The sequence below is a fragment of the Caretta caretta genome, chromosome 1, assembly GCF_965140235.1.
Source record: "Caretta caretta isolate rCarCar2 chromosome 1, rCarCar1.hap1, whole genome shotgun sequence".
NCBI lineage: Eukaryota > Metazoa > Chordata > Testudines > Cheloniidae > Caretta > Caretta caretta.
This window is the reverse complement of record NC_134206.1, coordinates 164,699,683-164,971,578: the sequence shown is the minus strand read 5'-3', so window position 1 is coordinate 164,971,578 and position 271,896 is coordinate 164,699,683. Positions and strand designations below refer to the sequence as shown.

The 271,896-nt window shown below is 42.9% G+C and overlaps 3 protein-coding genes and 2 long non-coding RNA genes across 9 annotated transcripts; 2 read left to right on the top strand and 3 right to left on the bottom strand.

Annotated features, from left to right (window-relative positions):
* Positions 1-56,503: 56,503 nt before the first annotated feature.
* On the bottom strand, positions 56,504-66,736 carry KCNE1 (potassium voltage-gated channel subfamily E regulatory subunit 1). Of its 3 annotated transcripts, XM_075132937.1 has the most exons (4): positions 66,643-66,736; positions 61,773-61,844; positions 58,971-59,374; positions 56,504-57,161 (listed from the first exon to the last, which is right to left on the bottom strand). In XM_075132937.1, the coding sequence occupies exons 3-4, from the start codon at positions 59,334-59,336 to the stop codon at positions 57,033-57,035; spliced, it is 495 nt and encodes a 164-aa protein (XP_074989038.1). In that variant the 5' UTR covers positions 59,337-59,374; positions 61,773-61,844; positions 66,643-66,736; the 3' UTR covers positions 56,504-57,032. The 3 variants fall into 3 exon arrangements, with proteins under 3 accessions (XP_074989038.1, XP_074989040.1, XP_048691448.1); XM_075132939.1 differs by lacking the exon at positions 61,773-61,844; XM_048835491.2 differs by having other exon boundaries at positions 57,068-59,374.
* Positions 66,737-117,394: 50,658 nt separating this feature from the next.
* RCAN1 (regulator of calcineurin 1) lies at positions 117,395-194,082 on the bottom strand. Of its 3 annotated transcripts, none has more exons than XM_048867461.2 (4): positions 193,780-194,082; positions 129,569-129,742; positions 122,857-123,016; positions 117,395-120,362 (listed from the first exon to the last, which is right to left on the bottom strand). In XM_048867461.2, the coding sequence occupies exons 1-4, from the start codon at positions 194,008-194,010 to the stop codon at positions 120,190-120,192; spliced, it is 738 nt and encodes a 245-aa protein (XP_048723418.2). In that variant the 5' UTR covers positions 194,011-194,082; the 3' UTR covers positions 117,395-120,189. The 3 variants fall into 3 exon arrangements, with proteins under 3 accessions (XP_048723418.2, XP_048723431.1, XP_048723424.1); XM_048867474.2 differs by lacking the exon at positions 193,780-194,082 and adding an exon at positions 132,203-132,508; XM_048867467.2 differs by lacking the exon at positions 193,780-194,082 and adding an exon at positions 132,219-132,506.
* On the top strand, positions 162,687-163,979 carry LOC125644081 (uncharacterized). The gene is made up of 2 exons (XR_012666421.1): positions 162,687-162,849; positions 163,438-163,979. It is a non-coding gene; the product is annotated as an uncharacterized LOC125644081 (long non-coding RNA).
* LOC125644084 (uncharacterized) lies at positions 189,930-193,454 on the bottom strand. The gene is made up of 2 exons (XR_007358901.2): positions 192,983-193,454; positions 189,930-190,703 (listed from the first exon to the last, which is right to left on the bottom strand). It is a non-coding gene; the product is annotated as an uncharacterized LOC125644084 (long non-coding RNA).
* Positions 194,083-220,290: 26,208 nt separating the features above from the next.
* Positions 220,291-268,772, top strand: CLIC6 (chloride intracellular channel 6). Its single transcript, XM_048867451.2, has 6 exons — positions 220,291-221,538; positions 255,501-255,610; positions 256,156-256,281; positions 258,138-258,244; positions 264,013-264,194; positions 266,885-268,772. The coding sequence occupies exons 1-6, from the start codon at positions 220,426-220,428 to the stop codon at positions 267,044-267,046; spliced, it is 1,800 nt and encodes a 599-aa protein (XP_048723408.2). The 5' UTR covers positions 220,291-220,425; the 3' UTR covers positions 267,047-268,772.
* The last annotated feature ends 3,124 nt before the right edge of the window (positions 268,773-271,896 follow it).

The following is a 271,896-nucleotide window of genomic DNA, read 5'->3' as shown; positions in this document are numbered from 1 at the left end:
GGTATTTTGCCTTTTTCCCTTTAATAAGATCCTGCTGGTTTTTAATTTATTGGTATGACATCCAGTTTTCGACCAGAACACCCGGTCAAAAAGGGATCCTGGTGGCTCCGACCAGCACCGCTGACTGGGCCATTGCATGTCCAGTTGGTGGCACCGTTGCACCACACAGTGAGGCTGGCAGGCTCCCTGCTAGCTGCCCTGACACGTGGCTCCCAGGTCAGGAAGTAGCTGGCATGTCTGGCTCCTAGCCTTAGGGGCTGCCAAGGGGGTTTGCATGTTGCCCCGCCCCGCACTTGCAGGTGCAGATCCTGTTGGCTGGGTCAGGGCAGGGGAGGAACTAGCGTGAGCGTGACTCGCGAGTGCTCAGCAGGCGGCTGTTGAGAGGTCATGTGGGGCCCCCTGCTGCCCGGCCCTCTTCTCCTCGCCCTCCTCGTGTGGCTGGGCTCAAGCTGCGGCACATGCCCTGTGGCAAAACCACGGTCTGCCTGTCACCCCATCACCGGCACCCAGGAGTTCGAGGTACAGGAACTCCTCACTTAAAGTCATCCCAGTTAACGTTGTTTCGTTGTTATGTTGCTGATCAATTAGGGAACATACTCATTTAAAGTTGCCCAATGCTCCCTTCTAACGTTGTTTGGCAGCTGCCTGCTTTGTCCACTGCTTGCAGGAAGAGCAGCCTGTTGGAGCTAGCTGGTGGGGGCTTGGAACCAGGGTGGACCCGGCAGCCCCCCTAAGCTCCCTGTGCGGCAGCCATCCAGCAGGCTACCAATTGCTGGCAGTTCAGCTGTCCCTCCCCCCACTGCCATGTGCTGCTCCTGCCCTCTGCCTTGGAGCTGCTCCAGGGAGCCTCCTGCTTGCTGTGCGGGGGGGAGGAGGGAAGAAGGGGGCTAGTTCCTCCCCTGCTCCTGCCTTCCACTCCTGTACCCCATCTCTATGGAGTAGGGGGGTGGGGGGGTACAACACGACAGGGCTCAGGACGGAGGGGGCTTGCTGGCAGCAGCTGTGGTCTCAGCTTGCTGATCTGCTTAAAAAGGCAATGTACTTAGAGTGGCATCAGCTTACTTAAAGGGGCAATGCACATCTCTCTTTCTCGCTCACACACACAGTGTGTGTCTCTCTGTCTGCCATGCTGTCTCCCCTCCCTCCATTCGTGCTGCCTTGTAGAGTGTGAGGCTACATTAACAACAATGTGTTAACCCTTGAGGGCTCAGCCAAGTGCTAGTTCATCTTTTAGCAGTAAGGCATTCCCTGGGAAATATCCCACCTTCTGACTCCTCCACCTCAACCAAGCTTCACAATCATCATTGCTGTGTACAGTATTCAATTGTTTGTTTAAAACTTATACTCTATGTGTGTGTGTGTATATATATATATATAGTCTTTTGTCTGGTGAAAAAAATTTCCCTGGAACCTAACCCCCACACCCCTTTACATTAATTCGTATGGAGAAATTGGATTCGCTTAACATCGTTTCGCTTAAAGTCACATTTTTCAGGAACATAACTACAACGTTAAGTGAGGAGTTACTGTATATGTATCCCTGTCTCTGAATGCTGGGAATAGGGCTACACCCCCATCGCCCTGCATCCCTCCCCATCCCAGCCCCCTGTGCACCCATCCCCCTCACTGCATCCCTCCCTCGTCCCATCCTGTCCTGCCCCCCCCCACCTACCCATCCCAGCCATGTACCCCTTACAGCACTCTCCCACCCATCCTCTCCACCTCCCAGAGCTGCCACCCCCATGTCCCTCAGCCCTGCACCCCATTCACCTCCATTCACTGCTGCGCTCCCGTTATGTCCCTATACACCCCTGTGCCCCTCATATCCTCATGCATCTGTAGCCTTCTGCCTCTCCCTGCATCCCCACCCACCCCACATACCCCCCCCACTGCCCCCTCTCATCCCCACCCTGCTCTCATCCTTGGCCTCTTTCTCTCCCCATCCTCTCTCTTCCACCCCTCTCCCCCCATCTTTTCCCCTCCAGCCCACCCTCCTCCCTTCTTGGCTGGGTGGTTTAGGCAGCCCCTGGCAAAGTGTATGAAAAAGTAGCTCTGTGTAGGCAAGTGTGTGTATGCACTCATTGTATGTGTATAAGAGACTGAGTGTCTTTGAGTAGGGAGGTGTGTGTATTGCCACATGTGTGTATACCTCTGTGAATAAAATTTGCAGCCTAACTCTTTGACTTTTATTCCTTTTGCTGGCTTGCACACACAAAAATTGATGACATAAAATATGTGTGTATTCATTTCATAACAAGTTTTTAAAAGAGACAGGAACTCTAAAGGAAATTCATTATTTCTTAAAAAGTGAATGTTGTTGACTAGTAACTGCAGAAAAGCCAATGTATCATACATTTCTCCCCACCTTTGTCTAGCTACATTATAAACTCTTTGTTGCAGAATCTCTCTTTTTATGTGTATGTTCAGCAGCTACCATCCTGGAGCCCTGATCTTAGCTGGGGTCTCTAGACACTAAACAACAGTTGTAATATTAAATAATGTGGAAGTATATGCGTTAGTGCATGCTAGATGTGTACACACGAATACACATGTCTATCTGAATGTAGGTGTTGGGAGTCAGTTTCTACAGATTTATTTATATAAGTATCTGGACCGGTGTGCATTTCTGTGGTTGTGCTCTATAGATTTGTATTTGGGCTTCAGGAGTGGGCCTTTAATGGACCCACTGCAGCTGTGATAATGTGTGGTCCTAATTCCACACATAAAATTACAGTAACTTTAGTGAACAAAAAACATGGATCTGGTTACAAAAAATGGGAAGGGGGATGGAAAGAATCATGAAAACCTTTGTGAAATTTCATTTTTTTAAAAATTATGCTTTTTGACTATTTTGCTGCCAGCTCTAGCATCCTGTAGCAAATAAAACCTGAACTTAGCATAATACAGACAAACCTCTCAATAATGCACCCCGCGATAATGCAAATTCGGATATAATGCAATCATAAGTTGGCTCCCCCTTAAGGCCGTAATATTGTTCGCGTTTTGTCAGAATACTTTCTTTATGACATTTATAAATAAACCGCATTCTTATGGTCTTAAAGGATAAAGTGACACGTGGCCATTGCAGGCCCATTGCACTTACTTCTCAGGTTGTACATGTGTATGGTGTTTGCCTATTAACTTGTTATTAATTTCCTATATTTTAAAAAATATTTTACCGTTATGGATAGGCCAGTTCGCAAATGCAAGTTGTTTTCTGCCCAAGAGAAACTGTGCACCCTGGATCAATTAAAGAAGGGCAAACAAAAAACTCAGCTTGCTAGAGATCTAGGAATTAGCAAGTCCACTCTGTGACGGTGGAAAAAAGAAGAAAAGTTCTGTAGCCTACCCTGCATTCTTGAAGAGGAAACTGGTTTACAGCGTAAAAAGGTCAAGTTTGTTAATGACAAAAGCCTAGATTCAAACCTTGTACCAATGGTTTGTCCAGGCTCGCTCAGAAGGAGTTCCCATTTCTGGCCTTATTCTGAAAGCTCAAGCAGAGAAATTTGATCACCTTATCAATGGAAATGAATTCAAATTTAAGGTGAGTAGTGGCTGGCTGGACAGATTCAAGAAAAGGCACACTATAAGCAAAGTTCATGTGTCTGGGGAAATCCGCTCAGCTGATAAAGAGGCTGCCAATTCCTACCCAATTGAGCTTAAAAAGTTGCTGGAGGAAAGTTGCTACACAGCCGATCAAGTTTACAACTGCAACGAGACTGGTTTATGCTTTAAAATGTTACCCGATCACACCCTCGCAACCAGGACTGATAGTCACAGACGAGAAGGTTTTAAGCAGAGGAAGGACGGAGTCACTCTCTTGTTTTGCATCAACAAGTCTGGCGGCCACAAAGTCAGACCTCGGATGATCGGAAAAGTGAGGTCTCCCAGATGTTTTCATCATGTTAATATGAAGGCCCTTCCCTTTGAATACTCCAACAGCAAGAATGCATGGGTGAACAGCTCCTTATTTGAAGACTGGTTCCATAAAATGTTTGTGCCAGCCATTAGGGCTCATTTGTGAAAACTCAAGCAGGAGCAAAAAGCTCTCCTCCTGCTGGATAATTGCCCTGTCAACCCCCCAGCGGAAAATCTTGTCAGCCATGATGGCAAGATTAAAGTCTCTTATCTCCCAAAGAACACTACGTCAGAAATCCAGCCACTGGACGAAGGCATCATATTGGTATTTAAGCAAAACTATTGTTGCAAAATGATCAAGTGGATGGTAGTGGATAACAACTCCTCCGTCAACACATCACTGGCATCACTCATCTTGAAAGAAGTCTGTCACCTCGGTGGGAAAGCCTGGGATGCTATTTCTGCATGTTGCATTGAACGATGCTGGATAAAGGGTCTTGGTCCAGCTTTTCTGTCATCTACACATGATGATGGTAATGATGACGAGCCTGAATTTACAAGATTCATTGAAGATGACGTACATTTAGCTGAAGAAACACTCAGAGAATATGAGCACAGTCATCATGATATCCTCAACTGGTTTTCAGCAGATGACATCTGCCCCATATATGAACACATCTCAGATGACAAAATTGTTGCAAATGTCAGCAGGAAGAATGAAGCTGCACCACCAGAGCCCGAAACCAGTGGCGCTAATGACAACAATGACGATGATGGCAACTCAACTCCCCCACCAAAAGTGTCCGAGGCAGTAAAGCACCTAGAAGCCAGTTTGAAGTGGCTGGAAACTCAAGACGTAGACAGCGTCAAAATCCTCCGACTCAGAAGCATTCTTGACTTTGCTAGAAGCCAACAGTCCATGGCAAATAAGCAGACCACACTAGATAGCTTTTTTAAGAAGTGATGAAATTTAAAATTATGGAGTTATGCAACCAGATTGACTTTGCACTCTGCGCAATGATTAGTATAGTCGATTTCACATGTTTCTTTCATTTACATGTAATTAAATTACGACTTTTGTGTTTAAAACAAGCTGGGATAACCATTGTTTTTTTTACAAAACTTAAATTGACCAGCTTGAAATAGTAAATTTTTGTAACCCCGCTATAAAGCGACCCTGCATTTATTGCAATCGAATTTTTTGGACTCCAATTATCGCGTTATAGCAGGGTTTCACTGTACATCTGTCAAAACAATAAATATGCCTGTTTGGGCCTTGCTGTGAAAATGAGCACGTGAGAGAGGGTGGGGGAGAGCAAGTGATGAAGGGAGGCGGGATGGAGTGAGCAGGGAACAGGGCTTTGGGAAGGGGTGGGGAAGGAGCGGGGCATTGGGCAGGGCAGTGGGCGGGACAAGGGTGTTAGGTTTTCTGGAATTAGAAAGTTGGCAACCCTACACACTATGAGTAGTCCCACTGACACCAATGGGAGCTGCTGGATGCTCAGCACTTTTCAAAAGAAGCTCACTTATTGAGAAGCCATATGGATTGAGGAACCTAACTCTGAGCTCCCAATCTGACAATCTTGTCATTAGGCCTAGATCCTCAATGTCTGTAGATTGATTACAATGGGAGTTAGGTGCCTAAATACCTTTCAGGATCTGGGCCTTACTATCTGTATAACTAGGAGAAAATCTCATATTTTAATTTCTGTATACATCTAATGTGATCAATGCCCCTCTAGTGATCTGTGTTCAAATTATTGCTAATGGCTCAGAAATTTCATTACAAAAGCTAGCATTGCTTTTTCCTCTGAATACATTTTCCATGTGGAAAGCGCTAAAAATATGCCTTTCCTTGCAGAGTCCTGCAGGGATGGCTTACCAAATCTTGCGGAGGGGGGATCCAGCTACTTTACATGCTTGTGTTTACACACACAGGTTCATCTATGTTACTGTTTCTTTTAAGTTACTTCTGAATTTTAAATAATCATCAATAGAGAATTTTGGCATAGGAGGAATAATATTGTCCAGATAGGCCCCCAAGCACAAAAGTAAAGTAGGGAGCCACCTTCCACAATGTTGCAGTTTTTTGCCCTCCTTTCCCCATGCCATACTCTCCCCTCTAACCTCCACCTCTGACGGCTCTGCCCCGTTCTTACCAACCTTCCCAGTCTAATCTCTGGTGGCTGTCTCACATGCCTTACCTGCCCTGCTCAGCATCTATGTACACTTCTGCTATAGGTTGGCAAGAGGTTGCTACTTGCTACTGACCTGGGTGGGAGCTTGCGTTCCCCCAGGCCAGAGCCACCCTGGCAGTTTCAGAGGAACAGAAGTTGTGAAGGCAGACCAATGAGCTGGTGATGGCTCTGAAGGTGTTACCAATCACTTTCCCCACTTCCTGGCAGCAGTGGGAATTTCTTACAATGAGGTCAGGGATTTGGCAATTCTCTCCACTCCTGTGGCTCTTTTGTTCTCCCTTCTATCCCTATCCATGAAGCTTCTTACTTGCCTCCATTTGCTGGCATAAAGGAGATGGGGGGCTGGGGGTAAACATTTTCCCCCTGTGGAACCAGTGACCCCAGGTATCCTGAAATGACAAGTCCCCAAGCTCTTGTGGAGCACAAGTTACACCTGTGGTTGGTGTCAGTGTTCAACTAGTGCCAAGTGCGATTTCTACATCTTACAGAAGAGTTCCAGAAACATAATTACAACCTTGTAATATACATTGACAACAACACCAGCAGTGTTTGATGTAAATATCTCTTTGCTCTCTGCCCCTAAGAAGCCTTGGCAGTGTGAAATGAACTGAAATGATGAACCAGATTCTCACTTAGATTTAAAAGACACTGAACTGCACTGATATGTCAGTGAAGTTACATCTGTATAAAACTGGTGTGAGATGAGAAATAGGCCTGCCATGGCCTGCATTACATTGAAAGGCACGTTTCCCTCTTTAGTAGGGCCTTCAGAACATTTTAGAATGTATATGTCTCTTCACCCCCCATGATAACTGGAAAAGGTGAATATCTGTTTTATTTAAGAATTTGGCTGCTGGAGAAAGCCTTTTGCGATACACTTTTCATTTTGAGGGGGACAGCAATCATACAATGCTACCAAGTATACTTTTGTCCTAGACTGAAGCATGCTACCTCTATAACTACTACAACACAATAGGACTGTGGATCCTTTGTGCCTCTTAAAATCAGGTGCCATATGTCTCATGTTGGGCACAAAAGCTGAGGCATCCAAAGTGAACACTCCTGAAAATGTTGGCCTGATTGTATGGCCCGTAATTTAGCATCAATCTTGTTTTCACAGTTATGCTCCAACGAAGACCATGAGTGGATGAAGGAGCCTCATATGAAATAAGAAATGAAAAATTCAATCATTTAATAAATCAGTAACTAATTACTTTCCTCTTCAATATTTATCTATGCAGTGGCCAGATTCCACTGACATTCTCACTGATGTCCTGTGAAAATGTCATGACATTTTTGGAACATCAGGAGACACAGGAGACATGTACCCTCCTGACGTACCTGTCTGCAAGAGTGAGCGAAGCAATTAAATTGTAACAATTACAAAAAATACTAAAACTAATACTAGCGACTGATTTCTACTGAAACAACAGGGTTTATACTATTTACTAACCTTAGTCATAGTACCCATTTAAGGGCCAGATTCTTATTACACTCACTTAGCTGTCTGTTCCAGACACATTTTCTGGCATTTAAAAAGAACCTATTCACAAACCAAGCATCTCAATATCATTTTCCAAACATCTTAGAGGCAACATGGATAAATCACTGGGTGGGATTCATGAGACCTGGGGTCTATTCCCCCAGCTCTGCCACTGAGCTGCTCCCAATGCCCCCCTTTCCCCTTTAGTCTGATTTAGGGTGTACTAATAATATTAATTTAATGTATCAATTTAATTTTATTTTAACTTAATTTAATTAATCAATAATAATAATAATTAATTATTAATATTAATTAGTATGGGTTTTAAGCTCACCAGTCTGTTTGATCAGAAGATAAAAGTTCTTGTCCCAAATCAGGCTCCACAGAATTTACAAAGGACCCTCGGGGGTATGACAGGAAGCTCACACTGAGACAGATATAGCCTTAAAGACTTTTTATTAAAATCAATAAAAGTAAGTAAATGGTAAAATACCCAGAGTTACAAAGTTACAATTGCATTACTGCTATTCAAAAGACACATATGATAATATAGTATTATATGTAACAAAGCTTTGGTTAATATACTCACATCCTTCCTTGATAACCTGGTGGTAAGAGACACAGGACCAGCCTTGCAGTTCAGGTTTCTCAATTCTTGAGTGAAGGATGCAGTGCTTAGAAAAACTAATGCTAAGAGCTATTAAAGTGAACTTAGGGTTTACTTGACTAACTTAAACTTAAAATCAAAACCTAATAAACAAACTAAGAATAAAACTTAGGGAAACCAAACTTAGCCTAGTTCCTTTGAAACTTAAAGTTTAAGAAGAACAAGTATAGCCTACTAATAGTAGTAGTCATAGTAGATCGATAGAATAGAATAAAATAAAATAAAATAGAAAGAGTGAGTGAAAGTAAGTAAGACAGAGTAAGTGAGAAAATGGAGTACTCTAGCGAGGTGGAGTACTCTACCTCTTTTATAGGGCAAGTGCCGGAAATCCTTCCTCCTATGCCCAAATTTCATTCCTCATCCACAAAATGTTAGGGTACGCGTACCCCATAGGCTATTATGTATGTGCGTGTAACCCTTCTGCCCATCAGAGTTGGCAGCAACAAGGGCCAATATCTAAGGGATCCATTCCAATAACACAATGCAAACCGGCTCGAGCCCCCACCCAGTGACCTGGGACAAATATATACCACCCCCGCTGGGCGCCTCCAAGAGGCAATACTTCCCCTCTCGCAAGCACATAGTCTGAGTGTAGCAAAAAGCCTTTTAATAACAGAGAGAAACAATGTGGCATTATGTTGGGGAAACACCACCAACAGGATTCATAACACAACCCACGAGCAAAAAAACCCACCCCAAGCAAATTGGGGCATGCCCCTTTCCCTTTGGTTCTTGAGTCCAGCAACCGCAAATCACCCAAAGTCCCAAAAGTCCAATGACTCAAAAGTCTCTGTCCCTGGTCAGGGCAGCCCCAGAGTTCAAAAGTTTATCTGCAGAGCTTTACCTCCCAACCTGGGTGGAGATGGGACGGGGGTAAGAGGCACCTTACATGATCTGAAGCTGACCACCCCACAGCTCCATAGGCCTTTGCTTCGCTCCGCCAGCCACCCCACAAACTCCTTCGCTCAGCTCTGCTCCGCGGCCCACAAGCAGCTCCCACCATCCCACGAACTGCTCCACCAGCCGGTCCACAAACTGCTCCACGTCCCACCAGCAGCTCCCGCCGTCCTACAAACTGCTCCACCAGCCTGTCCACAAGGCACTCCAGCCCTCCCGCAAACTGCTCCACAATATATCTTCAGGCTCCCCCACTACTTAACACAATGCTCAGTGATTTCAGCTCTTAGTCAGTTCAGCTCTTTAGTGAATTCAGCTTGTAGTAGGGGAGCCTCAGTGCTGGTGCACCATTAGCCCAAAGTGAGCTCAGCAGCCTGTAACTAGACTCCTAATGGAATCAAAATTAGCTCTGATATTCCATAGTGGAGAGAGGAGGAAGTGCAATTAGCATGTAAGGCCCTCACCAAGTGGCCCATGCCACCAAGTATTAATACTTGTCCCTAGCCTCTCTCAATTCACAGAGTTTTAAAACCCATGACCCTTGCCTAGCGAGTGCTACTTAGTTGATGGTGAGTCCCTCCATCATAACAAAAGGCCAAGTATAGTTCCAAGCACAGTTCCCATAATCAGGGTAATAACAATTTATTCTTCCTGCCCCAATAACAGAGACACTGGGGATCCCACAGCAGCCAAAGTGACCATTTGGGCAGCTATGGCCTCATTCTAGGCGGGGTGGGTGTGCCTATGCAAATGAGATCAGCCCCTGAAGTTCTTTTCCACAACTTGCCACACCTCACCACCAGATGTCAGGGTGGAGCTCATCCTGACACTGCTTACATGCGTATTGATGACATGTACCTATGCACATATGTTTCCTTGTGGTGTACCTGTTAAGTCTGTGGGTACAAATTGGAGAAAAAAACCCCATGACTTTCTCCGTTGTCTATTGGTCTAGATAAAAGGCTAGATAAGTGGGTACTTATCTATTTAGGTAACAAGATATAGATCAACTTTGCTTTCTGAGTAAAAGGTCTTAATATAGCTATGCTAACTTTGCCTTAGGTTAACATACAGGATATGGCCTGTAGGTCTCTTGCATTACAGCCAAACTTACTTTAATATAAATCTATAAACCTATTACAATAAACCAAATACTTAAACTATAAGAAAAGATATATATATATATACAAGCAAGCAGGTTAGTCCTATAGGCTACACCCCTTCCACCTTTTGTCTACTTAGATTGTAAGCTCCTGGAGGCAGGGGCTGTCCATCACTTTGTGTTTGGACGCTGCCTTCCACAAAAAGAAAATGAGTACTTGTGGCACCTTAGAGACTAACCAATTTATTTGAGCATAAGCTTCCGTGAGCTACAGATGCATCCGATGAAGTGAGCTGTAGCTCACGAAAGCTTATGCTCAAATAAATTGGTTAGTCTCTAAGGTGCCACAAGTACTCCTTTTCTTTTTGCGAATACAGACTAACACGGCTGTTACTCTGAAACCTGCCTTCCACAAAGAGGCCCTGATCTCAGCTAGGGTCTCTAGGTGACACTGTAAAAAATAACAGTCTTAATATTTGTCTAAGATCCACTGAAAATGTTCAAATGAAGGTGTCCAAAGGTAAACACCTAAATAAGTGGCCTGATTTCCATAGGTGCTAAGCAACTGCAGTTCCCACCTAATGAGCTGAGACCAATGGAAACAGCAAGTACTCAGAACATAAGAACAGCCATACTGGGTCAGACGAATATATCCATCTAGCCCAGTATCCTGTCTTCCGACAGCAGCCAATGCCAGGTATCCCAGAGGGAATGAACAGAACAGACAATCATCAGTGATCCATACCCTGTTGCCCATTCCCAGCTTCTGGCAAACAGAGGCTAGGGACACTCAGAGCATGATGTTCTATTCAAGACCGTCCTGGCTAATAGCCATTGATGGGCCTTTCCTCCATGAACTTACATATTTTTTTTTTCAATCCTGTTACAGTTTTGGCCTTCACAACGTCCTCTGGCAACAATTTCCACAGGTTGACTGTGCACTGTGTGAAGAAGTATTTCCTTTTGTTTGTTTTAAACCTGCTGTCTATTAATTCCATTGGGTGACCCCTAATTCTTGTGTTATGAGAAGGAATAAATAACACTTCCTTATTCACTTTCTCCACACCATTCACGATTTTATAGCCCTTTATCATATCCCCTCTTAGTCAACTCTTTTCCAAGCAGAACAGTCCCAATGTTTTTAATTTCTCCTCATATGGAAGCCGTTCCATACCTTTCATTATTTTTGTTGCCCTTCCCTGTACTTTTCCCAATTCTAATATATCTTTTTTGAGATGGGGTGTCTACAGCTGCATGCAGTATTTAAGATGTGGGCGTACCATTGATTTATATAGTGTCATTATGGTATTTTCTGTCTTATTATCTATTCCTTTCCTAATGAGTCCCAACATTCTGTTCACTTTTTTGGCTGCAGCTGCACATTGAGTGGATGTTTTCAGAGACCTATCCACAATGACTCCAAGATCTCTTTCTTTAGCAATTTTTGACCCCATCATTTTGTATGCATAGTTGGGATTCTGTTTTCCAATGTGCATTACTTTGCATTTATCAACACGGAATTTCAATCTGCCATTTTGTTGCCCAGTCACCCTGTTTAGTGCAATCCCTTTGTAACTCTTTGCAGTCTACTGAGTACCTATAAAGGGCAGGCTGCTTCTTTAAATGCCTAAGGGAGTTAAGCTCTCAAGTTTGAAAAATATGGCCCAGGTGAAGAGAAGATAAAGCTCCTGCACTTATCTCAAATGGTCCAGTGTTCATCTTCAACATAGAAAGTACAAAGATGGTGGGAAGAGGTGGGATGGGGCTGGGCCTCAGGGGAAGGGGAGGTGCAAAGGCAGGGTCTTGAGGGATGGAGTGGTGTGGGGGCAGGGACTGAAGGGGAAGGGACGACACAGGGGGCAGGGCCATGGTTCAGGCACCGGTGGCCCCCCCACTTTTAGGAAGCTTCTGCCGCTCTTGCAGGTAGTTCCATTTACTGTGTGTGGAGTCAGGAACTGCTCAGCCTAGGAAAAGATATCAGAACCTTCTCCACAGTTTGTCTATGAAAATGAATAAGCAGATGTGAATTAACATACCAAAAAAAAGAAAAATAAAATAAAAATCAAAGAAGCTACATAGAACAAACAAAGAGATGGAAATGAAGATTTCTCATAACACATAGATGTAAATATCCACAAATATACCATAATAGCTATCAAACCTATCTTTCTGCCTATATGTTCATATGGCATGAAGTTCCTACAAGGCCTATGCCCCACTTAAGTTTGTCCTCTACACAGGGATGAATTTCACCTCCTGAGGGCAAGTTTAACGGAGTCCTTAGTGGAAATGGGCCCAGGCCAAAGCCCAAGATGTGAATGTTTTTGAATATTGGAGAAGTTCAGATCTGGATTTAAAGTCTGTGACTCAAAGCCCCTCTCATTTACTTACTTTGGGGAAATTTCAGAATTTCCTGTGGAATGGGAATTCTTGGTTCCAACCAGCTCTATTCCTTACTTGTATCATCCATGTCTCCTCCTATTAGAAACAATCCTGCAAGGCCATGAATATTGGCTAACCACTCAGGCCAAATGGGCAACACTGGTTTCAAAAGCAGGATAATGTTTCCAAGGAGAGTAATTGGGAGGTGGTATTCCTGTTGAACCAAAATGGAACAAATAACGGAGGTGCTCACAGAAATCAAAGGTAACCAAAAGGACTTAAAGCAAGAGTTGAAGACTTTACAAAATAAATTAAAACAAGACCTAAAACAAGAGCTGGCAATGTCTCAAAAAAGAATTAAACTATATCTGCTGGTTTCCCAGAAAGGACTGAGAGAAGATGACCTGCAGTTGGAGATAAAATCTTTGCTGGAGCAGAAGCTAAGTAGTGTCTGGCCATTTTTGGAAACCCAACTACAAAATTCCCAGGCTGGATTGGCAAGATTGGCAATGAGTAACCTGACCCATTATGAACCAAAAGGTTTTCCAGAAAAGAGAAGAGCCCAGAAAATCTTTGGTCATCTTTGAACTTGTTAACAGAGATAAGCTGCAGACTCTGATAGATGGGATGAAAACCAAGGCAGCCAGTTCTCTGAGACTCCAACAAATGGTCCCAGGCAATTGGGAAGGATGTCATGGTAGACAGCATGAAAAGCAGCACAGAGACGAGAAACAGGAAGGATGAAGAAAGAAAGAAAGAAAAAAGAAAGAAAGAAAGAAAGAAAGCCTGATGAGAGGAGATCACTTAACCCCCCCCCCCCCAAGGTGTGGCAGGTTCTGCCCCAGGTTGGGCTGTAGAGCAATGGCTGCTGTGCAATTTTAACTGAAAACCATTTTGTTTTGTCATATTTTCTTCTGAGTTTGAGAAAAGGAAGGAATCAGAAAGTGTCATATGAGTATCAGCTGCATTTATGCCTCAAATTCTTAGAGTTTCAGCTGTATCAGGTTCTCTTTTTTTGCAGCATGCTGCAGAGAGTTAGGCTGGTTGGGGGAGGGATAGCTCAGTGGTTTGAGCATTGGCCTACTAACCCCAGGGTTGTCAGTTCAATCCTTGAGGGGGCCATTTAGGGATCTGGGGCAAAAATTGGGGATTGGTCCTGCCTTGAGCAGAGGGTTGGACTAGATGACCTCCTGAGGGCCCTTCCAACCCTGATATTCTACGATTCAGTGGATAGGGAGCTAGCCCTTAGAGAGTTGGGTTCTATTGCCCCACATGGACTTCTTGTATGACCTCATGGCAGTGCCTTAGGGACAGAGTTTCAAAAGTTTTTAGGCATCTAGTGGGGTTTACAAAGCACCTAACCTCCTTGGTGCTTTTGAAAATCCCACTAGGTGCCTAAATACCTTTGAAAAACTGGCCTTTAGTTTCTCTGTGCCTCAGTGTCCCATCTGTACAATGGGGATAACAGCCCTGCTCTACCTCACAGAGAGGCTGTGAGGAGAAATAGGTTAGACATTCTGAGGCGCTCAGATACTATGGTGATGGGGCCACATAAATACTACAGGTACAGTGGGAACCTCTCTATACCACTGCTAGCCCTTCTCTTGGTTTTGGCCCCTTCTTTTCACCTATGCCCCTCAAATCTACATCTTTTGGGAATGTAACCTTGGCTCAGAGGGCTTGACTGTATTTCTTCTGAGTCCCCTGCATTCTCTCTTCAAACACCTCCCACACCCTGCAGAGGGATTCCTGTTTTACAGGCTCATGTAACAACTTACAGATTCTAAATTTAATTACAAGCCCTTTCTTATCTTAATCACCCTGCCTCTGTTTGTAAATAAAATACTGACTCCCTGCCCCGGGGGCACCTCTCCTCTGCAGAACTCACATTCCACACAAATGCTGTGGTGCAGTTAAGAGCTCCACCTGGGTACACACCTCCTGTACAAAACTTGGGGGTGGGGGGAGGAGCCCCCCCCCGCCTCCCTTAAATGGCTTTCCTGATCAGGCCTTGCTACGTGGCTCACTGCCTTGGGTGGTGGCTTCCATTGTTTTCAGCTATCTCACTGCATAAAGGGGCTTAATTTCTCCTTCTAGTTAGCCTGAAAGAAAGATGCTTAGCACACTTATCAGCTTTCACCAGGCCTCTGATTCTCTATAGACAATCAAAGACTTAGTGGCAACCATCTATACCTTTCAGCATAACAGCACCACCCATTTCAGCTCTGACTATGGTCCTGATGGAGTTTAAAATGATGACACCCTGAATGACCTATCCCAGATAGAAAGAAAATAAATAATGTAACAGCTCATTAATTATTTACATATTGTCTTTCTGTCAGGACATTTGACATCGCCAACACAAATCAGTGTTACCCTCCCCCCCCCCAACCAAATTTCAGACTGGAAATAAGGTATACGTTTTCTAAAAGCTCTGCCCTAGAATTATTTGGGGGAAGTTCTATGGCCTGTGTTATACGGCAGGTCAGATGAGAAGCTCTCAATGGTCCCTTCTAGCCTTGAAATCCATGCACCTCCTTGGAGCTTTCCTTTTCCTGCCTGATCTCCTTTCATCCAAATGAGAGGGGCCATTTTTAATGGACTTCTGAAGAGTATCCATTGTTTCTTTTGAGCTGGAATAGACTTTGCCCAGTCTGTTTTCATGGGGAATTCATCATTGTCACAACTCCTTGAGCCTCAGCTTCCACAGCTACATTGTCCGTTTCTGGGGACAGCCACACTGAGATTCAGGCTCACTGATACCTTCTCAGACGGCCCATGCCATAAAAGCAGCCCAGGAAGCAGGTCAGAGTTGGGAGCAGAGTCACAGAAGCAGCCCAGGGCGAGCAGATCCTGTGCTGGGAGCAGAGCTGTAGCCACAGAGCCAGGTGTGGTGAGCAACTGGGGCCAGCCAAGGGGGGATCCTGGGCAAAGGCCCAGCACAAAAAGACACCCCCAGCCAAGGGTCCTTGCAGGCCAGACTGGGAGGGGGATCTTAACCTGACGGGGGGCTGATGTTGGGAAGAAGGGTCCCACCACCCAAAGCCCGGAGGTGTGTGGCCACCACCACAGCAAGTGTCCAACCCACAGCATCCCTGCAGCACAGCCAAGGCCTGAGAAGGAGGCCTGGGGAAGAAAACTGTTGAAAATGTCCTGTTTTACCAATTCCTTTGGCTGGCCCAATTCCATATCTAGGTAGCTGACTTCCATCATGGTCTGCAACCCTTTGAATTTCCTCACCGGGGATTTTTTTAGCTCCTTAAATCCTCGTATAGGATTTATTTGGGTCCTAAGACTACATCCAAAGTTAGCCCCTCTGGATCTGGCACGGCTCCACTCCCCAGTTCAGCTTGGGCCCCTGCTGTCTCCTTAGCTCGGCTCCACTCTGTCTGCCCCAGGCAATTCCAGCTCACATGGAGGACGGGACCCATCCTGGCCTCCTGACTCCCTGATTAGCCTGCCCTCCCCGTCATTCAGGCTGAGCTGGAGCATTGGCCTCTCTCCATTGCTCCTGGAGACTGTCAGTCTCAGGGTCCTGATTCCCCATCGACCCTTCCCCTTTTAGTACTGGGAGCTAGCAACTAAAACACCCCCACTGAATGTTAGTAAGGGGGCAACAGTCCCCTTACAATTAGATGGCTGAGATATTTAAGTATGAAGTGTATAGTTACTGAGCACATGTTATGACATGTTCACTGTGATGTTAATATCTGTGAGTGGAGGCGCTGATGGCAATAGAAGTTTTACTTGATTAAGGACTAGAAGATGTGATGCTCCAAATTTCTGTCAAGAGGAAGAGCTGCCAAGAGCTCCTGCCTGCAGTGGCCCTGATATACCTCAGAAGTCTCAATTTTTTTTCTCAACTTTAAAATGTGGAATGTTCTTGGAGTTCAGTTTTAAATAGTCTCCTGTGAAAACTGCAACTCAATCACTGTAGTGTTGTGTTTAAGAGACTTCTGGAAAGTAACTAGCCTTTAAACAGAAGTGAAAGTGACCTGAAACTGTTAGTTTCACTCTGGTTTAAAGTCAGTTTCTAGTCTATTATTTGTAAGGCTGAGAGTCTGTCAGGGAGGTCACAAATTCCGTGACTTTCCATGACCTCCGTGACTTCTGCAGTGGCCGGTGCTGGCTCAGGGGCTGCCTGAGCCGGGCAGCCCCTGGGCCAGCAGCAGCAGTTTGGGTGTGTGGGAGGGGGCTAAGGGCAGGGGGTTGGGGAGTGCGGCGGAGGGGCACTTACCTTGGGGTGGGAGGCTCCCTGGCTCCCACTGGCATGGACCCCCTGCAGCTCCTAGTGGCGGGGGCGTGCTGCCCGCGCCCGCAGGCCCCGCCCCCACAGCTCCCGGTTCCTGGCCAATGGGAGCTGCAGCAGCCGGTGCTTGTGGCAGGAGTTGCAAAGCCCCTGCCTTGGCCCCTGCCTCTGCTGCCTAAGAGCTGCAGGGATGTGGAGCCAGGTAGGAAGCCCCTGCCAGCCTCGCCAACCCCCCCACTCTCTTCCCCAGTACCAGCCAGGATCCCGGGCTGCACACCACAACCAGGCTCCCCCTCTCCCAGCACCCGCAGTGCCCCCAGACTGCCCCCCCCACAGAGCAATCGCGGCCCCCCCCTCCAAGTTTTAGTCAGGGTGGATATTTTTAATAAAAGTCCTGGACAGATCACGGGCCTGTGAATTTTTGTTTATGGCTCATGACCTGTGCATGACGTTTACTAAAAATAGCTGTGACTGAAATGTAGCCTTAATTATCTGTAATAGGGCAACACTGCTAGATCCCCCCCCCCCCCCGGGTAGGTGCAGTATAAACTCATAGGCCTTGCCCTAGTAGGATATTTTCAAAGTTAAATGATCTATTCCAAGCTTGGTGAACTGCAAAAAGGTGATAGAAAGTAATCTAGATTTTTCTACAATTGTTTCAATTGTTATACTCAAGAATTAGCAACAAAGTAGGAATATACATTAAAATTTTAACCCTAACAAGTGTCCATTAAGTGATTTGACACAAGATGTCAGAACATGTTAATATTAGACCTGAGTGCATCTAATATTTAATTTTCTTTCTTTATATAGGAATTATATAAAGTGTGTTCCAGTCAGCCAATTTCTAAATTATTATCTGAAAAAAATGCTAGCGTTTTCAGGTACCTAAGTAGCCCCTGGAATCATGGTTAAAGTTGTCCCCTCCCCCCCAAATCTGAAATGGCACCCCCGGCCTGATCAGAAGCTAAGTTATATGGACGGTGGGATCCCCTATTGCAAACACAAGGGGTAGGCTACGGGATTGGCTATCAAACTGTATGTGCACTAGAGGCAAAAATTCCTTGACAAGGCTATTGGACAGTGAGAGAAGCAGTTTGAGTGTGGCCATGGGTGCAGAGAGATAGAGGGACTGCACTGATGGAAGGGGGCAAACCTGGAAATTGTGAGCAAGGAAACTGCCTGCTTTTGTTAGTTTCTGCATGTTCATGGAAACAGGCCTTGGCGTACACTCTTTTTTAAAAAACAGGCTTGCACCAAAGAAATATCATCCATTTCTTCTCCTAACTGAAACAGCCCTGCAAGGCCATAAATACTGGCTAGCTTCTCAGGCCAAAGGGGCAACAATATGTATAGTAGGTATTTCGGAGGCATTTAAGGCTGTGATCCTCCCCCTCTCTCACTGAAAAATGTCCAGGAGGGATAGGCTGACTTGGCAAACCCCACTGCAGTTGAAGTGTGTGGCATTTCAGAGGGACTATCCCTTAGTGGAGCAGGCCAGGGCTTTGTGGCCCAGCAGAGGTGGCCATGGGCATTTGCCCTCCAACATCATGAAGGCTGTGGTTCTTGGGGCATCTATCCAACCTAGTTACTGCTTGCTAAGCTACCCTCCTTTCCAGGGCAAATGTCAGAACGTGTTAATATTAGACGTGAGTGCATCTAAAGCCGTCATGCATTCTGCTGCCACTGGAACCCCATCTGTGTTTGTACCCTACTTCCTGCTCGCCACAAGGAAGCAGGAGTGGAGGATTCCTGTCAGCTTCCGCTGGCTGGGCTAGTATTAAATGCATAGGGAATTCTCAAATGAAATTCCACTGGAATTGTTGTGGGAAGTGCCACAGTGCCTGATAACAGCCCTTCTGCTTCGCCACACCACCCCCTAGCCATAACTATTAACCTCATACACAGGCCACTGAAGTCAACAAAGTGAATCCCATTGATTTGAATGGGCTTTCGACAGGAGCGCCAGAACCAGGGGGGCCATGTCCCCCCCCACACTTTTAAATATGGGCAGGCCATGCCTGTCCACTTTTTAATATGGACGTAGTAGCCTAGGGCAGGTGCACAGTGGCAGCAGCAGTGCTGATAAGGTGATCAGCTCCCACACTGCAAAATGTTGTCCCTGCTAGTGGCACCGGCCTCTTCCCGGTGTGTGTGGGGGAGGGGGGCTGAGGTGGACCTTAGCTCCCTCTCGCCGTGGAGCTCCCCCACTCATCCTCTTCCCCCAAGGCCTCCTGACCCCTGGCCAGGCCAGAAGTTGAAGCTGGAACCAGGCCATGGTAAGAGCCACCCAGGGAGCCTGGGCTGCTGTGGAAAGCCCCGGACCCTCCACCTGCCCTGGGCAGCACAGTCCAGGGGGTGGAGACATGGGCCAGGGGCTGCTCCCTGGGCAGCTCTGACCATGGCCTAGCTCTGGTTTCCAGCCTGGCCAGGACGTGGGGCCTCAGGGGAAAGAGGAAGAGTAGAAGGTGGGGCCACAGTTCCAGCACCAGTAGCCCCTCCTATTTCTACATACAAAGGAGCTTCCTGGGGGATGGGAGGAATTATGCCAAATTCCGTCCCCAGACCAGTTTGGAGAACACTCCTGCCAACAAAGCGCTGTTCATATTGGCACTTTTTGTTGGTAAAACTTTTGTCATTTGGGGGTGTTTTTTTTTAACACCCCTGAATGACAAAAGTTTTGCTGACGAAGTGCCAGTGTAGACAAAGCCTAAGGAAAAAGAGGTAGGGTGAGGCAGTTGGAGATGGATTCTATTACAGCTTGTCTGGCTCATGGCACTGGCTTGGCCAGAATGGAGTATGGCTTAATCTCTGCGTCTCTTTGCTCACCTAAGGACTTTCAGATGCTGTATGCCAGGTGACTAATAACCTGCTACCTTATTTTGAGAAGGCTCCCTGGTGTCACTGCAAATACTCCCTGAGAGCATTGCACCCTGAAGGGGTACAGTACAAGCCTCCCACAGTAGTCTGGTTTGTCTGGATTTGTTGCAGGGAGTCACCGAGGGAGAGTCAGGGATCGCTGTTGCTTAAGGACTATCTCAGAGCCTTGGAGATGATAGGCCTGCCCTAGTGGAACTGTGTAGGTCCCTGGGCCTGGCACATTAAAGAGCTCATTCCCAAGACACTGGTTACAGGTGGAGGCACAGACAAGACCCTGTGGATCCATAGCAGTCCTGCCTTAGACCACAGCACCATTTGCCAGAGACTATTGGCGGTCTTTATTTTTGTATAGTATACAGCCATGAAGAGGTGGCTGGTGCTAACCAAATAAATAAATAACGAACAATAATAATAATGCCAACACGGCTAGAAAAACCACTAGCGCATGCAGTGACAAGACAGGAGCATAAGGAGGGAGGCGTTTCATTCTTTTGAGAGACGCATTATAAAAACACATTAGAAAAGAGAATATAAAAGAGTCACACAAGTTTGGACTTGATTTCCAGTCACTTCTGCACAGGCCCAGCACTGGCATCACAAGGGCATTATGTTGCACTTCAGGATTGAGGAGGTGCTTTCACAGCTGCATGTGGGAAGCTTGCACCATACAGAGCTGTGCTATGTCCTGACACTAGACAGTGATACCAGTATCTCACTTTTGTGAACAATAAAATCATCTTTCGATTCCTGTTCCTTCTTTAAAGAAGGCCCATCAATGCTCTTTCATACGTTTCTCAGAGCTGCTTCTTGGCTTGGTGTCTCAGGCTCATTGTTATTACTGTCAGTTTTTTGCCGTTCCCTAGTATTGCTGGGGTCCACCATCACTTCGTCGCTAATTGTTACCGACGTGTCTTTGCTTTCTTTTCTCTGAAGTCCTCTTTCAATTCCCTGGCTGTTAAACTTCCCAGAATAGAGATAGTCAATGTAGTTTTCAGGCTTGTTGGAAACAATATTGCTGATCATCAGGGAGAAAAGGAGGAAGCCAAAAAATCCAACGATGATAAGGATGTAAAAAGAGGCCGTTATCTCCTCTTGCTCCTTCAAGGCCGGGCTGGTGAAATTATTGAGCCTAACGTTTTTCCTCTCTTCCACGTACATCTCGAGAAAATTCTGCAGAACAGAGTTTGTTTCTGAATGATTGAAATCCATTTTATGATTCCACTCTGGAAATGAAGAAAGCAACTGTAAGAGCCTATTTCATGCTTTCGGCTTCCTCAAGGACAGCTCTGAACTGACACTGATATGAACACATTTTAGAATACTTTCCCCGCCCCAAGTCAAAACAAGTAATAACCACAGTTGGTATGTACTGACCACAATCTACCGTTCTTCCATGCACAGAACTTCCCATAAAGTCAGCAAGGGGTTCATGCAAAAATCAAGGGGTGAATGTATTGGCTATTACACTGGTAAAGCAAACAGAAAACTCCATGGAGGGGATTCTCTTTTCACAGTGCTTGAATCAGAATCAACTCTATTGCAATCAGTGGCATTACACCAGTGTGCAACATGCATGTACAATATCTAGCACAATGGGGCCCTGATCTGTGATGGGGGTTGGTAGGTATTACTGTACTAAAAATAATAAATGATTATTAATAATAACACTAAGTGAGAGGCAAACAAAAGCTGTATTCTACCTTTGTTCAATGAGTGGATGTACCATTGACAGCTGTGATGGTACCAAGTTAGCTACAAGTTTTTTTGTCCAGTTAGTGCCCACACTGTACGCACAGAAGCCTCTCTGACATCCTTCATAAATAGAAGCCACCATTTCTCTCTCCTATATGACCAGTAACTCACTTCTTTCCTTTGTCCTTGATTCTCTGAGGATATTACAGTCCAGATCCTCAGCTGGTACTGCACAAATCTGTGTAGCAACACTGACTTAGATGGAGACATGCTGATTTATGCCAGCTGAGGATCCGGCCCCCTCTATTGATTCCCCCACTAGAAAACAGTCAGAGCCAATTCATATCATATGAAACCAAAGTAACACTTATTTTAAAGAAGTACAGGAGATCAAGAACCAAAATAAAAATAAGTTAAATATCAAACATCTGAGGTGGGCAATAGAGAAAGCTCCTTCAAACCAGCACTGCCCTTTAATCACAGCAAAGTCATGCAAGCCATTCAGCAGTATTAAATATGGGTTACCCGGGGAAGAGATCATGCTCAGGACCCCACCTCAGGGCAGGCTGCATCTCCAGTTAGAACCTTCCTCTTCCCTTCCAGCCAGCTTGCCTGGACCCTCTCTCCCTGGAGAGCTGTTTTATAGCATCTCCTCACCCTGTGAAGACGATTACTCCTGACTGAAGACAGTATGCCATTTCCTCTCCAGCCCCTTTCCTGGTGAGTATTAGGAAGCCTGATCAACTGAAATGCTAACTGCGACTGGGCACATGAAGTTGCAGGAACATCCTGAATGACTCAGGTTAACGATCACTGGTTAACCTTCTCCCTCCCTCCTTGGGACTATTATCTTTTAATGGCTGTGTTTACCTTGCCTTCATGGTTGTGACTGGGCCATTTGGAATGCTATTAACATTCAAATAGCCCCTATGACCCGAGTCCAGTGTGTGACTTTTCCACTTCACACCAGACACATTCATAATAGCAAGCACAGATTTACTAGCACAAGGACAGGTACCGAAAATGTAGCAGGTGGATTATAATAAATCACAACCTCAGTGGGCATTTGGGACAAATATCAATGGTAGATCAATTTAGATTGGTACAAATACATCCTTACAAAATACAAAATCTATATATATATAGATACATACATACATACACATATATATATATATATATATATATATATATATATATATATATATATATATATAGTGACAGGGTCGAGCCAGATGGCTATAGGAGAGTAATAGAAAGCAGATACATTAGCCCCAGGTTCAGTAGGTCCCTTTTCCCTGGGTAAGGTATCAGGGAAGGTTCCAGAACAATCAGGAACCTTCTGGAGACAATTAAGACAGGCTGATTAGAACACCTGCAGCCAATCAAGAAGCTGCTAGAATCAATTAAGGCAGGCTAATCAGGGCACCCGGGTTTTAAAAAGGAGCTCATTTCAGTTTGTGGTGTGCGTGTGAGGAGCTGGGAGCAAGAGGCACTAGGAGCTGAGAGTGAGAACACGGACTGTTGGAGGATTGAGGTGTACAAGCATTATCAGACACCAGGAGGAAGGTCCTATGGCGTAGATAAAGAGTGTTGGGAGGAGGCCATGGGGAAGTAGCCCAGGGAGTTGTAGCTGTCGCCCAGCTGTTCCAGGAGGCACTCTAGACAGCTGCATTCCACAGGGCCCTGGGCTGGAACCTGGAGTAGAGGGTGTGCCCAGGTTCCTCCCAAATCCTCCCAACTCCTGGTCAGACACAGGAGGAATCGACCTGGACTGTGAATTCAGAAAAACAGCCAAGCTTCGGGCTGCCGTGAAGCTTCAAGGTGAGCAAACCTGCGAATAAGCGCAAGACCCACCAAGGTAGCACAGGAACTTTGTCACAACTAGTGTCGGAAGTGGGATCTGGTGTCCACAGCGCGGCAGAAGAAGGAGGGTGTTTGGAAGGGAAAAAAAAAAAAAAGAGGGTCTATTTTTATTTTTTTCACCACAATGGAGGAGGTAGTGCGGGCACTGATACAAGCCACGGCTGCCCATCAGGAGGCTACTCGTGTCTAGGTAGCTGCCCAACAGGAGGCAGTGCAGCTGCAGCAAGAGACTAATCACCTGCTGGTGGACCAGGCTGCTCAAGACTGGGCTATGTTGCGGGAACTGGTAAACCAGGTAAAGGCCCTTACAGAGCTGAACCGCGGCCACGATGGGACGCAGATCATTTGGGACAGCAATTGGCTGCAGAAAATGACGCGGAAGGATGATGTAGAGGCATACCTCCTGGCCTTTGAGAGGACAGCCCTGCAGGAGGCTTGGCCCCGAGAACAGTGGTCTGGCATCCTCGCTCCATTCCTGTGTGGGGAGGCCCAGAAGGCCTACTATGATTTGCCTGAAGAGGCTACGGCAGATTATCCCCAGCTGAAAGCAGAGATCCTGGCCAGATCTGGGGTAACAACCGCAGTGTGGGCCCAGTGATATCATGAGTGGAGGTACCAGGAAAACAAAACCTCGCGGTCCCAATTATATGACCTCATCCATCTCTCATGAAAGTGGTTACGAACTGAGTCCCGGAGTCCGGAGGAGATATTAGAGGTTCTGGTCATCAACCGGTACATGAGAGGACTACCGCCAGACCTTCACGCCTAGGCAAGCCAGAACGAACCCTCCACCTATGACGAGGTTGACGCGCTGGTAGAAAGGCGAAGGACGGCGAGGGAGCTGACCCGACCAGTTAAGGAAGAAGCATCCTGGGTTAAACTAGCAGCACCAAGCCCTAGAGCTTGGGTGACTGGGCCACCAGGAGAACCCAGGTGGAAAAAGAGAGGGGCTGAAGGCCCACCAGAAGCCACAAAGAGTTGGAGCACTGAGGGAGAAGAGGACCGTGATGTTAGACTACCCAAACCCAGAGACCAGGGAACACCTAGGGCTCCATACAGATGTTACACCTGCAGGGAGTGGGGACACATAGCTGCACAGTGTCCCAATGCCGAGGAGCCTATGCAGTGTAACCTGGGGAACTGGGCAGACCCATGGGGGGGGGTCTCACTAACCCCACATATGTACACTAGACCAGTGAAGCTAAATGGGATAGAGACCACAGCACTGGTTGATTCGGGGAGTGCTATCACACTGGTCTCGGGGAAGCTCGTGAAGCGTAGTCAGCTGCTGTGGGCTAAGCGTACGGGGATAACATGCGTCCATGGGACAGTTGGTTATTACCCCACCATCCCAGTAAAAATCAAGATTCAGGGGAACACTACTGAGGTAGCAGCAGGTGTAGTCCCTAAACTCCCATACCCAGTGCTCATAGGGAGGGACTTCCCAGGGTTTGGAGACTTACTCCCGGTAGGGGAATTGGAGAAAGGGGGAAACCCTGAAAGTAGTGAGGCATCCACAGTAGACTGTCAACCCCCAACCTTCTCTGAAATATCCCCAGATTTGTTTTCCACTCCCAGACAGCGTAGAAAGATGAAAAGGGAAAGAAGGGCAGCTAAGGCCTTGGGAACCCGAATACTGGCCCAAAGCCAGAGGGTCGTTCTCATAGGTAGGCGGACCCAAGCAGCTGAAAAGGAGGCCACCCAGGAGGGAGAAGCACCTGAATCTGACCCACACCCTAACGCTTCTGACCCAGTAGAGGCAACAGAGACTGGCTCCCTAGATCTCGGGCAGATTAGCCCCGGGAGAGGAAATTTTGGACAGGACCAGGCTGAAGATCCAAGGTATGACAACATTAGGAAGGAGGTGACCAAAATAGATGGGGTCCCTGTGGAAGGGAAAACCCAGGGACCAGGACCCTACTTCATAATGAAGAAGAATCTCTTATACCAGGTTGCTTCAGTACAGGGGCAGAAGGTGCATGAGATCCTAGTACCTCAAAAACACCAGAATGCTGTATTAAGTCTGGCCCATAGTCATCTTTTTGGGGGGAATTTGGGGGTAGAGAAGACCCTGGCACGGGTTCTGAGATGATTCTTCTGGCCCGGAGTACATGAAGAAGTGTGGAGGTACTGTGCGTCCTGCCCAGAGTGTCAGCTGCGCAGTCCCCATCCCCACTTGAGGGCACCTTTAGTACCCCTTCCCATCATAGAGGTCCCCTTTGAGCAAATAGCCATGGATCTAGTGGGACCCCGGAGAAGACAGCCCGGGGCCACCAATATATACTTGTCGTTCTGGATTATGCTACTAGCTACCCAGAAGCCGTCCCCTTGCGGAACACAGCCTCTAAAACGATAGCTAAAGAGTTGGTGGGGATCTTTGCCCGAGTGGGGCTACCAAAGGAGATATTAACAGACCAAGGTACCCCATTTATGTTGAAGCTAATGAAGGACCTGTGTTCGCTGCTCCATATACATACCCTGAGAACTTCAGTCTATCATCCGCAGACCGATGGGCTGGTAGAAAGTTTTAACCGAACCCTCAAGGCAATGATAAGGAAAGTGGTAAGTTGAGATGGGAAGGATTGGGACACCCTACTATACTACCTTATGTTTGCAATCCGGGAGGTACCTCAGGCCTCAACTGGGTTTTCCCCCTTTGAATTACTAAACGGACGCCACCCCTGTGGCATACTAGATATTGCAAAAGAAATCTGGGAAGAGGAACCCAATGAGGGGAGAAATATAATTGACCATGTGTTGCAGATGCGAGAACAGATAGCCCGGGTCACCCCTATTGTACGGGAACATTTGGAAAAGGCGCAGGAGGCTCAGCGAACCCATTACAATCGCCAGGCAAAAGTCCGACAGTTTCAACCAGGGGATCGGGTGATGGTGTTGGTACCCACGGCAGAAAGCAAGCTTTTGGCCCAATGGCAGGGGCCCTATGAGGTGGTTGAACCCGTGGGGGAAGTAACCTACAAGGTGCAGCAGCCAGGACGCCGGAAACAAGAACAAATTTATCACATTAACCTCTTAAAGCCTTGGCACCAATGAGAGGCGTGTGTAGTGGCCCAAGAGACCCCGATCCAGGGAAATAATATGTAGGAGCAGATCAGGATATCCACTGATCTGACACCAAACCAGAAGACGAAGGTAACTGAGAGGATCAACCGATACCAGGACACGTTTTCAACCAAACCAGGCCAGACCACCAAAGCATAAAATCATAGAATCATAGAATATCAGGGTTGGAAGGGACCTCGGGAGGTCATCTAGTCCAACCCCCGCTCAAAGCAGGACCAATCCCCAATTAAATCATCCCAGCCAGGGCTTTGTCAAGCCTCACCTTAAAAACTTCTAAGGAAGGAGATTCCACCACCTCCCTAGGTAACGCATTCCAGTGTTTCACCACCCTCCTAATGAAAAAGTTTTTCCTAATATCCAACCTAAATCTCCCCCACTGCAACTTGAGACCATTACTCCTTGTTCTGTCATCTGCTACCATTGAGAACAGTCTAGAGCCATCCTCTTTGGAACCCCCTTTCAGGTAGTTGAAAGCAGCTATCAAATCCCCCCTCATTCTTCTCTTCTGTAGACTAAACATCCCCAGTTCCCTCAGCCTCTCCTCATAACTCATGTGTTCCAGTCCCCTAATCATTTTTGTTGCCCTTTGCTGGACTCTTTCCAATTTATCCACATCCTTCTTGAAGTGTGGGGCCCAAAACTGGACACAGTACTCCAGATGAGGCCTCACCAGTGTCGAATAGAGGGGAACTATCACATCCCTCGATCTGCTGGCAATACCCCTACTTATACATCCCAAAATGCCATTGGCCTTTTTGGCAACAAGGGCACACTGTTGACTCATATCCAGCTTCTCGTGCACTGTAACACCTAGGTCCTTTTCTGCAGAACTGCTGCCCAGCCATTCGGTCCCTAGTCTGTAGCGGTGCATTGGATTCTTCCGTCCTAAGTGCAGGACTCTACATTTGTCCTTGTTGAACCTCATCAGATTTCTTTTGGCCCAATCCTCCAATTTGTCTAGGTCCCTCTGTGATATCACCACATTATCACAGACCCTGGGGCAAAGGTAACTTTAAGGCCCTAACGGGTGCCAGCAGCAAAAAGGGAGGAGATCAAGGTAGAGGTAAAAAGGATGTTGGAGCTGGGAGTCATCGAAGAGTCCCACAGTCAGTGGTCAAGCCCGATTGTGTTGGTGCCCAAACCCGATGGCACCACTAGGTTTTGTAATGACTTTCGCCGGCTGAATGAGATATCCAAATTCGATGCATACCCCATACCCCGTATCGATGAGTTAGTTGACCGCCTGGGCAATGCCCGATTTTTGACCACCCTTGATTTAACAAAGGGATACTGGCAGATTCCCCTTGCCAAAAATGCGAAAGAAAAGACGGCATTCTCTACACCAGAGGGTCTGTTTCAATATACTGTTCTTCCTTTTGGACTGCATGGGGCACCTGCCACCTTCCAGCGTCTTATGGACAAGCTCCTACGGCCCCATACCATTTATGCAGTGGCATACCTGGATGATGTGATTATTCACACCCCGACTGGGAAACCCACTTAGGAAAGGTGGAAGTGGTTCTGGACACGCTAAGACAGGCTGGCCTCACAGCCAACCCAGCCAAGTGTGCTATAGGGCTAGCCGAGGCTAAATACCTTGGCCACATTGTAGGAAGGGGCGTGATCAAGCCCCAACTAAACAAACTAGAGGCTATCTAAAACTGGCCCCGGCCGAATTGGAAAAAGCAAGTCCGGGCATTCCTGGGTGTGGTGGGGTACTACCGACGATTTAGTCTCCATTTTGCTACAAGAGCGAGTCCCCTGACAGACCTGATAAAAGCCCGGGGTCCAGGCATGGTGAAGTGGACAGATGCCACAGAGAAAGCATTCATGGATCTACAGACAGCCCTCTGCAGTAACCCGATGCATATAGCCCCAGACTTCAACAAAGAATTCATTTTACAAACAGATGTATCTGAAGTAGGACTGGGATCCTATCGCAGATGGTCGGAGATGAAGAACACCCAATCCTCTACCTCTGCAGAAAACTCCTCCTGAGAGAGCAGAAGTATGCTGTGGTTGAAAGAGAGTGCCTAGCTGTGAAATGAGCCATGGAAACACTATGTTATTACCTTCTGGGATGACAGTTTACCCTTGTGACTGACCATACACTTCTCCAGTGGATGCAGCAAAATAAAGAGAAGAACGTAAGGGTGACCAGATGGTTCCTGTCCCTACAACCTTTCCAATTCACCATACAACACTGGGCTGGAAGCCACCATGGCAATGCAGATGGCTTGTCACGAGTGCACTGCCTGACGTCCCAAGTTGCCCAACCCCATAGTGTTGAGCGGGTGGGGTGGGATATGTGACAGGGTCAGGCCAGATGGCTATAGGAGAGTAATAGAAGGCAGATATCTTAGCCCCAGGCTCAGTAGGTCCCTCTTCCCTGGGTAAGGTAACAGGGAAGGTTCCAGAACAATCAGGAACCTTCTGGAGACAAGTAAGACAGGCTGATTAGAACACCTGCAGCCAATCAAGAAGCTGCTAGAATCAATTAAGGCAGGCTAATCAGGGCACCTGGGTTTTAAAAAGGAGCTCACTTCAGTTTGTGGTGTGCGTGCGAGGAGTTGGGAGCAAGAGGCACTAGGAGCTGAGAGTGAGAACGTGGACTGTTGGAGGACTGAGGTGTACAAGCATTATCAGACACCAGGAGGAAGGTCCTATGGTGAGGATAAAGAAGGCGTTGGGAGGAGGCCATGGGGAAGTAGCCCAGGGAGTTGTAGCTGTCACCCAGCTGTTCCAGGAGGCGTCTAGACAGCTGCATTCCACAAGGCCCTGGGCTGGAACCCGGAGTAGAGGGTGGGCCCGGGTTCCCCCCAAATCCTCCCAACTCCTGGTCAGACACAGGAGGAGTCAACCTGGACTGTGAATTCAGAAAAATGGCCAAGCTGAGTGCTGCCGTGAAGCTCCAAGGCGAGCAAATCCGCCAATAAGCACAAGACCCACCAAGGTAGTGCAGGAACTTTGTCACTATATATATAGTGCCAGAAATTACAACAACAAATTCAATTAAACTGGCCACAGAACACGACCCCCATCCTCAAAATCTGATAACGTTACCTGAGCTCAGTTGTGGCAGAGATCTGTGTTCATGACACTATCCACACATGAAAGGTGTCCTTATGGTCCCTGGTTTTCAGAGATGAGTAATTTAGTAGGGAATCAACTCATGTGGCCTGGAAAGTAGCAAAAAGTTATCAGACTAAGGAAGATTTTCCAAAAGTAAACAAGATGATTTAGGCTTTTTCATCTTATATTAGGAAACTAATACCCTCCTGTCTCTCTGTACCAGGCCTGCACAACGTGTGGCCCATGTGGGCTCACTGTGCGGCCTGCGGGGAGTGAGTAGGTGGGCTCACTGTGCAGCCCACGGGGGGTGAGTAGGCAAGCGGTGGGGTGGGGCAAGGTGGGGCAAGGGGAACTGCTCCCCACCCCAGCTCACCTCTGCTCTGCCTCCTCCCCTGAGCACGCTGTCCCACTCTGTTTCTCTCCCTCCCAGATTTGCGGCACCAAACAGCTGATTGGTGCCGCAAGCCTGGGAGGCAGGAGAAGTGGAGCGGCTGCGGCGTGCTTGGGGAGGAGGCGAAACAGAGGTGAGCTGTGGTGGGGAGCTGCTGCACAGCTCCCCGGGCCAATGGGGATGGGGGGCAGGGAGCTGCACGGGGGGGTGCTTTGGGGGGGGGGAACTGCTGCTGCTACACTCCGGGCAGGGGGTGGGCAAGGTGGAAGTTGCACCGGCCCTGGGTGGTGGGGAAGGAGGGTGTATTTCTGCGAGGCTGGGCAGTGCTGCGGGGAGGGGGGGGTGTTTCCGTGGGGCCGGGGGGCTTTGGCCCTCCGCTGTTTTCTTTGGAGTAATATGGCCCTCACTGCTTTACGAGATGTGCAGGCCTGCTCTATACTATGCCTGAGGAGTTCCAATCCTTTGCTGCAGCCGCCAGGCACTCAGAAAGACCTTGCATCCTATACTATCCTTTGAAATAGTGCAGCCTGCTTCCCTTAGCTCACCCAGCCAGCTCCATGGGCAGTGCATATGCCAGCATTACACCATGCACAGATTCTCCCAAACATTGGGGACCATTTAAGCCAGTATCACAGCCTCTCGCCATCATCTGAGCAGGGCTGGGGATCTATTGTTTCAATAACATTCTTTTTATATGTGCAATGTCACCGGGACCACTCACTAAAAAATCAGTTGTGTTCCACTTTCCAGAAATTAAAACACTGGTATAGTAGAGACACAGTGGAGATGTCTGAACAATGTAGGACTCGCTGGCCCATAGAACAGTGAAAAACTCTGGGCATATTTTGAATGCTGTATTTTACCTGAAACTGCCTTGACAATCTTAATAGTAGTGATACGTAACAAAATATAACAGAAAAAAACGACAGTGTGCGATCGTGCCTGCAGAAAACAACAACGAGCATTTGAGTCTGCTGACATCACAAGAGCAGATGGAGCACCAGCCGTTACTGTAATGAACACATAATTAATAACAGGTTAAACATACAACACACTCTGACTTGTATTCAGCAGCTTCTTCAGGACTTTCTTGCAGAAGATGTAAAGCAACTGACAAGAACAGCACCTGCGACACATACAATAAAGGAAGAGGGAACAGGCGTTTTGGGCTTGATCTTGTGCTTATTGACACCAATGGCAAAATGCCCATGAACTTCATTGGTGCAGGACCAACCCTTTATTGACCTCGGGTTCAAATTGGCTCGTCTCAAGGAGAAATTAAAAATTTAGTTTTTGGACAGTACTTGTAGCAACTGAAATTGTGTGTACAAAATCCCCCTGCATGAATTGGAAATTTATATTATCTGACAAGGTGTGTGTGCATTACACATACACACACACAGAATTATAGAGTTTAAGGCCAGAAGGGCACAGTAGATCACCTAGTCTGTCCTCCTGAATATCACGGGCCACTAAACCTCATGCAGCTACCCTTGTATTGAGCCCAGTAAACTGGATTAGACCAAAGTATTGCTGCCCTCAGGATGCTAAACAATTGCGTGCCACAGGCAGGGAACAGGAAGGACCTAGGCCTGAGGCCCTTGCAATGGCAGGAAATGTATTTGATGAGATATACCTAGATGATCCTAGCAAGTGCAAGCAACGTATGACTATACACATAAACATACATAGAAATGTATGCACACACACACAGAGCTATAGAGAGAAATACACACACAAGTATATGAACACACTAAAAACATACAAATTATATATATATAGCCTATTTTGTCAAAAATGACTAGTGATTTTGGGTGCCTCAATTTTTGGATGCTCAACTTGAGACATTTTGAAGGTGGATGATTTTTATCAAGCAGGTAGGTGCTCAGCATATTGTGAAAATCATACCCTTTTAGATGTTTTGAAGTTGGGTACCCAAAGAGTGAGGCATTCAAAGTCAGTTACTGCTGAAAATTGTGGCCATATATCACTGTGTAATGTAAAAATCCAGATACAAAAGCCTCGTAACAATGGTAATAAAATGTATACACATTTTAGTTGGCTACTTACATTGCAGACTTGGGTATGTCCTTTGAGCAGCTTCTCTTTTGGATATTAAATTAAGCTAGCTCCAAACTGACACCTGCATTTAAATATTTTAAGAACATAAGTAGAGAGAGGAGTGGCTTCTGCTTCTTTCCTCTAGCAAATAACCACAGGCATGCTACATGTGACACAGTCATCCAAGGAAATGTGGTAACATAATATTATCAGAATTTTAGGTTTGTACAACATGGAAGGTACACACTTGTTGCCATATATATCTTCAGTTAAGGTGGCTAAGTAAATATATCGATCATAAGGTCTGTGGCTTGATTGTAGGAAAACAAACTAATTCCTAATTCTCTGTGGATATTTGTTGCTGGACAGAGCATATATGAAAACAGATTATGCCTGGGGTTTTGTTTTCTGCGGCTGCTCTGTAGATTCCAGATGAGTTGCTTTTAAAAATAGTCAACAGACATTCACAAAGCAGGATAGAAAATACCCATGTTCAGAAATGTATTTGTCCGATTTTGCACTCTTTATTCAACAAGAAATTTACCATTTCTTGTTCAAAGTAAGCCTTGTCTTTACCCTGAGGCAAAAGAATGGGGAAAGAGTACAACTGGAACAGGAAAGAGTATGTAAGATGAAGCAACCCTACCCTACCAAACTTTATTTTGCACCCTCCTGTTACTGCTTGCTACACCCCATTCTGCTGTCTGGCTGTGGGTGTTTCATTCAATTTGCATGCCTTCTCAATACCAAATCAGTGCAAGTTAAACTACTTTATTATCTACACCCATTCTATGACCAACTTGTAACTCACAAACAGTTTACAACATTATTTAATTTAGATCGGGCGCTGCCATGGGAGTTATACTGGCTGGGACAGATTATTCTGATCTTGGTTAGCCCAGTGAAAATTTAGTAAAAAGAAAAGGAGTACTTGTGGCACCTTAGAGACTAACAAATTTATTTGAGCATAAGCTTTCGTGAGCTACAGCTCACTTCTCTAAGGTGCCACAAGTACTCCTTTTCTTTTTGAGAATACAGACTAACACGGCTGCTACTCTGAAACCTGAAAATTTAGTGTAGCTCTGTTGAAGGCAACTGAGTCCATCTCGACAACAATTTTTGTAAATCACAATTTATATGAAATTTTTCATTGAAACTTCAAATAAAAAAATGTCAGGGACAATTTTAAAAAAACATTTCATCTTGTTTTTGATTAGCTAGGGAGCTGGCAAAAAATGTCAAAATTCAAAATTTCAGACTTCAATTTAAGAGAAAGGAGAAAATAATCAGGAACAATTTCCCCCAAATGATGTCCTGTTTTTCAACCAACTGTACAATTAAGTTAAATCTGCCCCATGTATCATTTGGATTAGAATCTGGTCTGCTTACTCCAGCAGCCTGCAGTGTAGATCGTGTCATTTGGCCTTCAGGAATGAGAAGTAAGAATGAGGCATCCTAAACATTTTGCAGTGGTATGCTGGAGGTGCAGCTTGTATGGATAGGTGATGGTCTCCTGGAATTGTTAGCCTGTTAGAGATTGGGTGTGGGGGTGAGCTAGACAGCTGTAAGGATGGTGGATTGGGAAGAAATTGACAGTATGTTGAGGAGCAATCTGGGAAGGAGGAGCACGGCCAAGTTGAGGTGTATGGGAAAGTTCTCCTTATTTGATCTTTTTCCAAACTCATCAGGGCAGGCTAGAGAAGGGACAAAGGTTCCAGATAGCACCAGTTGGCTTATTCTTACTTCTAATGCTCGTTATTGTTGGGGCCTCAACCCCAGATTCCTCACTGAGTATGATGCTGTCTAGCTAGCAACAGCAATGCTCTTTATTCTCACTACCCTAACGCTCAGTCAGCCCGCACTTTGATCGTGATAGATTCTGTACATTTAAAGCTGGGATAGCATGCTGGGCAGCTTATGTGTTCATCTTCTAAAACCAATAAAACTAAATGAAACACAACAGGACAACACAAGGACTGAGACATGGCACTTTCTATTGGATCTAAACTGCATTCTTCTCAAGTCTATTAAGGCTTGTGATTTAGTCTAGACAAAGCCCAAATTAATATAACACAAGCAAATCAACAAAGTGAAGAGCTTCAAAAGTCAAAGGTTATGCAAGTATTATGTACTGTCTTTTGCCAGGAATGAGGGAAAGATTTTGGGGGCAATATGTGTGTGTGTGAGGGGTCGTTGTTTTTGAGATTGAGGATTACCCCAAAATAAGAAAGGGCATCAATAACTTTCTACCTATTCAAAAAGAGAGCAGGAAGTAAGTCAGACAGAGGCTATTAGAAGCCAGTGCTATCATAATCATTGCATCATGGTGTTTGTGCCTTTAAGAAGCAGCAGCCATTGCTAGGAGATGATGGTCAGACATATTATTAAATCTTGCTGTGAGGCTCAGTCCCATACTATTTGTTGCTGATAATGGTGATCTAAAGTCACTGCCACCATAAAACACAAAATCCAACCAGAGTAAGTAAAGTAACAGCATTCCTCTCTAAGGTCCCCATCTGGATTTCTTTCCTTTCCTAGTTTCAGAAGGCTAGCTGTGTTAGTCTGTATCCACAAAAACAACGAGGTGTCTGGTGGCACTTTAAAGACTAACAAAATTGTTCAGGCATAAGCTTTCGTGGATAAAAAATCCACTTCTTAAGAAGTGGATTTTTTACCCCAAAAGCTTATGCCTGAATAAATCTCCTCGTTGTTGCCTGAATAAATCTCCTCGTTGTTTTCTTTTCCTGAATTGTATGTGGAGGGACAACCCATTCTGAAGTCATCTGCAGATTGCACTGGATTTTGCAATCTGGATCTGGCACTAGAGATTGTGCTCCAGTGCTGGTATTTCTTGTGAACAAAACTAGGTGTGAGTTTGAAAGCATGAAAAAATCTTAAATGTAATGCCAGTAACTTCCTTCACTTCATGCCCTTCATCACTATGCGTCTGCTGAAGTATGAAAATGGCCTGGGACAGAATAGCAGCATCCATAATAACAACTCATGAGGAAGCTGAGTCAGGGGACAGTGTTGGGGTGCAGGGCAGAAGAGGGAGAAAATGCAGGATTTCTCCAGGAGGAGAGTCGTGGAAGTATATCCAAAAATATCATCTATATACATAAAAAGAGAGCATGGTTTTGCAGCCCAGACCAAGCCATAATTATCAGCAGGGCTAGCAGTGAAATATTTACTGCTTTTCAATAAAAAATATATGGGCCACATGCTCAGCGGGTGTAAATTGTCATAGTTTCATTGACCTCAATGGACATACAGCTATTTACACCAGCCGAGGCTTTGGCCCACATGTAGAGTGAAAAGTCTGATCTTCTAAACAGTGTCCTAAATCTTCTAGAACTTTTAGTCAGATTTCTACACTAATTAAGAGCTTTGGGAGTGTTATCAGCCTTACAACAATAAACAAGATCCCTGTGAACTGAGCTGTTCTTTACAGCTGGGATCGATGCAGTCTTTCAAAGTGAACGGAATGCGTCCTTACAGCATTGCTATGTAGCAGGGCCAGGGGAAGCCTGCAAAGTGTGTGTGGGGACATTAGGAAGAACGCAGGCTAATTGTTTTAAAATTCCTTTTACTGAAATTAAAAAATTATGGACCTTTCAATGTGCTGTTGATGGGCCTGGAAAGGCACCCAGAATTTCGTGTGCCAAAGGATCTTCAGAGTCATCGACTCTCACATTAATGCTTTTATCTGTAACATAGTAGCTTTGTTTCTGTGCATTAATTTCTGTGCTATAGTGGATGGAAGGTATTAATAATTCCATGCTGTACCCACTCTCTGCTACGGAGGATCAGATAGCAGGTGTTGTGCCACTGGGGCAGTCCAATACACAGGTCAAATGTGTCATCAGCACAACACCTCTGGTTTTCAGTGGCTTGGGGAAACAGAGTTCTGAGCCAAAGTGTTCTACAGCCCATCTCATTATACTATTACAGTACCATGCCACTCGGCTGGTCCTAGTCCTCTGTCTTAGTTCAAGTGGAGATGTGAGGTGAAGGGCTGGTTTGAATCCAGGACTGTTTGTGTGAGATTCCAAGAAGCCTCTCTCTTTTATGACAACTTTCATTTTTAACTTTACTGATTTCACATTACTGGTTATTCTAACAGGACTATCCGGTTTCTTCATGTAACTGTCCATACCCATAAGTAAAATACAAATACTTACACCGCAAACATGTGGAGTGAATTACAAGAGTCCTTCGTGACACTGGCAGACCAGTTGCTAGCTCATGCAAATGCCCATAGGACTCACGTGAAGACTGACAAATACATAGCTGGAGACCAGTCTGGCTCACCTGTGTGTTAGTATTGTTAAAATAGGCATTAAAGAGTTATAAAAATGTGGTTAGAGTTTAGAATTTATGAAATGCTTGTAGGATGTTGCAAGTATTAATCTCACTGATAACATCTTTACCTCAGGTTATAAAGTGATATTAAATGTTTGCATTGTAATCCTCTGTAATTGTGTAAGCCATCAAACTGGAAAGAAACATTAATGTAAAATGCTGGCTTGTGACAGAAGGGGTTAGGCCCTGCCTACCAAGAAGGCCCACTGAAACCAAATGAGCCATTGTGATACATCAAAGAACAAAGTCTTTGTTAAATGCATTCCTTCCCACTTCCATGAAGAGGAGACTCATGAACTTTCCTGAACTCATCCCATCAGCTTGAACACTGGGGGGAAGGGGATAAAAACTCCTTACAAGAAGAAAGTATCTTTAATGATGCTTGGACTCTGAGGGCCAAAGATTACTAAACATAAGGCAGAAGATCCCCAGTGCTTGGCCTGGATTAGCCCTAAAGGACACATAGAATTTGTTTATTATAGAAGCTTCTATTCCCTTTTAAAATTTATGACTGGAACTCATTTGTGAATGTATGTTTACCTGCTTTAACCTTGTAAATAACTCACATTTCTTTTTCTTAGTTAATAAAGCGTTAGTTAGTTTATTATAGGATTGGCTACAAATGTTGTCTTTGGTGTAAGATCTAAAGTGCAACTGGCCTGAGGTAAGTGACTGTTTCTTTAGGATTGGCAGTAACCTGAATATTGTTGTGATTTTTGGCGTAAGGGACCATCTATCACAAAGGCAAGTTTACATGGGAGGAAGTTAGGTCAGAGTACCAAAGGATACTGTCTGTGACTCCATAGTAAGGCTGTTATAGTGTGTGAGGAGTCCATACTTGATAATTGGTTGGTGAAATCTAAGTATAGAACTCACAACCAATTTGGGGTTTGTGCCCTGTTTCCTGCCCTAAGGTTGGTACTCATGCTTGTGAGCCACCGCAGGGCAGCTCCACACCCTTTACTTACCATGGAATTTGCCACCTGCTCACATTATACAAAGAGTGTAATTAGATAAAGCTCAATTCCATTATGACTGATTGATTTAGTCTAGTGATAGAAGTCTCGGGCAGCTAAACATAGACACCTGCTCTTCTTTTCTTTAATACAGGTTATTCTTAAGTCCACATTTTCCCATCCCATCTCCAATGGGTTGGCTTCCATTAAGGCAAAGGCAGGATATGGAGTCACTGTTAATGATACTCCATGCTGTTTGGCCAAAAGAGATGCTGATCCAGCTATGGATATAAACAGTGGAAGTGGTTCAGCTAAAACGCATCTCCAGAAGTGACTAAAGAGGGCATGTATATTTACCACCATTCAAATGTATACCATGTATAGGCTGGTATAAGGCTCATCTCTTCAGTCACACCTCTGCCTGAAGGTGTGATTGCAGGGAAAATATAAAGCTATTGTTTTGGGTGGGAATCTTTTGGGCTGTGTTTGTCACCACATTGTTTGATATTTTGACCTATGTTTGCAGAAGTCTGGGCTCCCTTTTTGCAGATATCATTTGTGCTTGCAAAATTTGTACCCACACTTTTTTCCTGCCCACCAGCTTTGTGATTATAATCTGAAAACTGACGCCGTAGAAATGCCACCATGGAGCTACATGCGCATTATTTCTCAGTGACATCATACCCAGCTAAATCAACTTACTAATGAAAAGACATTTTTCTCCAGGCCAGCTCTTTAGAGATAAATTGAGATGTAAAAGTCAAAACGGGGTCCATTTTGTTTCAAGCATCAGCACTACTAAAAAGAAGCTTCCATTGGAACATAGTTAAGAAGTCTGTTGATAATGCATGAACCAGAATAGAATCCAGCTCACTCTGTCATAGCTGCGTTGGCTCTGAAGATCTAACAAGTGTAAGAAGCAGTAAAAACATTTTTTGTCAGCAGATGGAACCCTGAATTCTCACAGGGAACAGATTTGCTGAGTAATAAGGTGCCACCTTTGCAGAGTCAAATTTCTGCCCATAATTATACTTCAAGCAATTCAGAATAATTGTTATTTATGAGCTCATCAGTCTTTGGATGATTCTTAGTTTCCTCAGCATGTGATGATCATGATGACTGACAGATGATGATAATTGATTGAGGAAGAGGATGGTTAGAATGCTCATCCAAAAGCCCCATCCCCCTATCCATCCAGAGTCTGACGCTGGACCATGAATCAGATTAACAACATAGAGAGTTGGATTTATATATGGCTGAAGTGGAAGGAAGGGGCAGTTTTCTTACCTTGACTTTTTCTCGTTGTTGGTATGTTCAGGGGGGATCCCGGCCTGCTGTGGAGTTGAACAGTGGAGGTAGGGTTCAGGGGTGGTTTGACATATTAGGTATGTCTCTATTCCTCTGCTCAGGCTCCTTTCCCACATAGGCACTGACTTTAACTTTTCCCCAAGGGTGCGCCACCTGCGCTCTGCCCCGAGGCTCCATCCCCATTCTTCCCTCCCCTAAGGCCCTGCCCTCATCCCCCCCTTCCCAAGGCTCCGCTCTCACGACCCCTCTCCCTGCCCCCACTCTGCCCCCTCCCCAAGGCCCCACCAGCCCACTACTCATTGCTCTCTGCCCTCCCCCAAGCCCTCCCTGAGCTGCCAAACAGCTGTGGCTGGTGTGTGCTAGGCACCCACTATTTTTCCCCTGGAGCCCTCACAGCGTCGGCCTGTGCCTTCTCACATACTGTGCCTCTGACCCAGGAAAGCAGCACAAGGAGCAGAAATACATAGGCTGGAATGAGAAAGAAACAAAGGCAGAGAAGCAATTTAAAGGGAAAGAGCCAGTCAGCCAAATGGACGGGAAAGAGAGAGAGGAGGTGGCCTGAGACAGAAGAGGGACACAAAGGAAAACCCGTGGAGAAGATAAAAAATGGAGTTCTCTCCCTTCGGAGCTGGCAGAGCCTACAACACACCAAACAACTTTTGGTCACTACTGACTGTGGGTGGATTTGAACTAGTGACCTAAGTGGATTGTCCTTGAAACAAATGGAACAGAAGGGGCTACAAGTTCAATAAATATTTTTAAATGGATTATTTTTAATGTGTGTATTCCTCTATTTTTTCATCCAGGCTAGAAACTACAAATATTCAAATACAATTAAAAGACTTCCTGTAGAATATTTCTGATTTCATCAAAACAGGAAGCAGTGGGTATCTTTATTACTATTATGAAAGATTTGGGGCCAAAACCTTCCAGTTTTACTCATGGTGAGTAGCACCTCGCTCTGTGAGTAGTCCCACTGGAACCTGCTTGAAAAGCAAGGTACTGCTCGTTGTACAGAGGTCAGAATCTGACCCTTATATAGCAGCACCATTTTGCATGGGACTTCACAGAGATTTAATAAAGAACCATGGTCCCTGCCCTGAAAAACTTACAGGTAAATTAATGGCTGTTTACATAAGTTTGCACCAGTTTAATTAAACTAGTTTAGTTGAACTGGTGCAAACCCCTGTGTGGACACTCTTCTTTCAGTTTTAAAATGGCTTATTTTAGTTTGCTTTAAACCCGTTCCTTATTAGTTCAAGCTAAACTGAAATAAGCCTGGTGAAAACCCAAATAAGAGGGTCTACACAGCTTTTTGCACCAGTTTAACTAAGCTGATTTAAAATCAGAGCTCTAGTTTATGGTCCTGGCATATGAACAGACAAATTAGATAACATAAAACACTCTTGTAGGACACTCATGTTATGACACCACTTTATGTCTTAGAATCCAGCACGATACCCCACAAGAACACAAAAAACAGAGCAAGAAAAAAAGCAGACTGCTCCCTAAAACAGAGGCACAACTCACCCCACTTTACACTGGCTGGCTGTAGACTGACGTCTGCAAGGCCCAGATCACTCGCTTCCCTAGAGAGCCCCTAGCCTGCAAGCAGGACGAGGAAACACATTTGAAGTGCCACCTTACAAATTTAACAGTTTTCAATAAAGTACAGTTAAACTGGTGCAACTCTGCATTTAGGCAAGCCCTTAGACAAACATAGAACATGGTGAAAATAGACAAGGGAGTAGGCGGAGAAGGGAGGGGGAAAGATTAAAACCGTGTGAGGAGGCCTGCTTTGGGAGAGCTCTGTTCCAACAGGACAGACTGAATAGAGGCAGCTAATCACCCAAACATCTGAATGGTCAGCTGCATCAAACGTCCAAGCATTTTGCAGTTTTCCCATCATTCTTATACTATTCCTTTACAACATGATCCCATGTTCTAATGCTGTATGGATACTGAGAGGCGCTGACCACAGCAAGAGTTGGTCAAAGCTGTCATTTTGAAATAATTATTTGAAAAGAAATAAGTCAGTGGAAAATATTGCCCGCAGTCTTCAAAATGTCATGACCTGGCTATTTCCAGATTCATTTTACATGAAGATCTCTTCACATAGCAGTTATCACAGCCATCTAAAAAATTGTTATCTGTGGGCCATATCCCGCCTTTGTTTCTCATCTGACTCTTCCATTGACATTAGAGGACTGGATATGGCTCTTTAATTGTAACTTGGGGAAACAAAGAGTCTTGCATCATTTGTCGTGGGCAAATGTGCACATTTTTGGCTCCTATCCTACAATTGTTACTCATATAATTTAAGTAGCAAAGCTTTATAATGGTGTCTGCATGACAGCAATACCATTCTGTGCTTCATATCCTGTTTCCACAATAGGCTACCTACTAAACAACTCTTGATCATGACATCCACAGCACTATCCTTTAATGCAACATGTGACCACTAGATGATACTCATACTAGAGAATGGCAAAGAGTCCTGTGGCACCTTATAGACTAACAGACGTATTGGAGCATGCTCGGGGGGTCATGTGTCCTCCCCTTTAGCTTCTGCCCCCCAGTGTGGGGAGGCCCCAGTGGTCTATGTTTCAGAGACTTGTGAATACATTCATTAGGAACGAACAGAGATCTTTGATTAAATGCCTATGGCCTGTTAAGTTACCAGCATTCTTTGTTTGGTAGCCTTGTAACAGCATTGGTTATGATGGACTCTTCTGCTACTGTTCTGGATTCATATAAATCCAGATGTAATACAGGACACCTCTAACATGAAAACAATGTCCAGACAGCTCTGGTGAAAATGAGGAGCTGTAGATGAGTCAGTCTGATGTTCTAAAATGGGAGAAGAAGGTATCAAACAAGAAATTCTGCCTGAACGGTGGGCTAGGCTGTGATTCAGCAAGGTACTTAAGCACGTGCTTAATTGTATGCATGTAAGGAGTTCCGTTGACCTTATTAATAAATAATAAATATCTCTCTCCCACATAACACTTTCATCAGTACATCTCAACATGCTTCACAAAGGAGGTCAGGAACATTATTCTCATTTTACAGCTGGGACTACTCATGTGCTTTAAGCTAGGCCTGTGCTTAAATCCCTTGCTAAACCAAAACCGATTAACATGCAATTGCCCAACCCCACAAATGTACATAATGTTGCCCCTTTTCATCGTGAGCAGCTGATCAAAGTTTGGGGCCCCGTGGATATTCCAGCTGGGAGTAGAAACTGGTGATCGTCAGGTATGTCTTTGAGGCAGGTTTGCTTATTTACAAAGAATGTATAAATAACAGGAAACAGCTTCTGTTGCTTTCAGCACTAAGAGCCTACTTGTAGCCTACACCCACAACGCAAAAACCTCTCCAGAATCGACCACTGGGCTTTCAGATGCTCATTCAAGATAGCTCTTCCCCTCAGTCTTTTTCAGTTTTCTGTGTGTTCTCTGCCCCCTTCCTACACCCGTACACAATACCCACTGGAAACTTCCACCCACCTGGTGCTAGTTTCTGAGCAGATTCTGTTAGGCTTTGTTTTAGCTGTGGCCTCCTAACCATCTCTTACAGCTATCTCAAATGTGGGACTCATTCACACCTCCATTTGCACAAGATTTTTAACTCAACCCACAAGGTGTCTCCCAGCTCATGCCAATAATAAATCGTGGTGTGCTTTCGCTATCTTATTTCTCTCCCGTTTTTATTTATGCCAGCTGTTTAATTACACGAGTGAGCCAAGAAGAGACAGCTCTGGAAAAGGAAAGAACAAATCAGTGCCAATGTCCTCATCCTATTTACTTGAGAAAGAGGGAACGGGCAGGTGGGAAGATTTGAAGGAAGAAAGGGCAGGTGCTACAGGATGGGGTGGTGACAACATAACTTCCCTCCTGGATTCCTCATTGTGGAGGGTGAGCATTGGGAAGGAACTGGGAGAGTGGTGCTGCAATGGCGGCCTGTGAGGCAATTTACCAGGCAATTGTCACTATAATTTCCCCTAGGATTGTATTAACTTTTAGTGCATCACTCGCTTTGGCAGCCATGTGCTGGGGTCCCAAACATTTAAAACAGATAAATAACGCCATGCTAACAAGAGTGAGCAACAGAGCTACCAGAGTTACCTGGCAGTGTAACAGAGCTGTGGGCTGTTACACTGCCAGGAGCCAAATCTTAATCAGATGCATATGCTTTAAATTATGCTTTGAAGGCCACCAAAGCAGGGCTGTGGTGGACTAGAAATGATACTGAAATCTGTAGAGTTAGGCCCACAACTGAGAAAACTCCACCACTGATCCTGAATAGTACAGTTCCTAGGGTAAAATCCGCCTAAACCCTGGCTGTCACAGAGAGCATTGCCACTGACTGCAACAGGGCCTGGATTTCACCCCTGGAGTATAAAAGGGAGAAGGGCTCTTTCAGTTAGCTGGGTATGGACTTCAAGTTTGTACCAGCTCCTTGAATTGCACACACAAGTACACAGGAAAGAAGGACAAAATATTTGAGTACAGGTATTCTGCCTTTGGAATTAAAGGCATTATATAAATATAAGAATGCAATAAAAATTAGCATCTGTTCCAAGTGCTCAGAGAAATGGTCTTTCACAGCACTGCATCTTGGCATTTGATTTCTATGAGGGGAGAGATCAAGATATTTGTTTAGATAGGTTGATCACGCAGTACATTAGAGTACAGTTTCTGAGCATTGCCACTGACTGCCACAGGGCCCGGATTTCACCCCTGGAGTATAAAAGGGGGAAGGGCTTTTTCAGGTAGCTGGGTGTGGACTTCAAGTTTGTACCAGCTCCTTGAATTGCACACACAAATACACGTGTAAAGAAGACAAAACGTTTGAGTACAGGTATTGTGCCTTTGGAATGAAAGGCGTTATATAAATATAAGAATGCAATAAAAATTAACATCTGTTCTTTCACAGCACTGCATCTCGGCATTTGATTTCTATAAAGGTAGAGATCAAGATATTTGTTTAGCTAGGTTGATCAGGCAGTACATTAGAGTACAGTGTCTATCTGCTTTCCCTGTTGTAAAGTGTACAAAAGCCTTCCCATTCCGATACTGCCAAGGAGGTTACAAGTGGTGAGATCCTCTCTCTGCTCATTGCCAGACACAAACCAGGTTTCTGATGCCATACGCTGGGCTCCATTTGTAATTTTGACAGGCATATAAATTCTTGTATTTTGGTGAGTTCTAGGAACTGATGCTGAATTCTAAAGAGGGAATAAAGAGACATCTGCAGGTAAAGAATTCTGGAGAAGAGACTCAGGGGCTGTTTGATGTTCATTTTGGAATAAGCAATTCCTTAAGAGAAGGATCCTTTTTCTGTTGCCTACATGGTGCAGTAGCAGCACAAGAAATGTTGAGAAGTACAGAATGGAGTGCATCTCTACTGCCAGTTTTCACTCAAATTATACCAGCTGCTCTAGAGACATCATCAGCTATGATCATTTGAGGTTAGGATTTGGATTTAGGAAAGGATTGCTGTATTTTTGACATTAGAAAGATCTCTCTTTGTACCTCTTTCGGGAGAAATATAGATAATCCAGGCAATTAATGTTGCATTTAAGGCCTCAGTCGTGGAGTGAGCTCTATGAGTATGTGGGCAGACTTCTGTGGCTGTGTGCTGGGCAGTCTCAGGGCTAATGGCCAACTGGTGCTGAAGCATCTTATTAAGATGTATAAATTATATTGCATCAGTGGTCATAAATGACAGATGTATTTAGAGTCTTCTCATCTTCCTGAACCAAAGGAAGGCCCAATTCACCTGTCACCCCTATGCAACTCCACTGACTTCAGTGGAATTGCACAGGAAACAGAGAGGAGAATTTAGCTCAAAATATTTATTGGAGATGAATATTGTTTTTTGCCATGTTATTTGTGTGAATTTTATTTGCATTCCAGATCCATTTTGTAATATGAAAAACTTATATATAAATGATACATAGAAATATAAGGGGGCAAAACATAGACCCAGATGTAAAGCCCTTACTCCCATTGATTTCAAAGTGTCTGAGTACAGACAACAGGACTGCGTCTCATCTGAGGTATACAAGAAATGAAGCTAAATGATCTCTCAGTCACATTACACGCCTTATGTGGAATGTTTTGACATTATACTGCCACTTTAAAATGGACATAAAGGAAAAACAGAAAGAGAATTTCTGTATCCAGAAAAAATGGGCCAGGTTCTCAGCCAATGTAAATCAGAGTAACCACTTCAATGGAGTCATGCTGATTGATGCCAGCTGAAAATCCGATCCAGAACCCTGTGCTGTGGGGATGGCTGAGTCTGATAATGTTGCAGTTAGGCACTTGCTGATGTCACGGCCTTTGTGCTACACAATGTAAAAGTAACTCTGCATATTGACACAGGATTTCTCAGGAAGTGCACACCAACATTTCCCCTCACTCCACCACATGGGAGACTTTGACAAATTCACAATCAGAGGAGCCAGTTTTTCCAGTGAGATGTGGCTATAGTCTAATGTGTTGGCTTTGTGGAGAGAGTGGTGGGTTCTTCATCTCTTACATCCAGTGGTGGACGGAGAGAAAGATGGGTGCCACAACAGGTTTTTACTGTGGGCCGCCACCCAGAGCAGCACCAAGTACAGCAGCACCCTCTCGTCTGGGCACCACAACCCTAGCCCAGTGTGGAGGAGAGGCAGGTTGGGGGAAAGGAGGGCTCCGACAACTCCTGCATCCTGTGAGGCTAGGCCCAGTCACCAACTCTGTGCATTGCAACCTGGCAGGTGTGGTTATAGCACTGCTCACATTTGGCCCACCTGACCCTCCATTCATCATGACAGAGGGCCAAACCTGAGCAGCACTGCAACCCGGTGCTCTAGGTCAGTGGTTCTCAAAGCCGGTGTGCCGCTTGTGCAGGGAAAGCCCCTGGCGGGCCAGGCCAGTTTGTTTACCTGCCGCCTCCGCAGGTTTGGCCGATCGCGGCTCCCACTGGCCGAGGTTCGCTGCTGCAGGCCAATGGGGGCTGCGGGAAGGGCGGCCAGCACGTCCCTTGGCCCGTGCCGCTTCCCGCAGCCCCCAGTGGCCTGGAGCAGCGAACCGCGGACAGTGGGAGCCGCGATCGGCCGAACCTGCGGAGGCGGCAGGTAAACAAACCGGTCCAGCGCGCAAGGGGCTTTCCCTGAACAAGCGGTGGACTGGCTTTGAGAACCACTGCTCTAGGTCACAATGCTACTCACTGAAGTCTGGCCCAGCTGCTCCCTCGCTGTCCCCATCCTGATGGAGGGCTGAGTGGGCCAAACCTGAGCAATGCTGTGACCCCGCATGCCAAGTTGCAAGTGCTGGGCCTAGCCCCATAGGACACAAGTGCCACTGGAGCTGCTGCTGTGGGGTGAGTCATGGACCCAGAAAAAGTTATGGACAAATGGACAAATATTATTTGTGACTTTTTTCAAGCCATGACAAACCTGCAGCCTTAACAATGATACCTACATTTGAGCCTCCTGGGACCTCTATGGGTATGTCTACACTGCAATTAAAAACCTTCAGGTGGCCCGTGCCAGCTGACTTGGGCTCGTGGGGCTCAGGTAAGGGGCTGTTTAATTGTGGAATAGATGTTTGGGCTCAGGCTACAGCCTGAACTCTGGAACGCTCCCACCTCCCAGGGTCCTAGAGCCTGAGAGCCAGCCCAAGCCCAAACATCTATACTGCAACATAAATAGCCCCTTAGCCCGAGCCCCATGAGTCAGCTGGCACAGGCCACCTGCAGGTTTTTAAGTGCAGTGTAGACATACCCTTTGCATCTGTCCCTGTGCATCCCGCTGCAGCTGCTCTGGTTATTCCTCTGCCAGGGTTTTAGTCAAGACTGGATGTCTCTCTAAAACATACTGTCTAGCTCAACTCAGGGCTATGGGCTTCATGCAGAAATTATTAAGTGGTGTTCTCTGGCTTGTGTTCTGTTGGAGGTCAGATTAGATGGTCACAAGAGTCCCTTCTGGTCTTGGAAGGTATGAATTTTTGAGTCTATATTTCCTTGTTTCTTCCCTTCTCGTTCAACCTGAAGGATAGCCATAAACACACCTAAACATATTTTTAGAAACAAATGTCCTTGCAAAATGTGGCATGGAACCAGCAGAGAAAATTATTTCCCTTGAGTAACTTTAGGATGATGCCGGCAAGATATTGTACTTCTTGTTATGTACAGTTGGTTGGCTTTGAGTTACAGTTAACCTAGTACTCAGAACCACCTTCTGCAAACAACTGCTGTCTAAAGAAACCACTTTAAAGTTTCTCCAGGATTCCCAGGAAAATTCAGCTTGACCTTTAATGACCACCACCTCTACTTAAGCCATCAAATTTGTGCTGGTCTCTTGGGTAATGGTGTCAGACAGGCTTGCTATTAGCTGTTTGTATTAAAGCCCCAGCTCCTTGAGCCAGGTGATTACATGAGATTGGCATCTTCATTTAAAAAAAAAGTTTTGAGCCCTCATGGTTGTAGGAAAAAGCCTGAAATTTGTGAACTTTAAAGATTCCAAAACAAGAGGGCAAATAAACATAATCCTGTATTACTTTTTTTAAATCTCATGGTATTTTGCGGCCTGACTCCTGATTTTTGAACCTTTGGGGTCAGCAATACAATTACCCAGTGTCTTGCTCGGCTGATCCAATTTTCACTAGAGTAATATAAACGGAGCTGATGGCTTCTGCTAGGTAAGGAGATCAGGGAGTGATTTTAGTATAGTGATAATAACACATAGAAACCAAACAGGATGCGTTAGAAATATTGTACAAGATAATTGCTATGCTGGTTATCAACAGTAAAGAATGTTCTGCTTACCTTTGATTGCTCAAAATTCATATTTATATCAGTTTGTTTTTTGCTATCCTTTGTGCGTGTTTTCCCTGAATAGCTAGTTTGATCCAAGCAACTCCAAATAGAGATCATTTTGATAACTGCAGCGAGTTCTAACGTGCTGGAAAGGAGGGAGCCACCCTGGTCTTTCACACTCCAGTTGTCCTGGTGTGTGAAATATTTCATGGAGAGAGTAGTTAATATTAAAGAGTTTAATCTTGCTTGCCTTTAGCACCAAGAAGTTCATTGTGTACAATCCCAGGCCCATTGACTTCAGTGGGAGCTTTGTGTGTGCTAGGAATGGAGAATCCGGGCTGGAGAAAATCCACATCTCCAAGACGGGAAGGAGGGTCTTATGCCTAAGACACTGGGCTGGGGGTGAGAAGGTCTGGCTTTCTTTGTGACTTTGGGTACGTCACTTAGGGTGAGACCTTCACCCCACTCTGGCTTTTTTGTCAGATTAAAGGGGTGGCTCAGTTGAAAGGGGTCATAGAAGCCCTAGCCCCCAATATCCGGCTGGGTGAGGATTCCCCTGTTGCAGGCAGGGCTGTATTAATCCATTTCTGAGCTGTAGGCTAATATATACACTCTTGGCCTCCACCTTCTAATATGATTATACATGACAATAAAGAGCCATATAGCACATTCACTGTGGCTGGGCTGGCCAGGCTGTGGATTTGCTGGGACTGGCTGCTCCTTGGAGTGCTGCTTCCCATGATGGAGGGCTGGCTGTGCTAAATCTGAGTAGTATTGCGACTCCATGTGCTATGTCACAATGCCACTCACTCAAATTTGGACCTGCTGATGACAGAGGGCTGCCTCTGGGCCAAACCTGAGTCGCAGTGCACCAGGTTGCAAGACCACTCACTCAAGTGAGTGAAGTTCTTTCAGTTCACGTGCAAATCTGCATTGGTTAAAAAAAAATTGGCCCCACCCCACGAACTTGTGCCCTGGACACACGCCTAGTTTGCCTATGTGTTAATGTGACCCTGGGTGCAATCACAGTGGAAGATAGCCATAAAGGCTGTCTCTGTGACCCCTTTGCCCCAGTGTAGGAGGTGTGCTGGGTAGGGTGGCCACTGATGCATCCCCAGAGTACAGGTTATCCCCTCAGATGCATGAAACCAAAGCCCTCCCCCACTGGCATGATCTGGCACACATGGTGCATGCAAGGTCACACCGGCAGGGGCGGAGCAGTGCACGGTGCAAAATAGAGTTCTCCGTGCATCCACGATGATACCGGACAAAATCGTGCTGATTTCTATCAGTACCAGATACAAGAACCAACCTTACAAAAACAGGACTGTCTGGCTGAAAGCTGGCCGAATGGCTACCCGGTGCTGGGGGTGGGAGGGATGTGTTGGAGGCAAAAGGATGCAGGTGCAACAGCGATTGTGGTCAGCAGCGAGGTCTATAGAGCATCCTGGGGAGGCTCCTGTGATTTCGAGAGCTTGTCAGGGCAGTCCAAGGTATGCTGGAGGCCTCAACAGCCCAGGGCTGGGTTGGCATTAAGATGATTTAAAACCACTTTAGCTTCCCTTCCCTGTGGGCTGTGATTTCTGTACTGTACCTCGTAGAGGCACAACACAGAATCTCACCCATGAGTGCCCTGTTCTTCAGTTTCCCATACAAGAGGGATAATACTACTTCTTTTTTCCTACCCTCTGCCTGTCAGCTTAGAATGTAAAGTCCTTAGAACAGGGACTCTTGCTATATGGATGCAGAGGACCTAGCGCAATAGGACTCTGATCGTGTCTGGCGCTTTTAGGTGCTACCATAATATACATGTAAATGGTACTAGTGATTTAAAAAACCAACATACCTATTATGTAGCTTATAAATCATCAGACGATAGCCACAGACGGTTGCCGAGCTAACACACAGTAAGTCACAGAGAAGTAATCAGCCTCACAGGGGTTACCACCATCCAACATTAATATTCTGTATTTGACACATGCAAGGCACAAAACACCTCAGTTTTTGAGAAGCAGAGAAAAGAAAGGTTTCAGAGTGGTAGCGGTGTTAGTCTGTATCAGCAGAAAGAACGAGGAGTCCTTGTGGCACTAAGGAGGAGTCCTTAGAGACTAACAAATTTATTTGGGCATAAGCTTTCGTGGGCGAAAGCCCACTTCATCAGATGCATGCAGTGGAAAATACAGTAGATAGATAGATAGATAGATAGATAGATAGATAGATAGATAGATAGATAGATAGATAGAGAACATGAAAAAATGGGGGTTGCTATACCAACTCTAACGAGACCAATCGATTAAGGTGGGCTATTATCAGCAGGAGAAAAAAAACTTTTGTAGTGATAATCAGGATGGCCCATTTCAAACAGTTGACAAGAAGGTGTGAGCCACAGTAGGGGGGAGAAAGAAAAGAAAGCAACCACCTCACATCAGTGCATGAACCCAGGCCACATGCATAACTTCTGCCTCCAGAGCTACATATTTTTTTCATCAGTTCATATATTCCAAGGGCAGAAGGGACCATTGTGATCATCTAGTTTAGCATCCTGTGTAAAACAAACTGCAGGACTTCACCAAATAATTCCTAGAATGTTTAGTTTAGAAAAATATCCAATCTTTATTTTGAAATGGTCAGTGGTGAGGAATCCACCACAACCCTTGACAATTTGTTCCAATGGTTAATTACTTCCACTGTTAAAACTTTACACCTTACTCTGAATTGGTCTAGCTTCAACTTCCAGTCATTGGATCGAGTTATACCTTTCTCTGCTAGATTGAAGAGCCCATTATTAAATATTTGTTCCCCCCCGTACGTACTTATAGACTATAATCATCACCCCTTATCTTGCTCTTTCTTAAACTAAATAGACTGCGCTCCTTGAGTCTATCACTATATGACATGTTTTCTAATCCTTTAATCGTTCTCGTGGCTCTTCTCTGAATCCTCTACAATTTTTCTACATCCTTCTTGAATTGTGGAAATGAGAGCAGGACACAGGATTTCAGCAGTGATCACACCAGTGCCAAATACCAAGGTAAAATAATCTCTCTACTCCTACTTGAGATTCCCCTGTTTATTGCATTAGCCTGTTAGGGCACTGTGTCACACTGGGAGCTCATGTTCAGTTGATTATCCACCAGGACCCCAAAATCTTTTTCAAAGTCACTGAACATTTACACTTAGCCATATTAAAATGTGTATTGTTTGCTTGTGCCCAGTTTACCAAGTGATCCAGATTTACCACTGCTCCAATTTTTGTGTCATCTGCAGACTATATCAGTGATGATTTTATGTTTTCTACCAGGTCATTAAAAAAATGTTAAATAATGTAGGGCCAACAACAGATACCTGTGGGAGCCCATTAGAAACACATCTACTCTATGATGATTTCCCATTTACAATTACATTTTGAGACCTATCAGTTAGCCAGTTTGTGTGTTCAGTTAATTTTATATTGTTCTACTTTTATTAATCAAAAATATTGTATGGTATCAAGGCACACACCTTACAAAAATCTAATTAAATTGCATCAACACTATTATCTTTATCAACCAAACTTGTAACCTCATTTTAAAACAGGGGTGAGCAAACTACAGCCCGCGGGCTGCATCCAGTCTGTCAGACCTTTTAATTTGGCCTTCGAGCTCCTGCCAGGAGTCGGGGTCGGGGGCTTGCCCTGCTCTGCGCATGTCATGGGTCCGCATGGCTCCCAGAAGCAGCTACGTGTCCCCACTCTGCCTCCTATGTGTAGGGGCAGCCAGGGAGCTCGCATGCTGCCCTGGGCCCAAGCACCAGCTCTGCAACTCCCATTGGCCAGGAACTGCGGCCAATGGGAGCTGTGGGGGCAGTGCCTGTGGATGGGGCAGCACGCAGAGCTGCCTGCCCATGCCTCTGCATAGGAGCCAGAGGGGGGGACATGCCGCTGCTTCAGGGAGCTGCTTGACCTTCTCCCATGCCCCAACCCCCTGCCCCAGCCCTGATCCCCCTCCTGCCCTCTGAACCCCTCGGTCCCAGCCTGGAGCATCCTCCTGCACCCCAAACCCCTCATCCCCAGCCCCACCCCAGAGCCTGCACCCCCAACCAGAGCCCTCACCCCCCACAACTCCCTACCCCAGCCTGGAGCCTTTTCCCGCAACCTGACCCCCTCATTTCTGGCCCCAGCCTGGAACCCGCAACCACAGCCCAGAGCCTCTACCCCCTTCCACACCCCAACCCCCTGCCTCAGCCCAGAGCTCCCTCCCATACTCTGAAACCCTCTGCTCCACCCCTAGCCCGCAGCCCTCCTGCACCCCAAACCCATCATCCTTGGCCCCAGCCCAGAGCCTGCACCTCCATCCGGACCCCTCACCCCCTCCTGCATCCCAACCCCCTGCCCCAGCCCAGAGCCCCCTCCCGCACCCTCAACACCTCATTTCTGCCCCCATCCTAGAGCCTGCACCCCCAGCTGGAGCCCTCACCCCCTCCTGCACCCCAGCCCCCAATTTCGTGAGCATTCATGGCCCGCCATACAATTTCCATACCCAGATGTGGCCCTCAGGCCAAAAAGTTTGCCCACCTCTGTTTTAAAAAAAGATATAGTTAGTGTGACACACAAATAAATCAGCAAAAAGCCATCAATTTACTACAATTCCTAGCTTGTGATTTATAGTCACTATTATCAGCTTCCCCCTTCTTGCATTTGTTACAGATATAGTTTCATTTTTCATTGCTGCTTTCACTCCCATCTAAACTAGGTCAGTTTTTTTAGCTAATAAGGCCTTCTTCCTTGATTGTGACATTTTGGGCACTTCGTAAAGTGTTCTTAAACAGTTCCCAGTTATCATTCACATTTTTCTGATTAAATATTTCCTCTCAGCTAATTTGGCTCATAATTGTTTTCATTTTTATGAAACTGGACCTTTTAAAGCACCAAGTATATATAACTGCTTTGAACTTTATTCTGTTTGCACATTAAAAATGTGATCAAGTCATGATCACGTATAAGTAGGCTATCATTAATTTTTAGTTCTGTGAACAGTTCCTCTCCACCTATTAAGATCAGATCTAATATAGAAGTCCCCTGTGTTGGTTGCAACAGTTTTTGAGTTAGTAAATTGTCATCTATATTAAGAATTTCTTATTACTAGCAGCAAGGGGTCTCCAACATATGCCACTCAAATTGATGTTCCCCCATGATCATGGAGCTTTCTTTCCTTACAGATAGGTATGTAAGAAGACCCTGTTCCCTAGCATGGTTTGATGGTCTGTAGCAGACACCAAATAATACCCCATCTTATGCTTTATCTGTTAGGATGCTGATCCATAAACATTCAAGATTATTTTCTTCTGAGTTATCAGTGACTCGCAAACAGGTAATGCTATTTTTTTACATAGAGTGCCTTTCAGCCTCCCCTTTTGCCCACTGTCCTTCTTAAATAGGTTATAACCATTGGTTTTAACATTCCAGCTGTGAGAGTCATTCCACCAGGTTTCAGTAATACCAGCTAGACTGAATTTATGCTCATAAATTACCAATTCCAGCTCCTCTTGTTTGTTAGCCAGGCTCCTAGCATTGGTGTATAGATAATTCAAGAATTTCTTCTTTTCATGTTCTTTGGTTCCTTGATTAATTTTGTTCTCAACATCTTGATTCTGTGCTAAATGAGTACGCAGATCGTCCCTCTGTTTTACCCTCTTATTCTGTTATTAGTTTATCCCCCTCCTGACTAGTCTATCCAGCCTGTCCCTGAGGACATCAATTCCCATTCTAATGAGTTAAAAAGTGTTGATTAAATAATATACAACAAATAATGTATCTAATGACTGTAGCCTCTTTTTCAGCTTACCAGTAGTCACCTACATGGCAGGATGCCAGGCAATGTGAGTGCTAGTTAATGATATTTATGACAATTTTTTTGTTGTTGGTGCCGGTCTTTTGTCTGTAAATATGACCAACAGCTAATTGCACATCCATAAGTGTTACTCGCTCAATTAACACTCTTGCTTCTGTTAAATATTTATGAGCAATTAAGACTCTAGCATCATGCACCCTGAATTAGTCAGTGATTAACGATAGAGGAAGTTGGAGTTAAGTTTACAAGATCTACACGATGCTTTGAAATGCACTCACAGGTGTTAGCTCTTAATATGTGTTATGTTTCATGTACTCACAAAGAGTTCACCCCAGTTTTTAAGCTAAATTATGATCTGGTGGTATCTAGCCTGATCTCCCTTGCTGCTTCTCCATGCCATCACATTTGGAAACCCTTCCAGAGATTACAGGGAATGCAGAGGCAAGCCTGCTCCATCCACCTCCATGCCCGCCCCCATGCTCACTCTGCCTGCATCTCCCCGCATAGGCTTGGGCTACGCTGGGAATGTGTGTCGCTGTGACCTTGTCGCTCAAGGTCTGGAAAATCCTGAGCGACATAGTTATACCAACATAGCCCCTGTGTAGACAGCGCTGTGTAGACGGGAGGGTTTCTCCCATCGACATAGCTACCGCCTCTCGGGGAGGTGAGGCACCTATGTCAATGGGAAAAGCTCTCCTGTCTGCGTAGGTAGCGACATCACAGATCACTACGGAGGTGTAGTTGCACCGCTGCAGTGCTGTAAGTGTAGACAAACCCATCGTACTAGACTCATAGAATCTCAGGGTTGGAAGAGACCTCAAGAGGTCATCTAGTTCAACCCCCTGCTCAAAGCAGGACCAATCCCCAACTAAATCATCCCAGCCAGGGCTTTGTCAAGCCTGACCTTAAAAACCTCGAAGGAAGGAGATTCCACCACATCCCTAGGTAACCCATTCCAGTGCTTCACCACCCGCCTAGTGAAAAAATGTTTCCTAATATCCAACCTAGACCTCCCCCACTGCAACTTGAGACCATTACTCCTTGTCCTGTCATCTGCTACCACAGAGAATAGTCTAGATCCATCCTCTTTGGAACCCCTTTCAGGTAGTTGAAAGCAGCTATCAAATCCCCCCTCATTCTTCTCTTCTGCAGACTAAACAATCCCAGTTCCCTCAGCCTCTCCTCATAAGTCATGGTCTCCAGTCCCCTAATCATTTTTGTTGCCCTTTGCTGGACTCTTTCCAATTTTTCCACATCCTTCTTGAAGTGTGGGGCCCAAAACTGGACACAGTACTCCAGATGAGGCCTCACCCGTGTCGAATAGAGGGGAACGATCACGTCCCTCGATCTGCTCGCTATGCCCCTACTTATACATCCCAAAATGCCATTGGCCTTCTTGGCAACAAGGGCACACTGTTGACTCATATCCAGCTTCTCGTCCACTGTCACTCCTAGGTCCTTTTCTGCAGAACTGCTGCCTAGCCATTCGGTCCCTAGTCTGTAGCTGTGCATTGGGTTCTTCCGTCCTAAGTGCAGGACCCTGCACTTATCCTTATTGAACCTCATCAGATTTCTTTTGGTCCAATCCTCCAATTTGTCTAGGTCTTTCTGTATCCTATCTCTACCCTCCAGCGTATCTACCACTCCTCCCAGTTTAGTGTCATCTGCAAACTTGCTGAGGGTGCAATCCTCCAGATTGTTAATGAAGATATTGAACAAAACCGGTCCCAGGACCGACACTTGGGGCACTCTGCTTGATACTGGGTGCCAACTAGATATGGAGCCATTGATCACTACCCATTGAGCCCGATGATCTAGCCAGCTTTCTATCCACCTTATAGTCCATTCATCCAGCCCATGCTTCTTTAACTTGCGGGCAAGAATACTGTGGGAGACCATATCAAAAGCTTTGCTAAAGTCAAGGAATAACACATCCACTGCTTTCCCCTCATCCACAGAGCCAGTTATCTCGTCAAAGAAGGCAATTAGATTAGTCCCCATGGACTTGTGCTCGTCCAGATTTTCTAAATAGTCCCGAACCACTTCTTTCTCCACAGAGGGCTGGTTACCTGCTCCCCATGCTGTGCTGCCCAGTGCAGTAGTCTGGGAGCTGACCTTGTGCATGGAGACAGAGGCAAAAAAAGCATTGAGTACATTAGCTTTTTCCACATCCTCTGTCACTAGGTTGCCTCCCTCATTCAGTAAGGGGCCCGTACTTTCCTTGACCTTCTTCTTGTTGCTAACATACGTGAAGAAGCCCTTCTTGTTACTTTTAACATCCCTTGCTAGCTGCAACTCCAAGTGTGATTTGGCCCTTCTGATTTCACTCCTGCATGCCTGAGCACTATTTTGGTAACAGAGTTCCTATGGTATGGAGGGCTCTGCCTTGGGGTGAATCCTTAATTAATTGGATGTTTTTTACAAACATGGTTAAAACTGTGTTTGATGTGCATCTAAAAGATGAACCAATTGGGTATTTTCCTCCATATAATGTTGGGCCAGATCCTCACCCTGGGGTAATTCAATGGGTGCCAATTTACACCAGCCAGCGATCTGGCCTATAACGTCATTATTTCTCCCCTACATTATACAGCCTATAATTATACTTATAATGAAGACATAAAGGTGCTTAGCTGTGACACTGCTGAGTATGCTTGAAAACTGAAAGCAAAAGGTCGGTAAATAGTTATTCAAACAGAAACATAGACTTTTATGTAACTCTTAAGCAAACATCTGGGCTGTATTAGCAGGAGTGTTGTAAGCAGGACACGAGAAGTAATTCTTCTGCTCTAATGCACACTGATTAGGCCTGAACTGGAGTATTGTGTCCAGTTCTGGGTGCCACGTGTCAGGAAAGATGTGGAAAAATTGGAGAGAGTCCAGAGGAGAGCAACAAAAATGATTAAAGGTCTAGAAAACATGACCTATGAGGGAAGATTGAAAAAAATTGGGTTTGTTTAGTCTGGAGAAGAGCAGACAGAGCGGGGGGACATGATAACCGTTTTCAAGTACATAAAAGGTTGTTACAAGGAGGAGGGAGAACAATTATTCTCCTTAACCTCTGAGGATAGGACAAGAAGCAATGGGCTTAAATTGCAGCAAGGGCGGTTTAGGTTGGACATTAGGAAAAACTTCCTATCTATCAGGATGGTTAAGCCCTGGAATAAATTGCCCAGGGAGCTGGTGGAATCTCCATCACTGGGGATTTTTAAGAGCAGGTTGGACAAACACCTGTCAGGGATGGTCTAGATAATACTTAGTGCTGCCATGAGTGCAGGGGAGTGGACTAGATGACCTCTCGAGGTCCCTTCCAGTCCTATGACCTTATGAGGAATGACATCTGAGGCTACACCACATTTTTGTAATTATATGTTTTATTGATTTTGTAAAAAGGAAAATGATTTTCACAAAACAAACTGGAAAAAAATTATAAGACTAAAAGTTAACATTCAAAGTCTATGGTACACTTTTACACCACCATTGAAAAGCCAATTAATAGCTCCTCTATAGAGGAAATAATGACTATAAAATTGTATTCCCCCCTTTTATAAATAAAAAAAATTATAGGTTTAAAACAACATAGAAGTTATATAATAACTAAAAAAGTCAGTCACCTTCACCATTAATAATTATACTGCAAGTAACGTACATTCTTTTTAACAAGGACACTGTCATGTAGTTTAGGGCCAAAACTTAGGTGGGGGGAGTTGTTTGTTTACCAGACTTTCAAAAAAAGCGAACACTGATAGTGTTTGTTAAACTGTTTTAGTTGAATCAAACTCGTTTTTGTTCAGGTTTAACCATTTCCCGGCAACGCTTCACTCTAAACTGTACAGCACAGGCCTACTGCAGGAGAACGAGAAAGCAAAACTGCTTAGCGTGTTTTCATTTGTTCAAGTTGAGGGAAATGTAAAAAAACAAACAAACAGCATAAATAGTACTGAGAAGAAAAGTTCCAGGCCAGGAAGGCTCTTCTCCCCAGAGTCGGAGGGTGTTTGGATACGTTGCTTTGTTCTAGAAAAAGTGAATCAGATAATAACAATGACTGAGATTCTCAAAGCAGCCTAGGGCACATAAAACATAGACCTTCCACTCAGATTAATGGAAGGTACTTGTCTAAATCCCCTAAACTGCTTTGACAGTCTCCACCAATTATTTTCAGCTATTGTTGGTAGCACAATAAGCACAAACATTAATAGCACAAGCCATACTTTTAATAGCATGATGATTTCTCATGACAGTGTCGTGCTTTCAGGAGCACCTAAGCTTAGAAAGAGAACAATCAGTGAATTACAGCACTATGTCTTGCAAGTATGTGGCCTGGCACATCCTGTGGTGCTGCACTTATCTTTCCAGCCCTCTGCCTACTTGTCTCTGCAGCTGAAGTGGCTCTTCACATGAGTTACCCCGACCCAGAGAGGAGCGTCTTCCCACCTCACGTTAATTATAAGAAATTTTGAACCAGAAACTGTACGTGTGATGTGCAGCTGAAAGGGCATTTTTGCTCAGGCCATGCTCCTTTGAGACCAGGCACAGAGGTGAGGTGCCGAGATCCCTGTTTTTGAGCATGTGTTGCCTGAGGAAGGCATGTGCCCCTGTTTTTGCAGAGACAAGTAATGCTGCTGTTTATTTTAGGTTTTCCCCTTCCCCAAGTTGCTGAGTTCAGCTGATGCTTTCCGCTTGACTCAGAACCAAACAAATGGCACCAGATAGGTAGAAAAATCGTCTTGCCATCACCTGGGCTGCGCTTTGGCCACTGTGTAATAAAGGACATTTACTGAATGTGAAACTGTCATTTTGGAGCATTCTAACTCACAAGCTTGAAGTTAAGCACGTTTGTAAGTGCATTGCTGAATTGGGGCTAAATATCAGAGGTTTGCTAAACAAACTCATCACATAGCATGAAATTCACCTTGTGCACTGGCAGCACAAGATCTAAGCACCACTTAAATCCCATCCAAATAGCATGTAAGCAGAACATAAGTGATGCACAGACATTGTGTTCACCTTGTGCAGTTGGGTGAATTTCATCCCTAGTGCATAATCTTTCTTCATGAGGAGGGAGAAAATACAGAGCGGGGCTGATCTGTAGAGTCAGTCGGAAAATTGTATTTACATTTTTCACAGAACAGATTTCTGGGTTTTTTACATGCAAAACTGGAAACCAATTTTTTTCTCAGATTTTCATCAAAAACATGGAAAGAAACAAAAATCTTCCACAAAATTTCTCATTTAGTAACAAGATTGTTTTTCCTTCAAACATTTTTTGAATGACAAATTACAACCAGCTCTATTGATCAGCTTTTTCCATATTTTGAAAGGGTGAATTGCCTAGATGCTACTTGATTGTTAACATTTCTAGTGTGTGCTAGATGAATTCCTGTTTTAGTCACGCAGATTACTACAAATGCTACCAGCAGGTTCTAAATTTTGATCATTGTAAGAATATGGGATGCAGTCTCTAAGTATAAAACACTTTTTAAGCTAGCCTCATTGGTGAGGACAATGCAGTTATGCTGATTTATACGAGCTGAGGATCTGGCTCCTACTGTTCTTGATCTTAGAGATTACTGCAACCTGATATTCAAGGTTGAAAGCTTTGCAGCACAATTGTCCAATTTCATGGATCAAGGAGTGTATGAAATGCAGTGCTACCACATCATGGTAGATGCTATGCAAAAAGAGATTTTGTGTTCTACTTGCAAAATTATTTTGCACCGGATGGGCCACCAGCAACTTCCATTTGTACCAGGTGAAGACCTGGCTCTATACCTGTAAAGTTAACAGACCACCTTTTCTCCCATTTCTCTATGAAGACTTCACCTGAGGAATCTCATTAATAGGTTGCTCCACAGCAAGCTGGTTCTCAAACACACAGTACGATTTATAACTTCCCACAATTCTTGCGTGAAAATTTGCCTCATCCAACTTAGGCCAAATATCTGTTTCAATGTACACATTGAATGGGTCGTTTGAGTGCTCAAGCTTTTTGGAGCGGATGTTGCTAAGCATTGTTCCAAATGTGAAAAAGCCAAAGAAACCAAGCAACAAAAGCACATAGATGATTTCCAGATTGTCACTGGGTTTTCCAGCCTGAGAAGATGCAGAGTTATTTGTCTGGTCTACATATTCTTGTAATAATTTGGAGAGGAGTGAATTCAGTGCCGTATCATTAGACACCGTTGCCATCTTCTTCTGTCACTCTTTCCTTTCTGAAGTGGTGATTTCTAGAAAAGCATAAAAACCAGGTACACTTTTAAAACCCAATGTGGCAATAATTCTGTACAACTGATAAATATCCTGTCTGCCTTTCTTTCTTAGAGAAGAAAACTATTTCATGGGAGAATGCTGAACTTAGAAACAAAATATTTCGGACCATATCATCGGCTGGTGTAAATTGGCATAAATCTATTAAATTCAGTGAAGATGCATTTAATTTCAATTTCCATCAGCTGAGGACCTGTCCCTTCATGTGTAAATTTATAGTAATGTTTATTATGTAAGTACAAACATCCCAAATAAATTACTACTGCGCTCTCTGTCTGTTCCCCCACTGTGGAAACAGCAGGTGACGTAAGAAAAAGGCAGCAGCCTCCAGAGCAGGAGCTCCTAGGGTTTGGTGATGAAAAGTGCTTCCCTTCACCCACCCTACCTCCAATAAAACAAAAACCAACCACCCTCCTGTAACTGATTCACAGAGCCCTTCTCAAAGAAAGTCACCATGCAGCTGTGAATTTTGCTGGATGGTTAAGCTGACCTCTGGTGACATCCCTGCAAATCAGGTATACTGCCATATAAAGTGCAATCAAATCACTTTGGCACCCGGAATCAAAGATTTTTGGTAATCAATTCTATTTTGATTGAGAATTTGACAAGAAGCTTAATGATCATTTCCCCCTTTAGAGTTTCAACACCAGACATCCTGTGCAGTAAATCCTTTCAGTGGATAAGAACAATGTACCAGGATTGCAATACCCAAGTCTCCCTAACCAGACAATGTAACTGACATGTCACTTTAATCTTAGTACAATGCATAGTTTAGCTTTTGTAATAAATTAAAACTAACATTCCCGATCGTATTATGCCCTTAGACTTTTTGAATAGCAGGTATTGTAGTTCAAGGTGACTTCACTGACAGTAATCTTGTAACAAGATAGGAGCTGTCAGTTCTTTATACAGTTTTAATTATGTGAAAACAGAGTGGTTCATTTACACAGGCTCTTCTGATTTAAATGAGATTTTTTTTAGCCATGTACTGTATTTTATTCACTTACATCAAGGGTAAATTTGCTCCTGGGCAGAAGGCCAGCACAAGGTTTATGCAGGTCTTACATGCTACTTGAGCTTTATTTTGAGGGCTTAAGTAGAACTTGAGTGATGCATAGATCTTGTGCTGGCCCTTTGCACAGCAGTGATTTTCACTCCAAACACTCAGTTTAGGAGTAATGGCACTCAAATATGTGCTATCTTGTGAGACTGGTTTAAATTTTCTGTTTCTAGATAGTGTATGACTAATGCTGGGCATAGTTGTTGCGTGAAAGGTTGGGGGGGTTTTTTGGTGAAAACTGCAGATTCAGTGACATCAAAACCTTTGCAAATTCATGTCAATTTTGTCAAATTCTTTTGCCTGAAAAGAAAACCCAATTTTTTATTTTTTTGATCCAAAAAAACCCCAACAAAAGTTATGATGTTTTTATTTGAAATGACTTCTACCCTCCGCCCCCGCATTTTCCTTTAACTTAAAAAGGAAACAATCCAAAACAAAAAATGGTCAACACTGAAATGAAACATTTGAAACCAAATGAAAACAGGTTGTTTGATTCAAAATGATTATTTCAACTTCGTGATTCATGAAAAATTTCAAAACATTTCTTTTCAAATTGACCAAAACCATTTTTTTAATTGCCAGCAAACAGAAAAAGCTATAATTTACCCAGCTCTCTATATGATATCTGTAAACAGAGATGCTATGATGCCCTGGAAATGAAAAAAAGAAATGGATCCTATGATTCTTTGACCTTTAAAAAAACAGCATTTATTTACCTGAAATATAATGCTTTGAAAGTGAATGAAACGAAACACTAATACAAGAACAGTATGTTGGTTTCAGCACTAGAATTGTGTGAACCTTTTGCTCTGAAACCCCAAACTATGCAACATTTCCCCTGGGTTTGGATTCATTGGGAACTTGACACTCGGCTCAAATTTGTAAACATTTTGGAGAAAGCAGCCCCAGGGACTCCTGCACCTCACATTTTCTAGGAAAGATTAATGGTTTCGAACAAACCACAAGAAATTTGATGATTTCAAACTAAAATCAGACAAAAATTGGCCGTTTGGGTTGCTGGGTGGTTCAGGTCGCTCCTGAAATTTGAAAGTATGGCTCAGTCGAGATGTGAACTGAAACAAAACACTTACCATCAAATTTCATGTAGCAACAGTATCTTTCTACAGCATAGGGGCCCTTGGATTACCTTTTACAACACATAGAAGCTGAGTTTAACATTTGTTTGACGAGGGTCCAAATTATCTGCCCACAAGATGGAAAAATCTCCCTTACAAAATAATACCCAGATCCAAATTATTGCTTTAGACAAAGGATTCTGACAGGTCAAATTTACTTACAGAAAATTATGTCTTGGTAACTTGAGCTCAGCAGACTAAAATACATTCACATTTCATAGCTGTGGACAGATTCTTTAAAAGCAAAAAAGAAAAGAAAAAAGGAAATTGAAGCCTTTCTTGGAGATAATTATTTCTACAAACTGGGTGGGAAGTGCATCAGCATTATGAATACTGTAAAATGGAAAGTGCCACACAATCAACGTAATTAAAAAACAAAACAAGAAATAATTTCTTTGAATCTCCCAGCTGACCATTCACTCTGGAGAGCTATTTATCTATTTGCTAATGTAAAATATTAACATACATGAGCAACCTTTAAGGACTGATCCGTTAACTTAAATGGGTTGGGAGCCCTCAGGTAACTATCCTCCTACACATGAAAATGCTTCCAAGATAACTGAACTTTCAAAGTAAACACAGTGATGGATTTGTAGAACATGTGTGTGAATTTTTAAAAATTGCAAATGGAGGTGTGTGTGAACTACTGCACATTACATTTGGACATTGTGTACACCTACTCCTTCTCCACTGATCTACAATGGATGGGCATAATGGGTGGTTCAAAGATAGCTGTGCAAGTATAATTGTCAAAGATAAATTCGATGGACTACTTCCATTCTGGGTGGGTAAGAGATAAATGAGGACTTTAGGAAACCTTAAGTCATTTATTATTGGTGTTTAAGTAATTTATTATTGGTTCTAAAGTGCCAGCGGGATTTTGGATTCAGATAGAAAGACCCTTCAGAAGGGTCAGAGGGTGATATTACATTGAGACATAAGAATACAAGGCCTAATTCACGACTGCATTACTCCTGTTTAGCACTTGTGTAACTCCACTGAAACCAGTCAAGTTGCACCAGTGTAAAACTGGAGTCATGCAGTGGTGAATTAGACCTACAGTTTCAATTCCTTGGTGGTCCTCACACAAGAATCAAGCCTTGTATGTGGCAATAACTCTAGTGACTACAATGGAGTTGCACCAAGGCTGAAATTGAACTTCTATTCTTTCATGCTCTGTTTATTCCCAATATGGGCGTCTTGTCCACTTTTTCTCCAAATCCTGCCCTTACTGTGTAAGGAAATGAGGGATTCTCTCTGAACTCTACCTTTGAACCAAGAGCTAAGTTTCATTCCCTCAGTTGCTGCTTGATGTAGGTACAAAAATATCCCTAGCTGCCACTTTGTTGACTTGATTTCCTCATGTGTGCAATCAACTACATCTCCAGTGCCTTTCAGACATTTCAGCCTCACTTCAATTTGCTTTAAACACAACTAAATTAGCACCCAAGCACCTGCTACCTGTCATTCTGACAGGAAGGGTCATAGAGAAGGCCTGCAGGAAGCTCATACAGCACTTCTGTCGGTGAGAAAAGCAGGAGAGTTTGAGGGCAGAGTTCCATCAGTTTCAGTGTGTTTTAAAATATTTATTTGTAAATGTAGCACTATTTAAAACAGAAGGAACCAGAGCCTCAGCTTCTATAAATCAGTGTAGCTCCATCTGACTTACATCAGCTGAGGGTTTGGCCCAATGTTTCCTTTCTCTATTTGTCTGCGGATATTGTTGGGGATGATTTAAACGGAAGGCTTTTCTACACTAGGAGTTTTACACCAATGTAGCTGCACCAGTGCAAACCCCTAGCGTAAGTGTGCTGCACTGGTGCACACTGTGACTTACACTGCTACAAAACACCCTTGTGGACAAGGCTTTAGACAGTCAGTATCCCCTTTCCCTTATTCAAATGTACACTGAACTATATTCACACTGCTCAGTCCTCCCTACTGCCCTCCAACAATCTCTTTATGTGCATGTGCTACCCAATTATCACCCAATTAATTCTCTCTGGCCTAGACAAGAGCCCTGTCACCTGTGAAGCAAGAATGGGAGGAGATGGGAGAGGTACATTAATGGTGGAGAAAAATTCTCCAGAAAACTAAAATTGCTAAATAAGCATCCAATGGCCACTTTGTTCTTGATTTGTATCTTCATCCTATGGGGGCCTATTGCCAAAGAGAAATTAGCCGGAAGTGGCAAATTACAGATATATGGGAAGGAAAATATCAGAGGGGGTTCTCTGCCTTTCAAACTAGTGCTTAAACAGTTCATGTAGCAGTCCAGAAAGTTGGTAAATAAAGCTTTCAAACCACCAGGATCCCTTTGTTTAAAAGCATATTGCTTTTCAGTGGAGTGATCACGAACAATCTCCTGTAGCCGTGCAATCGCAGAACGTGGGCATTAGACGAGCCGGATGAAAAGCCATTACCCACAAACACACGAAGCTCAGCACACTCTGCAACTTGATGGAGAGCCAGATGAATTGTCTGTGTGTGTCTCAGGTTTCCCACCTCCATGACACGAGGCTGCTGAATGCTGGCTTGAAGACTGCCCATGAACACACCTGGTTCCAGGCCTTTCAAAAGAAAGTTCAAGTACAACAGTACCATAATAAATCGTCTCTGATTTCTATCCCTCGGTTCATTACCAAATATAAGCATGTGTGACTATGAAGTGGCTGTGCTGAGAAATGAAAGACAGTCGAACCCTAATTCATCCCTAAAAGCATAGTTACAGCGATGTGAGATACACACAAGTACAACGTATACCACACAACTTGAACGGTTAATTTCAACATCTCAGTATTCCTTTGCAGTGTATAGTCTAAATGTCTCATCTGAGTTGGTGATTCTGGCAGGCTCATGCCGGATCAGAAAGCATGCATTCCAAGGAACAAATGCTGAAAAATTCTGTGTGGCCCCATCTCCCTTTTACGGTTGTCACTCAGGGAGAGTGAGCCTATTACAATGGTCATAAAAGGACATGATCTTGCACCTGTGATGTCCCGGGGGCTATTGAAATTGGCCATAAAGTGGGCAGGATTGGGCCCAACACTTTTTTTAGGCTCCTTCTGCTTTCCCGTGCGTGCTGAGGTTAGAAAGGGACAGATTTTCATAGTGTGTGTAATGTAGACACAGATGACTGTTAAATGCCCAATCCTCCACTGGGTGGAAATTGGTGTGACTCCCTTCAAGTCAATGGAGCGAGAATGATTTACACCAGTTGAGGATCTGCCCCTAATATCTTTCCTGCCGTAGGCCTGTCAGCCATAGAAGCCTACCCTTGAACTCTCTACAGAAGTATTTGTCTTCTGAAAATACAGCACTGTTGTAATCTTTTCACGGGGGGCTGAAAACCTGTGTGCCAATCCAACACATAGATGTTAGCACAGCCCTTTGCCCATAATCACTCCCATAAAATGTCTTGCCACAGTACTGTCCTCATCCGTTATACATAATTGTAACCCATTACATCAAAGTGAAAGTGGTTCTCTTCCCCGGCCGTTCACTCAGAGAGATTGCTAGGGTGAGCAGGTTTCTGGAGAGTGGAGTGTTCCACAACTGAGCCCCCATTTTTTTCGTATGGCTTTTAGAAATGTATGCAAGAATCTGAGTGCCAGGATACCACCAGGGACAGAACAGAAACAGGTAAAGTTTACTCTGAACAAATGCTGGGCGTAGTTAGATATGTGTTTACAAATCATGGTGATGGGCACAAGAAAAACACCCAAGATAGACAGGGCGCATCTACACGACAGGGTTCTTTCAGCAGTGTGCAGTGTACACACACATTCAGCCCTCAGCAGAGGTATAAACAGCAGTGTAGACGGTAAAACACGGATTAAGCCAGTGGAGTAAAGACATCAGGAAGGGTGTGAGCATGTAGCTGGGGTACATACCCTACATGTTCTCTACTCACCTCCCGTCTACACTGCTATTTTTAACAATGTAGAGCTGCTCTGCCGCCCATTGATGGACCCTCTTCCCTTTACAGGGAAAGGCTTTAGCTGTGAGAGGACCACAGGGAAAGACTGCCATCTCCCCACTGCTGAATCCTCTTCCTGCTGCAGGGAACGACTCCAGCAGGGGGAAAGGCTCTGACAGGGGGATAGGCAGCGGGGAAAAGGCTGAGCCTTTCCTTGCTGCCTTCCTCCCCCTGCCAGAGCCTTTCCTAGCTGCAGTGAAAGGCTCTGAGAATGGGGAGCAGTTGACGTCTTGCCCCACTGCCTCCCTCTGCCAGAGCCTGCCACTGACTCGTGTCGCTGCACACCATAGTGTGCCTTTCACGTAAACTACATAGCTACCTGTAAACTACACACCACCAGAAGTGGTGTGTAGTGTAGATGTAGCTTTAGGTAGCTTTATACTTCCACTCCTGTGGAATCGGATTGTTTTCTTCAACTACACAGATACAGCAGGGCTGGGCTCGTTGGCTTGTTCCTTTACAAAATGTTATGTTCATATGATTACAAGATAGAAATTCAACTCCCACTTCACACATATGATATGACAGCCTAAAATCATGTGCACAGTGTTTGTCCCTTCAGATCTAGCTACGCTGGGCTGATGCTCAACACATGGACTGCAAAGTGCCAGGCTGACCCTTGGCTCCATACAAATAAACAATAACAACATCAAGTTAAAGACCTTCTCCCTTTTTATTTATCTCCACAAATTCCTTTGCGGGAGGCTTATGTGAATTGTGGCTCCTGTGAGCATTATTTCCCCCATTCTCACTCCAGCCCCTTTGCACTGAACTTTATTTTGCAGTGCCAGCCTGTCTTAGCAAAATACAGTCAAGACTCAGGATTCCAGCTACTGCTGAGAAAAAGAGAAGCAGAAACGAGTGAGCTCTGGAGAAATCTAGGGCCAGATTCGCCCCCAGCTTCACTGGGGTCAGAGCAGGGGAAAATTTGCTCCTAGTTCCTATGGGGGCCCTGCAAAAAAAAGTCCTGAGCAAGCACATCTGCCCAGCTGCTTGCTCTTCCCTTGATCTGTACAAAGGCTGAGAGGCAAACAGGAAAACATGCAAACTCACCTGGCTGTGCAGCTGGAAGAGGCAGGGAGCCAGTGATCTGGGTGCTGTAAGATAGATCCTCGCACTATGAGCATGAGTGGGAGGCAACCTGAAGTCTGGGTGTTGGGAACCAGCCTCAGATTATGTATGTATGTGGGCGGGAACCTGCGATATGGGCACCAGGAACCAACCTCAGACTGTGAGCACGGGGGACAGGGGGGCTGGGGGCAGCTCTGTGCAAGAGCTGGGGGCTGGCTGGGCACGGAGGGCAGGTGGCCCAGAGACACAGCATCCCAGGGGACAGCAGATCTTCAGCAAGTGAGTTGCCTTCTCTCACAAAATAAGAAAGGGGAGTGTGACTTGCACCTGGTACAACGCCCAGCACCTGGCCCTAAGGACACTCAGCCCTTGGCTCCCTTGCCTGCACCCAGTGTTCCCCTGCTCCTGGGTAATCACCCCTAGGGCAGCCACACAATGGCCCAGCCTCCTTCCTTTCATCCTATCTTCAGCACATCCCCCCCCCAGTCACCCACACGCCTGCTCTCCTGGCATCGCCCCCACCCCCGAAGACACACCACACAACTGACTCCACAGGTCCTGCACACACTAGTGCATCTATCAAAATTCCTTTCAACATACTTCATCCTGCAGTCCTCACAGCCCGCTCCATTCCCCCTGCCCCACACCTCTTTGGAGTTTGAAGTAGGGAGAGAGGACAGAAGCTCAGAACAATCATTCTGATGCTCTCTGAAAATGGCTCATTCTTCAGTTGCATTATAAAGTCTGTCACAGGTCATTGCTTAGCTCTGCATTGATACACTGAATGAAACATTTTGGGAAATAAAAATCATCTGCAAAATGGCTTACATAAATGCTATGACTTTTACAGACATCTCAGTCCTGTGAGACCCCTAGACTAGACGTTGGCATTATCCTTCTCAGTGTTAAAGGGAGAGGGAGCCACTTCCAGCAATTGCTCCTTAAATCAAACAGACACATGCAGACTGTGGTGTGGAACACACTATTTACTTCTGTTCATTATGTGAAAAAGGTTTGCTATCCAGGACTAAGGCGTGTCCATTTCCACTGGATAAGCAGAGGGATCATTTGGCTGGCAGTCATTAATGCCTGAAAGGCTTCAGTGCCTATGTGAAATGAAGGGACGAGCTCAACTGGATAGCTTCCATGAGCCTAAATTCACTTTTAAAATATGATTAAATGTGGCATAATGTGCCCTTCATACTCCCTAAATGCCCGTAACAGATACATCTGGTAAGTCTCCCAGCATGTGCCAGCTGATAATAACTTCCTGTCCCCAAGAATTCTGACTAAAGGTAGCATAGGTTCCAAAACAGAAAATATTGCATTAAGAACAAAATTACCAGCTCCTACTTCCTTTACGTAGTTGTGTTTGTATTCATTGTACATATTCCTTCAAAACTGAGTGGTCCTTGTAGCAGGATTGGACTACCGAAGAGTCTGGACCGTGACCAGTACTTAAAACGAAGGAATGAAGACTAACACATAAGCATCTTGAAATACTTCTCATACATCCTTGCCAGAAGAGTGGAGCACATTTTTCCCCCATGGGGTGGGAGTAGACACTAAAATATACCTCCTGTTGGACTGATGTATCCTGAAGATGAAGCAGGTTGTTAAAATGAAAAGAACAATAATTGCTCTAATGCACCACTTAGCATTCATATAATGCTCCCCATTCAGGGTCTGTAAAGCACTTTACCAACACTAGTTAGTTAAACCTTGCAGCATCCATGTGAAAGATAGGGATGGGATGTATTATTACCTCCATTATACAAATATGTGAATGGAGACTGAAGTGGGTAAGTGACTTGGCCAAGTGCAAAGAGTGAGTCAATGGTAGAGCTCGAAATATAAGAGAATCGGTCACACACCTCCCTACTGTAACTACAAGAAAACACTGCCTCTAGTCAAAGCAAGACTACTAAAAATGCTACAGAAGTATGTGGTAATGAATCACGTCCCTCATGTGTTGAGTTCTCTTCTGGGTGAAGGTGAGTTCCTTACAGCTAGAGCTGAGTGAAATGTTTTGACCAAACCTTTTTGGGGTGAAAAATGACGATTCAAGGCAACCCAAACATTCTGCATATTTATGTCAACTTCACTTAATTGTTTCAGTCAAAAAACCCAACCCCCCAAAAAAAATCTGAAAAAAAAAGTTTTGTTTCAACATTTTCAAAATGTTTTGGTTTTTCGATTAGAAACTACTCTTGTTTTGAAATTTCCTTACATTTTATTTTAATAAATAAATAAATAATAAACCTTTTAAAAGTTTGAAATGGAAACAAACATTTCATTTGACTCAAAACAATTTTTTAAAATTGTTTTGGAACTGCCAGCAAACCAAAAAGTCAGTTATTCACCCAGCTCTAGTTCCATCCCCTCAAAGTCAGAATCCTATCCACTAAGTTTAAGTGAATCCAGAAGAACTCATTGAAGAATGTTAAGGTGAACACTGTGGCTCCTTAAGGAAGAAGTATGGTATTTGGTAACCAAGTCAGTAAATCTTCACTGACAACAGTACACAGATATAAAAAAAAATAAAAAAAATCAAAGGGCTATGTAAACATGTACAGAAGGTGACAGCCTGGATTAGTAATCAGCTGCATCTGACTCTATATTATTAGCTAGAGCAATGGTTCTCAGCTGGGGTACATGTACCCCTGGGGGTACGCAGAAGTCTTCCGGGGGTGGGGGGGTACATCAACTCATATAGATCAGTGTTTCTCAACCTGAGTGTTGTGACCTCCAGGGGGTTGCGGGACAGGTTTTGTGGGGGGGTCGCAAGTGCAGACCGGCATTACGGCATGGCAAGCAGAGCAATTGCCTGGGGCCCCGTGCCAACGGGGGCTCCAAGAAGCTAAGTTACATGATTCAGCTCCAGGAGGCGGGGATCGGGCTTCCAACTCCTGAAAGGGGTACAGTAGTCTGGAAAGGTTAAGAACCACTGTATGCCAAAGGGAGAGTTGCAAGAAAAGAGATCAAAAGAGAACACAAAAGATTCAAGAACAAAGATGACAAGGATTAAAGAAGAGTGTACCCAGGCAGATAGTGACAGGAGAGAGCAAAGGGCCAGGTATTGTGCTAAGGCATGGCATGTGGGGGTTGAGATGGTGGGAGGCAGTCATCTGTCATAAGGTAGATGCCACCAGAAGAAAGGTTGGGAACCAATGTAGTGGAGTTACCCAGAAGTAGAACAGCTTGAATATCTGAGTGCAGTATAGGATTCTATTTATGTATCTTTCTTGTTGGATAAAATATTTGTGATACAAAGAGAAAAGAACGAAAACAGTTTGTGATCACTGTTTGCATCTCATGGCTAGAGATCTGTCTTCAGCTGCCTAAGCTGACTAGACCCATTCTTTAAAAATGACTAGTCAGTTCTGAGGTGTCAGTTGATGTGGAGGAACTCATTTTCCTAAGTGACGTATTGGAGACAGGACTCACAAACCACATGCCAATCTTTGGTGATAGAAAGATGCATTTTTCCGGTTAATCCACTTCATCCAGTTAAATCCTGTCACTTGTACTATCTGGCAGACTTTCTGGCCTTGGTTTTTATCAAGTGCCTGTCACTTTACTAGGTAAATGCCACACAACAATTAAAGACAGCACAAAGTATGCCCTAAATGTACTAAAAGGGCGCTAAAAGGAAGGTATTTCTCAGTATCTCTGTTGGAATCACTAAATCGTCAAGGCTTGTTTTTCTCATGCCCTCTCCAGTAGAAAGACCAATGTGTTCTGATATTTGCAATAATATTATTGAGATGAGTGAGACACCTTGAGCCTTGTCTACAGGTGGGCCCATGAACACTACAACAGGGATGTGATTTCTAAAGCATGGTGCACATGAATTTGTCCGTGTAGACCCTGTTGGTGTGTATTAAACGTTCCCTAGTGCCGTTTAAAGAAAATGCTGTTTCAAACATGCTGAGTGAAGAGTTGGCTAAGCTAGCCAACAGGAAATACTGAAGAGAAGGACGAGGCATAAGCCTTTCAAAGAGAGATAGGGGCCTAAGTCTGAGCCGGAGGGAGGTAACTGTCTCCACTCAGGATTCACAGCTGTGAACCCTCTCCTGGAATTTTGCACCTAAGCCCTTTGTCGCTAAACTCTGAAGAGGAGGAGCCCTCCCCCCGCACCTCTTATAATCTTTAACTCAGTGGTTAAGGTACTCACCTAGGATGTGGGAGACCCTGGTTCAATTTCCTGCTCTGTCTGATGTGGGGAAGGGGTTTGAACTTGGTTCTGAGGCCCATGCCCTAGCTTATGTACTGTTCCGGGGTATGCCTCTCGCAGTCTCACCGACTGAAGTGGTTTCTCTGTGTATAAATAATTAAAAATGGTTGCAGCAGGGGTACTGTGCAGCAGCAGCACCCGCACCTCCTCCTCCCCCCTTTGTCCTTTGCGGGGTCTGCTCTGATAGGGAGCTTCTGAGTGTGCCTACCAACCCAGGCTCCCCCAGGCGAGTTGTGGTTCAGGCGTCAGCTCGCTGCCTGGGCACCTAGGCTAAGGTGGCTGTGTACATACTCACTGGCAGGTTCTCAGGGGACTTTATCAGTGGAAATTTAAGCACCTAGGGACTTAAGGCACCTACAACGTTAGGCAACAACTGAGTGGGAGGTTCTACATTTTGGATTTAGGCACCTGACCTGGCAGTTAGGCACTTAACTCCCTTTGTGGATCTAGCTCAAAATCTCTATACCCTACTGGGTCTGTAAACAAGCAGTGTTTTCATTTTCCTCAGTACACCCTATGCAGTAGTGACACGCTGAGCAACGGGATCCAACAGGTCAGTCAGATGCTGCCTGTTTTAGGAGATTGGTCAGTAACATTGCACAAAAATCAAGGCTTTGCACCTCTTTCAAAATTGCTCGCTGGTTTCTTGCAAACAAGGTCAAACTGGCCCTCGCTGTCACCCTCCTACAAGCAGCACTGAGCTGGTGTATGGAATAACAACTTATTGTTTGGGGCGTTTTCAGTGTTTATCAGAAAGGTTAGTGAAGGACTTGCTCCAGTGGCTTTTGTTAGCAATGAAATAATGAATCATGTAGTTCATGAGATTGCTATCTTTGGCATAACTCCCATGCATCATACTATATTAAACCATTATCATCACTATAAAATCCTAGGAAAATCAGCTGGAAGTGATACACCTCTTGCCTCTATTTATAATGCATATGTAATGCAGGGCCCAGTAGCCAAGAACCTGAGTTGTAGCCCAGGATTTCTCAGTTTGGCTCTGGAAGCCAGGGCGGCGGGGGGGGGGGGGGGGAGGGAAGGGGAAGAGGGTGAGACAAAAGTAGTTCTAAGGCACCTTTGTACTCCCTTGCTCCTGGACCGATCTCTACCAAGCTAGTCCCCCAGCTCACACTCAGAGAAAATGGACTGCTTGATCCTGAACTTTCTTGTCTGGACACAGTCCAGATATACTTCTCTTCTTCTCAGTCCTGCATTCGTACATCAAGAGTACTTTTGTAAAGTGTGGTCAATTGCTGGTTCATATTAAATGCCAACCTCAGTGACCATAGCTTGAATCCCCCTCCTACTTGCCAAATTGACCTAGATTATCACCTTCTCCACAAATATAAATCCAGTAACTCCAACAGCTGTCAAATCCTACGATACCCCAAGCTATTAGATCTTACCTTGATCCCATGCCAGTGACAATCTACAAATCACTATTCCAATCTACCTGGGGCAGGCCTGGTAGATTGGAGGTCTCGGAGGGAATCCAAACACCAGACATGTTGGAGGATACATGCAGGCATTCCCATCTTGGTGGTTTAATGAAGTCTTAGAATTTGAAAGGATTACATTGCACACTAAGGAACATAGTGTAGTTCACACCAATGAAGGGCTTGTAATAACCACATCACTGGTGTGAATTAAATTTCTTAGGATGTGGGATTTGATCACTCACACACACTGCAACAGGCGCATTGGTATTTTGCTTGAGGCACTTGCACAAGAAAACTGAACTAAGTTATTTCATTCCCTTTTCATGTATTTAAAAGTAAAAGTAAATCATATGCAAAAACTTAGTGTTAATGAAACATTAATGCTAATAACTTAAACATATATCTCAAGCCATTTAAAAGCTAAGATCCCCACAGAAACATCAACTCAGTAACACCGAAGATACACTCGTATCAGAGATGGGCCAGAACAAAAGTCCCAGGTAAGGATAGTGTTTGCACGAGGACACTCTCTCTCTCTCTCTCTCTCTCTCTCTAATGAATATGCATATCAAATCTGATCACACTGAAATTTAGAACAATTTGGATTAGAATTTTAATCCTCCCCCTACCACTAAATTTCACATTCCCAGTCTTTGATTCTGCCCGCTAGAGAGAGATCAAATATTGGTTTGGGCCCATCCCTATCTAGTCATTTGAATTGCTTGTTCCTTTCTCTTCTTCCCTTCAACCCTAACACTTATTGTAACACCTGTTTTACCAACATTGCCTCAAGCTTCTCTCCAACTTCATCCTGGCTCCTCTCCAATCTGGCTTCTGCCCATTTCACTCTGTTGAAACTGCTCTCACTAAGGTTTCCAACAACCTCTTCTTGGCAAAATCTCAGGGTCATAAGATTCAACTTCACTGCAAACATACAGAAGTGTCTGGTGATTCCGAGTGATCAGCCTATAGCAGTTTAAAAAGGCCTGATTTTTTGAAGGACCCTAACACCAGCCCTCTGAAAATCAAGATCCTTTAATTTGTCTCAAATTATAGAACCAAAAATAGAATCACTCAGAATCCTGAAAATAACTGCTGAGATATTAATACACTTATTGACCTGCCAATATTCCAACATTAATGTATGGCTCATCAGATTCATAACATCAAGGACACCCATCAATCAAATTCCTTCCCCATAATCCTAGGTCCTTGAGCCACATCCTCCTCTACCACACTACGGGCAGGGGCAGGAAGGGAGGGGATGGGGACAGGGGGAGGCCAGGGGGGAGGGACAGCTTGCTTGACTACAGAAACAAGTTAACTATCACGGGCCAGATCCTCAGCTGGTGTAAATTGGTGTAACTATATTGAAAACCATGCTGATTTACACCAGCTGAGAATCTGCCTCAACCTTTGTAATGATTCACAGATTGAATCTCCATCTTAGAATGGACTGTTTAATTTAAAATGTGCTTAAACCTGAACAAATTGTACAATCTGTTTGTAGTAGCTTCCACTGTCCATTATGTGGGTTACTGTAATTCCCTCTCCCCTAGATAAGTGTGCGTTTTAGATGCCAATAGAGACATGCATGATAGAGCGTTCAATTTTTATGAAGAGCCAGATGTGTCATCCAAATCAGTGACCATTCATTTAATGATGGTACAGAGAGAATTTGGTTTAGAGGTGACTGATGTTACAGTTTATACTGCTGACAACTCATCCTTTAACTGGTGGGAAGACTGTGCTACTAACTAGAAATTAGTTAGTTACTAACTAGAAACTAGACTCTGTCTGGCAGTGGTGAAGCCGCACGGCAGCAGGGAGCTGGAGCGAGAAGCCCCGGGAACAGTGAACAGAGCTGCATGTGGAACAAGCAGTGACTGCCAGACATCCCAGATGGGTGCAGCTTTGTGGGCTCATGGGGGATCAGCAGTGGCTGGGCAGGGAACCGGTGGTAAGGGTCCCCAGTGGGAGACACTGACTGAGCCTGGTTTGGAAATCTACAAATGCTTATTTGCTTGAATAGAGACTGGACTGGAGAGGGTGCCCAGACACTAGGCCTGAAGAGCCCCAATACTCAGCTGGACTGTTAGGGACCCAAACAAGAACTGCTGCTGCTCACTTTGAACTGTAACTGTTTAAGTCTAAAACAAAAAAACTTCAAATCCAGACTCCAGCGAGAAACTGCTGAATTGGAATTCATTTGCAAATTGGATACTATTAATTTAGGCTTAAATAGAGACTGGGAGTGGCTAAGTCATTATGCAAGGTAGCCTGTTTCCTCTTGTTTTTTCCTACCCCCCCCCCCCCCCCAGATGTTCTGGTTTAACTTGGATTTAAACTTGGAGAGTGGTCAGTTTAGATGAGCTATTACCAGCAGGAGAGTGAGTTTGTGTGTGTATGGGGGTGGGGGGGATGTGAGAAAACCTGAATCTATGCAGGAAATAGCCCGACTTGATTATGTAAAGAGTTGTCACTTTGGATGGGCTAGCACCAGCAGGAGAGTGAATTTGTGTGGGGGGGTGGAGGGTGAGAAAACCTGGATTTGTGCTGGAAATGGCCCACCTGTTGATCACTTTAGATAAGCTATTACCAGCAGGACAGTGGGGTGGGAGGAGGTATTGTTTCATATTCTCTGTGTGTATATAAAGTCTGCTGCAGTTTCCACGGTACACATCTGATGAAGTGAGCTGTAGCTCACGAAAGCTCATGCTCAAATAAATTGGTTAGTCTCTAAGGTGCCACAAGTACTCCTTTTCTTTTTGCGAATACAGACTAACACGGCTGTTCCTCTGTAACTAGAAATTAAAATTCATTCAGCAGATCTCTTGAAAGCAAACTCCAGTTATCGGGTATTGCAGAGCATGTGCTGGAGAACCCCGTACTGAACCTTTGAAATACAGTTTCAAGCAGCTCTACAATACGAGCTCTTTGGGGTCTGGGCTGTCTTTTTACTCTGCTTGTAGAGTGAAGGCCTGGAACCCGAGGATCCTTGATTAATTTCCTTCGGTGCTACTGAAAATCCAGTTAATAAAGGAATAAGAATAAATATAACTGAACTAAAAATCACACTGCGGTGGAATTCTGAGACCACCATAAAGTTCTCAGACACATTCCTACACAGGAGCTGAATCTTTTTGCAGCAGTAGATTGCCTGATTCTGACCTCGGAATTCGTCTTTTTGCAACTGGGACAAGAACATAGCAATCAAGTTGAATGGTCTTTGTTCCATTCTGAGTAGACAGGTGTCCATATCACAATAACTACTGTTGTGACTGGCAGCCACAACTGCAACTGGTCAGCTCAGCAGAGGTGAAAGGACTGAATGGGGCTAATTACTCGTACAAAATTAAAATTTTAAATGATGCTTTCCCCCCCCTCAAAGGAGTACAGACTAGCTCCTTAAAGAGAGCCCTTTTTAAAACACAACACATACCAACACATGTAGAGGACGTTTGGTTAAATTGGTAATGGTAACAGAGCCAGTCCTGTCTCCTGACCAAGGTAAAATCCCAATAAAGCTGCTTGGATTTTTGCCTGAGGCGGCGTGCAGGAGGGAGTCCTCACCTCCAAGTATGCTGTTTTGGATGTAGAATTTCATCCTAGAGCAAATATTGTTTCTTCCCTCTCATCCCAGGAGGAACTCACTTTTCTCTGCAGCAGTGCCCCTGTCTCCTGGGAATGGGAGAATTCAAAGAGTAGACTAAGGAATTAGAGGACTACGGAAACAGACTAAGGACATACGTTTGTTTCACTGCCTGAAGGGTGGGTGGTGAAACACTGTAGAATTTCACTTTCCAAAATTAGACCAGTTTCTCTACTCGTCCCAAACTCCACTCAGTGCAAAAACGGAATGGGGAAGGCAAATGCAGTTTTATACCACCTCACCTCCCATATTCTAAGCCCAGACCTCAGCTTAAGTAATAGCAGCCTCAGTGCTGCAAATGCCCCTAAAGGGACATTCCACTGCTAAATATAGCCCCCTTCTTTTCCTGACGCACCTCCAGCACCTATGCTGGTGACCTTGGGAGCCTATAGGCCACTCCATGTCACTCAGGGTATTCCTCAGATGCCGATTCCCACAACTAGACAGGTGCTTTATGCCACTGAAGCTGCTTAAATGGTACGGAGTGGAATGTGAAACCTGTCCCATTCTGTTTTGGCATGACGGTGTTCATTTCCAGTGAAACATGAATATATATTTGCTTATGTTAACAAATCTAATACACAGTAGAGTCCTCAAGGCAGAAATTTCTCAGTGCTGCAGGTCAGGGTGTCAGTACAATGGCATATAAGGTCAGGCCAGGCTGCACTGTGCTTTGCATTTGTTTGTTCAATCAACTCCTTGCCTTTCTGAGCATTAGAAAAACAAATTAAAAAATATCTAGGGAAAAAACGATTGCTTCTCAGATCACCTCACATACATTCTCATTGTTATTCTAAGGAGATGACCAGAGCTGTACTCTTAATAATACACCACAGAGATCCCATCCAACTTCCTACACTCACACAGAAGATGCCTCAAGCCTACAATTATCTCAGACCTTGTGCTAGCTGACACATAATGGCACATGCATCCAACCACCTCAACAACATTCATTCTGTTGAAATGTGCACAATACTCACATGTGTGTAGACTAATTTGTTCCCCCTTACACCTATCCAGAAGATTTTAGGTGTGTAATTCCTCCCAAGAAACCATTCAACACAATCTCCTTCTTGGTGGTCTTGAGGTTAGGTTCCAAACAGGAACTGAGAAGAAGCGGGTTTAATTCTTAGCTCTTACACAGACTTCCTGAGTGATCTTATTCATGTCACTGAATCACTCTGCCTCAGTTCCCATCTGTAAAATGGAGATTACATTTCCACAGATCACAGAGGTTCTTGAAAGTTAAACACTTTCATATATATCAGTCGCTCAGGTACTACAGCAATGGGAGCCATATAAGAAACTAGACTGACAAATAGATTTTAACACGGCTCCTCCCCTACTAATACCGAAAAACAAAATAGTTTGCTCACACCGTTACAATCTTAATATATTGAGAGTACAGCCACATTTTTCAGTTTGGTGCTTGAAGTAAGGTATCTAAATACCTACATAGATACTTTAACTTGTGATTTGAGTTTCAGAAGTGCTGATCTCCCACTTCAGGAGGCACTGTGGGTGCTCTTCAATTCTGAAACTTGGGCAACTTATTAAGGATAACATTTTCAAAAGTGTTTATGTGGCTCAGGAGCTGAAGTAACATTGAAAGGCAATGGGACAAGCTTCTAAATCCCTCAGGCATCTGGAGGAAAAAAATTAAAAAGCACTTAAGTAGAGATTTAAGTGCCTAACTTTGAAAACTTGGAGAAAAATATATATAGGTATCTTAAATTCAGCATGGCTAAAACAATACCTCATATATTTACTTGGGAGGATTTAAAGTCACTCCCTGTGGATCTATCATAAACCAGTTGATCTTAAAAGACAAGACCTTTTAAATCAAAGTTGACACACTGACAGCTACTTTAGGTTTGTGGGGTAGAGCTCCATATTTTAAAACTGCGCTTCCAGTAACATTAGCTAACACAAATGGAAAAAACAGCTTTGCAAAAAACAAAAAACTTGAGCTCATTATGGAAATATTTTTTAAAAAACCCTCAGTTCATTGATTTAAATAAAGTCAGTAGAGCCATCAGATGCAAGCTGCAAAACATAACAGATATAGAATTAGAGTATTTGGTCTATCGTCATACAACGTCTTGGCTCATTAAACCCCAGAGAAGTTATGATAGTGAAACAAAGACCTCGCCTTGGTTATATCTAACATCCCATTTGTAACTCAAGTTTGCTACCCCAGAGTGGGAAGGGCAATGAACTCCAGTTTCCATAGTGAACAAGCGATGATCAGATATCACCCACTACACAACAAAAGGGCAAAAATAATTTATTACATTCATAATGGAATCAGCAGGTTCTCAATGTCACTGACTTGAGGAAATTAAATTGTTTGTTATTCTTCCAACCACACAGTTTCAGTACATTAACGCAAAAAATGGATCTCAGGGATTACGAATAAAACCGTGGCAGAAAGTTCCCAAAACAGAAAGGCCATCAGGGAGGAGGCTGTGGTGTGTGGTCATAACCTCCCAGGGGGCAGGGCCATAAGGGATTGCATAGCTTGGAGAGTGGTGGTTCTGACTGGATAAGAAGTGTGACCAGGGCAGGGGGATGAGGTGGCCTTAGTGAAATTCATTAGCCAGTTCAGCCCATTAATTCTGTAGGTGGAGTAAGCCCTGAAGAAACTGAAGAGAAATAAGGGCATGAACACAGAAGAAACATCCAAAACATTCTTGAATTTATCGCTATGATGTTAAAAAATGTATGCAATTATAACACTGGGAAAGGAAAGATGGGAACAGAATCAACGAGGCTTAGACACCCAAAGACTTCTTGGCATAGGAATTCTTTTTAGTGTTGATGATGGGCCCTGTTCCATCAACTCCCATTGATTTCGATGGGAGCTGATGAGGCTCACCACCTGAGGAGATGCTCAGTGAATCATAGGAAAAGGCCCTATATTGTGGAAACTTGATAGTCTTAACAATAACTGGAAATACTTCTAAAGGAGAAGTTAGGTGAGGTTTTATTGGACCAACTTCTCTTGGTGAGAGAGATAAGCTTTTGAGCTTACACAGAACTCTTCCCCAGGTCAGGAAAAAGGACTCAGTGTCACAGCTAAACACTTCTGGCATTCAACAACAAGGAGGCAGCTTCCACTGGTAAGAGTGTGCACAAAGATTTTTTGACTTGGAAAATGTCTCACCACAAATTACTAACTCTGTTTGGGGGAGGGGTGGGGGAGAGGCAGTGGTGGTAGTGGTAGGGGAGGAATGTTGTGTGTTCTGTTCATACCATGCAAAATTGTGAAAGAGACATGAGGAAACTTGAATACAGTTGGAGAGGGATTCCCCTTTTCATAAAGCTGCTAAACACAGAGTCTCTGCATGATTTAACATATCTGATGTCATGTATATTTAATTCAGCTTAGTGGCCACGTGCACCTTGAACACCAAGCTTCTGATGTACTTTCAAAGCTTTATATTTGTGACCTTTTATCTCTCTCCCCTTTTCGCAGGTTCCATTTCTCTTTTCTAATGGGAACACTGCCAGACTCTCCTGAATGTTGGAATGCATGAAATGCAGATCCGAACGTTAGGTCTTGGGCCAATCACTTCTTCCGATAACATTTGATATCCCCACCCCTTCTCCCACACTTCACGTAATGAGCAGCTGTGTGGTAAAAAATCCAGGTGACCAAAGTATTAGAAAAATGTTACTTCCGCAAAGTAAGTCCAATCAGAATAGATCTCACTGTATCCAGAAGTCTATAGCTGGGAAAAGGTGCCTACACCTGAAAATGTGTACAGATCAATATTTTTTCAATGAACCATGGAGAGCTGTCATATCACCCTATAGGCGGGGAATTCAGAAACAATGACACTGCTGTATTATGACTAAGATGTTGGAGCTTTATTTTGTCACGCAGCTAATGTCAATAGTGCCAAGATCCTGGTAGGTTTTAACTGCTCACCTTTGTCAATATGTGTTTGACGAAGAAAAATATCTAGCATGTTATTTTCTCTTTATTTCACTAATACTGGATTTTTTGCCTTAACAGTATTATTGAGAAAATTATTATAACGCTGATGGGCGAAACATTGTGGAAATCTTTGCACTTATATTTAATGCATTGCATTGTTTGTGACCTGTATTGTTGCTCAGTACATTCAAGTCTGCATGTAAATTGTGTTTTACTTGGCTCAGTGTAAGTAATATAATTGAAAATTGCCAAGTTAGAGACAGGGATGCAGTGAGACAAAAATACACTGATGGCCCTCCAGGAGAAAAATTCTTTGCCACATTTTTCAGTCCCTTCTAGAGGTGACTATTTATTTATGATCTGAAGAGCTTGTTGAATTATTCATTATGAATAATAACCTTAGCCCCTTTTTATGTAGCAAATGGTTTGTGAAGTGATCTTCATTTGTATTTATTATGAATAATTACCCACCAGATAGATTGAATGAACAATTGTCACCCAGTAGGTTTTGCAAAATGGTCACTTTGACTATTTGCCATTAACTATTCGTGCTGTATGGCCAATTAAGTCACATACTATTCCCTCTGTTTCCTGACTGGATATAACTGAAACAGTTTAAATAGTACAATAATGAATAAATCACCTCCTATATACATTCATAATTACATCTGTGAAAACTGCTAAGATTTATGATTTTTTTCACAAATACTTGGCAGTTGTCTGACCACTCATAATAGCTAATAAAAGCTCTCAGATGATAGTGAGCCAAATAGTGCTTTCATTCACAATTTTTAAAATCATCCACCCAGTCCATAAAAGGAGCATTATGTGAGCATGTATCTCATAACTGACTTCATCAGTAGTACTACATGTTGCTGTAAGAGGGCAGGACAAAGTCCTAAGGACATTATTCTGCCAAAAATATTCCTTGGGTAGTACAAATCTGAGCACGTAATTCAGAAGAAAGTAACACATATATAACTTTTTATCTAGTCTGTGTCAAAGGTATTCAGTCACCAGGTTTTCTGTTTGTTTCTTTGCAGCACAGAAATATATATATTCTAGTATCTATTGGGAAATCCACGAGCACAAAAAGGGACACTATCAGAGTGAAGGAGAAGGGTTCTGTCCAGTTGTGCAAAACTTTCCGCAACAAGTCAAATCAAAAGATGAAAGCTACCCTATACATGGCACTTTAACTTATGCAGCTGGGAGGATGTGGTGCAGTAGGTAACCTGAGTTCTCATTGACCTTGACTGCATTATCACGGACGACTTTAGAAAGGATGTTCTGTTCTTTTTAAAAAAACAAAACAAAACAAAAACTTTCCAATGAGGCACAAGTATGCTTTTCTTCAGCAGCAGCCATGCATACCTTCCTGTTTCAACTACTTTTCTCTTGAACAAACATTTAATGTGAACAGTCCCAGAAAATTACTGCCCTTCTGAAATGTCTGAGATTCTTTCTATTTCTTATTCACTGACCCAGAGCGGTGATACAGAGCGGGATTTCCCACTCTGCTTTGAGTTTTCTGATCCAACTTTGTACACCAGTAGCTTCTTATCTGAGGCGTTGGAATTGATGTTCCCTACTTTAGCATACTCCAGAGGCCCTGATGTCCCTTTACACCAATTTTACACTGGTCTAACCCCATTATCTTTAGTGGAGTTACCCCTGATTTACAATGCCGTAAGAAAGGAAAGACCTGGGTATAGGAGTGTTGCCTTGATGTGTGGCCAGACATTATACAGACATAGCACCAACAGCCGAAACTGAGGAGGCAGATGATACCAGAAGTAACAGCAGCAGAGATGCTAGATACATAAGCAGGAACAGACTGTCAAAGCAATTCGTCTAGTGTATTCTATAGGCTCAGTTCTTAGCTGGTATACTTTGGGATTCTTAGAGACACAGTGAACTTCATTGTGTATGGACTGTCTTATTCTTTGAATCCAGCGAAGATATTGCCACATATCAAAAGGGCAACACTAGTGAAAAACCATGCCTCAAGAGCTTGCAGTGGGTGTCCTTAGTCATCAAAATGATACAGGGCAATTCAGGAATAGCTCGCATTTTGCTCGAGTCCCAGGTAACTGAGTGGCTTGCAGTGCCTTTTCCCATGTATGGCTGGACAAGAGGTAGCGACCCTTCTTGCTGTGATCATCCATGTCTTTGTAACCTCTAGGACAATCTGCTGCAATGTGCTTTGCTGAGGTCTTCTCTTTAGGTCTACCCAGCAGCTTCAGCCAGTGAAGAGTGCAGTTGCTGGCTCATGCTGTGCTGAGCACACAACTCTGTGCTGACGCATTCACACTAGCTTTCTGTTTGCTTCTGGATACCATCTGAGGGGTTGGAGATAATCATTAAATCTTTGTTTGGGCTGGGATCAAGTGGCCTGACAGGGTGTCTCATGCTAGATCTGATCATGACAATTATTGTTGGGTGGGGGATGTTCTTGCCTGCACTTCCTGTGATTGAACATTCCACTGCTGCTACCAAACGCTCCCAGTGAAGGGTTAGTGCATTGGGAGCTCACTCCCCCTGGGGGTTTGCCAGAGCCATTTTTAGTGGACCTCAGGACATTCTGTAAAGTGCATTTACTTGGTCTGGCTTTTGGTTACACTTTTCAATGACAGGTTTCAGAGTAGCAGCCGTGTTAGTCTGTATTCACAAAAAGCTTATGCTCAAATAAATTGGTTAGTCTCTAAGGTGCCACAAGTCCTCCTTTTCTTTTCAATGAGTGTATGTAGTGGGTGCATCTTGATTCCTGACTCTTGGCTGCAGTAGTAATCCTCTGGCTACCCCCAATTGGATACCATTTGTGAAGTTGACTTTTACTTTAATGTTGGCTTTAGTAACAAGTTGCTATAATAATAGTGTGTGTATGTTGGGTAGGTAGGTGGGGGGAATGAAATAAACAAAAATATCCATCACCCAATAAATAGTTAATAACAACTTCTCAATTAGGCACAAGTGAGTGATTTGTCCAGGCTCAGAGAATGGATATAATGTTGATTCCCTGGGGCTGAATCATGAGATCATCCCAGGAACTACAACATCTAAAATCTGACATTTGGCATTCAACCCTACTTCCTCTTTCTCAATAGGCCCTCATTCAGTTCATGCAAATGGAGGAAGAAGTTTGTGCAATCTGTAAAACAGGACAAATTGAAATCTAAAAACAGGATGTTGTAAAATTCATGCACTGTTTGCTGCTAAATCTTTCTATGGGAAATCTCATTGATTTGCTATAGTTCTTCTGAATAGCATCATGAAAACCATTTATGACAGGGCTGATAGCTACTGTCTCCAGTGATGGTCTAAAGGGACCTGGTAGCCCAGTAAGGCTGCTGCTGATTTAATCTTGATCACAGCAGGCAGGACATTGCACCTTCTCTAATTTTCTAAATCCCCTTTTTATGCCCAGCAGAGATCATGAATGGCCTGCTTATGGGATCTCCTGTACTGCAACTGCTCTTTGGAGAGATTTTTCTGTAAAGTGGAGAAATAATTGTTTGGGGCAATGCATTTTTTGGGGGGTGGGATGGGATGAGATGGGGGAGGACAAACACCTTCTCTTCCAGAAGATACAGCACAAGGTTTTATGACACTTCTCCAGGGGATCAGCACATGTATGAACCTCCATGGGGAAAGCTTTAGATTTCTTTGGTAAAGACAAGTATTCCCTTGTAAAAAGGCCCCAAACACTGTAGCACAGATTCTTCATTGCTCCATGTGGGCACCAGTATTTTTGAGATGTTTAGGGCTTTGCCTTCCCCTTGCGTAGGAGTCAGCCTAAGGATTGCTGTAATTTACACTCAAGCTGCAATGGCACCCTCTATGGGTCATCCCTCGGCTGAGAACATTACTCACACTGGTGTAATATGTGCCTGATCTTGCCATTCATTGCTGAGGTTAACAGAACTAGGATCCATGTGAACCAAATATTTCCCAGGTCAGGTTTCATTCATTTTGGTCCACCTTTCTGCCGCAGAACCAACGGACATTTGTGTTTAATACTTCTTTGAGATGAAGTGCTTTGAATGAGCTCATGTACTTGGCTCCTCTTTATCTGAGAATTAAATCTTGCTTTTGCAATTGTGAAAATCACACACGCTCTTGTGCTGCAGGCAGAGCAAGTTTTTGCCCAGGCAAACTCTTATCTTAGGACAAGTAATGGATACTCAACCCTTCCAGGCTGATTTTTAAAGAGACTTTTTGTTTGTCAGAAGGTGTTTAAGGCTCTCACCAAAGAGAAATATTTTAGTTACTATAAGTGTCCATCTTTGTTAACCCTGCAGCCAATCTACTGCAGGCTTGTCAGTTTTCATAAGATTTGCTCAGTGCTTGGGCGAGAGGCCCCATCTAAAATGGAGAAGCTCCAGGATCTAGTGTTGGTGAATCAGCAGCTGGCACTTCTCTCCAAATCAGAAAGAATATAATGCCTCAAGCAAGATGTTAAGGGGCTCTGTGCCACTGGGAGTGCCATTTACTGGAAGGGTCTGTGAAACCAAGCTCTTCCCATAGGTGGCCATTCGAGACGCCTGACACTTCTCGCATGAGTGCTAATCCCATGGCCAAATTTAAACAAGGGTAATTGCATTCTGCTTCTCTAAAATCCTTGCTGTAGTTTCACCAGAAATTATTCTTTGCTTCCGCTACTAAACACTGTGGTGTAGTGTTTGTGAGGCAGAAAGGCTATAGGATACAAGTGGTAGGTAAGTGATCTCTCTCATGCACTGGACTGAAGTCTATAAAAACATTTTGTGCTTTGTCATGCTGAAAGGTGATACAGAATTTCTAAACCACTGTAATTACCATTTTGCTTGCTTTGGTGAGTAGAATGATCATAATAATCTTAAAGCTATAGAACTATCAAAGTGTGTATCTATCTATATATTAAAGATCAAAGCCAACTACAGAGAAGTGAAACTTGAAGGCTTAGAGATGGACAGGTCAGAAAAAAATTTAGACCATATACATTCCTTACATTTTTCAATTTAAATAAAAGATGGTTGTTGAAGTAATCTCATGTGCACTGCCTATCTCTGCATGACATGGTGGCCCAGGGCAAAAAGAGAAAAGAAACGGGGAAAAATCCTTAATTATACGAGTCTACATTGCCAGACTAGGCTGACTTGCAACTGCACTTGAGTAGTTTCCACATAGCCACCAAGGTCAAAGAGCATAACTCAGAGCTACAGGTTAACTCATTGGTAAAGAACATAAGAATGGCCGTACTGGGTCAGACCAATGATCCATCCAGCTCAGTATCCTGTCTTCCAACAGTGGCCGGTGTCAGATGCTTCAGAGAAAGCAAACAGAATGGGGCAATTTATCAATTGATCCATCCCGTCGTCCAATCCCAGCTTCTGGTAGTCAGAGGTTTAAGGACATCCAGAGTATGGAGTTGCATCCCTGGCCATCTTGGCTAATAGCCAATGCTGGACCTATCCTCCATAAACTTCTTCTTTATTCATAAACTTATTATTTTTTTAACCCAGGTATACTTTTGGCCTTCACAACATCCACTAGCAATGAGTTCCACAGGTTTACTGCATTGTGTGAAGAAGTACTTCCTTATGTTTGTTTTAAACCTGGTGCCTATTAATTTCATTGGGTGACCCCTGGGCAAATAAATGATTATTTGTTTCTGTGGCAGTTCTGGGGAAAAAATGGTTTCACGTCAAACTGAATTTGAAATTTTTCAGAGTTTTTGTTGATTTGCAAAAGTCTCTTTTGGGTCTGCTCCAGAGCAGGGATTTGAGCCTGGCTCTTCCACATCCCATGTGAGTGCCCTAATCTCCAGGCTAATGGATATAAAGGGGAGGAGGGCAGCAGCATCACCACCTTCACCATCTCTTCCTCCTCCTCTGACCATTTTGTGAATGGCAAAACAATGAATGTCATATCTGCAAACAGTTTCATGTCAGCCAAAACTGCATTTTTCATCCAATAAACGATTCAGCCAAACACCCTTTTTTACCCAGCTGTACTCACTAGTTCATGGGATGGGCAGCCATGCTGCAGCACGCTAGAGCACCCACTTCCTCCAGAAAGCAACTAAAGTAGATGAGACCATCTAAGCCTGGATACGCTCTCCTAGTTACTAGGTAAACAACACCTGTGACCTCACTCGTGCTCTCTGGGCACACTCCATCGAGGTCCAGACTCAAGCCATCTCCTGTCTCTCAGATGGGCCCTAGGTTGCAGTCCCCTGTGATCAACCATGTTTGCCTCAGCAGGTCTGACGTAGGCATAGACCCTAAAGTTCTGTTCCCTCTGGGGCAAGGACTATGGGAACCATTGGCCAAGCATCTTCCTTCAAGCAAAATATTTAGAACAAAAGCATTTCAAAAAAATAGATCTTAAAATCACTTAAACGGACTGTATGCATGTTTACCTTTTCCCTAAGGTTTACTATACCCTGGACCTGAAAAGGTCCAATTCTTTTAGCCTCCTCCAGCTTGCTTGCTGAGACAGCTTCCGGCAAATGATCTCCCTACTTCCCCTCAGAAGGGCTTCTTAACTGTTCTGTGTTCTTTTTGTGTCCAGGCTCCCATTCTGCCAAAATAACTATGCCACTTCAGCCAGAAGCCTTGAAGTGCAAGTCCCCCCCTTCCCTTCCCTCCCAACAATGTGCTGGGATGTTCTGATTTACACACCATTGTGCTGCCTTCCTGCACAGTCCCGATGGAATTCAAACATGATAGGCAAATAATAAACATTCCCTGACTGCCCCAGTTTAAGTTAGATCCATACAGTCATACAGGAAATTCTAATGCCCACTGCAGTAACACAGTAACTTTACCTCACTGGCCAGGCCTCTGATCATACTCGTACCATTCTGACATGTTATATATCAAGGCATATCAACTCCACGTCTGTCACAAAGACTTCCATGCAAACATGTAGAAAAAACGGATTTTGTGGATTGCCACGTGCATTAGAGACTGACTTATGTTCAGACCCCTAGATAATAAGGCCCCTCTGACTAATGCAGTGAAAGATATCACTGTGCAAAGCAGTGCATATGGTAAAATAGTTAGAAATGGCAAAAAGAGGTCAGCCAACAAGAGACTGGAAGCGCTTACAAAGAGAGACTTCCAAGTAAAGAGGGACAATGTGTGGGTGAGGCAGACAGACAGAGCGAGGTGTGAATGGGGGTGGACAGTATGAAGAGGAACCATAACTGAGGAATGGCAAAGCAGTGCACAAGTGCAATGAAACCCAGCTGGCCAGAAGAGGCATGAGCAGGAATTGCAGGAAGGTAGGTCAGTGGGAACATCCCTGGTACACCAAAACCACAGCTAAACTGGTGGTTGCCCATTGGGTCTTTCTGAGGGACTCACGTGCATGGTGAAGCTGAAAAAGTTTAACTGTTTTATTAAACTTTATAATAAAAATAGGAGCAACTGGCATCACAGAGGAAACATTCACAAAATGAGTAGAGTCCTCCACTGAGACAGAGAAAACTCTAGTTATAATCAACCGCATAGATGGCAGAAAAAATTACAGAGACTCATCTGTGGCTCGCTCCACCTTTAAGGGCATACCCTACACAGGCATATGTAGCTTTTATAATCAGTAGGTCTTCTATGTATAACTTGTTAGGTCAGACAGCAGCCAGAACAATAGATCTTGTAAGAGGAATCTAGGGAGCTTGTGGCATATTTGGCAAGAACCTGTTAAAAGAACTTTTAAAACAAGCAGGTAAGATCTTACACTCCCCGAATGACCTACTGAAGAAAGATATAGCAGGGTTAATGAGGACAAAAACAAATGAGAGAGTAGTGAAAAACGGAATGGTACATACCTACGGTGCCACTTCTGAAGCTTGGAACAGGAGAGGTGGCACAGCTTAGAGGAAGGACTATGGAACTGGGAATCAGGAAAGTAAATGAGGCAATCTTCTTCATGACATTGCCTCAAAGCTGACAGGACACAACAGTGTTTTCATTCCTGGTCACAGCCAGGGATTCTGGAAGGTTCCTCTACACTCCTACACAGCTCTTGAAATATAAAGCAAAAGGGTATGGTCTGACCCAGAAAAAGTGAAGGTAAATTCAGGAACTCTCACCACCAAGCAATACCTCCAAGATGAAACGGATGCTAGGGATGATAGATTATTTCAAGTGATATTTGTCAGAACTACCTATTATTAGACAACTCCCCTATACCGGATCAAATAATTAAAAGAATTGAATTGAATTGAATTAAAATTCAAGATCAAATGGGGTCATTTCTAAATGGAAAATGGAAGCATTTTTTTACAGATAAATATTGCTTTAAGAAGATGGTTGAGAAATAATAAATATTACTGAAGAGAATGATTGTTGGAAGTTTCATCTTTCCTATACCATGGATGACTCTGGCCTACATGGAAACTGCTACTTCCAGAAAGTGAGATCAATAAGGATGTGGAGAAACTTATTCTGCATAAAATTCAGTGAGAGAAGATGACCACTTTGAACAATGTTTATAAGACCCGTTTCAATCTATAATTTCTTTTAAACACAGGTTTATTTTAAATTAACTTGGTTTTGTTCACTTTATAGGCAGATGGCTCTGGTGATGATTGGCGAGGTTAGATAATCAGCACCTTCCCATACTCCTGGGAATACTTCTCTCTTCCTTCTCTGACTCTTTGGCAATTCATCTGTCTTCCCATCATGCCCCAACCCAACTTTGACCTCTATGAGACTCATTCAGTAAAGTCTTACTGTAAATACCATAGATGAGATTAGTCTATGGACTTGATTCTCCACTCCATAACGCCAGTATATACTCCAGTAAAGACAGTCTAGTTACACTGGTGGAATGGAATGGAGAGGCAGGCCATATTATGTGATGATGGATGAGTTTAAGAGCAAACAGGAAGAGGAAGGAAATCAGAGAAACACCAATTCTCAGGAGGAAAGGAGGGGGCAGTAAGTAGACTAGGTTAATCCTTAGCACCCAGACCCCATATCTGCGTGCAAAGCAATGAAACATTTTTTAAAATGTTAAGAAACAAAAAAGACATTTGCCAACGTATTTTTTGTAACTATCTGTTGAAACTTGCCTTTAAAACAGCATGCCAGATGTCTTGCCTTTTCCCCACTAAATTCTGAGCAGAGTGATTTTCACATCACCACCCCTCCTCAATTGTCATCATTGTCTGGAAAGACAGTCTCCATAGACATATTTATTGATTATTACATTTTTAAATGTCTATGCTGTTGTTTTGGATAGAATTCTACTCTATTGCCCATAGGTCCAAGCATACATTAAGCAACATGAATAACATCTGTCATGTATCTGTTGTCTCATCATCTCCTTAGGGGAAAAGGTGTGCACAGTAGAGTGTTGTTTTGGAATTTTTTTAATAAATGCACACACACACACAGCTGTGTGTTTATGTTAGAGAAGGATAAGGTCCCAGAATGCTACTTTTACTTAGAGTGAAAGGTAGTGACATTTGTGATGGTTTCCTTTAAGTATATGAAGACCACTTTCCTGCTACTCTTATTCACACAAGCATCCCTATTGAAGTCAATGGAACTACTTGTGTAAGTACTATGAACAATGGGTATGTGGGGCAGAATCAAACCACAAAAGAGCTGGGGTGAAGTGCTGGACATTGACTTCAGTGGTGCCAGGCTTTTATCCCGACAACTACCTGGTACCAGCATAGCATGATATCCACAAAACAAAATTCATGCCAAAGCTCACAGTTCAGCCTCCTTGTTTTTCAATGCATCCCACTCCTCTTCTGTCATCTGTGTGTGTTGTCTATTTAGATTGTAAGTTCCTCAGGGCAGGGACTTGTCTTACTTGTCTATAAAACCTCTCACACGCTTTGGGCTTTGTATAAATAGAGGTATGTGAATAATTAATTGATTTATGGCACAATAAATCTTTAATACTTTTAATAAACAGGACACGGAATTTCTATGCTGCAGCTCTGCCTAATGACATTGTAAAATGTCCAGACATGCTGTGAGAAAGATTGTGGCAGATACTCTACCAGAAGTCCAATGGGATGTTTTACTGCCAACCATCTAGAGACAGAAGTCCAGGCCAATGTTGGTGTTCTTGAAAGAGACAGACCAGCTCCCCTGCAAAGCTAGAACAAATATGAGCAGTATAAATGGCAAAGAAGAATGGGTAGCCCATAAGTAACATCCACGTATAGCCCAAGAATTTTATGCCGGCTCACTGAACTAAATGGCCTGATAGTTTACAGTATGTGAATTGCCATCCTCAAAACCCACCTCTCAGCATATTGGCTTGGCACTGGTGCAGACATAAAAGAAGAGGAGGAAACCTATTAGGAATGCAGGTTCAGCAGAGGGTCTGAGAAAAAGGAACCATTCCTTTCAGCTCAGTTGCTGGAAGGCCTATGGCAGAGAAGTGCCATTACACACCTACAGAACCTCCTGATTATTTTCTGAGATTTATTGAAATACAATTACTGTGAACCATCAATGAGAAGGTAAAAGGCACCTGTGGTTATTCTATCATGCCTAAAAAAGCTATCACTGGAGATGGTCAAAAATGGGAATGGCCATCCCAGGGGAAATTCCAATAATTCAAAATTTGCGTGTTAAATCAGGATGAAAAGTTGAAATAGCCAACATTTCTGTGAAATGGAAAGTTCTGAAAACTTTCACTTCAGAAAATGTCCAAATGTTTTGTTTCAATATTTTTGGTTAAAACAAAAATGTTCTGACAACTTTGAATCAAAATGTTTTTGGTCTTGAGTCAGTTCAACAGTAACTGGTGTCCTCCTCAGATCTGCTCTATTGTCTCTGGGTAGTTCTAGCCTGAGTGCCTCATGCCCCTGTTCTCTGTAAGCCAGACTCCCTGGCTGGATTTTCGCTTTGCGTGCACGCGCGCGCACACACACACACACACACAATTTCCTTTACCATAAGCAAATTCACGTCTAAGCAAAATGTGAACCTAAGAACATTTAAGTCAAATTTGTGAATCCCCAGTCAAAATGGGCTTGAAATTAAGCAAAACAGATCTGTCCACCCCTAAATCAGACTATACACCCTCTTCTCTCTGTGCACTTGAATAAAAGGCTGTTGCTGAACCAGTTTAATATGTCCTGCCCCTCTACATTACAAAAATAAGGGTGGAGCATATTCTGTTTCCTAAATAGTGATTACAGCAGGTGGCTGGCAGTCACATCCTCTAGACCAGAGGTGGGCAAACTACGGCCTGCGGGACCGTCCTGCCCGGCCCCTGAGCTCCCAGCCGGGGAGACTAGCCCCTGGCCCCTCCCCCACAGCCATGCGGCTGCACGGGCAGCGCTCTGGCCTGCCGCTCCTGCCAGGCAGCGCGGCTTGTGCCCGCCCACCTCCCAGGCTTTCCAATAAGCCTGTCCTGCTACTCTAAGTGGCATGATAAGGGGGCAGGAGATCCTGGGGGGCAGTCAGGGGACAGGGAGCAGGGAGCGGTTGGATGGGATGGAGGTTCTGGCAGGGAGGACAGTCAGGGGACGGGGAACAGGGGGGTTGGATAGGCGTGGGAGTCTTGGGAGGCCTGTCAGGAGGCGGGGATGTGGATAGGGGTCGGGGCACTCAGGGGACAGGGAGTGGGGCGGAGGCTGGATAGGGGGCGGAGTCCTGGGTGGGCAGTTAGGGATGGGAGGTCCCAGGAGGGGGCGGTCAGGGGACAAGTAGCAGTTGGGGTTGGATGGGTCGGAGCTTCTGAGGGGGGCAGTCAGGGGCGGGAAGTGGGAGGGGGCGGGGGCCAGGCTGTTTGGGGAGGCACAGCCTTCCCTACCCTGCCCTTTATACCATTTCGTAACCCTGAGGTGGCCCTCAGGCCAGAAAGTTTGCCCACCCCTGCTCTAGACTCCAGCATTGACTTACTGTGTAACATTGGGCAAGTCATGGTTTTTGGCTTAGTTTCCCGCCCCTCACACACACACACCACCACCATCACCACCCTCATGTGCAAAATGGGGATAATAATACCTCAGTCTGAAAGGTGATAGGAAGCTTAAACTGTTGTGACTGATATCGATGCATGAAAGGTGCTGTGACCAAACAGTTTATAACTTGTTTCTTTTGGGTTTAGCATTTCCAGGTAGCACACACATATACTACGTTAATAAAAGTAACCATCCTCAGGGAATATTGCGCCTTTAAATGGAAGAGTTGAAATTAAAAATGATCATTTAAAGTTATAGATTTCCAGTGCAAGATATTTTACTCTGAAATGCACACACATACATTATAAGTAAAGTTGATCAACATTTTTAAAATGAAAGATTTTCCTGGTGGAAAATGAGGTTTCATCAAAATCCAATTTTCTGCAGGCACAGATTTTGACAAAGAAAATTGATGGAAAAATATCAACACTGTCGAAACATTTCAGTTGTGTGTTTCATTTCAATTTCTGGAGCCAAAACATTTCAGTTTTCCAAACTTGGCTGGGATTTTAGGGACTTCCACCGCCCCCTCTCTCCCCCCTGGCTTCCTTTTTACCTTTTCTCTCTTTCTTCCACTGGAAAAAAGCAGGGGAAGTTTAAAAGAAAGGTGTGATGAAGTGGATTTTCTCCATATTTACATCACCACTTATATGTCCAATTAATTTGGCCATTGCATCTCTGGAAGGACACCATGAAACGATATCATTCAGCACATAGATTCTATCTTATTCCAATACTCAGCTTCTAGCAATTTCCCTCAGGTATCTTTACAATCACACTCTATCGGTGTCTAGAATCTTCTGGTTACTGAATCCTACTGGCCCTCTCTATCTCAAACCTCCAGCTGTATACAAGTGAAGGTTGTTAGCTTTCTAGCTGGCTGTCCAAATAGCAGGTCCATCTTTATTATGCTAACTATACATATATACATTTATACATATGCTAACTACCAGGAAAGTTATTTAAAACTTGTATATTAGCTTTGAAACCATTTTCCATGAGCAGCGGCATTAGGATAGTGTGACATTCACAATGCACTGACTAACAGGGACTTACTAATTTTAAGCCTACTTTGTTTGTCCTGTACGAGGAAATGGAAAAAGTGAATTCCTGTGGTTCAGCTACTGAGCCAGATATATTACACATTATTCCTTTTGTTTGGAAAGTCCTCTTTCCAAACACTTTCCAATACCCAAACTGTATTAACGAAACACATTTACCATCCAAATAGTTTCCAGGAGATCAACAGGATCTTTCCCCTGGTATGCTGAATGGGTGAGTTTGAAAAAGCTCTAGTTGGTGTCCTCTTTTATTCTGAGTGCTTATTAAGAAATAACTAGTACTGGCACTGGGAAAGCCTCTAAAGGTTGGGAGTTTTAATTTGGTTCAAATGAGCATACAAGAGTTCAGGTACTCCTACACAATGGGTTATTTCAGATGAGCTACCCAAACCGCCAATCCTGCCACCTCTCCCTCCTCACACAGTCCCCTGACAGGCACCACAACCTTCATTCTTTCTCCAGTAGGCGGCTTGGTTCCATTGCATTTTCATGAGAGAATCTCAGCAGCCCGAAACTCCTTCCAGCATAGGAACGGGCAGCCCCACTGACTCCCAAATCCATTGATGTCGTCTTCAAGTCTTACCAGGCAGCCTAATATCCAATTCTAGAATAGCAGGAGCCAGTAACTTCTCTGTTGGGACCCATGGCTCTGGCTCTAACATTTAAAAGCATTCTGGATGTTCTGGCTCCGAGAGCACTGTATTAATCCCTAGTCTTGTACAATCCCTTCTTCCCCCCATTCCCACAAGAATAATTAATCCTGCGGTAATTAAGACAGTGTCTACACCACAAAGTGAATTTACATTTTAAAAAGCCGGAGCAGCAGGATCCAACAACAGACTTACTAGCTTACGCTGATTCAGATCCTCCAGTCATTCCCCAGAAGAGGGCAGTGGGATGAAGCAAAGGGAGGGACAAGAGATTGCCCATGAAGACACTTGAAGGGAGTATGGGCCTCAAAACCAAATGCTTATTGAGTTAAAAGTGTGTATGTGTGTTGGTGGGTTTGGGGGGGAAATTAGCTAAATTTTTAGACACAATTTGAAATTACTCTTTTTGAAAAACTAACTTAATGTTTTCTGTTCTATGCTGTTGACAATATAGCAAGAAAAGCCCAACTGGCAGAATATCCACAGCTGCTTAACAGTGAGAGCTCCTGAAAGCTGAGGAAAATCACAGGAAGGGCCAAGCAAAAAACCAAGTCTCAATATGTTTTGACCTGGAACTGTGGCTTGCTGGTGTGTTTTGTTTTTTGGTTAATAGTTCTTTGATGTCCTCATAGAGAGCTTGATCCAATGTATTCTGAAGTAAAAAGATACCAGCTCTGCAGACTGAAGTCCCCTATTTATCCACCTAGCTGGTGAAGTGTTAGCAGTGCAAGTTTTCCCATTGATCAGCTCCCATTGATTTTAGCGGTGAAGGCTCACGGACATATTCCCTTAATCCCCCTCTTAAAGGCCCCAGAGAAGCTCATTTTATATTTCTAATTGAGGATTGTCTGGTACAGCTCCCAACAGTGACCATGAGTGTTACCCCTGGGTTGGCTGGAGGGATTATTTGGGCCAATGTGAGGTGACCCACTCCTACCCATGGACTGAGCACATAGCTCTTAAAACCCCAGCAAGCAAATGACCCTAAATTATTTTAGCGCTTTGGAAAATATGGTAACCCCTTGGTCTGAGTGGTTAGCCAATATTTGGTGCCTTGCCATGTTTCTGCTAGGAGGAGAAATTGTTGATAGGAGTCAGGGTTGTGTGTGTGTGTGTAATCCTGTTTATTTACAAAGAATGTACATCAAGTCCTGTCTCCCTAACCACATTAGAACAAACAATAGAAGATAGTTTCCTTACTCACAATTTCCAGGCCTGCCTATCCGGCCACTACTCTGCCCAAAAGAAACTCTCTCTTTCCCCCTGGGTCACACTTGCACTGAGTCTCTCACTGTCTGCTCACTTTATGATTCCTTTCACACACATTCAAACAGCTGTGACCAAATCAACACCACAGCCCGTGTTTACAATCAGTCTCCAAGGAAGCCTCTTGGGCCACATGGCTCAACTTCTATTCAGGCCTCGCCATGCTGGTCCGTGTCCTGGGCAGTGGCTTCTGGTATTTCAGCTATCACTAAACAAAAGGGAATTTAATTGCTGAAGGAAAGGTGGCTAGCATGCCCTTCAGCTTCAGCAAGGTCTGTGATTGCCCATAGATCAAAGACACAATTGCTGGAAGCCATCAATACCCTCCAGCTTAACAATATTTTTAAAAACCATTGACTCAATACGATCATTGAGCATTGTTGACTCAGTACTACCTCTCATCTTCCCTCTCTGTGACTCCTAGTAACTGTCTGAATTACAATGCCTCTACATGGGGATGGATACAGAGCGCACACACAATTTGCTATCTATCCATGAAGCACTGACAGCAGAATGCTTTTCATTTTGATGTAGGACTGTCCCAAAAGCACTCATTTTTAGAGATTACTTTTAGATGGAAAACCATTAACCAGCTGGTTTTATTTAACCCATGTCTGAAAGAAAAAGCAGGTTGGATGAAAACCAACATACGTGTAGGAGTAGTTAAATATAAGAGACAGCATGAATAATGTATTTCAGCAATTTAGGGAACTCTATTCATGTAAAATGAGATGGCCTTTTGGCTCTCAAGATGTGATCTACTAAAACAAACAAAGATCTTGTCACTGGAGACAAGGAAGCTCACGATTGCTAAAGGAGCAGTAAACTTTGTTTCAATTCAGCAGTGAGTGACCAAAATTGATTGCCACCAGTGTCTGTTTGCTGTACTCTGTGAAACGAAATGAGTTTGAATTCTCAATCCACTTTTCAGTGGCTGGATGTCCTCATTGTAACTGACACCTTTAGCGGCAGCATCAACCAAAAAGTCAAAGAATGGATGGATAGGGGAGATTGAACTACCTACTCACTGCTACTGGTCAGGGCTGAGTCAGGCAGGATGGGAAAGCTAGCTCACCCGAAGCCCATGCTGTAACTGCTTTGTGACTAAGCAGAGGAAAACACGACTACTGAGCTATCATATTTTATAGACACTAATAGTCGCATCATTTTGCAATTAACTGCTGACTATATAAATGACCAGCTGAAGTTCTATAGTTAAATCTTTTAAATAGAAAACTTGAACATTAGGATCACTATAATGGTTTATCACTCTGCTCTAGCAGATCTGGAAATGACCATAATTTTTCACCACCAAAATGGTTCTCGCTCGTCCTTCACAAGATGTAATAATGAGCTTGATGGCAAATACATTAAACATGTTGACAGCCATGACCCAGCCGCTGTGGATGGAAGAAAGTATTGAAAGTCAAAAATACAGCATGCTGTAAAAAGTTTTCCATATAAAGCAACAAAGTACATTTGTTCACTGTAGTATCATACTAGTTTAATTTTAAAGGGACATTGCCAAGTCAAATTTGGCCCCAATTCTGGGCTGTGTGAAAACAAGGTCTTACAAAAGCTAAGAACAATACAAATGTTTCCAAGTGATTGTGCACATATACAGTCCACTTTAGATATGCATATGCCCAATGCACTCGTGTTGGAGACTTTTGCCAGCAGTACCACTAGGAGACACATGTGCCCCTGCTCCCCTTGTGCATTGAGCCAAAGTCAGAAAAAGGGCATGTCTGCTGTCTCCATCTCTGTTCCTTCTTGCCACCTGTGCAGTTATTGTCCCAACCAGCGGGAAAGGTCAGAGGGTCACGGAATGTATATGTGCACACCTCTCAAAGACCAGCAGTAACTGTGGATAAGTAATCGCTTTTCTCCTTCACTTGATTATGCACATATATGTTCCACTGCAGGTGACTCTGTGGCAATTCCCTTGCAGGTGGTGGGGGACTTCAGATTATCTGAACAGAGACTGCAATACTGATTTGCCGAAGTTGGTATCATCCCAAAAGACCTGAGAGAAGTCGCAATGTCTGGAAAAGGTATATATAGACCACCATGTTGCTGCTTTGCTGATGTCTGTTATGGGAACCTTTCTCAAAAAGGCTGAGGAATTGGACTGAGCTGTTATTTTTGGTGGAGGAGAAACTTTGGCAAAATTGTAACAAAAAGTTTGATGCAGTCAGAAACCCTGTGAGAGATATGCTGAGCTGCCACTGGTTGGCCTTTGACTCTCTCGGCCTAGGCTACAAAGAGCCTGGGAGAGGCTCTGAATGATTTGGGGTGGTTAAGGGAGAATACCAATGCTCTGCAGACATCCAAGTGCTGGTGGAGCTGCCGGTGTCAGCGGACACGTCCTGAGAGAATGGAATTATGCTGTCAAAGCTTCTGATGATGCTGGTCACGCTGACTGATGCCAGCAGTGCCGAGCGCACCGAGGGCACCCATCGCACTGATAGTGCAGACCAGATTGATAGTGCTGACTGTACACCAGCAGTGCCAGGTGTGTTGATTGCCTGGAAGATGCTGGCAAAGCCAGTGGAGCTGGATGTACTGATGGTGTCCAAGAAGCTGGAATCTACAATACCAGAACCAGGTGTAGCGGGGGATTTGGTACAGTAAACAAATCAAACCTCTCCAAGATAGAAAAGTCTGCAGAGTTGAAGGCACCAAGACAGGTAGGTGCTTAAGTGACAGGGCCTGCTGCAGCAGCAACGTGGACAGTGCCAAGACTGTCTGGACCAGCTGAAGTGATGGCAGCAGCCCTGGTATTGATGAAGGCACTAGACTCAACGGTCCTGGAGGAGCAGGAGTCAGCAGTGCTGCCTCAGACGGAGCCAATGAGCGCTTATGCGCGCCATGTTTTGAACCAGTTCTGGAGAACTTACTGGAGGGAAAACGTAGCTTTAGAGCATTTGTCAGCATGAGAACGCTCCGAGCACTTGGAAGAGGACAGGGGAAAGGACGAGGAATGAAGTTTGTCATCTGACTTGCGTTTAGAGACCCAAAGAGGTGGCGAGGCACTCCTCATGGACTCAGCATCTGCTGATTCATAGTCTGAATATCTGAAGACTGGGGAGAGGCCGACATGGTGAACTCAACCAGCTTGTTCTCCTACAAGGTTCAGCAGCTGCACACGTGAGTCTCTGATCTCTTGGCTTGGTTTCTTCTCCATCTCCAGGTGGTGGGGCCACACAGGGCTGTCCTGGGAGCGTTGGAGAGGGCAGCAGGAGAGGTCAGCCTGTCTCTCTTGTTCCTTCGGCTCTGGCACATAAAAGTCTACATATGCAACTGCATGTATAGGTACTGGGGAACAATGTAGAACTGTAAGGGAAGATTTTTCAAAGGCACATTGACAGGTGTCTAATTGCTATTGGTTTTAAATAGAGCCGGGCATATAAGTGCTTTTTGTGCCTTTGAAAATATCCCTCTTGATTCTTTCTTAATCCTAGAACAACAACAGAATAGCACTAGAATCAGCTCACCTCAATGACTCAAGAAAAAATAAATTTTTGCCTTTGAAAAAATATCACCATGTCAACGTTGCGAAATTTCACAAGCCGTGGGGAAAAAACAGATTTCCATGACTTTTACACACTTGTTCAAAAGCAAGTTTTTGCTTTTATTAAAAAAAAAAACAGTTTTCTTCATGTCAATAAGTAAATAAACGTATTTAAAAATACATTAAGTTCAGTTGTTTAAAATTTTCACGTTGCATGGAAAACAACAACGTTAAATGACACCACAAAATGCCTTGAGAGCATCATAAAATCTTGGGCCCTGATTCTGTAAAGACCTGTGAAGGCCAAGACTATAGCAGGGTTCAAAACAGAAATAGATACATTCATGGAGGATAGGTCCATCAATGGCTATTAGCCAGGATGGGCAGGGTGGTGTCCCTAGCCTCTGTTTGCCAGAAGCTGGGAATGGGCGACATGGGATGGACCACTTGATGATTACCTGTTCTGTTCATCCCCTCTGAAGCACCTGGCATTGGCCACTGTCAGAAGACAGGATACTGGGCTAGATGGGCCTTTGGTCTGACCCAGTATGGCCATTCTTGTGTTCTTATGACTTTATGCACATGCTTAACTTTGCACACACATCAACTTCAACAAGACTATTCATATTATGCAAGGTTAAGCATCTGTGTAAAATCTTTGCCAGACTGGGGCCTTGATTTTTCCCTGGTGGTACAAATTGTTTTCCACTGATTCATTCTATTGCCAGCTTTCTCTCTCCTTCACACACCTTTGATTAGTATCAGCCTTGTGGGGCTTCTTTCTGAGCCATTGATGCCCTCTCACTCACCTTTTGTGTGTGTGTGTGTGTGTGTGTGTGTATGTGGGGGGGGTTCTTCAAGGTAAGTATTTCTGTTGATACTACAGCAAATTGTGTAAGGATCTGCACCTCTTCCAATAGTAAACAACTGATCCAAATTGATAGACCTTGTGATGAGGAGAGGGATAGGCTAATAACATAAATCATTCTTTTAAAAAGTGTTTATTTGTCTTGCTGTGGTTTCTAAAAAAATAATAGTGGCGACTTGGAAATTTAGTTCTCAATTGCTCAGAGCCTAGGATGATTTTGGCTGATGAAAAGGCCTGTATCCCATCATCAAACACACAAACCCTACCATCTCTTTATGAACATGCTTTTTTAATGTTAAAGATAGTTTAGAGTGCTGTAAAGAATCCCACATTTCAAGGTTTTCTCTTTAAAGATGAAGTCAGGTACAGTAGAACCTGAGTGACGAACACCTCGGGAATGGAGGTTGTTCGTAACTCTGAAATGTTCATAACTCTGAACAAAACGTGATGGCTGTTTTTTCAAAAGTCTACCACTGAACATTGACTTAATACAGCTTTGAAACTCTACTATGCAGAAGAAAAATGCAGCTTTCCCATATTTTAGTAGTTTATGTTTAACAGGGTACTGTACTGTGTTTGCTTTTTGATTTCGTGTCTCTGCTGCTGCCTGTGTACCGCCAGTTCCAAATGAGGGGTGTGGTGGACTGGTTAGTTCATAACTCTGAGGTTCTACTATAAGTAGGGTTGCCAAGCCTCCAGGATTGTCCTGGAGTCTCCAGGAATTATAGATGAATCTTTAATTAAAGATTATGTCATGTGTGAAACCTCCAGGAATATATACAACCCACACTGGCAACCCTAACTGTAATACACATTAGTTTCAGAAATGAGAAGATTCACACATAACAGTAATGCCATTCCAGCCCTAACATTTCCATATGACTTAGTTTTTAGGGTTAAGGATTCGCTTCCTGACACAGTTTAAACACAAACAGATTTTAAAAGCGAAAAGTCTAAACGATAGTTTTTAAAAGGAGCTTTTTTATTATTTGTTGCATCCAACACAGGCCTTGTCATGGGAAATTCCAGGGTGCCCCAGAATCAAAACATGTAAGGCCAGTTTTCAATACCTGAAAAATTTTAGTCAGTAACTATGAAGGGTGGCTGTTAGTTATGAGAGTTTCATGTGTACCCTGCTAAGAGTGCTATTAAAAAACCTTGTGCTTCACCCACTTTGAGGAATACAAAATCCTGGATAGGTTTGTGGACCTCTCAACATGAGAAAGTGTTCTGTTTTCCAGCAGGGTGTTAATTTAGGTAAAAATCTAAGACCAAATGTTTGTGCTCTGAGGAGCCATCTGCTGTCAGATGTACAGCTTCCCAGATGCACAACTTGGGCATCTAATCAACTAATGAAGGAAATAAGCAGAATAGCTCGGATTTTAGTACACCTGCGAACTTGGACATCTACCAACTGAAAGTTGGCTGAAGCTGGAGTCGTTTAATTGCATTGCCAGAAGCCAGTCATTGCTCAGATCAGTCCACAGTAGACCTGCGTTGGTCTCTAATACAGCCAAATTTGCAACATGGTTATGGAGCTCCTGTAAAACATTCAACATGTTACTATCAGCGCTGGAGTCAGGTGAAGACGACTGAACAGCCTAATCCAAATCTGAAAATGGGGCTGTCCACAAAGGTACAGACTTGAGTCTATTTCTGTTATGGAATATATTTTAATAGGACCTCCCTTTGGAATTGTCTCCTCCTGAGAAAAATCATGATTCTCCATAGCACAATGGATGATAGCTCAGAAAATCCACAGGGGGTGGGAGAACACAGATAAGCAAAAAAAAATTTGGTCAGTGGTGTTTATGTGTACTTATATATGGGTGGGAACAGGGTGGCACATAAGCAGATCCCAAGCTTAGCTGTACTACAAATTCCTCAAAGACCTCCTGTTTGAAGACAGTTTCCAAAATCTGTTTCTGTTTGATTTTGAAGTTGGTACAGCCCATCTGGTGCAATATCATAAGACGTAGTCCAGGGAAATTGAGTTTGGAACAAAATACTTAGCATCTGCAGCTAGTAAGAGGCTGCAGTGCAAGCAGTGCAAGCAGCAGTAATCTGCCAATACTTTAAGATGTATTTCCAGGAATTCCAGCACCAGCCATACCGCCTTGCTGATCCTGCAATGTTAACTTGGGAAGTACTGCTTTTGGGGGGCCAGCACTGCCGTTCAGATTGGCCCTGGATAGCAAAATGATCACCCCAGCTCCAGTCATCCTAGCAAAGGGATGATTTTTATGATGTTCACAGAAGTGAACCTTTGTGACTGAAGCGAGTCATACAGTAGTGCCCATGAGCTCCTTTCAGGTTCAGGGTTCATTGTGGTAGGTACTGCGCAAACACATACAAAGATAGGATCCCTGCCCCAAACAACTTACAATCTCAGGGCCCAAGTCAGGAACACACTTGAGCACATCTTAAGACCATCCCCATTCAGGACAGCACTTAATACACACCTAAGTCCCTTTGATCTCAATGGGACATGAGCATTTAAATGTATACTTTCCTCAATAGGCCGTGAATCAGATTCTAAGAATTGTCCCAAAGTTTGAGAGAGTTTGGATCCTGAGCTCTTGATTGGGTTTATCTCTACTTAAAGGCTGATTTATTCATTTAGCCTTCCTCTTTGGTCTCTCCAGTGCAGTTTGCTCACATGGCTGGATCTGATCCCTAATTGCCTGTATTGTAGCTTAAGTTGCTTGAGGCTGAGACCTCAGTTTTATAAAGCACATGTGCTGTGACAGGGTGATTGTATGTGAATAGCAAATAATAGCTTTTAACCTGAGTGAGTCTTCCCTCCCCCGTTCCCACAGATAGTCCACACATCCACTGAGACTCATCAGATATCATCAGCACCTTTGAGAGTAACATAAGCAAAACAATGAGTGAGGCACACCTTGCTTCTGCGTTAGCATTCTCTGAGCTACAACCTGGGGCCACATGTTGACATGTGCAATGAAACCCCCAAAGGACTGGTGCAATCTGGCTGGAGCGCCGGGGTAAGTACAGTAGTACCTTGATGATGGTGTTTATTAGGAAATGCGGTCAAAGGGCAGCTGGATTATGAGGATGGAAGTGACTTAAGTTACTGAGCAGTTATCTTATATTGAATAAAAAGTTCAGTTATTACCATCCAGCACAACATACATGAACCATACTCCTAAAATTAGTGCTGCCCCCTCTCTGGGCTCCAGGCAGTGTTAAAGGAAGACAAGCTCTTTGCCAAACTCCTTTCCTACATAATGCGATTTGGCTAAGGGATCAGTAGCATCATGCCCATATGGCCCTTTAAATCTGTTATGCACAAATTTAGACTGACTTAAAAATACTCTCCTTAATTAGCAACTGGACATGTAAGCCACTCTACTGTGAGCACTTATTATATATTACACCACAAGATTACAGGGCTAGGATTGGGAAGCTTTCTTACTGACCTACATACCGTAGCTATATTATAACAGCACTAGTCTATCATTAAGGCTGTGTCAAAGTTTCCATTGTACAAACCAGCCATAGAATCACAGATTTTTTTTTTTTTTTTTTTGGAGTTAGAAGGGACCCATACTGCTCAAGTGTTAGGGTTTTGGTTTAGTTCAGCTAAGCCTCCAAAATGTGAATGCTTACCAGAAAGCTTAGCCAAATCTTCCTAGGAGCCCAAAACCATGTACAGTAACCCTCCATTCCTGCAAGCCCCCTCAAAGTGGGGCACAGCCTACAATAGCCTCAAACTTCCCCACCATCACTTTACCTTGAGTTGTCTTCTGAGAGTAGGGAAGCTTTAACCTATCCATAAGAAACGGTTACCTTTCTGTAACTGTTGTTCTTCAAGATGTTTTCCACATGTCCATTCCACTGTAGGTGAATGCACCCTAAGCACATGGTTATCAGAGATTTTTTCCCCCCTCAGTGGTACCTGTCAGGACAGCTTGAGCGCCCTCTGCTGCTTGCACACCACTATGTGCAGGTATAATGGGTGGAGCCACCCCCCAAACTCCCCTCAGTTCCTTCGTATTGGATAGTCTCTGACAGAGAGAGGAAGGAGGGTGCGTCGAGGAATGGACATGTGCAACACTTCTCGAAGAACAACAGTTATGGAAAGATAGGTAAGTGTTTCTTCTACTTCCGATGATTGCACATGTCCATTCCACTGTTGGTGACACATAAGTAGATCAGTCTGGAGGTGGGCTCAGAATCTATTTGAACAGTGATTGTAGAACACCATGTCTGAATCTGGCATTGTTCTTGGCTTGATGGGCTAGAGAGTCGTGAGAAACAAACGCGTGCACTGATGACCAAGCTGCCACTTAGCAAATGTCAAGAATAGGTACTTGTGCCAGGAAAGCAGCTGAGGCTGCGCAATCTCTAGTTGAATGGGCCAACACTCTAGCTGGAGGAGTTACATTAGTCAACCAGTAGCAAAAACAAATACAGGAAGAAGTCCGAGGGAGATTCTGAGAGGATACTGCGTGGCCCTTCACTCTGTTGGCCACTGTGACAAACAGGTAAAAGGCTAAAGCTCTTCTAACTTCTTCTTCTCCACGAGTATGAGTCTGTGGAAGAAAAGTTGGAAGATGGTTTGCCTACTTAATATGAAATTTGGAGACTACTTTTGCCAGGAACATATGGTGAAGGAGAAGGCAAACCTTGTCCTTACAGAAAACTGTTCAGGGAGGCTTTGATACCAGTGCTCTCAACTCACCCACTCTCCTTGCCAAGATAACTGCAATTAAAAACACCACTTTAATAGAAATGACAAGTTGTAAGTAGTTCAAAGGGTGGCCCCATTAAATTTGCTAGTGCCAAGTTCAGAACCCACTGGGAAAGAGACTCTTGCATTTGTCCCTTCAGAAACCTGACAGCTATGGGGTGGGGAAAAGATCTACTATCCACTGGCGGATGGAAAACTGAGATATCTGCTAAATGGACCTTGATAGCACTAAATGCCTTGATGTGTTAGGTACAGATGATGGATGGGAAACACACTTCCATTTAGGCAGATAAGTCCCTCTGGTGGAAGGTTTTCTGCTTTGAAAGGTACCCTCTGTATGTCTTTAGAAGAATCCCTTTCCAGTGGTTGTAACCATGAGCATCCATGTTGTCAAGTGGAAGGCTTGCAGGCTGGGATGAAGCAGGCACCTTGGCCCTGGGAAATCATTCCTGGATCAAACAGGAGAGACAGTGGAGGCCTGACTGACAAAATTAGGAGGATCCAGTACCAGGGTGGCAGAAGCCACACTGGTGCTATAAATACGATGCAAGTGTGGTCTTGCTTGGCCTTGGACAAGACTTTGGAAAGTAATGGAATTGGAGGCAAGGCATAGAGTAGAGAGCACTTCTAGGGTGGCAGGAACTTTCTGTAGGTCCTTGTTGCATATAGGTCCACTTGGGGAGACTCCCACAGGTGGAAAATGGTTCTGGCAATGTCCAGACATAGTGACCACTTGTATTGACCAGAGAAGGATCTGCTCATCTGATCTGCCCAAGTATTTCGCACCCCTGGAAGGTAAGCAGCTCTGAGATTAAATGAATTGGCTATGCAGAACTCCTCTCTGCCTGTTTACACAAAACGTAGTTGTGCATTGTCTGTCAGCATCAGCAGATTCTCTCCCACGATATGTGGCCGGAAGACTGAATGAGCTAGACTGACAGCTCACAATTCCCTGATGTTTATGAGAATCTTCAGATCTTGAGAAGACCACAGACCTTGAGTCTGCAAGGTCCCCATGTATTCCCACACAATCCAGGGATGACACATCTGTGATTAACGTGAACGTTAGTTGTGAGAGAATGAAGGGAATCCCTATACAAACTCTCAGAGGGTCTGTCTACCAGTCCAGAGAGGACAAAACTAATGTTAGTACATGAACTGTCCTATCCTGACAGATGAGGACTCCAGGTATACACTGACGCTAGCCATCCTTGAAGTTTTCTGAGGCATAGTCTGGTGTGTTGCACCACATGGGTATGTGCTGCCATGTGCCCCAGGACCTCCAGGGAGGCATAGTGCCAAATCCCTAGCTTAGCAACCACCGGCAGCCTCAGTGCCTCCCATCTGCCGGTGGCCCCACCAATCAACTCCTCTCCCTTCCTCCCAGTGCCTCCCGCTCACTGCAATCAGCTGTTCCGTGGTGTGTAGGAGGCACTAGGAGGAGGAGGAGCAGCAGCAGGCAGAACCGGGTGGGAAGAGGCAGGGCAGGGGTGGGAAGAGATGGGACAAGGACTTGGGAGAAGGGGTTGGGTGGGGGCGGGACCTGGAGTGGAGCAGGGCATTGAGCACCCCTGGGGCCCGATGAAGCTGGCACCTGTGCCGAGAGGCGCTGCACCCTGCTCCACCTGTTCCCCCAAGACTCCCCCCCCCACCCTGCAGAAAAAAGAAACGGACATTAGGCTTGTCAAATGGCACCCAGCCATACAAGCCAAACCCTGGCCTGTCCAGGTGAAAACTGGACTGGTGGCAACCCTAATGGAAGTACTGTGAATTGGTAATGAGTCCTCCTTACCATGAACCTGAGAAACTTCAGTGATTGTGGTGGATCATCAAGTGAAAGTAAGCGTCTTTCAAATACAGGGCAGCACATCAGCCCCCTTGTTCTTGGGAAGGAACAACAGAAACCAGTGGAACCCTGCCAAATTTTATTTCCTTCTGGTATTTGTTTAACTCTCTTGAATCTAAAATAGGCTTGAGACCGCCTCTTGCTTTAGGCATGAGGAAGTAGTGGAAGTAAAACCCTCCCCCTGCGAAACAGAGGAACTTCCTCTATGGCCTCCACCTGAAGGACAGCCTGTTGGGGCGGGAAAGTGGGGATAGGAACAAACTGAGGGAGTATTCCACTTCCACAGTGCTTAAGACCCACTGATCTGATGTGATGAGAGTCCAAGCACATAGGAAGTAGGATAGATGATTGGCAAACATTGGGGTAGGAACAGATGGTACCATGGGGGAGTGTCACTCACTGCTCCTACAGCCTGATCTGATGAGGAAGAGGATGGAGCAGGATGCTGAATCAGAGCTCTATCTAACTCCTGTGATGGCAGAACTGCTAGAGTGGCTTCTGCTTGTTTGGTACTGGTCCAGTTCTGACTATCAGCAGATATTAGTTGTGGTGCTGATGCTCATGGTGAGATCTCAAGGAGACCAACTGAGGTGGGTGAGGGAATGCCCTGGTAGGAGGAAGGAAACACTACAGGGCCCAAGAAGGCCATTGACGGTCTTGGAACCCATTCTTGTGTGGACCATTGGCCCTTAACAGGTGACCATTGCTGAGTCTGCTGTGAGTTCCCTGGCCCACGAGAGGCTGATGGAGGATATATGTCCTATCTAGTTTGAGACACATATGACCCAGTCTCTGACACTGAGAAAAATGACGACTCCAACTGCTCTGATAACAGGGCAACAGACCCTGTCAGTACCACAGAAAGACAGCCAGAGTCCAGAGATGGTGGAACCAGCCAGACCATCAGCAGCTTCTCTCTCAACCATACCATCTTCTGAGGTAGGGAAAGTGTAGATGGCATCGGTACTGCATCCTCCAGAAGAACAGAAGTAGGAGCCTTAGGTATGAGTATTGGCTGGAAACCTTCCTGCACCGCAGGGGACATCAGTACCAAGAGGTTAAGTAGCTCCTTAGAGGCTGCAAATATCTCCGGAGTTGTTGGTACCAGTATTCACTCATATTTTTGAGACTCTTCCACAGGCACTTCAGGTGCCGGCCTCGATGGACGTGGCAGAGGTTTCTTCTTCTTAGACAACTCGATGAACTTGCTGAACAGGACACAGTCTTTTGAAGCCTTGTGCCACCTTTTTGGCACTGGTGACAGGGAACGTGCTGCCAACTCAGGCAGTGCACTCTGGACAGAAGCCATGGTACCTGGAGCCCGCTCCGAACGTGGCTGCCTCTATCAGAAGACGTTTATGTCTGGCTGCTCTGTCCTTTTTGGAGTGGGGTTTAAACCCATTGCAAATGTGACACTTGTCACTTACACGGGATTTTCCCAAGAATTTCAAGCAGGTGTGGTGTGAGCTGCTTACCAGCATTGGTCTACTACATGACCAACAGGTCTTAAACCTTGGAGAGTGAGCTTCGGTACTGGTCCTAGTACCGAAATTCAAATTTGGTGAGAATAAGGACCTAATTTAAACTGAAATATATCGTTAACTGTCTATAGTATAACTAGCTAACTGACTACTAAATCTAAGAAAAACAGGTTCTTTACAAAGATATGAGGGAAGAACTTGCAGTAGTAAGACTGAAATCACTCCAACTGCAACTGGCATTGGTGGTAAGAAGCAATTGTTGGGGGTGAGGGGAGGAGGGTCAGGGCTGGCTCCACATTTTATACGTAAACACAGAACCATGCGGCAGTAGAGAGCTCTCAAGCCACCCCGACAGGTACTACTGAAGGAAAGAAAAATCTCAAACAACTGTGGATTAGGTGCACACTCACCTACAGTGGAATGGGCACGTGCAATCACTCAAAGAACAACATAATTACCTTCTTCTGTGGCATACAGAGGGGCAAGTCAACTGACTTGTTATATAGTAAATGTGTTGCACTTAAATATGCATTCCACCGTCCAGTCATGTCTTTGAGGTTCTGTCTTTGTTCAATTTGATTGGGTTTTTCGGATAGTTAATCACTGGAATATAGAATGTGTCTGTATGGGTATATCAGTCTTAATTGCATATATTCCTTGTAACTAAACTAATTAGTACATTGGTGGCTCCTCTCCTCCATTCTACTCCTCAGTTCTCCAACTAGCTGCACTGCTGCAGGTTTGAAAGTCCTTGCTGTGGCCTGGATTTAGCCTGTACCCAGACCCTGTACCAACTTTGGTGCCTCTTGCTGGTTTCCTGCTGGGCTGGAATGACGGCTGCTATATACTCAACATCTCCCTCCACACTTCCCCACAGTCGCCTGTTTCCCATTTGTCACCTCAATTCCTTTGCCTCCCTCTTTCCCTTGTCTCTTATCACATTGTCTTTCTGCCACACCACACGCTCCTGGCATACTCTGCTCAGTCTGCCTACTGCTCCCCATGCTCCGCCTGCACCCTCTTCAAAAACTCAACATTGGTTTGAAGTATCAGAGGGGTAGCCGTGTTAGTCTGGATCTGTAAAAGCGGCAAAGAGTCCTGTGGAACCTTATAGACGAACAGACGTCTTGGACCATAAGCTTTTGTGGGTGAATACCCACTTCATCGGATGCATGCATTCACCCACAAAAGCTTATGCTCCAATATGTCTGTTCGTCTATAAGGTGCCACAGGAAGGACTCTTTGCCAACATTGGTTTGGTAATATTTTGAGAAGTATTGTACACAGCGATGCAGCTCAGTTTGTATAAACTTGCCTGTGAAACTGAGTGGCTCAATAAATAAAGTGCCATGAATGGCAAAGGAAACAAGGTACGTTTCAAACAATTCTTCTTTCTGTAATGTATCTGAAAACAACATAACCGCTTGAGAACTGGATGTTAAAATAACCAGGGCAATCACCATGTTTCAAAACCAGCCACTTTATGCTGAATGGATAAAACAATTACAGGCAAGAGAGGCACCAGTTTTCCCACAGCAAAATTTCTATTTACAAAAATAGTTTTTTCTCCCTAATCATTCTTCAGCACAAAATAGCCAATATTCTTTCAACCGGAATATTTTACATTGTAACATTTTTAAAATAGCGCTGACCTTCTCAATATCAAAATGACAAGGAATGCATTACAATTCCATTTTGCAACAAAACATTTTATTCCTTTTATATATGGTCTTGCCCTGAAACTATACATACAGTAGGTGCTAATTGACATGGGTTCTCAGTTTTTCTTTTGTTGTTTTTTTAAAAGGTACTTGGCTGAAGAATATTTTCATAAAGCTTTTAGTTTAAAGGCAACCATTCACTGGCTGTTCATTTCTGCAATATCAATGATTAGGAACAACTTTTTCAAGTGCATCCTAGCATGACAAATAAATTACATGTAGGTAATGGAGAAGATCTAATACATTGAAGGATATGTAAATTCTTAGAGAACATAAATAGGCACACAAAGCCATTGTCCATAATGGACTTGTTATACACTATTTGTCTGCTAACTGCCCAATAATTCCAGATGCAATTTATTCATTTTGTTTTTCAGGAATATTATGACATCATAGCTCAGTATGGGCTCAATCCTATAAGGTATCGAACGCTCTGACCTGATACAGCTAAACACATTAATATTTCCCCACTGACTTCAAAGTTAAGCAAGTGCTTAAGTACTTTGCTGGTTCAGGCCAAAGTGCTCCGCACCTTCCGGGATCAAGCCCTACATAAGGATAAGATAGGTTTATTTATCAAATGTGCCTCTTAACAAATCGAGAATAAGTTCAGTCTCAGGGCTAGATTGCTCTCTTACTCATGCCGAGTAGTACTTTTCTCTGTGAATAGCCCCAGTGGCGTCAATACCTTAAATAAAATAAATAAATTGCTTAAATATCCCCATTACAGGCCCAAGCCAGCACCCACTGAAAAACTTCCATTGACTTCAACGTTGGATACTGCTGCAAAATCCACAATGGTATCTAGACATTAAATGCTGCATTTTTTGAAGTTGCTTCCATTGTTCACTCCCGTTATGAAATCCTTTTGGCTGAACCAGGGCCTAACTTTTTAATATATTTACATTCCATACTGCTTCTAATCTTGCAACATTAAGTTATTATTTAAAAGGGCATGAATTAATATCAGACATTTCTAATAATCTAAAAAGTGTTCATGTAGGACAGGATTATATCTTAATTTGCAAAATAAATATATGTATTTTTTCTCATTATCAGTTTTCTACACATTCATTTACAAGTGAATTAACCATACTAAAAAAATCATTTTAGACAGCTGAAAGGTTTTAAAAAGCAGATTAAAAATCCAACATCCAGACTCCTGTTTTTGTAAACAGTTGTGATAATTCCAGAATTGGAATATCTAAACTATGATATTTTTGAACAAAAAGTCTCTATCGCATATAGATTTTCATGACTTTTGTATATATATGCACAATACAACTGGTCAGAGGCAACACAACTATTAGAAACCATACTGAAGTTCATGCTCAGGGCTAGATTGCTAATGTTACTGCACCACAAACAGCATGCTTGTTTTAAGTTTTTCTCTTCTAACATATAATTCCCCCTTTTTTATATGTAGCTTAGTTTTTGGGTTATATGTGCTCTGAAATAGCCCTCAGATCTGGGGTTTAGAATAATAGTAGTCTGAAAATTTGCAATACAAAGACTTTTTAAAAAGTAGAAGCATTAGTTACTACTGTATATCAGCTTATAATGCATGCAAGTCTTGGTATACCTTGCTTTTCACATGTACCATATAACCTTCATGTACTGCTTTTGTCACCCATTAACCCCCACAAGAACCACCTCACACTACAGGTGAATTTCACCCAAGTGTTGAGGACTTACACAAGATGTTCTGCCCTGTACCACTTAAGCGCCGTATGTTAGAGACTGCAGAAATAGCACAGTTGTGCAAAAACTCTAGTCTGTGAGTAGATGTAGCCAAGGGACTGTGTTGCAGCCCTGTGGCTTGTCCATAGATTGAAGATGTGAATTCTGTTCCCTGACCTAACTCCCACTGAGTTTCCTGCACCCTGGTTCCACTTATGAGTGGAAGTCCTTACTTTAGGCCCTCATCCGTTCAATGGGACTACTCAGGGGAGAATGGTTTCACATGTGAAGTCACAGAGTGCTTAAGTGCTCCCAGGGCTGGGGCCTAAGATGGCAATTGCAATTTGTACATTATAAGTTTAGAATTTTCATCACTAAAAAGGGAATATCATTACATGGTATTAACTAAAAGCCCATTATACAGTTTATATTTTAATCAGCCATATTCAAAAGGAAGAGAGGCTCTGTGATGGCCACATCTCTCTCTTCTACAGCGGTCTTTCTATTGTGAGTTGAAAGGTGATCAGCAGCTTGCAGGTTTGGGCCTTTATTTTGGCTAAATGGTAAGCAGTTTGATATTGCTGGATACTTAGCTCCACCTACTGGGCACCTACATATACTATTACTTTATAACTATAGGCAGCGGGACTAAATTATTTTATTTATACTTGAGGCCTGATCCTGGAACTTTTCTACACAGGCAGATGTAGAGGTATGCTTAGAGCAACATGCAAAATCAGGGTGTACTTTTAAAACATTTTTGGCCCAAACAGCATGTTTTTGGGACAGTTTTCATTGTAAATAAACTAGGAAAAAGCTAGAAAGCATTCAATAATAAAAGCCATTAGATTTTGTAGATCTTTAAAATGAAGCATGAAAAAGAAAATATTTTCAGTTTCTCTTTAGACTGCTTTGGGTTGGCAGCAGAACCATTTAAATTTTGCTTTCCAAAATGGGTTGGGAGCTTTTGTCTGACATATCAGATAGAGAGATTGACCTGCACAGCCAGTAAGAACTCTTTGTAAAACCTCTAGTTCCCCCCCCCCCCATTTTATTTTGGCCCACATGAAACAGATTATTACAGTGATGGTTGGCTTGAAATCTATGTTCCAAGTTTGGATACCTCTAACTTTTCAAAGATTTTGACAGTTCAAAAATCTAACCTGATATGGATTAAAGTGAAAATCTGAAATAATTCTGTAAATTGCAGTTTATACACTACTGCACAAAACAGAGTATAAAAAGCCTAAGCTACACTTATTTTCATGGGAACAGTTTTTTTTTTTTTAAATCTTTTTCAATCAAAGAGCATGGATAAAAATACATCTAGAAATGGTCAGGTTGTCTATCAAGCTGGGTCCCTGTTTTTCATTAGATTTTCCAACACCAAATCTTACTTCAGTGGAAGTTCAAGGTTTCATTAGCTATTTTTGTGAATCCAGAGGTCACAACCACTAGAAAATACTGGAAAGGCAAGATCGCCAAAAATAGCTATTCTGATCAGTTTTCTGAATTAAAAATCAACAACATTAAGGAGATCTGAGAGTCTTGTGAGGAAAATTATTAAATGTAATAGATGGATAGTGAAAAGTATTAGGCAAAAATTAAAATCTATTTAAACTTCAGTCAGGCTTGAAAGATGAACCCAAGAGTTTTAAGAGAACTAGCAGAGGAAATCTTGGAACTTCTCAAAATAATCTTAAGAAAAATATCACTAGAGTCAGAAGAGGTGATTTGAGGATTGGACCCTCCCCCATCCCCAAGCTTTAGTGATGGCCACTAAATGGCAACTATTTGCCCATCAAAACAAGGGCACAGAGTGAAGAGGTTCAAAAGCGCAGAGGACATAGCATACATAGAACTAAATGGAGGTTCCAGCACAGGTATATATACCTGAGTGTAATAGCTATATTTTCTACAGTCCATAAAAAAAACATTACATTGAGTGACTCCAGATCAGGTACTCCTTGGGCTCTTCCTGAATTACTCCTAGAGTAGAGGTCCTTCCTTCGCAGCATTGTCAAGAGCTTGAACCAACCACAGAAAAAACTCCAGACACTTGGCTAATAGGGTGGAAGTTTGATTTCCATCGGTCAGAGAGAAGTGAACGAAGGCATCTCAGATACTGTGGCGAGATAGATCTATACCTAGACTAGAAAATGTTCCAGAATATATATTCAGAAGTTCCACAATGTTTCAGTGAACCCCATTCACTGACTGCACCTTAAACTGAAGCTTGTCTGATGTGCTATGAAACAGAGCCCTGGAAATAATGAAGAATCTGAATATTTAATTACCAGTGGAGGGGTGCTGAATACCACAGCCAGGGTGCCTGGTCTAAAGCACTCCTATTTAGAGATTCCCTGCCTGCTGTGGTATTTCCAAGAACTCAGACTGAAAAAAGAAAAGGGAACAGAGGAGGGGGGCTACCAAGGAATTACAAATAAAACTAATGCCTGTGCTTTGGGCTTCCTGTACATTCATTTACCTTAAGAAAGGCTTTTCCTCGGACTGAAAGTTCAGCTTCCCGGCCTGTCGTCTCAAGGAAATGTCTTATTGTCAATTGTCTGATGGGAAGCAGGGATGACAGGGTGAATGTGTCCAGTGCTGTATCACAGGACCAAAAATAAATAAATAAAGATAGATCAGCAACTAGGAAGATGACCTGGTTTTCCCAAACTATTTAGCATCTTTGGGAGCTGTTGGGAGCCAGAAGGCTTAAAGAAGCAGGAGGGGAATGGAACAATGGGTGATAGCCGGGAAATGGAGAGCCCTGTCTCAGGAAGAAAGCCCATGGTACCTCACCCAATGACTGTAGACCAAGTGCTATGGTAACTCTCAGCCCGCCCTCATGTGCTGAAGCAGCTTCTCTCTTCTTCCTAGTAGCAGGGATTCAATAAGAGGGAAGAGCTCAGGTTGCACAACTTAAGACACCTGCTGATCAACAGGTGAATGAGGCAAACATGAGAGGAAGCACTAGGATGCGTAAGATATTACGGGTTTACTCCCCAAGTGTTGACCTTTAAAGGCCCAACTGAGGAACTGCACATGGACTGGGATAAAATTGTAATGATGGCTTCTGCTGCAGCTATGTAGGTCTATACTGTGGCCCATATTAACCAACATACCTGCTGTCGCCAGCCCCTGCTTGCAGAGTGGTGAAGAGCAACTGCCCTGGTGGTAGAAAGGGTAAGTGAGCCCTGTCACCACGGGAAACATCCCAGCCATGCAGGTTGAACACAGCCTCTATTTCACAACCACCACGTTTTGAAAGCAGAACGCCTACCTGTAAGTCTGAAATGGGCAAAGGTAGAAAACGAATTGGTCCGAGTGGGACAGACTCCTCCTGTGAAGGGCAGGATTGAAAGTGTTTGGTCTACCCAAGTTAAGATGAGAAGTTAGAGCAGCTCAGACTTAGGGAGACTTTGGCAGGAAATTTCTGCCAATGAACATAACATCTGTTCCAAGCAGAATATTCATGTGTATTATTACAGGGGGGGAAATTGGAAGAGATGTTTAAGACTATATAAAAAAGAGGTTTATTAGAAAAAGCATGTGAAAAATCTAGTGGCCTTAGTGACTGCTAATTTGTAAGGTACATATGTTGCCCCATTTCCATTGTATCTGAGCGCCTCATTTTTTCAGGTTTCAGAGTAACAGCCGTGTTAGTCTGTATCTGCAAAAAGAAAAGGAGGACTTGTGGCACCTTAGAGACTAACCAATTTATTTGAGCATAAGCTTTTGTGAGCTACAGCTCACTTCATCGGATGCATTCTTTCATGTATTATCCTCAAAATACCCCTATGGAGGCAAGGAACTACCACCAAGAGACTATGACTTGACCAAGATCATGCAAAAGTCTCTGGCAGAGTAGGAACTTGAACCCAGATATAAAGTCCAGTGCTAGTGCCTTACCTCAAACATCCTTCCAACTAAAAAATAAAGTTAAAGGGAAGGCTGGATCGAGCATGTTAAATTTGCAACAAGACATTCAGTATAGAACCACTGAATAAGTTTGATACCACTATATTAGCATGTGTCTGAAAATTAGCCGTTATAAAGAGTGCTCATTGACAGTTAAAGCTCCAGGCATGCGACCCATACCATTTAATACATTAATATATGATATAGGAAGGTGTATGATTATCAAGGTCCGAAGTTGTAGATTACTATCCCTTGAATTTTGGACAAACAAGAAGAGTGTGGATTGTGTTCAACAAGATCATGTTCATTCCTAAGAAGTGTAAAGTTACGCAGCTAGTGAGAAGAAAGGATCAAAAGGCTGTACATCTGGAAAAGTCACCCGTTTGACAGAAATCCAGAGGTGACAGGCGGCAAATGGACAAATCGTACATTGCTGTTGCAAAATGAAAAAAGAAGACGGCGGCATGTGTGTGTGTTTGCAGGGAGAACTTAGTGTAATACCAAAAGTAGTAATAGCCCTGTTGCAACCGGACGTGGTAGACTGCATGCAGAGGGTGCCACCATTTTGGGAGAAAAAGAAAATACAAGGAACAGCCAACTATATGGCAGAAAGACTGAAGGATAAAACATAAGGAACAAATTAGGGACCTATATTTTTATAGGTTAGAAAAGTAGACAGAAGGGCAAGTGACAAATATCTTCAAAGTAACCGGAAAAGTTAAAGAATATAATTATTCACGGGGTCAGAATTTGTTAGCACAAAAAAGCAATGGGATGAAGGACTGAAGAGTTTATAAATATATATAGATATAAAAAATGTCTACTGCTCCTCCATGCTATTCTGCCTATATACAAACTCAAAAGAGGAAGTGCTAGATCATCAAAATATGGTTTTGAAGCCATGGATATCGAGCTATCATGTCTTTTGTGGGGGAAGAGAGGTGCTTCAGGCCTTAAAAAGTGACAAGGGGAGTGTCTCCTAAACTTCATGGAGCCTCGGTCTGCTGGAGCATCTCCAGAGAGCCGCAGGGAAAGCATTCTATGGAAAATAGCTGCTTCCTGGTCCCCCCACTACCAACCAATGGAGATAAGCATGGGGACATTAACAGCCGGGTAGTTAGACCAACAGAGGTGGTAGGGCTCCATTATTTTAGATACTTAGATACCGATTAGAGGGGACAAGTAAATGACGTAGGCCCCAATGCTGTAGTCATTGTTCAAGCAAGGGGAGTTTTATGAGTATAGAGATTGCAGGACTGGGTTTTTAAGTAAAACATCCCGCAAAATACAGGTGATTAGACTGGATGATGCAAAACATCCTTCTGGCTCCGCTACCCATTCGCATGATATACAACATTCTGTATTTTATTTTCAGTGTTAATATGGGTCAGTGACTCGCATTTTTACAAACAATTACATGAATTATACTAAATATAATTTATGTGATCATTTAAAAATGATTATCAACAATTTTGGAGCACTGGAGCTAATATAAGATTATAGTAAAAATGGGAAGATGAAACATAAGCCCCAAAACCGAATATTTAGATACTCAGTTCTGCATGAATAAAGTAGGATTCTACCTATTACTTTATTATTTTGATTATTTGGGGCTCCTAGGTGCAACTGGAATACAAACAAATTATAGGTAGAGAGCTTCAACTTTAACAGAACTTGTTTTGCTACGACATTCCTTCTAGCACAATGCAGAATATAGTTTAACTATGCAGGCAAGTACAGTAGCTGGGATTTTTTAAAGGACATGAGAAATTCATTGGTAGTTAGGCACCTTACTTCTTCAGGCTTCTTTGACAATGCCAGCCTGAAGAATTAGAACCCAAAATAGTTAAGTAATTCTTGATGGCTAGAAATAATAGCCTGCTTAAAAATAATTTTTGCCCTATGCATTTTTGGACTTGTCTTGACTATGAGTAAGGGCCATATTCTGTTAACACTTATGGCACTGTACACAGCCCATCTGTACCAATTTCATAAGAATGAACACACATTGGTAACCATTCTTATATGCATGTGATTTCTTGAATGGCAGAATATCATTTTCATTTTTCTGGAGTTTCATGAGAGTGGGTGAGACTCTTATTAAAAAAAAAGTCAATAAGCAAAACAGAGTGGAACTAGCCAGACACAGCAACTTCCATGTATTTGTTTCTAAAAAGTGAACGAATTTAAGGAGGTGTGCTTAAAGCACACTGGTCCAATTAATCCTGTAGTCTTAGTTGTACTGTCTTATCAAGAGCCAAATTATTCCCTCTGATGTGTAAGTGGCTTCCATTGAATTCAATTGGAGAATTGCTTGTCTGTATTAGAGGCAGAATGTTGCTACACACAATAAATGTAAATAATGCCAATTGTAAGATACTGATACATCACAGAGTTTCTATGCAGAAGGAAATGTAAAAGACTAACATTGACATCAAAAACTCCTTTCTCCACACTTATTTTAGAATAAAAGAATTCTTACCCTGGGTTAAGAGGTGGCCCTTTAATGTATTTTGCATGCCTGGTAATGTTTTGTAATGACTAGGCTTGCTGGCTACGTATATGAAACTACTGACACTATGAAAAATATTTTTAAAGAGATTAAACAATGTTGTAAAAGACTATCAAACTGGATTCTCCCACCCCCCCATAATTAATATTAAATTTGGTTGGCAAGGATGTGAGCCTACCAAGTAAGCGGGGACAAAGTCCTTATCCTAACATAAGTATATTTTTGGATGCTTGAAGTTTAAGCATTTTTACACCAAAATCTTTAACTATTGTTTCATGCATAAACAACACGACATTTATAAGTAGACAATCCAAATATTTTAATTTAAATATGTCCCATACTATACAATCTTATAAAATACCAGTTTGTCTTAACAGAACAGCTGTTATTTTCATACAGAAACAGAGTGATCCATACACCACATTGGTGCCAAGAGAACAGACATAGGCCAAGATACACAAACTGGGGGCGGACAGCAAGATGGGCAGTTACCGTCCAGTAATCCATGTTCACAAATACAGTTGAGAGTGGCAGAAACTGCAGCCAGCCCAAATCATTCATAGTTCTGAATCTGAATGACTACCTTCAACCTCCATCATGCAGAATGTCTCAATGTGTACCAACATTCCAAATCATGTCACTGTTTGTTTTACATTCTCTTTTCTATTGAAGATAATTGATGCATCTTGGCAGTCCCATAGAAGCAACAGTAACAGCACCTAGTGTTCAGGGTCTATGATGGCAGCAGAAGAGGAGATGGAGGAGAATGCTACAGAAATTAGGCCAAAGGTTTTGTGCTGAATGAAGGGCAAATATAAAACATCTGCATCAAATTTAGCAGCAGTGTCTTTGGCTACATGGGAAGCCTTAGAAAGCTATACTAGAGACATTTGTGTGCTTCGATGTTTCTCTAAGTTTGGTCATTGTATCCTGCACTTAAAAATAAAAAGAACAAAGAATGTTATGCATTGCAGTCTGATGTTTACACTTCAGTAACAGAAAAGTAGCTCATGGGCCCCTGAATTTATATACTGTATGAAATCAGCAGTAAAACACAGCCTGACCTAAAGCTATGCTGGGTGACATTCTACACCTGCAAACTTGGTATCAAACAACATAACATACACAGGGAGAGCATCTCTCTCTCTCTCTGTCACAGATAGGAACCAAAACTCAGCATCAGTCTGTGTGCATGCATGCTTACTGTAAATCTAATTCATCAGAATAGGGCCCTACAACTCCAGACGATTACTGAGGTTTAACAGGTTTCTGTTCTCTTTGGTCACAATAACATTGTGTGTCTTGGTCAGCACAATGGTAGGCTTTTAGTGGTGTGGAGTCTATACTGTATTATCAGTTGGAATGATTGTACAAATTCATCGGTACATACAGTATTGTATTCTTTATAATATTTGTCTATTTCTACCCAAAAGTGTATTATGTTGGGCTTCCAAGTCAACATTAACTACAAATGGCACATCATAACGCATTTCATTTTAATGCAACAACAGCTACAATGCTGATCCCAAGCCTAGTCTTACTACTAATGAAGCTAATGGCAAAGTTCCCACTGACTTCAAAAAGAGGATCAGGGTCTTTATTTCTAAAAACATGTCTGAACCCCCAAAATACCTCTCCTTCTAAAAGAGAAACATGTCCTCCCCCAACAGTATATTTTGTCAATATATTAGTATATTTTAAAAAAGTATTAAAATATTTCAAAGTCAGAATCTCCATTTTAAAAGCAGATTCTTGGAAACACTTGAACTGGTACAGCATGTATTTGTTTGTTATGTAAACATGACAGAAAACTTGTACATCGTTCGTCACTGTCCTTAAAACAGTACTCAAACCAAACAGAATGAAAGCTTATCTGTTCCCACAGCAAGCCATCACCTGAACTGATAAAGCATGCATTATTACTTGGTACTAAGCATTTCTAAATACCAGCCTGTTTTGGAAACAAAGCCAAAAGAGAATACATATTGGACGGACATAGCCATTAGAAAAAATACAAGTGTTCAACTAGTATAACAATCCCATCACAAATTAATGGGGAAAAGGCACTCCATCCCACTTAAACATACCACACATCTGTCATCTATTTCACATCATGTGTGTTGAATCACTGTTAAAATGTGTAACTGCACCAGCTACAATGTACAAGTTAATGTAAAAAGTAATACAGCTCAGGTTTTCTTCCTTTGCCATACTTCTCACTGAAAACTGTACACTGCTGTGAATATACAGTACTAGCTTTATTTACATGTTTAAGAATTTTGTTTTTCAAAAGGAGAAAATCAAAATAATTGAACCAGCATTACTTAAAAACGTATAACTTAAAGTTTAAATAACTTAAAATACACTTACTTGAACAATTTTCCTATTGCACAGCTTTTTCCATAACTTTGCTAGACAAAATCCCACATAAGCATTTAATAACAGATTAAAATTTTAAAAGCACAAATTATATTGCACCAAAATAAGGTGCTACGTAAATTGTATGTCCACTGGAAACTGGGTACCAATAAAACATACATACAGTAAGACACCCAGGATGCTGAGAGATAAGCATTGAAGACAACTTCCCAGATTTCAAAAAGCGTGAAGTGAGAAACTATATAGAAAATAATGCAAAGTTATTTTTGAACATCAGTAAACAACATGCACAAAACAACCTAAGAAAAATGTTTACAATTCCCATATCCTTAAACCATCTCAGTATCACATGTACTTCACATATGTCTAGCCTATGAATTAGAGGTGTATCATGTGAGATAGAACAAAGAAAGCTTTCCCCATCTGTTTTATAATGAAGCAGCCTAGGATTCCTTATCAAGGAAGGTTTCTCAAAATGCCTTTTTCTGATCACCTAACTCTGATCTGGAAGTTTATTTTCATATACATATTAACCAATGTGCAGCATTAAAAACAATGAGGAAACTTCCAGTGTTTTTCTGAGTTAAATTACATTGGAATTTCTCCTACTATTGCTGCAGCCACTGCCACCAAACCTGTGACCTGACACTTCCATAGTAAGCATTTTTCTTGTATACGTCTACTTGAAACCCTTGAAAGTTAGAACCACTTCAACTTAAATGAGTAGGAGTATACTCCGGCCTTCTTGTCTGAATAATTTTTGGTTTGGGTTTCTTCATGCCTTCCTCTTCCTCCTCCACTTCATTTTCCTGGTCACTCTCACATACGTGGACAACAACACTGGGAGTAGTGTCAGTTGCAGCATGGAGTTCATACTTTTCTCCTGAAAGTTAGAACATTAGCAAAACTGGTCAAAAAAGCTCCATTCTACACAGTAAGCACAGAACAAACAGTCTAAATTTAAAAACAACAACAACGAGTCCTTGTGGCATCTTAGAGACTAACAAATTTGTTTGGGCATAAGCTTTCATGGGCTAAAACCCACTTCATCAGATGCCTGGAGTGAAAAATACAGAAAGCAGTATAAATATTACAGCACATGAAAAGATAGGAGTTGCCTTACCAAGTGGGGGGATCAGTGCTAAAGAAGCTAAATCAATTAAGGTGGAAGTGGCCTATTTTCAACAGTTGACAAGAAGGGGTGAATATCAAAGGAGGAAAATTACTTTTGTAGTGCTAATGAGGTGAATGCAATCAAGGTAGACATTGCCCATTTCTAACAATTGACAAGAAGGTGTGAGTATCATTGTCCTACTGTTCTTACAGTGAGGAAGTATTTCCTGACATTTAATCAAATCTTCTATGCTGCAGTTTGAACCCCCTGCCCTCTGTGCAGGACTGGCTATAGGCAGAAGCAAAGCAAGCATGTGCTTGGGAAGGCAAAATTCCAGGGATGCTTGGGCAGTTGCACTCTCGGAGCTTGGGGAGGCAAATTTTTTGCTTGGGGTGGCAAAAAACCTAGAGAGGGCCCTGCCTCTGTGGCAAGAGAGACATCTTTTCTCCATCTTTTTTATGGCAGCCTTTCAAGTATTTGAACACTGCAGTCATGTCCTTACTTCATCTATGCTGTTCCAAACTAAACATACCCAGTTCCTTCAGCCTTTGCTCATATGGCTTGCATTCCATCCCTTTGATCATCTTTGTCGCTTACCTTCGGATCCTTTCCAGTTTCTCTACATCCTTTCTATACAGCAGTGACCAAAACTGGACACACAACTCCAGCTGAAGACTAACCAGCACCAAGTAGAGTGGTACTATCACCTCCTGTGACTTGCATGCTATACCTTGGTTATTGCAACCCAAAATTGCATTTGCTTTTTTTGCAACATCACATTGACGACTCGTGTTACGGTTGTGATCCACCACAATTACCAGATGTTCTCAGCAGTGCTGCTGCCAAGCCAGTTATCCCCCATTCTGTATTTGTGCATATGTTTTTTCTTCCCGACGTATAGCACCTTACATTTACCTTTGTTGAATTTCATTTTGTTGTCCATAGCCCAGTTCTCCAATTTATCAAGATCCCTTTGAATTTTAGCTCTAGCCTCCAAAGTGTTTGCAACTCTACCAGGTTTGTCTCATCCGCAAAATTTGAACAGTATGATCAAATCTGATCATTCAGGAGAACTGTCCATCTCCATACCATGAAGATTTAAAACCATAGAAGCAGATTTCTTCCAAGGCTTCCACTGGCAGAAGTTAATGAAGTTAGATATAGTTTTGCTGACCAAAACCTAAAGGGCTGAATTCTGCCCTGGGATTCCTGTGTAACAACAGAATTCGCTAGAAGGGATTTTACACATCTACTTGGATAGCATTTAGATAGGCTGTGTTATAATTTTGTTATGTCTATTGATTAGTCATTAGTCAACCCTACAATTTATTATTTTCAAATACCTTTTCTGTAGGAGAAAGAAACCAGCACTCATATTTCTGTGTGTGTTCCTCTGGTCACTTTTTCTTCTGTTCCACTCAGTTTGGTATGTTTTATCCTCATGCTTTTAAGACCTCAGTATCTTAGCAGCTGCATCACCATACAAATTGTGGTGCTTGCGACATCAGATATTTTAGGGAACCAAAGAGCAAGCCAGGCTGGATAGTCTGTAAGGTGTCCCTTGCACAGTTGTCCCCAAATAGTTCTACAGAAAATTGATGAAAGCTCCCACAGAACAAACAAGGGATTCTGCCTCCAGCTCTGCAGATAAATGGGAGCCAGGCTCTTAGAGCTTCCTCTATTCCCCTCTGCCACTGACTTACAGTGTGATAAGTCACTTATCCTCTCTGATTTCAAAAAAACCTTTATCAAATGGATACAACACAACATCACAGTGGTGTGAGACTTAATATGTGCAACGTCTGCAAATCCTCTGATGAAAGTGGCTAGACCTATGTCAGTTATTAATTTACTGTCAGATGGTTGAACAACAGCAACCGTGTTTAAGAAAAAGTAGTAGCTATATAGTTAAAATATAAATATTTTAGAAGTGCCATTTTATTTCTGGGGAAACTTATGTTAGAGTTACAATTTTATTTTAAATTTTATAATCTTATAATTCATGTTGTATGACTCAGCAAGAATGTTTTCTTCTGGCAAGGATATTCCTATGGAAATTTTTATCTTTTTGATACAAAAAGGTGATTTCGAAAACAATCCTTGACATAAAAAAAAAACTTCAGAGTGTTTTCTGTAGTTAGTAATTTAATTGATAATGAACAAATATCTTGGAGGAAAAATCTTTTTGAATTATTACTAGTATTCCAAGTCATTTTTTACTCAAACACAAGTATTAAAACTTTAAGCTCAGAATCCTTCTTACCTGGCCCTAGCTTGGAGATAGCATAGAGAAGGTCATAGTTAATGACTGGCGTAGCATCTTCTACTTGTTTCCAACCAACAGGAGGAGAGGCTGGAGGTGAAATCAAAAACTGTTTGTCTGGTTTTGGTGGAGCCAAATGCGAGCTTCCAATGTGCAAAGTCTGGGAGAATAAAACAAACGATTAACTATTTGATTAATGGAAAATTAAAAGTATCATTTGCATGGAATTTAAAGTTTGAACAGATATACTACAACAAGCACTCAAGGTGGCAGTATGTAACTGTGTGATAACATATCAAACATACAAATTCAAAACCACCTTGCTGACAATGCTGTCAAAACACGCAGTGAAATGTGCGCATCTGCTTTTTTTTTCATTTTTGTTTTAATATACAGTTATTTCATCAGAGAAAAATCTGCTCCCAGAAGACCAAAATAGAGGGAAATTAAAAAGGGGCTGTAAGGTCTAATGATAAATGGTGTTGAAACTTATCACAAGTGGTGAAAATTCCAGAAGGTATATAAATAAACTGGCTCCTTCAGGATTGTCCCTGAGGACATTTGAAACAAACACAAAGGATACCAAGAAGAAAAGAACACTCAGATTGATTTTCCCATTAAAGTTAAAAAAAGGAGTGCCTAATGATAGCAGCTGAAAGTGCACACATTTTCAGAGCTGAGGTACAGTTAGAGATCTCCTTGGTATTACTGACACTCAGGAATCCAGCATTCAGTAACCCACTGATGACTCATATAGATGCACTGGTGATGCTAGGCGCAGGCTCTGTGGTGGATTTGGCGGCCATGGCATCAGGTGGTGGACCACTTTCTGTAGGGTGCCCGCCCGGGAAGGCGGTTAGGGGGAGTGAGCATGGGGAAAGGGGGACTGGGCTGAGGTTGCCCAGATCGAGGCCAGCCGGCAGTAGATCATCCTCTCCCTGGGTGACCGGGGTCAAACCTAGGGCCTCAATCTCCTCATACATGGAGGAGAGGTCGTCTTCTGCTACCCCGGGGGCCTCTCCTCTGGGGCCCGCCTCGACGGTTGCTTCGGGGTTCGCGGGGGGTTCGGGTGGTATCCGGGTAGAAGGGGCTTCCTCAGGGGTCTCGGAGGGGAGGGTCTCCCGTGGAGGGGAGATTCTACCTTCCAATGCCATTCTGTCTTCCCCTCCCGACACCGGCGGATGGATCTCACTCGTGGGCATAGTGGAAGGCTAAGTATCAGTGCCTCCCTTCCTGGTCTTCCGGGGGGCCTCCGCATCGGATGGGTGCAGCGGAGCTTGAGCCTTCCGCTTGCCTCGCTTCCCCTGGAATAGGGTCCAGCCCTCCATAGCATCGTCTGGGGGTTGGGTAGCAGGGGTCGTGTCAGGGGGCAGAGGCGATGGTTCAGGGGGTTGGGGGGGGTAACGGTGAGGCAGCATGAGGGGCGGGGGGTTCTCCTTGGGGCGGGCCCTCTCCTATACCCGGTAATATCTTTGCTGCACCCTCCTCCATAGGCTCTGCTGGATTGTTAATAGCAAGGGTGGGACTCCCTTGCTCGTCTGGGCGTTGTAGGGGAGGTGTCTCTTGGGCCCGGATGGGAGCAGCGGTGGATTGAGCAGGAGGAGAGGTGGTTTCAGGTGCGGGCAGCCAGGGGCGTCGGCAACGACGGAGCCGACGTCTTGCCGGGTCTCGGGGATCTCGGGTGCCCCTCCCCGCTGGGGCGAAGGGCAGTCTCTTCAGACATGCCCCGCTGAGCGGCAGAGGTAGTACCGGGCTTCTCCCGTGGAGTAAAAGACCCGATAGCGGGCTCCCTGGTAGGGGACTAGGAAGGACTAGTTGAAGGACCCCTCGAGCGCCTCTCCGTCACGCGTCGGCGGTAGAAGCTGCACTTGCCGGCGGAACGAGAGAATGTGACGGAGGGTGGGGTCCTTGCAGCCCAATGGGAGAGGGCTGATGACAGAAACAAGTTTCCCCAGGGTGGAGAGAGCGGGTAACAGGGCGGCATTGGGTAGAAAGGGAGGGACGGAGGTGAGGACTAGGCGAACGCCCAAGTCCTCTAGCGGCTCCAGGTGGACAAACACCCCCCCCACCGCCAGGCCCTTGTCCACCGCCTCCTGGGCGGCAGCCTCCGATGCTAAGAAAAAGAAGATCTTCCTGTACATTTTGGAGGCCACCACGATAGCCGTGGGTCCTACCACCCTCGCCAACGCCTGCACGTATGTCTCCACGTGGGGCGAGGTGGGGACCAGGAGGCAACGGACGCCGTGCTTCCTGGTCATGGTGAGAAAGGGGCCCCGGCCGCTATTGATGGTAGCGGAGGCGGTGGGTGGGCGAGATGACGAGGCAGCAGGCGGGGGTGCCACCGCCCGGGCATACGTCCTGGGGGCCGGGGGAGGAACGCTCGCAGAGCTGGTGGAGGGAACAGCAGGGAGGGATGCCATGGTCGATGACGAGGCCACAGCGGTGGGGGCAGCCCCTGCCATGGAGGGCCTGGTGGTTTTAGCGGGGCCCTTTCCTTTCTTCACACCCTGGCCTTTCTGGCCAACTGGGGGGGTTCCTAGAATCTGGGGGGAGGGGGGGCGGACGTTGCAGCGGCAGTAATCGCCCGGGTGCCTCCTGCTGCCCCAGCGGGGGCGGTGGCAGATGTTTTGACAGCAGTGGTGGGGGGGAGGGCTGGGGGGTAGGTGGGGGAGAGGCAACTGAGGTTGTTAGAGGGGCCTCACCCCTCTCATTCCCCGCCATTGTGAGCAGGGAGAGACGGGGAGACACCAGAAGGAGGAGGGGGGAGGGGGAAGCAGATTAACCACTCCTCCCTGCTGGGCTGCAGGCAGGGGGGCGGGGGTGCCAAATGGGTCGGACTGGATGGGGGAGGAAAACAGGAGTTGGGGTCCAGTAATAGGGGCAATCTGTGGGGTAAACAGTCCGGGGCGGGGGGGGGGGGGGACGACGACGGGACGACATGGACCCACGCACGTTTGTCCAAAGAGTCTCGTTTGGTCGGCTGTTGTGTTTGGTCTGAGCGGCAAAATTCAAAGCAAACAGCTGAATCCAAAGGCAGATGGCAAGTTGCCAGCAGGGACGGATGGCAGGGGGGCCATGACGGTCGTAGTAGTGTTGGGAGGGGAACCGATGGATCGGGGGGCAGCTCTGTGCCACACCCCCTGTGCCCCCACAAACGCAATTAAAACACAGTCAAACTCTCCCCACACGAGAGTACAATTCAAAAGTTACTCAGTCTTACGGCCCCCTCCACGATGGTTCGTAGCTTCCCTGGGTGATTTTTTCTGTCGGCTATCTTCTCTTCCGGTTTTGTGACGAGGCTTTCAGCAGGCCAAGAATGTTGCAGAGATAAGGAGAATCTTCCTAGCTCGGTACGGGTTTAGAAATAACAGCAAAACGGCTGGATCTGGGGGCTTCCACTCCCCTCCTCCGGGTAGCGGGTCGGCAGTCCTCCCCCCCTCCTCCGGGGATTTCAGCTGGGGCAAAAGCAGCGTCCCAGAGCAGGCGTGGGGGGGAGGGGCTGGCAGCAAGCTGGCAACTGACCAGCACTCGAACGGCAGCAAAAAAAAAAAAACAGCAAAAAAAACAAAACGAAGAAAAAGCGTCTGGCCCGGTCGGGAGGGAACTAAGGCAGGGTCAAAAAGTAAGAAAAATCCAGGCCAGGGGGCTTTAGGAGAGCATAGAAAGCAGACAGCTAAGCAGCAAGCGAAGGAGGTCCCTTTTCCCTAAGTAAGGGAGCAGGGAAGGTTCCAGAACAATCAGGAACCTTCTGGAGACAAGTAAGACAGGCTGATTAGAACACCTGCAGCCAATCAAGAAGCTGCTAGAATCAATTAAGGCAGGCTAATCAGGGCACCTGGGTTTTAAAAAGGAGCTCACTTCAGTTTGTGGTGTGCGTGCGAGGAGTTGAGAGCAAGAGGCACTAGGAGCTGAGAGTGAGAACGCAGACTGTTGGAGGACTGAGGTGTACAAGCATCATCAGACACCAGGAGGAAGGTCCTATGGTGAGGATAAAGAAGGTGTTGGGAGGAGGCCACGGGGAAGTAGCCCAGGGAATTGTAGCTGTCGCACAGCTGTTCCAGGAGGCGTCTAGACAGCTGCATTCCACAAGGCCCTGGGCTGGAACCCGGAGTAGAGGGCAGGCCCGGGTTCCCCCCAAATCCTCCCAACTCCTGGTCAGACACAGGAGGAGTCTACCTGCACTGTGGGTTCAGAAAAACGGCCAAGCTGAGTGCTGCAGTGAAGTTCCAAGGCGAGCAAATCCGCCAATAAGCACAAGACCCACTAAGGTAGAGCAGGAACTTTGTCACAGAAAGTATTGACCAGAAATCAGTATAGCTCTATATACTGGTACAGACCCCTGCACACCCTTGTCTATATTTAGGAATCACTGCCAATGCAGCTCCACAGGCCAACCCTGTTTGCCGAATCAAGGGCTATTTTTGAGGCTGGAAAAGATCAAACTTTCAAGCCAGTGTTATTTGCATCTCTGTATAACAATTAGAGCAGTGTTTTCTTTGCGACTCCACAGGCATCAGGTTTGCTGAGAACCCACTTCATGCTATAAGAACTGTGCTCAAGAATGTAAGCTTTGATTGAAGAAAAACTACATTTCTAACTGTTACGATTGCAGAGAGCATCAAACATTAACCAAGTGTAAACTATGCGGGTAAGTAAGTGTAAGAGTTTGTGCATAGCCAAAATAATTGGTCATCTCAAAGGGGAGTTAACTGATCAAATGATTACCTTATCTAATATTACAAAATAATTCCCCAATATCATTTACTATTTAGTTACTTTATGTAGTGTAGTTGGGTCCCAGGATATTAAAGTTAAGGTGGGTGGGGTAATATCTTTTATGGACCAACTTATGTTGGTGAGAGAGACAAGCTTTCAAGCCATACAGAGCTCTTCTTCAGGTCTGGGAAAGGTACTCCAAGTACCACAGCTAAATGCAAGGTGGAACTGATTGTTTAGTATAGGTTGTTAGCACATATTCTATTCCAAGGGACCATTCAAGGTAGAGTGGCCCACTAACAGTCCTTTGCAGTCATAGGACGAAAAGAGGATTTAGTTGGTTACAGATCGTTGTAATAAGCCATGGCTCGAAAGTTTTGGGCCAGTAAAAGATATTACTTCATCCACCTTGTCTCTCTATTTAGTTGCTTATCATTTTGGCAGAAATCTCCAGCTAACGCATTTATCCAACATAATTCCCACACCTTTCCCCAGGTCCCAAAGCTATAACTGTCACTACTCAAGCTGCTAACTATGTTGTCAGTACAAATCCGTATAGCATCTTAAAAAATAAACATATATATTAAACACCTCAAACTAAACTTAACTTATTACCACAAGGGACACAATACTAGTACAGTAAAAACTTTTTAAATCTGGCATGTTGGGGTAATGGGGGGTGCTGGCAAGTGAAAAATGCCAGTTAAGAAAGAGAGTTTGGGTGAGGGTTCCCATTGGTTCCCAGCCAATGGGAGCTGTTGAGTCAGTGGGCAGGGCAGAGGCAGCGCGAAGAGCCATCTGATGGGTCTCCACCTAGGAGTAACCAGGACAAGTCACTGCTTGTGAGCAGCCTCCCAAGGTAAGCACCCCCCCGGATCCTGCACACAAACTCCCTCCCAGAGCCCATGCCTGCACCCCCTCCTGTGCCCCATCCCCCACTCTCACACCCCCTCCTGTACTCCGAACCCCTTGTGGCCGTTCTCCGCCTAGGAGCAGCAGGGACATGTCGCTGCTTCTGGGGAGCCATGCAGAGCCAGGTAGGGAGCCTGCTGGCCCCACACCAACCGGACTATAAACCAGACTTTATATCAAGATCAGAAAAGCCAGTTTATAGAGCTTTCCAGTTAGTACAGGGCCAGATAATACAGCTTTTACTGTACTAGTTATTGGGATTTAATTCAATAAAGCCTTCCATTCCAGTGAATAAATGTATCTGAAACTGCTGCAGAATCTTCTATAGTTGTACTGTAGAGATGCAGAATATCTAGGGAGTGTTGCTAACAATTTGGCAAAGAGCAGACATGCTTTCAGTCTCCCCCCTCCCCTCCACAAGTGAAATCTTACAGTTATTTTGTTTTTTAAAACCATCTTTGTTTTATGACCCTGGATATCTTTAAGTATCTCATTAGGAGTTCTGGGGTTACTAGATTTTCAATTAAAGCTGGCTGAAAATTGTCAAAATTTCTTCAACAGAAAAGGTATTTGCAATAAAATGGAAGTTTTTGCAACAATATTTCATTTTGATTGAAACTGATGAAAAATTTCAGAACATTATGAAAAAGAAGAAGCTAGGAAGAGAGGAACACTCCCCTCTATCAGTGGAAAAAAATTAAAGTAGTGAGAGAAGATGGTTTTTATATTCAATAAAATCAAGTGTTCTGAATATTCCCAAAAGTTGTTTGAAATTTTACAAAATATACTCCTCCCCCTGTTTACCCAACCAGCTCTTGGTATGACAGTGAGTACTAGATGTCTCCCCCTTATACCAAGACAGGGCAAACAATACACAAGCAGCCAGAAACCCAACATATTCATTAGCCTCCAAACACTCCTAAGTTTGGAGGTACCTACCTGATGTTTTCTCCAATCAATTTAGTCACAAATGAATGCTACAAATTTTCACAGGTCTTTAAAAAAAAAAAACTGTCAACTACAACAGCATAAGACTCAATGGCAAAACGATTACATTTATACAGAAATGCTTGGTAAAACATACCTGAGCAAAATACAGTTTTATTTCCTTTCCAAGAAATTCTGTCTTATGTAACTGGATTCTAGCATCTGCGGCTGATAAAGGGTTGCTGAAGTTTATTCGTACTCTTTTGAAGCTCTTAAAATACTGAAAGGTGATATCTTTGTCATATGTTCTAAAGAGAGATTCAAATTTGGCCTGTAAAAAAAAATTATATATTTTTAAAAACAAAAGAAGCCATGTACATGCCACATCCCTTTTTTCTTGTAATTTATTCTCTTTCCCTCAAGGACAACTGCTGATTATGATGGACTGCAGTTAACAGTGGCATGCTAAAATATTTTATTAGAGAATATGGTAAGCCATTCAAAATAAACCAATCATCATTTATTTACAACATAGCAGCTGCTTTTTTCTTGCTGAAATAATAATGCCTTCAAGGTAGAAGAAAAGATTACAAATAAGTAAAATATATTGCATGCCTACTGGCTTCTGTCTCAATCTTGTGGCATGCTAAAAAAAGTACTATTCACAAGTGATGAAGATCATGGAGTTTTAATTGCTTAGTTTAGTTTATATAGAAATATCTATAAAAAGCAGGCAAAGTAAATTGAGGGCCAAAAGTCCTTACTCAAGTAAACATGAAGGACATGAAAACGGTAGACATGAAAACTGAATAGTGTGCTGTACTAAAATGTGCTTGTTTTTAAGGTAACCAGACACCTCAGTAATGTTATGACATATGAAAACTATTTTTTGTACTTATTTTTAATTTAGGGAAATGAAGTGTGCTTAAGGAAATTTCATATATTTCAAATAATGACACACAGTAATTCTATAACACCCTCCATCTATGGATCTCAAAGAACTTTACAAACGAAGACGCAATTCCCTTAGTAAAGAAAGTATTGTTCTAATTACACAGACATGGAAACAGAGGTGAGGGCCTTGCACAAGGTTAAAACAGTACATTTGTTGCAGAGTGGGAACAGAACCCAGCCCTTCTGACTCCAAAACCTTGTACTTTTATCGGTGTGGCCCAATGACTTAGCCATCCTATCTAGATGGCAGTATGAAACTAAGTCCATCAAAAGTTGGCAGTCTTCACTGATGATTTGAGTAACTAATGTTTGAGCTTTTAGAGCACATGGGGCAGCTATCCAAACCAAACTCAGCTATTTACACATTATTTATGAAGAATGTTTCCATTTTTACTTCAGGGTGCTGAGGGGAGGGGAAGGGAAAAATGAGTGTATGGCTGGCATACTTGCTGTTTCAGACTTATTTTAAGCACAATGACTCGCTATGTACAACCCTCAGTAGTAAGTTATGTTTTATGTATTGACATTTTGTATGTTACTATTTCACAGAATCTTACTGATCAGAATGTTCTGACTTCATGTTCATCTTTCAACTGCATTCAGTTTAATCACTGATTTTTGGATAAGGCTACATAGAAGGGTATAACAAAATAGCGTAATATTTTTTTCTTGAACACTTAATTTCCTTATTCTCTTATATAAACCTTTGGTTATAGTTTTTATTTAAGCTAAGCGTGGTTCTAACTCACAACAACTTGCTACTGCTATCCCAAGACTCTAAGTAACAAATATATATTAGACAAAAGCCAAATATTTCATGTATGCATGTTAACTCAAAACTATCCTGTCTCTTAGTGTTCTAATAAAAGCTAGCTGTATGTAAACTCCAAGTAGTTTTAATACAATTCTCAAGAATAGAACCCTTAGCACAGGAATTTATTGTTAGCTTTTTACACGGGAAAGAAAGCGGCTTTGTATTTCTGAAATCTAAGCCTTTTTTTATCTTTTTTCTATATTACACTACTTGGTGCACCAATATCTCATTCATACCTATTCAGAAAAACAGATTGGTCTATAATTCAGAATTCATATTCACCACTAAACCTTTGGAGACCATCTAGATGATTAATGAAATGTATGGAATCTTCAATTTTATGTTAGCTAAAAAGAAAAGTCTGTACTATTATAAAATACTCGCCTCATGGATCAAACTTCCAGATGAAATCAGATGTTAGCATCATAGTGTCTACTAATAAAATCCAATTGTTTTGTGCCTGACAGATGTCTTAGCACTGCTAATCAATAATTCACTACTGTAAGTCCAACATTTGTGTGTTTGTTACTCCTTCATTCTCATCAATTAGATAGCTGGAGTGATTATATTACGTAGCATTCCAACACTACAGAAGTGTCACCAGTCTTAACAATTACAGTGCTACACCAACAATGTAAATTTAAACATCTTCATATATTCTAATATAAACAAACCTATTAGCAACATTCTAAATCTGAACATCATTGAAAATGCCTTCAAATGAAGTTTTTTCAACTCATATTCACACTTACATGCATATATACACAGAGTTTTTATGGACAGACAACAAGTATTTGAAAAAGCAGAAGATAAATATCTTAAAGTCCATATGATACATTAAGACTGAAACATAATACACAAAATACACATTTGCAGACTACAACCTGTTAACCTCTGAAATAGTTCTTCCCTACTTCTTAAGCATTATCTGTTTAATGTTTTAAACAGCACAGTATTTTTCAACTATTTTAGAACAGCACCTATCCTTCAGTATTTAAGAAATTCACAGATCTAAAACTCAACTTTAAAAAAGCCATACCCTCGTTTCAATTTGATTGAAGACATCGCTGTCTGCCACACAGGCAATTAGGGAACCAAAACTGTAGTTAAGGTTCCTAAAATGCATTTTGTGCTTCACTAAAGCAACGATAGCAGTTCAACACAAATCCAAGGCAATTACTTTTAAGGAAGCTGTTGGTTCTGTAGACTGTGTTTATAAAGGAAAAAGTCCAACCCCCTCAAAAAAGCGTTCAGTGCATCCCGTAAGTGACAGCAAATTCCTGAACAAAGTCCTGCATGCTTTAAGGCAGTCAGGGACAAAATGTAAGCGACTACTGGAAAGAGGTGACATCAGCACATTAGTCAGCTTTCCTATGCTAATTAACTTTGCTTTGGAAGATGGAAAAAACAGCTGAGGTTTGCACAGCAGCTGCTTTATCAACTCCTCTTGCAGCATAGTTTCCATTGGTAGTAATTCCATTCAGCACTCAGACAACATGCTCTTCACTTGAATGGGCCAGCCCATCTTAAGATGGAAAATGTTACTGCTAACAGCTCAATGTCTACAGTAATAAGCAGTAATTAGCCAGCAGGGAAATTTCAAGACTTTGGAAACTAGAAAACAAATCCCTTAGTAAATTTACTCCTTGTACTTTCTGAAAATGTACAAGAAGTTTTAAATTGGGGATTAGAGGAAATCTACTTTGAAAAATATGTTTTTCAATGAAATACTTTATAGTGGAAATTCATTTTGAAATACCTTTTCCAATTAAACTTTATGGAGTAATTTCCTGCTTCCACTTTATTTGATTCTCTTATGGTCTCAAGGCCCTGTAATATGAAATCATACAAGAGCTCAATTAGTAGTTTACTACTAGGATTTTAATACAAACCCCTAATTCTCACTGGTGTAAAACTGTAAAGCCTACACTTATATCCCCTGTTCAATGAATTCAGAGTGTTGTTCGGAGAAAGTTTCCAGAGAATAAAGCAAGATGGCGAGATTTAAATCAAGGCTATTTAAGTCACTGATTTAAAATATTTATATCAGATCAGATGGGGCCTTTGTCAAGCTAATTTGAAAATCTGTGCTATTGCAACTATAAATTTTAATCTAATGAACAAAATTACAAATGCTTTTTTTAGTTAGTTTATTTTAGTATACAATCTACTACAGTTAAGGTATCTTATTTGAATTTTACAAAGCAGCTACAGGCAAAAAAAAAAAAAAGAAACACAGACGATTAAGGGTTTGTAGGACAAGGACTAAAACCAGCATGTAACTTTACTCAAATTTGACTTCAGTGGTACTACTCATCTACTTAGTTAAGCATGTGCATAAGTATTTGCAGCACCAGAGGCTAAAAGTTTTTAATATTTGTGTACAAAATCTTTGCCACTTCAAAACAAAATTGCTTCACTGTTAAGAAGTTTATACTTTCAATACATTAAGTTACTGTAAACTATTTTGTACACAGGCCAAAAACTATCAAAACTATCAGCCTAAAATTAGTCTCTCAGGCCCATATTTAGGCACTTAAAGGTGGAATTTTCAAAAGCACAAGTTACACTGAGTTCATCAGAGAACAGCCTAGCACCATCCTCTTTGGAACCCCCTTTCAGGTAGTTGAAGGCTGCTATCAAATCCCCCCCTCACTCTTCTCTTCTGGAGACTAAATAAGCCCAGTCCCCTCAGCCTCTCCTCATAAGACATGGGCCCCAGTCCCCTAATAGTTTTCGTTGCCCTCTGCTGGACTCTGTCCTATTTGTCCACATCCTTTCTATAGTGGGGGCCCAAAACTGGACACAATACTCCAGATGTGGCCTCACCAGTGCCGAATAGAGGGGAATAATCACTTCCCTCGATCTGCGGGCAATGCTCCTACTAATGCAGCCCAATATGCCATTAGCCTTCTTGGCAACAAGGGCACACTGTTGACTCATATCCAGCTTCTCATCCTCTGTAATCCCCACGTCCTTTTCTTAAGAACCGCCAGCCTGCAGCAGTGCATGGGATTCTTCCGTCCTAAGTGCAGGACTCTGCACTTGTCCATATTGAACCTCAGATTTCTTTTAGCCCAATCCTCCAATTTCTCTAGGTCACCCCCACACCACCTTCCAAACTCTGAACCCCTTGTGGCTGTTCCTCCACTTAGGAGCAGCGGGGACATGTCACAGCTTCCGGGGAGCCATGTGGAGCCAGGTAGGGAGCCTGCCACCAGCCGGACTATAAACAAGACTTTCAATGAAGATCAGAAATGCCGGTTTACAGAGCTTTCAGGTTGGTAAAATGCCAGATAACACAGCTTTTACTATAAAAACATTCTAAGACAGGAAAACATTAAATGCTCTGATTTGTTGCCTAATTGCAAGTTATACAAAAATATTAATGGCAGCATTTTCTTTGCCAGTAATACCTGCCATTTTCATCATATGGAGTGAACAGAAGTATTTTAAGAACTCTAAAAGCAAAAAATACCTCTTTGAATATACATATATATCCCAAACCCCACTTCAAAAATGGAAGACTAATTAAAAAAATTCTCTATACTGATACACCCAGAAATCCAGCTTTCAGCAATGAACTGAACAAGTCAACTTAAATCATAACGGTGATATCACAGCATTAACTGACCACATACTTAGTCAAGTTATTCTAGTTCTTGTTGCAGAGTTCTATATTCAGTTTATTTCTACTCAGAAGCCTTTTTTTCCTGAACATCACCTTCATGGTACAGTAAGTGTATTACTAGTCTGCCCAAAGCATGATGTTGTATTTGAATATGGGGGTTCAACTAAGAGACAAGACTTTTTGACCATGTAACAACCATTCTAGATACATAGTTTTAGGGCCTAATCCTGCTCTCACTGATGTCAATGGGTAGCATTCCTCTCGGGACTTTAATGGAAACAGGATTGGACCTTAATTTGCTATGGAAAACACACACTGCATTTACTCACAAAATTTCCATAAGAGGTAATGGAACTAAGGAGAACTTAGTTCTATGGGAAATGAGACATAACAAAACCTATCAGTCTTCCTGTGCCAATGCTCCTCTTCCTGTCACTGAGGCCCAAACAGGATGACTTCATGTTTCTTCCTGATAGCTCAGTCACCCACATTCTGGAGACTACTTTTGTAGCTCAAAACCTGACTGAGGCTTCTGGGTTACTATAATACAAGTCAATAAAATCACCAAATATCACTCTGCCAAAAATAAATAAATAAATAATAAATAAAAATTGTCCTGCTCCAAAACTTCCCATATAATGTATCAAGCAGGGAACAAAATGTTTTGTCTTCAATCTGAAAAGTGAAGTTTGGAAAGAGATTAGTTTAAAACATAGTCTAACCCATTGGTACTGTATTTTGATTAAAAGAAACAGTCTACATGCTCGGAGATATTCTGTTAAAAATAAGACAGTGTGTATTAGTTTAACTATTTTTTGTTTATAAAGAACTTGCTGTGTCTTTATACAAGAAAATAAATGTATACTGTTAACTATTCTGTTTTATCTAATAAAGTGTTAGTAATTAAAGCAGTACTCTACCTTGAAGAACTGAATATCTATTTTAGAAGCAATCAGAAGTTACAACAAAATAACTATTACAACTTCCTGATGATGTGTGACAACTCGGTGGCAATGTTGTTTTATGGCATTTGATATCACCACACAAATGACACATCCTGAAAGAAACACCGAAAAAAAACACAGAATTTCACAGAATCTGTCTCTGGCTGCTCTAATGCAATATCACCTTTCCTTCTTCCCAACTCTTGACTACTAGGGACATGCACAATTTGATGTTTTGCCTCTATGTTGGCCTGGTGCACCAGCAGGGGGAGAAGAAAGGGGAGGCAGAGAGGGACCCTGCCTGCCTAAATTGAGGTGCGTGCGGAGCCCCCGGCCCGCCCAGGGGCCGCAGGGACATGCTGGCTGCTTCCAGGAGCGGCATGAGGTAAGCACCACATGGCCAGAGCCTGCACCCCAACCCCGAGCCCCCTCCTGCACCCAAATTCCTTCCCAGACCTTACACCCCCTCCTGCACCCCAACCCTCTGCCCCAGCCCTGAGCCCCCTCCTGGAGCCCACACTCCACGCCCCCTCCTGCACCCTAAACCCCTCCCCCAGTCCTGAGTCCCCTCTAGCACCCAAACTCCCTCCCAGAGCTTGCACCCCCACCCCGTCCCAGGCACAGCCTGGAGCCCCCTCCCACACTCTGAACCCCTTGTCCCCAGCCCAGAGCCAGCACCCCCTCCCACACCCCAACTCCCTGCCCCAGCCAGGTGAAAGTGGGTGAGAGAGAGCGCGAGCGATGGATGGAGAGGGTGGAGTGAGCAGGACAGGGCCTCGGAGAAGGGCGTGGCTGGGGCAGGGCCTCAGGGAAGGGGCATGGCAGGGGTGTCTGGGTTTGTGATTAGACAGTTGGCAACCTTACACTCTAGCTGGATGAAAGAGGAACCTGCTGAACACATGACAGGGCTATCAAACATATAAGTAGCACACGAGATAAGAGAAACATGGCAGCTCTGCTTCCTTAATGTTTTCATTTCCAGCCAAAGCCTCAGGGATTGTGACTGATGAAGCCCAAGTTTCTAGAAGCTGATTTCTGCCACTAAGTTGCTGTGTGAGTAGAGAAGAGGGTGGCTGGAGACTACAGTCCCCTATTCTTGTACCCTCTAGCTACTCCTCCTCCACGATGCTTAGTTGGTAGCAGTCTCAGGGCACAAAAGCAGACTTGAGTGGAAGCCCAAGCAGCAGGGTTTTTTTGGGAGGGTTGGGGGAGAGAGATGATGGGTAACTGATAGGTGACAAGAGGATAGTGGAAATATGAATGGACAAGTGGTATAGTGGGAACATGAAGGGGAATAAGGAGACACTGAAAGCCACAGATGGTGTATAAAAGGATATCAGGAATTCCAGGGGACACATGCAAGACAAATACAAAGAAGGGGGCACAAAAAAGAGGAAAGCCACAAACATCGCCTTTTTTTAGTTGACACCTATGCTATCACTGACTGGGAGACCAAGGAGGAAAACCTATGTAATATTAGAAGTTACAGAATTGACAATGCTGTTAAAGAAATGTTTGTCCTACAAGCAACAAAACCAGAATTTCATAATCCAGCTGTGGCCTTCTTGCACTTGGTGAATGTTTACACCAAACCTCAAGGGTTGCACTTCATACCCCAAACACTCCCACCTTATTATACAGTTATTGATTTTCTGTGTCTATGTACTGTTTTCATTCCTGTTTTTATGTACTACATAAAGTTTAAGATAATAAAGGTTAAACACTATCCTGGAATGAACTTTCCTAATAGCATTGATAGGTTTTGATTTTCAAAGTCAGGGAAACAAGATTATCTATACATGTCTGGTATCAGGAAAGTATATTTTTTGTGCATGTGTGAAAATTAAAGTCAACCTCTTACCCAGATCCCAATAAAGGAACAGGAATGCATAAGTGTGTGAAAGGCATTCTAAAGAACAGGATGTGAAACACAGTCTGCATTCCTGTTTTGCACTCTGGATAAGAGGTTATTTTTAAGGCACACTCTGCAAAAAGAACTGAAGAAATTACTCAAGGGGAAAAAAAAAAAAGAGGCAAACTCAAGTTAGACAAACATACAAGCAGTCATCCAAAACACTCTGTACCTGTGTAAATGGGTTTCCTGAATACTTGAACCAAATCATCAACATTTTAGTCATACAAGAAACCTCTTTGAGCATCTCTAATTTTGCAGTCAGTGGGAGCAAGAAACTTTCCTGTAAGGAGAGAAACTAATTTAACAAGAGGCTGCTGTCTTTACATCTTTGTCAGCTGGCTGATCCACAAAAGAGTAGTAAGGACAGGGAGCTAGAGAACTTTCTTACCTCCCATATAGTGAAAGAGTCTATGCTGGCAGTTATCAGTAAATGGGGCTTATAAAAGGTAATATGATAGAGAAACAGGAGAAATGCATATAAAGAGGGAGATTCTGCAATAATTTTAACAGTCAAATATTTTGGGGTTTTGTTTTTTTAAATTTTTTTTAATCTGGATGTTTTTGGTTTTTTAATGCCTCTTTTGGCAAGTCTAACAGGACTTCCCTGTTAAAAACAATTGGCAGATACATACTGCTGGACATTAGACTGTCTGTGGGCACCTGACAGCCTTGATCTTTCTCCTTCAGCAAGGAAAACAGTGCAAAGTGGATGCATGTTCTTCTGCAGCTATGCAAAAATACAACACTCCTGCAGCTACTTTAAGTAAAGCTGTAAGTCCCTGCAGTGGCATGCAAAACCATACATGAAAGAAGTTAGGCAGTGGTTTTGCAGTTGTTCTCAATCAACACCATAATAGAGGATAAAACAAAGTATATCCCAAATAAAAAATAATTAATAAGACAACCAAAAAACAACATCATGACTAAACAGCAGAGTAAAAGGTGGTTAGAGGCAAAAAGGCATCCTTTAAAAATTGGAAGTCAAATCCTAGTGAGAAAAATAGAAAGGAGCATAAACTCTGGCAAGTCACGTGTAAATGTACAATCAGGCAGGCCAAAAAAGAATTTGAAGAGCAATTAGCTAAGGACAAAAACACTAACAGCATTTTTTTTTTTTAAGTGCATCAGAAGCAGGAAATCTGCCGAAGAGTCAGTGGGGTCACTGGGCGATCAAGGTGTTAAAGTAGCACTCAAGGAAGACAAGGCCACTGTGAAGAAGCTAAATTGATTATTTACATTGCACTGAAGAGGATATGAGGGAGATTTCCACACCTGAGTGACAGATCTGAGGAACAGTCCCATATTGAGGTGTCAATAGAGGAGGCTTTAGAGCAAGTCAATAAATTAAACCGTAATAAGTCACTAGGACCAGATGGTATTCACCCAAGAGTTCTGAAGAAATTCAAATATGAAATTGGTATGTAACCTATAGCTTAAATCAGCCTCTCTACCAGATGACTGGAGAATAACTAATATAGTGCCTATTTTTAAAAACGGCTCCAGCAACAATTCTGGCAATTACAGGCTGGTAAGCCTAAATTCAGTACCACGCAAATTTGCTCAAACTATAGTAAACAAAATCATCAGAGATACATAGATAAACACGATATATTGTGGAAGAGCCAACACAGCTTTTGTAAAGGGAAATCATGCCTCACTGATTTACTAGAATTCTTTGTGTTGATAAAAATGTGGACAACAGTGATCCAGTTGATATAGAGTACTTAGACTTTCAGAAAGCTGTTGACAAGCAAATTATGCAGTCATGGATATGAGGGAAGGTCCTCTCATTGATCAGTAACTGGTTAAAAGACAGGAAACAAAGGGTAGGTCTAAATGATCAGTTTTCACGATGAAAAGAGGTAAATAGCAGGGTCCCCCAAGGATCTATACTGGGACACATGTTGTACAACCTGTTCATAAATGATCTGGACAAGGGAGTGAACAGTAAAGTGACAAAATTTGCTGACAATATAAAATTACTCAAGATAGTTAAGTCCAAAGTTAAGTGAAGAGCTACAAAAGGTATCTCACACAACTAGGCAACAAAATGGCAGATGAAATTCAATGCTGATAAAGACAAACTAATGCACATTGGAAAGCATAATCCCAACTATACATACAATATGATGGGGTCTAAATTAGCTGTTATCCCTCAAGAAAGATCTTGGAGTCATTGTGAACAATCCTCTGAAAACATCCATTCAATGTGCAGAATCAGTCAAAAAAGCTAACAATGTTAGGAACCATTAGGAAAGGGATAGATAATAAAACAGAAAATATCATAATGCCACTATATAAACCCCATGTTATGCCCATACCTTGAATACTGCATGCAGTTCTGGTTGCCCCATCTCAGAAAAGATATATTAGTGGAGAATGTGCACAGAAGGGCAACAAAAACGATTAGGAATATAGAACAGCTTCCAGACAAGGAGATATTAGAGACTAGGACTGTTCAGCTTAGAAAAGAAACTACTAAGGGGGGTGAAATGATAGCGATCTATAAAATCATGAACGGTGTAGAGAAAATTAAAAGGAAGGGGTCATTTGCCCCTTTAACACCAAACACCAGGGGTCACCCAATGACATTAATAGGCAGAAGGTTTAAAAACAAACATAAGGAAGTACTTCTTCACACAATGCAGAGTCAACCTCAATGCCTGGGGATATTGTGAAGGCCAAAAGGATAACTAACTGGGTTAAAAAAAGAATTAGATAATTCATGGAGGAGTTAGGGATATACAGACTCTATTGTAACACAGGTGAGCCAATCAAACATGCTTTTTCCTTAGAGGATTTATTACATTTCCCATATTTTATACATTTATTTCAGCCTGGAAACTGACCTTTAAAAAGTATTTAAATATCAATTGATTACTATTTACCACAGTATTAATGATGGCAAAAGCAGTGTGTGTTTAAATGGAGGAAATTGTGAAACCACAAGTCCTTTGTAGTAAGTTATACGCTGGGTTTTGTTCTTCTGGGGTCACAAGTGAGTCATAAGGGAATTATAGAAGCTTTGTCCCAGAGATACAACACCTTTTTAAATAAAGGAAACAGCCTACTGGAAAACATGTAGCCAGAACAAAATGGATAGAAATACTTGGAAAAGAAAATCCAGTGACACTAAAGGATGATTCTGTAGTTTTTTTCTTTAAAAAATGAGAGCGTAACACTTTTGTCTTGAAACAATGCGTGTCACCACGATGAGGAAATTTAAGAGGCTGGTAATGTGAAAAGTGATTTTTTTACATTATTTACTGGATTCGTAGGCCTCTTTAGAATCAGCTCTCCTCCTCTGCGGTAGAAGGAAAAATATCCCAAGAGGAGTTTAAAAAAAAAAAAAGGCAACAAACCCATCTATTTAGTAGCACATTTAAACAGTGTAAGAATTTTTAACATAAAATAGCAATAAGGAAATTCTTGTTAAATAAGAAATAAAGATCTGAAAAACAGTTTCACTGGAGATAAAAGTATCTGCAAGATACATATAGAAGAATAGAAATAAGTAATAAGTAATGTTTTTTTTCCTAAAGATATACACCATACATAAAAATACATTTAAAACTTCAGGGGTGAATTTATTACTGTGCTGTGGAATACAGGAAGCATCAGATATTCTTCCCACTACTATACCTAGGAAAAAATGAAAGCCGCTTGAAAATAGAGTTTTAGAGAGTATTAGTTTGAACATCAGGTCTGGGGAAAAGTTAGACAAAATTATTAACAAATAATGGGTATTTAAGGCAAATTAACTATTAGAAAGAAAAAAGGGGCACATGGTATAAAACAGGAACTAAACCAAAAAGTGGCCCATCAGAAATTTGAGTGACGTTGTGCACATAGCATATGAAGAATACTTTATAGCTGTTTATCCCTTACAAAACAAAGTTATTTAGAAAGAGGTACAATCTGTATGGTTTAATTATTCTGTAGTGTATCACAGTATCACCTAGAGCCCTATTGTGCACAGTGCTGCATGAACTCAGAATGGAGCCATATTCCTTGCCCCAAGGGCTTACAATTCAAATTTGGACCAGATAGAACTGATTCTCCATCTTACCAGAGTTCTGTTTGGCTGAGGAATAGGGGTAGGTGGACAAGATGAAGGGGAGAAATGCGGGGAGGGGAAGGAAGGTGGCTTCATGCCACCTTTACACTTCTTCATATTTACTCTTCCCACAGCTGGAGTGCAGCCACACTCCAGCCCTTCCCCAGTATAACTCCTATGCCAGGGGCTGGTGAGAAGTGTAGGGTCACGTCTACAGCACCTGAGGAAATCCCTATGCTATTCCCTTGTATCCTGGCAAGGGAAACATGCGGTCATCAAGCTACTGGAGCAGCATAAAGGGGATATTATCACAAAGAACCGGCCCCCAGTAGTTCACTATTGGTGAAGTTAATGTTTAAATAAGTGGCGAGGTATCTAGGATCCATCTTAGACAGGAACGGATATGAGCCTGGATGGAGGATGGAGAGAAGAGGTAAGAAGTGGAAAGGCAGTTTTGAGAGTCCTGGCATAAAGATGCTAGAGCCACGTGAGCTGATGAAAACTCCCAAAGTAAGGGTGCAGAATGACAGAGGGAGGCAAAGCAGCTATGTGGAAACCCCAGGTGATGGAAGGGGAAGAGTATTGGCAGTGGATCCATACTGCTGTGTATTTAATAGTCACCCCTAAGCCCCAACACCTAACCTGCCTTACTCATCAAAACCCTCTGATGCTATTACAGACTGAGCCCAAGTCGACTGATGCTCCACAGTGCACAGGAATATTCAAACTAGACCTTTCATTGTCTGGCATCCCTTGCATAGTAGGCCCAAAAGAGTTGTGCTGCGTTTTGAGTCCTATGTCTTCCATGGCAATTTGGGCTCAACGTTACTTAAAATGTAGTTTGGTCATTTATTCTGAGGTGTATTTTTTTTAAATTACGCTTTTTAAAAATACTTCCCAGAAATCTGTTAAAGAAAACAGGAGGGATATATGAAATCTAGACTGAATGGGGGGGGAGGGAGGGGATAGAGTAATAGCCCAGGCTCTCAAATTTTAACTCTACATGGATAGTGTTATGTAATTAAAAGATTTGAAAAGTGTACCATAGTAAATTGAATAAACCAAGTCTCAATGTCAACCTTGAGAGAACATTCTGTTCTATTAAATATTTGCTGAGAAATTAGGAAAATTGTTGGGGTTTGTGGATTTGTTAAGCATGTACCTACCTAGTCTTCATTATACTGGGATTTTAAAACATTAAAATGCTGATGTCTGTCAAATATTCCAATGCTGTATGCAGTGTTGTTGCAGTAGTGTCGGTCCCAGGATATTAGAGAGACTAAGTGGATGGCAATATCTTTTATTGGACAACTTCTGTTGGTGAGACAAGCTGTTGGGCTTATACAAAGACCTGAAGATAAGCTCTGTTTTACCTCACCCACCTTGTCTCCCAAATATTCCAACATCAGTTAATGCCTTCTGGAAAAATCATATGCGAAAAAGCCAAGAAATTTCTTATCTTAAAAATTATTTTTCATTCTAGAAGATAAAGGGAAGAGATAGCATGTAAGTTCAATATGAGGTAGAATGAATAGAAAGAATGAATCAGCAATGTCACTGTGTTTACCTAGACTTGCAACTCAAAATCTAATAAAGAGTTACCATAAAAGCACTGATTATATTGCAGACACTCTGATACACATTAACCAAAATAATGAATTTTTTCTCTATTAACACAGTTTGTATATATTTTGAATCTTGGGTTTGACTCAATATTGACAAGATGCATTGCCTTTTATGGTTTCCGTTCAGCGTTCACCTTTGCTTTCACTGGGTGAAGGACCTTTTTGGAGGTTCTTCAGTCTCCTTTGGAAGACCAAGCTGTTATCAGACTTGTATAAAGGAAGAATGCTCTGAAGCCATTGTTGGAGAAACCTTGTTCTAAATGCATGCCTCTCAAGGGTAGAGAAAAAAAGCATAGAGTACTTGCACAGCTGAAGGAGAAAGGCAAGATGTTATTTATTTTTTAAACATAAGGGCAAGGTGCTGACTTAACTCAAAACAGTACTCTTGAGGCCCTCACCCAAGACTCCATCTCTTGACAATGGCACTCTAAATGTTTCCCTTTGAGAAATCTTTGGTATTGCCTGAAGTCCAACAACATTTTGCAAGTGTCATTGTCTGGATCTCCAAGTGATGGAATATGGTCAGGTGTCCATGATTCCTTAAGATTTGTTATCATTCTTTGTGGGTTGTGTTAAGGTGATCTCTGGCTGGTTTGGACAGGATTGCTTTGGAGGGGTTTTGTTTTTTTTTCTCTGAAAGGATGTAGAGGGTGGTTTGGGGCAGTTGCTCATTATGCCCCAAATAATCTCTTTTGCAGGGGTATGCAATACTATTTCATTACCACTCCTTAATGCATGTGAGACCATGTAGATTGTGAAGCAGTTTTGTCTATGGTGTCATCAATAACTCCTGAAGTCCCATCTCTCTCTTTTCTCCCTTTACTGAAAGATTAAAGGATTCTATTAAAAGCACATGAACTGCAAAACCACTTAGCTCTAGTAAATGCTTAACCAATTGCTAAATGCTTTTTTTTAAACCCAGATTCAAAAGTTTGTCACAAGATTGACAAAAAAATTCCCATAAAATGCTGCCTACCTCTACTGCTAACATTTTAAAAAACATCAAGAACAATCCTCCAAAAGTACAGTTTTTAATAAATCACGTTTACTTTAATAGTGTATTGGGGAGTGTATGATACAAGGAGTCCAAATTTTGACTGCAGATCAAAGTGTGCCTTAGCTATAGATATCAATGGGACTCATGTATCCAAGGGCAGAATTTGGTCCTTGTTCTGCACAGAACTACTGTATAACTATTTATCTTGTAGTCAATCCAGTGAGGGGTAAAAGAATCATAACAAGCACTCTGACAATGCTTTAATTTCCTTTTTTGAATGTACTGAAATAAGTTCTTTCCTTCCTGGAAACAGTGCTGTAGATTTTTTTTAAACTTGTTATACTGAATAGGTTCTCATTAAAGGAAATATTATTACAATAAAACATAATATATTTTTATACTTGATCATGTAGTTTTCGTGTGTCCAAACAGAGTATAAAAAGCTGTGCTTTTTCATAGAAAGGCTATTTACAGATTGGCTGACCATTAGTTGGAAAACTGTAACACATTCAACTGACAGAAAATAATACCTACAGTGCTTAATTCCTTCCTTGGAAAAATCCATGACTTACTTATATTTCCAAGCATTAAACATTAAATTCCTGTTCACTGACTGGTAATATTAGAGTGGTAATTTGGAAATTCCACTGAAGAAAATGTTTGCGTAACCAGCTAGACACATTTACTAAACTCTGTTTTTTTTAATGTGGCATATACCTTTATAAATTAAAAAGTTTCTTCAATGATGTATTTCCCCTTTTATGGAAAGTATTTCCTTAAAATACACACATGGAGCTACATGGAGCAAATATTTTAATGTAGGTGTGTAACGGTATTTTAATAAATATTCTTCATATGCTATATTTACTGGAAAATCCATAATTACCTACATTTCCAAGCATTCAACATTACATTCTTGTTCATATTGTCAAATAGAACTGCATTTTCTAATGGAAAAGATATCCAGAACTTATGTATTAGCAGTGACTTCCTCAACAGACACACAACTTTTATATTTTTCTGTGCTGAAATGTAAGTGAGCATTAGAACAGAGAAACCACTGCAGTGGGGTATCAAAACTAATTAGATCCACTGTAGAATTAAGTGGTTTTTAAAAAGTCTATATTCCAAGTGAACAAGGTCAGTGTAACTACAGATCGTGTCTAAGTATCACTGTACATACATTAAAGCAAGATTATTCTGGGAACAGAAGCTATACAAATGCTTTGTACAACTCTACCAGCTCTAGTGACTAACTCCATATCTCCTAGTACGTGTATTTAGAAAACTACACATTGTGCCTTAGCAGATCTGTCCTTAGGAAGCCTTACTTCCCAGCTTAGGAAGTGGCAGTGCTTTCGGTAAAGTAGGTCTTGATCACCACTACATAAGGCTGATTCTAAACACTCAAGCATCACTGATCCACTCTGATATGTGAACAAACTCATCAGCACCAAAATTCCCTTCTATCTGTGTAAAAATTCCAAACTCTGATATCTGAGTTATGGAGGCACCAATTAATCCCAGGAGAGAACTATTAGAGGGAAGACAGATATTCTGGATCTGATGGAAATGTGGGGACTGAACAAACTAAAGAGTACCGATGACAACTTTGTTCTTCTGAGGAAGTATAGAAGAAAGTCTAAGCCAGGGCTGCTAAATCCTAGTCAAGGCAAGTCGAGACAATTGCCATTAGAAAAAAAAAGGAGTTAAGGGTTAAGAACTTCAAAGGAATACCCTGCATAGGTTTGAAGGGAGAATTATTAAGAGCTTGTATACTAGATTCACCCTCCATTTGGGCTTAAACCTAAAAAGGACTATAAAAATGCTATGGAAAAAAAGATGTTGTCTCCTAGTGTATTTTTGAATTGTACCCCCATGATCAAACACCTCCCCAAAAGCAAAGGCCGCTAAGGACCTGATTGCAACAGCTTTGTCAATTCCATTGGGATTTTTTTTTAATACTACTGATACATTTTGTAGGCTAAAAAGTTTTTTAAAAAATTTAGTCAATGGCAGCTACTATAGGAAAAGAAAGCATAAAAATTTTGGATTTAAAGAGTGCAGTGATTGTCAGATTCTCTCCCCCAGCCACCCCACGTCAACTCCAAACAAAGGAGAAAGAGAAACAACTCTTACATGCCAGACTGTTAGGGTTAGGATCTTGACAGACAAATCAAGGACTAGTGCCAGAAAAATGCAAAACCAGATACAAAGAAGTCTTCTTTCTAGGGACAAATGGACTAGGTCCTTGACACAAGGCCTTGGCCAAGGAAGAGCCACAAAAGTGGTGCCAGCTTTGAGTCTTGCCACTCAGAAAAGGGGATTATAAAAACTATGCATAAAAGATCCTTGGAACCAAAGATTAAGAAGGCACCCAGTTGGCGGAGCAGAGGTTGCTTGTATGTGGAGGAATCCCAGGAAGTAGATCATTTACCAGAAACACACTAAAACGATGCTAATACAATAGTGAAGATTCAGGCACTTGATAATGGGAAGTTATTTGCTACAAGGTTGCTTGTTTTTGTGTCTTTTAGAAGGGGGGAGAATTGAGTTCTGCCACTAATATTCAACCATAGCAAAGGCTTGATCACTTGCTGGTCTAAAGCATAACAGTAGGATCTCTAAAAAGTGTTTTATGTGAGTGCAAAATGTCCAGCAGGATGGATGGGCAAAGATCTAAAAACAGTCAGGCCCCACTGTGCTAAGGGCTCTAAAAATAACCATATCCGTCAAAAGAAAAAAAAAGAACAAAACCCCTCAGTTAGCCAATATCAAAAAAGCCATATGATCATGCCTACTCAAGCCAGTGCGTTGACATACTTCTCCTTTGTGAACACGATGCAAGCAATTGAAAAGAATAATATGGAACAACAATAATTGATCCACAGGGACATGGCATATGTTGCTGTTACAAGGATGCCAAAGGATTAAAAAAAAAAAAAAATTAGGTACAAATCCGGTAATATTTTCTTTCTTTCCAAGGTACATTTCTTGAAAAAATTCTTACCGATGGCAATTAGTTTAAATTGAAAAATGGAATCAGCAATTATGCTTTCCTAAGTCAGGGTCTGAATGAATCACTAAATTTCAAATCAGAGGCTTTGCTGTTTATCATCTTGAGGTAGACTATATCAGTCACATACCACAGAAACACTTTTTTTTTTTTAAGTGAACTAGTGATCATGAAAAAAATTAGAATATATGCCCAGCAATTTGACCGTATAGTCCATGAAGATGCATTTCCATTAGCTGAAATGTAATATGCAAATTAACTGAATAAGAAGCAACCATCCCTGTGATATGCATCTCACTATTTAAAATAAACAGCTGTTTCCCCAAGTATCAACCAGTAAGTTAACACTACTTGGTAAATATGAAAGTCACAGAATTAGTGAATTGCAACATTATTGCTTCTTTCTCCTCCTCCACTCCTCTTCCAATGGCGGGATCTTCACAAGTAACCACCATATTAAACAGCACACTGAGTGGAAACAGAGTACCAATGGGTGACTGTGGTTTGAATGGATGGGAGTTAAAGGGAACAGATATGAGAGATGATCAGGTTACTGTTTTTTTTCCTCCTGTAATATTATATATCTTGCCAGCTGAAACTACGTTTCTCCTTTTCATTCAGGGTGATCTGAAGACAGAGTCTGACATCAAATCATAAGATCTCCACAATTTTAACAAAAGAGACTAATGGGGCAGTTATAAAATTGATCATAACCCCATTCTTGAGAAATCTCCTTTATATTTATTATTTGCCAAAAAAAAAAAAAGTGTGATATTTTTGGTAGATATTTAAATTAAAAAGCTTTTTTCCTGAATCACTCTCTCTCAGTAGTCAACTTTATTTCATACCCTCACATACCACATAACCTCACATAACACATACTCTCTTAAATTTCACAGAACAAATTCATTTTCATTTCAATAAACGTTTACCATTAAATCCAGATTTTAATTTCAAAAGCCTCTCTTTGGTAAATATTGGTTTAAACTAGGGTTGTTGATTAACCACAATTACTTCATGTTATTAACTCAAAAAAATTAAGCACGATTGAAAAAATTAATCATGATTAATCGCAGTTTTAATTGCACTGTTAAATGGAATACTGATTGAAATTTATTAAATATTTTGGTTGTTCTTCTACATTTTCAAATATATTGATATCAATTATAAACCAAAATACAAAGTGTACAGTGCTCGCTTTACATTATTTTTATTACAAATATTTGCACTGTAAAAATGATAAACAAATAGTATTTTTCAATTCACCTCATACAAGTACCGTAGTGCAATCTCTATCAGGAAAGCACAACTTACAAATGGAGTTTTTGTTACATAACTGCACTCAAAAACAAGCCAATGTAAAACTTTAGAGCTTGCAAGTCCACTCAGTTTTACTTCTTGTTCAGCCAATCACTGAGAGAAACAAGTTTGTTTACATTTACAGAAAATAATACTGCCCGCTTCTTATTTACGTCCCCTGAAAGTGAGAATAGATATTTGCATGGCACTTTTGTAGCTGGCATTGCAACGTATTTACGTGCCAGATAACCTGGGCATACGTATGCCCCTTCATGCTTTGGCCACTATTCCAGAGGATATGCTTCCATTCTGATTAGGCTCGTTAAAGATAATGCATTAATTAAATTTGTGAATGAACTCCTTGGGGAAGAACTGTATTTATCCTGCTCTGTGTTTTGTCTGTATTCTACCATATATTTCATGTTACAGCAGTCTCGGTTGATGACCTAGCATGTTGTTCATTTTAAGAACACTTACACTGCAGAGATGACAAAACGCAAATAAGGTACCAATGTGAGATTTCTAAAGATAGCTACAGCACTCAACCCAAGATTTAAGAATCTGAAGTGCCTTCCGAAATCTGATCGGGACGAGGTAGGGAGCATGCTTTCAGGAATCTTAAAAGAGCAACACTCCAATGTGGAAACTACAGAACCTGAACCACCAAAAAAGAAAAACAACCTTCTGCTGGTGGCATCTGACTCAGATGATGTAAAAAGGAACATGCGTCGGTCTGCTCTGGTTTAGATAGTTATCGAGCAGAACCCATCATCAGCATGGACGCATGTCCTCTGGAATGGTGGTTGAAGCATGAAGGGACATATGAATCTTTAGCACATCTGGCATGTAAATATCTTACAACACCGGCGAATACCTGTTCTCACTTTCAGGTGACATTGTAAACAAGAAGCAAGCAGCAGTATCTCCTGAAAATGTAAACAATCTTGTCTGTCTGAGTGATTGGCTGAACAAGAAATAGGACTGATTGCACTTGTAGGCTCTAAAGTTTACATTACAGTTTTACATGTGTTTTAGTTTTGAATACAGTTATTTTTGTACATAATTCTACATTTGTAAATTCAACTTTCATGATGAAACTGCTTTCCGAAACATGATAACTGCTTTCAACTACCTGAAAGGGGGTTCCAAAGAGGATGGCTCTAGACTGTTCTCAATGGTAGCAGATGACAGAACGAGGAGTAATGGTCTCAAGTTGCAGTGGGGGAGGTTTAGATTGGATATTAGGAAAAACTTTTTCATTAAGAGGGTGGTGAAACACTGGAATGCGTTACCTAGGGAGGTGGTAGAATCTCCTTCCTTAGAGGTTTTTAAGGTCAGGCTTGACAAATATAAAATCAGAAACAAAACACTTATGAACCAAGGATGAGGTGTGCTTAGAACTCAAAGGATGAAAGGTCAGTAAGAATGTATTCTAGCATTGCTATCAGGACTGAAACATAATTGTCCAAGTATCATATCATATAGCTGAAACATACGTAAGTGTCTACAGTATTGGCCTGCGTACACAAGTGATCAGCCAAATCCATCCTGATATGAATCAAGAAATTATCTTAGGGATGAGTTTGTCCTAATGTCTGTTTTTTTAAAAAAAAAAAAAGTAAAAGCCATATTTGGTTGATTTTTAAAGAACAGAGTAAAGGTATCTACTTCAATACCTTAAATACTTTTTTTCCAGTTATCTTGAGGTCAACTGGCATACTCTGTAAGAGCTGAGCTGTAAGCACTCAGCAAGTAAATAAATCTGTCCTCCTTGAATGGATCTTCTGAAGTCTGAAGGCAAAGTCTCTGGATGTAAAAATCTATGAAACCTGAACTGCAGAACACTCCAAAATAAGGAATATTTTGGTTTAATTGGTTATGAAAGCGTTCTACTATAAGAAGCTGGAAGATTTTTTCCTTTCATCGTATCATACATATGCATAATTAAGTGCAAAAAGATTAGCATGTTGTAGAGGGTAGCACAGTTAAAAGCAAAGATACGAAAAGCTAAGGCTGCCACAGCAACATTAAACACTGCACATGTAATGTTTTCTATTGCTATTCTTCTGTTAAATATGTAGATTAGAAGTGGTGCTAACCTGAAAAGTGAAATAAGAAGGTCATATTATTTGCTTAATCTGTTGTTCATTTAAACTACAATAAAGAAATGTATTTTACGCATACCTCAGAAGCAATGCAAAGGCTTGCAGGTGTCAGGGGTAATGGAGGAGCAGAGGGAGAGGGAAGTAATTGCTGGGAAGGAGCCGGGGTGTGAACTTGGAGGGTTGCTGGGTGTGGGTGGGAGAAGAATGGAACAGGTTTTTTGGGGGCGAGGAGGGATTGCTAGGGAGCCTCCACCATGCAGACCAGGGCTGACTCCTAGCCTCCCTCATTGTCAGCCACATCTGCCCCTGTCCCCATGTTTCCCTGCACCCCCCATCCCCATGTGTCCTTGCACCCAACTCAGCCACCCCTCCTCCCCCATTCCCATGATTCCCTGCATCCCCTTCCCCTGTGACCCTGCCCCATCACCTGTGTCCCTGCACCCTTTCCCCATGTGTCCTTGTACCCCCACTCAACCACCCATCCAGCCCCCCCACACTAGCCCTTCTGAACCCCAGTCTGTGATTCCCCTAGCAGCCCCATATGCCCCATGCTGTCTGTCACCCCCATATCCCATGCCTGCTGACTTGGACCCACAGCCAGGGTGCTGTAAGGAAGGCAGCTTCTTTCTCTTCCCTATCCGCAGCTAGGGCTGCTCCCGCTTGGGAGCAGCTGCTTTCTGTTCTGGCGCCATAGCGGCCCATGGTGGGCGAAAGGAGTAACTATAGCACCTTTCCAGCAGAATGTACTTTTGGGGTGGGGGCAGAATTCTGCGTGGCACATGAATTGTGTGTGTGCAGTGGCACAGAACTCCCCCAGGAGTAATGTTCAGAAAATTTTTTTCACTCCTTCAGAGAGCAGCCATTAAATTTGGCCACTCGCATAACCCAAAAAGGCCCTTTTTTGTTCTTAAACAAAAAAACAAAAACAACCACCACAACAATAAAAAACAAAAACAAACAAAAAACCTCTCACATTTCAGCTGAGATTAAACATGGAAATTCATTCCAAATGAGTATTTTTGTAAAGTTAAGAGCGGTCTGATTGTAACTGCTTGCAACCTTACCAGCAAGCTTTTCTTATTATGCCATATGATTTTAATAAAACCATGGAAAGTCACAGTATTTCCTGATCGCAGAAGCTGGGGTGGGTCACTCAAATACCTCTTCTGACTAATTCATTCCATCGTGTTTTCCATAAATGATTCACAGTTGTATTCTACTTTCCGGACTACCTGGAAAACTTTTTCACAAAGTCTGTACATTATGTAAAGCAGAACACATTCTTTGTTTAAAGAAAAGGAGTACTTGTGGCACCTTAGAGACTAACAAATTTGTTTAGTTTCTGACTACAACTTCTGAAGACATTGTTTTCTTTCTAAAAGCAAACTGAGAATTGTTTTTTAAACAATTTATTCTAGTAAATATTCTTACAGTTTCATGAAGTAAAGTACCTGCCTGGAATAAATTCTGCTATGGAAAACCAAACTTCTTGCAGATTTACAAGTTGTCTTCTTTTTAAAGACACTACCTAGATAAGCGCATGAAAGGTTGTGAAGTATGTAATACTTTAAGGATAAAATTATTCTTGAAACTCTAAACAATAATTCAGCTCAAAATATGGAGCTCAAACAGTGCAATTTAGATGTTTTGTAGCTTTCTCTCACCTAAATTAAGTTATAAAAGTGAATTTGGTTTTCCAGTATTTCATTATGATTTCCTCAGACAAAACTATGTTTCTCACAATTTTTTTCCAGTTAAATTTTCCATTACACTGCTGTTCAAAAACAAGCTGGGTGATTAGATCTGTGTCACAGTTTGAGGAGGTAGGGCGTCACACTGTGAACTCCATTTTTATTTTAGGAGTGCCACTTTTGATTGTAAACTTTATTGTGACCTTCATTATGTATTGTAACCATGTTGATTAAGACATCAAGTTTGTGCTAAAAAGTGCCTGGTCATGACAATGCCAGTCTATTCTAGACATGGTATTGCTCATTATGAGGGGGGGGACTCTTCAGAGAAGGCTAACAGAAACATCAATATTTAATGACTCTTCCCTACTGGAACAATGGATTTTCTATCCCAGGAAAACAGACTTTGAATAACTTCTAAGGGAGCTGGAAGGGAGCAGTGACAATGCTGGAGCTTGGGATTCCTCCATCTGAAGCACATGGTACACTTACACTGAAGCTGGAACAAAATCTTCCTACCTATATAGACAGACTCATTCTAGCAGGGCTAACACTAGTGCACTAAAAATAACAGTGTGGACATCCCAACTCAGGATCTCAAACATACCTGATCCCCTTAGCTTCAAAGCCTGAGCTGGAACATCCAATTTGCTATTTTTAGTATATTTGTTTGTGCCACACTAGAGCAAGTCTGCTACTCAGGCTGGGAGGCTCACTCCCAGCTGCAGCATAGACATACCCATAGGAAACAAGGACAGAATTTTAAAAGACGACTGCTTCTCTGGTCTTGGCACCAGTCCATCAACACACAGTGGAAGATCAGATTAAGGAGAGAGAAAGCAGGAGAGTCAGCCTAGCCTATGAATGCTGACCCAAACCTCAGTCTCATAGCAGGAATCCTTTCCTAAGCCCATCTGCCATGCTGTCGATGAAGCAATTAACAGAGAAATTCAAAGCACCTACAGCAAGGTGAAACTCTGAGGGAGCTTGTGTAAATTCAGAGGGGCTGAGACACCAGGCTGAAAAACTCCACATGCCCAGGAAGAGGTACAAACATGAGACCTGCACCTGGAATGTGCCTTAGAGACCCAACAGAAGGAACAGTGACCTTGATTCTGCCAAGACATAGTTGGTTTAGGAGCAGGTTGGGACAACTCAACAGACTGATGTCCACCCAGAGAGGGTTGTGACTCCCTGTTTCTGCTTACATCCAATATCACAGAGGTAGGGGGTTCTTATGGCTAAGGCAGGATTTTATCCATTGTTGTTTAGGACTATTACAACTTGACAGGTGGAAGAGCAGTTAAGGGCCTAAAAAAATGCTCAGAAACAAATTCTCATCACGACAAAAATTTTTTCAAAATATTTAATACACCTCCAAATTGGCATATAATTTGTCTAGACAAAGTGCTGCTTGGACACCAATCAGGGATTGACCAGGGAATTTCAAACAAGAAAATTCTAAGATTATACTGTGCATAGTTAAAAGCCACTTAAAAGCAGGATTCTCAATATGGACCTGATAATGTATATTAATAGCAAAAAAAATGCTTCTGACATGCTCTTTTTGACAGAGAATTGAACTGTTTCAGAAGTAAGTGTGGCTAAAAGTAAGTATGATTTAATCACATTATTGCAAAAAATCTGAGATAATTCCAAAATAATAAATAAACGTTAAAAATGCAACATCAAGTGCAACATCAACATTTCAAACATCAAGTTAAAAAAGTGAGCATTATGAAAGTGGATAATGTCAACACCTATTTTTCAGGAGTACATCTGTACATAAGTTCCTAGTGCACATCTAAATTCATTCAGATACTCTATTAACAGTAACAGTTAGAGAGACATTTAATTTTACTTGTTTACCTTGGACCAGGACATGAAATTCACTTACTTCAAATGTCTTTATTACTTACTTAGCTAAAAGACATGACATTCTTCAGTGTCCAAATAGGTATGGTAAAATTAGGTATTAAAAAAAGGGTTTCACATCAGAATTGACACATCTGAGTGCGTGTCTGAATTTCCTTGAATGCTTCTGACAGTGCAGATCCTTACACAGTCCTCAAAGGTAGATATCCACACAAGGACATAGAGGACAGCTCCTGCAAGCTGCTCTCTGTTGGGGTACCCTTCGGTGGGAGTGGTCACTAGTGAGGTTTTGCCACATAAGAGGAAGCACTAATTCACGTCCATGGCATCCCTGACATACTTAAGATGCCCTTACTGGTGGAACTCTCAAGGGAGGGCAGCACTGGCAGTAGAAACAATACCTTCCTTCCTCTGGCACTGAATGTCCCTTTTCCCTCTAAGCAAAGCAGCCTTTGCTGGCATAGAAGGTGTACCAGTAGGGATCAATCTAGCCTATCTACTTAGACTCCAATCCTGCAAAGACTTGTGCATGTAAACCCACTGCACTCCCTGAAGGACCAAGTCTTAATTAGTTTGTTCTATGTGCTCTTTAATGGAGAGTTTCAGTTACAGGCCTTAATCACACATATAAAACTCTTAAAACTTCAAATACTTCTTTCAACATGAAATGTCATGTGTGGTCGCTTACAGTGGAGAATTTTTTTTTTGGAAAGTGATGGACAAGCAGGTTGTGGTTAGATGTTGTGCTGTGTGTGTGTGTGTGTGTTTCCTTTATGTGCTGCCCCAGCCCTGTGCAGACAGTTGGCACAGCAGACCTCGAGTGAACCGCCCAATGACCACAAGATTAGTTAAGGGACGAAGGCACCCAGTCAGGTTTATTGTTGACGAAGCATGGTACTAGTACCCCACAGACTTTACCGGACCACTAATTCATGTATGCCCATAACAATGGACCAGCTCAGTGAACAGCGGGATTTTCTGTTCCTCCCTAGGCCAGACAAAGATACTCCCTTTGAGATACAACTTTATACCCCGCTATAAACAAGTTAGTACTGTCCCTCTGACATAGTTAGTTACTGCTCTCTGACATGGCTAGTTATTATCCATCACCTTATACATGTTGGTTCGATTAAAACATATTTATTACGTACTGTTATCCTGACTTTATCTTTTAGGAGGGGTCAGTGTGTTCCTGTTATCCTTGGGGAATGTTTTTGTACCATCCTTGATATTGGGATATTCTGGTACCACTTGATATCGGGATGGGTTTGCATGAGTACTTTGTGACTAGCACTTTTTAGGAATGTGTATTTTTGCAAGATCAGCTCTGTTCTTGCCCGATTTTGTGAGCCGGTTCGGCCGCATACCAGGTCTCTGATATAGGGGCTTATGTTTCAGGTTCTCTTCCTTCTACATTTCCCTGCTTTTTGTCTTTTTATGGGGAGGATGTTTACCCACTGTCCTGGAAAGGCATAATGCATAGACTGAAGATGGCACAGTGGGCTAAACACTGTTATGTGGCCATCTTGGGAGACAGAGGAAAGGAAAGGGAAGAGGAGGTTTTTCACATTTCAAAACACCTAATTTTTTTGAAGATGGGCCTCAGCTTGGTCTTTCAAAAAGGTGTGTATATGTTAATTTTATTTTTTTATATTTATTTACACACACACACACACACACACACAGTGTGTTTTACAATATTTATTAAAATATTCCAACTTTATCTGTCCTGGTCAAATTTTGTTATCTAGGAATACTAATGAAAGGTCTACAGAAATTATTCAGTAAACTTTTTTTTATTCTATTATGTCTTTTGTTTATTCTTCTCTTGATACATGTTGCAACTCTGACCAGAGAGTGTGTCTACCTAATGAAAGAAGAACAAACTAATTACATGTATTTTGGCTATTCCCAAGAATAGTTTCCACACTATGTTGGAAAACCTTGCCTGACATAAGTCTTTAGAATAATTTGAAGTCAATTAAATGCTAAACAGTACATCATCTAACCCTATGTCTCTCAAATGACCACTTCCGCTGACTGTATTCAGACGAGCCAAGTTACACAAAGGTCCAGTTATCTCTCTACTTGCATACAGAAGTAATGAAAACAGAGAACTTGAGTTTGATTTTTAGTGATATATGAATACAAATGATGCTACAAAAGTAAGACTGGCTATTTTTGTCAATTCTGTAAAGTTGTCTAAATGTGCCTTAAAAACAAAAAGAAAATAGTGCAACTATGACAGATCAAACATACATTAACACTGATTTAATTTCCCAAGTTTTGGGATATTTCAGTTTCAACTTCTGATTGATATACAATTTTTTCGTCCATTTCATAGCCATAAAAATCCTTTTAATGGCAGCTATAATCATGAAACATTTTCTCAGGTTAAGAAGGAAAAATATGAAACTTCCTTCAGATTACTACTCAAAGTTATCTGTAGTTTGTCTACTATTAATGTCACTCTAGTGTATTTCTCAGAGGAGTTTTATTAAATTACTGCAATGAAAACATCTTGTTCAAAGGAAAGACTACCACTATATATACAGCATATGTACAGTGATTAAAATAACCAAAGAGTTGAATACAGAGGGCCTACTCCCCTCACCCATCTGGAGAGCAAATTTAACCGGAAAAAGTGACCAGCTTCTTGTGCATCTAGACATAAAATTAGATCAGAAAGGCAACAGTATAATAATCTGAATCAACATTAATACAGAAACATGTTAAAAGAATGACGAGTGTTAATGGAACATGTAGAAAGATAGGGAGGGGAGAAGAAAAAGAAAAGGAAGACCAATGGTAGTATTCCGCCCCCACCCCGTAACAGACAGTGATCTGGAGAACTCACAAGAAAAGCTTCTTAGACAGTTGGCTCTTTCTTAATAGTTAACTATTTTGCTACTCAGTAACTGATAATTATGCTAAAAATAAATCAACTTGGTTACAGTTATACAAGGGATACAGTTATGCCTGTATCAGGAAGCTGCAAAACTGGGCGTCTATTTTTGATTTTTTGGGGGGTGGGGCAGTAAAACACCTTTGACAGTTTCTCTTATCAGGTGTTAAGCTGCAACTGGTGCAGGATTGTGCTGGACATTAATTTGGCCAGATCCCACTCTCGCTTACATATCATTTTAATATACAATGAAGTCTAGCTTTTTTGGGATTACTTTTTTATTCCCTCACCCCAAGCCTATATGTGACCAGTTCATTGAGCTCTGTTTAGTTTGCTTTGTGCTATTTAAGGTAATTCATAGTGTTTTCTATAAATCCATCAACTATATTTCCTTTTATACTAAAATTCTAATTCTTCATCGTCGCACACAGAAGGAAGGGTACATGTGAACGTGAGTGGGGAAAAAGTGTTTGATTTAGCACCTAAAATCCTCGCTGGTGGTTTTGTCTTTTGTTACTGAAGGTCACCAAAATCAGAATACACAGCCAATAGTGACTTGCTCAAGGTAACCTACCTCACCTACTTTGTCTTGCTCAAGGTAACAGTCAGCTGCAGGGATGTGAATAAAGCCTAATTCTTTGCACTATGTTGTGTCCACTAGACACCCTTCCCCCTTCAGCTTATTCTTGGTTTTCTGCGCTTTCATAATGGAAACCTAGAGTTGTAGTAAAACATTAAGCAATAGGTCTTATCAAGCTGAAATCTTTGCTTGTTCTGGTCTTTAAGTCTTCTCTACTAAGGAAAGCCTTAACAGAGTGTTAGTAGTCTCCATGAAATTTAAAGTTTTATCCAAGTCCTGTTTAGAACCTACTACTCTCGGGGGAATTCTGTGCCACTCCATACCTCCCTGAACCTCATACCCTGCATCTGGAGCCCCCTGCACCCCGACCCCCTGTCTCCAGACAACCTCCCACTGAGCTCCCTGCACTCAAACCCTAACTCTGACAAGCCCCACTCCCCTGCACCACCCTGAGCCCCGACATCCAGACCCCCACGCCACTGACCCCCACTTAGCTGCACCCAGACCCCCACCCAGCCCCACTCCCCCAGTACCCAGACCCCTCTGCTGAGCCCCAACCACCTTCACCTGGAAGCCTCTGCAGAGTCCCATTGCCCCTGCACCTGGAACCCCATCAACGAGCCTCTGTGCATCCAGCTCCCCCCACACCGAGCTGTCTGCACCCAGATTGTCCCACACAGAATCCTTTCACCCCACATCTGGATTCCCCCACACTTGGATCCTGCCTGGTTGAGCCTGCCTGCCCCACCCTTGGTGCTCCTGACACAGAGGAGCAGGGCCCCAGGGTGTTTCTGGGGCAGACCCAGGCCTTGTACTGTTGTCAAGGTCGGGTGCAACCTCACCACTGAGTTCGTGTCCCAGGAGTGGGGGCGGCAGGGTGATCTCCCACCTTCGTGCAGCCAGTGACCTATGCTCTCCACTGCCATGTGAAGCCTCTGCATTTATTGACAAATAAAACTTGCAGAATTTTAAAATATTGTGTACAGAATTTTTAAATTTTTGGAGCAGAATGTCCTCAGGAGTAACATACAGTTTTCAGAAGCTGGTCCTTTAAAAACAACCACAATGAAACAGTCTGTAGGAGCTGAAACAGACTTTTCTGATATGCCGACAAACTAAGCATTTTTGGAACCAAACTGAACTTTTCAGATTTTTTGATTTGTTAACCAAAATGAAAAAAAAACAATTTATGCAGCTCTAGTTATAAACTTGACGAGAATTAGATTTTACACTGTGTCCAAAGCACACATATGAATCACAAAATTGCAGATGTATGTAAGCCCTGAGGTAATATATCCACTTGATGAACAAAGGCATTTGAATATGAGAAGCCAGCATGACCAGCTTCTAATATTAGGGTCATGGGGGCTATAAGCGAGCCACAGCTATTGCGGTTGCTTCTTCCTGTCTGTCCTGCATACTAGTAGACTTGGAGGAAGTGCAGAGACATCTTTTGGAGGTTCTGTTGTTTCTTCTTTGAGCTTACTCCTTCAATTGCCTTCTCAAAAAGCTCCCAAAGAGCTTTGAGTTACTTCCAGGGACATTCTGTGCCAAAAATTAAAAATTCTGCACACAATATTTTAAAATTCTGCAAATTTGTCAAAGCAACACTACATAATCATGCCAGTTTCAATTATTTTAGAAATTTCAAAATACCCATCAGTAAATACGTCTAACAATACAGACACACACAAAAATTCCCCCAGGAGTAGAGAGTTAAAGAAACCCCTATGACAACCAAGTTCCTACTTCTCTGCCCCCTTCCTCCCCAGAGCCCAGCTGCATGCCCTCCCTCCCCAGCACAGATACCCTTCCCCCGAGCCCAGCCGTGGGCCCCTTCCCAGCCCAGTCACCCAACCCCTTCCCCACAGAGCCCAGCTGCGGGCTTCCCCTGGCCCAGATACCCAACCCCCTTTCCCTGCCCCCAGAGCCCAGCCATGCTCCCTTCACTACTCAGAGCCCAGGGCTCCAGAGAGAGAGAGAGAGAGAGAGAGAGAGAGAGAGAGAGAGAGCAGCCTGATGCTGGATCTCGAGTCTGTTTGGAGTTTCCTGAGCACTGCCATCTCCTTCCCTCAGGGCGTGCAGGGAACTGCAGCTACCAGAAACCTTCCAGCTTCTTCCCCTTTCCCCAGTAGCGTCTTCTATGCGTGAGCTGGGCTGTGCTGAGTCTAACAGCCAGCACTACTGCAACCCATTTCTGTGCGGGAAAGGGAATTCTGTGAACGTTAATTTCTGCAAAATTCTGCATTGCGCAGTGGCACAGAATTCCCCCAGGAGTATTTAGTGTATCTGGAATCTTCCATAAACTATTAACCTGGATACCTGCTTTCCATTATTTTAGCTACAAATGTCATATGGCTACCATATGTATCTGAACCTTACTGGTGAACTTCAATGGGTTCTGTGAACTCCTAAAAGAAAGATTTTCTCATTAACAAATGCTGCACTAGGTCAAGTTTGGGATTTGGGACACTAAAGAATTTTCCATCCTGCAGACTTTGACACACGATTTGTCTTTTTTCTGTACAGAGATGAAGGGTGGCAGAAAGAAGGCACAGTTTCTATTATTTTCTTTCATTTGTTTGGCCATCAATCTGGGCGCCTCTATGAGAGACTACTGCTGTCTATATGGAAGGGAAACTCCTTCTTAAAGGCAAAAATCCCTTCTAGAATGCAAGCTTGGCTTCAACTTCAAAACAAAAAAACCCACAAGTAAAATATGCTGAAAATTGAGGGGGGAACTTCCTAATACACCTGTGCCAACACCGCACTTCCTCCTTGGTAGAAGTCTAAAGTAGGCGGAACTGAACTGAGCTGCCAGAGAGTGTAAACCCAAGTCCTATCCTGGCGACTGATTGAACATGGGACCAGACCAATCTTATTCACAGAGGGGAAAATGAGTTGTCAAAATAAGCCTAAATGTGAAGAACAGGAACTCACCTTTGCCATAAATAAAATCCTGTCATTATGAGATTTTCTAATGAAAGTTTACTAACCTGATTTCTTAATATCTGAAGAGGGAGGAGGAAACGGACAATGCCTGGTATACTGTATAATGTCATCTGTTATGAAGGGCTCCATTTCCATTATTTATACATATAGCACAATCATTAAGCGCTCAATGCAAGCAGTACCCAACTTCTTTAGAAGACCAGCTTCCACGCTAGGCTTGGTCTCCTCCTTTCCTGGAGTGGTAATTCTGAGGTTTCTTTATGACTCTGGATCACAGGTGACACTGCAGAATGCTGCAAGCCTACAAACCATGTTGCCTACTTGCTTATATCAGCTTTTTTTCAGGGGGCAGAGAAAGGAAAGATTACATTTGATTTTTTATATATAAAGCTAGCAAAAATATCTGTCAGCACAAAAAATAAAAATGTGCTTGTGGAATATTGGTTTGGAAGATTTTTTTTTTTTAAAGTGAGAATGAGTTCAAATATAAAACAACAACTAGCAATATCATTCTCCCATTTTCTGAAGCATGCTGAAAAGGGAAGTCTCTTGCAATATTTCCTGTTCTTAGGCTTCTTGGCACTTCAGCCATGTCACTGCAGTCTGATAGCAAACAGATCTGTCCTAATGGAAATAGTGATTGCTCCAGGGAGATACGTGAAACAGCTGCTGTTGCAAGCAATGGAAAGTATGAATAACTCCTGCCTGGGGTTGCGTAACAAAGAATAATCAGATCAGAGTTTATGTTAAGTTATCATTACTCTTGACTATTAAACCCACTATTAGCCCATGTATTTTCATGTCTCAAAACAACATACAATGATTTAAAAAAGTGTCAAAAGACACTAAAAATAACTGGAGAAAGCCATCAGAGTTCAGGAATCAGACATTTTCCTCTTGAGAAGGGAGGAAAGAAAATTAAGTCTGCTGAGAGATTTGTATCCTTTTAAGCAGTTCTAAAGATGTTTCAGTTTTTTTCCTGTTTATGATCATACTCCAGGCAAAGACTAAATGCAGAATTAGAAACATAGCCCAACAAGAGAATGCAAATCTTCAGTGCAGCAATTCAATGCAGGGATTTTAGGACAGACTGTTCCCAATTGCTCCCACTCACAAAAGATGCAGCTATGTCTCTTCACTGACTTACCAAGCCCTGGTCTACACTAGGACTTTAGGTCGAATTTAGCAGCGTTAAATCGATTTAAACCTGCACCCGTCCACACAATGAAGCCCTTTATTTCGACTTAAAGGGCTCTTAAAATTGATTTCCTTACTCCACCCCTGACAAGTGGATTAGCGCTTAAATCGACGTTGCCGGCTCGAATTTGGGGTACTGTGGACACAATTCGATGGTATTGGCCTCCGGGAGCTATCCCAGAGTGCTCCATTCTGACCGCTCTGGACAGCACTCTCAACTCAGATGCACTGGCCAGGTAGACAGGAAAAGAACCGCGAACTTTTGAATCTCATTTCCTGTTTGGCCAGCGTGGCAAGCTGCAGGTGACCATGCAGAGCTCATCAGCACAGGTGACCATGATGGAGTCAAAGAGCTCCAGCATGGACCGAACGGGAGGTACGGGATCTGATCGCTGTTTGGGGAGAGGAATCCGTGCTATCAGAACTCCGTTCCAGTTTTCGAAATGCCAAAACCTTTGTCAAAATCTCCCAGGGCATGAAGAACAGAGGCCATAACAGGGACCCGAAGCAGTGCCGCGTGAAACTGAAGGAGCTGAGGCAAGCCTACCAGAAAACCAGAGAGGCGAACAGCCGCTCTGGGTCAGAGCCCCAAACATGCCGCTTCTATGATGAGCTGCATGCCATTTTAGGGGGTTCAGCCACCACTACCCCAGCCGTGTTGTTTGACTCCTTCAATGGAGATGGAGGCAATACGGAAGCAGGTTTTGGGGACGAAGAAGATGATGATGAGGAGGAGGCTGTAGATAGCTCACAGCAAGCAAGCGGAGAAACCGGTTTTCCCGACAGCCAGGAACTGTTTCTCACCCTAGACCTGGAGCCAGTACCCCCCGAACCCACCCAAGGCTGCCTCCTGGACCCAGCAGGTGGAGAAGGGACCTCTGGTGAGTGTACCTTTTAAAATACTATACATGGTTTAAAAGCAAGCATGTGAAAGGATTACTTTGCCCTGGCATTTGCGGTTCTCCTAGATGTAGTCCTAAAGCCTTTGCAAAAGGTTTCTGGGGAGGGCAGCCTTATTGCGTCCTTCATGGTAGGACACTTTACCACTCCAGGCCAGTAACACGTACTCGGGAATCATTGTAGAACAAAGCATTGCAGTGTATGTTTGCTGGCATTCAAACAACATCCGTTCTTTATCTCTCTGTGTTATCCTCAGGAGAGTGAGATATAATTCATGGTCACCTGGTTGAAATAGAGTGCTTTTCTTCAGGGGACACTCAGAGGAGCCCGTTCCTGCTGGGCTGTTTGCCTGTGGCTAAACAGAAATGTTCCCCGCTGTTAGCCACAGGGAGGGGGGAAGGTTGAGGGGGTAGTCACGCGGTGGGAGGAGGCAAAATGCGACCTTGTAACGAAAGCACATGTGCTATGTATGTAATGTTAACAGCAAGGTTTACCCTGAAAGAGTGTAGCCACTGTTTTATAAAATGTGTCTTTTTAAATACCGCTGTCCCTTTTTTTTTCTCCACCAGCTGCATGTGTTTCAATGATCACAGGATCTTCTCCTTCCCAGAGGCTAGTGAAGCTTAGAAAGAAAAAAAAAACGCACTCGCGATGAAATGTTCTCCGAGCTCATGCTGTCCTCCCACAGTGACAGAGCACAGACGAATGCGTGGAGGCAAATAATGTCAGAGTGCAGGAAAGCACAAAATGACCGGGAGGAGAGGTGGCGGGCTGAAGAGAGTAAGTGGTGGGCTGAAGACAGGGCTGAAGCTCAAAAGTGGCGGCAGCGTGATGAGAGGAGGCAGGATTCAATGCTGAGGCTGCTGCAGGACCAAACCAGTGTGCTCCAGTGTATGGTTGAGCTGCAGCAAAGGCAGCTGGAGCACAGACTGCCACTGCAGCCCCTCTGTAACCAACCGCCCTCCTCCCCAAGTTCCATAGCCTCCACACCCAGACGCCCAAGAACGCGGTGGGGGGGCCTCCGGCCAACCAGCCACTCCACCACAGAGGATTGCCCAAAAAAAAAAAGAAGGCTGTCATTCAATAAATTTTAAAGTTGTAAACTTTTAAAGTGCTGTGTTTAAAGTGCTGTGTGGCATTTTCCTTCCCTCCTCCACCACCCCTCCTGGGCTACCTTGGTAGTCATCCCCCTATTTGTGTGATGAATGAATAAAGAATGCATGAATGTGAAGCAACAATGACTTTATTGCCTCTGCAAGCGGTGATTGAAGGGAGGAGGGGCGGGTGGTTAGCTTACAGGGAAGTAGAGTGAACCAAGGGGCGGGGGGTTTCATCAAGGAGAAACAAACAGAACTTTCACACCGTAGCCTGGCCAGTCATGAAACTGGTTTTCAAAGCTTCTCTGATGTGTACCGCGCCCTCCTGTGCTCTTCTAACCGCCCTGGTGTCTGGCTGCGCATAACCAGCAGCCAGGCGATTTGCCTCAACCTCCCACCCCGCCATAAACGTCTCCCCCTTACTCTCACAGATATTGTGGAGCACACAGCAAGCAGTAATAACAGTGGGAATATTGGTTTCGCTGAGGTCTAAGCGAGTCAGTTAACTGCGCCAGCGCGCCTTTAAACGTCCAAATGCACATGCTACCACCATTCTGCACTTGCTCAGCCTGTAGTTGAACAGCCCCTGACTACTGTCCAGGCTGCCTGTGTACGGCTTCATGAGCCATGGCATTAAGGGGTAGGCTGGGTCCCCAAGGATACATATATGCATTTCAACATCCCCAACAGTTATTTTCTGGTCTGGGAATAAAGTCCCTTCCTGCAGCTTTTGAAACAGACCAGAGTTCCTGAAGATGCGAGCATCATGCACCTTTCCCGGCCATCCCACGTTGATGTTGGTGAAACGTCCCTTGTGATCCACCAGAGCTTGCAGCACTATCGAAAAGTATCCCTTGTGGTTTATGTACTCGGCGGCTTGGTGCTCCGGTGCCAAGATAGGGATATGGGTTCCGTCTATAGCCCCACCACAGTTAGGGAATCCCATTGCAGCAAAGCCATCCACTATGACCTGCACATTTCCCAGGGTCACTACCCTTGATATCAGCAGATCTTTGATTGCGTGGGCTACTTGCATCACAGCAGCCCCCACAGTAGATTTGCCCACTCCAAATTGATTCCCAACTGACCGGTAGCTGTCTGGAGTTGCAAGCTTCCACAGGGCTATCGCCACTCGCTTCTCAACTGTGAGGGCTGCTCTCATCTTGGTATTCATGCGCCTCAGGGCAAGGGAAAGAAAGTCACAAAGTTCCATGAAAGTGCCCTTACGCATGCGAAAGTTTCGCAGCCACTGGGAATCGTCCCAGACCTGCAACACTATGCGGTCCCACCAGTCTGTGCTTGTTTCCCGAGCCCAGAATCGGCGTTCCACAGCATGAACCTGCCCCATTAGCACCATGATGCATGCATTGGCAGGGCCCATACTTTCAGAGAAATCTGTGTCCATGTCCTGATCACTCACGTGACCGCTCTGACGTCGCCTCCTCGCCCGGTATCGCTTTGCCAGGTTCTGGTGCTGCATATACTGCTGGATAATGCGTGTGGTGTTTAATGTGCTCCTAATTGCCAAAGTGAGCTGAGCGGCCTCCATGCTTGCCTTGGTATGGCGTCCGCACAGAAAAAAGGCGCGGAACGATTGTCTGCCATTGCTCTGACGGAGGGAGGGGCGACTGACGACACGGCTTACAGGGTTGGCTTCAGGGAGCTAAAATCAACAAAGGGGGTGTCTTTACATCAAGGAGTATTTCAGGCAGGACTTCACGGAGGGTTCCAATAAGAAATGGTGCACCTAAGTTATCGTTCTTACTGGAACAAGGAGGTTAGCCTGGCTTCTGATTGATACATGGCTAAATTTACCTCGCTGCATCTTCTCTGTGAGTGACTGCAGTGTGACCTAGAGGAATGAGTCCCCTATACAGGGGAGGAGGCAAATGAGTACAAAACAAATCTGGTCTATTTCTTGTTTTGACCCACTCCATCTATCTTTTACATCTTTGGCTGGCAGCAGACGGTGCAGAAGGACTGCATGCCATCCACATCTCATGGCTGCTCGGCAGAAGATGGTACAGTACGACTGCTAGCCATCCTCATCTCTTGCCTGCCTGGCAGAAGATGGTACAGTACGACTGCTAGCAGTCCGTATCGCCTGCCCGCTCACCATAAGACGGTTCAATAGGACTGACTGCAGGACTAAAGAGAATGACCTGGTCAAGTCACTCCAAATTTAGTCCCTGCGCCCATGTCTGCCCAGGCGCTCCCAGCCGACGTGGCCAGGAGCACCTCGGACACGACGAGGACGACTACCAATAGTATTGCACCGTCTGCTGCCAGAAGGCAATGGGTTGCTGCTACTGTGCAGCAAAGCCGTACCGCGTCTGCCAGCACCCAGGAGACATAGGGTGACGGTTACCTGAGCGGGCTCCATGCTTGCCGTGGTATGGCGTCTGCACAGGTAACTCAGGAAAAAAGGCGCGAAACGATTGTCTGCCCTTGCTTTCACGGAGGGAGGGAGGGAACGGGGGGCCTGACGATATGTCCCCAGAACCACCCGCGACAATGTTTTAGCCCCATCAGGCATTGGGATCTCAACCCAGAATTCCAATGGGCAGCGGAGACTGCGGGAACTGTGGGATAGCTACCCACAGTGCAACGCTCCGGAAGTCGACTCTAGCCTCGGTACTGTGGAAGCGCTCCGCCGAGTTAATGCACTTAATGCACTTAGAGCATTTTCTGTGGGGACACACACACTCGAATATATAAAACCGATTTCTAAAAAACCGACTTCTATAAATTCGACCTTATTCCGTAGTGTAGACATACCCCAAGAGAGTAAAAATAGAAACTACTGATCTTATCAATATGATAATGCAATAGTAAAGTTTTGAAGCTCCACTGTAAAAGATTGCCAAAAAAAAAAGACAAGATTAAAAAGCAGCAAAAAGGTGGAGAGAATGAAATGAATATTCATCTCTGGTCTTACGTAATATTGACTAAAGCTTACGTTTAAAATTGAAAACTGTTGCCCTGCCAGTTGAACAAGCTATGATAGCGGAGGCATTATTTCCTATTCGCGATCACTTTTTCAACTTAAAGACCACCACTTTTCCCTATAAAACTATTAAGTGATTTTTTAAAAACATGTCCTAAAACTTAAATGCATACTTATTTAAATGCTACACTGTCACAAACAAAACCAAACAAACCTTTCCTGCTAGGACATAACACTGGAATTACTCTACACTGAGGCTTTTCTATTTAGATCATAGGGTCATATGACCCTGTCTCATTCTATTTTTAGATGCCCAAAAATGCCATCAAAAGTTAACCAAGTACCGTACTGTCAGATCATTGGTGAAACAGAAGGGTTAAGTAGTAATATTAGTGAGATAGAGATACAATGCGTCACAAGATACAATGTGAACAAGAGCTGCTTGCAATTAGAATTACAAAAAATCAAGACCACAGAATCTTAGTGTCCATTAAGAAATTTACCTTTTTGGGCGTCTGCCATCATTTGTGTTAAAAAAAATTTCTCAATATACAATAATTGCACCTGGAAAAATACAATTACTTCTTGAAATTAATGTTTTGTCTGTTTTGCTAACTATCCAAAAATGTTCCACTTCAAAATATATGTTTAAACCAACTCATTGTTCTTCCTCAACTGACTTCAGTGGAAAATTTCATTTGATGGAGGCTACAGAAATATAATCCTGCCATTTTTAACACTATTGTGGTTTTCTGAAGATTACTAGAGCAGACAGTAATTTTTTCCTTGACTATCCTTAATTACAGAGGATGCAGAGGAAGACTGGTCAACAGAAGATAGATATAAAAAAGTTAGTAACTTGTATTTAGCTGTGATCCCATGTCTATCTTTAATCATCCAGTCATACAAGCCAAGAAAGTACCTGCCTTTGTAACAAAAAATGAATCTGCAAGACATTTTAAATCAAACCTTAATCCAAGCAGTAGTCGGATTTAAAAACCAAAAGTCTTGTCTTTATGTAGTACAGAGAATCAGGCACCAATTATAGACTACTTTAGAATAAAATCAGTTAACTGCAGGAGTATGCTTTAGAAAGTTTGTTTAATCATACAGGTGACTTAGATAAGTCATACAGAAAATTAATTTCTTGGTGTGTTTTGGGGTGGTTATTGGATCTATGAAGATATGAGTTCCTGACAGTAGATAACACCTACCACAGAATATGCTCCAAGGAGAAAGTCCAGGATATACACCTTAACACACTCAAAACCGCCTTCACCAAACAAAGACAATCCTCCAGAAAAGTTAAGTCGCATCAAGGAATGGACCATCCAAATACCCCGAGAGAACCTGCTTCAATACAGAAAACATCGTCTGACCACCCACCTGTACTTGTCACCTACCACCCCACACTGGAACCTATATGGGTATCTCAAACAACTACAATCCATATTGGATGGGGACCCCATCATGAAAGAAATCTTTCCTGAACCCCCTCTTTTGGCCTTCAAACCTATATGGGTGAAACCAACCAACCACTACACTTGAATGAACTCACAGGAAAACTATAAAAGACAAAAATCCCATATCACCTGTGAGTGAATACTTTTCACAAAGTGATTGCTCTATAATCTGACCTCTCACCTCATCCTCAAAAGGAAACCTGCATAACACTTTCAAAAGACAAACCTGGGAGCTTAAATTCATAAAAATCATGGAATGAAGAGAGACATTAGATATCGTAAAAGCTGTTTTATCCAGCACTTCTCCAACCGGAAAGTTCCGTAAACCAGCATTTCTGATCTTCATTGAAATTCCGGTTTATAGTCTGATTGGCACGGGGCTGGCAGGGGGTTGGAGCATGGGATCTGTGAGGGAGTTTGGGTGCGGGAGGGGGCTCGGGGCAGTGGGCTGGAGCCAGTGAACATTCACCTCTGGCATCTCCTCACAAGCGGTGACCTGTCCTGGCTGCTCCTAGGCAGAGGCATGGCAGGTGACTCCGCTCACTGCCCCCGCCCCGAGTGCTAGCTCTGCAGCTCCCATTGCCTGGGAACTGTGACCAATGGGAGCTGTGAAGGCTGCACGCAGGACAGGTCGCCACTTGCGGGGGAGCTGCCCAAGGTGAGCATCCCCCAGATCCAGCACCCCCTCCCATGCCCCAACTGCTGCCCTGAGACCCCTCCCGCACCCAAACTCCCTCCCTCCTGGTTAACTGGCATTTTTCATTTACCGGAACCCCTCATTCCCCGAACATGCCAGATAAAACAGCTTTTACTGTATATGGCTTATTAAAACAATCTATAACCCATTAGCAACCCCCTAGTTGCCTTCCCCCTCCTTCTTTCATGCCCCTCTCCCCCATGACTGGAGGGCTGTTAATGGGCCACTTCACCATGAATGGTCCCCTGAAATGAGCTAACTACTTATGCTAAACAATCTATTCTACCTTGTATTTAGCTGTGACACACTGAGTACATTTCCCAGACCTTAGGAAGAGCTTCGTATAAGCTCTAAAGTTTGACCATGTCTACACTACAGACCTTACAGAAGCACAGCTGTACCACTGCAGCTGCACCACTCTAAGGTCTCCTGTGTAGCCGCTCTATGCCGGCAGGAGAGAGCTCTCCCACTGGCATAATTAAACTATCTCCAATGAGTGGCGATAGCTATGTTGGCAGGAGTGCTATCTCCTGTCTCACTCCAGAGTTTTTTTGTTCTCAAAGCAACTAACATTTATAGAAAATTACTACAAAAAAAAAAGTAGAGAAACAGTAATTTTGTTACAAGAGGAAATATGAGCTATTTTGCTTCCCATGCAGCAACGTCTTCCATCAATACATCTAATAATAAATAGCAATGCTACAGGCATTTAATATAATTATATAGCCATCTTCACAGGTGGGGAAAATATACTGATTGACGTCAGAAAAAGCTATAATGAGACCTTCAAGAGGTGGCCCAAAAGGAAACTGAAGTGATATAGTTATGATTTGATATTCAACTTATATCTACTTAGCAAGAAGTATTTAAAATTGGTTTTCAAAATAGTTAAAAATACCTGTCATTATTTCACTAGTCCCATATCTGTGAACTATGCTCATCCCTCCCTTTCAATGGGAGCTACCACGATGCTAATATTGTGGTTTGGACTTTCTACTAAAAGAAAATTAAGACATAGGAAATCATCATTATAGGTGGAAAACCATAGAATCTTAGAAATGTAGGGCTGGGGACCAGAAGTCATCCAGTCCATCTGCCAGCTGAAGCAGGATCAAGTATGCCTATGCCATCCCTGACAGGTATTTGTCTAATCAGTTTTAAAAAGCCTCCAAAGAGATATTCTACAACCTCATTAGGTAAACCTCCTCATAAAGTTTTTCCTAATCTCTAACCTAAATCTCTCTTGCTGCAAACCAACCTAATTAATTATTGTCCTACGCCCAGTGGTCATGGAGAACAACTGATCGCTGTCCTTGCATTCAAATCTATTTTAAGGCATGTTTGTTTGTTCTTTTTAAAACACACAATTTTATTTTATTATAAAGATATGCTTTCAAAGAGCTGCCACAAGCTAATCTTTAGTTAGCTTTTATCTATTGCAAGTTTTTTTAATAGTGCAACGCTACTTGGAAAGATGCATACACCCAGTACTGTATTTCACAGCTCTTTTTAGGAGCATTTGTAACAACGTATCGGTAATGCATTGTCACTTAGGAAAAGAATTGTTAATTTGAATATTAATATAATCAAGATTTATTTACTTTTTTAGAAAAAGGCATGTTTGATTTTGACTGATTTTCCACTTCAAACAGTAGTTTCTACGGTTGCAAAATTTCTGGATAAGATACATCTCATACAGAAAAGGGACTTAACGGAACTTTCTATACTTTAGAGAAAAAAGTTATATTTAATAGTAATAGTATGCAAGTTAAGTCAGCAATGGTCAACATAAGTAAACTGTTCTGTTTTCACATTCAGGTTAGTCTCCCCAAATTACCTACTTCAAAATTATTATTAATCCAATCAAAACACTAGAGTCTAGTCCAGTCTACTACTAATTGTGAATACTGAAAGACTAAATTAAAAGAAGAAAAAAAAACCTCCTCCTAGCCATAAAGGGAAACAAAGCAAAAACAAAAGCACAACATTCCTTCTTTGCGAATGGGGGGGGAGGTAAATTCCCCCCCCCCCCCCCAAGATCTACCCAAGTCTTCATATATAAGGCCTTGTCTACACTACAGAGTTTTGTCAACAAAAAGGGAGCTTTTGTCAACAAAACAGTGAATACTGCAATGTGACTTTTGGCAGCAAAAATGCCGTTTTTGTGACAAAATAAAACCACTCTGACTAAAAACGTAAGGCTTTTTGCGCAAAGTTTTCTGTCGACAAAAGGCCAGTGTAGACAGCATGCTTGATTTGAATTGCTTTAATTAGCCTCCAGGAGGTGTCACACAATGCTCATCCTGACCGCTTTGGTCAGCACTTTGAACTCCACTGCCCTGCAGCCAGATAAACTAACATCCGCCCCTCCCACTTAGAAGCCCCGGGAATTTTTGAAATTCCATTTCCTGTTGGCTCAGCATGGAGAAGTCTCATTGCATCTTCCCAGGTGACCATGGTGGCTTACTGCAGCAAATGCTCTCCTACTTGGATCACTGTGGAGCTGCTCGATCTGCTCACTATGTGGGGAGAAGAGGCTGCGCAGTCCCGGCTGCACTTAAGCTGTAGGAATTTTGATACATGCGGGCAGATTTCTTGAGGCTTGTGCAAAAAGGGCTATGACCAGGACACGCTGCAGTGCAGAGCAAAAAAAAGGAGCTGAGGCAGGCGTACCATAAGGTGAGGGAGGCAAACGGTCGCTCCGGTGCTGCACCTAAGACCTGCCAGTTCTATAAGGAGCTGGACGCTATCCTTGGTGGCAACTCCACCTCCACCACCAAGAGCCCCATGGATACCTTGGCAGGCCTGAAGGCGGTGGAGAAAGGACCTAACCCAGAGGATGAAGTCGTTGATGAAGAGGAAGTTAGACAATGATGTGGAGCTCCCGGTGGGGCAGGCAGCCAGGAACTGTTCACTACTCCAGAGGTGTCTAGCTAGTCTCAGCAGTTACTCTCCAGTGAGCAAGAAGCAGGAGGCCATGCACATCCGGCAGTATGTGTTCAGGTGCCCCTCCCCCTGCTGTTTTACAGCCACATTGCTCCTGCAGCTGCTCCCAGGACCCTCCTACTGGCTGTGCAGAGCGGGAGGGGAGGAGAGGGGGCTAATGTCAGGGTGTCCCCCACCCCTGTACCCCTTCTCCACAAAGCAGGGAGAGCTGCTGTGGTCTGAATCAGCCTTCCGGATGAGTGAGTGCCATATATATCACACACACAGACTCTCCCTCCCCGCTGCCCATGTACCCCATCTCCACAGAGCAAGAGAGGGGAGACAGGGCTCAGAAGCAGGAGAGGTTTCAGTAAGTGCCTTAAAAAGTCAGTGCACAGCACCTCTCAGAAACTTCCCCAGGAGCCAGCACGTGCACATACAGTCTTTCACACTCACCTCCCAACACATACTTGTGTGGTGGTTGTTGTTACTTCTTGGTACTTCCTGCAATGGACATATATTCCCTGTAATTGTATTCTTTCAAAGAGTGTTATTTTAGTTTTTTGACTAGTCTATGCATTTCATAATTTTTATTTCTCTTACACTTACATTTAATTCTTTGAGTAGTGAGTTCTAAAATGCCTACACTGTCCTGGCTGGCGCTCCACCTACTCAGTCAACGCTCACCATGCTTTGGGCGTTCGCCGAGATGTGTGCTTGTCAAAGATAAGTGAGAAAGTGATTGTTACCTAACCAGAGGTGTAATTTTACTGAAATGTTTAAATGCTGTTCATGAACTTATGCTTCTGTGCCTTGTTCCTTGTGCTTTGGCAGATGTGGCCTTGAGGAACACCCCACACACTCTGGCTGAGCATCTCTGCCAGATAAGAAAGTGCCCAAGACGGAGCAAAGACTACATGTTCCACGAGGTGCTGCATTTCTCCAAAGTAGAAAAAAGGGAGCGCAAGGAGAGGAGGGAAGCCAAAAGACAGGACAAAAGAAAAATCAGGAGTTTGTGAAGGATGCTACTGAGCAGATGATTAAAGTCATGGAGACGCAAACACAGATGCTGCAGACTGAACAGATGTATGCCCACCCTCCCCTGCAGCACATTCAGAACTCTTTTCTGCGTCCCTCCCAAACTCCATCCCCACAATCCTTTCCACTTGCCAGGACTGCTCGGTTTCCCCTTCACTTCACTCCCCCGGAGAACTTTCAAAAGGATAGCTGGACCGACACACGACTCTGAAAGTCTGCCCTTCCCTGGTACCTCCTTTCCCACCAAGCATCTTTGTATGGGTGTTTCTTGTGCAATAAAAGCAAAGTTTTTGAACAGTAACATCTTTATTTGTTTGCTACAAATTGAGGAAGCAGGCACTACCAATACACATACAGGCAGTTTAATCATTTGATTACTGGAATGTAAGGCTCCAAATTTTACCATTGCTTCCTAGGAAAAACTACATATAATGTAACAATGCAGCACCAATCACAGAGATATACATTACTGGTTCTCATTTTCAGAGTGTTGCCTCAAAGCCTCTCTGATTCAAATTGCCCCTGCTCTAGGCCCCTCTGATAGCCTGGTATCGGGCTGCTCAAAATCAGCAGCCAAGCAGTCTGGCTCAACACTCCACCCTTGAGCAAATCTTTCACCCTTAGCTTCACAGAGATTACGCAACTTACAACACATGGCTATGACCAATTATCCTCACTGAGGTCTAACCTGCCATAAAGGCACTGCTAGTGCACCTTTAATCTGCCAAAGGCACATTCCATTGTCATCCGGCACCTACTCAGCCTGTTGAGCCATTCCTCACTGCTGTCCAGGTTTCCTGTGTAAGGTTTCATGAGCCACACTGTAAGGGGTACACCGGGTCTCCCAGGATCATTATGGGCATTTCAACATCCCCCAATGTAATCTTCAGGTCTGGAAAGAAAGTCCCCGCTTGTAGCTTTCTCTACAGGCCGGTGTTCCTGAAAACATGTACGTCATGCACCTTCTCGGACCACCCTGCGTTGATATCAGTGAAACGCCCACGGTGAGCCACAAGTACCCTTTCAGCTTCCCTCCACTCCTTGCACTCCCTTTTCTCTGCATTGGAGAAGTGCAGTATCTCCAGAAGTACTCCTATTGATGTGCTGAACTTGTATTTGTCTGTCTGTTTGAAGGACAGTGGGCTGTGGCTGGCAGTTGGAAGCTGTGAGCTTCTAAACCAGGTTTGAAATCTAGAACCTTTGTTCATTGGCTGAGCCTTAGTCAGGGGGCGGGGCGATCAAGAAGGACAGGGCTTTATAAAGCAGTGAGCAAGCGACCAGGGAGCTTTGCGAACAGGGGCCGCTAACAAAGATTTTCAAGAGGGAGTTTGGAAGGGGAGTGGAAAGGGGGTGAGGGACACTTGTCAGTCTTTAAAACCTTTAAACTAAACTATAATCAAAACTTCTTGATTTAAACCAAAACCCTATCATTAACCTAGGTAGCTGAAGGAGAGAATGCAGGCAGAAGCCCAGCAGAGTGGGGCTATCCTGTTTATTGCACTCAGTGTAGCATGTATGATTACCTGCCCTGTGTGCGGGTGGCGTATGTGTGCATTTGGTGCAAGGAGCTCCTGGTCCTCAGAGACTGCGTATGGGCTTTGGAGGCCAGGGTGGTGGAACTGGAGGAGCTAAGGGAGACAGAGAGGAATGTTGATGAGGCTTTCTGGGACACTGTAGATTTGTCCCATCTCTGGTCAGACAGCCCCTATGCTGTTAAGGAGGATGAAAGGCCCAGGGAAGGAGAGCAGTCAACGGGAGCAGAGGGAAACCTTCCCATAGTTGGGACCCTCCTTCCAGATGATGTTGGGGTATTCTCTCACACCGAGGTTACCTCTCCAGGGGAGGGAACTCCAGTCATTAGGAAAAGGCAGGTGTTAGTAATGGGAGATATGATCATTAGAAACATAGATACCTGGGTTTGTGATGACCAGGAGAACCGTATGGTGACTTGCCTGCCTGGTGCAAAGGTTGCAGATCTCTCGAGGCATCTAGATTTATGTGTAGTGCTGGGGAAGAGCCGGTGGTTGTGGTACATGTAGGTACCAATGACATAGGGAAGGGTAGGAGTGATGTCCTGGAGGCCAAATTTAGGCTGCTAGGAAAGAGACTGAAATCCAGGACCTCTATGGTGGCATTCTCAGAAATGCTTCCAGTTCCACGCACAGGGCCAGGTAGGCAGGCAGAGCTTCAGAGTCTCAATGGAGTGGATGAGACGATGGTGTAGAGAGGAGGGGTTTAGATTTATTAGGAACTGGGGAAACTTTTGGGATGGAGGAGCCTATACAGAAAGGATGGGTTCCACCTAAACCGAAGTGGATCCAGACTGCTAGCACTTAACATTAAAAAGGTTGCAGTTTTTAAACTAAGATGTTGGAAAGCCGATTGCTGCAGAGGCGCACGTGGATCGGACAGAGACTTCTCTTAGAGGAGAATCTATTGATAGAGATTCTCTAGGTTTTAGTCAGGAGGAGCGGATGGAAGAGGATAAAGTATGGGCCAGATCAGAAGAGAAACATTCACATAAAAAAGAATCTGACACATCAGAAAAGGGCAGACAAATAAACAGTGACAAGTTTTTTAAAGTGCTTGTACACAAATGCTAGAAGTCTAAATAATAAGACGGGTGAACTGAAGTGCCTTGTGTTAAAGGAGGATATTGATATAATAGGCATCACAGAAACCTGGTGGAGTGAGGACAATCAATGGGACACAATCATTCCGGGGTACAAAATATATCGGAAGGACAGAACAGATCGTGTGGGGGTGGGGAGGGGGAGTGGCACTACATGTGAAAGAAAATGTAGAATCAAATGAAATAAAAATCTTAAATGAATCCACATGTTCCACAGAATCTCTATGGATAGTAATTCCTTGCTCTAATAAGAGCATAACAGTAGGGATCTATTATCGACCACCTGACCAGGACAGTAATAGTGACGATGAAATGCTAAGGGAGATTAGAGAGGCTATCAAAATAAAGAACTCAATAATAGTGGGGGATTTCAATTATCCCCATACTGACTGGGTACATGTCACCTCAGGACGAAATGTAGAGACAAAATTTCTTGATACTTTAAATGACTGCTTCTTGGAGCAGCTGGCACAGGAACCCACAAAGGGAGAGGCAACTCTCTATTTAGTCCTGAGTGGAGAGCAGGATCTGGTCCAAGAGGTAACTATAACAGGACCGCTTGGAAATAGAGACCATAATATAACAACATTTAACATTCCTGTGGTGGGAACACAACCTCAACAGGCCAATATTGTGGCATTTAATTTCAGAAAGGGGAACTGTGCAAAAATGAGAAGGTTAGTTAAACAGAAATTAAAAAGGTACAATGACTAGAGTGAAATCCCTGCAAGCTACATGGACACTTTTCAAAGTCAACATAATAGAGGCTCAACTTAAATGTATACCCCAAATTGCCTACTAAACAACCAGTGGGGCCCCTGGGTGATCGAGATAGAAAAGGAACACCTAAAGACGATGAAATCATTGCAGAGAAACTAAATGAATTCTTTGCTTCAGTCTTCATGGCTGAGGATGTTAGGGAGATTCCCAAACCTGAGCAGTCTTTGGTAAGTGACAAATCTGAGGAATTGTCACAGATTGAAGGGTCACCGGAGGAGGTTTTGGAATTAATTGAGAAACTTAACAGTAACAAGTCACTGGGACTAGATGGCATTCACCCAAGAGTTCTGAAAGACCTCAACTGTGAAATTGTGGAACTATTAACTATGGTTTGTAACCTGTCCTTTAAATCAGCTTCTGTACCCAATGACTGGAAGATAGCTAATGTAATGCCAATATTTAAAAAGGGCTTTAGAGGTGATCCTGGCAATTACAGGCCAGTAAGTCTAACATCAGTACCGGCAAATTAGTTGAAACAATAGTAAAGAATAAAACTGTCAGACACATAGAAGAACATAAATTGTTGCGCAAAAGTCAACATGGTTTCTATAAAGGGAGATCATGTCTCACTAATCTATTAGAGTTCTTTGAAGGGGTCAAACAAACATGTGGACAAGGGGGATCCAGTGGATATAGTGTGCTTAGATTTCCAGAAAGCCTTTGACAAGGTCCCTCACCAAAGGCTCTTATGTAAATTAAGTTGTCATGGGATAAGAGGGAAGATCCTTTCATGGATTGAGAACTGGTTAAAAGACAGGGAACAAAGGTTAGAAATAAATGGCAAATTTTCAGAATGGAGAGGGGTAACTAGTGGTGTTCCAAGGGTCAGTCCTAGGACCAATCCTATTCAACTTATTCATGAACGATCTGGAGAAAGGGGTAAACAGTGAGGTGGCAAAGTTTGTAGACGATACTAAACTGCTCAAGATAGTTAAGACCAAAGCAGACTGTAAACAACTTCAAAAAGATCTCACAAAACTAAGTGATTGGTCAACAAAATGGCAATGAAATTTAATGTGGATAAATGTAAAGTGATGCTCATTGGAAAAAATAACCCCAACTATATATACACACACACAATATGATGGGGGCTAATTTAGCTACAACTAATCAGGAGAAAGATATTGGAGCCATCGTGGATAGTTCTCTGAAAACATCCACGCAGTGTGCAGCAGCAGTCAAAAAAGCAAATGGGATGTCAGGAATCATCAAAAAAAGGGATAGAGAATAAGATGAAGAATATCTTACTGCCCTTATATAAATCCATGGTACGCCCACATCTTGAATGCTGTGTACAGATGTGGTCCCCTGATCTCTAAAAAGGTATACTGGCATTAGAAAAGGTTAAGAAAAGGGTAACTAAAATGATTAGGGGTTTGGAACAGGTCCCATATGAGGAGAGATTAAAGAGGCTAGGACTTTTCAGCTTGGAAAAGAGGAGACTAAGGGGGGATATGCTAGAGGTATATAAAATCTTGAGTGGCGTGGAGAAAGTGAAAAAGGAAAAGTTATTTACTTGTTCCCATAATGTAAGAACAAGGGGCCACCAAATGAAATTAATGGACAGCAGGTTTAAAACAAATAAAAGGAAGTTCTTCACACAGTGCGCGCACTGTAAACCGGTGGAACTCCTTGCCTGAGGAGGTTGTGAAGGCTAGGACTATAACAGGGTTTAAAAGAGAACTGGATAATTTCATGGAGGTTAAGTCCATTAATGGCTATTAGCCAGGATGGGTAAGGAATGGTGTCCCTAGCCTCTGTTTGTCAGAGGGTGGAGATGGATGGCAGGAGAGAGATCACTTTATCATTACCTGTTAGGTTCACTCCCTCTGGGGCACCTGGCATTGGCCACTGTCTGTAGACAGGATACTGGGCTGGATGGACCTTTGGTCTGACCCTGTATGGCTATTCTTATGTACTCCATCACAAGGTGGTCTGGTGCCAAAATTGGAATGTGGGCACCATCTATTGCCCCTCCACAGTTAGGAAAACCCATTTCTGCAAAGCCCCATCTGCTATTTCATGGACATTTCCCAGTCATGGTCCTTTGTAGCAGGACGCGATTAATTGCCCTGCACACTTGCATTAACACAGCCCCAACAGTCAACTTATCGACTCCAAATTGATTTGCAACTGACCGGTAGCAGTCTGGAGTTGCCAGCTTCCACTCAGCTATTGCCACACACTTCTCTACCGACAAGACAGCTCTCATTCTGGTCTGGTGGCCTTGCGCCGCAGTACTGGGGCAAGCTCTGCACACAGTTCCAGGAAGATGGCTTTCTGCATCCGAAACTTCTGCAGCCACTGATAGTCATCCCAGACCTGCATGACGATATGATCCCACCATTCAGTGCTTGTTTCCTGAGCCAAAAAGCGACAGTCCACCATCTGCAGCTGCTCCGTGAATGCCAAAAGCAATCTAAAGTTGCTCCTATCTATATCACACAGCATGTCAGGCAACTGGCAGTCTTCTTCAGTTCGGAACTTTGTGATCAACTGCACTGCAATCTGCGATGTCTTAATGACAGTTATCGGAGCACAGGAGAGCAGTGCAGGATCCATCCCTTCTCACAGAGATGCTGGGGTGCACCCCAAACAAGGGCCGTTGAAAAATGCCATGAAAGAAAGCTGGAAGCCCATGGCATGCTGGGACACAAAACAATGCATCATGGGACATTGAGCTCGGTCCCAAGATGTGAGAAGGCGGAGCGGATCACAGAGCAAGACCTAGCGGCAGCAGGTGTTGAGCTGGACTGTGGAATAGGTACCCACAGGGCACTGCTCATATTGTCAATGAGAGTACACCAACTGTGGATGTGCTCTGACGACAGAGGGAGCGAGTGTGAACATGCAATACTGATTTTTATTATAGCACTTCGAGTGTCAACAACTTTTGTCTACACTACAGAGTTTTGTTGACAAGACCTAAGGCTATCTCTACATTACCATTTGTGTCGGTACTACTGAGGTCACTCAGTGGTGTGAAAAAGCCACCTCCCTAAGCGACATAAGTTACACAGACCCAATCACTGGTGTGGACAGTGCTATATCGGTGGAAGAAGCTCTCCTGCCAACATAGCTACCGCAGCTCACGGGGGCTGGAGTAATTAAGCCGACAGGAGAGCTTTCTCCCATTGGCTTAAAGCAGCTACATTAGAGAGCTTACAGAGGCAGAGCTGAACCACTGTAAGCTCATTAGTGTAGCTATAGCCTAAAAGTCACTGTTTTGTCTTTTGAGAACTTCCCACATTCTAGTACACACATCACTTGTGTATCATTTCAGAAAAACAACAGATTCATTTAACAAAACCATACAGACACCCTTTTCAATACTGTAGTTTCTAAAGGGAAAACTACAGAAATTGCAAAGCGGGATACAATACACAGCATAAAGGTCATTCAAAGGTGACAGCTGTATTAGCTTTTCTGTGTTCCTGCACAGCACAGCTAAAACCGAAACCTTCTAATGAAATCTAAATGTTAATTTAGCATACAGCATAGGATCTGGATCAGAAAGTAAATATTCCCATGTAGGATCAGAACCTCGCCCGGTGTAAGTCAGCACAACTCCTTTAACATCAGTGCTGTAATACTAGCTGATGATCTGGCCCTCCCGGGTGTGATCACATTTTTCCATAAATATTAACAGGGAAAATAGTATTGAGTTAACAGATTATATATAGCTACAAAATGTGATACCTGTGTAAATTCTTTCCTCCTTATTAGATGCATATATATGCATATTCTTCTAGAATTACCACATTATATGCAAGAAGAGGGACAGGATGCATGCAATGAAAGCAGCAAACTTAAGTATTAATAAACTTAATAAACTAATTCACTGATCCCAGTCTATGGGCTGGACAATGTGGGTGCATATGCATGTGTACATAGGTTATTTTTCAACATTTCTCATTCCACACACTTAGATTACAATTATTCCAATGCTGAATCTTTCAGATCATCATCCATTTGAACAAAATTATTGTTGAAAATTCTAAATATTCAAAAGCGAGGGGTACTTAAGACTCCTCTCTACTTCTTCCTCACAAGAGCCCAATTCCCTCTTCAACATAACGTATTAACAAAATTATGCATTTTTTCCCTATGGCTATGAACTCCAAAAATGTTTTTCCATCCTTGATAGTTGCCTGCCCATTAAAATGCCAGTAGCTTTAATAAGTTTATGTATAACAGACTACTTTTATTAAAGTAATTCTTTTTCCCATTGCCCCTACTTTTAAGGCCCTTTTAGTAAATGCCTTTTTAAAGAAATGTACCCACTATTTATTTTATACAGTACATTATATTCACATATCAAAGCTATTTGGCCAAGACATTAAATAAAGGTATTTTCTGTTTATCTTTCTGGACTGTCTAGGTAAAGAGGATCATTTGAGCATTTCTGAAATGAGTAAGTAAGAGCCCTAGGATTTTGAACAGTGCCAGAAATCATTTGCCAGACATAGACTAAAAATGGAAGTGGAATCCTCTATCTATCATGAGACGTTCAAGGGCTTAGCTATAAAACTAACACGGATGCTGAAAAGCATGTCCTCTCAAAACAGATTCTTTCCAATCTTTAAAGCTCCAAGAGTAAGGTATTCATGATGCCCTGGTCAAACACTTTTAAGTTATACAATCTATTTAAACCCTTCTATTCCAGACTTCTTTTACTAGGAAGGTAAGCGATGTCCAGAAAAAAAAAAAAGGCTATTAAGAGTAACTGGGAAGCCTCTCCTGAATTGGGGAGCCAGAAAAAGACACATGAACGAAAGCATTTAAAATGTGAATATTCCCATATTTTAGGGACACCAACCCCGATAAACAGAGACCCCCATAATCTAACACAATAGTTAGGTATTGGGGGGTCTCTCTATTTAAAAATTTAAATTAAGGGGGGAAATAGCATTTTTAAACACCTAATTCGATTTCCTGACTGAGATTGTCAGAGAAACTCCTTTGCACCCTATGAGGGAGAAACAGCAGAGCAGTGACCCCTGAACAAATTCTGTATACACACACATATACATAGAATGAGGATCTTGTGTTCAAGATGCCTAAAAAACTAAGATTTTCAGTACTTCATCTTTCTTTTACTGCTTAAAATTTTCAGCAAGTATATATGCACAGTATAGAGGGGATTTATACTGCATTAGGCTCATAATTCACATGGTTCTGTATTATGAATTTTATTAGAATTATGAATTATAGAAAAACATTAAGGATAAAGTTTCCCAAAGCATGAATGACTTAAGAATTTAAGCCCCAATGACTTTCAATAAGACTTTGAAACCTGAGTGCCTAAGTAATTTTTGAAAATTTTACTCAAGGCCTCAGTCTTCCAATTAGATTAAACAGTGAGATTACTGCAAAAGTCTTTTAAATTATTACAAGAAAGGCAGTCGTGGACTTTTGGTTTATGAAAACTCCTACCATGATCTCAATTGCCAGAACTCAGTGTCAATTCATGAATGAGTAGCACAAGGAGAATTACGTGAATGGGTGTGGTAACAAAGTGTATATGGGAGACTTAAATATATTTTGAGATTTTTTTTTTAGTATACCTGACAGTGAAATAAATGTATGTACACATGTATTCTATTGAATAAAACACTTGAATTTTTAAATTCAAATTGCAACAGAATCTTTCACTTAAAATTTTTTTTTAATTTGGCCAAAATACTAAAACAATGGTTTGTAATGCTTATAAAGTACACCTCTTTAAATACTTCTTTTTAAACACAAAGGGTTTAAATGTAATTCATGACATAACAGGATTATTGTACATGTGAGAGGGATTAATTGAACATGTGAGACACACAGGAAAACCCAAGTACAATTTTCTAAAGAAAGTTTTGTAAACACTTGAATAAAAAACTAAAATAAAAAAAAGATATCCTGTAAACGTAAGATTAGCTTTATGGAGAAATTCTGTGAATATTTAATGAAAGACAAAATAACGAAAGCTTCTGTTAAATAGCTCATATGATATTTAGAAGGCTGTAGATCACAAGAGTTTTAATAAGCTTGAATCACTTCAATAATGACTTAGCATTTAAAGATCAATTCATAAATGTCTTTTTCAACATTAAACTTTTACACTGCAGACAGTTTTAGAATTTTAACATTATATGACAGTCATTAACAATACACAGTATATTTGCCATTAAGAACCGTTGCCTATATTACTTCAAACTTGCAACAGGTCAGATCTAATTTCTGAACACATGGCTGCTACTCTGAAACCTAAACACAAATTGTGTTCCTTCATGGTTTTAGCAGGGACACTTTTTTTTTTTAAATATACAAAGATAGTTCTGTCTGCAACTGCCATGGAAGGTCATTTGAAGGGATAGGCTTTGTGAGAGATTGTTTCCACTCTCCAACCCTTACCACTCCAGCAATTGGGGGAAGGGTTCTATGCACCTAACAACAGTTCTCTTTTCTTTTTCAAGATAATTTTGGTAAAAACTGGGTTATTCTCCAGAGTTTGTGGAGAAAATTGTCTTACCTTCTAGCTAAAATCCTGTCTTAACCAAGAGGGATAGCTCTGATTGTAATGGTAATTATTTTGATTATTTAAGACAGATCTAGCACTACATTCATTAATTTGTTTTAATATGCAACAAGATTTACAAGTCTACAGCAAACTTAAATCCTTTAAGCTAATTTACGGTACCTGTATTTAAATGACAGAAGCTAGCTGGATCATACAATCTTTCACTGTACCTGATCTGCTAGCTTCAGAACTACATTTACTGCTCTAACACAGAATTCCTTCCATCTGAGTGCACAACACATGTATTAGACCCATATTCATTTTAAAACCCAAACCATGATGAAAACATTTATAAGTGACAAACCTGTCCATAACTAACCTGAAACAGAAGCTTCACACTCAGAAATTCTTTGAGATCTTAAATATGAACAATGTAGCCTACTTTGCAGGAGCCTAATAAAGCATAAATGAAGTTACTTAGCCCCCTTGTGGCTTCACCCAGTATTATTTTTTAAAGTCATTAAAGTTTGTTGGTGCAATATTCTAGGATATATAAGGAGCATCAATCTACTGTACTTATGCGACAGTAAATTCTATAAAATCAAAGACCTCTCCTACATCAAAAATACCATTAAAAATGCCAAATGGACAACAAGTTGGGGAGGCAAGGAGATGGAGCCATTGTGCTACAGCAAAACATTTAATGTGTTTTGTTAATTGAGTCCTGCCACATATATTGCATTGGAACACAGAACTAATAGGATGACAACCTTATCATGAGTTGCGATGCTTTCCTAAGAAATTCTACTTCTCTATAAACACACCATTACTTGCCCATCTACATGGCTGACATTACAGCAGCTAGAAAAGTTACTTTAGAGAAGGCAATTTCAGAGGGTCAGAACAGAAAAGTGTTTCAAAGACTAAATCTTTGAAACCCAGGGAAATGGGCTTGGGAGGAAACCATGAACCTGAAATGCAGAAACAGAACCACTTTTTAGTAACCTGGAACTTAAGAAGAGAGGAAGCAGAATCTACAGTGATTCTTCTAATCAGGGCATCTGAAAACCCTTGGAGATGAACATTCAGGTTTTCTTAGGAAGATTAGCTGTAGACCATTCTAGAATCCAAGTTGAAGAAATTTTAATAAGTCAGGGATTGTTTTTGTTCCTTGATCAGCTATAATTACACCTGGTAAGGAAAAAGCAACAGACTACTGAGGATACTTTTACTCAAACTGATAGTCCAGTCTTTTAAGAGCCTTATAATCACAAAACAGGCTAAGAGAATTACTACTACTGGGTTGAAATACAGTATTGACCCCAGATGTAGCAGTTCTATAAGACAGAGAGAGGAGCATGTGCACCAGCTCCATGTCTCAGTGGGTTTCTAAATAATGTATTCATTATTCTAGTGCTATCAATATGAAAAGGATCTGATGTCTTGTTTATTTCAGCACTTTCCAGAAAGCTCATCAGTTTAGGCCAAATTCTTAGCCACTGTAAATCAGTGTAGTTCTACTGACTTCAGTTAAAGTATGCCATTTTACACTGGCTGAAAATCCAGCCCTTCACTTTCTAGACCCTACTTTCCTGGTTGGACTTCCTCATTGCTTAGCCTGCCTGTCAACCTGGATGTCCTGGAACATGAAGGAGTGGTGGACTGAAAGTAACTCTTGACTTAAAAAGAATTACTACTCTGAAAGGTTTTAATCTTGGACTGCTGACTGTGATATGATACTGGAGTTACATTATCCGTCCTGATTGGTATATGTTGCTGAGCACAGGATTTTTTCCATGAGGAGCAGTGATTGCTTCACTTCTGAAAGTTGCAGTATACTGGCATATAGTGACAGCTCCCTACAAGACCATTCTCCCTGTGCAGAAGCTTCAGTAGATTGGCTCCTTTTGGCTATCTGTGCCAATACAGTCTTGGTACATCTGAAAGCAGAGGCCTTTTAAGGATGTTCCTATCCATCTACTAGAGCAAGGACAACATTAGTTTTGCTAAGACAGATGGCCTGACATCCAGATTCCCTCCTGCAATTCTGAGGGTTGATCATAAAAGTCACTAGAATGCTGTATGAGTTTGGCATAACCTAAGACATTAAAACAGCATGGTCTCCATCAGACCATGATCTCCATTAAACCATGGTCTCCATCAGATATATGCAGTTTGTGGCCATTACTTTTGTCAAGACTTGCATAGGGGTCAGTCTGATTACCTCTTCTAATAGGAAGAAAACTTCCTCTGGGAAAAGTATTTCCCCCTCGCCCTCCCCATGGGTTCATCAGTGACTTGGAAGAATTGTGTTCCTCACTCAGGACCCTATTCAAAGCCTAGTGATGTCATTCACGTTTTCCCACTCACTCCAGTGGCACACTGGAATTCACGTGGGGCCTAATCTAAAGAGACAGAATAAGATTAAGGCCATGAATAGCATTTGCCAAGTTGTCCTCTGTACATAGGTGCTGACTTTTGGTTTTGCCAGAGGATGCCCCATCCTGGCTCCGCCCCCTCCTCCAAGGCCCCGGCCCCACTCCACCTCTTCCTGCCCCATCCCCCTAGACTTCCCCCACCTCCCGGAATGCCTCGTGCCTGCCAACCTCCCTCCCCTAAATACCTCCCACCTGCCGCTCACTCCTTTCTACCCCTCCTGCCTTAAGGACGAGGTGTGTGTGCTGGAGGGGTGCTCCGCCAGTTTTGAGGGGAGGCTATTTTCAGCATATTTACACACTTTAATTCTAGTTACTGAATGTATATCTATCATTGGTATCTCCCCTTCCTGATGTTTCCCACTTCTTGCTCTCCACCTGTGTCCGTTTTCCCCATCTCTCTCTGCTCCCCACCTCCTGGTGGTTCTGTCTCGCGCCCGCTCCCACCCATGAACTCAAAGCAGCTCTGTCTCCCCCCAACCCCAACGGCCAGCCCAGAAACTGCCCACCCTGACACAGAGAAATTGAATTCAACAGCCCGGCATAGAAATGCCCCATTCATTCATCCTGCTGTGTGGCTGCTGTGTCACTCCAGTTCCTCCCAGTCCCCAGGGTTGCAGCCCATCCCAGCTTTGAAGTTCACTCGCTGACTCCCTCACAACTCTGCAACTTTTATGGGAGGGGAGCCTCTGGTGGGACCATGGCCAAAGGCGGGGGGGGGGGGGGAACTTCCTCTCTTGGAGGAAAAGCCCCTCAGGCAGGCTTGATTGGGTGCATGGGGGGGAAAGAGAGAGAAGAGAACAGCTTTCAGCTGGGCAAGCATTACGTTGCCAAGCATGAGAGCCAGTCATGGAGAAGAACCCGCAGGGAGGGTGTTCCCCCTCCTGTCCCCCCATGCACGGGGGAAGGGATGCGGAGCCCTGGGACCTAAATCAGAACCGTAGGGGTTGGGAGCTCCCAGAGCCCGTGAGGGAGGGGTCCGGGCACAGGCAGGGTCCGGGCTGGAGGAGGCTGCTCATTTGCGACTGGGGCTGCAGTGAAGCCCCTCTCACCTTTGGCCGCGCGCACCCGACTGACTGGACAGAGCATGGGGAGGGGACGAGCTGCTGGCCCCAGCCCAAGTTCACCCATCAGACACAAGGGTAAACTTTTCTTAAAGGAGCCATGTCCTTTGGTTTGTCCCCCTGCCCAGCACTAAGTGGGTCTGCAGCTGGTTTCTCCTGGCTAGAGCAGGGCACAGGTCCTGGGGGAGACACCAAAGTGGGCTGAGAATGGCTGTCTCGGTCCTCGAGAAATCCCACCCCCAACCAGCCCCCAGCAGTCCCCTGTGGCCAGCCGAGAAGCTGCCTGTCTGTCTCCCCCAAAACCCCTGCCAAGAAGCTGCCCATGCTGTCTCCCCCACCCCTCCGCAGCTAGCACAGAAGCTGCCGTGTCCTGGCTGCTTGTTTCCCTAGCCCAGCTCCCTTTGCCCTGAAAATTAAAAGGACTCACACCTGCCTGCAGTGGGGTGGAAGCCTGCTGGGAGCTTCAGCAGCTGCAGGGGAAAGAGCTGATAGGTGAGGACTTCGCCGCTAAACAGCTGACTGGCCGCAGCCAGCCAAAGAGCTGATGAGGGCTGTTGCACATGCTAAATAGCTGATTGGCAGTTGCCAACAGCTGATCGCCCCCAGTGGGTGCTAAGCACCCACGGAGTCTATGCCTGTGCCTCTGTACATTTACTGGGATCACAGCAAGTTATTAGGGATAACAGGCAATGTACATCAACCTAATTAGGTCAGTGTACATACTCCAGCCTTGCTCCCGCCGATGTAAGTACCCTACTACACCAACATAACTCTACCTCCATGAGAGGCTTAGGGCTTATGTCAGTGTAGTTAGGGCAACACAGTGTCCATGCAGACACTCCATGCTGGAGCTGTGAAACTGACAAAAAAGCCAGGCAATCACCCCAGGATGGGCTGGGAACAGGAGGAGGAGGAGCCAGGCTCCGTGGAGAACTATGCCAAGGTAAAAGCCCAGGCATAATTGCCCCACACTGCCCCAAAAATATTCCTGCTTCGGGCCTCCAGTGGGCTAGCACCAGCACTGATGGAGACTGGAAGTTCATTAAAGCCCTGTAAATTTTTTAAATTCCTTTTCCTGATTGCCTGGCTTAGTGAAGACACCTAGCACCGCTACATTGTTGAATGCAACTGCCCAGGTGACCATGCCAGTTATGCACTCCAGATGTGCGCCTGCTTAAAATAGACAGGAGATATTGGATCTCATGGGCCCTGGGGAAGAGAGGCTGTGCAGGCACAGGTCCAAGCCACCCAAAGAAACGTCGACATGTACAAGAAGATTGCTCAGGTAATGCAGGAGAAGGGGTACAACATAGACTAGCTGCAGTGCCACATGAAAGCCAAGAAGCTGAGGCAGGAATGCCAGAAGGCCAACAATCGACCAGGTGCTAAAATGCAGATCTCTCACTTTTACAAAGAGCTGCATGCCATATGTGGCGGAGACACCACATGCACAGCACAGGGGAGTCACAGGCCCCTGCTCTCAACAGTGAGGAGGTAGTGGAGGATATGGGACAGGCGACTGGGCAGATCCAGCTACACAGTGAACCAGGACATGTTTTTGATTCCAATGAAGTCCAGCCAGTCTAGCATGGGTGAGCCCGATGCAGGGGAAGAAACCTCAGGTAAGTGTGCAGATAAACTTTCACTACAGGAATGGCATTCCCAGAGTCGCAAAACACATCTTTTGGCTTTTCCTTAATTTAGCCACGCTACAAGAGCTAGTGGTATAACCAAGAAAGGTAGAGTTATCTGCTTTTCATTCTCCTCTAGAGTTAGGTGGCAGGAAGGGTGTGGAGAACGGCATGAGTAGTAGTTTATGCATACAGGAATGTCCGTTGAATCCTCCTGAGAGACCTTGATGAAACTTCCATGGAAGTACTCTGCAACCCTCTGCCAAAGATTTCTATGGAGGGCTGCCTTATTTCTTCCTCCAAGGTAGGACACTTTCCCACATCACTCAACAATAACTTCAACAATAACTTCAGTATTGCATGATTGCAATACACAGGCTGTGCACCACATGGAACCAGGTACCGTCAGGATATCAGCCGCAGCTGTGCTCTCTCTGCCATTGTTACCCTGAGGAATGAGATATCAGCTAAAATCACCACCGCCTGTGGAAAATAAGGCCAGTATTCAGTGCCAGTGCCCTCTTCTACTAAAAATCAATTGCAACCAAGCAATTCCCTCCTCCTTTCCCCAAGCCACAGAGGGTCATATTCACCATGGCTGGTGCTGTGACTGGTGCGGTGCACAAGCAGAAGTGAGAAGAGTGAAAGGGTAGTGCTTAAAATTTTTGGGTAGCAAGGGGAGTGAGCTCAGCATCTTAAGTTATGCTTTCTGTAGAAATTATGCTGACAACGGTACCTCTATGTTTTATCTGGAGGTGCTGCCATTACAGCCTTCAGGGTCTTCCTCTCCACACCCACAGAATGCCTGAGCCAGATAAGGAGGAGAAAGACAACGACTTAGGATGATCTGTTCAATGAGATCCTGCAAGCTAGTGCTGCATGGGACCATGAGCACAAGGCCTGGAGGATGGACATTGCGGACAGCCTGGAGAAGGAGAGAGTGAAGAATATAAAGGCCCAAGAGTCCCAGCAGTAAAAGGAGAGGCAAATGCACCAGGATATAATGGGGCTACTTGGGCAGCAAAACACACATGCTGCAGACTCTGGTAGACCTGCAGGTTCAACAATCCCATTTTTATTAGTTCAGAACATATGCAGCTGAGTGCTCAGCAGTTCTGAAAGCAACCAACTACCTGTTACTGCACAGTGTCACACCCATAGGATCATTCACAAACAAAATTAATACATGCATTGAAAAGGTTATATTCCCCATATACAGTAATCACCACACAATTCCCACCAGGCCACAAAAGAGCAGGGCCAGGTAGAGCACTCTATTCAGGCTCAGAGTTAAAACAGTATTTCAAAGCCTCCAAGCCATACAGTTCCACAATAAGCTCTTTTAATAGCCGTTGTATCTGACTACTCAAATTGAGCAGACAGCCGCTCCACCTCTGCCCTCTATCCCAGCAGAGACTTTTCCCCCTTTGCTTCACAGATATTATGCAGGACATATCAGGCAGCTGAGACCATTGAGGTATTTTTCTCACTGAGGTCCAATTTTGTGAGTAAACTATGCCAACATCCATTCAAATGACCAAAAGCACATTCAACAGTCATTCTGCACCTGCTGAGCCAATAGCTGATGTCATGGGCACACAGATTCAGTGCTCTAGAACAGCTTTGAATTAGTCTTAGGCAGGACCCTTGTCAGTGTGGCACTCCCTCAGGTCACACACTCACTAGGGAAAACCTCCTCAGACTGACCGCGGAGTTTTCAGCACCCCCATTCCACGCCATGAGCTCCCCACAGTAGGTTCGTCTGAACGGGACACCTGGGGAAGCCTTACGCCCTCAAAGGGTGCATGCACGCCCAACTTCTACAATCAGCAGACACTCTCAGACAGAACTGTAACAGAGAGGGGTTTATTAGTTGTCTGGAACACAGGGTAAGAAAGTTCTTCATTAGCACAGAAAGCAGGGAGTCCCAGCGAAGTCCATCTTGGTTGGGCCCCGAGCTTGGGTTCCCTCTCGAAAACCCACAAGAAGGAGACTGTCCTGTTTCCAGCAGCCCACACTCAGTCATGCCCATTTGCCCCTCTGTCCTTTGTTGTGTTTCCCAGGAAAAATTGGTCACCTGGCCTCCACCTCTTTGTTCTTCAATTTGACGCAGCAGTCTGGCTTCTTGCAGAGGATGTGCCCCCCCCCGCCATCAGTTTCTAAGTTACTGAATGTCTAGCCATTGTCTGGGCCCAGGCAGCTAGACAATCACACCTGTTCCTCTAGGAGTCTCTGCAAAGATCAAACACCATTTCACCACATAGTTAATCATGCAACACATAGGGGAAACTGAGGCACGCAGTATTCGTTCAAAATCTTAAGAAAATGCCACACTTCGTCACAATTGAATCATTCCTTGGTGCTGTCCAGGTAGCTGGTGTACAGCTTCATGAGCAATGGGTAGGCTGGATTGCCCAAAATTACTATTAATCCACCAATTGAGAAAGAAAGTCCCTGGGTGCAGCTTTCTGAAGAGTTCTGTATTCTTAAAGATGTGAGCAATTCATCCCCCAAGAAACAGCCAAGTTCCCCACTCATTTGGTTCTTTTTGTAGCTCTCCAAATACTCCAGGATTATGCACTCTGTGTTTGTAACGCTCATAATAGTGCAGAGCTGTGCAGGCTCTATGATGTCAGACAGCGAGGAGGGTCACGCAGGTTTGTGGGATTTTGAAAAAAAAAAAAAGAGCATGAAAATTATGGGATACAGATAACACCATGGAATGGAGACAGTTGCAAAAAGGAAGTTGACCCCATGGTCCCAGACACCCCTGCCTGACTCATTCTGGGCCCCTCACACAGTGTCAGAACTTCTCAAAAGACAGTGTACTGGATGGTGGCAAGTTGCACAGTGGGATACCTACCTCTGGTGCATCACACAGTGCACTGATACAAGCTTTACTGCGAGTACACACACCGCTGCCACAAGGAGTCAAACTATCTCTTAGAGATAGTGGCTACATGCTAATGTAACTTGAGTCAACATAAGTTTGTAGTGTAGACATCGCCTAAAAGGGAGTGGAAGTTCTTCATTCCTTTCTTCAGGGGTATTGTGTAACATTCATACTATTTTATAAAGCATCATTTGGTTGACATGCTACATTAAAATTCCCCTCACTGTTCCTCAGACATTCTTGTTAACTCCTGGAAATGTGCTGGAAATGGCCCACCTTGATTATCACTTCAAAAGGTTTTCTCTCCCCCCACCCCACTCTTCTGCTGGTAATAGCTCATCTTAAGTGATCACTCTCCTTACAATGTGTATGATAAACACCCATTTTTTCATGGTCTGTGTGTATATAAATCTCCTCACTGTATCTTCCACTTTATCCATCCGATGAAGTGAGCTGTAGCTCACAAAAGCTTATGCTCAAATAAATTGGTTAGTCTCTAAGGTGCCACAAGTCCTCCTTTTCTTTTTGCGAATACAGACTAACACGGCTGCTACTCTGAAACCTACATTAAAATGTATTTCTTAAATTCAATGCTGCCTCACAATCTGACATTTTGCACTATAAAAATTGTACTTTTTCAATAGAAAAGAAGTTTTATCTTCCTTATCTCTATTACTACATTAACTAAGATTGAAAATTCCAGATGTTTTTAATGGCTATTGGTCCCAGTATTGGCAAAACTGAAACCTATTCTTCATTCTCATATTTAAATCTCATCTTCATCTACATAACACTTATAATACAGGGTGGCACCATGCCTACAGCACTTAGGAAAACTAAGTCTTGAAAATAGTATGTACACTAAGAAGTCTATTTATCCTCTGACACATGCATAACTTATCAGTGGCACTGACACACTAACAGGATACTAGGCCTTAAGTGATAAATAAAGTTTTAACTTTTCATGTAACTACACAGTCTTTTAAAGTGAATACAACCTTAAACGTAAACACTGAAATCAGCGGTTAATACTGTTGCCAGTTTTTAAAAATGTAAACTCTCATCTTTAATGAATTGTAATTATCTGGAAGCTCAGAGACTTACTACTGGTCTACTGCCATGACAACCAGTACCTGTACTTTAAAAAATAAAATAAAATAAAAAAAAAGACACTTAAATTTGGCCCCTAAATCTGAATATTATAAAAACATGCTTTTGCAAAAGATAAAAGCCAGTACAAATATTTCCTCAAGTTTTTAATCCAGCAAAAACAGTTGATTTAAAAACTAAACAATCCCTTGCAGTGTTTGAAAAGCAGCCATTACAAGTAATAAGAGCATAAAAGCAAAATGAAACAACCGATTTGCATCTTTTTCTACATTTTTAATAATCCAAGGATTACTAGTAACATAGGCAAAGATCTCTTTACAACAGAAGGCACTGATCCTGCAAACATGTACTCACTCACTTGCTTAAATTTACTTGTGTGAGTAGTACCATCAACTTCAAAGAGACTACTCAAACAAGCGAAGTAAAGCATGTAGGGCTCGGTCTATGCTAGGAATTTATGGTGGTATAACTGTCGCTCAGGGGGATGGAAAATCCACATCCCCAAGCAACAGAGTTACACCAACCTAACTCCCACTGTGGACAGTGCAATGTTGACCAGAGGGCTTCTCCCATGGACAAAGCGACCACTTCTTGGGGAGGTGGAGTACCCAGACCACCAGGAGAAGCCCTCCCATCTGCACAAGTCCCGTCTTCACTGAAGCGCTACAACAGCGCCGCTGCAGCATTTTAAGTGTAAACAAGCCCTGAGTATAGGCAGGTTCTGAGTTTAGTATATTAAGATGTCAAGGTCTGCTTGCAATCATTTCTTTAAAAACTGATTATTTCTTTAGAACTAAATCCTCAGGTTAGGGACCCTCGCCACAAACCTGAAGACACCTAACTAAGCACACGCTATCTTCACTCAGAGGAGCAGCTATCCAAAAAAATCAAAATCATTACCTGCATATATTTGTTTAAGTTCGAGAATTATTCCTCTTAAGGTCACGTAGGTTAAAATGTAGCCTATCACCGGGCACAGCCAACAGTGGCCGCTGGTTTAATGCAAGGGAGTTGCAACAGAAGGGCATGGGATCTCTGCAACAGGAAGTCTGTGGGACAGGGTCACCCCCCAGCAGGCGCCGCTGGAATGCGGGGGGTCACCGGCCTTTGCTCTCAAGCAGCGCTTGGAAGGGGACCGGGCGGGGGGGGCCAGGATCCAGGCAAGTGCTGCAAATGCTTCACCGACCGGCCTCCAAGGGCTCCCCACCTCCCAGCTGCCTGCGGACGTTACGTTCCACCCAGACGCCCGGCCCCCACCGCATGACCGGCTCCTCACCAACGGCCTTCCCAACGGCCGCCCAACCGCCCCACGCCCGAGCCGCGGCCCGCCAGCGACGCCCCACGAGAGCAGCCGGCTCAGGCAGCCCTCGGCTGTGCCGCAGCCCCCCCGCGCGGCCTCCCCGGCCAGCGGCCGAGCACGAGCGGGGCCGCCAGGCAGGGAGCGACGGGCACCCCCGGGGCACGGCCAGCTTCTGCTCCGGCTCTCCCTGCTCTGCCCGCGGCCGGGCGGCGAGCTCTCCTCCGGCAGCCCAGCGAGCCGGAGCGCGCCCTCCCCCCCCCCCGTGCAGCGCCCGGCTCCGAGCCCCGGCAGCCGCCGCCGCCCCGACGGCAGGGAAGGGAGAGGCCACAAAGTGACCGAGCCGCCATGGCACCGGCGGGGCTCGCGGCAGGTTCCCGGGGCCCCAACCCGCGCTCACCCGGCACAGGGTGTCCTGGAAGAGGCGCGGGTCCAGGTTGCAGGCGATGGTGGCGGTGGGCAGGTCCCGCAGCGCCACCGCCTCCATCTCGCAGTCGATGAAGCTCCAGTCCGACTCGGCCTCCGGCGGCGCCTCCTCCCCGGGCTGTTGCGGCTCCCGCTCGCTGCCTGCCGGGCCCCTCCCACCCGCCGCGCCGGGCAAGCGGCTGCAGCCGGCGCCCTCGCTCTCCATGGGGCGGTTGCGGGGCCCCTGTCCCGGCCCAGCCGGGCGGCGCTGCGGGCTCCTCCTCAGTTGACGGCGCCGCCTCCGCCCCCGGCCCCGGCGTTAACCCTTTCCCCGCCGCGCAGGCACTGCGGACTGGGGCAGTCGGAGCCAATGAGGCGCCGCGCTGCCTCTACCTCAACAGGTGACCGGCCCGCCCGCCTGAGCCCCGGCCGCCATCTTGGGTGAGGGCAGCGGCCCCACTTCTCCCACAGCCCAGCAGCGGGCAGCCGGCGCCTCCTGCTGCGCGGCGCGCGGAAGCTCCCCAGGGCGTAGCGCCGGCAGCATGGGCCAGCAGCCCTCGGGGGGAGGATCGTGGCTGTCCCCGGCCAGGGAGAAGTAGAAAATATCACCCCCTGGACCGGTCCGCTAGCTGGGTGTCTTACTGGAAAACGGCAAAGACATTGCCCCGTTTGCGGGGGGCATGCTCACCCCCAGCAGGTCACCCCTCCTGAGGCTTCACGGAGACAACGGCTGTGAAACGGGCATCCCAGCACGGTTTAGTTTTGTGGTGCGGTCACCGCCATACACGAACCAGGGCTCCGCCCTGTCATTAATTAGGCAGCAGGTTTGGTATAAACGAGAGGACGTGTCCACTTTCCACCCACTGCACAAGGAACCTGTGGAACTCATTGCCATGCATGTGCTGGTTGATGGCCAAAAGTACGACCAGTTTAAAAGAAGAACTGGATAAGTTCATGGAAAATAGATCCAGCTACGGCTGTTAGCCAAGATTGCCCCAAACATGGGCTGGACTACCTGAAACCTCTCCCTACAAGAAGCTGGGGATGGAAGACGGGTGGATCATGCCATAATGGCTCTTTTCTGTACACTCCCACGGGAGCTCTACTGTGCACAACTGCTAAAGACAGCAGAGTGGGTCAGCTAGACCATGGTCTGAAGCAGTATGGCAGCTCTTTTGTTTTTATGTGTATTGCAGCATATCAACCTTTTCTTGTCATTGAAGAAAACATTTATCCTACTTATAGATAGACGGGGGCAGGGAGGGGGGGAACAGATATTAGACACCAAATAAAGGACAAGTGTTCAGCAAAAACAAAGAAGCCAGGTGATTTATGATCAGCTACACAAGACTTCTTACCCACATTAAGTATAGATCTTTTTTTTTTTTTTTTTTTTTTTGTTCTGCAAGGCAGAACATTATGTAACAACATTATGTGGGCAGTTGCAACTTATTGTGCTGGAGGAATTGTGCAGCTAATCTTATTCATGAACTTATATGTGTGGTACCTTATTTCTAAGACAAACTGTCTTTGCTTGATATTTGCTTGATATTAATGATATTTCGGATTTAAATGGCTGTTGTAGGAGGGAGTGTAAATATGATTTAAAGTCAGCCTTATGTTCTTTACTTCTAACCTTAGCTATACCAAGTGAAGCAATGTAATAGTTGAGGATCTGCATCAGTATCTTTGCATCTCCTTCACTTCTTTCCTTTCCCTTCCTTACAAAGTCCCAAGCATGTAAACATCGCTGTCCCTAAAATGGAGCCAAACTAGAGCACTATTTATGCTCTCTTCTCTCCCCCTCCTCATCTGGACTCTGCTTGGAATTCAAATCTTTTTATCAAAATAACTTTTAAAAAAATCTCAGCTATATGTTACATATTTCTCTCCAAATAAACACACTTTTCCGTGTGCACACATACAGCTGTGTTGAAGAGAAAAACAGTTCCTTATAGGTAGGAGATTTCAGGTACTTTCAGGTCCATTCCTACAGGCCAGAGGAGCAGTAGTGATCAACATCTCCCACAGATTAGCTGGCTAGTTGAGAAATGTGTTTAACCTAAGTAAACAAATAGATTCTACAGATATTTAAGTAGGATCAATTTCCAGGGGAGCTGCCAAAGACAAGGAGTTTTAGAAGCACACCTCTTCACAAAATTTGCATGGGTGTCCAACTACGTAATCTGAGCAATTTATCCCAGAACAAGTTTAATACTGTGTACAAGACAGAAGTAGTATGTTAATAAATGCACCTTATTTTCTACACGTGCATATGACAGGTAAGAGGAGAGAAAGGTCTAAAAAAAAGTGGAAGAACAGTTTAACAGTCCAAGGACATTAGACTGGTCTCTCACTTCAGGGAGCTCTCTAATACTGAATACCTGGCCATTAACTAACCTATCTACTTTCCTATAATGAATTTGATGAGAAAGGACTCTTTTTTTGACAAAATTCCTCAACTTCCTTCATAACTAGCTCCAGTAGGGAATAGTGAGTCTTTGTCGGCTTAAAAGTAGGTACTGAGTTTCCATTGTAAGTTTAAATGGCAAAAATTCCCAGGAGACAATTTGGTCCTTAGACAATGGCTCAAGGCACCAAAGTGCATCTGACATTCCATTGTGTAGAGGGTATTGATACATACACACACAAGTCAATACATCACCTGTTCCCAAACTACGTTCATATTTTATTTCAGTTCAGACATCTGGAGTTCAGTTCTGTGATCATTCGCCTTATGCCATGACTACAGAAACATACTTTTTTGTTAATGTACATTAAAGTCTTTAAGTACATATGTAAAAATATACTACCAGGTGTCATAACCAGGCTAAATTAATTTAGACTATTGTGGCGCAGTTCTTTAAAAAAAAATCCATTTCTTAATCATGGTATGGCAAACAGCGAAACCGTAGTTTAAAATATGTTGCTGCTATGGTAGGCAAATCTTGTCTTCCAAAATGCAGCATGGAGCAAATGTATATGCCAAAGTAATGAACTTCTGAAAAACTGCTATAGCATTCACATGCCACTAATGATCAGCATTGTGTAAGGTTTATGGCAAAGACAATAGCCCCACTATTTGACTTAGCTACTGCATCCTGAGGCAGTACTGTTGGTCTTTTTTCAAATTGATCTACATGTCAATAGACTTCACAGTGGAACATAGTACTGTGTTTGAAATTGATAAGTTACTGGTTTTAAATTAATTCCAACTTCATCCTATTGCAAGAAGGTGAAGAAGATTGTAGTGAAAACAGAGTAATTTCTTGCCATTTAAAAAGGTAAATCTATTCATACTCAGTCTTCTAGGCAGGAAAAAACCTCAGTTTTTATCATCTTCCTCTTGGAGATAACTCACATTCCAAATACATCATATTTTCACTAGTATCCACGTCGTCATGTTCTGTACTTTCATCCAGTCTGGACACATGTTTCCACCAGTATTCACAGACTCCAGCAAGCAGTATTTATTATCAGTATTTTTAAAAAGCCAGCGTTGATATGATTTGCTTTCAAGTGCAAAATTGCTCCAATCTCTAGACAGCTAACTCCATTTTTTCTCTCTCACTTTTCCAGTAAGCCTGCATAGCTGCTCAACCAGTCAAGTCAGAGTTAGTTCTTGACACAAATTGTGAAATTCATCTCAGTGCAGACAACTTGTACCAAAAAAAAAAAAAAAAAATCAATCTATGCACCACTTAGGTCCTAGAACTCTGCACGGGGCAATTTCACCTGCAAAGAACAATGGAATCTGATCTGAGATTTAGCAAGGCAAGCATATTTCTTAAATCTAAAAATGCCTCTTCTGTAATTGTAATATCATAATTTAATTCAAATAATAATTTCCTTTTATATAAGTGAACAGGGCATTTTCTTCAATAAGAATGTTTATTCCTTTCACCAGTAAAGAGTGATTGAGCAGTTCAGCTTCAAAATACTTAGACTGAAATCATGTATTCTTAACATTTGTACATTTATCATGTAAAAATTGGAGCATGAATCCTGTCATCTTGCTTATTATGTATTATATTACAAGATACCTAGTGGGCACTCAGAACAATGAGGAGTGCAATAGAGAAGACTGTTTGGTAATCGTAACTAAAATTCCAGATTCCTACAAAATAGCCATATTATTTTGTTTTTCTATTACAGTACTACCTACGTCTAGCTGAGATCAGGGCCTCCTGGTGGTAGGCACTGTACAAATACATGGTAAGAGAGAGGTCTGTGGGGCAGAAACTTACAGTCTAAATAAAAAAGACAAAAAGGAAGCATTATCCCTATTTTACAAATAGGGCACTGAGGCAGAGATTAAGTGACTTGCCCCTACATCATATTGAAAGTTTGCAGCAGAATTGAAAATTGAACCCAAATCACCTGAATCCCAGTTCCATGCTTTTAATCACAAGACCATTCTTCCTCTTTATTGTTAAATATGCAATGAACACCAACATATGAGTGGGCTGAGAGAATCTGATAAAACACAGAGGGGAAAATAGAGATAGACCCCTGAGCAACAAAGTTCAGATCTGGGGTTTTGTGCATCTCTAGAAGAAGATACGTCAAAGAGAAAATAAGATGATCAATGGTACAGGTTCCTTTAGGGCAAGAAGCAAACTTTCTATCATAAAATGATATACCATCACATTCAGTAACAAGTGACTTAAATTTTTTTTCTGTTTTAAGTACAGCATGAATAGCAAACACCACCACCTAGTGGCTGATGAAAAAAGCAATGGAAATCTTTTGTAAGATTTGGTTTTATTTAAAAAAAGACAAAACAAAAAGTTCTTGCCTCTCAAATGCAGACTGACAAGCTATGCCAACATGTGCAAAACAATCAAACCCAATATACCTATGCTTCTTACTTCTCATTAAGTGTATTCAGTGAATTTTTTGTGAAATCAGATCATGGGACCCAGTGAATGTACACAGGTACATGGTGATGTATAACATGTTATCTATGTGCATTGAGTCTGTCATTATCCCTATTTTAATATCAAGATTTTAAACTTAGAGTAAACCAGCACACTACCCTCTTTCTGCAACTAATCAGTTCATTTACTTCAGGAATGGGATTCAAATGTCATCCAACCAAAACACCAAATTCATACCTCAGTCATCAGATTATTGTTCAGCTAAAGATATGCCACATGTGTAATACAGAAGAGTTGAGGGTTTGCATTTTTTTGTTATATCAAAAGATCTAATGCCAATTCCCATTTGTCTCCCTGGTGTCAGCTTTCTGTGACAGTGATTTAGCCCCCTATCTGACTTCTCATGGTTGATTCTGCCTCATTGGGGTTCAGAGCCAGATTAAAGCACAGGCAGCTCTAATGGAAGCCAGTAGTACCCCCACAGAAAAATAATTTTCTATATATGGGCCCAACTCTCTCCCCTCCTAGCAGTGCCTATATAAGTGCAGGTGCTTCAGTGATGTGAGCATTTCCAGGCTTTTGTGAGATCTCCGTGGCGTTGGAAGAGTTACCATTGAGTGGCCAAAGCATGGAAAAAGAGGGGTACCTTGTTTGAGGAAGTTAGGTAATGAGCAGGGCCCAGCACCTTCATAGCTGTGGACAGCAGTGACAATACAGCACACAATCCATAATCAATAGACTTTCTTCCCTCTTACACCTAGCACTTACAAGGACCTATTCCTGCCCCCAAGTCAGGAACAACTCTAGATACTTGGTATGCTCCCAGCTCCACATGGAGTGGGTGGCTTTTCTTTTGGAAGGGACTGTGTCATCTGAGAGAAATATGGGAATTGCTGAAATATTTTTTCAAAGGGACTAGTAATATTAGGTATAGCGGAAGTCATCTGCATGGGGGACAAGGCAGAAATATACAAATTCAATGGAGTAATAGGTAGCAAGCCCAGAGTCCCTTTATTTAGGAGGGTGGTGAAACACTGGAATGCGTTACCTAGGGAGGTGGTGGAATCTCCTTCCTGAGAAGTTTTTAAGGTCAGGCTTGACAAAGCCCTTGCTGGGATGATTTAGTTGGGAATTGGTCCTGCTTTGAGCAGGGGGTTGGACTAGATACCTCCTGAAGTCCCTTCCAACCCTGATATTCTATGATTCTTTCAAGGCTGGGAAGAAGGAGAACACATTAAGGGAGCACAAGTGGTTAAGGAGTCTTCAAAAAGAGAAATTAAAATACAAAGTTTAAGTAACTGATTCAGAACCATCAAGTTGTATTGCTAGCCAATGTAACTGATCGTGTTACTGTTACCCTCATCCTGAATTCCCTCCTATTGTTTGTTATGCACACTTTTTGCAACTTGTCTTTAATTAGATTGGAAGCTGATCTGGGCATGGAATGTCTTCCAGTATTAGTCTGTATTGTGAACAGCACCATGAAACCACCAATGTCACTGGCAGCTTTGTATCCCATACCAGATTTAGTAGTGACATGTCAATATCTCTGCATTACACGAACGTACCAGGTTAGCATGTACGCCTCCTGACTTTCAAAATATGCTACTGGCAAGTTAATTTCTAAATTAGGAAGAGAAAGGCAAAGTTGATGTGGAAGTAAACAAGCCACTGATTTCAGGAGCAATCAATCAGATGATCTCTGGTTGCTCTTTGACTTTATAGCACACCTTTACAACATGTTATTGAGCAAATAAATTGAATTGGTAAACGCCTTTGAAAAGGCATAATAAAATAAGACGATAATAGCAAAGATCAGGTTAAAAGCTGTTAAAAGAAAGGCTAAAGTTGGGTTCTCATCTGCCTGATCCTGTGGGGAAAAATAGATGGCATCATGCTACATAGTAACCTGCCACTGGTTTGGACATTAATGACAATTAGAGGATTGAATCCCAAACACAATGTCTATCTGGGAGTGTCATACCTGTCTCTGACAGACAACTAAAGGGTCTGCCTTTTTCTTACAGTTCAGCTTCATTTGTGTAACTTGTCATGCCAATAAAGTCCCACTGAATTGAATTGGAAAAAAAATGAAACCTAACAAGAGTCAGCTGTATGGATTTCATAGGAATTCTACATCAATGTCAGATGAGCAGAATCATGGAAGTTTTAAAATTAAGATTTTAAAAGTTATTTCTATGATTTTAGCAATAAGCGCATCAAATAGCATTCACCCAAGTAGAACTTTTGCTAACTTTCAACAACTTTAACACATTTATATTGAGAATTACAAGTAATCTGTTCAACTTTTTAATTTATTTTATGTATGATATTCAGTAATTCATTTCTTAGTTACCATATACTCATTATAAGACTAATATTTAATATACATCTCATTGTATGTGCACCTTATTTCTATTTAATCCATGTAATTCAAGTATTTAGAAACTTACTATCTCTCCAATCTGGTCATTTTTTTTTTTGTAATATTTTATACTTGATGTTATAGAACAACTTTAAATTAAAAAGCATGATTTTTTTTTACACTAATGGTGAGATTGAGGTGTGAGCATTCCATCAGAAGCCAAATTAAATTGAAAGGAACAGAGAGGAACCCAGTTCTGCAAGGGATAATCGCTTGTAAGAGCTAAGCTAAAATTTAGAACACAAATCTTAGCTTTGGAGGTAACCATAAACAAACAATGGTATAAATGAACAGTGATGGGGATGCTGAGCAGTAGAAGTTTTAAGCAATTGTTGCAAGAAACTGAGGCAGCAGTAAGATGAGAAACAGGAACTAGAGTAAGCCAGAATTTTATTGATATAAGTCAATAGGACTAATGTGACAAGGGAGAGTCAGAAAAAGCACCAGCATTATTGGGTGGGAAAGTATCTTGTCTTTTTAAAAATCAAGCTCCAGTTGTTTCCAAGTTTAGTATTAGAGTATTAGAATAGTCTAATACATCTAGTTAGGGTGTTAGGGCAAACATGTATGGTTGTAAGTGCCAGCTAATATAAGGAGGGAAATATTTACATAGTTAAAAATAGGTACAAAATTCTACTGTACATTGATTAAATTTTTTGAGAACCCAGAAGTGTGCTAGACACTGCAAAACAAGTAATGGCATATTCCCTGCCCCAAATAGTTTACATTCTACAGATTGACTTCAAGTGGAGTTGTGATTGCTCAGTGCTTTTGAAAAAAAAATCAAGCTCTAAATTTAACATGAGTGACACAAGAGGCAAGACTCAAACAGAAAAAGAGGACAGGAGGAGAGAGGAAAGAGAAAGGTGGCAATAGTAAGATCATACAGTTACTTAGTAAGGCCCTAATCCTGAAAAGATGTATAGAATCATAGAAATGTAGGGCTGGAAGGGACTTTGAGAGGTCATCTAGTTTAGCTGCTTGCACTAAGGTAGGACCAAGTAAACCTAGACTATCCCTGACAGGTGTTTGTCCAACATGTTCTTGAAAACCTACAGTGATAGGGATTCCACAGCCTCCCTTGGAAACCTATTCCAAAGTCTAACTGCCTTGTAATTAGAAAAAAAATTCTTATATTTAACCTAAGATCTCCCTTGCTGCAGATCAGGGGTAGGCAACCTATGGCACGCGTGCCAAAGGCGGCACGTGACCTGATTTTCAGTGGCACGCACACTGCCCGGGTCCTGGCCACCGGCCCGGGGGGCTCTGCATTTTAATTTAATTTTAAATGAAGTTTCTTAAACATTTTAAAAACCTTATTTACTTTACATACAACAATAGTTTAGTTATATATTATAGACTTATAGAAAGAGACCTTCTAAAAAAGTTAAAATGTATTACTGGCCCGCAAAACCTTAAATTAGAGTGAATAAATGAAGACTCGGCACACCACTTCTGAAAGGTTGCCAACCCCTGCTGCAGATTGAACCCTTTACTTCTTGCCCTGCCCTCAATGGACATGGAGAACATACCATCCTTTTTATTTAGCCCTTAACATATTTGAAGTCTGTTATAAAAGATTCTGTCTCCCATCCCCAGTCTTCTTTTCTTAAAACCAAAATGTCCTTTAATAAAACCCCCAAAGATAGATTAGGTTTTCTAAACTTTATCGTTTTTGTTGCTCTCCTCTGGAGTCTCTCTAATTTTTCCACATCTTTCCTAAAGTGTGGCACCCAGACACAGCCCTCCAGCTGAGACCTCACCAGTCACGTTGCTAAATAAAGTGGGCCAGTTACATCCCATGTCTTACATATGGCACTCCTGTTAATATACCCCAGAATTATATTAGTCTTTTTTGCAACTGCATGACAATGTTGAGTCCCATTCAAATTGTAATCCACTACTACTCCCAGATTCTTTCTGTAATGTAATACTTTCATTTGCTTGCATTGATTTCAGACCAATTCTCTAATTTGTCATCATTTTGAATTCTAATTCTATACTCTAAAGTGTTTGCAATCCCTCCCAGCTTGGTGTCATGTGCAAATTTTATAAGCATACTCTCTATTCCATTATCCAAATCATTAATGAAAATATTGACTAGTAACAGACTCCTGTGGGATCCCACTAGATACAACCCTACAGTTTGACAAACTGTTGATAGCTACTCATTGAGTACAGCCTTTCAACCAGTTTTTCATGCACTTTATATTCATTTAATCTAGACTACAGTTCCTTAGTTTTCTTATGAGAAGCTCAGTGATAGTGTGTTAAAAGCCTTACTAAAAAAAAATAAAAAATCAAGTGATATATTTTTATCTACTGCTTCCCCCATCCACTAGACCAATAACCCTGTCAAAGAAGGAAATTAGGCTGTTTTGGCATGATTTGTTCTTGCCAGAGCCATGCTAGGTATTCCTCATCACCCCCTTATTCTTTAGGTGCTTACAAATTTACCATTTAATAATTTGTTCTCTTTCCAGGTATCAAAAGAAGGTATATTGGTCTAGAGTTCCCTGGGATCTTTTTTTTAAAAAGACCTTTAAAATACAAGGTACTATGTTTGCCCTTCTCCAGTCCTCATGGACCTCACCTGTCTTCCATGAATTCTCAAAGATAATCACTAACAGTTCTGAGATTACATCATCTAATTCCTTATGTACCCTAACATGAATTTCATCAGGTCCCACTGACTTGCATACTTCTAACGTATCTAAATATTCATTAACCTTTTCTTTCCCTGTTTTGGGCTGTGTTCCTTCATCTTTGTTGTTAACACAATCAAAGTATCTGATTGCAATTTACCTTTTTTGTGAAGACTAAAGCAAGCTTGGCATGAAACACCTCAGCCTTCTTGATGTTTTCTATTACTACCTCTCCTCCTTTGCCAAGTAGACGACCAGCAGTTTTATTCACCTTTCTCTTCTCCTAATGTATTTACAGAACCTCTTCTTATTGCTTTTTTATGCCTCTTGCTAGGTAACTTATTTTGTGCCTTAGCCTTGCTGATTGTCCCCACATGCTTGTGCTATTCTTTTGTACTCACCTTTTGCAATTTGTCCCTGTTTCCATTTTTCATAGGATTCCTTTTTGATTTTCAGATCATTCAAGAGCTCCTAATGGAACCATATTGACCTCTTGCTATTTTTCCTCTCTTTCCTTTGCATTGGGATAGTTTGCTTTTGTACCTGTAACATTGCCTCCGAGAAACTGCCAGCTCTCCTGAACTCTTTTCCCTTAGACCTTGCCTAACAGTTCTCTGAGTTTGTTGAAGTTTGTTTTTTGAAGTCCATTGTCCTTATTCTACTGCTCCGACTCCTTTCTTCCATTAGAATCATAATGAACTCTAATTATTTCATGATCACTTTCACCCAAATTGCTTTCAACCCTCAGATTCATAACCAATTCCTGTTAGTTAGAACAAAGTCTAAAATGGCTATCCCCCTTCCTCTACCTTCTGAAACAAGAAGTTGTCCCCCCATACATTGCAAGAACTTAGTGGACATTGTGTTTTGCCATACTACTTTTCCAACAGACATCTGGATACATAAGCTCCCCCATTACTACCATGTCTCGTGTGTTGAATATTTCTGTTATTTGTTCTGGAAATACCTCATCTACCTCCTCCTCCTCCTGACCTCGTGGGTCTTCTGTAGAGCCCTACCATAACATTATCTCTGTTTTCCCCCTTTTATCTTCATCTAAAAACTTCCCACTGGCCTGCTTCCCACCTCCTTCTGGACCTCAGAACAAGGTACTTGCTTAACCTTAAGCATGTGAATAGTCCTATTGAGCTCATGTACAAATCATGAGGCTTGTTTAAATAATGTTGCTATTATTTGTGGAGGATTTTTAATGCGAATTACTATTAATAGGAACAATACACTCTTCACTGAAAGGGATGAGCGGGGGCAAGTTGTGAAGCCATGAACCTCCAGGGTCTACACAGCCAGGGAGGAGAAGGATTTGTTTGGTACCATCCTTCCCCTCATTTCTTGTGTGCAAGACAGGATAACTGAGTTTTCAGAAGGGATGTGGATGTGGTGGCAGAAGGGAATATTGAGGCTGGCATTATTTGCATAGTGGAGGAGGTGAGATGAGGCAGGAATGGCTACAACTATAGTACTCAGGCTTTGCATTACATTGGAATTCCTGCAGCACATTCAAAACCATTATTTTATTAAGTATGATGTGGGACAAGAGAAACAGTACAGTTCTAGTGGAGATTTTGTTAGTTTACTTTTACGTTAAACAGTAGAGGTTTTAGACTGTTTTTCAATGTATTCTATTTCCAATTTTTCAATGTGCTGCAGAATTTTGTATTGAAAACAAAACTCTGTTGTATATGTTTCGTTGGTGAGCAGGAGGTATCGAGAGCTTGTGAGAGGTAGGTGGGACTTCTGGCATCTAAAAAGGAAATGCATCTATTTCTTTCCACCTTGTCAGTTGAGATGGAGGGAACTTGAGATCTAGATTTCCATCCCATCCTTGACAACCACCAGCTTGTTAGAGGTCCCTTATACTATCTTTTGTTGGGGTTTGTCTATTTTAATTTTTTGAAGTAATGCGGAAAGGATTTCCATGTACAAGATCTATCTGCATGCACCTAGGACACAATACTGCTTTATTAAAGCTGTACCAATAAGCAAGGAAAATTAAAACCAAAGTAAAAATAAAGGATACAAAACCTGGTTGTCTCAAATAAATTACCCAACACTCTGCTTTTTCTTCCTGTTAGCATCAGTCTACCTCCAACCTCTGTTTACACAAATGTTTCTTCTGTTATTGCACATAGCTAGCTCTTCCACAGCAGACTGCCTCTAAGCAGCTGTGAAGGGAACTGATTGCCCCTAATCAGCTTAATGCTGGGGAGCTGAGAACACTAAACACAGATGGCATCCTTTTTTCCTTGTTACCTCCTCTAAGAAAAATGAGGTATCTGTTTTAATTTTGTTTGGCTGAACTGAGTACTATGAAATACAAGATGATAGAATACCACATGCAATTTTAGTCAAGTATTTAAAGAATCAACAAAAGAGTGGCAAATCTAAATTTACATACTCAGTGGTAAAGTAAAAGTTAGAGTCCTCTAAAGCTATTTAATGGGACTCTTTTCCCTACCAGCAACACCGTAACATGGATGGGAGAAGGGGAGACATAGATTAAATATATGTGTAATAATACTTTGTGTATATAGCACTTTTCATCCAAAAGGGTTAGATTGTGATATGCTTGTGGTGTAGAGCAGTGGCTCTCAACCTTTCCAGATTACTGTACCCCTTTCAGGAGTCTGATTTGTCTTGCATGCCCCCAAGTTTCACCTCACTTAAAAAACTATTTGCTTACAAAATCATATGTAAAAATTAGGACTGTCAACCAATTAAAAAAATTAATCACGATTAATCGCACTGTTAAACAATAATTGAATACCATGTATTTAAATATTTTTGGGATATGTTGTCTACATTTTCAAATATATTGATTTCAGTTACAACATAGAATACAAAGTGTACAGTGCTCACTTTATATTTATTTTTGATTACAAGTGTTTGCACTGTAAAAAAATAATATTTTTCAATTCACTAATACAAGTACTGTAGTGAAATCTCTTTATCATGAATGTAGAATTATGTACAAAAAACTGCATTCAAAAATAAAACAATGTAAAATTTTGGAGCCTGAAAGTCCACTCAGTCCTATTCCTTGTTCAGCAAATCGCTCAAACAAGTTTGTTTACATTTGCAGGAGATAATGAGGCTCACTTCTGGTTTAGAATGTCACCTGAAAGTGAGAACAGGCATTCTCATGGCACTGTTGTAGACAGCGTTGCAAGATATTTACATGCCAGATGTGCTAAAGATTTATATACCCCTTCATGCTTCAACCACCTGTCCAGGGGACATGCGTCCATGCTGATGACGGATTCTGATCCATAACAATCCAAAGCAGTGCGGACTGACATTTCATTTTCATTATCTGAGTCAGATGCCACCAGCAGAAGGTTGATTTTCTTTTTTGGTGGTTCAGGTTCTGTAGTTTCCACACTGGAGTGTTGCTTTTTTAAGACTTCTGAAAGCATGCCCCACACCTCGTCCCTCTCAGATTTTGGAAGGCACTTCAGATTCTTAAAACTTGGGTCAAGTGCTGTAGCTATCTTTAGAAATCTCACATTGGTACCTTGTGTTTTGTTGAATCTGCAGTGAAAGTGTTCTTAAAATGAACATGTGCTGGGTCATTGTCCGAGACAGCTATAACATGAAATATATGGCAAAATGCATGTAAAACAGAACAGGAGACATACAATTCTCCCTAAAGGAGTTCTGTCACAAATTTAATTAATGCATTCTTTTTTTTAAAAAAGTGTCAGCAGCATGGAAGCATGTCCTCTGGAATGGTGGCCGAAGCATGAAGGGGCATACGAATGTTTAGCATTTCTGGCATGTAAATACCTTGCAATGCCAGCTACAAAAGTGCCATGCAAATACCTGTTCTCACTTTCTAGTAACATTGTAAATAAGAAGAGGTCAGCATTATTTCCTGTAAATGTGAACAAACTTGTTTGTCTTAGCAACTTGTTGAACAAGAAGTAGGACTGAGTGGACTTGTAGGCTCTGAAGTTTTACATTGTTTTGTTTTTGAGTGTAGTTATTTAACCAAAAAAAACCCAACCCTACATTTGTAAGTTGCACTTTCACAACGAAGAGATTGCACTGCAGTACGTGTACAAGGTGAATTGAAAAATACTATTTCTTTTGTTTATCTTTTACAGTGCAAATATTGTAATAAAAATAATATACACTTTAATTTCAATTACAATACAGAATACTATACGAAAATGTAGAAAAACATCCAAAATAGGTAATAAATTGCAATTGGTATTCTCTTGTTTAACAGTGCGATTAATTTTTTTAATCACAATTAATTTGAGTTAATCACGTGAATTAATTGCGATTAATCAGCAGCCCTAATAAAAATACAAAACTTTCACAGCACGCTATTACTGAAAAATTGCTTAGTTTCTACTTTTTACCATATAATTATAAAATAAATCAATTAGAATGTAAATATTGTATTGTATTCAGTGTATAGTATATAGAGCAGCATAAACAACTCATTGTCTATATGGAATTTTAGTTTGTACTGACTTTGCCAGTGCTTTTTGTGTAGCCTGTTGTAAAACTAGGCAAATATCTAGATGAGTTGCTGTACCCCCATAACACCTCTCCGTACCCCTGGTTGAGAACCACTGTCATAGAGTACTATTCAACATAACTAACTTGTGTTGACTTCAGTGGGCCTACCTGTGGGATTAGGTACAACTCAGTGCTATGGGCCACAATGTTTCACAAACTAAGGTCAACATTTTCACACAGATCTTTAAGTAAGTTAATCACTTAAATCGACACTGAAGAACCTAACCAAATAGTGCCTGATTTTCAGAGATACTGGGCATCCACAACTCCCAGTGAATTCAGTGCAGATGCTCAGCACCTCTCAGAACCCAATAGGTGTTTAATTTGCTGTATTTAGGTTAGAAAGTTTTGGCCTGTGACTACATAGCTTCATCAGTGATTGTAGACATCTCTGCAGTAGAAAGCAGAAGTCAGGTGGACAAGGAGCATGCAGGCTGCTACACAATAGTGAGAGGAAGGAAAGTTATAATCTAAGTCAGTAAGGGCTTGTTTACGTTACCCGCAGGATCGAGGGGCAGCGATCAATACAGTGTGTGTGGGGGGGTCAATTTATCGCGTCTAGTCTAGACTCGATAAATCGACCGCCGAGCGCTCTCCCGTCGACTCCAGTACTCCATCGGAGCAAGAGGCTCAGGCGGAGTCGATGGGGGAGCGTCAGCACAGAACAGATATTGTTTTTTCAGATATCACACAAAAGATCACCTCCCCCATGACTTTTCGCTAGTCAAATGAATGCAGTTATTCAATACTTTGATCAAATGTAGGGTTAAATTAATGCTGCAGCATTTGAACAGTGGTTTTAGTTATTTCCATGATGCTTAGGCCACAGAACCATCATTTTTATTGACAACACTATAATATCCTTCACAGCAGAGCTTCAGTTTGGTCATATAATGTAATATAAATTCCAGGCTCTCCATTTTTATTCCTAATTCCAGGCTCTTCCAGTTTATTCACTGTAAACCATAAACTGGTTAAAGGAAAAAATCTGAGGTGTAATCTAGACAGAATGGCAAAACTTAGCAGTTGGAGTGCTTTCCATACAAGAATCTTCAGTGCTTTATAATTAATTAATTTACCTTCACAAATATGAATGTCATCTTCCTTTTGCAGTTGAAGAAACTGAGGCATAGACAGCGTAAGTGAATTTTCCAAGATCACAAAGGAAGTCCATGGCAGAGCTGACAATAAAATTCTGGGGTCCTATTTTTACCCGCAAAGAATATGAGTAATTCTTTTATGGAAGTTACTATTATCCTGCAGAGAAAGAGTAGGGTCTGGGCTTCCTGACTTCCCATTTTGTATCCCTTATCGCAAAGCCTTCCCTCCTGAACCATGAGCAACAGAAATCTGAATAGGGTTTTGAGATTAAATATTGTATCTCACTCCAAGAGCAAATTGGTGTGGTCTGACAGGTCCCTGTAGGGATATAATATGCATTCTACAACACATTGTAAAGGGATCTTGAAAGTATCTCTCGTTAGGTCTTTCATTAGGATTTCTGCCCATACTTTTGGCTATGTATTAACTGCTGTATTAATTTATTTTCAAAATGAACATAAGGATGCAATAATCTTTTCTAAGGCCAAGATGGCTGAATCATAAGGGCAATATCTATTAGAAAAACCCTTCTTTAGGGTTGTAGGGGCAAGTTTTAGTGACAGACAGAGCATGAAATGTGTGAAGGTTACATAGCAATACAAAAAATGAGTCTGCAGTGGGAGCAGAGTAATCTTCAAGCCATTAAGATATAGGGCTAAGTCTTTCAGTAAACACAGTTTGTCATTCTATGCTCGATGTAAAATGCCAGATTTCATTGATTTGGTCTATTAAAATCAGATCCATCTCCAAATCTGACGCCAAGGAACTTGGGGGCCCTCTACTGGGCTGATTGGTTGACTCATAGCTGCCTCCCAGCTCCCATGCTTTCTGCTTCAGTTGTTTGCTTGCATTTAGAGGTATATGTAAGTAATGAGTCATGGAGTTGGGAAGGGTAAAAAAAAAAAAAAAAAGCAAGACATAACAATAGCTACTGAAAAAGCCCTTCAGTGACAGGAAAGGAGAAGATGGGGAAAGGACCAGCAGAGAAAAAGGCTGAGGAGACAGTGAAATATAAATAAGGGTTCCAAGGAGGAAAGAAAAAGGCACTCAGGACCATGATTAGGAGGTCAAGAGATTAGAGGACCCATGGGACAGGAAAAGCATGAGACATAGGGAACGAGTTTGTGGGGGATGAGACAAAAAAGATGCTAGAGCCAAGTAGAAGACAGAAAGAGGCTGGAAAAGGGGAAGAAGGAAGAGAGATGGGAAGCCAGAGGGAAAGTGAAATAGAGAAAAGGAAAGCAGAACTGGTAGGGAGTGTGGGAAAGATAAATGCGGGATCAGGGAGAGAATGGAAGCATCTAGGATCTATGGGGTAGGAAAGAATAGAGGACTGATCTAAAATCCTTACACACAGTGTAGGCATAGAGATTACCCCAGCATGCTCCCTGTGGTCAGGCAGGATACCACAGGTGAGCCCTTGCCTCAGTTTCTCCTCACTCCGAATATAAGCAAGTCCAAGCAGGCCTTGTTAGTATTTACAGTGCACCCTCTTCAGAGGGTCTCATTTCTATAATAAAAACATAAATAAAAACTTCAGTCAACTACTCTACTAAAAACTCTCTCCTCTGGGTTAATAGGTCTTAAGTCTTGCTCCTCTATCCATGGTTGAATTCCCTGCCTGGAGCTTGTACCTCTGCTGGGCATTCAGCTAAATGCTATTTTTCTCCTGACAGTTCATTGTTCTTTGCCAAGCAAGTCTCTACTAGTTCCCTAGGAGGTCCCAAACTCACTTCATTCTCTTGGGTAGCACCAGTCCCTTACGTGGGAACATTTTCTCCCTAGGCTTGTTCCTCTGTCTGAGAGCCTATACTTTCTAGGGAGGCACTGCTGGGAGTAGCTTCCTAACTAGCTCCCATGAGGGGTCTTCCTCCTTAGGAGTCTCCTCTATTCTGGCTTTCTGACTGAACCTTCATACGCCTTTATTAGGCCTAGGCGTTCCTTAACTAATTAACTGGCACCCAGCCACCTAGGTAATTAACTACTCACAGGTGGATCTGGGTTGGCTCATTTTTCTTAACGGAGCCAGTCACAGAAAGGCTGGGTGCCTGATCCCCTCAGGCACCCGCTAGCCTGTGGCACACAGCATGCCACTTACAGTGAGCCAGTCAATAACTTAATTAATTGGTAATTAATTGATCTTTAAATATTCATGGTAAATAGGCCTAATGGCCTGTGATGGGATGTTAGATGGGGTGGGATCTGAGTTACCCAGGAAAGAATTCTCTGTAGTATCTGGCTGGTGAATCTTGCCCATATGCTCAGGGTTTAGCTGATTGCCATATTTTTACATATTTTTACAGAGGTTTTTCGCCTTCCTCTGTAGCATGGGGCACAGGTCACTTGCTGGAGGATTCTCTGCTCCTTGAAGTCTTTAAACCATGACTTGAGGACTTCAATAGCTCAGGCATAGGTGAGGTTTTTCGCAGGAGTGGGTGGGTGAGATTCTGCGGCCTGCGTTGCGCAGGAGGTCGGACTAGATGATTATATTGGTCCCGTCTGACCTTAGTATCTATGAATCTATGAAACTATAACAAACATTGCAAAAAACTTTAATTGAAAAATAATGTGTCTAATAATCTGTACTGTGTGTTTTAAGATCTATGCATGTGTGAGTTTGTGGGCATAGAGGAGGAGAAAAGGGAAAACATTAGAGAGATGTGAGTGCTAAATTAAGGCTTGTAGTGAAACCCTGATTTCAACCTTAATAAGGAAGCCATGCCCCTTCCCTCCGTATACTTATTAGATCATTTATCATAGATGAATGTAAGAAAGAATACATTATAGTGGAATATGATATACAGACTACATCGGCATAAATTAGGGAAGCCTGCATTATTTGTGAATGGCTACATCGTGAGTGAGCAGTTTAACACACCATCTGTACCACATTGCTTTATAGTGTACCATACCATCATTATGTTTTTCCCCATCTGTCAAGGTTCCTCCCTCACTCTGAACTCTAGGGTACAGATGTGGGGACCTGCATGAAAAACCTCCTAAGCTTATCTTTACCAGCTTAGGTCAAAACTTCCCCAAGGTACAAAATATTCCACCCTTTGTCCTTGGATTGGCCGCTACCACCACCAAACTAATACTGGTTACTGGGGAAGAGCTGTTTGCACGCGTCTTTCCCCCCAAAATACTTCCCAAAACCTTGCATCCCACTTCCTGGACAAGGTTTGGTAAAAAGCCTCACCAATTTGCCTAGGTGACTACAGACCCAGACCCTTTGATCTTAAGAACAGTGAACAATCCTCCCAACACTTGCACCCCCGCTTTTCTGGGAAATGTTGGATAAAAAGCCTCACCAATTTGCATAGGTGACCACAGACCCAAACCCTTGGATCTGAGAACAATGAAAAAGCATTCAGTTTTCTTACAAGAAGACTTTTAATAAAAATAGTAGTAAATAGAAATAAAGAAATCCCCCCTGTAAAATCAGGATGGTAGATACCTTACAGGGTAATTAGATTCAAAAACATAGAGAACCCCTCTAGGCAAAACCTTAAGTTACAAAAAAGATACACAGACAGAAATAGTTATTCTATTCAGCACAGTTCTTTTCTCAGCCATTTAAAGAAATCATAATCTAACACGTACCTAGTTAGATTACTTACTAAAAGTTCTAAGACTCCATTCCTGGTCTATCCCCGACAAAGACAGACTATAGACAGACACACAGACCCTTTGTTTCTCTCCGTCCTCCCAGCTTTTGAAAGTATCTTGTCTCCTCATTGGTCATTTTGGTCAGGTGCCAGCAAGGTTACCTTTAGCTTCTTAACCCTTTACAGGTGAGAGGAGCTTTCCCCTGGCCAGGAGGGATTTCAAAGGGGTTTACCCTTCCCTTTATATTTATGACACCATCTAAACCACATCTTTTACAGAAAATCTATTTTGTGAATGCTTTAGAAAGTTTACAAAATTGTTACTGGTGAGAACATAAGAACAGCCATACTGGGTCAGACCAATGAACAGAACAGACAATCATCAAGTGATCCTTTCCCAGCTTCTGTCAAATAGGGGCTAAGGACATCATCCCTGCCCATCTTGGCTAATAGCCATTGATGGACCTACCCTCCATGAACTTATCTATTTTTTTAAACCCTGTTATAGTCTCGGCCTTCACAACATCCTCTGGCAAAGAGTTCCACAGGTTAACTGTGTGTTGTGTGAAGAAATATTTCCTTCTGTTTGTCTGAAACCTGCTGCCTATTAATTTCATTTGGTGACCGCTAGTTCTTCTGTTATGAGTAAATAACACTTCCTTATTTACTTTCTCCACAGCAGTCATGATTTTATAGACCTTTATCTTATCCCTTCTTAGTCATCTCTTTTCCAGGCTGAAAAGTCCCAGTTTGATTCATCTCTCCTCATGTGGAATCTGGTACCAGATCCTTGGATGATGTAAATGCCTATAGTTCCTTGTAGTCCAATGGACCAAAACCAACTTATAACAGCTGAAGATCTGGCCCATTATGTCAGACTTCCTTACTCCTGGGAGACCTCTGTGGTAGAAAATAATTCTCACTAACATATTCCATATACCTGTACAAAGGTACCTTCTCCATATATAAGCATGGGGCAAATTTGAAGACTGATATTTCAAGGTTTAATAGGGCTAAACCCAAAAACCTTATCCTTTTGGAAAAGGAGGATTCCTGGCTTTCTAATGTTATAAAGCTCCAGTTCCAGCTGTGATGTGTTGACAGATACTAGTCTTCACATCTCTCACTGGTCCAGGATTAAATGTTGCCCATCCTGCTCTTCCAACTTGGCAGTCAAATAATATTTAACATATGGGTCTGCAATTTATCACATGACTGTCACCATATATATGGTACGTACATATATATCACATCAACCCTCCATTTAGAGTCCTTTCACTTGTAGATACTAGGAAGAGCTAATATAGAAACTATCAAAATATTTTTTCATTGAAAAAATATATGTGCATTTTAAGAATAGATTACTTGATTTCAGTATAGAAAGAATAGAGGAAAAGTACTTAAATCAGTTTGAAAAAACAAACAAACAAAAAATGCACAAACCACATTGTTAATGTATCTACCCTGGATCCACAAAAGATCTTGATTCAACACTTAACTTGTCCAAAAACCCATCCAAAAATTTATTTTCTTTGCACTCGAAGAATACTGTTCGCTAGATGTCTGAAAATATCATTGCCAAACCTTAGCTATGTCATGGTGAGAAACATTTATTGGATTATAATTAAGGAGAATACAATGGGATTTGTCACAAGTTATTTATCCATTTCTCCATAAAATTGCCAATTTTATTAAATGTTATACGGTACCTATGCTCTTCCCCATGGTACAAAGATAATAATTAACAGCTTTCCAATGTCAGCTTGTAGTCTTTTTCCACTTTGCCTTTGTCTCACTCTCACAAGTATTTAAATAGCTAATCTATTGTTGTATGTAAAATTGCCTAACATTTATAAGCAAACAGTGTTAATCTTTGGAAGTTTTTTTGCTAACCTTGAAAGCCAGTGATTGCTTGAGACCCACAGACCAGCCTTCAGAAAGATACAGAAGTATGGGTAATATAGAAATTAAAACTGATCTACAATGAATGAGCATTGGCCAGAGCCAATTATTTTTCACGTAGTAGGCCAAAATCAGCTTGAAGAAGGTGGGTTCATCTTCTATTGAAAACAATGGGAGTTACACCCACCTAAGCAAAGATATAATTTGCCACACACTCACCATCCCAGAATACCAAACTGGTGTAAATTATCCTTTTTCAGTCACCCACTCATGACTAAAATGGTGTAAATTCTACTACTAACCTACTTCCAACTCACCTATCTTTGGCTGATTTACACTTGGCGCATAACTTATATCATTATTGAATTTGGGCCCATTAGCCAAAATTCATCTCCATTCTAAATCCATTATAAACAAAGGGCTTGATTGGGTGCAGAGCTGATCTTCCATGCTACCATGTTGGAATGGCAATCTGAAGACAAACTGAAATTAAGACTAAAATAGACAATTGGACAAGTGAAGATTTGCTATCCAGAGGACAGTTTGAAAGAAGAAGCCTCCTATAAGCACTTAGAACAAACGAGTAGGAGCTAACAGGATGCTATGGTGCCTATTGCCACACAAAACTAGAGAACCATGCTGATTGAAACTGGATTGTCATGGATACTGGTAAGGAATCACCACTTAAGAAAAGCACAAAGCATGCAATACCCACTTTCAGAAGCAAAGGGACCATTCAGGAGCTACTAAGAGAACATTGCTGAACACAGTGGATTTTTGGAGTCAGACAGAAGCTGAGAAGTGCTGTGCTGAAGTTGAAGGAATACACAGTCAGGCTGAAAGGCAAACAAGACATCTGAAAGAACATTGGAGTGGTCCATGAAAGTGAAAAGCAAGGTCGAAGAACCAGAAGAAAATCTCCAGAGGTGCCTAAGCAAATTCTGCCTCACCCCCTTCCCTCCCTGATAGCGAGCCAGTAAAGAAGTACCAGAGACAGGGGAAGATCCCAGATTCAGAGAAATAGACTAGAAAAGAAAATAAACCGTAAGGAAAATTCAGAGTTCAAATTGTTTGATATATTTTTCAAGTTTAAATTTTAAAAGGGAAAGTAAGCTGGTTTTTAGAATAATAAACTGATAAAAGGTGCAAGGGAAGATATGGATGGCAATAGAAACAACTGGGTTTCACTGTGATATATGAAAATAAGTAATTGTTTTGTATATGTGTATGTGCCTATAAGCAAAAAGGGAACAAGGATACAATCAGTGGGCAGCTACCTCAACAGCTTGTTTCTCCTTGTGTGTTATGAAATAGGAGAAATAGTGGTGCTAACATGTGAAGGGGACCCTATTTTGGCAAGATAATTTCTTCTATGTTTAATTATATATTTAAACAAGTGGGGCCTCATTAGTGCTTTCAGTGAAGTCAATCTGTTTACTTCAATGGCTGTGTGTACACTAGCATTTGTCTACAAATTTCCCACCATGACTGTACCATTGATTGCTGCATCACAATTTGTAGCTCTGGTGGGAGCACCACGGTAGACTAATCATCATCCTTTTAGCCACTTTGCCATCTAACCTGAATCCAAGCAGATCAGACAACATGATGGCTAAGGCTAGTGGCCTACCTTCACTATTGTCTTCAGCTGCACTCCATGTAACACCTGAAACTTTTGCAAAATAATTCGGGGAGCAATGTATGGTGTGCATGGTGACTGGGGGACCTGACCAATCTTCAGTTAACCAGAGATAAGACAAATGGAGCTATGGAAATACTCACAAATGACTATGAATTAAGAGGCTATACATTTATCAAAGGATGCTAGTGACATGAGAAACTAAGAGAGCAAAGCTATTCTTTATCCCACCATTATATATTTTTTTTGTTCACCATTAAACTTACTATAAACACATGGAAACTACTAATAAGTTATATGACAGGTTTTAGAGTAACAGCCGTGTTAATCTGTATTCGCAAAAAGAAAAGGAGTGCATCCGATGAATCGGATGCATCCGATGAAGTGAGCTGTAGCTCATGAAAGCTTATGCTCAAATAAATTGGTTAGTCTCTAAGGTGCCACAAGTACTCCTTTTCTTTTTAATAAGTTATATGGTAATTTATTTGCATCATTACTGAATAGTTTTAAATAGAGTTGAGCTTTCACTTCATCCTGTGATTTATTCCTCCAGATCTTCCACTCTTTCCCAGATCTTATTATCTCTCCAGACTCCAGTTCTTCTCTCTTCCCATCTCTCCCAGAGTCCTATGCTAAGAATCTCTCCTCCCTCTACCCCCGAAACACTGTTACTCTTATTTTTAAACTCAGTTACTCTCATCTTTAAAATCTGGCATCTCATTCCTGGAGACCTTTCCTCCTAATGAATCCAGCCCTGCATATAAGAAGATGAGAGGATGTTTCTGATAAACTGATCAGCCATGAAATAGTTAATGTTGGCATTTAAATTGTCATCACTAGACTTCTCTGGTCACACCTCTCTTTGGTCACAATTCTCCGAAATCCCTAATTTCAGACCATCTACAAACAAATGTTCACATCAATTCACATTAATTGGAAGGTTATCTTTATAACAAAAACAGCTAAAAACTTTGTAAAACGTTTAAATTATGCCATGAGTAAGAGAAGTACAAAAAACAAACACCCCCCCCCCAACAAAAAACAAACAAACAAGCAAAAAACTGCTGAGATACCCTAAATCAGTGCTATATAACCGAATTTATGCACCCTGAATCTTCATATCCCTATCATAATTTAAAGATACTGGTAATCCCGCCTTACTATATTTTTGTATCCATTTCAACTCAGTCTGTAAACTCACAACGCTTACAGAGTATTATTGTAATATATAGCTAGATAATATCTGAATGCTACTTAGAGTAAGCATTGCAAGGCTAGTGTTTTTCACAGCATGATGCAATGCTCATTCTTATGACTGCATGCAAATTGGTATAAATACTTGAACTGCTTTATGCAAGGTTAATATTAATATAAAAGTAGGTTTGCTTCAGGGAAAAAAAAACTTAGCGCAGCCCACAAACTGTTTGGGAATATACTTCAGCTTCGAGGTAACAATTGAAATTATGTAAGTGTTCTTTAGCTGTCTTTTTTTAAATATTTTTTTTGCACAGGACCTGCGGCGTTGTGTCTTCTGCTTCTCGGTGATCAAGTGGTTATTTTTTGGCACAAGAATTTTGAGAGTTTGATGTACGTTGCCAAATAGATAACAATTTGAATGGATACTGGTACGTTTGATAAACTTGGATTTATGCAAATGAAGTCATTCTCCTTGTTCTCACTGCAGCCTGTGGCACTGTGGAACACTGCTGGACCATGTACATAGCTATGCAGGGAACTCTGGTTCCCTCCAGCTATCAAACCACACTAGCTATGATAGCGGCTCCACTTCTGCACCACAATCCTTAGCCCATGACGTTCAGTTCTGTACTCTCTGCTATCCACCTTCTTATTCTTGGCCATATTATCCAGAGCCTCGAGTTTAGTTCCCATACAGCAGTTCAGAAATGTAATCAAAATGAAAAATCAGATATCCCAATTTAGCTATCAATCACAGTAACCTTGGTGCCATTCTTTCCTCTGTACCCTCTTTTTCCACATCAGCTATGCCTGCAAGTCTGCCTGTCGCCACCTTTGCAACGTTATCTGCGTTCCCCACTATCTATGCAGAAACCTTTACCCATGTTTTATATCCTCTCTCCCACTCTGAACAATTTCTTTCCTTCTATAGGGCCTCCCTAAAACCCAGACTCCAGCCTGTGCAGAATGGAGTTTTCTCACCCATACAAAGAAGGGCACAATTCCATCATCTTTATCCTCCAGCTCCCATGACTCCCCGTGCAGACCAGAATCCAGTCCAAGATTTCTCTCCTTAATTTTGAAACCCTCCCTGGACTTGCAGTAGTCTCTCTCACAAACCTCTTTCTCAAGTAGAAATTCCTTAATCTCCCCCCACTCCCAATATCGCCTCCTGCCTTTTGAAACAGCCTTCTTCTGTCTCTGCAGCATTAGCTTTCCATTTCTTTCCAAATATCATCTGTAGAATTAGCTTTCTTCTTCATTTCCCTCTGCCTTGGCTATTGTTTATACTGTAGCCCAATCGTTTTATTATTGAACTCCGTGAAGCATTTTGGGATACAGTTACAGTTTGGGCTACTTTCTTACGTTCGTCAATAACAGGCCACCCAAAAGGTTACATCCTGCCCAAAGCACAATAAAGGTATGAAGGTTGCTTCAAGGACTTGTGGGCAGGATACGTCCCAAACACTTGTAGTCAGGCAAGGGCAGGATAGTTGAAGGGCAGCAAAGGGCGAGTTATTAAAACTTGGCAAGGGGAAACCAGAGCGGGAACCGGAGAAGCAAATGCAGCTCGAGCACAGCGAGCGGATTTCGGTCCCCGGTTGGGAGCTTGCCGGGGAGGCCTGCTGCGCTGAACCCGAGAGTATTTAGGTGCCGAGTTGGGAGCAGAGCAACTCACGCTACACAGATTTGACTGCGGCCAAGATCCTCGTGAAGGATCGATCCCTAAGTGTCTTGGCTGCTCTAGCGAACACGTGTTGCCCACTGAGAGCTCTGACCCGCCGGTGAGAAAAAAATCAAGGGGTTTGGTCCTAGAGAAACACGTCTGTTTTGGGCCAGCAGCAGTTCCCCACCAGTTTCCTGCCTGTGCTCTGCACGCAGAGGGGCTACTGGCTCCTCCGCTCCCTCCCCCCAAGCAGTGTTGTTGTAGCCCTGTGAGTCCCAGCACGGCATTGGCCGGGAAGCCTTTTTCACCCCAAAAACCCCACAACAGAAAGTGCTGAGTCTTGGGGGGGGGGGCTAGCTAATAGCTTAGCTGCCACAGCTCAGTGCAGAGATAAAATGGCTAAGGAGGACCGCCAGCCCAACTACTCCCAGCTAGGGTGACCAGACAGCAAGTGTGAGAAATCAGGAGGGGGGTTGGGGTAATAGGAGCCCATATAAGAAAAAGACCCCCAAATCGGGACATCTGGTCATCCTACTCCCAAGCCCCCATTTCTGCCCCTGCATCCCCCGTTTCCCCACCCCCACTCCCCAATCTTCTCTATCGTGTCTCCCTTTTCCCTCGCCCCGCAGGGTGGCTGGGACAATTTGTACAGTGGGGGTGCTGAGAGCCATTCCACCGAACTGCGAAGCTGGTCTATAATGGAAAGCCAGGGGGGTGCGGCAGTGACAACTCCCCCCCCCCCCGCACCGATAGTTCCAGCACCTATGCCGCCCCCTGGTGTTGCGCCCCCCCCCCGGGCTGTCCCCGCCTGGCTCGGGGAGCCGGTTCCGAGGGCGACTTAGGGTCGAGCTAGGGCAGCGGCCGCTAGGGAGCATGCGCAGACGGCCCCGTGGCGCTCTGGGGCGCCGAGCAGGTGCTGCTGGCCAGTCGCTAATCCCCGCGGGTGCAGCGAGGAGTCGCCATAGCCAAGCGGCTGGAGTCCCCGGCGGCGGCGGCGCCTCTCGCAGGACCCACGCTCCGGCCCCTTGCCATGGAGAGCAGCCCCCCTTCTCCCGCAGAAGAGCCCCGCTCCGCGGTGGGGCTCAGCGGGGCGCAGAGCCCGGAGCCGCTCGGGCCAGAGCGCTCCCAAGAGCCGGAGGAGGGAGGGAGCGAGGAAGGGGTGGCGGCGGCGGAGAAGCCCCCCGGGCCCCGGCCGGAGGAGGATGCAGCAGAAAGAGCAGCTGAAGGGAAGGACCGGGAGGCGCCCGGGGAAGGGGGCGGCGAGGGCAGCCCGCGGGAGGGAGGAGCGGGGGAAGAGGAGGCAGGAGCAGGGAGCCCCGAGGGGCAGCTGCAGGAGCCTGCCCCCGCGCACAGCCCAGCTGGGGAGCGCGCGGCGGAAAGGGGCGAAGGAGACGCAGGGGGCAGCGGGGAGGGCGAAAGACCTGCAGAGCCCCCCGCGGAGGAGAGCCCCGGAGGGGAGAGCCCGGGGCCGAGCCCCGCGGAAGGGGGAGGCGCAGAACGGGTTGCCCCCGGGGCAGAACCGCCCCAGGCAGAAGATCCTGCAGAGGCTGCCGAGGAGGAAGAAGACCCTGAAGGAGAAGGAGACCCTGGGGAGGACGCGAGAGAGGAAGAAAAGCCTGGGGAGGTGGCAGGGGGGGAAGGAGCCCTCGAAGGAGAAGAGCGCGAAGAGGAGGAGAGAGAGGAAGAGGACGGCAAAGCAGATGCAACGGCAGAAGCAAAGCCCGAGGAAGGGGAGGACGAAACTGGGGCAGGACAAAGTCTGGGAAGCACTGCACCAGCGGGAGCAAATCCCGAAGGCACTGGGACAAGCGAAGTGCCCCCCGCGGCAGGAGACGCCGCAGGCCATGCCACCGAGGAAATACCACCACCAGCAGAACACGCAAGCACAGAGGACGCTGCTACAGGAGAAAGCCCAGAGGGCACCCCAGGTGGGGATGAACTGAGCAACCACCTAACAGAGCCGCATGCAGCCGGAGACCCCGAGGAGCCTGCGGGAGCGGAGAGAGGCGAGGAAGCCATGAACCTGAACGGCATGCAGGCCAGGGGAGAGGAAGAAGAGGAGGAGGAGGAGGAGGATGAGGCGAGCACACCTGGTGAACCCGGGGAAGAGGCGCAAGAGCATGACATTTCCCTCTTCGTCAAGGTAAAACTGCCTGATCAGTCAATCCGCTTGTACCCTTGCTCTTCCCTAAGACCAGTAGCCGGCTCCCTGCCGGCGATCCTCAAGCTTGGGGAAGATTTGTTGTGTAGATCATGATTGCCGGTCATGGGCTGGTGTTAGCAGTTTCCTATAATCACGGGTGGTCGGGGGAGATCTAGATAAAGCGATCGCCCTGTGACACAGCCTAAATGAATGCAGTGACTCCTCTGTCCAACCATATGTGTATGCAGTTTTACCAAAAAAGGTGACACTGTGCAGCTCAGCGTTACAATAACGTGGAGTAGTTTGAGGGAGCTCCATCTAGTCGCCCCCCTCCCCCTCCCCAGCCCCATATTCCTTACAGAGCGCAGCTATACGGGAGAGAGCCTTTGGTTGTGCATTTGCTGTTACTAGTGTCATTTAAATCTGCCAGACGCAAATCCAGTTTTGTTAAGATGGTTTGGTTATTATTTAATCCCGAGATAAATTTCCTTTGACTTTTCATTCCTTCCTGGTTAAATATAGTCATGGTGCAAAGTTTTCCACTCTCCGTTGTGCTGAAAATAGTGGTTTTATCATTCTAATAGTTACAATAATTAATAATAACACCAACAAGAAAAGGGAAAGTGCAAAACTGGCAGTAAGGTCTTTCACCGACACCTATTTTGACGTGTTTTGCCTTTTTTGTCTAGATATCTCCATATGTTTAAAGGAAAGTGTATGAGAATCTAGGTATCACTCTGGATTGTTCATGGGCTTCTCTATGGTGCTAATTATCGTAGTATCTGAGCACATGAAGTACATGAATGTGATAATTCATTCTTGCAACATTTTGTGAAGTAGAGAAATACCTGTTAAAGGTCCCTGGAGAGTTTAAAATCTCCAAAGGAGGAGGAGATAGAAGATACACCACAGTTACCCCTAGAGAAAAATACATAAGGTGTGACATTATAGGGACTTACTTGGAAGAAAATAGAAAATTCCTTTTTAAGAGCATTGATAATATGTCACATTTATATAGCATGTTTTATGCTAAAAGATTAGGAAGTGTTTGACAGATACGGAGAATTGAAATTAATTTCAGATAATAAATGTAGATAAATGTGGCAATTCTGGATTCAGAAATTCTTTTTTTAAAACAACCAACCCCATGTTGCTGTGTAACATGTTAGTATGTCAGTTAAAGATACACAATTTACATACGTTCAAAATACCTATAATTCAAGAAGGTGAAATCTAGGTTAGAAAAAAAACCCAGGCAAAATAAAAAAAGACTGTAACATTTATGACATGTTACCTGAAATTAATTTCTGCCTACTTGCTCAGTTTTACAAAGTATGGCCTTGATCCTGAAGTCAGACCAGCATGGGTAGACCCTTGGGTCAGCACCATGAAAACCAAGTCCCCCACTGTTGGAGGGCAACAACCACGTTTAGCAGGCACAACAGTGAGCAGCATGGAATAGTTTGACCAAGTCAGGGCTAGTCTTATAAACAAAGAAAACAAGGGGCCACTTTGGGTCTTAACTTACTGGAAGTAATATTTCCCACGCAGAATGTGCAACTCATTCATGGGTTGACCCAGTCTCATCCACCAGCACAAGAATGAAGTCAGAACAAAAAACTCACTGTCTGATCACCCCCTCCCGTTTGGCAATGAATCCAGAAGACCAAGCAATTTATGCCTTGATTTCTCCCCCTTTCTTGAAGCTTAGGACTGCATACATAAAGCTAGGTCTATAACAAACAGCAAACAAAAACAGGGGAAAAACCCTATTTTTGCAAGTGCTATTGAGTTTTGAATATCCAATGTACTGTAGAGTGCCATACTGAAAAGATAAATGTTCTCTATTTTTATGTCCCCTTCCCCCCCCCCCCCCCCAGCTTTTTCTTAAAATACAAGCTTGGTTGTGATATAAAGTTACTGGAAATAACTTATCTCTACCATATTGATCTCCATTAGCTGAATGTGGAGGCTAGAGTTGAAATTAATATTTCTGGGACAAAGTAGAAATCTATACAGGAGAAGTTGTGTAGTACAATTTTACTCTGAAAAGTGACCGTGAAAAAATGTTACCTTCTTACTCAGTAGATCTGCACCCTGTGCATATTCAGTCATTTGTGCTTTCTTTAATGACAGTTACATTTTTACTGCTGTCAGCCCTGGAGGGCCAACTCAGATCTGGCAGAGAGAACTCCATTCTATTTTTGCTCATAGGTTGAGTAAACTGTTAACTACCATTTGTAGGGCCACTTATGCAACTTCCTTTTTGTTTTGTATTATGATCATAGATCTATCCACAAATGGAGCAGGATTGCACAGGTGTAATTAAGGTCATAATGTGGCAGCGGTTTCATCAGTATAAATGAGAACAATTTCTGATTTTCAAATCCCAAGCAGAGATTGAAGGGCTGCCAGTCAGAAAAACATATTTTTGTATGTCAAAAACTGATAGTATTTGATACGGATTATCATTGAGACATCATAAATGCAGAATCCCATGTTGTCACTTTCATAAAGTCACTTTGCAAAGGCAAACCACACTTGGAGCATGATTCCAGTCCTTGTAGAATATCTGAGGGATCAGAATTGGAGAGCCGGACATAATAAGGATAAGAATGTGAATTTGCTTATAATCCAAAAATATAAGGTTTAAGCATAGTTAATTGAAATATTTGTGAACTTCTAAAAGGAAGGAGGAACATTTTCATGACTGATTTAACATTAGTAATTTAAGAATGCTTTGAAAATAATGCATTCGTCATTCTAATGACTTCACTGGCAGGATATAACCAGATCCGAACATTTTACTGTACACCTACTTGGTAAAGGACTAAATTTATTAGCTAAGACTGGTCTCTTGTTTTTCCACCTCTCAGCCTGGCATCCTAGAGCAGTACTGTATTGGGAGCCCAGCATCTCCCCCTTCACCAAATCACTCATAGCATTCGAGAGTACAGGGAGCCCCGCTCTTTTCTACTGCTGGAAGGAATCATGCCTCTTTCTCTCTACTGCTGTGAGGAGCTGCACCGTCTCTCTGTACTCCTCCTGCCCACTGGGAAGGGATGGGAAAGAGAAGGTGGGTCCCCACTGTGGCTCAGAGTGGGCTCAAGATATTTAAAAATACAGGTACAATAATACAGGGATACACAGGAAGTCTGTTGCATACCTGAAAACATTAGTTTGAAGCATATCTTTACATAAAGTATTAAAAAGTTACCATTGTTACCTATTTTTCTGAATTCCTGAATTACCAGCACCATTATCTCCCAACAGATACCTCATAATATTTAAAAATTAAGTTGCCAACCTGCCCAGTGTAGTAAAAACAGCTACCTATCTCATTCTAGGGCACCTTCATGCTTCAGCTGGATTCCTTGGTGGCTGTACTGTCACCATCCTCAGGCATACTGGGAGATCACTCATGGGAACCAGGGATCTGTGACTTCAGGGGCCATAAAACAATCATAAAGAAGGGTGAAGGAGATTTTCAAAGGCACAAATGGCTGTGATGCACTTAACTCCCATTGACTTTCTGTGGGATGTGGGCATCTAACCACCAGATGTGCCTTTGCAGATCTTCTCTGGTAAGTTTAAAATTGCCTAGGAATTGAATACTGCTTTTAAACTTACTATTTAGGATATTCAGGACATAATTCTACACCTGGTTCATTTAAAAACATACTTGCAGGTCACCTTTAAGATATTCCAGGTAAGATCAAAATTGACAGGTTTCAGAGTAACAGCCATGTTAGTCTGTATTCTCAAAAAGAAAAGGAGTACTTGTGGCACCTTAGAGACTAACCAATTTATTTGAGCATAAGCTTTCGTGAGCTACAGCTCACTTCATCGATGAAGTGAGCTGTAGCTCACGAAAGCTTATGCTCAAATAAATTGGTTAGTCTCTAAGGTGCCACAAGTACTCCTTTTCTTTTTAAGATCAAAATTAAACCTCATAGTTTTAACTACAAATTTCAGTGATTCTGAAGATCAGAGGGTCTAGTAATTTGGCTGTAAGTGCAGAACTCAAACAGCTGGACTACTCATTTCAGTATGGGATCTTCCATCAAATTTGTTCTTGCTCAGATTCTGGTTAACAATAAATGGTGTATCTTAAGAGCTCTTCAAAAGGCTAAGATTAAAATAACAGATTTCATCCAATCTTTGTAACCTTTTTGGTCTCTTATTCATGGGGTGATTCATTTCATTCATCCTTCCAATGGGTGAGGTTTTGATCTCAGTTACATTTGTGTAATCTGAAGTAACTCCATTGATTTCCAGCCTTCATTGCACCTTTCCTGAGAAGTATTGTGCACCAAATAGCTGATTCTGAGGATCTGGCCCTATAGTTTTAGAATTTTGCTGAATTATCAGGAATTCTGATACACAAGAAAGTAAACAAGGCAGACACATTTTGGCCACTGAAAGAAAGAGTAGGAAAAAACTAGCTACTGCACCATGCTTACAGATATTTCACCTGATGCATGCTTTATAATACAGAAGAGGAGGAACCTTTTGTGATGGGTTGGATCACAGAAACCCCTTTGGGACTGCCACCTGATGTGCCTAGACTACCTCTGAACACATTTTCCCTGCCATCTTGGGACTTCAGTACCTTGCCTTGTTAGAGCCAGACACGCTTGCCTGCTGCAAACACAGATCCAAGTCTGAACCATGTCCCCTTACAAGCTGCAGGCTTAACTGAAAAGAGCTTAAGAAGTACTCCTGTCTCCAGCACTCAGATACCCAGCTCCCAATGGGGTCCAAACCCCAAATAAATCAGTTTTACCCCTGTATAAAGCTTATACAGAGTAAACTCAAATTGTTCGTCCTCTATAACACTGAGAGAGAGATATGCACAGCTGTTTGTCTTCTCTCCCCCCACCCCCCAGTATTAATACTTACTCTGGGTTAATTAATAAGTAAAAAGTGATTTTATTAAATACAAAAAGTAGGATTTAAGTGGTTCCAAGTAGTAACAGACAGAACAAAGTAAATTACCAAGCAAAATAAAATAAAACACGCAAGTCTAAGCCTAATACAGTAAGAAGCTGAATACAGATAAAATATCACCCTCAGAGATGTTTCAATAAGCTTCTTTCACAGGCTGGATGTCTTCCTAGTCTGGGCCCAATCCTTTCCCCTGGTACAGTCCTGGTTCCAGCTCAGGTGGAAACAAAGGGGATTTCTCATGACTGCAGCCCCCTTTGTTCTGTTCCATCCCCTTATATAGCTTTGGCACAAGGCGGAAATCTTTTGTCTCTCTGGGTCCCCACCCCTCCTCCTAAATGGAAAAGCCCCAGGTTTAAGATGGATTCCAGTACCAGGTGACATGGTCACATGTTCTGTGAGAACCCAAGCCTTCATTCTTCGGAGCCTGTCTCACAGGAAGGCTTGCAAATAAACAGAGCCATCTACAGTCAATTGTCCTAGTTGATGGGAGCCATCAAGATTCCAAACCACCATTAATGGCCCACACTTTGCATAATTACAATAGGATCTCAGAGTTATATTTCATATTTCTAGTTTCAGATACAAGAATGATACATTTATACAAATAGGATGAGCACACTCAGTAGATTATAAGCTTTGTAATATACCTTACAAGAGACCTTTTGCATGAAGCATATTCCAGTTACATTGTATTTACACTCATTAGGATATTTTCATAAAATCATATGGAGTGCAATGTCACACCTTTACTTTCCATGAAATGTTTATAGGATCCAGTTATGGAACTGTGGTCTAGCCTATGTATTAAGAAAAAAGACTATCCTAAAATTAAATTATTTGGACTTGATATCTTTCTTTAAGTACTGTGGCTGTGATTTTCAAAGGAGCCCGTAGGAATTAGGTGCTCAAATTCCATTGGAAAAAAAAATCACAGCCTGTATTCCCATCTGATGTACTTCACTCTGTATCTGACGTTTGACATGCAGATTTCCAGGAAAATCACAGAGGAAAGATTTATACCTCAGATTTGGATTTTTGCTCATCCATGGGGTTATATACTGGTGAAAATCAATTTGATTGAGTATGGTTTATGAGGAGAGCAACTGACTTCTGTTACCCAAACAAATATATGTAAAAAAAGAGAAAAAATCACTGTTAATCTTTATGATACAGACACATTGTTATCGGGGGCCAGAATTTAGATCACCTTTAAAGGGTATAAATACATATGCAAGTATGTGGGGTTACATTGCCCTGTTTTTTATGGATTTCTGTTCTTGTTAATATATGAAATACAGGGAATCTCACAAAAGGCCTCTTATTGTGAAGCTTCGAGCCCATTTTGCAAACTAAAAGTTTTTGGGAAAGTTCAGATAAGCTTGCATTGCTGATCCAGAGCAAAGCAAATCATTTGAGATTTGCCTAAGGTGACTGGATTTGTTAAATGCAAAGCCAGGACATGACATTGTGGAGTGAGTAGAGGAACATTTGATTAGGTTTAGACAACAGTGGAAAAGGTCCCCGGTTCTTTTCCTCAACCTCCTCCCTAATAGGGTTGCCAACTTTCTAACTGCACAAAATGGAACACCCTTGCCCCGTCCCTTTCCTGCCCTTTCTCAAAGGTCCCACCCCGCCCCGCTCGTTCTCTGAGGCCCCACACCCCCACACACTCCAGCCCTCCTACCTCTGTCGCTCGCTCTCCCCCACCCTCACTCACTTTCACTGCACTGGGGCAGGGCTGGGGTGAGGGCTCCAGCTGGGGGTGTGGGCTCTGAAGTGGGGCCAGAAATGAGGGGTTCAGGATGCGGGAGGGGGCTCTGGGCTGGGGGAGGGGGTTTGGGTGCAGGAGGGGGCTCCAGGCTGGGACCAAGGGGTTTGGAGTATGGGAGGAGGCTCAGGGCTGGGGTAGGGGGTTGGATATGGGAGGAGTGCGGGCTCTGGCTGGGGGTGTGGGCTCTGGGGTGGGGCTGGGGATGAGGGGTTTGGGGTACAGGAGGGAATCTGGGCTGGGGCCAAAGGGTTTGGAGTGCGGGTTGGGGCTCAGGGCTGGGGTAGGGGGTTGTGGTGTGGGAGGGAGTTTGGGTGCAAAAGGGGAGGGAGATTGGGGTGCAGGTGGGCATGTGGGGTCTGGGAGAGAGTTAGAGTGCAAGAGTAGGGTTGCCAACTTTCTAATCACAGAAAACCAAACACCCTGCCCTGCCCCCTTGCCCTGCCCCTTCTCTGAGGCCCCGCTTGTTCCATCCCTTCTCCCTCTGTCACTCGCTCTTCCCCATACTCATATTCACCAGGCTGGGGCAGGGGGTTGGGGTGCAGGAGGGGGTCAGGACTCTGGGCTGGGGGTGCAGGCTCTGGGGTGGGGCTGGGAATGAGCTGTTTGGGGTGCAGGAGGGGGCTCCAGGCTGTTTCAGTGGGTTGGGGTGCAGGGGGTGGGGCGAGGGTTCTGGCTGGGGGTGTGAGTTCTGGGGTGGGGCCAGGGATGAGGGGTAGGGGATTGGGGTGTGGGAGGAGGTGCAGTGTCCCGGCAGCGCTTACCGCAGCTCTGAGGATGCAGCTGCCAAGTCCCTGCGGTTTCTAGGCACATGGGCGACCAGGTGGCTCTGCGTGGTGTGTGCTGTCTTTGCGCCTGCAGGTGCTGTCGCATCCCCGCAGCTCCCATTGGTTGCTGTTCCTGGCAAATGGGAGCTGTGGAGCCGGCACTGGGGATAGTGCACCGAGCCTCCCAGTCCCTGGCTGCCCCAGCGCATAAGCGCCGCAGGAACCTGGCAACCGCTTCCAGGAGCGGCGTAGAGCCAGGGCAAGTAGGGAGCCTGCCTTATCCCCGGGCCCCCGCTGCACCGCTGACTGGACTTTTAACAAAGTTGCCACGGTCCCTGTTGGACCAGGGGTTCCGGTCAAAAACCAGATGCCTGGCAACCCTACTCCCTAAAGTTCCAACTTCCCTCTTCTTTCCACACTCATTCTACACGCTCTTCTTAATGAATATAGCCCGTCCCTCCTTCTCTTGCATCCTACCTGTTCTCTACATATTTAATTAAAATCACCAAACCTCCAGGGACAAGATGCCTTTATTTGGTTCTGTACTTCCACTCTTCCTGGTGCTGCTAAGGCACGGGCAGCCCCTGAGCTAGGAGCAGCAGTTCGGGTGTGTAGGAGGGGGCTAGGGGCAGGGGGCTGCTTACCTTGGGGTGGGGGGCTCCCACTGGCATGGCTCTGCAGCGCCTAGGCAGTGGAGGGGCTGGAGGGGGGTGGGAAGAGCTCCACCCTGCCCGCACCTGCAGGCCCTGCCCCCGCAGCTCTTATTGGCTGCAGTTCCCGGCAGCCTGTGCCCCTCTGCTGCTTAGGAGCTTCAGGGACTCGGAGCCGGGTAGGGAACCCTGCCAGCCCTATCAATCCTCCCCACCAGCACCAGTGGGGTCCCGGGTCACCACACCAGCTCCTGCGGTGCCCCCTGGTCTGCCCTCCCCCCCGAACCCCCCACCCAAGTTTTAGTCACAGGTATTTTTAGTAAAAGTCCTAGACAGGTCACAGGCCATGAAGTTTTGTTTATTGCCTGTGACCTGTCCAGGACTTTTACTAAAAATATCTGTGACTAAAACGTAGCCTTAATTGTAGGGTCTTCCAATCACGCCCCATAATTCATATCATAGCAGCCAGTCGAACTTAAAAAGGAGGTAGCCAGAAAAGAGAATCATTGCCCCAGGCAGAGCATAAGCACAGCTCAAGCTTACATCAGGGAATGGGTGAGGAAAGGGCAACTATCCATCAACTAGCTTATTTTAATGAAACCAGAACAAAACCAAATCGTGCTTTCATTCAAACTGGCCACCTGGGGCTGTCCATCACAACCAGGCAATTCCTGTCAAATAGCCATTTATAAAATATTTGTATTGCAGTTTCAAATCTTGTATATATTTTGAAGTGCTGAGTTTGCAGAGGCAATTGTGTGCAGTAGTTAAACACTTTAGCCAGGGATTCTGTTTTGTTCCCAAGACTCTCACAAAGCAGGAAACTGGCCAACTTCCCACAAGCATTTGCCTTTTCTCAGCTATTTTGTTGGATGGAGTATGGCAATTTAGGAAACCATAATACAGCTTAAGAGGAGCTGGCATTATGAATTCCTTTCATAACTCTTCAGGTTATTGTGTGTACTCTGTGCACTGGTTGCAGATGCTTATAGAGTTGACTACTTATTTTGAGGTCTTTTTTAGTTTATTAAAGTGGTACACTTTTAGAGAAAAGGATCAACATAAATTTGGCAAACAAAAGCTACACATGTTTTAAGGAGATATGAAACTGAAATCCTTTGTTTCAATGGCAGCAAAAACAGTTTATTAATTCTAAAAGCACGGGGAGAGGTTCAGCTTTACTTATGATTACAATTGCTCTCCCCCCCTTTTTTGGGGGGGCAATTCTGAGCTGTTTTTTAGCACTTAAAATTATACAGATAAGTTTACTCCCTGAACCTTTTCACTGAAAAATAGCTTTAAAAGCTATACACTGAAATTCCTCATTTTGCAACTTTGATCTTGAAGGCATGCTTACACATTATGCAGCAATTTAGTGCTTTGTTGAGGTATACTAATGCCAATTCTGACAACATACACCCCAAACCCTGCTCCAAAAATAGACAAATTAAAAGACACAACCACAAAATTATAGAGGTATCATAATGTGGTCACATATGTAAAGCTGAATCCACCCCGTGTCGATTTTTTTCCCCCCACAATCCTTCCAAACATCTTGAGTTCCCTTTCTGTCCTGTAATGTGAGGATTGCAAATGATAAGATGTATAAATTTTGTTTATTTGGCTGAAGTCTGTAAAGGCCCCAAGAGTAGTTTATGCACATAATACTGTGTCATTCTCCAGCATCTGTCCTCTGTAATGTCATTGCAAATGATTTCTTCTTGGTCTAGAATTATTTTAGTCAGAAAGTATTAAAAATCAAAACCTAAACATTTTATGTCCTCACAATTATGTTCTTAAACATTTATTGCTTTCACTTATCAAATTAGTGTGTGTTTTTACTTTAAGCACGTGCTTTAGTCACATAGGCCTGAAACACTTTGATGAACAGAGTCAGGGTCTGAATCAGTGTCTAGGGCTTGATCCTTGTAACTGATACTAGTGGTAGTTTTAAATGTTCAAGGAATGCAGGATGAAGTCCCTAGGGGCTCAATCCTACAACCTTTGCTCCTCATGTGAGCATTCTTCTAGGTAAGAAGGTCTATTAACCTTACTCTGGGTGTGACTCTACACTCTTCACAGACAAAACTCCCAGGGCAAAGAAAAGAGTTCTCCTTATCTCGTTGCTGCCAATGCCCTGAGTTTGGCAGGGACTAGCCTTGGTTTTGTAAATGCATCTGGGTAACAGCAGCCCTCCCTAATGTCCTGTGGCTGCAGAAAACAGCTGTAGGGCTGTGCTCAGAGCTTTGCATTCTGCTAGTTGTTTAATTTTATATGTTTTTGTAATTTAGGGCAGGGAGAAGAGGATCCACTTTTTATTTGTGTAGAAAGAAAGAAAATACCAGTTCACACAACTTCTCCTGGCATTCCGATCTACAGCATCACTATTCTATTACTGGGGGAAAAGTTAGATAGCCTTATGCTTACTACAGAATGTCACACAACGTTATCTTGCTTTACAAGTGTCTCACATGCATGGTGTGTGTGGCATTGCTTACAGTCATAGCATGCACAGTAGCTGTGCTTCATTTTTTGTCTCCATTTTTTTATGGTTCTGTGATTTTGTTTGTTTTTTTACAGTTCTCTCATGGATTCTGACGTTGCACTCCATAATGTTTTATGGAAATATGCTTATGAATGTGAATATCATGTAACTGGAATATGCTTTATGCGAAAGGTCTCTTGTAAGGTATCATTACAAAGCTTATAATTTCCTGAGTGTGTTCATCCTGTTTGTATGAATGTATCATTCTTGTATCTGAAACTAGGAATATGAAATATAACTCTGAGGTCCTATTGTAATTCATGCAAAGTGTGGGCCATTAATGGTGGATTGAAAGCTTGATGGCTCCCATTGACTAGGGCAATTGGTTGTAAATGGTCTGTTTACTTGTGTGGGCCACCTCTCGAAGAATGAAGGCTGGGGTCTCACAGGACATGTGACCATGTCATAGGATACTGGAATCCATTGTTAAATCTGGTGCTTTTCCATTTAGAAGGTGGAGTGGGGATCCAGAGAGACAAAGGATTCCCGCCTTGGACCAAAGCTATGGAAGGGGGTGGAGCAGAAGAAGGGGGGTGGCAGACATGAGAACACCCCTGCTTTCCACCTAAAATGTCTGCTGGAACTAACAAGGGCTGTACCGGGGAAAGGATTGGGCCCAGACTAGGAAGGAGTATAGTCTGTGAAAGAAGCTTATTGGAACATCTCTGAGGGTGAGATATTACCTGCAATCAGTTTCTTAATGTATTAGGCTTAGACTTGCGTGTTTTTGCTTGGTGACTTACTTTGTTCTGTCTGTTATTACTTGAAACCACATGAATCCTACTTTTTATACTGAATAAAATCACTTTTGTTTATTAATTAACCCAGAGTAAGTGATTAATACCTGGGGGAGCAAACAGCTGTGCATCTCTCTATATCAGTGTTATAGAGGGGGGACAATTTAGGCATTCACCCTGTATAAGCTTTATACAGAGTAAAATGGATTTATTTTGGGTTTGGATCCCATTGGGAACTGGGTGTCTGGGTGCTGGAGGCAGGTAACCTGCTGAGCAATTTTCAGTTAAGCCTGCAGCTTTGGTGTGTGTGGACCAGACCTGGGTCAGTGTTGTAGCATGCTAGTGTGTCTGGCTCAACAAGGCAGGGTTCTGGAGTCCCAAGCCGGCTGGGAAAACGGGTTCAGAGGTAATCTCAGCATATAAGGTGACAGTCCCAAGCAGGTGTCTGTGACCAAACCTGTCACAGACTCATACACACGGCCCTATTTTTAAAAGTTAAAAAAAAAAAAGTCTTTCTAGTGATTGTGAGGACATGCAGAGGGTATGCAGCCTTGCATTGATTATTATTATTAATAGGACAATAGAACTGAAATCCATCTGAGATCAGGGCTCTGTTGTACTGTGCACTCCAAGACACAGACCTCACTCCAATGAGTACCATCTTAATACATGCAAATATTGTTATCCCCATTTTACAGATGGGGAACTGAAACAAGTAGAGATTTAGGTCTTGATCCTCAAAGGTATTTAGGTGTCCAAATCAATGGGAGTTAGAAGCCTAAATATCTTTGAGGATTCTGGACCTTTCTGACTTTCTATCACTGTTAGTGTCCACATAGTTTTCTGCATATTTTGATTCCTTGGACTAAAATACAATGTAACCCCAGGTGGTCTCTAATGCCAGTTTTTCTGAAGAAAAGAATCACATATCTCTTGGTTAGAACACAGGTTATTATAAGGAGCATAATTAAATGGCATCTGAAGTTTATATGATTTTTTTTTTGCTGCTAACTGATAAAACGTCATGTGATAAGGAGTTGTTTGCATTTCCATTTGCTATGTTTATTTACTGATAAAAGACTGAAGAAGTTGAATGATTACGTACCAATTGATTTTTCAGTAATTTCAAACTTTTTTTTAGCATTTAAGCAAACTTTTTTTAGTTTTCCAAACTAAGTTTCTCTAGTTTTGTAAACAAAATGTTGATGCTTTACACAGTGCATGTCATTTTAATTAGTTGTTTAAAACCTGCTTAGGATAATACATTTAAATTTATATAGCATTTTATATGAATGAATAGTTTGAGGCTTTCAATGGTCGCTGACAATGTGTGACACATGATATGCAGTAATGTGTGACGCAGAAAGCCCAAGGTTTCCTGGAGAGGGCTTTATTCAGAAATAAACACCGCTTTCCATGATTATGTATTAAGTGAGCCGTGGCATGTGTGGGAAGGAAATTGTTGCTCAGATCATACAGGGAGGAGTTTTGCCCCTTCCAGTTCTTCTTTTACAAAACATTAGGGCTTGGCTACACTTGCAAGTTAGAGTGCATTAAACCAGCCCTGGGAGCCCTAGGTCACTACCTGTCCACACTGGCAAGGCACGTAGAGCGCTCTGACTCCGCAGCTAGAGCGCTCCTGGGACTCCACCTCGGTGAGTGGAATAACGTTTGCTGCGGCTTTGGCTACAACGCCTGGGCGTCAGCATGAACGAGGTGTTGCATTACTGTGCTCTGATCAGCCTCCGGAAACGTCCCATAATCCCCGTAAGTCAAGTGGCCACTCTTGTCATTGTTTTTGAATCACTACAGGATTGCGGATATGCCCTTTCAAAGCTCTGTTTCTGACAGTCAGCTGCTTATCTGCTCCGAGAAAAAGTAACCATTACTGTGGAATGCTGTGTGTGAGAGAGAGAGGTGGTGGTGGGGTCTGCTGCTGTCTGACCTTACAAGATAGCATGCTGACATGCTCTCAGCCCCCCCAAAACCCACTCTTCCTCCCCCCCATACACACAACACACTCCCTATCGCTCTCCACCTCCCTCCCCCATTTGAAAAGCACGTTGTAGCCACTTGCATGCTGGGATCGCTGTCCATAATGCACTGCTCCCAATGCCACTGCAAGCGCCGCAAATGTGGCCACGCCAATGCGCTTGAAGCTGTCAGTGTGGACAGATTGCAGCACTTGCCCTACTGCGCTCTAAGAAGTCTGGTTTAACTCAAAGCACTCTACATCTGCAAGTATAGCCATGCCCTTAGAGACACAGAACAGTTTTAGATCATTAGCTTAATGAATGGGGGATGCGGGGGGGACGGGGACGCGATTACTTATTTCTTTTTCCTCAGAAAGGGTAGTATTGGCACTGGCAGACTGACAGTGCTGTGGTTGTGATGTTTCCCTCTCTGGTTCTGTTTCCATTCATAAACAGAAATTTCAGAATATAACAATACTCTATTTTTCATCTGGGATGAAAGTGGATCAGGACTATAATCGTTATTAATGAGTTCAACAACAGCAGAATAGAATATCTTAAATGTACATCATTATTTACATGGGACTTGGTTTCTCAGAAACGCGAAATAAAAAGAATCCTGCCACTTTCTTTACTTTAGACCCTGTTCACATTAGGACATATAATCATGTCTGGAACTATTTTCAAACACTTTTAACCCCAAACCAAGTCGTAATACAATTTGGTTTCACACGAGCCAGACTACAGGCTACTTTATACAATGTTGTAGACTGAAGGTGTGAGGGATTTGCAGTGTTTCCAAGTTCTGCAATATTGGGTGTTTTTTCTTGAACCTCCAGCCCCTGGAGTGGAGCAATTACATGAGAATCTGAGATTTTATTACGTAAATAAGGTTCCTAGCCCTTATGGTTATATACAAAAGTTTAAAAATGTGTGTTGAATGAACCCAAAAGATTTAAAAACCAGCAGGCAAATACACCTTTTCCCCCAAATTTGTCATTAATATATATTTAAACCAAACTTACAACGTTTTGGGGCTTGAATCCTGATTTTTGAACACTTGAGGTTGGTTAGTCTGTAGCAGGATTTCTAGAGCATGTTTTTACTTAACAAAATTGTTTATTTAGCAATAATTGATTCCCACAGATTACAAAGTATTTCAATAGGGGTGGGGGGGGGGGGGGAAGAAGAGGGGAGAGCATACTCTGCACTGGGAGCCTACAGTGGAAAGGAGAGGAAAAAGATCACTTCCACCAGATCCCCACTATCATTTTGCTTCTTGGGCTGGTATTTTTCATTACCAATATTTCACTGGGTAATGTACCCAGCTATTACCAGTGCTTTGTGGGAGGTTCTGAGCCAGGTCCCTCAGAAGCCAACAGGGTCCTTTTTTGTAACATTCTGCATGAATGTTTGTTTTGAGTAGAAAATAAATGACCCCCCCCCCATTCAAAAACAACCAGCCTCTTCTTTCATTTTCCCTACTTGGCCCAAGTGTAGGAATTAGGATTATCATTGCAAGATTGCTTTCTTGTCCACCTCACCACCCCCTCCATCTTTTTCCACTCCGTAGCTTATTAAATGCTTTTTGTTTTCTTACAAGGCATATTATAGATATTTTATAAATGTAGGTTTTGCATGTAGATTAAATAATGTGGCTATACAACATGTTAAATATCATGTTCAACAGGACGTGTCATTAAAATCCCAGTTAATCTGTTTTTCCCAGACCTATAATGTGTTCCAGAATATAATGCTCTTTTGTTGCAATAATTCCCTGTAAGAATTTAACAAGGATACAAGTTTTTTGTCTTGATGTAAAATGTTCAGCTGGTATTTTGCCATGTTATTAAATACGGATTAGAAATAGCATTGAGGTATTTAAACCATAATTCTTGTAACAGGATAAATAGCTAATAGCATTTGGTTTGTTGCTTGTGCACTTGTGACCTGGTTATCGTTATTTTAACACAAACAGACAAAACTAAGTCTCTCACTAGCATTCAAAGTGAAGGGACATTCAGGTTTTGAACTATGTGGAGTAAAAATATCAGACCCTTTAATCCAGTGATCTATAAATGGGTACAGCATTTCCAAATGTTCACAGAACCACAGATAGCTAGCCATGTGCAGGTTCAGAGCATTCAGTTTCTTTGACTGTCATTGCCTATATTTGTGTAGGTTTTTAAATCTAAGAATACAGCCAGGTGAAGAGAAGAGTTAAACAAAGCAACCTAGTGTGGGTCTTAAAAAGAACACAACTTTCTTTTCCAGTAGGTTTATTTTTGTAGTGGTTAAAAGTAGATTGAAAGGGGAGGGCTCCCATCTCAGCAGCTGAGAGGAAGCAGGGAAGCAGTGCTTACCAAGCCGGGGAGAAGAAGACTTGTTGCTGCTACCACTCTTACGTTAAACCTGCCTCTATGAACGAGCCTCCCGTCAGTCTATGACCAAGCAGATTGTATTGTAAGCTGTGTAAGGAATTTAGCCACATATTTTCCACTACAATGAAATGGCTTCCGTTCTGAATGATTCATAGAGTCCAAGGCCAGAAGGACCCATTATGATCATCTAGTATGACCGCCTGTTTCACACAGGCCATAGTACTTCCCCAGAATAATTCCTGGTGGAACTAGAACACGTCTTTTTAATAAATCTAGTCTTGATTTAAAATCTGTGTTGAATGAATGGCTAAAGCACCTACACTGCTTTGAAAAAGTCTTAACCCCTGTGCTTGAACACTTGTGGAACCCATTGTAAAATATGTTGAAAACAGTCATTAAAAGAAATGCTGGTTTGACAAGACCTACAAGCAGAACCATTAACATGATGTACAAAGTCTTTTTGTAATTAAACTATACTTGCAAGTTTGGCAATATTTGTTTAATCAGCACTGAGGTGTACTTGAGGGCTTCAGCCTTTATTAACTTACTGGCAAATTAATAGAAGGTTATTTAAAATATTCCATGCACATTTCTTGCAGATTTTCTAAATACAGTCTAAAAATCATCTTTGTAAAAGCAATCATAATTGTTTAATTCAGGAGTTGTCCATAAAAGAATTGTCATGTAAATTACTAATGGGAGAAAGATACTTTATTTGCAGACAGGATTGTTAAAGCTGCTTTGAGAAAAAGAATAATATATTACAAACTTCTGATTACTAGATCCAAGGGGTAATCGGTTACATATTACTGATTACTTTACTATTACAGTTTGCTCAGCACCTACCAGACCATAGAAAACACACTGAACAGTTTACAAGCTCAGGACAACAGAACAATCCTCAGGAACAAGATTTGGGGGAGGAAATCGCTGCAGAGCATGGAATTTCTCTCAAGCGGCTGTCCTTCCCCTTGCAGAATGGGCGGTGCTTTCATGCGGGCTCTTGCCCTCCCATTCTCCCCACTACCCTCTGGCAGACTGGCTTCGCTGGAGGTGTTCTGCCTAGTTTCTTCTGGCTGTTGCTGCCCACAGACCTCCATGAAAGGGAGGGAGACAGCAAAAAAATGTACTTCAGACCTAGACTGCATGACCGTTTTTTGTGTAACCTTCTTAAGAGCGGTGGGAGAATGATGGAGACGGATTCATTCCCACCATGAATCTTGACCCTGTAGGTTCCCGCGAAGGGCTAGCACTGCCACAGAGGCAGCGGGTTGCCCCTCTTCCCCAACATAGCGTACGAGAAATCTGCATGTAATGGGAGCCCTCAGCAGAAAGATCTCCCAGGGCTGAACTGGGCTTAAGTTACTGATTTATATAAGTTACTAATTATTTCTCGGTCAGAGAAGCAGCAGATGACTATGTACTGATTACTTCTGCATCATGTACACTGTTGGATTTCAGCTACCAGAAGTAGAAGGCACCCATAGAATAGCAGGGTTGGAAGGGACCTCAGGAGGTCATCTAGCCCAACCCCCTGCTCGAAGCAGGGCCAATCCCCAATTTTTGCCCTGATCCCTAAATGGCCTCCTCAAGGATTGAACTCACAACCCTGGGTTTAGCAGGCCAATGCTCAAACCACTGAGCTAGCCCTTCCCCCCTAAAATTAAACTTAAAAATTAAAAAATTAAACCCACCTTACATTAGTTTGACCTCCCATCATGAGAGATACTGGGGGTTTCTTCTTGAATTACTATAGGACCCAACATGAGTCCAATACAAGTTCTGCATGTTCAGTACGTAGTAAGTCACAATATTGACCCTATTTGACCTGAGCAGCCAGTCAAAGTTTGGGGCCCTGAGGAGGTTTCAGCTGGAAGCAGAAATTGTTGAAGCCTGGTATTTCTTTGATGCAATCTTGTTTATTTATAAAAAATTTACAAAAGTCCTGATATCTGAATGTAGAAGGAATAAAGAACAAAAGGAGCAATTTCCTTCATTTACAGCCCCCCAAGTCTTTTAGCCAACACCAAAGCCCCAATCACTCCCCCTAGCTTTTTCCAGACACACTGTGCTTACAGGCTCCTGCTTGGCTTTTGTACTGCTTTCCTTCTCTGCTCTTGCCTCTTCTCAGTTTGTGTGGTCTCTTTCTCCAACACCCAAAATAATACTCAGCCACAGCTGATAGGTGGGTCACACACCTCTTGTCTTGGGTGGGGGCTTATGCTTACAGTTATGCTAATTAAAGGGTGAGTTTACACCTATCAATCTCAATGGGGGTTTAATTCAACCCATAACATTTCACCTAGCTCATATAACAGTACCATAGCTAGCATGGTATCATTACTCATACACAATGCAGGACCGCCAACATACCCAAGAAAAGTAATTTAGTAAATCACATTCCTCTTCAACCTGTAAAATAATCTGATTCTATCGCAGGATTAAATCTTTTAAAAACTGCCTGCAGTTATTTTCATAGCCCTGCTGTGAGCCTCAATTTTAGATGAAAATATCCTATTTGTATGACAATATTTAGGGTCCCTGCTCTGATTAAAGACACTGGTAAATCTCCCCTGGCATCATTGATAACAGTATTGGCCCCAAGTTTACTATGTTCACAACTTATTTGTTTATATTTCATTTTTGTTGTTTCTCTGGACAAATCTTTCCGTTTGTAATGGGGTGGAAGGTGTATATTTGAGAGCAGCACATGTTTTAGTAGTAAATAGACGAGTTCTGTACTATTATTCATTTTTGATTTTTATGTACACTGTCTGGTCTCTTTGTATTTCATGGAATAATTATTTATTGGTTTGCTTTATGTAATCCAGATCAGAATAGGATAGACTGTTTGTAGACAGATTGGGTAGGTGCTGGAGCACTGGGTAGGTGTTAAATATTTAACATCAAAAGTGAACGATGGTCCCAAATCCAGCTCCCATTTAAGTAAATACGAGCAGCTGTAGGCCTCTTATTTCTAGAAAAGAAATAGTAATGAAGGCTTCTTAATAACTTCATTGGGAATTATACCTTCATACTAGCAACACTATAATCATTAATGGTTATAGAAACATTTGCATTACAAAGCGATATATCTTGGTGAGTATAACTGAAAAAAATTATTTGGTTGATATTACTTGTGCTTATTTTAGGCTTAAAGATTCCTCCTTCCTCTGCCCCACCCCCCACACATTTGGCAAGATTTGCTTCTTATTGCATTTGATTCAGTGAAGGTAAAGAAGAGTTCCCTCTTTAGCAGTAAGCAAAATCTTTAAAAGTGACCCTGTAAAGGAAGAAAGTGAGCTTGTGACCTTCTGTAAAGAGAAGCTAGAAGATTCTTTCAAAAGTTCTTTTTTTTTTTTTTTGCCCCTTTTTTTAAACGTTAGACATTTAGATTCTGACTAGCCTGGATGACTGGACAGCTAATGAAATGACCACATCACAAGTGTCAATGATAACAATTAGAGGGGAAGAGATTTTTAGTCAGACAGTTTATAATTTTGTTTTGTTAACACCTATTTAACTTCAGTTGCTAGTTAACATTTGGGACAAAGGCTATCTTGTTAAAGTTGAATTCAACACCCTTGTCCCTTCAACCAAGTTGTGAGAGGAAACAGTATACATTCTCTGAGCCTTACACAACTCCACCAGCAAAGCCATTCATACCCCCCTTTCAATATTATACAGGAGCAAAAATAGTTGAGGGCACAGTTTTTTGTTTTTGTTTGTTTATTCTTATTCTATGCCTTCTTTTCCCTAAATGTGAATCCAACCCTTAGCAAGGCCTCTATCCTGCCTTGGAATCTGCTAGTGTGGATCCCTGTGCCCACGTGTCAGAGCATGAGTCAGGGGTCCACGCTGGCAGACCACAATGCGCAAAGGTTTCATGAACTGCCAGTCATATTTTACATTTTGTAATTCATCAGATAAATAGAAGCTGCACACATCTGTATTAAACAAGTTTGATGTTAATCAAGTAGATGAAGATATATGGCTGTTTAAAATAATTTTTGATAGCTAAGAAGCCCAAACAATTTTACTCCTAGCTATTTCAATGAAATATTTTTAACCTACAGCAGGATGTTTTTTGACTTCTTTAGCTCAAAAGTTTTATGATGAATTTAAAATTTCTACAGATTAAGATCAGTATTAGCTCTTATATTTGGAATTCAAGGCCAACATCTAAGGTTTTCTTGAGAGGGAACTTAATAAAAAAGGAAAAGAATCTGCATTGGGACTTTGCTCCCAAATGACAGATAAAACCTGTTAATATTGAAGGTTACCATTGTACAGGGTATCATATGAATGGAAGTAAATACAACAAGGTGGGTGACCTGAGGAAGAACTCTGTGTAACTCAAAAGCTTGTCTCTCTCACCAATAGAAGTTGGTCCAGTGAAAGATATTACCTCCCCCACCTTGTCCCTCTAACAGCCTAGGACTCTCACAGCTACAGCAACACTGCATGCAAGGAAGTAAAGATGTTCATTATAAAACCACTAGGTGGCATCAAAACAGTTTGGCAAAATTTACAGAGCACTTATGCCCTAAGCCCCCAAATGAATGTGTTTTACATACAGAAAAAATTAGGTTGTTTGCCTCTGCCTCACAAAAAGCTTTAGTCTGAACATGTTATTACACAAACAACAAGCCTATATGATGCCTTTCTGATCACCACAATGTATTACATGCGACTAATATGCATTATATTTACAGTCAAGTGAACCAAAATGATTTCTAGCAATATTTTCATATATTAGTACCATTGGAATATGGTAAATTTTGCATTTTGGAATGGTACAATTCTATCACTACCTGCATAAATAGTACTGTATCAAACATCTACAAATATTTATAAGGTTTTGTAAACTCAGGGCTAACTATATTTCACATATTGTTCAATGTCTGTTACAATAATTTATACCGGAGAACAACAAAATTTTGTATAGAAATAAAAATTTAAACTTAGAATTATTGTTGATTTTATATATATATATATATATATATATAGACAAAGCTCTGTCCTTGTCTCTGTGGGTCCCGCGTTTCCTGGCGGACTTCACTAGCCTCACAGGCTCACTGTGATCCTCCATGTAACCCTTCTCTCTCTAGAGACAAGGGTCACAGTCTACTGAGCCATTTTCATCATAAGCCAGCAAGGGAGGTGAGGAGAAGCTATCCTCCCTTGCACAGTCTCTGTTGTCTCCCAGTCTCAGTGATTAATCAGGGAGCGGGCAAAGGGGGGAGCCCAGGCCCACCCTCTACTCCGGGCTCCAGCCCAGGGACCCTAATGGTATCAGCTATGGCAGCTGACCTTTTAGAAACAGGACACGTACAATTCCCTGGGCTACTTCCCCACAGTAGCCCCCACTTCTTCAGGCTCCACTTCACCCTTACGTAAGGGCCTCCTTCCTTGTGCCTGATGTGGTGTGTACTGCTCAGTCTCTCCAACAGCACAACTTCCTCCCACAGCTCCTGGGAGGCTTTTAACTAGTTTCAGCCAGCCCCTGATTGGCTTCAGGTGTCCTAATCAACCTAACATTCTCCCTGCCTTCTGGAAAGTTCTTAATTGGCCTCAGGTGTCTTAATTGACCTGAAACTGCTGCCATTTAACTTATCCTGGTCTTATTGGGATTTGTTTAGCCTAGAGCTAATATATCTATCTCCCACTACTTTTCTATAGCCATCTGGCCTTGCCTCATCACAATATATATTTATTTAGACAGATGGTAATGTAAATTACCAGTTATTGTAAAATCTCCTAGCAGTCTAGGAGCTCATAATATAACTCAAGTGCATATAGGAATCTTACCAGAGCAAAAAGAGAATTTTTGTGCCAGGTGTAATAGTAGAGATTGTGATTGAATTATTTCTGTCTTTCTCTGATAATTATCATTAGTGTTTCTTTATCTCTGTAGCACTAAGCTAGGCAGGAAGGGGCTGGGAAAGACTCTAAGCAGAAACTGTACGGTGAAGCGAACAACATATCTTTAGGGATAGTACTGTTTCTTATTCTAATAAAAGTCTTTGCTCAGAATTAGGACAAAAAGTTACGTTACAAAAGTAAAGAATCACAGAAAAAGTGACATTGTCAGAAACCAATTCAGTTTGAACCAGCATGAGTAAGGACCAGAAAATACTTTCAGCCTTTCAAAAGACTCATGATGAGAAGCCAACAGACAGGCCTAATGAATGGGACACTTACCAGAACCACAAAGAAGATTAAATGCAGAGAGCAGCAAATTATTGGCCATTGTGTTAACTTAGGGCTTGTCTGCACTGGCACTTTACAACCTGCAACTTTCTCGCTCAGGGGTGTGAAAAAAACACCTCTGAGCGCTGCAAGTTTCAGTGCTGTAAAGTGCGAGTGCAGGCAGTTCACCAGCACTGGGAGCCGCGCTCCCAATGCTGGTAGCTACTCCCCTCGTGGAGGTGGGTTTTTTTAGCTCACTGGGAGAGCTCTCGTCCAGCGCTCTGCCGCGACCACACAAGCCACGTTAAAGCGTTGCCACGGCAGTGCTTTAATATTGCTAGTGAAAATGTGCCCTTATGCAACAAGTGAAGCAGAAGATCATCTGTTAGTCATTTACCTTTGGTGGTGATAAGGAGATAAGACTAACTGGGATATCATTGTTAAGAAGTTTGAAGAGAATTTCTTTTCAAAAGGAACGTAACACATAGATGGTCATGCTTTTACCAAAGGGTGCTAAGAACTGGAGAAAGTGTGGAAGCATTTATAGAAGCCCTATATGAAAAAGAGTATTGTCACTTTGGTACAGTAAGGAAGATTACATAAAAAGTTGTTTAACAGTTGGAGTTTAAAACAAAGCACTTCCAGAAAAATTGCAGTCAATGTCTGAGCTAAGAAGCTCGGGCACTCCCAACTTGGACAGTTCTTTTTCTCCCATCAGGTGATAGTTCTGCTCCACCTCCTGGATGAACTCCCCAGCCAGGCACCAGCTCTTCCTGCTCCCACTTCAGATTCTTCTTCCTCCTGCAGCCTCATTTAATCAGCCACTGCTAGTGGGAGGCGAGAGAACTAAACTCCCTCATCCCAGAGGGAGGAAGGGGAAGGGCCCCTGTGCTCTTTAGTGAAGGAAGGGAAGTTGTGCTGCCTGGTGTTCTTCCTTACTTTAACCCTATTAAGAACTATTTGAGAATAGGGGGAAAAAATTTCCCCCACACTCAAAAGCCAAACCATTTTTGGTCAAACTAGGGATGTCAATTAATTGCAGTTAACTCAAGCAATTAAAGCAAAACAGATTAACTAGCTTTTTTAAAAATAGTTGCAATTAATCACAGTTTGAATTGCACGATTAAGCAATAGAATGCCAATTTAAATTATAAATATTTGTGGGGTTTTTTTTTTTTTTTACATTTTCCAATAATTGATTTCAATTACAACACAGAATACAAAATGTACACAGCTCACTTTATATTATTTTTATTACAAATATTTGCACTGCAAAATGATAAAAGAAATAATATTTTTCAGTTCACCTCATACAAACACTGTAATGCAATCTCTTTATTGTGAAAGTGCAACCTACAAGTGTAGAATTTTTTTCACATAACTGCACTCAAAAACAAAACAATGTAAAAAAGTTTAGAGCGTACAAGTCCACTCAATCCTACTTCTTCAGCTGATTGTTAAGACAAACAAATTTGTTTATATCAATGGGAGATAATGCTACCTGCCTCTTATTTACAATGTCACCTGACAGTGAGAACAAGTATTTGCATGGCACTTTTGTAGCTGGCGTTGCAAGGTATTTACGTGCCAGAGATGCCAAACATTCATATGCTCTTTCATGCTTCAACTTGTAGATTTTTAAAAATCTTTTTACAGTGCAAATATTTGTAATAAAAATAATATAAAGTGAGCACTGTACACTTTGTATTCTGTGTTGTAATTGAAATCAATATATTTGAAAATATAGAAGAACATCCAAAATGTTTATAATAAATTTAAATTAATATTCTATTCGTGTTTAACAGTGCCATTAAAACTGCGACTAATCCTGACTTTTTTAATTTAGGGATTAATTGTGATTTTTAAAAATTGTTTGACAGCCCTAGTTCAAACTTCAAACTAAAAAACACAGGAAATACAAAATTTCACCCTCAGGCATTTGCTAGAGGCATGGAAAATTTTAGCTCAATACGTGAAAGTTTCAGGAAGTTATGAGTGACTGAACATCGAGTGGTTCTGATAGCAGCTATTATGGAACTTTAGTTGCAGCAATTTCTGTGGTCATGCAACTGCAGAATACATGGAGCCTTCACTATTAGATCATAACCATATATACAATGTAACACAATAAAAAATACTACTACTTAACTCTTATATAAAACTTTTCATCTGCAGATCTCAAATCCTTCACAAAGAAGTGCACTATGAAAATCTCCATTTTACAGATGGGGAAACTGAGGCACTGGGATGGACATGACTTGCCCTAGCTCACCTAGCAAACCCATGTCAGAGCCAGGACTTGAACTGAAGTTTCCTGAGACCCCCTCCAGTGTCCTATTCAGTAGGCCACACTGCCTAGTAGAAGCCCCTTTGTTTAGCATGTTGAAAGTTTAAAACAGGATTACACCCAGCCCTGTAAGCTTAAATAGAAGAGGAAAGAATGGTGCATGGAACATTTCCCTCCACTTTGGACCTTTGTGCTGGTCCCATACACAAAGCAAACAATGGGAGAGAAGAACAGTAAAAAATTGATGAAAATAGTAGAGCATAAATTAATAATCCCATTAAGCAATGGCTTGTGATTACAAATAGCAATAGTCAAATGACACTGTCACACTATACAGATCATTGCATAAAAGGGGACTTAATGAAAGCTTTTATGTGGGCTTTAATATTTTCCTTGTCTGCAGACACAGCCTTCATAAATGTTTGATTAATGAACTCATTAAGCCCTGACATGACTAGGAAAGACATACTTACCCCGTGACCCATCAGAATTAAAACGTGAATGCCATTTGTTCAGGATAGTAGCTGGAATCATTTATTTAAGTAGCAGAACAACACAAAAAACAGCTTTTGACTTAGCCTGATGAATTAGCTCACCCTCATGGACAAAGCAAAGATATTGGGCTTGTGTTACATCAATCACAGTGATTCACAGGTAGAAGGCAACTTGCAATACCACCTGGCATTCTATCTATATTTACATGGATATTAAAATTATAGCTGCTTGGAAAATTTCTATGAACTATTTTCTATGCACACCAAAAAAAGAAAGAAAGAAAGAAAGAAAGAAAGAAAATGTTAGCAATTTTTCACCCTTTCCTAATCAGCTCTAAGTCACAGTGATAGCAAAATGCGGAAACCCATTCAGTCCTTTAGAGGACAGTGAGAAAGTAAAATGAAGTTCTGTACACACACCAAGCAGAGCTTGCAGTAGTAGAGCACTGATCAGCACTGCAGAGAAAATTACAGGGATTTCTACTTGCAGGCTGCAAAATTCCATAGCTACACTACGTGTCTCACAGCATTAGTGAGTCAGGCAAGTGGGCCATACTTGGTTCTCTTACCACTGCATCAGGTTCCTGCAGTGGAACACAGGGAAAGAGTCTTACCTTCCAAAAGAAGCAGCACTTACTATACAGAAAAATCCTTGCTCACATCAGGATGGCATGGTTCAGTCAAAGCTGGATTGCTTAAGCCACAGGGAGACATACATATTTTTTAAAAAACATGGTTAATAAGAAGTGTACAGGCACTGTGGATGAATTCTGTCCTTTGCAGAGGGCCTGCAGATGACTATATACCACTTAGGCCCTCAAAATAGGGCTTAGGTGACGCATGGGCCTTGCGTAGACCTGCACAGAGGTGAATGTAGGATATACCATTTTACAAGGTGAGTTGAGGAGCATGATGCAGTGGCAGGTCTCTTGATTTTATTTTATTACAGGTCTGATATTTGGTGCTTTTCTTAAAATCTCAGCTCCAGGAGTTATACAATTTGTGATTATCACATAATTATTTTACCCCTGACAATTTTTAATCCTCTATTTACTAAACCTTAGTGTCATAATTAAGGATTTCCTTAATAGCCAAAATATCTGATGGACTGATTAAATGAATGATGGAGGTTTTATTTTATTGTGGTATTTGTTAACCCATTCTGTTTCTAACTTGTGAAAGTGACCTTGTAAACACTATTAGGCTGTGCAGATATACCAAAAACATGTTAGAATAAGATACTGTACAGTGTACTAAGATGTACAATTCTGTTAGCTGTGATATTATGTATGATGGGATTTTTGTCTTTAGAGGCAGCTTAGACAACATTGCATTAGCATTTTAGTGAGGGTGATGACATGTAATCTTTCTGTGCTTTGGTTGCTCTGGAAGCTGTGTGTGTGTGTGTCCTAGCACTGTGGCAAGCTAGAATGAGGATGCATGTGTACAAAAGTTCCTGCTACCAGATTCAGGGCAAGCTGCCCTGGAACCAGTATTGCACATAGATTGAAATTTGACGGCAGGGGCCCATTTTAACAACTTTATTGTCAGAGGGTTGGAGTCTGGACTGTACAGAGCCTTGGCAGGGGTTTATAGGCTGACACTGGTACTGTGAATTAAGCTGATTGAAAATGAAATGAGGAGAAAGTGAGGCACATGAGCTGGTGTGCCATACTAACATCTTTAGCAGGGCACTATACCAGAATTTTATTTCTCTGCATTGCCACTCAGCTCCCTATGCCAGGGGTCTTCATTTGTGTCTCACTCTTCTTTGAAGACGGGGGTACAATCTCTAGTGGTAGCATTCTGCATTGTTACACAGGGGTCCCAGGTGTTTGCGGTTCTGTGGGTATGCCTGCACTGGGACTAGGGGTGTAATTACCAGCTCAGGCAGTCATAACCAAGCTAACTCTGATCAAGCTAGCATGCTAAAAAATAAAAGGGGACCCACAGAGGCACTAATGGCAGAAGGGGCTAGTGACCTGAATACATACTTAGGGTCTCAGATGTGCTCACGTTTGGGGTGGCTAGCCCCTCTGGCTGCTTGCGCTGCCATGGCTACACTTCTATTTTAGCATATTTGCTCAATCAAAGCTAGCACATGTACGTCTTCCTAAACTGGAAATTACACCTCCAGTGTAGACATATCCTTGAGTCTCATGTCAGGGTGGATAGGAACAGGGAATGCTGAAGACAACAAATTCAGGCCACTGAGGGAAAGCTAGTGATATTTGATTTGGTTGCATTTTTCACGCTCTTTACACTGGTGTGTATGACTATGTAAGGTGCAAGGCAGTGGAGAATCAGGCCTGCCTGGCATCTCTGATTCACTAAAATGTGAACGTTTTTGTTGTACTTTGAATGTAATGATATTTGTACTAATTTGTTCCAGTGTCTAAAGATTGGTATATATTAGAAGGTATATTGGCAAAGTTTAGCTGGAGAAAGAATTTAAAATTCATATTTACAATTTGAAGATTATGATTTTGTCATTATTAGAAATTATATGTTTGGATGGTATCTTCTGTTGAGTTTTCTGCTTATAACATAGAAATGTACTGGTAACAGGGTTCACTCACCACTGCTGCGCTTCCTGTTGGCTGTCCTGGGGATTAGCTCTGCTCGCCAGTGCGCCCTCTTCTGCTGATGTCTTGCCACAGTCATGTCTGCTCCAGGTCCCACGTCACTCCAAGGATCATGGTGTCCTCTTCAGGACACAACCCACTGGCTGTGGTGCACTCTGTGCTCCCCCCTTCCACAGTCCCTCAGCCCAGCCCCTGCCTCAATTCATTTCCTTGGGCCACTTCCCCACGACCCCCAGCACATTCTTCACCCTTACCTCAGGGCTTCAACCTGCTAGTCTTAGCAAGAGCTCTCTCTAGCTTCCCCCGTCCCTGCTTGTAGCACTCCTCTGACCAGGTGCTGGCACTCCTGCCTCCTGCTAGGGGCCTGACTTTCCCTCCTCAAGCTCTAGGCAGCTACTGAAGCTGCTCTACCCTGCAGCCCTTCTTATATGGGTCTGCCCAACCCCCATTGACTCGTCCTCACTGCCCCTCTCCTATTAGCTGCTTTCTGCGTATCCTCTCTAGGGCTCCATTAACACCTTACAAGCCAGTCTGGGGCAGACACTCCAACACAGCACCTTTACACTAAAGATGAAAAAAGATTCAAAATCAAGGTTTCTGCTTGATCATCTCCATCCTACCCTTATAATAAGAAGTCATCAGTTGCTATGGCATCTTGGAGATTTCAGGTATCTATCATAGGTTTTTCTAAGCTCCCTAGGAACCTATTGTGAGAGTACAGCATAATATTTCCCAATACATGTAGGTGTAGCAGATTGAGCACTCACTGCCATGGCACCTCCTGCTGGTTGCCTTGGGAATTAGCTCCTCAGCCTCGAAGCGCCTCCTGCTGGACAGTGTCTCTCCTGCCTCACGTCCCTGTGTCTCTCCTGGACTCCAGTGCCCCTTGCCTTGGGGTGCTGCCCCACAGGAGTGCCCCCATGCTCTGGGTCTCCCCGCCCAGGGGAACCCCCTCCCCTTATGCCCATCTTACCTCAGTGGCTACTGCTAGTCATCATCTAGCTCCTTTTCCCTGGGGCAGACTGCAGTCTGTAATGGCCACTCATCATTGGCAAGGGGGTTGGACCAGCTGCCTCTGCCTATCCCCAGGCTGCACCTTTGCAGCCCCAGTACCTCCTTAGGCCTTTAACAAGGCCTCAGCCTAGGGAGTTGCCAGGCTGGAGTTCCCCAGCTCCTCTTGCCCTTCCCCAGCAGTGCTGTGCTTCAGGTACCCTGTGCTCCCAGGCCGCTAGGTCCTTCTCAATCCAAGGCTGGAGTGAGACTGACCCAGCTCCTCCCTTAGCCCTTCTATCCGGCTGTGGCTGCCTCCCCAAGCAGTCTTTTCCCCTAGTAGTGGGGTAGCTGCCCCTCTACAGTAGGAAAATGGAAGTGGAATCTTCACAAGGTTTTCCATTAACACTTTACTGCCATCCTCAAATAGAACATTGAAGCACAAAAAATGAAGTTCAGGTTTCAAAGGATGTTAAGTCTGCATCATATTCATTGACTGTTAAAATGACAGGAAAGAACTTAGACAACCTAGGGCCATCTGCCTCAGTTCCTGTGTTCCACCTCTTGCCGTAGCTGTAGGTCAGTAGCTTCTTGTGCTGCTGATGGCTTTCAAGATTTGCTGTCTCCTGCCTCCGACTTTGCTGTTGTTAGAGGCTGACCCTGCAAAATTGGAGGCAAGCTACTGGCATCCATAATTGTATCAGAGGTGGCTGATGCAGAGCCCCTGAAGGCCCATGACAGCTGGTCTGCTCCCCGTTCCATGAAGTTGGGGCTCCCTGCGGCTACCAGTCTTTCAGGCCTTTAAATATGGTGCTGTCTACATGGCAGTCCTCCCCAGTAATAGAAAGAGACAATGGTTTGGGTATGACTACATGAGAGACTGCCTCTCTCCTTGCAGTAGATGAGATCAGTTGGGACATCTAGTGAGTAGTTCCCCGGTGTAGGCAGGAGATGGCTGTTGGCAGAATATTCTCAGTTTGGGGCCCTCAGCTCTAGAACTCACTTCCCTGTCTTGGGCTTGCATAGCCAGAGTCTGTGGACCTTCAGGACATGTTACATTACAGGGCCATCGTTTCAGAAAAAATTAGGAGAGACGGGGAAAGTTTGGTCAGCATTCTCACTTCATGGCTGCTCTTGGGGTATTAATGGGCTGGTCCCATCTTGGAGGGGGGTGGGACAGGAAGGTGGCATCCTGGTCCTATTCCGGACATTGAGAGGAAGATGGGCTGAGGTGTATGTGTGTCACCGATGGCTGGCACAGGACAGAGATTGGGGCCTGACCTGCTCCATGCTGAGCTCAAGCCCAGGGCACCACCACTGCATCCTGTCCAGCCAGTGGGGAGAGAGAATGGTGCTGACAATGCACTGATAAGGAGCCCTGGCCCAGCCTGCCTCACAGTGGCCCCCAGAGACCTGAGGGAGATACCACATCACCAGCTGGCAGTGAGCTATGAAAAGTTAGTGGGAGGGGCAAAATCAAAGTCTGGGGGCATAAGGTAACTGCTCCCTCTGCCCCATAGCAAATGACACCCCTGTTGCACAGCCTGTATGCCCAAGCTTTTGGGTCAGGAGGAGTGCATTGATGTGATGCCAGTGTTTTGCCAAGGAACTCCCACAAAACTTTTTAGCTTGGGAGCTTTTTAACTTGTTATAAAACTTGTGTCCCAAAAGGAAATGGAGAGGCACTGGGAAACAATTTAATTTATTTTTGGTTTTAAATCAAAATGCTTTTTTTGTAACCACAGGAGGCAGCACCACTGGACAAACACAGTAAGCTACATTCACTAGAAAATTTATAGTTGGTTCCTGAATATATATAGACTAATATCATGCTGCTAATACACCCTGGTGTTCATCTTGCACAATATGGAAAGGGACAAAACCTGCAAACTGTTGGACTTCAGTGGGAAACAAAAAGCCCAACAGCATACAGGACTGGGCCCTAAAATTATTGAAAAAAATATATATACATTATTTCCAAGACATTTCAAGCTTGTTGTATAATTCTTTGGCAATGTTTTGTCATTCATTTTAGCCATTTCCCCATTATTTTAAGTTCATCTCTCACTGGTGGTTACCAGCAACTTGATAGATATGTAGGAGAAAAAGGAAAGAGGTCAGCTATTCGTTATTGTGTTCATAATCTATTGCAAAATGGACAAATGGGAATACCAGTATTATTCCCCTAAATCAAGCTGATGCCCCCAGAACATAAAACTTTCTCAATCATTAAAACATTGCACTTATAAATAAGCCATCCTGATGCTTCTGTAGCAGTTCCAAAAGCTGCCGATTCCTAAGCAAACAGATAACTAGGTTGTTGGTAGACTATTTGCAAAAAGAAAAGGAGTACTTGTGGCACCTTAGAGACTAACGAATTTATTTGAGCATAGAGTTAGTCTCTAAGGTGCCACAAGTACTCCTTTTCTTTTTGCGAATACAGACTAACACGGCTGTTCCTCTGAAACAGGTAGACTATTTGTAATTCCAGTGTAATAACAAATTGATGGACTCATTGTCTACTTCGCTTCTGCATTTGTCATGGTAACGTGTCTGTCTTCATCTGGATCCCTGACTCCACCTTATGGAAAGTTACACAGAAGAGCAGGATGGAAGCTGCTCTTCTGAGTCCCTGAAATTTACTGTTACCACGGTGATGGGAGACAAAACAAATTGACAGCCTGGCTGTCTATGTTCCCTCAGCTTCAGTAGCAAAAGTTAGAGGGACCCAAGCTTCTAACTTTTATGTCAAGGGAAATTGGTACAGGATCATGAAAAGAAGTTCATTCTGTTGTGACTGTTGATCACTTAACGATCTGTAAAGTTCTCTGAATGCAACAGTAAGCCTGACAAGGGGATTTCTTTTGCTATCAAAGCCCTAGTGAACACAGTGTGAATGTCAGTTTGTTTGGAAAGAATGGATATATGTTTTGCTTTTCAGGGGAGATGCCCCTTGTTTCCTCAAGATGCAACAATTTACTATCATTTGAGATTATTTTTAATTATTTTTTATTCTGTATAAATCAAATTCCTTTGTCATAAATATACATCTGCTTTTGATGAGTTTAAAAGCCTTTGTACCTTACTTTTCCGCACTATTCGTAAAACTCTAGAATTCCATTTTCATTTTCATTTCATTTTGAAATGCCACCATTGATCATTATTTAGTAGCAGGGACAGGTGTGGTGTCCCACCATCCCCAAATAAAATAAAAATTAACTGACTTGTTCACCATTCTCACACCTCCCTCTGTACTATCTGGGTTTTTTTTAATAAATAAATAGGGTAAACATGTGTCCCTAAAGACAGGCATATCCCTGTTTTCAGGGCTGGTCCCATCAGTTTTTTATAGAAAATAGTGTTTTGTCCCTTAGGCGCCGACTCCGTGGGTGCTCCACCTACCGGTAGCCCTGCCAAACAGCTCCTCCCTCTCTCTCCCAGCACCTCCTGCCCACGAGGGATCAGCTGTTCAGTGGCATGCAGGAGGTGAGGTGGGGAGGGGAAGGAGTGAGGGCAGGGCACTCAGGGGAGGGGATGGAATGGGGTGGAAAGAGGCAGAGCGGGGGTGGGAAGAGGCGAGGCAAGGTGGGGCCTTGGGGGAAGGAGTTAAGTGGAGGTAGGGCCTGGGGTTCAGAGAGGGGTCAAGCACCCCTGGGGAAATGAGGAAGCTGACGCCTGTGTTTTGTCCTTACTTTGGTAAGTCATGGCAGACTGCTCACTTGAGCTGGTGAAATTAAAAGCAGCCTGGGTGGGCAGATAGGCATCCCCAGCTCTGTTATACAATAGCACCCTTCTTCAGCCAGAACTTGAAAACAAGAGCTTGGGCTGATGTATAACTTTGTACTACAATATTTATATCTGATTTAACTAATGCTTCCAAACAAAATTCTCTGTGATATTATGGTGGTGTTTATCAGCTTGATAATCATAGCCTTTATTACTGTTGATGCATCCTAGCAATGGAGCATAATGAAGTCAAGAAGTTAGGTGTGCCAGTAACTCCTATCTTGTTTTTGTAAAACCCTCATGTGACAGGCATGGAGTCTATTGTATTAAAAATGCAAAGTTTATGTATTATTGTGAGATTGTACATAACTTTTCTAGGGAGGAGATGTGTCCAGTGTAAACCTTGGAAAGTGTTATAAGCTTCAAAGAACTATACTGAACAGTGGGCCAGACAAGAATGACAGAGTTAAGAGGGAATCTCTAGCGGGAGGTAAATACAAATGTAACCTGCTCTAGTTATGCAAAAAACTAGCCTTTTGAAGCTCGGCCCTGAAGATTATTTGTTTCCTGAATCTGAAGATCAAAGGCCAAAGCAGTATAAAGCAGTGGTTCTTAACCAGGGGTACGTGTAACCCAGGGGGTACGGAGAGGTCTTCTAGGGGGTACATCAACTCATCTAGATATTTGCCTAGTTTTACAACAGGTTACATAAAAAGCACTAGCAAAGTCTGTACAAACTAGAATTTCATGCAGACAATAACTTGTTTATATACTCTGAAATGTAAGTACAATATATTCCAATTGATTTATTTTATAAGTACAGTATATGGTAAAATGAGAAAGTAAACAGGTTTTCAGTAATAGTGGGCTGTGACACTTTTGTATTTTTATGTCTGATTGTTGAAAGCAAGTAGTTTTTAAGTGAAGTGAAACTTGAGGACGCACAGGACAAATCAGACTCCTGAAAGGGGTACACGGGTATAAGGAAAGGCAGAGGGCATAACTACACTACAAACTTTTGCCACCACAAATTACATTGGAATAAGGCCACCACAGTTAGTATATTGCTTGTGCACCTACATACTTTGCTTCTTTCATCGGCACTGCTCATACTCACCAGGAGCGCTTGTGTTGGTTCACAGTGCAGTGCACCATGAGCAGGTGCAACTTGCCGCCATCCAGTACTCTATCTTTGGGAAGTCTTTGCAACGCATGGTGAGGCAGAAACAGATCACACAGAGCTGACTGGGAGCAAATGGTCAACTTCGCAGCATGCAACTTTCTCCCTCCCATACTTTCATTTCTATCCCACAATTTGCATGCCGTTTTAAAAAAAGAAAAATCCCATGGACCTGCACGACCCTTCTCGCTGTCCACCGTCTCTGACGGAAGCATGGTGCCTGCACTACTCTGACTGTTGTGATGAGCATTGCAAGCACAGGACGCACAAGAGATTTATCTGATTTAGCCTCCTAACTGCTCTTGGCACTACATCTCAATTTGTGACGTAATATATTTTGCTACATCTTTTCGGACTGGTGTTTCCAGAAGTCATAACTGGTACAAACATGTTAAGAATACATATAATTATTTAGAGAGATTTATGTTAATATGGAATCTTTCTTTTCAAGTAATGCTATGATTTGAATTTTGTTCACTAGTTTATAAAAACATTAGTTATACACTAAACAAACCATTTTAGAACATCCATTTCTAAGGAGACATTACACGTGTTTGGAGGAGTATATAAAGAAACGTTGTATAAAACTATTTCATTATAAATGATTACAGTGAGTTGCACCCTGCTTTCACCAGATCTCAATTTTGTCCATATCCTTTAAACAGCAGACAGCTGACTGACTTTGCCATTATAAAAATAGTTTTGCTAAAAGCATATTTTATTGTTTTTCATTGTAGGCTGGTAGTGATGGGGAAAGCATTGGAAATTGCCCATTTTCTCAGCGTCTCTTTATGATTCTGTGGCTAAAAGGTGTTATATTTAATGTAACAACTGTAGACTTGAAAAGGTAAGATTACAGTATATATTTTCATTTTCAGAAGAAAATTACCAAAATGATTCTTTTAAAGAATGTATTGCTTGTGGTAACTTTGAAATACACATGCAAACTGACAGACCTCATTTATACAGCTAATTGGTATTTTCATAGCTCTTTATAGGCCTGATTATTATCTGATTTAAACTGATGTAAAACAGTAATAATTCCACTGAAATTGATGGGGTTAACATGGTGTAAAATAGGTGTAAGTGAGAGGAGACTCAGGTTCTATATGGTCAATGCATGGAACAGATATTAATTAATTAATACTAATGAATGCTCACAACATCTCTATGAGGCAGGAGATTATGTCTTACCTTTACAGAAAGGTAAGCTGAGATAGAAAAGGGGAAGTGATTTGTCCAAGGCTACTCAGTAATTGCAAGGATAATTTAAACTATTTTATTTGCTTTACATAATACCAGTATACTATTGCAAAAGTGGAACAGATTACTACTACTACTACTGCATGTCTCTCACATAGCTACTTACCCAAGGTGTTTGTACCCTTTTAGAAAACCTGCAGACTTACAGAATCTAGCGCCAGGAACAAACCCTCCCTTTATGACTTTTGATGGTGAAGTGAAAACTGATGTCAATAAAATCGAGGAGTTCCTAGAGGAAAAATTAACACCACCAAGGTACTGTGCTCTTGCGTGTCATGTTTTGCTTTTAGTCCTTCAAAGTGCCTTCACTGCACTCCCTGACAAAATTCCCACTGGTTTCAGTGACAGCAGGATCAAGTCCTTGGTTACTTTCTTGCCTTAAAAAATATGTATGAAATATATTAGATTTAGAAATACTGATTCTGCTCCAATTGAACTCAATGAGCGTTGCGGTTGACTCCGATGGAAGCAGTAGTGAGACCTAGCATAATGGTGTTGTTCCTGTGAGCTCGTGAGTGTTAGATGCTGATTGCTAGACTCCGAATGACTGAAGTAAATGGGAATTGACAGTGTTCAGCACCTCACAGGTTTTGATACAATTATTGTAAATTAAAGAAACATTTTCAGTGTTAAAAAAATCTCTATTTAAATTTGCTCTTCCAGCAGTATTTCCTCTGGGCCAAATCCTCAGTTGGTGTTAACTAGCACAGGTCCATTGACCAAGGATCTGGCTCTCTGCATGTGCTGTTAGTTAAGGGCAAGTCATCAGAAATTATTAAGTTTTATCATCCATGCAATGGAGATTAACTACTAATTTGCTTTGTGTAACGTGCAATAACTGTCTGCAATTTCAGTATCAAAATTTCCTTTTCAAAGAGATGGCAAAAATAGCAACTCCCTAGAGTTAATAAAGGGTCTGAGCCAACACCTATTGAAATCAATTAAAAGACTCCAGTGCCGATTTAAGTCAATAGGAGCTGTCCTTTATGGCACTAATCAACTGATTATATCCCGCAATGATGCAGACATGCCAACTCTCGCAAATTGATAGTGAGAGATGCAATTTGTAAGTAAAATTAAGCCTGGCTCCTGCTGCCAGATTGGGAAATAGGAGAGGGGACTCCACTGCAGCCCACCTTAGGCATGGGGAAGGAGAAGAACCTTAAGAGGAGCAGAGGTAAGGCTGGTAGGGCTGAAATACTGCCTGGAGGTTGCAGGGGGGTTGGAGTGTGTGTGTGTAGGGGGAGCGCTGATTGTGTGTGTGGGTGTATCGATGGTAGGTTCTGAGCAGATGTGGTAAATGCTGGGAGAGCGAACTGAGTGTAGTGGGGGTCAATGAGGACTGAACTGATGGGCTGATGATGGGGATTGGGGGACTGAACTGAGGGGGGCTGAATTGAGGGGGGTTGGGTGGGGACAGAACTGATGGAAGATTGGGTGACAGGATTAATTGTTGGGCAGGAGATGGACAGATGTGGAGGTGAGAGCTTCTGCAGCACGGGCCAAAATCACCATCTCCAGTACTTGTGGGAGAGTGAGCAATGCTAATTGTCACATGCACATACCCTTGCAAAGAGCAAGGGGGAGTTCAAAAATCAAGATTCTGACCTAAAACACCACAATATTATCTTTAAAAAAAAATAAAAATCTCATGATTTTTGAGGGTCTGACTCACCATTTTTGATCTCTTGAAGTTGGGAATGCTGATGATGTCACTACAGTAATTCTCAAAGAGTAAAATTCACTCTAGTGCAGAGGGCTCATGCAAGGACCTCCATACCATTATAGTAACCTACTATTTCTCTATATTTGTGCTTTGAGATTTCCCTCATTTTCTTCAAGTTGTAAAATGATGAAAGTGATGAGTAATTATGGCAAGAAATAGAATTAAACTTCTGGATACTAGGAGTAATTGAAAAACATTTGACACAGTATATATTTTGTATGGTCTAAGTGGTTTCCATTTTAGGAATGTTTCCTATGAAAAATACTTAGCCATACTTTGTTCGCAATGGGGTGGAATAAACTGCTGTTCATATAATACAGGAGTAGCTGAATGTCAGAAAAGAACCTGCTAGTTATATGACATCCTTGTATTTTTAATTCCTCAGGTACCCCAAACTTGGGCCAAAGCACCCCGAATCTAATTCTGCAGGAAATGATGTGTTTGCAAAATTCTCTGCTTTCATAAAGAACACAAGAAAAGATGCTAATGAAAGTAAGAACCTGCAATCTCTACATCATTATCGTTGATAACTTGAATGAGTGGAAGTTACATAATTACAGCATAAAGTTTTGCACGAACTTTCAATCTGTATTTGCACTAAGGACTCATTCTAAGCAAAAGCTATCTATGGCTTTCCAGGACATGAAAGCTTTGGAAAGGTGCAGATCCTGAGGAGGGTAATCTGTTCAAGAGAAAGGCCAACACATATGCACTATGGTGAAAGGAAGAATTAGTAGCTTGTTGTTTTTGTCAACAAACTTCACCATACCGCAATGGCTTGGCTGAATAGTATTTAAGGCCCTGATCGTGCAAATGCTTAACTTGCTGAAGGTGAGTAGTTCCACTGACTTAAATAAAACTACACATGTCCAAAAAGCTAGGCATGTGCCTAAGAATTTGCAGGATCAGACCTATGAATAGAATACAAAAAAGCAAATGCTTTTTTCTTCAACTTTAAAAGAAGGGGTATAAATTTAATGAAATGAACATACTAAGTAAGTATATATAAGTATCAAGTATCAGGGGGTAGCCATGTTAGTGTGTATCCACAAAAACAACAAGGAGTCCAGTGGCACCTTAAAGACTAACAGATTTATTTGAGCATAAGCTTTTGTGGGTAAAAACCCCACTTCTTCAGATGCATGGAGTGAAAGTTACAGATGCAGACATAAATATACTGGCACATGAAGAGAAGGGAGTTACCTCACAAGTGGAGAGCCAGTGTTGACAGGGCCAATTCAATCAGGGTGGATATAGTCCACTCTCAATAATAGATGAGGAAGTGTCAATTCCAGGAGAGGCAAAGCTGCTTTTGTAATGAGCCAGCCACTCCCAGTCCCTATTCAAGCCCAAATTCATGGTGTTAAATTTGCAAATGAATTTTAGTTCTGCTGTTTCTCTTTGAAGTCTGTTTCTGAAGTTTTTTTGTTCAAGTATAGCTACTTTCAAATCTGTTATAGAATGTCCAGAAAGATTGAAGTGTTCTCCTATTGGCTTTTGTATGTTACCATTCCTGATGTCCGATTTGTGTCCATTTATTCTTTTACGTAGGGACTGTCCGGTTTGGCCAATGTACATGGCAGAGGGGCATTGCTGGCACATAATGGCATATATAACATTAGTAGACTTCCAGGTGAATGAGCCTCTGATGGTGTGGCTGATGTGGTTTGGTCCTCTGATGGTGTCGCCAGAGTAGATATGGGGACAGAGTAGGCAACGAGGTTTGCTACAGGGATTGGTTCCTGGGTTAGTGTTTCTGTGGTGTGTAGTTGCTGGTGAGTATTTGCTTCAGGTTAGGGGCCTGTCTGTAAGCAAGGACTGGCCTGTCTCCCAAGATCTGGGAGAGTGAGGGATCGTTTTCCAGGATAAGTTGTAGATCGTGGATAATGTGCTGCAGAGGTTTTAGCTGGGGGCTGTACGTGATGGCCAGTGGTGTTCTGTTATTTTCCTTGTTAGGCCTGTTTTGTAGTAGGCGATTTCTGGGTACCCGTCTTGCTCTATCAATCTGTTTCCTCACTTCCCCAGGTGGGTATTGTAGTTTTAAGAATGCTTGATAAAGACCTTGTAGGTGTTTGTCTCTGGCTGAGGGATTGGAGCAAATCGGTTGTATCTTAGGGCTTGGCTGTAGACAATGGATCGTGTGATGTGTCCTGGATGGAAGCTGGAGGCATGTAGGTAAGTATAGCGGTCAGTAGGTTTCCGGTATAGGGTGGTGTTTATGTGACCATCACTTATTTGCACTGTAGTGTCCAGGAAGTGGATCTCTTGTGTGGACTGGTCCAGGCTAAGGTGGATGGTGGGGTGAAAACTGTTGAAATCCAGATGGAATTCTTCAAGGGCCTCCTTCCTGTGCATCCATATGATGAAGATGTCATCAATGTAGCACAAATAGAGGAGGAGCACTAGGGGATGAGAGCTGAGGAAGCGTTGTTCTAAGTCAGCCATAAAAATGTTGGCATACTGTGGAGCCATGCGGGTACCCATAGCAGTGCCACTGACTTGAAGGTATAAGTCATCCCCAAATCTGAAATGGTTGTGGGTGAGGACAAAGTCACAAAGCTCATTCACCAGGTGTGCCATGGCCTCATCAGGGATACTGTTCCTGACAGCTTGTACTCCATCCTCATGTGGAATATTGGTATAAAGAGCTTCTACATCCATGGTGGCCAGGATGGTGTTTTCAGGAAGATCACCAATGCATTGTAGTTTCCTCAGAAAGTCGGTGGTGTCTCAAGCAGAGGGTCTGAGGAGAGAGTCCAAATAGCCAGATAATCCTGCTGTAAGAGTGCTCTTCTCTTCGTGTACCAGTATATTTATGTCTACATCTGTAATTTTCACTCCATGCATCTGAAGAAGTGGGGTTTTACCCACGAAAGCTTATGCTCAAATAAATCTGTTAGTCTTTAAGATGCCACCGGACTCCTTGTTATATATAAGTATAATATAGTCTAATTTTTTTGACAGTGAAATTGAAATAGCTAAGAGAATTAATTTGGAATAGTACTTTTTGTGTAGTAATGACTTTTCTAGGATTTCTCTGAAACAATTTGACTAGCTCCAAAATGTGGGAATTTTCATTCCAGTGCAGTTTTTTAAATCAAATAATTAATTTTTTTCCCAAGATTATGGAATTATGGTACATAATTCTACAAATGGTCATCATGGTTTCCTGGCCTAGAGATAGATGAGAATTTGACAGAAATTCCTCACTCTCTGGACCAGCCATCTACATTCACTGTGGGTGAAATCCCCTCTCCTCTCCCTTCACAAAACTGAAATCAATAAGCTTTAAGTAGGAAACCAAGCAAGGGTTGGAATTCACCTTTTTCAGCCTACCAGCATTGCTGAGGGGCTACACTGCCACATCCATAATTCATAGCTCCTGTTTATCCAGCTACTGCATTCGTATAAGCAAGAGTCCAGTGGCTGAACCTTCCTTCAACACCTCCCTTCTTCTGCCAGGTGGTGAGGAGCCCACCACCCATTATCCAGGGCACACACAGTGTGAAGGTGCCCGCTACCATCTCTCTGTTGCTCTGAGCTGTTCTCCAATATTCAGGGCCTTGCTGGATTGTTTCTGTTAGGAGGAAAAATGGGTGATACAAAGCAGGCATTTCTTTGGTGCAATTCTGTTTATTTACAAAGAATGTACAGAGTCCTGTTTCCTCGAACACAATAGAAACAACCAACATCAGGCAGTTTCCTTGCTCACAGTTTCCAAGTCTGTCTCTCTAGTCAGTTATGTGCCCCAAAGGGTTCTGTTTTTGCTCCTTTTCAGGGCCATGCTCACAACTGCTTTTCTCACTGTCCCCTAGCTTTCTCCAGGCATTTCTGCCTCTGACATACACACAGCTACAGCCAATCCCCAAGACCCTGCATCTGAAATCATAGAACCCTTAAAAGCACAAGTCTTAGCTTCTGATCAGGCCTTACCATGTGTCCCATTACCTTGAACTGTGGCTTCTGTTGTTTTCAGCTGTATAACTGCATAAAGGGGCTTAGTTGCTCTGCCTGAAATAAAGGTGCTTAGCATACCCCATTAGCTTTATCTAGGCCTGTAAATGTCTGTGGGTCAAAGATTCACTTGATGTCAGCCATTAACACCTTCCAGTAGAACCATCTCTATCCTTAATGTCCCAGTATGCTGACATGGGGGCTTGAGTGGTGTGGAATGCTTTGTACTTGTACCTGTCTGTCTGCACTTAGGGAATTTTCACCCTTTTTTAGAGCTGGTTGAAAAGTATTTTTTCCCCCCGACAGGAAAATTGTGATCTTTAGCAAAAATTCAAATACCAAAATAATTGGGCCAAAAACTGAAAGAGTACAGTTTTTGGAAATGCTGCCCTAGTGCTTCATAAGATTTGTATTTCAGGTGCTTCATGACCCCTTGCTCCTCTAGAGACTGGGCTCCCTGGTCATATTACATTTCCCTTGATGCACTGTGGTCTTCCCTCTGGGAGAGAGAAGGGAATTAAGGGGAACTCTTGCCCATATTCTGTTATTGGAGATGTAGTCTGCCTGGGTAGCCCGGTTCATAGAGGAGAATGGAGACATGAGTCAACTAAAGGTATGTCGGCACTGCAATTAAAAACCCATGCCATTACTGGTCCATGCCAGCTGATTTGGGCTCGTGGGGCTCAGGCGAAGGAGCTGTTTAATTGTGATGTAGACATTTGGGCTCCAGTTGGAGCCCGAGCTGAAGGGTCTGAGAGCTGCAGCCCAAGCCCAAACATGCACACAGCAATTAAACAGCCCATTAGCCCCAGTCCCACAAACCTGAGTCAGCTGGCATGGGTCAGCCATGGGTTTTTAATTGCAGTGTAGACATACCTAAATTACAGCTCTCATGAGGCACCATGGCAGCATTTTCAAATCAAAATCTTTGGTTTTGGCTGAAATATTTAGATTTTCAGGTGTTTGGTTTTTCGATGAAAAACCAAACTTTTTCACAGAAAGAAAACACTTTTCACAAAAAAAAATTGTTAGTTGCAAACCCAATTTTCTGTCAAAAACTGTTTTGATTGAATATTCTCAATCAGCCCTACCCTTAATGCTGAAATTTGGCATAAACGTGTCAAGAAGGATATTTTGTAAACCATTTCAACTCAATTGGTTTTACCATTCTTCTAAAGAAAGAAAAAAGAGAACAGTTTTTGTTTGATTTGCAGACAGACATTCTCCACCCCCATCCACCACTCTAAGAAAGAAAAGGGCAAACTTTGTTTTTTAAATTGCACTAATCTAATCCTTTGAAGTGATGTACTTTTATGTTAAAGTATGTTTCAGGGGGTTTGAAGGGTGTGTTGGGGTTGTTTGTTTTTTTGTTTTTTTTTAATAAATACACCTTTTTAAATGGGGGTAAAGGTAAATAAACATCAGCAGGAATCACAGAACTGAATTCATCTTTAATGTAAATCCATTAAGTTTAGCTACACCAAACCTGATTTTGGCAATTCTGTGTCAATTGACCTCACTAGCACTTTTGTTATTCCCTTATTACATTAGCATTTAGCAAGCCCAGTAAAGGATCAGAGCCCCATTGTGACAGAGATGGTAAAGATACGGCAGCTATACTTAACAAACATTATATCCCAGAGAGCTCTATGGACAGGTACACACTTAAAACATTTGCCTCTAGAGTATTACTGGTTATGGGGGAGGTGATTTTTAATGACATTTCTATCCCAGCAAAATCCCTAGTGTAGATACAGTTAAACCAGCATAAAAGTGCTTTTATTGATACAGCTTATTTTGCTTGAGGACCAGTGTGAACTATACCAGCAAAAGCACTCTTCTGTCATGCCAACAGGAGCTGCATCTACAGTAGGATGGTTTGTCAGTGTGACTATTGACTATACCAGTATAGCTATACTGGCAAACCTTTTATGGTCTGGACTAGGCCTACATTTCGGATAGGATTCAATTGATGGCGGAAACAGATAAACAGTATGGATGGTTTCAGAGAATGGGGTAATAATAAACTGAACAGATTAGAAAAAAAACAGAAATCACAGCTAACTGATGTCAGATGGAAATGTTTTATAACCATCATAGCACAGGTAGTTCTCAGGAGGGATTTGAATTAGGATAAGGGGCAGCTTTTGGAATATGACAGAGTTTTTCCTATGCACTGGGGTTGGCATGGGAGAGCCTCAGTGTGAGTGGGCTTAGTGTTTGGAAATATCTGATCTCCTGGGATTCTTCTACTTTTAGAGAGAACTCAGTTCACTTTTCTCTAATGTCTATTTTTCTGAATGTAGATTTGGAAAAATCCTTACTTAAGGCTCTAAGGAGGCTGGATAACTATTTAAATACCCCCTTGCCTGATGAAATTGATGCCTATAGCACTGAAGACATCACTGTTTCCAGCAGAAAATTCCTGGATGGAGATGAGCTCACCTTAGCAGACTGCAACCTCTTACCCAAGCTCCACATCATTAAGGTTTGGATTTTCTCTTTCATGATGTGCAAAGACTGGCAACACTGATGCACAAGTGCATTTAAAAATGACACAAAAATTGACACATCTTTACTGAAACAGACTCACAAATGCTATCTCAACCCAGGGTGAGAATGGAGTCAGAGTAAAATTTAGCCTAGCATGTCTAACATCCTTTGGGGGTACCCAAACAACAGCAAAATGACCTAGTTCCATTTTTTATCTGACAATGTAATTCCTAATGTCTGGATTCCACACTTGTTAGATGGCCTAGCTAAAAATAAATAATTTAGCTAAGAGTACTGCTGCTAGCAGATAGACGCTCTGCAGCCTCTCACATTAGGCAGCTGTGGAGGCTTATGGATTCCAAGATAGCATTACTGCCTTGGCTACAGTCACATTGTTATGACCATCGCTGAGATTCTCCTTGTGGTTGGACACAAGGGCCTGGATGCACAAAAGGAGTTAGGAGCCTAAGTCCTTATTTTGTGTGTCTTAGTTCCAGTTTCGGGACCACTGTGTCATCATAAAAGTCACACTGAAACCCTGTAAGTGCCTAAACTTGCTTGACGCCTAGGTTTTTGCGGTAAAAGTTCCTTAGGCACCTATGTTTCATGGTAAATAGGCCCAATGGCCTGTGATGGGATGTTAGATGGGGTGAGAGCTGAGTTACTACAGAGAATTCTTTCCTGGGTATCTGGTTGGTGAATCTTGCCCATATGCTCAGGGTTCAGCTGATCGCCATATTTGGGGTCAGGAAGGAATTTTCCTCCAGGGCAGATTGGAAGAGGCCCTGGGGGTTTTTCACCTTCCTCTGTAGCATGGGGCACAGGTCACTTGCTGGAGGATTCTCTGCACCTTGAAGTTTTTAAACCATAATTTGAGGACTTCAATAGCTCAGACATAGGTGAGAGGTTTATTGCAGGAGTGGGTGGGTGAGATTCTGTGGCCTGCATTGTGCAGGAGGTCAGACTAGATGATCATAATGGTCCCTTCTGACCTTAATATCTATAAATCTATGTTTCTGTCTCTAAGCATGCACGCTGTTGCCTCCCTGTGGGCATCTGGATGCCTAGTTTCTGCCTATGCCCCAGAGTGATTCATAAACCAGGGGAAGACATGTGTTTGGTTGTTTAACTCACCTGTGGGACCTGAAAAAGTACATATGCTCTCTCGCTCACTCGAGAGTACGAGCATGAGCATAGCCTGGTGGTTAGCAGACTTACTGAGGATGTGGGAGACCTAGGATCTGCACCCCCTGGTCCAGTGAGAGTTTCATTATTTATCCACTGTGCAACAGCTTCAGTAGGCGAGATTGAGGGACACCCTACATCACAATATTTCATAGCCCAATGGTTAGAGCACTCTCCTGAGAGGTAGCAGATCCCTGTTCAAATCACTTTTCCCCCTGAGGTGAGGGGTCTCCCTTATCCCAAGTGAGTATCCTAACCATTGGGCTAAAAGTTATGAGGGAGGTCCTCCTCTGCCCTCACCCCTGACTAATGCCTTTTGTGCATTCAGGCCCGGGCTGCTTTATTGGACTCCACTGCTGGATCCCAACTGCTTCCTAGTCTACTGGGCCGGAGCAGCATCCAGCCTCTCCTAGGGTACAGAGTATGTGCCTAGTATCTCTTCTTGGGCTGTGGAACTCTGAGGTCCAATGGCCCTAGGCCCAGAACCATTGCTGATCCTTCAAGTCTCCCCAATCGCTTACGCACCCCTTCATAAAACAAAATGAAATCCATAAAACAGACAGATTCCCCAAACTCTCACACACATAATGACATTTTAGCCTTACATGCCTTCCTAAGTCAGCTCGCTTCCCTCAGGGGGACTGTACCCACCCAATTGCCATATATGGACTGATTCAGAACATTTTTCACTCTTTCATTATTCCCTCATAAATTTGGGGCTGAAATTTGACGTGTGAGTTTTTCGGTACTTCTCACAGTCAATGAACTCTCTCTGTAGTGATCTTTTCTGTCAGTGCCTAAGACCATGCAGGTTGACTGCTATGTCAGTTAGCAGGACCCAGAGGTGCAGGAGTTGCGCTTTTACCTGACTGGGCAAAGTTTTTCAGTAAGGGAGAAGGTACAGTTGACACGTCATTTGTGAGTACGCAAGTGCATGTTTTATTCAAAATTTGGCTCCCATTTTGGTTTTTAGATCACCTCTGGTAGGGTATATTCCCCTAATATCTTTTATCTCAAGTTTCAGTATGTGAAGTAAGTATTAATTAAAACTGGAATGTGTCACAAGTTGTGTATGTTCCAAATAAGATGTTTGCTTTAAAATATCAACCAAACATCTATTAAAAGATTTCTCTTCATATTCGGTGGACTTTTCAAATCCACCTATGGAATTTGGGTATGCAGGTAGAAATGTATGGGAAATGGGCAACTGAAGTCCTTAAGTAGCATTGAAACTCTCAGTTATTTGGTTTTGTAAAATCTTTTCATCCCAAAACCTACATTTTGAGCTTAAACTACTTGACAGTCCCTCTCTATCTAACCAGCTCACCTCCCCCACATCTGATATCTTTCTCCTCTTTGTCTTTTTTCAAAATTTAAAACGTCAGAAATGGATTGCTAAGACAGAAGAATGGAAGAAACCTATTGATTACAAGCATTGTGTGCACTTTGTTTACACAGCTCATGCCTCTAGCAGTCTCTTTTATTTTTTATTTTTTTAAGGTTGTGGCAAAAAAATATAGGAATTTTGAGTTTCCACCTGAAATGACTGGGATCTGGAGATATTTGAACAGTGCTTATGCGAGAGATGAATTCACAAATACTTGTCCTGCTGATCGAGAAATTGAGTTTGCATATTTGGATGTTGCAAAAAGAATGAAGTGATGGATTAAAAGATCTCTCTAGTCTACATTTCTTCGGAGAGCTGGATGGGAACAAACCAAGATAAATACAGAGTACATTATGCAGCATAATTTTAAGTTCTGTGACTGGCCAGTTCTTCTTTCTTTTCTTGCGTTATATTAAGCTCACCCTTAAATTATATGTATGTATGTCTGCTTATTTGTGTGTACACACACACACGTATTACACATTCTGAGTTAAAGGTTTCAGATCAAAATTCAAACATTCGTTGAAATTACGGTAATGGGCTTGGCACACAATTATTACAATTTGGCTGGTTACTCTTAGTAAAAATATTGAATTTTGATACTAAAATTCCCTGCTTCTTACACATTTAGTGTGATTATTACTGCCCCTAATTTCTCAGTTTATTTCAGCACTCCTGTCAAAACTGACAGTTGACTTAGAGATCTGTCTGAGAGGCAGAGGAACATTTTTCTCTCAAGATATAGCTAACCAAAAGTATCTGTGACCTTCTGGGCTGCATAAATCTGGGAAGACCGCACAATTGCTGTTGGCTGCACAGCAGGCTGGTTTATCCAGAAGAAAGATCAGGTTTGATGTGTAACCAACTCCCTCTTTCAAAAGCAACAACTCTATATTCCCGGGAGCTGTGGATCAGCTCAACAAAAGCCCTGCTTCACACTGCACAAGTCCCTATTCTGTATATGTCTAGCCCTCGTCTCTCTAAGATCTGCACAACCCATGGGACTTCCTCCAGCCCTAGAGGAGAGGAACAAATATTGCAGCTGACCTGTGGACTATGCAATAAAGTTACTTGGTATAAGTGAAAAGAGAGGGGTCCTGCCCCCTGCACTGGGAGAGGAAATGGAAAACCTCTCTGCCCCAGATTACTGAACTGAGGCCCCCTCCTCGACTTCTACTTGGTATTGGAAAGCAATGAATATGGGGGCAGGAGGGCTATTTAGGAGGTAGCCCTTTCCTTGTTCCTGACTGAACTGCGGAATGTGCTGTACAACCAGAACCAGTGAGAATACCCCATTCCCTTGGAACAGGGAACGTACCATCGGAGGTCCATGGAACATGAATGGGCTATAGCCACAGAGGCTGCTTTCTGCTGGTACAGCCCTCAGAAGCACAACCTGTGCAAACCACAGCCCCTGCACTTGCCTGGGAGCAAGAGCTCCAGCCCAGCTACCAAAGCTGCGTTATCCCTACAGTCACCAGGGAGTCAGTCTCTGATGCTTTTGCACAATATATTTTTGATAGGGTTATGTGTATCTAAAGATGCAGTAGATCTATGCATACTAGATTGATCTATTTCATATCTAAGTGTCTAATATAATACCTAAGTAAGAAACCCCCTCTATTTTAGAATAGACAACCTATTCCGTATCAAGCAGACATCTACTTTTCTTACAATTTGTACTTGATTGTATATTTCAGGTATACTTTGTCTGCACTGTTTAATTATAAAAATACTTAGTTCTGATGCACATCTTGTATCACAGTTATTTTTAAAGTGTTAAATATTGAAATTTTATTTTATTTTCTTTAGAAAAAACAGACACTTAACCTGTTTTGCAGTACAGAGCTTAAATATTGGGGTTGATAGCTGAGCAATCACTCACCAAATGTTACTAACTGCTGCTTTATATTTTCCAACATACATATATATATATATTCTATATAATCTTTTCACATGCCTTACAAATTTGAACAGAAAATACACAAATTGATAAGTAAATTGAATGATATCCTGTGTTTATTTCAGTGCCAGTGTCCTGACTATGTGCAGTCTATCATTAGCCTGGATTTTGAGAGAGAAAGATGAAATTTAACAAAACCTTGATTTGTCTTTAAGAACTGGAAGAACATTTTAGGCCCTGTCCTGCAATCAGACCCACCCAGGTGCAAGGATGTGCACACACAGACCCAATTTCAGGACTCAATCCCCAGTCGTTCAGCTCAGAAGTGTGTCATATTGCTATTACTGACTTTAACTACACTACCCAGCCATGATTCAACTGACAGTGGTTTACTGTGTTAGCTACATTTTTTAAGTCAATAAAGACTATCAGCTGTTATCCACCTTTAATCAGTATGAAATTCAACATTACTATGTAATATGGCCTGTTGTACAGCAATATTGTACGTGCTTTACTTCTTTTTTTTTTTTTTTTTTTGCCTTGAGGTCACCTGAGGCCCTCATTTAGACACAAACCACCCTCAAGTTTGTGCCCTGTGCTGTCCTGAGCCTGCAGTCTCAATCCTTTCAGCCAAAGGGGGCATACCCTGGATATGTAGAAAGTAATGTATATTTAAAATCCTACATCATTTTGAAGTATATTTTGCTGAGATGGAGGGGCTTTGGCCCTGGATAAGACTGAAATCTGTTTTTTGTTATTCCCATGCTCCTCTCCCATCCACCTGGAGGAAGAGTTTTATGGCCCCAATCCTACAATTAATTTCTCTTGGTGCAGTAAATTGCAGGATTGGGGCCAACCTCAGCCTCATATATAGTGCTATTGAAGCAACAGAATACAACTGGGATTTAAAGACTTCAGGAAATATAGTTAGATGATAGTATAAGCAGGGATGGTCAGAAAGTGGGGGAAACTGAAAAAAATTCATTAAAATTTTTAAAAAGGTTTATATTGTATAATGATGGTCAAAAATAGCAACAACTTTTCACAAAAAATGCAAAAATAATTTCACCTAATTTTCAAACAATGGAAAGTTCTTGACCAGCTCTAATTAGCTGTCTGTCCCATTAGGATTGCCAACTTCGGTTGGATGAATTCCTGGAGGTTTCATCACATGACATTATCTTTAATTAAAGATGAATCTTTAATTCCTGGACACTCCAAGACAATCCTGGAGGATTGACCATCCTATGTCCCATACATGTAAATGATACACCAGATTGCAACAAATGAAGCATTCACGTTTGTGATGGGCTTTAAAAGCAGAAGGAGAAAGACATATTCTGTTACAGGCCAGCTGGGACAGGAAAGGATTCCACACAGCTCATTGGGGCATGCCTCATGCTACAGCAGAAAACTAAACGTAATGGATATGCCCTGCTCCTTTAACAGCCAATTGCAACAACAACAAAAGGTTTTTCCTTCAGCCAAAGCAAAGGATTGCTTTAAACAAATCCCAGAGGGAGAGACAAGACCTCACCTCAGCACCAGTCCCCTTCAGAGATCCATCTTCTCACAACTACATTCACCTCCCAGTGGGATAAACCTCTCTCCTGCACTAGCAAGGGGGATTAATAAATTCCCTACAGCTGGCTGTGCCCTACTAGCCTACACATAGGAAATGCCCTAGGCTGGGAACTCCGCCTCCCCCATTAACCTACTTTAATTCAACTGCCCTTTTCAGTGCTTAATTTTCCTATTTATGGGACATAAGTGCTGCATAGTCTAGTGTTCTTGTAGAAGCTCAAACCAAACTAACAACAGAGAAGCACTCTTACCACTTATTCAGGAGCAAACTTAATGGGGAATCTGGGGTAGTTCTCTGGCAATACATACATGATAAGGTGTGGTCCCAGTCTTAGCCACAGGGTAATTGTAAAAATAAAAGAGTTCTTGTTTTGTGTTTCTTACTGTTTTTGATTATATGCTGGGATCTGTTCATTGAGATGGCACCGAATATCACTGCAATCAGAGGTGAAACGGCTCCCTGTTTGGTCCAGCCCACTCCCTGGTTACTGTTGTTATAAATGATTTGTACTGAAGTTGTGCCAGGAGGTCCCGTTCTACGAGGCACTGTGAAATGCACTGTAAGAGACAGCACCTTCCCCAAAGATCTTACCGTCCCAGGCCCCAATCCTGCAATTAATAAAGTGTGGATGGACATGCTGCACAGCCAGGGAAACTGAGGCAAAAGGTGTTGCCCATGACCACACTGCATGTCCGTGACAGAACCACTCAGATCTCCTGATTATCAGGTTGGTGCGCTATTCATTTTAGATCGTGCTGCCTCCACTCTTTCTTGCCCAGCAGCACTAAGCCCCACATGACTTCCTCCCTTCTCTTACAGCATCTGCAAAAACGTTTATGGCTCTGATCCACAAAGGTACTTAGGCACTTAAAACATAAGATTTAGGCACCTAACTCTTCTGTTCAGGCACCAGATTTCCAGTTTTAGGCTCCAATGCGATCCACAAAACTTCTGCTGAATCCTGTGGGTGCCTAAACTCACTTGGCACCAAAGTTTTCAGGGTAAATGTTTCTTTGATGCCTATGTTTCTGGTTCTTAGGGTACACCTGTGAACACTGCATGTGGAAGTGCAGTTCCCAGCTTGGGGAGACAGACACAAGCTAGCTCTGCTCGAGCTAAAAGTAGCAGTGTAGCTGGGGATAGCCCAGGTAGCAGCTTGGGCTAGCTGGCCGAGTACAAAGCCACCTGGAACCCCGGGGTACATAGTCGGGTGGCTAGCCTGTGCTACCCCAGCTTCCCTGCTATTTTTAGCATACTACTCAAACAGAGCTAGGGCTGTCTGCCTAGCTGAACTGGGAAGCACACTCCCAGCCACAGTATAAACATATGCTGAGCATGTGCATTGCTGCCTCCTGCTAGGCACTGGGCACTTATCTCCTGCCTAAGGCTGGTGGTTAGGGCACCCACTGTTTACATCTGTCAGTGCCTCAGCTTCAGCCTGAGTGGGTACAGCTACACTGTTACTTTTAGCTCCATAGCATGAGTGGTCTACGCTTGAGTCAGTTGATTCGGGCTCTGAGACGCGCTGCCTTGGGGGTGTTTTTGGAGTGTCGATGCACCGTACATTTTTAGATTTTGCTTCTTAAACAAAAAGCTGCAGTAATGTCACTTGCTAAAAGCCTAAAGGAAAAATGAAA

Coding starts and splice junctions, on each gene's coding strand:
- KCNE1 (XM_075132937.1), bottom strand. CDS start 59,336: ATGGCAACGGTGTCTAATGATACGGCACTGAATTCACTCCTCTCCAAA. Junction 57,162..58,970: donor CTATTAATGAGATTCCTCAG/GTGAAGTCTTCA, acceptor CACTTTTTCTAG/AACAAAGCAACGTATCCAAA.
- RCAN1 (XM_048867461.2), bottom strand. CDS start 194,010: ATGGAGAGCGAGGGCGCCGGCTGCAGCCGCTTGCCCGGCGCGGCGGGT. Junction 123,017..129,568: donor TAAAACTGTATTTTGCTCAG/GTATGTTTTACC, acceptor TTATTCTCCCAG/ACTTTGCACATTGGAAGCTC. Junction 120,363..122,856: donor TATCTCCAAGCTAGGGCCAG/GTAAGAAGGATT, acceptor TCTAACTTTCAG/GAGAAAAGTATGAACTCCAT.
- CLIC6 (XM_048867451.2), top strand. CDS start 220,426: ATGGAGAGCAGCCCCCCTTCTCCCGCAGAAGAGCCCCGCTCCGCGGTG. Junction 221,539..255,500: donor ACATTTCCCTCTTCGTCAAG/GTAAAACTGCCT, acceptor TTTTCATTGTAG/GCTGGTAGTGATGGGGAAAG. Junction 264,195..266,884: donor CCAAGCTCCACATCATTAAG/GTTTGGATTTTC, acceptor TATTTTTTTAAG/GTTGTGGCAAAAAAATATAG.